This window comes from Phyllobates terribilis, unplaced genomic scaffold (assembly GCF_046119375.1).
Source record: "Phyllobates terribilis strain yellow unplaced genomic scaffold, ASM4611937v1 Scaffold_11__3_contigs__length_659146591, whole genome shotgun sequence".
In the NCBI taxonomy this organism is placed as follows: Eukaryota; Metazoa; Chordata; class Amphibia; order Anura; family Dendrobatidae; genus Phyllobates; species Phyllobates terribilis.
In genome coordinates this window covers 62,617,331-62,905,688 of record NW_027362771.1, presented here as the reverse complement: position 1 = coordinate 62,905,688, position 288,358 = coordinate 62,617,331, and positions in this window count along the sequence as shown.

The following is a 288,358-nucleotide window of genomic DNA, read 5'->3' as shown; positions in this document are numbered from 1 at the left end:
GTTATTTCATAGGATGATAATTTGCTGATTAGTTCATTGTCAGCTGATTGTGTTAATTACAGATGGGCAAATTTGCAGGACAGCACAGGAAACACAGGCTCTGATCGGTGGTAATAGTATTACCGCGGTCAGAGCACTGTGGCATCATGCTGACAGATGGCAGCATGATGCCACAGCTGTGACAGTGACCCACGGTAAAAAGCTCACCGCAGGTCATAGGTGCCGGCTGATGATACTACTACCACCATCAGTCGGCGCCTCCTGCCATAGGAAACAGCAAGTGCAGGCACCACTGGATGGGAGCAGTAGTCTCCCATCTGCCGATGCCCATGCTATGCTGAAAGTTAAAAATTTTTTTTAAAATTAATAAAAAAAATGTTCACATAAAAATAAAATACATTATACTTACCTACACCTTGTCCCCGATGTTTGCCGCCCCCTCAAAAATAAAAAATAAAAAAACACCATATACTCACCTTACACCTAGTCCCCGAAGCCCATGATCATCTGTAATAAAAGTAAAATAATAAAGCAACCTCATCCTCACCTCTCCGCCACAGTCCAAATACCGAGGGTCCCACGAAGATCCCATGAACAGAGCGGGCATATTGTAAAATGTTCCCGCTCTGTTCTGACTATTGTATTGTAATGTATTGCTGGCAAATGAGGTAAGCTTTTTACCGTGGGTCATTGTCACAGATGTGGCATCATGCTGACACCTGTCAGCATGATGCCACAGAGCTCTGACGGCATTACCGCCAATCAGAACCTGTGTTTCCTGCGCTGTCACACAAGTGGCAGCGTGGGAAACCAGGGATATTCGGCTCTCCCATTCATATGAATGGGGTCAGTTTTCGGGGTCGGGGTTCGGGTACTGTTCTGGTACCCGAATCCGAACTTTTAAAAAACTGTTCGGCATTTGGCTCAATTAGCCAAACCAGAACAGTCACGAGTTCGCCCATCACTAGTGTTTGTCTGTTTTCACACATGTTTTACATGACTTGTAGGATTGCTGATTCCAATAGGTGGCGATATAGAGTTCAAGTCCTCCTTTTCTCCGTAGTGGCAATTTGCATAAAAGATTGTCAAAAATTAACTATAAGGTTATACGGAAAAATAAAAAGTGGCAACAGATGGGGTTGTGTAAAAGGGAAAAAAAATACATAACACCGCTGAGAATGTAGGACCTGCTAGAAACAGAAGCACCACCACTCACACCAGACTTTTGGGCTGTAGTACTGCCAAATGAAGGCCACAACTGGCCTTCTTTGCCTTTGGCAGGTGTATTAGTCAGGAGGGTGGTGGAGGGAAGAAGAGGGCACTCATCTCTGTCACAGAAGATCTTGTTACCTCTAAAAGCAACACCATCAGTTTAAATCAGTGTTCTTTACAGAATGATCTGCCTTATCACAAATGACTAAGGGGGATAATTTTTGGATTTTTTTTTGTAATAATAAAAAAAGATCAAAAGTCTGTCTGTGCATTGCATTTTTAAATAGGCAGTTGGTTACTGCAGGGTTACCATTGTGAGCGAAATATGCTCTCCTCTATGCCTTCCGAACTCCAAATATTAAAATTATATTTTCGAGATCTCGAGGAAATCAATACAGCACAGCCTTATAATGGTGTACTAGGAAAGACTTCTGCTTTATTAACATATGGGGTCCTTTAAATAGGGTCAGAGGCAAAGGAATAGTTCCCTCTGACCTATGAACCAATAGTAACCTTAGGGGAGTGAATCATAATGTGAAACCTCACTGCCCCTCAGTGTTGCCTGATGACCATTACATAAGAGTGAAGACAAAATGGATACCACAGACAAACAAGATGGATTCTTTTCTCTCACAATTCCCCCCTTTTGTGACCAATTATGGCATCTCGGTAGGTATATAGGAGCGCGCTAGTCGCGTCCTCGGGACTTTCCTACCTGCTTCACCTCAGTTCCCTACCTAAACACCTATAATTGCATCACAACAATGGATCTTTTCTTGTCTGGGGTCCATAGTATACAATCAGGGGTTCTGTGACACGGTTTTCCTTACATATAGACCTAAGTAACTTAGGTGCAACGTACATGAGTGCTTTTACGGCTACATATACCAACAAGCAGAATAATAATAATTGCATACATGTATGTATAATCCCTGAGAGCCACCCGCCTAGACCCTTGAACCAATTGGTGGGATTCAGGAAAGAGAATGTTTCTCCCCACCAAGAGTCCTTGTTTGCATCATGTTCCTGTAACCACTTATCCCTTATCTCGGTTATCTTCTGTATATCAGTCCTAACCTGGAGATTTCCCATAACGTCGATGTAATGACAACATGCGGGACCGATGATCTGACACATCCCTCCTTCCTTAGCGGTCAGGTAGTCCAGCACTATGGTGTGTTGGTTAGTGACTACAATTAGCTGCTTCTGTATTATATTAGATGCATTAAGGACATCAAGCACCTGGAAGATCTGGTCATCTAGATAATCAGTTGCCTCCACCAGCTTATCCCACATCTGTGTTATGAATGGGTAAATCAATATGCTGCTCACAATCTTATTTGCCACCCCCACTTCTACAAGATGAGGTTTACCATTTGGTCTGGGATTGTTGTCTGCAGCTCGTCTATATAATGTGTGTAGAGGGATTGCTTTAACATTTACTCTGGTGTGTGGCACTATAAAGGTTGATGGGGTCAGGAAGGCCAGTGTGCAGACCCCTGTGAAGTTATTAGGTAACCACTTGTAGGCCTGATGTCCACATACAACGTACAAACTCTCTGGTGCTCCCATAACCGTGTTATTGAATAGACTAGCAATCCATTTAGACAACAAGGTGGAGCTTAATACGTCCATCATCTCTTCCTGATACTGAGTGTCATTTGACATAATACCTGATATCAGTCTTTTCCAGGTGACGTTTACACAGTGAAGCTCAGGATTGAGTGTGGCATCGACCGCTACACACTGTGTGATGTCGGTAGCAGACCCGTTACACTCAGAATACTCAGCTGTAGAGAAAGCGACGTCTCTGGATCTTATCTGGATGCAGCTGCAAGAGGTGAAGCTCGGATAACAGGAGAGGTCGACACGACTAGAAGCCCAGGGCATTCCTGTCTGTCTTAGAGGTGGACCACTCCTGTTAAACAACAACCACGGCTCTGTCACCCATGCAGCTACAGGCAAACCTACATCTCTCTCTTTCCTGTTGTTATCTAACTTAGTGGGAAAAGTGTGATTACTCAAATAGAACATTTCTTCCAAAGTCACTGGAATCGCTAAATAAGGCAAAGTATTGGAGCTCACAGGACTGTGAGTGCAAATCCAACAGTCTTTTGGTAATGTACTTGTGTCCATGTCTTTTAAAAGTACTTGGTGATGTCTGATGAATTTATTATCCCAGTCATCATTCAGAACTTCATTTAATGTCTTTGCTAGAGGCAATGCCACCACTATCCCCATTAGAACTGGTAAAAAGGTCATCATTCTGCTGGTGGAGTGACTCGTTTACAGTGGCTGGCGTGTATCCAAGTGGATTTTCCCTCAAGCTTCACCGAAGTTGCTGTGGTCAGAAGAACTTGGAATGGCCCATCAAATCTTGGATCAAGGCTTTTTCTGACGTGTCTTTTTAGGACCACCCAGTCTCCTGGCTTGAGATCATGTGTTCCAGACACTGATTCAGGGTCTGGAATGGAAGAATACACCAGTTTATGCACACTGTTTAGGCGATTATGCAAGGCTTGCACATAGCTAGTCAGGCTGTCATTCTGCATCTGAAGTGACTATGGGAAATATAACCCTGTTCTTGGTACTGAACTAAAAAGTATCTCATATGGAGAGAGACCTGTTCTTCTACTTGGAGTGTACCTAATTGAGAAAAGAGCTAGAGGCAAGCATTCGGTCCATGGTTTGCCGGTTTCCTCTTTTGCCTTCTGAATCTTTAACTTTAATGTCCCATTCAGTCTTTCTACCTTCCCACTACTTTGTGGATGGTAAGGTGTGTGTAAACCCTGCTCAATTCCCAAAGACTTTAAGATCTCTCTCATGATCTCTCCAGTGAAATGTGTACCTCTATCACTTTCAAACACTTGAGGAACCCCATATCTACATACCACCTTCTTCATGAGATTTTGAGCAGTAACCTTTGCTGTAGCTTTCTGCACCGGATATGCCTCAGGCCAACCTGAAAAGAGATCAACACACACAAGCACAAACTCATATACCCCTACTCGTGGTAGTTGTATATAGTCAATCTGCAATCTCTGGAACGGGTAGAGCGGACGAGGGGTGTGTTTCTGCGGGGTCTTTACAATTTTCTCTATGTTGTGTCGGGCACATGTCATACAAGATTGCGTGTGCCTGGCTGCCTGGGTACTGAACCCTGGCACCACCCATACCTTGTCTACCAAAGCACACATAGCTGTTTTTGACAAATGTGTTAGTCCATGGGTTACCTGGGCCATCATTGAGTAAAGAGCTTGCGGCAGGCAGAGCTTACTGCCTTTTTTCCATAAACCTTCCTCAGTCAGCTGGGCTCCCTGCGTCTCCCACTCCTTCTTTTCCTGTTGAACCGCCTGTTTCTGCAGGGATTTAAGAATATCAGGAGTGACAGGTGCCACTGAGGTCACGGTCTGTATCGCTGCTAAACTCTCAACTCTAGGCCTCTTTGCTGCTTCCTTGGCGGCGGCATCCGCACGTGCATTTCCTCTGGCTTCATTGGTGTCAGCTCGAGTGTGAGCTTTTATTTTCACCACACCAAGCTTAGTGGGTAACAAAAGAGCCTCCATCAGAGCTCGCATGCTCTCTGCATTCTTTATAGGTTTCCCATTTGATGTTAGGAAAGACCTGGCTTTCCATATCCATAATCATGACAAATTCCAAAAGAATACCTGCTATCTACATACACATTGGCAGTCTTACCCTCAGCCGCTCTACACACCTCAGTGAGTGCCCTCAGCTCTGCCTCCTGTGCCGATAGGTGAGGAGGGAGTGGTTCAGCTTTTATTACCTTATGTTGTGTGACCACAGCATATCCAGTGTAGAACCGACCAGCATCTTGGTATCTGGATCCATCTACAAAAAACTCAAAATCTGCATTAGTAATGGGTTCATCTGAGACATGTTCAAACCCTGCCGTCTCTTGTTGCATCAGAGCTATGCAATCATGAGGTGTATGTATGTCGGTTATTTCCTCCTCTGTCAAAGAATGTAAAAATAGATCATTTTCCCCAACTTTCCCCCCTTTTGAATCCACTGGTAGAAGCGTAGCTGGATTCAAAACTGTGCATCGCTTGAGTTCTACATTTGGGGGCATGAGAAGGGCACATTGAAGTCGAAGTTGTCGGGCCATTGAAATGTGTCTAGGTTGTACTTGACTGAGGACACCATGAATGTCATGTTGAGTGTAAAGTGTGACCTTGTAATCAAGAACTATTTCTGTGGCCTTTTCAAGCATTGCTTGAACCGCAGAAATGGCTCTAACACAAGAGGGTGCCCCCCTGGCAACAGGATCCAGCCTAGCTGAGTAGTAGGCCACTGGTCTTTGTTGTTGTCCATGCTTTTGGGTTAGTACTGAAGTGGCATGGCCTGTCATTTCAGTGCAGAATAAAGAAAATGGTTTAGTATAGTTGGGTAGACCAAGAGCTGGTGCAGAGATAATCGAGAGTTTCAGAGAGTAAAAATTTTGTTCAGCTTCTGGGGTCAGATGGAAGGGTTGTGCAGACAAACAATCATACAAGGGCTGCATTAGCTGGGATGCTGACCGTATCCATGGCCTGCAATATGACACCAGACCCAGGAAAGTTCTAAGTCGTGTAAGGTTTTGGGGCAATGTAAGCTGTTGTATTGCAACCATCCTTTCCTATGTTAGATGTTTAGTACCTTGAGCCAAACAATGACCTAAAAACACTACCTTCTGTTGACAAAATTGTAATTTGTTTTTAGAGGCTTTACATCCATGTTCTGCTAGGAAACACAAAAGCGAGATAGATGACTCATTACATGACATTTGGTTAGGACAGCAAAGTAATAAATCATCCACATATTGAAGCAACATGTAACGGGTCCGGGAGGCGGAACCTCTGAGCTACTATACAAGGGGGCGGCCCTTGTAAGGGAGCGGGTGGCAGTCTCTGGATGAACGGACAGGGAGATACGGCAAGTGATCAGGGCAGTCTCTGGGTGAACGGACAGGGAGATACGGCAAGTGATCAGGGCAGTCTCTGGGTAAGGGGTAGGTACGACCTGTGATGGCAGAGCCTCCGGGTAGGCTAGCAGGCAGATGGTAGATGGGTGCTCCCAGGTGAGCAGGCGAGAGTCTCTGGAATAGCAGGTGGTCACGGCACGTGACGGCGGAGCCTCCGGGCTGGCAGGCAGGCAGGTAACGGAGAAGCGCTCCCAGGTGAGCGGGCAAGAGTCTCTGGAATAGCTGGTGGTCACCGCAAGTGACAACGGGACCTCCGGGCTGGCAAGCAGGCAGGTAACGGAGATGCGCTCCCAGGTGAGCGGGCAAGAGTCTCTGAGATAGCTGGTGGTCACAGCACGTGACAACGGAGCCTCCGGGCTGGCAAGCAGGCAGGTAACGGAGAAGCGCTCCCAGGTGAGCGGGCAAGCTGGTCCATAGACAGACTGACCGGAGTAGTAAGGCAGACCGTCGGACCTCAGGCAAGCAGGCAGGTAACTGATATGCGCTCCCAGGTGAGCGGGCAGGCTGGTCCTTAGACAGACTGACAGGAGTAGTAAGGCAGACCGTCGGACCTCAGACTGGCAGACAGGTAACAAGTATTCAGGCAGGAATCAGGCAGGTAACTGGCAGGTAACTGGCAGGTAACTGGCAACGGGACCTGAGGGCTGAAGCACAGGTGAGACACAGGTGCAAACAACATTGCTCGGGCACCTCCATTTTGGAGGAGGTGCCTTATATATGATGAAGTCCTCCGGCCATTGGCCGGGGACTCCTTAGGACGGCGCGCGCGGCCCCTTTAAGAGGAGGGGAGCGCGCGCGCGCGCGCCCTAAGCACAGGGTCCGGGAAGGAGCGCGCGCTGAGAGCAGAGCGGGAGGAGGATGCCGGGCACGGAGCAGAGCGGTGAGAGGAGCAGCGTCCCTGCCTAGCAGAGGGCAGGGACGCCGGCACTACACAACACAACTTCAAGATAAGGAGGAGTCCATTTTTGCAAAACTGAGGACATTGCAACAGTATACATAGTCGGTGAATTTTGTGCACCTTGAGGTAGCACTGTCCATGTATACTGTTGATGACCATGAGTGAAGGCAAATAAATACTGGCAGTCTGGGTGCAGAGGCACAGAAAAAAATGCATTTGCTAAGTCAATCACCGTCAAATATGTGGAATTGTGTGGGATTTGAGCCAATAAAGTGTGAGGATTTGGCATTATAGGTGTTATAAGCTCAGTGAACTTGTTTACAGCCCTCAAATCATGAACCATACGGTAGTTGGCTGGTTGTCCTTTTTCAACTTTTTTCTTTATTGGGTACAAGGGCGTATTACAGGTGGAGGTGGTAGGAATGATTGTCCCTGACTTGAGTAATTCTTGAATTGATACTCCAATGGCTGCATCTTGTGCAGGGCTGAGGGGGTACTGTTTAACACGTGGCAGTGGAGCACCTGGTTTTAACTTTACCTCCACTGGTGGGACTGGTAGTCGGCCGACATCAGTCTTCCCAGTCGCCCACAATGTTTCAGGGACCTGAGCTAGAAAATCATCTGGCAAATGATTTTTGTCCTCAGATGTAGACTGGTGAAGGTACAAAAACGCTCCGATTGCACAGCGTTACTCTTTTGTAAGATTAGAGGTTAATGATACCGTCCCATTTCCATTGTATTGAATGTTTGCTTGCAGGGCACGAAGGACATCTGCTCCCAACAGATTTGTTGGTGCTGTGTCACTAATCAAAAATCTGGTACTTAGTCTTTGAGATGGATGTAGTGTCACTGCAAGAGGTTTGGTTAGTGGTGTATTTCTTGGATCACCATCCACCCCAATACATTCAATAAAATCATCAGTGATTTCCCACGGAAAAACATTTTTTGCATGCATGACTGACTTGGCTGCCCCAGTATCTATTAAGAAATCTAATGTTCTATCTCCAGGCAGAGTTAATTTAACCATTGGGGTAGGACCTGTAGAACTTGGAACTAAGATAGGGTGCATGCTAGCTACTTGGTTGCCGAATTCCTAGTATGAAGAAGAATCATTCACAGCAATCTGCTGAGTGGGAGGAGGCTGCTGCATTGGGGGGTGCTCTGCAGTTTCTTTGTATGTGACCCTGCTGTCCACAGTTGTAACAGACGATAGAGCCACACCTCCTGCCATATCCTCCCTTCCTCCCCCCTTCCTGGTAAGACATAACGCCTTTTGTTCTGCGAGTTTGAATCAACTCTTGCTCCACCCCTTTGGCTACTTGTAACAAATCCTTTGTGTCCTTCCTCCTCCACTCTGGGCGCGCTTTTACAAGTCCCTCTCTAATTGGTTTCTTTAACCCATCCACAAAAGCATTTCCCAATATACGTATATTAAGATTATCCCCTGGAAAATATCCAATATCTGTCCAAGTCATCAGTAAACGGGCAAAATATTTTTCTACCGTCTCTTCTTTTTCCTGAGTGATGTCATTTAAAGATATAGATTGTTCTCTCTGTTTTGTCAATGCCCAACGCTGCAACATCTTACAATATTCTTCCCCTGACTCTAATGTCTGTAAATATTCTGTTCCATATCTGTCAATCAGATAGTCTTTTGACGGTCCTGTCTCTTGCTTTATAATATGTGCAGTCACATCTCCTCCTTTTGCGTCTACTAACGATTAGAGATGAGCGTTGTTCTACTCGAACTGTTCGCCAATCTCAAATTCGAGCTGTTTTGGGCGGTGTTCGAGCCGGTCGGCGAACACGAACAATTTGAGAAAAATTCGGCTGTTCGAGGTTATGTTCGATAACTGTTCGTGCACCAAAATCATAACTGGATTTTTTCTCAGTAATGATGAAAATTAATGTTAATACGCAGTTTGAGTGTACAGCGGGGCGGGGGGAGGGGCAGGGGATGGATCTCTGCAGGAACAATGAAGATCTCCATTTTTTTTTCTCTTTCCCGCATTTGCAGTGGGGAGGTGCAATCTGTCAGCCTATCAGCAGCGCACACACGGAGCGAAGTGCTTTTTTTCACACAAGCAAGGGCATGTGTGATTGGCAGTGTATGTCACATGTCCTTGCCCTATAAGACCAAGCCATTTTCCCCGTCGCCACCATTTTCTCACTGCTGCAGCTGCGTGTTAGACGGCACCGCTGTTGCTGTGTGCGCTATACCTTGTTAATTTCAAGCCAATTTTCGCACAAATATACAGATAGCTTGGGAGTAGGGAATAGTTGTGATTGCAGTCCTTTTCAGGACTAGGTTACAGCATTTCCTACGACTTTTATCAGGCAGGTCTGTGCTCTTAAATAGATAGATTGTGGGAGTAAAGACTAATTGTAATTGGAGTCCTTTTCAGGACTAGGTTACATCAGTTCCTATCAGTTTTTGCCAGGCAGGTCTGTGCCAGTGCTGTGCAAGTTTTTTTCACAGCATTTGGCTGAATCTAGCAAAGCTAATCCTTTTTGGCCTATTGCAGAGTGTGTTAGTCAGTGGAGTAGCCTATCTGTGTTGCAAGATATACCACCTGTGCATAGAATACCAATTTTTTTACTGCACCTAGTGAAGTAAAATCTTTTGGGCATAGCATCATTCTATTAGTCCATCTATACTGACCTCCATCAGGTTGCAAACTGAATATAATTTTTTTCTGCATCTAGCTCTGAAAAAATATTTGGGCTTCTAGCGGTGTGTGGGACTTGGTCTATTAGTCCATCTATACTGACCTCCATCAGGTTGCAAATTAAAAATAATTTTTTTCTGCATCTAGCTCTGAAAAAATATTTGGGCTTCTAGCAGTGTGTGGGACTTGGTCTATTAGTCCATCTATACTGACCTCCATCAGGTTGCAAATTAAAAATAATTTTTTTCTGCATCTAGCTCTGAAAAAATATTTGGGCTTCTAGCGGTGTGTGGGACTTGGTCTATTAGTCCATCTATACTGACCTCCATCAGGTTGCAAATTAAAAATAATTTTTTTCTGCATCTAGCTCTGAAAAAATATTTGGGCTTCTAGCAGTGTGTGGGACTTGGTCTATTAGTCCATCTATACTGACCTCCATCAGGTTGCAAATTAAAAATAATTTTTTTCTGCATCTAGCTCTGAAAAAATATTTGGGCTTCTAGCAGTGTGTGGGACTTGGTCTATTAGTCCATCTATACTGACCTCCATCAGGTTGCAAATTGAATAAAAAAAATTTCTGCATCTAGCTCTGAAAAAATATTTGGCTTCTAGCAGTGTGTGGGACTTGGTCTATTAGTCCATCTATACTGACCTCCATCAGGTTGCAAATTGAATAAAAAAATTTTCTGCATCTAGCTCTGAAAAAATATTTGGGCTTCTAGCGGTGTGTGGGACTTGGTCTATTAGTCCATCTATACTGACCTCCATCAGGTTGCAAATTAAAAATATTTTTTTTCTGCATCTAGCTCTGAAAAAATATTTGGGCTTCTAGCAGTGTGTGGGACTTGGTCTATTAGTCCATCTATACTGACCTCCATCAGGTTGCAAATTAAAAATAATTTTTTTCTGCATCTAGCTCTGAAAAAATATTTGGGCTTCTAGCAGTGTGTGGGACTTGGTCTATTAGTCCATCTATACTGACCTCCATCAGGTTGCAAATTAAAAATAATTCTTTTCTTCATTTATCTCTGAAAAAATATTTGGGCTTCTAGCAGCGTGTGGGACTTGTTCTATTAGTCCATCTATACTGACCTCCATCAGGTTGCAAATTAAAAATAATTTTTTTCTGCATCTAGCTCTGAAAAAATATTTGGGCTTCTAGCAGTGTGTGGGACTTGGTCTATTAGTCCATCTATACTGACCTCCATCAGGTTGCAAATTAAAAATAATTTTTTTCTGCATCTAGCTCTGAAAAAATATTTGGGCTTCTAGCGGTGTGTGGGACTTGGTCTATTAGTCCATCTATACTGACCCCCATCAGGTTGCAAATTAAAAATAATTTTTTTCTGCATCTAGCTCTGAAAAAATATTTGGGCTTCTAGCAGTGTGTGGGACTTGGTCTATTAGTCCATCTATACTGACCTCCATCAGGTTGCAAATTAAAAATAATTTTTTTCTGCATCTAGCTCTGAAAAAATATTTGGGCTTCTAGCAGTGTGTGGGACTTGGTCTATTAGTCCATCTATACTGACCTCCATCAGGTTGCAAATTAAAAATAATTTTTTTCTTCATTTATCTCTGAAAAAATATTTGGGCTTCTAGCAGCGTGTGGGACTTGTTCTATTAGTCCATCTATACTGACCTCCATCAGGTTGCAAATTAAAAATAATTTTTTTCTGCATCTAGCCCAGCCAATAGTTTTGGCCTAATACCACAGTTTTGCCACTCAGCTCTGCTCGGTTACCATCCATTGTTTTTTTGTGCAAACAACTCCAGAGTTGTGAATTAGTTAACCACCAAAATGAGTGGAAAAAGGCCTGCTGCTGGTGGAAAGGGGAATAGGCGTGTTGGGAAGGGGAAAAAAGGTTGTGTCCTTGGGGTAGGTGCAGAAGAAAGACCATCTTCCAGCCAAACTAAAATGTCTACTTCTTTTAGCGGACAATGTGATAAGATCCCTTTCTTACGGCCACGCCAATCGCTACAAATTCCAGATGAGGCACAAAAACAGCAGGTGCTTCAACGGATATCAAGTGCTCCTTTAAGTGGGCTCTCCTCCACATCAACTTCAACATCACAAATACTCCAGTCCTCAAAGGTGTCACCCAAATCGCACTTGCTTCCTCACAGCTCCCAAATCTCCAGCTGCCCGTCTGAGTATGAGGTAGAACAGATGGTTGAGTCTGCAGAGCTGTTTACTCATACTATAGCCTGGGAATCAGAGGTCGACTCCAGCGCTTCTGTGAATCCAGACGAGGAAATGATCTGCACTGATGCCCAGAATCTTTATGAGTCGGATCCAGGACCAGACGCAGAAGGTTCTGACCATAATGTAGACCCTCATTCCCAAACTGTAACTCCTGTTGGTGGAGACAATGAGGAAGACGATGATAAGACTCAAATACCTGATTGGAGCGACAACTTTAGTTTTTTGTCAGGGCAGGAACAGGTTGGCTCTGAGGACGACGGGTGTGATAACGCACAGGGTGATGATGATGAGGTCGGAGATCCCACTTACTGTCAACCCACAGTCAGCCAAGAGATGAGGTCAGCAGAGGAGGTGGAGGAAGATGCTAGTGACGACGAGGTCAGGTTGCGCCTTCCTGGACAGAGACGTAGTACTGGAAGCACGTAAACAACTGCATCCTCAAACACAACTCTGCCTCTCACCACAAGTCGTGGTGGCTCTTCAGGTCGCATGGGTGCTAAGCCTTGCATAGCCTGGGCATTTTTTCAGATCGATAAAGATGACCCAACTCGTGTTATCTGTAACATTTGTCAGCAAAAGCTAAGTAGAGGCCAAAAAATACATAGTTTGAGTACTTCATGCATGAACCGGCACATGGACATGAAGCATAAGTTGCAGTGGGAAGCTCAGTGTGCTACAATGCGGCCTAGCCGGCCGGGCCAATCACCGTCTGCCATATCTTGTGCATCCGCGGCCTCTTCATCCTCTGTGACTGGGGGGACAGCAGTCACACCTGTTTTGGGGCGCAGACCTGCCACCTCTTTACCCGCAACAGCCAGCGTGATTGGCAGGTCATCATTTTCTTTGGAGGTGGTAACACCAGCTGGTGTTGAGCGCTGTCCGACATCGATAGCACCACCTTTGGATCAAGGCAACCTAACATGTCCGCCTGCATCTTCCTCACAGACCGGCAGTTTGCCGGGGACACCCTTATCAACCCCGTCTAAGCACAATAGCCAGCCCTCGGTCCCTCAGATGTGGACAAGTAAAAGACCATTTCCTCCTAGCCATGAGAAAGCTAAGAGGTTGAATTTCATCATCTGCAAGCTCTTGGCTACAGAAATGCTGCCTTTCCGCCTGGTGGACACAGAGGATTTTCGAGACCTTATGTCCGTCGCAGTGCCCCAGTACCAGATGCCCAGTCGGCACTACTTCTCAAAGAAAGGTGTGCCTGCGCTCCATCAGCATGTCGCACACAACATCACCGCTTCTTTGAGAAACTCTGTGTGTGACAGGGTGCATTTCACCACAGACACTTGGACGAGTAGGCATGGACAGGGGCGTTACATGTCGCTGACTGGGCACTGGGTAACTATGGTGACAGCAGAACAAGGGGCTGCTGTCCAAGTCTTGCCGTCCCAACGAGTTGTGCGTCAATCCTCTTTATGTCAAAGTTCCTCCACTGCTTCTGCCTCCTCAACCTCCTCTCGGTCTTCCACCTGCACCCAAAGCCTGTCTGGTCATGCCACAAGCTTTCTAACTGCGCAGAAGGGATCCTGCACACCTCCTTACTATGCTGGCAGTAGGGCTCAACGTCATCAGGCGGTTTTTACATTGAAATGTCTGGGAAATGTGAGTCACACAGCTGAGGAGTTGTGGTCAGCTCTGGAGAACCAATTTCATGAATGGTTGTCTCCACTGGACCTGAAACCAGGGAAGGCCGTGTGCGACAATGCTGCAAAGCTGGGTGCGGCCCTTCGCCGGGGCAATGTCACACACGTGCCTTGTATGGCTCACGTGTTGAACCTGGTTGTCCAGCAATTTTTAGCCCACTATCCCAGACTAGATGGCCTTCTGCAGAGGGCACGGTCGCTGTGTGCTCACTTCCGCCGTTCGCATCCCGCAGCTCAGCGACTTACATCTCTTCAGAAGTCGTTGGGCCTGCCACTTCACCGGCTAAAATGCGATGTGCCTACCCGGTGGAATTCAACTCTGCACATGTTGCAGCGACTGTGGCAGCACCGACAAGCCCTGGTGCAATACGTTCTGACGTATAGCCTGGGCCAACGAGATTCAGAGGTGGGGCAAATCACGCTGGAGGAGTGGTCTCAGATCAGGAACCTATGCACCCTTCTGCACAGTTTTGAAATGGCGACGAAGATGTTTAGTGCTGACGATGCCATTATCAGCATGACTATTCCGGTGATTTACATGCTGGAGCACATGTTAAACAGAATTCGGAGTCAGGTGGTGGCACAAGAGGAGGTGGAGGAAGTAGAGGAGGAGGAGTTGTATGCGGAAGGGCTAACATCTGCAAGGTCCAGACGGTCGGCAGCACCAAGGCGGCAGGCATGTGAGGGTGGGGGAGATGGTTTTACCAGGGCGCATGGTAGCAGCCAAACTAGTGAGGAAGGTGCAGGAGCCCAGGAAGAAGTGGAGGACGAACTGATGGAAGACTCATCAGATGAGGGAGACCTTGATCACATTTCTGTTGTGCGAGGTTGGGGGGAGAGGACAGAGGAAGGAAGCATGATTGTTACCTCGCCACCAACACAACAGGGACTTGGTGCTCCTGGATGCGCAACACACATGAGTGCCTTCTTGCTGCACTACCTGCAACATGACCCTCGAATTGTGAGAATTAGAAATAATCCTGACTACTGGGTTGCCACACTGTTAGATCCCCGGTACAAAAGTAAATTTGCAGAAATTATTCCTGCCATAGAAAGGGATGCACGCATGCAGGAGTATCAGCAGAGACTGTTGCAGAATCTTACATGTGCTTTTCCACAAAATACCAGTGGTGCACGTAGTGAATCTCACAGTTCCAACTTGCCAACCGTGGGACCGTCAAGTGTTCAGCACTCAAACCGTAACAGAACCACAGTATCTGCTGGTAACATCAATTTTGCGGAATCATTTCACCACTTTTTTAGCCCATCCTTTGCAAGGCCACAGGAGACAAGAAGTCTGACACATAGTCAACGCCTAGAGACGATGGTACAGGAGTATCTCCAAGTAAACATTGAAGCCACGACTGTGTCACTGGACCCTTGCTCTTTTTGGGCTTCCAATCTGGATAAATGGCCGGAGCTAGCCACTTACGCCTTGGAGATCTTATCATGCCCCGCAGCCAGCGTTCTGTCTGAACGTGTGTTCAGCGCTGCTGGTGGTGTGCTGACAGATAAGCGCACGCGGCTCTCCACTGATAATGTAGACAGACTCACGTTCATAAAGATGAACAAATCATGGATCCGAAACGACTTTTCTACCCCTGTGTCATCCTGGGGAGAGTAAAAGCTTGATGATTGGTTAAAATCACCCTACCAACGTTTTAAGCTTTCAAATTACTAATCATGTTTATCTGTATCTTGACTGGAAAATAATTTGGGCTTTGTAGCAGTGTGCAGCACTGATCCTATTAGGCCATCTATAATAAGCTTCACCAGATTTAAAATTAAAAATAATTTTTAGCTGCATCTAGCCCGGAAAATAATTTTGGGGCTCCGAGATGCGCAAGACACATAAGTGCCTTCTTGCTGCACTACCTGCAGCATGACCCTCATATTGTCAGAATTCGAAGTAATCATGACTACTGGGTTGCCACACTCTTAGATCCCCCAAACTTTTCGATCAACCTTTTCATTTTAATAAAGACCAAAAAAATGGTCATTTTTGAAATTATAAGCATTAGCAGGTTGTTAGAAACTGAAATCAAACAGTTTTCAACTCAAAACTTTATTCTAGGTGATGTTACATTTTCACATAGGACCCCTTGTTCGAAAGGAGCTTCTGAACTCTCTCGTCCATTGAATTTGTCAGGTTTTGGATGGTTTCTGCTTCAATTGTTTTGCATGAGGACAGAATACCCTCCCAGAGCTGTTGCTTAGATGTGAACTGCCTCCCGCCATCATAGACACTCCTTTTAATGATGCTCCAAAGGTTCTGAATGGGGTAGAGGTCAGGGGAGCATGGGGGTCACACCATAAGTTTGTCCCCTTTTATGCCCATATCAGCCAGAGATGCAGATGTTTTATGTGCAGCATGAGATGGTGCATTATCATGCAGAAAAATGATCTTGCTGTGAAATACACGGTTCTTCTTCTTGAACCATGGCAGGAAGTGCTGTTTGAGAAAATCCACATACATTATGGAGTTCATCTTTAGCGCCTTCAGGGATCCTAAAGGGGCCAACAATCTCTCTCCCCATGATTCCAGCCCAAAACATTACTCCACCTCCTCCTTGTTGGCGCTGTAGCCGTGTTTGCGTGGGGTGTCCATCAACCAGCCATCCTCCACTCCATTCATCTGGACCATCGAGCGCTGCACGGCACTCATCCGTGAACAAAACAGTTTTGAAATCAGTCTTCATGTAATGTTTGGCCCACTGGAGCCGTTTCTGCTTGTGTGAAGTGGATAGAGGAGGTCGAAAGGATGGCATATGCACAGCTGCAAACCTCTGAAGGACCCTGCATCTTGTTGTTCGGGGGACGTTGGAGGCACAAGCAGCTTCAAAAACTTGTCTGCTGCTATGACAAGGCTTTTTTGCCGCTGCTGTTTCAACCTGACGTAATTGCCTGTAGGAAAGAGTCCTCAATTTGCCCTTATCAGCACGCACACGTGTGTACTGTGAATCAGCTACATACTTCTTGATTGCCAAGACACTTCATCCTGATCATCGCACAATGTTGATTGTAGTCATGCCTTGACCTAAACACTCCACAATTTGTTGCTTCTCAGCAGCCGACACATCCTTTTTCTTTCCCATTTTGGCAGAAAATGTAGGCTGCTTAATAATGTGAGAGAGCCTTCTTAAGTAGTCTTGCCATTCATTGGACACACCTGCCAAACTAATTAGCACAGGTGTCTGCAATTGCTTACAGTGATATAAAGAGCCCTGACACACATCACCATCAATGAGTTTAACTGACAAACAAACAAATTCTTCCCTTATCACTCCTAAACACTTTTTGCATAATAATTTGGAACGCGGTGTACATGTGCTTTTCCACAAAACACCAGTGGTTCACGTAGTGAATCTTACAGTTCTAACTTGCCAACCGTGGTCTGTATGGAATTGTTCAATAAAGGGCCCAAAATTAAGATAACATAGATGGGAGAGGTCTCTATGAATAGGAATTCCTAAGTATTTGATACCCTGTGAGGGCCAGGCAAAGGGAAAGTTGGACTGGATGGAATCCTATATGGATTTAGGGAGGGAGACATCGAGGGCCTCAGACTTCGCTGCATTGATTTTAAAATTTTACCATGTAACAAAGTGATCTATTTCAGCCATAACAGCAGGGATGGATATATGTGATTGAGTGATATATACTAGGACATCATCAGCAAATAGAGAGCACTTGTACTCGGTGCCTCCCACCTCAATCCACCTAATATTGGGGTTATGGCGAATTGATGAGAGCAGGTGCTCCGTCACTAGGATGTATAAGAGAGGGGACAGAGGACATCCCTGCCTTGTCCCATTGGTGATTGTGAAAGGTGATGAAAATGTTCTGACGCACCCCCTGGGCCTTGGGACACCCGGAGCCGGACACTTTTTGGTGGATGCTGGTGGTTGTAGTCTTCGTGGCGGCGATCCGGTTCCGTGGCTCAGGGCGGTCAAACCAGTGGCGGAACTATTTATGTGGTTTTGATGTTTAAATGTCCGACTACGCCACCCGTGGATTGCGGTCAGAGTGAACCGCCGCTACAGGGCAGACCGCTAAGGCTGGTGTTGTGGGTGCAGCAGAGCGTAGCATAACTCCCCACGGGAGGAGTATAGCCTCAGGGCAGTGTATGCGGAGGATGGGGGTGATGGTGCAGTGCAGCAGCAGTAACGACACAGAGTCAGTGATGCAGTTCAGGGCCTTTACTCACAGTTCTTATTATCCAGACCACGTCTGCAGGTAACGGCTGCCCACGTCGTACTGTGCTCACCAGGTGAGGGGCTCAGACAACTCCCAGATAACTTTGGAGCGCTTCACAGGACCCCCTTTGTGTGTCCTTTGTCTGGCCTTTCTTACCAACACTTCTGTCCGGCTGCCTCGGGCCTCCTCTTGGTAAACTTGGCGTCAGTTTCCCTGACCCTATGTGGTGCCTTCCTAGCGGGTGGAGCAAGGGGCTGCGCCACATAAAATGTCAGAGCCTCCGGTTTCTAGCTGAGGGTCGTTTCCTGCCTCCACTAGTTCGGGGACCGGTCTCCCCCTTTGGCCTGACCCCTCCACGCAGGTGGATTCGGGCGTGCGGTGGCGACTCGCCCGTCCGCACCCCTGGGATCCCTTCATTCCTCGTTCCTGGAGCCTTCTCCGCTCCTCTTCCTTCCTTCTCCCTCTTGCAGGCCTGGGCCTCTGTTACTAGGCCCGCCTCCGGAGCAGAGCTCATGCAGAGCCCCTGCTCCCTGCCACTTCTGCTCAGACTTCTCTGCACTGAACTAAGATGGTGCCCACCTTTTATACTCCCTTCTCAATGCACCCAGGAACTGCTTCCTCCCTGCTCCTGCACTGCAGGGTTCCCCTTCCTCAGTGTTCCCTCCCCCCACTCCAGCCAGGGACAGGGACTGTCGTGCCCATCTCAGGGGCATATTGGTCGCCCTGCCCCACGGCAATGTGGTGTAATGCATGCAGGTGTCGGGTCCTGATCCACACTCCATCCTTATCTGAGAGTGAGATATCACACCTCTGGGTGAGGTGCAATACATCTGTAGCAACCGAGCCCTCGGTGCTACAGTTCCATTTATCTTCAGCCTAGGTGACGTATTGTGATACAGGGCCGTGATTTTGGCTATAAAAGGGTCCCCTAGACCCCTACCCCAAGCTTTTTAAGAGAATCATATATGGCGTGCCAGGAGACTCTATGGAATGCTTTCTCAGCATCCAACGAGAGTATCTACTTACAAATTTTTAACTGCATCTAGCCCAGGAAATACTTTGTGCCTAGTAGCAGTGTCTGCTAGTCAGCGGATTATCCCGGCTGTTAAGCAAGCTACACCACCTGTAGTTTGGACACTTAATTTTTTCAAAGGAAATGCTTCGGGACCACGGGATACTTAGTGAAGAGCATCAGGAGGCACCCCAAGGCATAGGGGCTGGGACTGGCACTAGGATGCCTTGCGGTGGACAGCCGAGCTCGATCCTTATAAAAGCTTTTTAACTGCAGCAGCTTTAGTGGACGCTACTGGAGCTGGAATTACGCGGCTGCTGGCATGAGACTTGCCCTCCAATAGATCCTTGTAAATGGATTTAAAGTGTATTCATTCAAATTAGAGGGACAATTTAAATTAAAATGCTTAGAGCTGCCTCCACCACAGGGGGGCTCTCTCGACCCACCAGCGGACAGGCACCAGTATTGGGAGAGGGGGGCTGGCCGTCAGGGTTCACCGCGGCTCTGGCACAAACCCGGCGACACGGAGGTGGCACGGGCAGGAGCGGACTGGCCGTCTCGGCTTCTCACTTTTTGGATTTTAGAAGGGCATGACATGCCTATATCTGTGTCTCCCCCTCCTTTTACTCCTCCACCTCTTTTCTTTTCGCATGACTTGTCACTTGACTTGTCACTTTTCCATGTGTTAGTTGTGTCTTCTGAGCAGTTTGTCAGCTTTTGGACACCTTTGAAGGTGTTTTCTATGTGTTTCTATGTGTTTTTGTTTGCCTGCCATTGGTTTTAACGGTGTTCGAAGGTGTTCGACGAACAGTTCGACGAACAGTTCGGCGAACACACGGGTGTTCGACGAACCGAACCGAACTCGAACACTACGGGGGTGGCTCAACACTACTAACGATTCTAAATCCTGCCATGTACAGTTGTATGTAACCTGTATCTGCTGAATTTGTCTATAGAAAGGAACAGGCTTCTTATCAGGGTCCGAAAGCTGTTTCGTCACAGCTAACTGCTCACTTGGGCTCCAAGGCTTGTATTCCTTTGTAGTCACTTTGTGAGGGGGGGCCATGCCTCGTGTGCGAGGAGTACTAGTCGTTGGTATGTGAGAGTACCCTCTATCGGCTTCCCTCCCCCTCTCACTGCTCTCTTCCCCCTCCCCATCCCATGTAATTAGCTCTGGGGGAGGAGGTGTACTATCAGCTACCACATGCGTCTTTGTTATATCTGGAAAAATCGGAGCATTTGGGGTTTTGAATTTAGAGTTGGTTGTCTTGCAATTTGAACAGTTATTTTTCCATTCCAAATTCTGTACCCTACATACTGTACATGTCCACCGTTCTGGTCCGTTATAAGGAGGAGGTACTGATGATTCTATTTCATTATGTCCGTCCAGTCTATTATCAAAACATTCATACAAAATTCTATTTCCCATCGTGGTTTCTTTACAACCTCCACTTATTACTTCTTCAGCCACTTTCTTCCACTGTTCAGCTTTTTCTGTCAGCCCATTGTCCAACAACCAACCACGATGCTCTTTCATGAACAGTCTCCACTTAATCACATCCAGACTTCCCTTAGGGGGCATTCCAACCTTTTTCAACATTCTTGTACAATCTCTGACAGCATCTTTTCCTTCACGTTCTCTGACTATTCTTTTTGCTGTTTTTCCAATTGAAGCTTTGTTCCATTTACTCGACAAGTTTCCTATACTCGCCTTAAAATCAGTGGTAGCACAATATCCACAATAGGCACAAAGCCAAGGGTCCAATAGGCAGGCACACAGCCATCCTATTACTCTGTAGTCTGGCACCTAGCCACTACTACAATACACCAGTAAATGGTCTATAAGATACTCTTCCTGCTAAGTTTGATCACTCTCCGCAGTCAAACAAGATACAGCATCAACAACTCCTCCAAGTATAAGTACCACGATCTTACAATCAAACACTGATCAGGTCACATGCACACAGTTCAAAAAGGCATAGGTATCTCTTCCCTGTTCTTGGACTAGACTATTAATTGCAAAAATAACTCACCCGGATTGGAGGTGACCAGCTCACAGTAAAAGTGAAATACAATTGTAAGAATAAGCTTCTTACCTTATGCTGCAGCGATTGAATTCACTTTTCCTGGATGGTCCTCCTCACTCTAGATCCAGATGGTATAATGCGCGTCTAGTCCCGGGTTTCGGCACCAAATTCAGTGAGCGAAATATGCTCTCCTCTATGCCTTCCGAACTCCAAATATTAAAATTATATTTTCGAGATCTCGAGGAAATCAATACAGCACAGCCTTATAATGGTGTACTAGGAAAGACTTCTGCTTTATTAACATATGGGGTCCTTTAAATAGGGTCAGAGACAAAGGAATAGTTCCCTCTGACCTATGAACCAATAGTAACCTTAGGGGAGTGAATCGTAATGTGAAACCTCACTGCCCCTCAGTGTTGCCTGATGACCATTACATAAGAGTGAAGACAAAATGGATACCACAGACAAACAAGATGGATTCTTTTCTCTCACACCATTAATTTCAATGCTGAGTATTCTTTGACATAACTAAGGATGTATGTGTTAAAGAGATTGAAATGGGTTGGATACAGTCATAGGAAATATTAGAGTGTTATACACATCATTACAGGGCTACTTAAGCACCTAAGAAAAGACTGCTGGAACCTGGCCTGTGAATTTACCTCAAATTGAATTTCTTGGAAATATTCCAGGCGAGTTTGAATTGCAAAAAATTTGTTCATCTCTAGTGGGTACCACCTCATCAGTAACTATTTTGTAACACCTGGCAAATAGTTATGAATAGATCTTCCAAAACTCAAATTCTGCAGTTCGCTCAAATTTGACCAAGAAATTTTTATTGAAGTCTTTTCAGACCCCAAAGCATATTAGACATGGGGCAAAAATAAAATTATAATACTCATCTCACCCGTTCTTTAAGTTCAGCCCCCTGTCCAGTCCTCCATGAAGCTGTCAGAACTCTTCTATCCTGTAGTGTGACATATACCCTTCTGGCATCTTCATTATGTGCTGAGGCTTCCAGTGTTGAGTAGGCTTCTGGCATTACATAACTGTGTGCATTGCCCAAGGCACTGAAAAGGTTGCTGGTGATCATGCATGTCTTGACATTATGACTAGTGTTGAGCTAATTTGTTCGGCGAATGTTCGAAAGTTTCAAATTCGGCACGAATATGGCACATTCAGATTCATGATCACAAAGGCGAGCAAATTTTCTTAGAATCGGAAAAGTTTGATGAATTTTACGCGTGACCGCGAATACAGGGCAACCATGGCGTTTTGAACAGTTTTGTTAACATAGTTCAAGTGTATGATGAGCGGTGACATGTGCCAGGTGAGTGTGGGGGCTGTGGAAAGCTTAGAACAGGTCAGATCAGCAGCGCACTGTTTTTTTTTTTTTCCTGTGGGCGGTAACTTTAACTGAGGAGCCAGGGAAGGCCGTGTGCGATAACGGTGCGAACCTGTTAGCGGCTCTAGGCCGAGGCAAGCTCGCACACGTGCCTTGCATGGCTCAAGTCCTCAACCTGGTGGTACAGCAATTTCTCCGCCACTCTCCTGGCCTGGATAGGCTGTTTCACAAAGTACGGAAGCTGTGTGCTCACTTCCGCCGGTCGCACCCCTCATGTCATCGACTTGCATTGATACAGAGGTCTTTATCCGTGCCAGTTAACAGGTTGATTTGTGATGTGCCGACGCAGTGTAATTCCACTCTGCACATGTTGCAGTGACTGTGCCAGCAGCAATGAGCTCTGCTGCTTCTTTCTCCTCCTCTGTTACCGTGCCAAGTTGTGTCACGCAGGTGTCCGACAGAACCACCTGTATACCAGCTGCAGTTAGGCTGAGTGCGAGCCCGTCAGCTGTAAGTGACGCGGACATGCCTGCTGTGTTTAGTTCTCTGAGCACACCACACGTTTCTCAATCCACCGTAACATCTCCACCAGCACCTCACGGTCTATCGGTTTGTCCGTTTCACCGTACTCTGCCATCTCTCAGCACTGCAGCCAGCACCAAATCCCACTGTTGTGGTCACGTAAAAGATTGTTTCGTTCCACACATGACAAAGCTAAGAGGTTGAACACCACCATCTCCAATCTGTTGGCCACGGAAATTGTGGTCTTAGGCCCTATTTTTTTAAATGTAAACAATTCCGATTGAGTCTACATCTCCTGGGTTGGCAGTAGTGGGACAGGTTTGGGTCTGCGTTAAACTACTTGGAGTCTGATGACATTGATGCCACTTTGGTGGTGTTAGGCCCTTACTTAGGGCAATGTGAACACTTCTGGTTAGGTCTCCACCTCCTGGGTTGGCTGTAGTGGAACCTTCCTGTTCTGCAGTCTAAGTTGTGTAAGGTTGCGTACCAGTCCTTGCTGCTCTTCTGATACAGACTCTGCCTGCTGCACTCTGATACAGACTCTGCCTGCTGCACTCCTGATACAGACTCTGCCTGCTGCACTCCAGATACAGACTCTGCCTGCTGCACTCCTGATACAGACTCTGCCTGCTGCACTCTGCCTGCAGCACTCTGATACAGACTCTACCTGCTAAACTCCTGATACAGACTCTGCCAGCTGCACTCCTGATACAGACTCTGCCAGCTGCACTCCTGATACAGACTCTGCCTGCTGCACTCCTGATACATACTCTGCCTGCTGCACTCTGATACAGACTCTGCCTGCTGCACTCCTGATACAGACTCTGCCTGCTGCACTCCTGATACAGACTCTGCCTGCTCCACTCTGATACAGACTCTGCCTGCTGCACTCCTGATACAGACTCAGTCTGCTGCACTCTGATACACATTCTGCCTGTTGCACCATCTAGTCTGTCCTACTGGGTCCAGCTGCTGCTCGTCCATTGGTCTGTCCTGCAGTGGCACCTGGGGCTCATCTGGAGCCAAGTCTAACCTCACCATCAGAGGCTCTAGTGAGCAGTCCGGTGCTCGCTTAGTCACGCCCCCCAAGGCTATCTGGGGTCCGTGGAACAGTGGTTCCACAAGCCACATCCGTGGCAGTGCGCCTTCACAGGCAGGGTCCTCTCTCTTGTTGTACCAGTCAGTGACCTCTTTTGACATATAAAGCGCAACTGAATAAATGTCGTTGTCACAGTAATAATAATTATAGTACTTGTACTCTTGGTCAATTGATGGCACTTCCCTGGTGTTTACACCTAATTTGATGTGTTTTGGCAGCTTTTGGTCCCATTTCTAGGTGTTGTATATGCATTTTTTTGGCTCCCCCATTGACTCCTATGGGATACGGAAATGTTCGACGAGCATTCAGTGAATAAATTTGGTGAATATCGATTTGTTCGGCAAACTTTTCAGAACTGAACATTGAAATGTTCACTCGTGCCTAATTATGACATCAAAAGACTACTCAGAACTAGATGCCCCTGCACAGACTGGGGATGCCAGAAGAGAATGTCTCATGCTGAAGGAAAGAAGTGGCAGGATGGAGCTTTGCAGAAGACTGGACAGGAGGCTATGGTGGTAGGACAGGTCAGCAGTGATGCGAGTATTATAATTTATTTTTCCAGCCTACATTTATTATGCTCCAAAACCCAGAGAGACCCGAGAGCAAAATAAGAAACATTTGATTCACATCAAATCAAATAATTGCTTTATTAACTGATTTTTTTTTTACTTTACTAGTGCAGGCAAATGGGACATTTGAGCTCGGGGCAAAGATAAAGGAATAATATGTATACTATTACAAGCTGTATAATCAACTCTTCTGACGAATACAGTCATGGCCAAAATGTTGGCACTCTTAAAATTGCTCTATAAAGTATTTCTCCCAGAAAATGATTGCAATTACAGATGTTTTGTTATCCACATGTTTATTTCCATTGTGCGTATTGGAACAACACAAAAAAAAACAGAAAAAATGGTAAATTGGAAATAATTTCACACTAAACCCCAAAAATGGGCTGGATAAAATTGTTGGCACCTTTTCAAAAATGTGGGTTAACAACTTTGCTTCAAGCATGAGATGCTCTTTCAAACTCACCTGTGGCAAGGTACAGGTGAGAGCAATATGAAAATCACACGTGAAACAAGGTAAAAGGGGGAGAAGTTGACTTAATTTTTGCATTGTTTTTCTGTGTGTGCCACACTAAGCATAGAGCACAGAAAGAGGAGAAGAGAACTGACTGATGACTTGAGAACCAAAATTGTTGAAAAATATAAACAATCTCAAGGTTACAAGTCCACCTCAGAGATTGGGATGTTTCTTTGTCCATGGTGCGCAACATAATCAAGAAGTTTGCAACCCACAACTCTGTAGCTAATCTCCCTCAACATAGACAGCAGAGAAAAATTCATAAAAGGTTGCAATGCAGGATAGTCTGGATGGTGGATTAGCAGTCCAAATCAAGTTCCAAAGAAATTCATACTGTCCTGCAGGCTAAGGTTGCATTAGTGTAAGCGCAAACTATCCATCGACATTTGAATGAAATTAAATGCTATGGCAGGAGACCCAGGTGAACCCCTCTGCTGACACAGATATAAAAAAGCTAGACTGCAGTTTGCCAAAATGTACATGAGTAAGCCAAAATCTTTCTTGGATAGCATCCTGTGGACAGTTGATACCATGAGAGAGCTTTTTGGTAAAGCACATCTTTCTACTGTTTACAAAAACAGAATGAGGCTTACAAAGAAAAGAACACAGTACCAACAGTAAAATAGGGTGAATGTTCAAAGATGTTTTGAGGTTGATTTGTTGCCTCTGGCACTAGGTGCCTTGACTGTGTGCAAGGCTTCATGAAGGCATTCTAGGTCATGAGTCTTCCAGCAGGACAATGACCCCAAACATACTTTCAGAAGCACCCAGAAATGGATGGAAACAAAGCACTGGAGAGTTCTGAAGTGACCAGCAATAAGTTCAAATCTAAATCCCATTGAGCACCTGTGGAGAGATCTTAAAATTGCTGTTGAGAGAATGCACCCTTCTAATATGAGAGACCTGGAGCAGTTTGCAAAAGAAGAGCGATCTAAAATTTCAGTTGAGAGGTGTAAGAAGATTGTTGATGGTTATAGAAAGCAATTGTTATTTATTAAAAAGGGTTTGCAACCAAATATTTTTTAAGTTTTGCGTGAAATTATGTTTAATTTGCCTTTTTTTCAGATTTGTTTTTGTGCTGTTCCAATACACACAAAGGAAATAATCATGTGTATAGCAAAACATGTGTAATTGCAATAATTTCTGGGGGAAATACTTAATTTTTCTGGAACAATTTCAAGGGTCCCAGCACTTTTGGCCATGACAGTATTAGAACGTTTCATATTGTTATTTGTACACTTAAAAACATTCCATCTCTAACGTTTTGTAGTACTATCTGATTAACACTTGAGGAAATTTGGAGGTGGATGCCTCTTGGCAATTTCCCTTATGTGCCCATACAGTCTAGTCCTAAGTCCAATGGCTTGCCGGTGACAACCCATGGCTCATTTATTCACCTATACATTTTTTTCATTTTTCACAAATGTAAAAAGCCAAAAGTTGATCTCATTTTGACAAACTTTGAACTTAGTATTCAAAGTACTATGTATAATCATCATTATAATCTTATGTGATTATATTTTTCCTAATATTAACTCAACAATAGGGGCATAGCTACAGTGAGTACAGGGGTTGCCATTGCACTCAGGCCCTGGAGCCTAAGGGGACCAAAAAGGTCTCTTTGGAGCACATGAGAAAACCAATACTATTAAAACCACAGTCATTGTTCTACTGGAAGACCCATGGCCTAGGATGCAAACCCAGCTTTCTGACACTGGGCTCTACATTGCCACTGAAAATCCTTTGGTAATCTTCAGATTTCATGAACATGAAGCCCTGTTGGAAATTTTGCACTGTATTAGAGATGAGGTAATCAACTTTGAGTCAAATTTCCTTAAATTCGCAGGTCTCCACAAATTCGAATGACTCTGCAATTTGATTTTGTGATGATCTCCAAGGCCATGCAGGATTCACCCGAATGCCTTGTAACTATCACATAACATGATCTAGAGCAGCAAATCAAGGAGGCTATCACAGGCAGTATGAAAGATGTGGACTGACAATGGAGTGCTAATTTATGCCTGTACATTGTAGACATAGGAGGTGAAAGAGCACATGTCATTGCACCTAGAAATAGAAGAAGGCCTAATATAAAAGTGGTGCACAAATATCAGTGATTAAGCAGATGGAAAGTGGGAGTGTTAGTCTTTGCCTGTACTAATTCAGAGAATAAAGTGAAATATGGGGAAGTTTAGCACCTGTATGATGAGACTGAATTAACATATGCCATTTTTAAACCCAATTTTTTCTCTCTCTCTCACTCTTCTCTTTCTTTTACTGGCAATTAATGGCTTTTCAGTTTTGCGATTCACTGCAAATTTATTCAGTACAAATCATACATTTGGGGAAAAAATCAGCTCATATGTACACAAGAATCAAATAATTCCACTGCTTGACAATGCTTTAATGGTGAAATACGTGGCATTTTATTAACAATGAAAAAGACGTATAGGAATAAGCAAATTACATGTTTTCTCCCAAATGTGTATCTAATCCATTAGGTACAATAACACACAGATGAACAAATGTTTCAATTATCATGTAACAAAGATCAAAGAAGCTGCAAATATGCTAACAGAAAAGTGACAAAGATCATTATTCTCCATTAATAAATGTCATCTACAAACATGCAATACTGATTATATGTACTTTCTAACTAATTATCTTATATAGAGAAGAATTCTCTAGTGTAAAAAATAGGCATTAGCGAAGATGCAAGAAACTTTAGTGTATGGGAATAACAGTAGGCACTTTAACATTAAAAACATTCTTATATCAAATGAAAAGAGGTGTCTATCATGTCTGACAATGGGCTCTGATGTTAGAGTTTATCCTCATTCAATTGATGTGGTGGTGGAAAAAGCAGAACTTCATGCTAATTTTAGCCAATTCTTTTTTATTGCAATTTTATTTATATTTGCCACACATAAAAATGATTTTTGAAATATACAGTAGCAGTAAATAAAAAAATGTGAAAATTGTGTGTCTACTGAATTTTGTATTCTTATTTTAAGGATTTTTTTGACTTAAAGCACACCTACAGTGAAAATACAATTTTGATATTGCTCTTAGAGCCTCAGGTGTAATATTCTTGTGCCTTTTTGCTTTTTATGCCCATAGTTTGAGGTTAATCCTCTATGTCATGGTTAGTGTTGAGCGAGCATGCTCCACACTGCTCGGTACTCGCCCAAGCATCACGCTACTCGGGATATTTGGCGAGCACCGAGCATTTCCGGGCTACTCAGGCGGGAGCTTGGTTCTCTGCCCTGCATGTTTGGCGCTCTTTACAGAGCCAATGAACATGCAGGGATTGCCAGACAGTCACTGTAATGACGCAGCCATGTTGGTTCTGAGCATTACATTGATTGGCTTGCCGCACAGCGTCACCTCGAGTATTTAAAACCGGGCGCCGCCATCTTGGACACAGTGTAGGGTCTGTAAAGGCTGCCAGATCAAACAAACAGTCCTTCTCATGACTAATATCCATCCCAGATATCAGGCAGGCAGGCAGGCAGGCTGTATAGGAGATGCAGTGGTTATACCAACAAACACTGCATTGCAGTCCTATGTGCTCCTGTTGCTGAAATTGCTGGACTTAGCTCTAGGTCTCGGGGGCCAGGAAAAATCCTTTTTTTTTCATCTAGATCCTCTTTTTTTTCCTCCTTCACACTGTACAAATACCCGACTTATTAATCTTTTGGTGTCCCCCCCCCCCCCAAAAAAAAATAAAAAGTGTGTCTGTGACAGTTCAGACACAAATATGTCTGTTGAAAATAGTCTGGTGTAGGCCAGAGAAACAGAAGTGTGGTTTTGCAGTTCCACGGTTCAAACCTCTGTATTATCCACTTTTTGGCCATTTGTATCTAAAAAAAAACAGTTTGAGTGTGTCGCTCACTGTTCAGCCGCAAATATATATATCTTAAAAAGTCTGGTATACACCAGTAAAATATAACTGTGGTTTTGCTGTTCCACAGTAAAAAATCTCTATTATCCAGCTTTTGTTATTTTTTTCCATAAAGAAAAACAGTAATAGTTTCTCCCTTATTGTTCAGATTGTTTAAAAGAGTCAAGTGTAGGCCAGAGAAATAGAACTGTGGTATACCTCTTCCTCGGTTCTAATCTACTTTTCATTACCCTTTTTCCATTGATAGTGCGAGTGTAAGCTATTTTACTTCCTTTTCAATGGACAAGGCGCGTGGCAAGAGACGTGGAACTGGACATTCTGGTGACGGTGCGTGCAGAGGACGGGGCCGTGGCCAAGGTGAAAATGTGCCACAACCAACAGCCACATCTTCTCGCTCCCAATTCTTGATCAGTGTGAACAGGTTATTAATTGGATAGCAGATAATATTTACAGTTACCTGGGCACCACCACCTCCGGTCAGTCTTCCACACGGTCAAATCTTAGTAGCCGTGAGTCTCGACCACATACTCCTCCTCACCCTGATGCTCCTTCCTCCCACCATGCCGAGAGTCGTCAGACAGCAAGTGATCCCACACTTGCACACTCGGAAGAGCTGTTTACTGGTCCATTTCCAGATTTGTGCCCCTCACCTGCTCCGCTTGAAGTGGTGGAAGAGGAGATCCCATGTAGTGATGCCCAAATATTTGAACAGCCATGGCCACAGGAAGTCGACGCTGGCAATTTGTCACAAGAGGTGGACGATAACGAGACACAATTGCCAGGAAGTGAGGAGGAGGATCGAGGTGCGCAAGTGGAAGAGGAGGAGGTGGTGGATGATCTAGTAACTGACCCAACGTGGCAGGAGGACATGCAGAGCGAGGAGAGCAGCACACAGGGTGAGGGAGGCAGAGTACCCAACAGGCAGGAAGAAGCAGTGTGGTGGCCGCACACAGAAGGCAGGCAACAGTTCCCCGTAACGCCAACACGAGGGATGTTGGCAGTACAACCTGTAGGTCTTCCAGAGTCTGGAATTTTTTTAAAGACTCTGCTGATAAGCCAAAAAAGGCCATTTGTACCACCTGCCATGCCAGCATCAGCAGGGGTGACAAAACTACCAGCCTGACCACCACCAGCATGATCAGGCACATGGCAGCAAAGCACCAGACTTTGTGGGGCGAACGCCAGGGTCCACGACCAGTGTCAGCGGGTGTGACCACTGCTTCTTCCGCTGTTGTGCCTGCAATAGAACCCCCTGTTGTGTGTGCAAGGCAATCCCCTGTCCATACTGCATGCAAAGATGCCCCCTCCTATCAGTCTTCACTTGTTGTGGCAGTTTCTCAAGAGTCAGCATCAACGTCCACGTCCCACCGCAGAGTTCAATTGTCCATGTCCCAGACCTTTGAAAGAAAGTGGAAATTCGCAGCTAACGCCCCACAGGCCACAGTCCTAAATTCGCGTATTTCACGACTGCTTGCGTTGGAAATGCTGCCGTTTAGGCTGGTGGAGACGGAATCCTTCGGCAACCTTATGGCGGAGGCCGACCCTCGGGACTCGGTCCCCAGCAGACACTATTTTGCCCGGTGTGCCATCCCCGTACTACACAAGCACGTGTCTCAAAACATCTGCCGTGCCCTCAACAATGCAGTTACTGGGAGAGTCTACCTGACAACGGACACGTTGGCAAGTGCTTGTGGCCAGTGTCACGGGTGTGTCGCCACGAAGATCGTCACGATTACACAGCCTGACTTCTCGCAGCTGACTTTTTGGTGCTTTGTGTTTTCGGCAGTGAGGGAGTTAATTCTCTCTCTCTCTGTGCTAGACGAGGTCCAGCCTCGCCCAGCTGCAATCAATGCTGCTGTAGTGAGACTCCTTCAAATGCCTGCTGGTCTGTTTGGGAAGTGTCGGTGAAAGCATTTCATGCAGACTAACAGAGCGGATCGTGGTATTTGGAGTTTCTGAGATAAGTGTATTTGGAGTGTTTTTTCCCTTCCTCGCTTTATCATTTATCTCCTTTCCCGTTGGTGTTCCCTCTGTTGTAGTTGTGTAGTTTTTGTATGCAAGGTGGTTTTGGTTTTTCCCTTGTACTGTCTCGTTCGTCTAAGTACTGTGTGTGGGCATATTATTACTTGTCCCCTTTTGTTGTGATCAGGGTCCTTCTCAGGACTAGATTACTTAGGTGCAGGGATCCTCAGGAGGTAGGGGTTACGCTGGCGGCCTGGACCTCTGTACCTTTAACAGTACCTCCAGGTTGAGGGATTAGTCAGGGCCCCAGCTTAGGGTCAGCTTAGGCCCCCTACCTCCAGTATACAGAGACAGCGTGACAGCCAGGTACGGTACATCTCCCTGACGGCATACTGGGTAAACATAGTGGAAGCCGGGACCAGTCGGACCTTGGGATGGAACACATCCTCCCCACACCAAGGATTGTGGGCCCTATGTCAGTCAGAGTTGCCCCCACAGTGTAGAGCTCCTGTGCATCCTCCTCCTCCTCCTCATGTTCAGCCTCCATCTCAGAAAGCATCACATTAGTTACAAGCTGGAAGCACTGCAGTACTGCCTCCGCCAAGCGGCAACAGGCTGTGCTGAAACTCATAAGCTTAGGTGAGAAACCTCACACTGCTTGTGAGTTGTGGACAGCTGTGAAAGAGCAGGCAGATCTGTGGCTGAGACCGCTGAACCTACATCAAGGCATGGTCGTGTGTGACAATGGCCGTAACCTGGTAACGGCTCTGAGGGGAGGCGAGATCACAAGCATACTATGCCTGGCTCATGTGCTTAACCTCGTGGTTCAGTGGTTTCTTAAATCGTACCCCGAGTTGCCAGATCTGCTCGTCAAAGTACGCCACCTGACAGCTCATTTTCGCTAGTCGGCTACAGCTTCCGCCACCCTGGCTGTGTTGCAGCAGCGTTTGCAGCTTCCATCACACCGACTGGTGTGTGATGTCCCCACACGTTGGAACTCTACCCTCCACATGTTGCAAAGGATTTGTGAGCAGAAGAGAGCAGTTGTGGAGTACCAGCTGCAACAAGGCCGTCGATATTCAGGTTAGACTCCGCACATAAGACCTCAGGAGTGAACCTGGATGTCTGACATATGTAGCATCTTAACAAACTTTGAGGAGCCAACCAAGATGGTGAGTGGTGATGACGCCATCATTAGCGTCAGCATTCCACTTGTCTGTCTTTTGCAATGCTCTCTGCAGAGAATTAAAGAGGAGGCATTGCAGCCAGAGTATGATGAGATGGATCAAGAAGCTGTAGCGGTCGATTACACACAGCCCAGCCTCATCTCATCCCAATGTGCATTGGGGGACAATGAGTGAGAGGAGGAGGAGGAAGAACATGAGCTTGTATCATGTGCTGTAGACGGTAGTACCTGTACAACTGTCATACCGTCGGTTCAGCGTGGGTGGCCTGAGGACAGGGGGGAGGAGGAGGAGAGCATGGTCAGTCGTCATCTTAGTGAGGACACGGAAGTCTTGCCCGTTACCAGTCTGGCACGCATGGCTGACTTTATGTTACACTGCCTTAACCGTGACCCTCACGTTGTCAAAATGTTGGGTGACAGTCATTACTGGTTGGTGACACTTCTAGACCCCCGCTACAAGGAGAACTTTCACTCTCTTATTCCTGAGGTGGAGAGGTCTACAAAATGGGGCAGTACCAGAAGGCCCTTGCTGCAGAACTGTTAAAAAAATTCCCATCTGAACACGCTAGCGGCAGAGGTCACAGTTCGTTGCCCAACCAAGGCGTACATGCGAGAGAGACGCAACTCCAATTCAGCAGAGGCAGGGGAACACTGTCAACGTTCTGGAATAGTTTTCTCACACCCTCCCTTCGGGCAGACCCTGAGGCGCGGGGTACTCTCATAAGGAGTGGAAAGTTTCAAAAGATGGTGAGGGAGTACCTTGCCGACCGTACCAGCATCCTCCGTGATTCCTCTGTGCCTTTTAATTATTGGGTATCCAAGCTGGACACTTGGAATGAACTGCCTCTGTACGCCTTGGAGGTCCTGGACTGCCGTGCCAAAAGCGTGTTATCGGAGCGTGTTTTTAGTGCCGCTGGGGGAATTATAACTGATAAGCACACTCGCCTGTCAAATGACAATGCTGACAAGCTGACCCTTATCAAAATGAACAAGGGCTGGATTGGGCCGGACTTTTCATCAACACCAAATGACAGCAGAGTAACATAAAGTCAAATGCACTGTGTTATTTCGGGAGGTGTATTCACATGCACCGCTTCACACCCACACATGGGTATACGCTTCCTCATTTCGGCTGTTTTATTTTCTTCTCCTTACCTCAGCCTCCACAACCATTATACCACCAGGGTGACCGTGGTCTGTGTTGCCATTATTGAAAGTTCCTCTGTCCTTATTTTTGTCAGCTTTTGCTTGGAAGGTGTAATGCACACGACCGGGCTGAGCGGCGTGTGCGTGTGATTGTAGTGATTCCACTGGACCGTGCCGGAGAGTGAATGCCTGGAGGGGCGTAACTAGGTATTCACCCGATCCGACCAGGGTCGCACGACGGCATACGACGCCAGTGCACCAAGGAGGAACCGAGCAGAGGAACCAGGTGCTACTCCAGGACAGACCCCGGACACGGCTGTTGACCCACACAGGGGAATACAGGAACAGACTGGTAGGCTGGCACACAGACTGGTGGGTATAGGCAGGCACGACTGGTATGCAGGCAGGCGGGTATGCAGGCAGGGGGGTACAGGCAAGCACAGCTAGAGTGCAGACAGGGAGGCACTAGCAGGTAGGGACACTGGTGGGATAGGACCCAGTACACACTGGGACTCAGGAACAGAACCACAGATGTGGCGGACAAACACAGCAGAGTGAGGCCGCCCAGAGAGGTGAGCGAGAACATTGCAGGACAAGACCACCTGGAGCGGTGAGCAAGAGTAGAGCTGGACAAGGCCGCCAGGAGCGGTGAGCAAAGGGTCAGAGCTGAGCGAGACTGCCGGAGCAGTGAGCAAGAGTAAAGCAGGACGAGGCCGCCTGGAGCGGTGAGCAAGAGTGGAGCAAGACTGCCGGAGCAGTGAGCAAAAGGGTCAGAGCGGAGCAAGGCTGCCGGAGCAGCGAGCCAAAGGGGTCAGAGCGGAGCAAGGCTGCCGGAGCAGCGAGCCAAAGGGGTCAGAGCGGAGCAAGGCTGCCGGAGCAGCGAGCAAAGGAGTAAGAGCAGGCTAGAACCGCCGGAGCGGTGAGCAAAGGAGTCAGAGCAGGCTAGAACCGCCGGAGCGGTGAGCAAAGGAGTAAGAGCAGGCTAGAACCGCCGGAGCGGTGAGCAAAGGAGTAGGAGCAGGCTAGAACCGCCGGAGCGGTGAGCAAAGGAGTAGGAGCAGGCTAGAACCGCCGGAGCGGTGAGCAAGGCAGAGCAGGGGGGACAGGGCTCTGTTCACACGGAACAGACAGGAAGAGAAAGGCAGAGCCAGATACCCACAGGGTACTTGCAGTGAAGTAGCGAGTGGACCACAAACTCACAAACGGGAGTACAGAGACAACAAGCAGGAGTTAGGTACGAGTTCAGACTCTGCAGAAAAAGGAAGGGAACGGACATAGAGGCAAAACAGGTAAAGGATAGGAGAGAGTACAGACTGGAACTGAGTGTACGGAGGAGACCGACACTGCAGCGGGATACAGGAGCGGGTCTGGGAATACGGCCCCCAGAGAGGCGGGACGAACAGGCAAGGAGCGAGTTAAGACAGGCCTGGAAATACAGCCTCCAGGATAGGCAGACAAGAGAACACAGACAGGACTCAGTTCAGACACGGGAACTGATACCACAAGGCAGGAGACATAGACAGGACACAGTTCAGACACGGGAACTGATACCGCAAGGCAGGAGACATAGACAGGACACAGTTCAGACATGGGAACTGATACCGCAAGGCAGGAGACAAAGACAGGACTCAGTTCAGACACGGGAACTGATACCGCAAGGCAGGAGACAAAGACAGGACTCAGTTCAGACACGGGAACTGATACCGCAAGGCAGGAGACAAAGACAGGACTAAGTTCAGACACGGGAACTGATACCGCAAGGCAGGAGACAAAGACAGGACTCAGTTCAGACACGGGAACTGATACCGCAAGGCAGGAGACAAAGAACGGGACCTGGCACCTTCAGAGTGCATGCACACACTGAAAGAAACACTATGCTCAGGCAGGGATAGATGGGAGCAGCTGAGCTATATACCAGGTGACAGACAGCAATAGGCTGAGGACGCACAAGGGGTGTGACCCACAGCAGGTACAAAAAGCAGGAAGTGATCGGGCGCCGCCCTTAAGCAGCAGAAACAGACACAAACAGACAGCATGGAGGGAAGCCAGAGAGACATTCTGGACTGGAGATCAAGTGCGCGCTCTTGCACAGTGGGAGATGGACCACCATGCAAGGACGCCGCCAGGTATGTTACAGAAGGCATATGCAAAGACAGTGGGAGACCCACTCCTCAATAATGGGAATAATATTTTTAAGATGCTGTACTGTATGGCTCTTGTAAGGGACATTAAAACCATCTTGTTAAGCTACTCAGACCTCCACCACTTTTCCAAGGGGCAATAAAACCGTCTTGTTAAGCTACTGTGACCTCCACGTCTCTTCCGAGGGGCATTAAAACCGTCGTGTTAAGCTACTGTGACCTCCACGTCTCTTTTGAGGGGCATTAAAACCGTCTTGTTAAGCTACTCTGACCTCCACCACTTTTTCAAGGGGCATTAAAACAGTCTTGTTAAGCTACTGTGATCTCCACCACTTTTCCAAGGGGCATTAAAAACGTCTTTTTAAGCTACTGCGACCTCCACCACTTTTCCAAGGGGCATTAAAACCGTCTTGTTAAGCTACTGGGACCTCTAAGTCTCTTCCGAGGGGCATTAAAACCGTCTTGTTAAGCTACTGTGACCTCCACGTCTCTTTCGAGGGGCAATAAAACCGTCATGTTAAGCTACTGTGAACTCCACCACTTTTCCAAGGGGCATTAAAATCATCTTGTTAAGCTACTGCGACCTCCACCACTTTTCCAAGGGGCATTAAAACCGTCTTGTTAAGCTACTGTGACCTCCACATCTCTTCCGAGGGGCATTAAAACCATCTTGTTAAGCTACTGTGACATCCACGTCTCTTTTGAGGGGCATTAAAACCATCTCGTTAAGCTACTGTGACCTCCACCACTTTTCCAAGGCGCATTAAAACCATCTTTTTAAGCTACTGTGAACTCCACCACTTTTCCAAGGGGCATTTAAACCATCTTGTTAAGCTACTGTGACCTCCACCACTTTTCCAAGGGGCATTAAAACCATCTTGTTAAGCTTCTGCGACCTCCACAACTTTTCCAAGGGTCAATAAAACCGTCTTGTTAAGCTACTGCGACCTCAACCACTTTTCCAATGGGCATTAAAACCGTCTTGTTAAGCTACTGTGACCACCACGTCTCTTCCAAGGGGCATTAAAACCGTCTTGTTAAGCTACTGGGACATCCACCACTGTTCCAAGGGGCATTAAAACCTTCTTGTTAAGCTACTGGGACCTCCACGTCTCTTCCGAGGGGCATTAAAACCGTCTTGTTAAGCTACTGTGACCTCCACGTCTCTTTCGAGGGGCATTAAAACTGTCTTGTTAAGCTACTGTGACCTCCACCACTTTTCCAAGGGGCATTAAAACCATCTTGTTAAGCTACTGTGAACTCCACCACTTTTCCAAGGGGCATTAAAATCGTCTTGTTAAGCTCCTGCGACCTCCACCTCTTTTCCAAGGGGCATTAAAACCGTCTTGTTAAGCTACTGGGACCTCCACGTCTCTTCCGAGGGGAATTAAAACTGTCTTGTTAAGCTACTGTGACCTCCACGTCTTTTTCGAGGGGCATTAAAACCGTCTTGTTAAGCTACTGTGACCTCCACCACTTCTCCAAGGGGCATTAAAACCGTCTTGTTAAGCTACTGCGACCTCCACCACTTTTCCAAGGGGCATTAAAACCGTCTTGTTAAGCTACTGGGACCTCCACATCTTTTCCGAGGGGCATTAAAACCATCTTGTTAAGCTACTGTGACCTCCACGTCTCTTTCGAGGGGCATTAAAACCATCTTGTTAAGCTACTGTGACCTCCAACACTTTTCCAAGGCGCATTAAAACCATATTGTTAAGCTACTGTGAACTTCACCACTTTTCCAAGGGGCATTAATACAGTCTTGTTAAGCTACTGCGACCTCCACAACTTTTCCAAGGGTCATTAAAACCGTCTTTTTAAGCTACTGCGACCTCAACCACTTTTCCAATGGGCATTAAAACCGTCTTGTTAAGCTACTGTGACCACCACGTCTCTTCCGAGGGGCATTAAAACCATCTTGTTAAGCTACTTGGACATCCACCACTGTTCCAAGTGGCTTTAAAACCTTCTTCTTAAGCTACTGGGACCTCCATGTCTCTTCCGACGGGCATTAAAACCGTCTTGTTAAGCTTCTGTGACCTCCACATCTTTTCCGAGGGACATTAAAACGGTCTTGTTAAGCTACTGTGACCTCCACGTCTCTTTAGAGGGGCATTAAAACCTTCTTGTTAAGCTACTGTGACCTCTACCACTTTTCCAAGGGGCATTAAAACCGTCTAAGCTACTGTGACCTCCACCACTTTTCCAAGGGTCATTAAAACAGTCTTGTTAAGCTACTGCAACCTCCACGTCTCTTCCGAGGGGCATTAAAAGCATCTTGTTAAACCACTCTGAACTCCACAGCTCTTTCGAGTTAAAGTGAAATGTAGTCTTTAATTAACTCTAACCTCCATGACTCTTCGAACGGGCATTGCCTTTCCTCCTAATTTTTGGCAACTTTTGCTTGAAAGGCATAGGCAAAGACTATGGGAGACACACTCCCCAATAATGGGAATAATGTTTGTAATATGCTGTACTGCATGGCTCTTGTAAGAGGCATTGGAAGTTCCTCCGTCCTAATTTTTGGCAGCTTTTGCTTGGAAGGTATAAGCAAAGACTATGGGAGACCCACTCCCCAATAATGGGGATAATGTTTTTAAGATGCTGTACTGTATGACTCTTGTAAGGGGCATTAAAACCGTCTTGTTAAGCTACTGGGACCTCCACGTCTCTTCCAAGGGGCATTCAAACTGTTAAGCTACTGTCCCTCAGTACTCGGTCCCAGGCAGACACTATTTTGCCCGGTGTGCCATCCTCGCACTACACAAGCACGTGTCACAAAACATCTGCCGTGCCTCAACAACGCAGTTACTGGGAGAGTCCACCTGATAACGGACATGTGGACAAGTGCTTGTGGCCAGGGACGGTACATCTCCCTGATGGCATACTGGGTAAACATACTGGAAGCCGGGACCAGTCGGATCTTGGGACGGAACACATCCTCCCCACACCGAGGATTGCGGGCCCTATGTCAGTCAGAGTTGCCCAAACAGTGTAGAGCTCCTGCGCATCCTCCTCCTCCTCCTCATGTTCAGCCTCCATCTCAGAAATCACCACATCAGTTACAAGCTGGAAGCACTGCAGTACTGTCTCCGCCAAGCGGCAACAGGCTGTGCTGAAACTCATAAGCTTAGGTGAGAAACCTCACACTGCTTGTGAATTGTGGACAGCTGTGAAAGAGCAGGCAGGTCTGTGGCTGTGACCGCTGAACCTACATCCAGGCATGGTCGTGTGTGACAATGGCCGTAACCTGGTGGCGGCTCGGAGGTGAGGCGAGATCACACACGTACCATGCCTGGCTCATGTGCTTAACCTCGTAGTTCAGCGGTTTCTTAAATCGTACCCTGAATTGCCAGATCTGCTCGTCAAAGTACGCCGCCTGTCAACTCGTTTTCGTTAGTCGGCTACAGCTTCCGCCGCCCTTGCTGTGTTGCAGCAGCGTTTGCAGCTTCCATCACACCGACTGGTGTGTGATGTCCCCACACGTTGGAACTCTACCCTCCACATGTTGCAAAGGATTTGTGAGCAGAAGAGAGCAGTTGTGGAGTACCAGCTGCAACAAGGCCGTCGATATTCAGGTCAGACTCCACACATAAGACCTCAGGAGTGGACCTGGATGTCTGACATATGTACCATCTTGACAAACTTTGAGGAGTCCACCAAGATGATAAGTGGCGATTACGCCATCATTAGCATCATCATTCCACTTGTCTGTCTTTTGCAAAGCTCTCTGAAGAGAATTAAAGAGGAGGCATTGCAGCCAGTGTATGATGAGATGGATCAAGAAGCCGTAGCGGGCGATTACACACAGCCCAGCCTCATCTCATCCCAACGTGCATTGGGGGACAATGAGGGAGAGGAGGAGGAGGAAGAACAGGAGCTTGTATCATGCGCTGTAGACGGAAGTACCTGTACAACTGTCATACCGTCGGTTCAGCGTGGGTGGCCTGAGGACATGGGGGAGGAGGAGGAGGAGGAGAGCATGGTCAGGCGTCATCTTGGTGAGGACACGGAAGTCTTGCCCGTTACCAGTCTGGCATGCATGGCTGACTTTATGTTACGCTGCCTTAACCGTGACCCTCACGTTGTCAAAATGTTGGGTGACAGTCATTACTGGTTGGTGACACTTTTAGAACCCTGCTACAAGGAGAACTTTCACTCTCTTATTCCTGAGGTGGAGAGGTCTACAAAATGGGGCAGTACCAGAAGGCCCTTGCTGCAGAACTGTTAAAAAAATTCCCATCTGAACACGCTAGCGGCATAGGTCACAGTTCGTTGCCCAACCAAGGCGTACATGCGAGAGAGACGCAACTCCAGTCCAGTAGAGGCAGGGGAACAGTGTCAACATTCTGGGGCAGTTTTCTCAGACCCTCCCTTCGGACAGACCCTGAGGCGCGGGGTACTCTCATAAGGAGTGGAAAGTTTCAAAAGGTGATGAGGGAGTACCTTGCCGACCGTACCAGCGTCCTCCGTGATTCCTCTGTGCCTTTTAATTATTGGGTATCCAGGCTGGACACTTGGAATGAACTGCCTCTGTACGCCTTGGAGGTCCTGGCCTGCCGTGCCGAAATCGTGTTATCGGAGCGTGTTTTTAGTGCCACTGGGGGAATTATAACTGATAAGCACATTCGCCTGTCAGTTTACAATGCTGACAAGCTGACCCTTATCAAAATGAACAAGGGCTGGATTGGGCCGGACTTTTCATCAACACCAAATGACAGCAGAGTAACATAAAGTCAAATCCAATGTGTTATTTCGGGAGGTGTATTCACATGCACCGCTTCACCCCAGGACAAATAGTGGCGGCTGGGGACTGAGTATGGAGACCTCGCCGCCGACGCAGCCATGAGGTAGTGGCCAGCTTCAGCCTCCTCCAAACTATAAGGCCCCATTTCAAGTGCAAGCTAGCAGTATAGTATTGCAGCCTGCGGGTGGGTAGGTGGTTGGCTGCATATTTGCGCTTGCATTGCAAGGAATGGGGGAGGTACAATTGAACAGTGCCCTGGAACAAGGACTTGCACGGAGATAGTTGCAAGTCTGCATCTTCTGATGCGGCAAGGATCACTTCTGATGGACACACTTTTAGGCAATGACCTGGGTGTCAGAGATGCTTCCAGGGGTCTTCCCCATGCTGTTCCCATGTCTTTTCAGCACTGTATGCATGTGTCACACAGCACATGGCCAGATAAGGTTGTAAAATGTTAAAATGACATTTCCCGGTGAATGCATTTGTCACGGTTGAAAGCAAAAGTGCAAAAACGCATAAAAAATGCTACTTGTGAACATAGCCCAAGGTGTGGAGGAGTATTTTTTGGGGGGGTTATTTATTTTACCTTATACACAAGTCTTTACCCTGGAAAGGAACTTCCTTAACATATTTCACAGGAAAGCAGTTTCAGTTTCGTTTTTGAACGTTTGTGAGCCCTTAAAAGTGGTTTAATACCTCTGACCAAGTTGTTGACAGCAGTGACTTGGGGGTCAGAAATGCTTCCTGGGGCGATCCCCATGCTGTCACCATGTCATTTGAGCACTGTCACTATTGTTTTGGGCACTTGTTAGGCTTTTAAAAGACTGCCGGGGGTGCCGCCGCAAAAATGCTTGGGACTCCCATAGACTAACATTGGGCTCTTTGCTCGGGTCGAGCACCCGAGTATCACGGCGAGCTCGGCCCGAGCTTCGAGCACCCAAGCATTTTAGTGCTCGCGCAACACTAGTCATGGTCTTCTTTGTTTGATATATTGAGGCATCACAGCTACCTGTTTATACTAGACTGCTTGCCCAAACTAATGTGCTCTTTCCACATAGCTTCATTTTCCTTTTCTGGTAAGACATTCAACTTAGTTTAGCTAACAGCAGGTAGGAAGTAAAGTTCAAAAGTAATTAAACCCTCTTCCTACTAGTGTCTACATGAAATATAAATGGAAATACCAAATACTAATAAAGCCTTGCATTTACAGTTATATGAAAAAGTTTGGGCACCTCTATTAATCTTAAGCTTAATGTTTTATAAAAATTGGTGTTTTTGCAACAGCTATTTCAGTTTGATCTATGTAATAACTGTTGGACACAGTAATGTTTCTGCCTTGAAATGAGGTTTATTGTACTAACAGAAAATGTGCAATCTGCATTCAAACAAAATTTGACAGGTGCATAAGTATGGGCACCTCACCAGAAAAGTGACATTAATATTTAGTAGATCCTCCTTTTGCAAAAATAACAGCCTCTAGTCACTTCCTGTAGCTTTTAATGAGCTCCTGGATCCTGGATGAAGGTATTTTTGACCATTCCTCTTTACAAAACAATTCCAGTTCAGTTAAGTTTGATGGTCGCCGAGCATGGACAGCCCTCTTCAAATGATCCCACAGATGTTCAATGATATTCAGGTCTGGGGACAGGGATGGCCATTCCAGAACATTGTAATTGTTCCTCTGCATGAATGCCTGAGTAGATTTGGAGCGGTGTTTTGGATCATTGTCTTGCTGAAAGATCCATCCTATGCGTAACTTCAACTTTGTCACTGATTCTTGAACATTATTGTCAAGAATCTGCTGATACTGAGTGGAATCCATGCGTCCCTCAACTTTAACAAGATTCCCGATGCCGGCATTGGCCACACAGCCCCAAAGCATGATGGAACCTCCACCAAATATTACTGTGGGTAGCAAGTGTTTTTCTTGGAATGCTGTGTTTTTTTGCCACCATGCATAACGCCTTTTTGTATGACTAAACAACTCAATCTTGGTTTCATCAGTCCACGGGACCTTCTTCCAAAAAGAAATTGGCTTCTCCAAATGTGCTTTTGCATACCTCAGTCGACTCTGTTTGTGGCGTGCTTGCAGAAACGGCTTCTTTCGCATCACTCTCCCATACAGCTTCTCCTTGTGCAAAGTGCGTTGTATAGTTGACCGATGCACAGTGACACCATCTGCAGCAAGTTGATGCTGCAGCTCTCTGGAGGTGGTCTAAGGATTGTCCTTGACTGATCTCACCATTCTTCTTCTCTGCCTTTGTGATGTTTTTCTTGGCCTGCCACTTCTGGCCTTAACAAGAACTGTCCCTGTGTTCTTCCATTTCCTTACTGTGTTCCTCACAGTGGAAACTGACAAGTTAAATCTCTGAGACAGCTTTTTGTATCCTTCCCCTGAACAACTATGTTGAATAATCTTTGTTTTCAGATCATTTGACAGTTGTTTTGAGGAGCCCATGATGCCACTCTTCAGAGGAGATTCAAACAGGAGAACAACTTGCAAGTGGCCACTTTAAGTAGCTTTTCTCATGATTGCATACACCTGGCTATGAAGTTCAAAGCTCAATGAGGTTACAAAACAAAAAAAAGTGCTTTAGTAAGTCAGTAAAAAGTAGGTAGGAGTATTTAAAACAAGAAAATGAATAAGGGTGTCCATACTTATGCACCTGTCAAATTTTGTTTGAATGCAGATTGCACATTTTCTGTTAGTACAGTAAACCTCATTTCAAGGCAGAAACATTACTGTGTCCAACAGTTATTACATATATCAAACTGAAATAGCTGTTGCAAAAACACCAATTTTTATAAAACATTAAGCTTAAGATTAATAGGGGTGCCCAAACTTTTTCACATAACTGTATACAGTACAGACCAAAAGTTTGGACACACCTTTTCGATTAAAGATTTTTCTGTATTTTCATCACTATGAAAATTGTACATTCACACTGAAGGCATCAGAACTATGAATTAACACATGTGGAATTATATACTTAACAAAAAAGTGTGAAACAATTGAAAATATGTCTTATATTCTAGGTTCTTCAAAGTAGCCACCTTTTGCTTTGATGACTGCTTTGCACACTCTTGGCATTCTCTTGATGAGCTTCAAGAGGTAGTCACCGGAAATGTTCTTCCAACAATCTTGAAGGAGTTCCCAGAGATGCTTAGCACTTGTTGGCCCTTTTGCCTTCATTCTGCAGTCCAGCTCACCCCAAACCATCTCGATTGGGTTCAGGTCTGGTGACTGTGGAGGCCAGGTCATCTGGCGTAGCACCCCATCACTCTCCTTCTTGATCAAATAGCACTTACACAGCCTGGAGGTGTGTTTGGGGTCATTGTCCTGTTGAAAAAGAAATGATGGTCCAACTAAACGCAAACCGGATGGAATAGCATGCCGCTGCAAGATGCTGTGGTAGCCATGCTGGTTCAGTATGCCTTCAATTTTGAATAAATCCCCAACAGTGTCACCAGCAAAGCACCCCCACACCATCACACCTCCTCCTCCATGCTTCACGGTGGGAACCAGGCATGTAGAGTCCATCCATTCACCTTTTCTGCGTCGCACAAGGACACGGTGGTTGGAACCAAAGATCTTAAATTTGGACTCATCAGACCAAAGCACAGATTTCCACTGGTCTAATATCCATTCCTTGTGTTCTTTAGCCCAAACAAGTCACTTCTGCTTGTTGTCTGTCCTTAGCAGTGGTTTCCTAGCAGCTATTTTACCATGAAGGCCTGCTGCACAATGTCTCCTCTTAACAGTTGTTGAAGAGATGTGTCTGCTGCTAGAACTTTGTGTGGCATTGACCTGGTCTCTAATCTGAGCTGCTGTTAACCTGCGATTTCTGAGGCTGGTGACTAGAGATGAGCGTTGTTCTACTCGAACTGTTCGCCAATCTCAAATTCGAGCTGTTTTGGGCGGTGTTCGAGCCGTTCGGCGAACACGAACAATTTGAGAAAAATTCGGCTGTTCGAGGTTATGTTCGATAACTGTTCGTGCACCAAAATCATAACTGGATTTTTTCTCAGTAATGATGAAAATTAATGTTAATACGCAGTTTGAGTGTACAGCGGGGTGGGGGGAGGGGCAAGGGATGGATCTCTGCAGGAACAATGAAGATCTCCATTTTTTTTTCTCTTTCCCGCATTTGCAGTGGGGAGGTGCAATCTGTCAGCCTATCAGCAGCGCACACACGGAGCGAAGTGCTTTTTTTCACACAAGCAAGGGCATGTGTCATTGGCAGTGTATGTCACATGTCCTTGCCCTATAAGACCAAGCCATTTTCCCCGTCGCCACCATTTTCTCACTGCTGCAGCTGCGTGTTAGACGGCACCGCTGTTGCTGTGTGCGCTATACCTTGTTAATTTCAAGCCAATTTTCGCACAAATCTACAGATAGCTTGGGAGTAGGGAATAGTTGTGATTGCAGTCCTTTTAAGGACTAGGTTACAGCATTTCCTACGACTTTTATCAGGCAGGTCTGTGCTCTTAAATAGATAGATTGTGGGAGTAAAGAGTAATTGTAATTGGAGTCCTTTTCAGGACTAGGTTACATCAGTTCCTATCAGTTTTTGCCAGGCAGGTCTGTGCCAGTGCTGTGCAAGTTTTTTTCACAGCATTTGGCTGAATCTAGCAAAGCTAATCCTTTTTGGCCTATTGCAGAGTGTGTTAGTCAGTGGAGTAGCCTATCTGTGTTGCAAGATATACCACCTGTGTATAGAATACCAATTTTTTTACTGCACCTAGTGAAGTAAAATCTTTTGGGCATAGCATCATTCTATTAGTCCATCTATACTGACCTCCATCAGGTTGCAAATTGAATATAATTTTTTTCTGCATCTAGCTCTGAAAAAATATTGGGCTTCTAGCTGTGTGTGGGACTTGTTGTATTAGTCCATCTATACTGACCTCCATCAGGTTGCAAACTGAATATATTTTTTTCTGCATCTACCTCTGAAAAAATATTGGGCTTCTAGCTGTGTGTGGGACTTGTTGTATTAGTCCATCTATACTGACCTCCATCAGGTTGCAAACTGAATATATTTTTTTCTGCATCTACCTCTGAAAAAATATTGGGCTTCTAGCTGTGTGTGGGACTTGTTCTATTAATCCATCTATACAGACCTCCATCAGGTTGCAAACTGAATATATTTTTTTCTGCATCTACCTCTGAAAAAATATTGGGCTTCTAGCTGTGTGTGGGACTTGTTCTATTAATCCATCTATACAGACCTCCATCAGGTTGCAAACTGAATATAATTTTTTTCTGCATCTACCTCTGAAAAAATATTTGGGCTTCTAGCTGTGTGTGGGACTTGTTCTATTAGTCCATCTATACTGACCTCCATAAGGTTGCAAACTGAATGTAATTTTTTTCTGCATCTACCTCTGAAAAAATATTTGGCCTTCTAGCTGTGTGTGGGACTTTTTCTATTAGTCCATCTATACTGACCTCCATCAGGTTGCAAATTGAATAAAATATTTTTCTGCATCTAGCTCTGAAAAAATGTTTGGCCTTCTAGCAGTGTGTGGGACTTGTTCTATTAGTCCATCTATACTGACCTCCATCAGGTTGCAAACTGAATATAATTTTTTTCTGCATCTACCTCTGAAAAAATATTTGGGCTTCTAGCTGTGTGTGGGACTTGTTCTATTAGTCCATCTATACAGACCTCCATAAGGTTGCAAATTGAATATAATTTTTTTCTGCATCTACCTCTGAAAAAATATTTGGCCTTCTAGCAGTGTGTGGGACTTGTTCTATTAGTCCATCTATACTGACCTCCATCAGGTTGCAAATTGAATATAATATTTTTCTGCATCTAGCTCTGAAAAAATGTTTGGCCTTCTAGCAGTGTGTGGGACTTGTTCTATTAGTCCATCTATACTGACCTCCATAAGGTTGCAAACTGAATAAATTTTTTTTCTGCATCTAGCACTGAAAAAATATTTGGCCTTCTAGCAGTGTGTGGGACTTGTTCTATTAGTCATCTATACTGACCTCCATCAGGTTGCAAATTGAATATAATATTTTTCTGCATCTACCTCTGAAAAAATATTTGGCCTTCTAGCAGTGTGTGGGACTTGTTCTATTAGTCCATCTATACTGACCTCCATCAGGTTGCAAACTGAATATAATTTTTTTCTGCATCTAACTCTGAAAAAATATTTGGGCTTCTAGCAGTGTGTGGGTCTCATTGTATTAGGCCATCTATACCAAGCTCCACCAGCTTTTCAATTAATAATAATTTTTCGCTGCATCTAGCCCTGAAAATAATTTTTCTTCTCAATAGTGGTAGCAATAGAAATATGGGGCGCGCTCCTGGCTTACAAAAATATACGCTTCATAACAAAAAACACCAGCTTAGCGCACTGCATTAATAAGATGGCATCATCGTCTCTCCCAGTGCTAGGCCTACTACCCAGGCTAGCATTCCTGTGCCTAAAACACAATGTATGGGTCGGCGCTAGCCACTATGCTGAGGGGTCTAAAGCTGCTGCTAACGCTTTATAACAATTCAATTGGCAGATTTTCACAGAGCTCTTCCACAATGCCCACCCATCGGGACAACAGTTGCCCACCTTCCCTATGGGATATAGTGGCGAATAGTTGATGCCATTAATCAGAGCGTTAGTTGCCCCGTCGACGTGGCAAGCATATGGTAAGGCATGGGAAGAGTGGACACGACTAGTAGCAGGCAGACGGGTTGACCAATGTGAACAAGCCAGATCACAAGTCACCATAGAATTTCTCCACCAGCTAATGATGAGGGGCATATCAGGGGCGTCAGCGCAGCAGTGTCTGACCGGAGTAGCATTTCACTTCCAACTACTGAATTGGGGAGATGTGACAAAGATTCATCATCAGACAATCCATAAAAGGGTGGAAAAGGGGTCAGCCAAGTCAGGAGTGTAGACGTCCCGTCCCGTGTCACTAAAACTGATTTCTCACATCATATCCCTAACACCATTAACATGACACTAACAATTTGAAGCAACACTACTGTCTACTGCATTTGTGATCGCCTTCTTCGGGGCGCTATGCATAAGCGAATTAGTCCCTCAATCCAAAATTAGCACCAGTGGAGGCTTATTACACCAGGACGTAGTCATAGGCAATAATGCAATACGTCTACGCATACACAAATCGAAAATGGTTCCAGCGGGCAGGGGCACTTGGGTACTTCTACAACCCACAAACGGTACACTGAGTCGGGTAACAATAGTAAAACCATATCTAACCATCAGATCACAAAGTAATTTGTTCCTATCACACATTGATGGGACGCCATTATCAAGATACCAGTTCCAAGCTATATTTAATAAATGCATAACATCGGCAGGGAACCACCCCAAAGATTACGGGACACACTCATTCCGCATAGGCGCGGCCACAGAAGCAGCAAGAGCAGGACTGTCAGAAACGGAAGTTCAGAGGATAGAGAGATGGTGATCCACGTGTTTGGCAAGATACATAAGACCGGACTTGTTATCCTAACGTGGTTTGTTTCTTTTACAGGTGACGCTAAGCCAACAGTGTGGGTGATAGGCCACTCGTATATATATTCGGCAGATTAAAGGGCGATAGTCCGCCCTGCCGGGAGGAAATTAGAGTTTCATAACACATATTTCAACTGGAGAGGTATTAGAGGCCTGCTATGGCCACAGGTACTAATGGAGGTAATCAAGGTAGGGAGAGAGGCAAGATGTCTGGTCATCTTAGTTATACAGGCCGGGGGAAACAACCTAGGTCATCACAAGAGCGCATAACTAATGGCAATAATGAAACTAGACACTGAGCGCTTCAGAGAATTTTTCACAAAACTAGCTATAGTATGGTCAGAGATTGTGCCGATAGCGGTATGGCAAGGTGCGCGAGACATCACGGCCATCGAACGGACAAGGCGGGTAATAAATATTCGGATGGCAAAATTTAGAAGAGACAGAGGCGGTGTAGTGGTACGACACCGACAACTGGAAGGAGATAAAGCAGGCCTCATACGGCCCGACGGTGTTCACTTAATGGATATTGGACTGGACATATTCCTGTCAGGACTCCAGGACGGAGTGGAACAAGCGTTAAGAGTGATGGGTGGGGGTCAGAGTCCTGCATACGAGTACGCAGGATCCTCCGTGGCCTGGAAATAGAAAGGACATGTTGGAGAGTTACACTTGTTGGCCAAGTTGCCGGAGTGGAGACCCAGGGCATGCTGCAACAAGCTGAATTATTTTAGAAATAAAATGTCTTTCTAATGGAATGAGTATAAAGAGTTAATAAAGCTGTGACCGATCCTCACCCATCCAGTTGTAAGAGTTACATTATTGTATTGTCAAGGAAAGGGGGGCGGTAGGGGGGCTGAGCGTCTGGGTTTGGTTGGGGGTCCCCACAGTCTGCCTAGGCTAGATGCATTTAAAAATTCTTATTAGATACACAGGCGGTGCAGCTTGCTTCGCAGCTGGGCTACTACGCCCAAAGTATTGCCTAGGCTAGATGCAGTTAAAAATTCTACGCTGACTAGCAGACACTGAAGATTTGGAGCAGACCTCTGAGTAAACAGCTCTTCAGACTCAATCATCTGTGTTACCCCAAGCCATAGTGTATGTAGTTTCTTACAGTTAAAAGGGGGGGGGGAGCGACCCAACCCACCTGGAATTGACGATGCCAACGTCACGTAAGACACAGCAAGGGGACTCCAAAAAGAGTTTCCATTTTTTCCCAAAATTGTGGCACAGACACCACTTAACCCTAGAACGCATACCTGGGGCCTCGCAGTCCCGCCCTGTTAATTGTTTTCTATTTTCTGCAAGATTACTTTAGTTAGAATTTTGAAACTCTAGGTATTCTTCATGTATATAGTTGTTTGTCATTTGAGTTTGAGTTATTCAATGTTATTTGCACACGGGCCTAAAAGGCCCCAGGTATATGAAAGTGTAGATTTTTATGGTCATGCGTTCTAGGGTTAAGTGGCATCAATTGCCCCACAGTTGCTTAAAACGGTTGGTGAGGTGATATTACCAAATCCTCAAGCTTTTAGCCTCCCAAGGATAACACAGGATTAGAAAAGTCCTTGCGAATCCATGATTTGTTCATCTTTATGAACGTGAGTCTGTCTACATTCTCAGTGGACAGCCGCGTGCGCTTATCTGTCAGCACACCATCAGCAGCGCTGAACACACGTTCAGAGAGAACACTGGCTGCAGGGCATGACAAGATCTCCAAGGCATGAGTGGCGAGCTCCGGCCATTTTTCCAGATTGGAATACCAAAATGAGCAAGGGTCCAGTGACACAGTCATGGCTTCGATGTTCACTTGGAGATACTCCTGCACCATCCTCTCTATGCATTGACTATGTGTCAGACTTCTTGTCTCCTGTGGCCTTGCAAAGGATGGTCTAAAAAAGTGGTGAAACGATTTCACAAAATTGCTGTTACCAGCAGATACTGTGTTACTGTTACGGTTTGAGTGATGAAGACTCGACAGTCCCGCGGTTGGCAAGTTAGAACTGTGAGATTCACTTCGTGCACCACTGGTGTTTTGTGGAAAAGCACATGTAAGATTCTGCAACAGCGTCTGCAGATACTCCTGCATGCGTCAATCCCTTTTTATGGCAGGAATTATTTCGGCAAATTTACTTTTGTACCGGGGATCTAAGAGTGTGGCAACCCAGTAGTCGAGATTACTTCGAATTCTGCAATCTGAGGGTCATGTTGCAGGTAGTGCAGCAAGAAGGCACTCATGTGTCTTGCGCATCCAGGAGGACCAAGTCCTTGTTGTGTTGGTAGCGAGGTAAGAATCATGCTTCTTTCCTCTGCCCTCTCCCCCCAACCTCGCACAACAGAAATGTGATCAAGGTCTCCCTCATCTGATGAGTCTTCCATGCCCATCGCCAGTTCATCCTCCACTTCTTCCTCGGCTCCTGCACCTTCCTCAACAGTTTGGCTGCTATCATGCGCCCTGTTTAATCCCTCTCCCCCACCCTCCCATGCAGGGTCGGACTGGGGTGTCTGGGGCCCACAGGGAGAACTGACTCTAGGGGCCCACCTACAGCCATATGCAAATATCTGTTATCCGCTATCCCTGTTATAGTGGAGCATTGACTGGCGGCTCCTGCACATCTACTGTGCACCACTATAACTGGGATGTACAATTACGGTAGTTTGCATTAAACAAGTTATCACCGATCCATGGGATCCACAGGATCGGTGATCACTTATTGATCGTTTGGGTCCGAACATTGGAAAAGGCGCCTATCAGAAGAATGGGGAAGTTTCATCCCTGACAGGACACTTATCCCCATTTTAAAATGCAGCTTCCAAAAAAGAGCAGCGCTCACAGTCACTGAGGGAATGACTGGATGAGTGGTCGCATCTCACATGCCGCTCCAGTCTAATGGGGAGAAAAGCTCCACATTCTGCCGATTGTGTCCCAGCAGTCAGACCCCCACCAATCAATATCATCACTGATCCTGTGGAGAGGTGATTACTTGTTTTCACCAGAGAACCCCTGTAAGTGCATCTCTGCCGCTCTGGTCCAAGTATTTAATCTCTAAGGCTGCGGCCCCACTATCAGTATTTGGTCAGTATTTTTTCTCAGGAGTGGGAGCCAAAACCAGGTGAGGAACAATCAGAGAAAAGGTATAATAGAAACAAGTCACCAATTCTGTATTTATCACCCACTCCTGGTTTTGGCAGCTACTCCTGAGAAAAAATACTGACCGAATACTGATGGTGGGGCTGTGGCCTAATGGAAAAAAATATTTTCCTAGTTAATATCAGCAAGAACAAAATGACTGCCATACACAACACAGTCCACTATATCAACACCAATAATACCACATACAAAAGAGACAGATATCGCCACACCATGACTAGATCACATATTACCACCACATAGTGACCGAATAATACTACGTACAAGGAACAAATACGGCCACACCATGACCAGACCACATATTACCACCCCAAAGTGACCAAATACTACAATACTGATCATGAATACAAACCACAATACTAACAACACTGTTATTACCACCAGTGACATTATACACAGGAGCTCTGTATATAGTGTCAGTGTACAGGTAATACAGGGATCCCCAGTGACATTATACACAGGAGCTCTGTATATAGTGTCAGTGTACAGGTAATACAGGGATCACCAGTGACATTATACACAGGAGCTCTGTATATAGTGTACAGTGTACAGGTAATACAGTGACCACCAGTGACATTATACACTGGAGCTCAGTATATAGTGTCAGTGTACAGGTAATACAGGGTTCACCAGTGACATTATACACAGGAGCTCTGTATAGAGTGTCAGTGTACAGGTAATACAGTGATCACCAGTGACATTATACACTGGAGCTCTGTATTTAGTGTACAGGTATTACAGTGGTCACCAGTGACATTATACACAGGAGCTCTGTATATAGTGTACAGGTAATACAGTGGTCACCAGTGACATTATACACAGGAGCTCTGTACATAGTGTATAGTGCACAGGTAATACAGTGGTCACCAGTGACATTATACACAGGAGCTCTGTATATAGTGTACAGATAATACAGTGGTCACCAGTGACATTATACACAGGAGCTCTGTATATAGTGTACAGGTAATACAGTGGTCACCAGTGACATTATACACAGGAGCTCTGTATATATTGCACAGGTAATACAGTGGTCACAAGTGACATTATACACAGAAGCTCTGTATATAGTGTATACATAATATAGTGATCACCAGTGACATACACAGGAGTTCTGTATATACTATATACACACGTGGTCAGAATTGTTGGTACCCCTCGTTTAATGAAAGAAAAACCCACAATGGTCACAGAAATAACTTGAATCTGACAAAAGTAATAATAAATTAAAAATCTATGAAAATGAACAAATGAAAGTCAGACATTGCTTTTCTGCTTCCACTGAATTTAAAAAAAAAATTAAACTCATGAAATCGGCCTGGACAGAAATGATGGTACCCCTGAAAATAATGTGACAAAAGGGACATGTTAAATAAAGTTGTGTCCACTAATTAGCATCACAGGTGTCCACAATCTTGTAATCAGTCAGTGGGCCTGTATATAGGGCTACAGATACTCACTGTACTGTATATAGAGCTACAGATACTCACTGTGCCTGTATATAGAGCTACAGATACTCACTGTGCCTGTATATAGAGCTAAAGATACTCTCTGTGCCTGTATACAGAGCTACAGATACTCACTGTGCCTGTAAATGGAGCTACAGATACTCACTGTGCCTGTATACAGAGCTACAGATACTCACTGTGCCTGTATATAGAGCTACAGATACTCACTGTGCCTGTATATAGAGCTACAGATACTCACTGTGCTGTATATAGGGCTACAGATACTCACTGTGCTATATATAGGGCTGCAGATACTCACTGTGCCTGTATATAGGGCTACAGATACTCACTGTGCCTGTATATAGGGTTACAGATACTCACTGTGCCTGTATATAGGGTTACAGATACTCACTGTGCCTGTATATAGGGTTACAGATATTCACTGTGCCTGTATATAGGGTTACAGATACTCACTGTGCTTGTATATAGGGCTACAGATACTCACTGTGCTTGTATATAGGGCTACAGATACTCACTGTGTTGTTTGGTGACATGGTGTGTACCACACTCAACATGGACCAGAAGAAGCAAAGGAAAGAGCTGTCTCAGGAGATTAGAAAGAAAATTATAGAAAAGCATGTTAAAAGGTAAAGGTTATAAGACCATCTCCAAGCAGCTTGATGTTTCTGTGACTACAGGTGCACATATTATTCAGAAATTTAAGATCCATGGGACTGTAGCCAACCTCCCTGGACGTGGGTGCAGGAGGAAAATTGATGACAAATCAAAGAGACGGATAATATGAATGGTAACAAAAGAGCCCAGAATAACTTCTAAAGAGATTAAAGGTGAACTTCAAGCTCAAGGAACATCAGTGTCAGATCGTACTATCCACCGTTGTTTGATCCAAAGTGAACTTCATGTAAGACGACCAAGGAGAACACCATTGTTGAAAAAAAAAATAGTAAAAAAGCCAGACTGGAATTTGCCAAACTACATGTTGACAAGCCACAAAGCTTCTGGGAGAATGTACTATGGACAGATGAGACAAAAATTGAAATTTTTGGCAAGGCACATCAGCTCTATGTTCACAGATGGAAAAATGAAGCATATCAAGAAAAGAACACTGTCCCTACTGTGAAACATGGTGGAGGCTCTGTTATGTTCTGGGGCTGCTTTGCTGCACCTGTCACAGGGTGTCTTGAATCTGTGCATGGTACAATGAAATCTCAAGACTATCAAGGGATTCTAGAGAGAAATGTGCTGCCCAGTGTCAGAAAGCTTGGTCTCAGTCGCAGGTCTAGCAACAGGATAATGACCCAAAACACACACAGCTAAAAACACCCAAGAATGGCTAAGAGGAAAACATTGGACTATTCTGAAGTGGCTTCTATGAGCCCTGACCTAAATCCTATGGAGCATCTTTGGAAAGAGCTGAAACATTCTGGAAAAGGCAACCTTCAAACACGAGACAACTGGAGCAGTTTGCTCATGAGGAGTCGGCCAAAATACCTGTCGAGAGGCGCAGAAGTCTCATTGACAGTTACAGGAATCGTCTGATTGCAGTGATTGCCTCAAAAGGTTCAACAAAATATTAAGTTAAGAAGAAGAACCATCATTTCTGTCCAGGCCGATTTCATGAGGTTAATTTTTTTTTAAATTCTGTGGAAGCAGAAAATCAATGTCTGACCTTCATCTCTTCATTTTCAAAAATTTGTAATTTATCAGATTGAAGTTATTTCTGTGACCATTGTGGGTTTTTCTTTCATTAAACGAGGAGTACCAACAATTTTGACCACGTGTGTAGTGTAAGTGTACATGTAATACACTGACTCACCAGTGATGTCTCTAGGTGAAGTCCTTCATCTTCGCTTTTCTTCTTCATCTGGCACAGACAGCCATCACTTCTTCCAGCCAGGAATCATCTCTGCAGAAAATAACACACAGTTATTAATAACTGATCTCTTCTAGAGAATATTCCCACTTTCCCCCCCCGACCTCTACACTACACCAGTTGAAGAAAAAAAGCAACATAGTGCCGTCCTGCACAGTAACAGGACCTCTCTTTTGTCCCATCCCATGGAAAACAATTTCCTAAAAAGTAAATTATATTACAGAAGTAATAATGTAATAATAATTGGAATCTAATGTAATAATGTTCCCCACCGGTCACCATAAACTAATAAAGTATGTTCCTCAATCTGGCTCCCAAACAGTAATTAAGTCCCTTGTCTAGCCAGGCACCCCCATATGTCCCTTCTGGCCACCATTTGTCTAGTGTGACCCCTCCATATATTTATCCTAGCACATGTGTATCGAGCCTGCCCCCTCCCATATACCCATCCTAGCCCCCCCATGTGCCAGTCTGCCCCCCCACATATCCATCCTTGCCTCCATGTTTCCAGCCTGCGCCCCCATATGTCCCCCCCATATATCCTCCATGTGTCCAGCCTGCCCTCTACATATTCATCCTGGCCTCCATGTGTCCAGCCTCTCCCCTCATATATCCATACTGCCCTTACCCCCTGCATATATCCATCCTGACACCCCCCATATATCCAGCATGCCCCTCCATATATTTATGCTAGCCCATGTGTATCGAGCCCGCCCCCCCCACATATTCAGCCTAGCCTCCCATGTGTCCAGCCTGTCCCCCCCCATATATCCATCCTGGCCTCCATGTGTTCAGCCTGCCCCCCCTCCCCCATATATCCATCCTGGCCTCCATAAGTCCAGCTTGCCCCCCCCCATATATCCATCCTGGCCTCCATATATCCATCTTGCCCCCCATATATCCATCCTGCCCCCCCCATATATCCATCCTGCCCCCCATATATCCATCCTGGCCTCCATGTGTCCAGCCTGCCCCCCATATACCCATCCTGCCCACCCCCCTTTGCCTGGGTCCACCTTGGTTCCCCCTTGTGTGTCCTGCCAGGGCTCCCCCTTGTGTGTCCAGCCAGGGCTCCCCTCCCTTGCGTGTCCAGCCAGGGCTCCCCCCTTGCGTGTCCAGCCAAGGCTCCCCCCCTTGCGTGTCCAGCCAGGGTTCCCCCCTCGTGTGTCCAGCTTGGCCCCCCCTCGTGTGTCCAGCTGGGCCCCCCCTCGTGTGTCCATCCAGCTGGGCCCCCCCTCGTGTGTCCATCCAGCTGGGCCCCCCCTCGTGTGCCCGTCCAGCTGGGCCCCCCTTCGTGTGTCCGTCCAGCTGGGCCCCCCTTCGTGTGTCCATCCAGCTGGGCCCCCCTTGTGTGTCCATCCAGCTGGGCCCCCCCTTGTGTGTCTGTCCAGCTGCGCCCCCCCTTGTGTGTCTGTCCAGCTGGGCCCCCCCCTTGTGTGTCTGTCCACCTTGGCCCCCCCTTGTGTGTCTGTCCAGCTGGGCCCCCCTTGTGTGTCTGTCCAGCTGGGCCCCCCTTGTGTGTCTGTCCAGCTGGGACCCCCCTTGTGTGTCTGTCCAGCTGGGCCCCCCCTTGTGTGTCTGTCCAGCTGGCCCCCCCTTGTGTGTCTGTCCAGCTGGGCCCCCCCTTGTGTGTCTGTCCAGCTGGGCCCCCCCTTGTGTGTCTGTCCAGCTGGGCCCCCCCTTGTGTGTCTGTCCAGCTGGGCCCCCCCTTGTGTGTCTGTCCAGCTGGGCCCCCCCTTGTGTGTCTGTCCAGCTGGGCCCCCCCCTTGTGTGTCTGTCCAACTTGGCCCCCCCTTGTGGGTCTGTCCAGCTGGGCCCCCCCTTGTGTGTCCTGCTGGCCCCCGCCTTGTGTGTCCAGACCATTACACACACACACACACACACACCTCTTACCTTCCTGCGATCCCGTGCGGTGTCCTCCTTCTCCTGAGTTGCGCGCCTCCTTCACAGCAGGCGCATGACGATGACGTCATAAGCCGGCCGGCGAAGGGAGACACGCAGCTTCAGCTGCTTCACTGGGACGTGCGCCGCGGTGGTTCAGGTAATGAACGCTGCGTGCGCGCGTCCCTGCATACACTGTGCCTACGCTTTTAAAGGGCCCGTGTCCCTTAAAACCGCAGGATTTTTTTTTGTTCTCTTCTCCCCCCTCTACTCTGCAGCAGGGGGCGGGGCCCACCGGGATATTTCCCGGTATCCCGCCAGCCCAGACCGACCCTGCTCCCATGCCTGCCTCCTTGGTGCTGCCAACCGTCTGGACCTTGGAGATGTTATCCCTTCCGCATACGACTCCTCCTCTACTTCCTCCACCTCCTCTTGTCCCACCACCTGACTCTGAATTCTGTTTAATGTGTGCTCCAGCATGTAAATCACCGAAATAGCTATGCTGATAATGGCATCGTCGTCAGCACTAAACATCTTCGTCGCCATTTCAAAACTGTGCAGAAAGGTGTGTGGCGCCCCTGAGGGTGCAGTCACCACAGAGTTACTGCATCTCACCCAGAGGTGTGGTATCTCATCCTCAGGTAAGGAAGGCGTATGGCTCGGGACCCTAACACCTGCATCCAACACATACCCGCAGTGGGGTTAGGGCGAGATTGCTCCTAAGGGAGAGCACAGTCCCAGGTCCCTAGCTGGTGGGAGGATCCTATGTAGTGGGTGCTTAGGGGAGCAGCTTAGGGGAGCACATGACAGGGAGAGTATAAATAGGAAGCCATCTTAGAAAGAGCAAGCCAGTCAGAGGAGGAAAAGTGACAGGAGCAGAGGCTCGGCATGAGCTCTGCTCCGGAGGCGGGCCTAGCCTGGGAGGCCCAGGACTGAAGGAGAGAAGAGAGGAGTGGGAGCAGGAAGGCTCCAGGAACCGAAGGGACCCTAGGGCTACGGGCCGTGCAGAAGGCCACCTGTACTCCCGCTGCTACCAGGAGGTAGAGGGGTCAGGCCAGATAAGGGGAACCGGTCCCTCAACTAGAGGAGAAACAGCAAGGCTCAACTAGAAACCGGAGGCTGCAGCATTTCATGTACTGCAGGCAAAAGTCCACACCAGTCTCACTAAGAAGGTAGCCACATAGGACCCAGGGGACGGAACACAAGTCGCCCGCCAAGGCCCGAGGATACCGGATAGAAGTGTCACTGGGTGTGAGGTGCAGGGAGAAGGCCAGAGAAAGGACACACAGAAGGGGGTCCTGCTAAGTACTCCGGAGCTATCTGGGGGTGGACTGAGCCCCTCACTGAGTACGCACAGCACAACGGGTGAGATAGCTCTGGTACCTGTAATCTGGACTGCAACAACTGTGAGTAAAGATCTTGGGACTGCATCACACGGACTCTGTGTTCATTACTGACTCCCTGCACTACAACCACCATCATCCACCCACACTGCCCTGAAGCTACACTCTTCCTGTGGTGAGTAATAATACCATTGCAGCAAAACCACCAGCTTCAGAGGACTGTTCCGCAGCGGCGGCCCCTTTGGCCGCACTCCACAGGTGGCGTAGTCGGACATTATAAAATCCATATATACAAATTACCGTTGGATTGACCGCCCTGGGTCACGGACCGGGTCACCGCCACAGTGACTACAACCCCCAGCGTCTACCGGCCCGGCTCCGGGTACCCCACGGCCCAGAGGGCGCGTCAACTTCATAGGTCCCTGATCTGAGACCACTCCTGCTGTGTGATTTGCCCCACCTCTGGATCTCGTTGGCTCAGGCTATACGTCAGAAACTATTGCACCAGGGCTTGTCGGTGCTGCCACAGTCGCTGCAACATGTGCAGAGTTGAATTCCACCGTGTCGGCACATCGCATTTCAGCCGGTGAACTGGCAGGCCCAACGACTTCTGTAGAGATGTAAGTCGTTGAGCTGCGGGATGCGAACGGCGGAAGTGAGCACACAGCGACCGTGCCCTCTGCAGAAGGCCATCTAGTCCGGGATAGTGGGCTAAAAATTTATGGACAACCAGGTTCAACACGTGAGCCATACAAGGCACGTGTGTAACATTGCCCCGGCGAAGGGCCGCACCCAGGTTTGCAGCATTGTCGCACACGGCCTTCCCTGGTTGCAGGTCCAGTGGAGACAACCATTCATGAAGCTGGGTCTCCAGAGCTGACCACAAGTCCTCAGCTGTGTGACTCACATTTCCCAGACATTTCAAAGTAAACACTGATGCCGTTGAGCCCTGCTGCCAGCATAGTAAGGAGGTGCGCAGTTAGAAAGCAGGTGGCATTACCAGACATGCTTTGGGTGCAGGTGGAGGACCGAGAGGAGGTTGAGGAGGCAGAAGCAGTGGAGGAACTTCTAGATAAAGAGGATTGACGTACAACTCGCGGGAACGGCAAGACTTGGACAGCAGGCCCTTGTCCTGCTGTCACCATAGTTACCCAGTGCCCTGTCAGCGACATGTAACGCCCCTGTCCATGCCTACTCGTCCAAGTGTCTGTGGTGAAATCCACCCTGTCACACACAGAGTTTCTCAAAGAAGCGGTGATGTTGTGTGTGACATGCTGGTGGAGCGCAGGCACACCTTTCTTTGAGAAGTAGTGCCGACTGGGCATCTGGTACTGCGGCACTGCGACGGACATAAGGTCTCAAAAATCCACTGTGTCCTCCAGGCGGAAAGGCAGCATTTCTGTAGCCAACAGCTTGCAGATGGTGAAATTCAACCTCTTAGCTTTCTCATGGCTAGGAGGAAATGGTCTTTTACTTGTCCACATCTGAGGGACCGAGGGCTGGCAATTGTGCTTTGACGGTGTTGAGTAGGGTGTCCCTGGCAAACTGCCGGTCTGTGAGGAAGATGCAGGCGGACATGTTAGGTTGCCTTGATCCAAAGGTGGTGCTATCGATGTCAGAGAGCTCTCAACACCAGCAGGTGTTTCCACTTCCCAATGAACTGACGACCTGCCAATCACACTGGCTGTTGCAGGTAAAGAGGTGGCAGGTCTGCGTCCAAAAACATGTGTGACTGCTGTCCCCCCAGTCACAGAGGATGAAGAGGCCGCGGATGCACAAGATGGGGCAGACGGTGGTTGGCCCAGCCTGCTAGGCCGCATTGTAGCACAGTGAGCTTCCCACTGCAACTTATGCTTCATATCCATGTGACGGTACATGCATGAAGTACTCAAACTATGGATTTTTTGGCCTCTACTTAGCTTTTGGTGACAAATATTACAGATAACACGAGTTGGGTCATCCTTATCGATCTGAATAAATGCCCAGGCTATGCAAGGCTTAGAGCCCATGCGACCTGAAGAGCCACTACGACTTGTGGTCAGAGGCGGAGTTGTGGTTGAGGATGAAGTTGTTGACGTGCTTCCAGTACTCCGTCTCTGTCCAGGAAGGCGCAACCTAACCTCGTCGTCAAAAGCATCTGTGACGCCCCGCTGCGCTTGGTATCACAGATCCTAGAAGAGTGTATTGATGGAATCCTCCACAAGAGGCCCCCATAAACATTCACACATCTCCACCTTCCACCTCAGACCAGCAGAGGGAGCCCGTTAGGGATATAAATAGGGAAGGTGGAGCTAGGCAGTTCAGTTCCTCTGAAGAGTTCCTGCAGTAGAGAAGCCTAAGAGAGGTCAGTCTGCAGTGGAGCTCAGTCTAGTCTAGAGAACTCAGTTAATAGTTCAGCAGTGGAGCACGAGGCTCCTGCTAGCTAGATTCAGGGAGCCCAGATAGAGCTTAAGGTGTGCCGGCGTCATAAGATCGGAGAAGCGCGGCAAGCTGCCGTTAGTGTGTATAGCCTATTGAGGGCCCGAGTAGGCCGAAGGCGAGTGGCGAGTTAGTACATAAGGGGCAGAGGAGCTTAACCAGCTCACCCCGAAGCATTTACCGGACACCAGATCCGAGCTTACCGGGATCTCTATGACCCAGTAAGGCATAACCGGAATCCCTGGAGAACTACAAGTCCCAGGATCGCTAAGGTGCTGATACGTAACAGAGCCAGGAGACGCTTAGGCCCCGCATACTGGGAGCGTGAACTTCAAGAGAAGGCCCTACCACAAGGTCAGCCAGCGCAGGACAGAGACAAAGTTAGGCCTAGCTCCAGGCAGGTCAGAAACTTACTGCGCAGAGGCAAGAAACAGGAGGCCCTACACCCGCTCATTGGGGAGGATCCTGATATGCACCCTTCACCCTACAGTGCTCCAGGATGTGCCTGAATTTCCTCCAGTAAAAGGTACTGAAGTGACTACCGTGTCCGTTTCCGTTCTTGCTCTGACCCAGCTGGGTCTCGCCTGTCCTGCATTCCCCCTGCATACGCTGCCCTGAGACCTAGCTCCACCTGTGGGGAGCTATACCATCGAGCTGCCTTATCACGGGCCTCAGTGGACTGCTGCAGCGCTGGTGCTTCTCACCAGATACCACAGGTGGTGTCACAAACTCTTATAAAATTAACAATTATCCACACTTTTAAAGAGTGACCCCAGGGTACGGGCCAGGGAACCGACCACCGCGACATCCCAAAGGCCAGGCAAAGGCCCGGGTGACCTCATCGACTGGCTGACTGTGGGTTGACAGTAAGTGGGATCTCCAACCTTGTCATCATCACCCTGTGTGTTATCACACCCGTCGTCCTCAAAGCCAACCTCTTCCTGCCCTGACCGAAAAGTCAAGTTGTCGCTCCAATCAGGCATTTGAGTCTCATCATCGTCTTCATCATTGTCTCCACCAGCAGGAGTTACAGTTTGGGAACGAGGGTCTACATTATGCTCAGAACCTTCTTCATCTGGTCCTGGATCCGACTTATAAAGATTCTGGGCATCAGTGCAGATCATTTCCTCGTCTGGATTAACAGAAGCTCTGGAGCAGACCTCCGTTTCCCAGGCTATAGTATGAGTAAACAGCTGTGCAGACTCAACCATCTGTGTTACCCCATACTCAGACGGGCAGCTGGAGACTTGGGAGCTGTGAGGAAGCAAGTGCGATTGGGGTGACACCTCTGAGGAATGGAGTATTTGTGATGTTGAAGTTGAGGTGGAGGAGAGCCCACTTGAAGGAGCACTTGATATCCGCTGAAGCACCTGCTGTTTTTGTGCCTCATCTGGAATTTGTAGCGATGGGCGTGTCCGTAACAAAGGGATCGTATCACATTGTCCACGAAAAGAAGTCGACATGTTAGTTTGGCTGGAAGATGGTCTTTCATCTGCAGATGTTACTCCCCCCCCCACCGCTGGGGGCTCGACCCACCAGCGGACAGGCACCAGTATTAGGAGAGGGGGGCTGGCCGTCAGGGTCCACCGCGGCTCTGGCACAAACCCGGCGACACGGAGGTGGCACGGGCAGGAACGGACTGGCCGTGTCGGCTTCTCACTTTTTGGATTTTAGAAGGGCATGACATGCCTATATCTGTGTCTCCCCCTCCTTTTACTCCTCCACCTCTTTTATTTTCGCATGACTATATGTACTTGTCACTTTTCCATGTGTTAGTTATGTCTTCTGAGCAGTTTGTCAGCTTTTGGACACCTTTGAAGGTGTTTTCTATGTGTTTCTATGTGTTTTTGTTTGCCTACCATTGGTTTTAACGGTGTTCGAAGGTGTTCGACGAACAGTTCGACGAACAGTTCGGCGAACACACGGTTGTTCGACGAACCGAACCGAACTCGAACACTACGGGGGTGGCTCAACACTACTGGTGTCTCGGATAAACATTAGTGTTGAGCGAGCACTAAAATGCTCGGGTGCTCGAAGCTCGGGCCGTGCTCACCGTGATACTCGGGTGCTCGACCTGAGCAACGAGCCCAATGTTAGTCTATGGGAGACCCAAGCATTTTTGCGGCGGCACCCCCGGCAGTCTGTAGAAAGTCTAAAAAGTGCCCAAAACGATAGTGACAGTGCTCAAATGACATGGGGACAGCATGGGGATCACCCCAGGAAGCATTTCTGACCCCCAGGTCACTGCTGTCCACAACGTGGTCAGAGGTATTAAGCCACTTTTACGGGCTCACAATAAAACGTCCAAAAACAAAACTGAAACTGTTTTCCTGTGAAATATGTTAAGGAACATCCTTTCCAGGGTAAAGACTTGTGTATAAGGTAAAATAAATAACCAAAAACAAAAATACTCCTCCACACCTTGGGCTATGTTCACAAGTAGCATTTTTTATGCGTTTTTTGCACTTTTGTATTGCTTTCAACCGTGAAAAATGCATTCATCGAGAAATGAAATTTTAACATTTTACAACCTTAAAACTGTTTGTTTGAAGTTTGAATTTGCAGGCTTCAGAGACCCTACACTACCTATTTCGCAGTATGAATCTCTCCCTAGCTCTGCAGCACTCTCCCTACACTGTCAGATCCGGAGCGACTGTGTCCAAGATGGTGGCGCCCGGTTTTAAATACTCAAAGTGACGCTGTGTGGCCAGCCAATCACTGTAATGCCCACAACCAACATGGCTGCGGCATTACAGTGACTGTCTGGCAATCCCTGCATGTTCATTAGATCTGTAAAGCGCGCCAAACATGCAGGGCGGAGACCCGAGGTCCCGCCCGAGTAACCCGAAAATGCTCGGTGCTCGCCGAACATCCCGAGTAGTGAGATGCTCGGGCGAGTACCGAGCAGTGTCGAGCATGCTCGCTCAACACTAATAAACATCCTCAGAAGCAGAGGTGACTCTTGGTCTTCTTTTCCTGGGGCGGTTCTCATGTGAGCCAATTTCTTTGGAGCGCTTGATGGTTTTTGCAACTGCACTTGGGGACACATTCAAAGTTTGCCCAATTTTTCGGACTGACTAACCTTCATTTCTTAAAGTAATGATGGTCACTCGTTTTTCTTTACTTAGCTGCTTTTTTCTTGCCATAATACAAATTCTAACAGTCTATTCAGTAGGACTATCAGCTGTGTATCCACGTGACTTACCCACAATACAACTGATGGTCCCAACCCCATTTATAAGGCAAGAAATCCCACTTATTAAACCTGACAGGGCACACCTGTGAAGTGAAAACCATTTCCGGTGACTACCTCTTGAAGCTCATTAAGAGAATGCCAAGAGTGTGCAAAGCAGTCATCAAAGCTAAAGGTGGCTACTTTGAAGATCCTAGAATATAAGACATATTTTCAATTGTTTCACATATTTTTGCTAAGTATATAATTCCACATGTGTTAATTCATAGTTTTGATGCCTTCAGTGTGAATGCACAATTTTCATAGTCATGAAAATACGGAAAATCTTTAAATGAGAAGGTGTGTCCAAACTTTTGGTCTGTACTGTATATCCACATGATCATTCCTCATCATAGACATTAAATCCTAATACGTAAATAGTAGATAACGATCCAATAATATTTCCCTTTATTAAATACTAAATTTAAAATGAAGTGAAATAAAAATAATAAAGACAAAAACAAGAGGAGTACAAAAAGATGCTAGCCCTTTAAAGGCAGCTAGTAATTAGAGATGAGCGGTGTTCGACTCGAACTGTTTGCCAATCTCAAATTCGAGCTGTTATGGGCGGTGTTCGAGCCATTCGGCGAACACGAACAATTTGGAAATAATTCGGCTGTTCGAGGTTATGTTGAATAACTGTTCGTGCACCAAAATCATAACTGGATTTTTTCTCAGTAATGCTGAAAATGAATGTTAATACGCAGTTTGAGTGTACAGCGGGGCGGGGGGAGGGGCAGGGGATGGATCACTGCAGAAATAATGAAGATCTCCAATTTTTTTTCTCTTTCCCGCATTTACAGTGGGGAGGTGCAATCTGTCAGCCTATCAGCAGCGCACACACGGAGCGAACTGCTTTTTTTCAAACAAGCAAGGGCATGTGTCATTGGCAGGGTATGTCAATTGTCCTTGCTCTATAAGACCCAGCCATTTTCCCCGTCGCCACCATTTTCTCATTGCAGCAGCTGCATGTTAGACGGCACTGCTGTTGCTGTGTGCGATATACTTTGTTAATTTCAAGCCAATTTTCGCACAAATCTACAGATAGCTTGGGAGTAGGGAATAGTTGTGAATGCAGTCCTTTTAAGGACTAGGTTACATCATTTCCTACGACTTTTATCAGGCAGGTCTGTGCTCTTAAATAGATAGGTTGGGAGTAAAGACTAATTGTAATTGCAGTCCTTTTCAGGGCTAGGTTACATCAGTTCCTATCACTTTTATTAGGCAGGTCTGTGCTCTTAAATAGAAAGGTTGGGAGTAAAGACTAATTGTAATTGCAGGCCTTTTGAGGGCTAGGTTACATCAGTTCCTATCACTTTTTGCCAGGCAGGTCTGTTTTAGTGCTGTGCAAGTTTTTTTCACAGCATTTGGCTAAATCTAGCAAAGCAAATCCTTTTTGGCCTCTTGCAGTGTGTGTTAGTCAGAGGAGTGGCCTATCTGTGTTGCAAGCTACACCACCTGTGTATAGAATACAATTTTTTTTACTGCACCTAGTGAAGTAAAACCTTTTGGGCATAGCATCATTCTATTACTCCATCTATACTAACCTCCACCAGGATGCAAATTCAAAATAATTTTTATCTGCATCTAGCTCTGAAAAATATTTTGGCTTGTAGCAGTGTGTGGGACTTGTTCTATTAGTCCATCTATACTAATCTCCACCAGGTTGCAAATTCAATATAATTTTTTTCTGCATCTAGCTCTGAAAAAATATTTCGGCTTGTAGCAGTGTGTGGGACTTGTTCTATTAGTCCATCTATACTAACCTCCATCAGGTTGCAAATTCAATATAATTTTTTTCTGCATCTAGCTCTGAAGAAATATTTCGGCTTGTAGCCATGTGTGGGACTTGTTCTATTAGTCCATCTATATTAACCTCCACCAGGTTGCAAATTCAATATAAATTTTTTCTGCATCTAGCTCTGAAAAAATATTTTGGCTTGTAGCAGTGTATGGGACTTGTTTTATTAGTCCATCTATACTAACCTCCACCAGGTTGCAAATTCAATATAATTTTTTTCTGCATCTAGCTCTGAAAAAATATTTTGGCTTGTAGCAGTGTGTGGGACTTGTTCTATTAGTCCATCTATACTAACCTCCACCAGGTTGCAAATTCAATATAATTTTTTTTCTGCATCTAGCTCTGAAAAAATATTTTGGCTTGTAGCAGTGTAAGAGACTTGTTCTATTAGTCCATCTATACTAACCTCCACAAGGTTGAAAATTCAATATAATTTTTTTCTGCATCTAGCTCTGAAAAAATATTTTGGCTTGTAGCAGTGTGTGGGACTTGTTCTATTAGTCCATCTATACTAACCTCCAGCAGGCTGCAAATTAATAACAATTTTTAGCTGCATCTTGCCTGTAAACTAATTTTGGGCATATTAGCAGTGTGTGGTACTCATTCTATTAGGCCATCTATACTAAGCTCCACCAGCTTTGAAATTAATAATAATTTTTAGCTGCATCTAGCCCGGAAACAAATTTTTCTTCCCAATAGTGGTAGCAATAGAAATATGGGGTGCGCTCCTGGCTAACAAAAATATACGCTTCATAACAAAAAACACCAGCCTAGCGCACTGCATTAATAAGATGGCATCATCGTCTCTCCCGTCTACGCCGGCTAGCATTCCTGTGCCTAAAACACAATGCATGGGTCCGCCTAGCCACGATGCTGAGGGGTCTAAAGCAGCTGCTAACGCTTTATCACAATTCAATTGGCAGATTTTCACAGCGCTCCTCCCCAACACCCACCCATCTGGCAACAGTTGCCCACCCTCCCTATGGGATCTAGTGGCGAATAGTTGATGCCATTAATCAGAGCGTCAGTTGCTCCGTCGACGTGGCAAGCATAGGGTAAAGCATGGGAAGAGTGGACACGACTAGTAGCAGGCAGACGGGTTGACCAATGTGAACAAGCCAGATTACAAGTCACCATAGAATTTCTCCACCAGCTAATGATGAGGGGCATATCAGGGGCGTCAGCGCAGCGGAGTCTGACCGGAGTAGCATTTCACTTACAACTACTGAATTGGGGAGATGTGCCAAAGAGATTCATCATCAGACAATCCATGAAAGGGTGGAAAAGGGGTCAACCAAGTCAGGAGTGTATACGTCCCGTCCCGTGTCACTAAAACTGATTTCTCACATCATATCCCTAACACCATTAACATGACACTCACAATTTGAAGCGACACTACTGTCTTCTGCATTTGCGATCACCTTCTTCGGGGCACTATGCATAAGCGAATTAGTCCCTCAATCCAAAATTACCACCAGTGGACGCTTATTACACCAGGACGTAGTCATAGCCAATAATGCAATACGTCTACGCATACGCAAATCGAAAATGGTTCCAGCGGGCAGGGGCACTTGGGTACTTCTACAACCCACAAACGGTACACTGAGTCGGGTAACAATAGTAAAAACATATATAACCATCAGATCACAAAGTAATTTCTTCCTATCGCACATTGATGGAATGCCATTATCAAGATACCAGTTCCAAGCTATATTTCATAAATGCCTAACATCAGCAGGGAACCACCCCAAAGATTACGGGACACACTCATTCCGCATAGGCGCGGCCACGGAAGCAGCAAGAGCAGGACTGTCAGAAACGGAAGTTCAGAGGATAGGAAGATGGCGATCCACGTGTTTGGCAAGATACATAAGACCGGACTTGTTATCCTCACGTGGTTTGTTTCTTTTACAGGTGACGCTAAGCCAACAGTGTGGGTGATAGGCCACTCGTATATATATTGGGCATAAAAAAGGGCAAAAGTCTGCTCAGGCGGGAGGAAATTAGAGTTTCATGACACATATTTCAACTGAAGAGTTATTAGAGGCCTGCTATGGCCACAGGTACTAATGGAGGTAATCAAGGTAGGGAGAGAGGCAAGAGGTCCGGTCATCTTAGTTATACAGGCTAGGGGAAACGACCTAGGTCATCACAAGAGCGCATAACTAATGGCAATAATGAAACTAGACACTGAGCACTTCAGAGAATTTTTCACAAAACTAACTATAGTATGGTCAGAGATTGTGCCGATAGCGGTATGGCAAGATGCGCGAGACATCACGGCTATCGAACGGACAAGGCGGGTAATAAATATTCGGATGGCAAAATTTAGAAGAGACAGAGGCGGTGTAGTGATGCAACACCGACAACTGGAAGGAGATAAAGCAGGCCTCATACGGCCCGACGGTGTTCACTTAATGGATATTGGACTTGACATATTTCTGTCAGGACTCCAGGGCGGAGTGGAACAAGCGATAAGAGTGATGGATGGGGGTCAGAGTCCTGCATACGAGTACGCAAGATCCTCCGTGGCCTGGAAATAGAAAGGACATGTTGGAGAGTTACACTTGTTGGCCAACTTGCCGGTGTGGAGACCCAGGGCATGCTGCAACAAACTGAATTATTTTAGAAATAAAATGCCTTTATAATGGAATGAGTATAAAGAGTTAATAAAGCTGTGACCGATCCTCACCCATCCAGTTGTAAGAGTTACATTATTGTATTGTCAAGGAAAGGCGGGCGGTAGGGGGGCTGAGCGTCTGGGTTTGGTTGGGGGTCCCCACAGTCTGCCTAGGCTAGATGCATTTAAAAATTCTTATTAGATACACAGGCGGTGCAGCTTGCTTCGCAGCTGGGCTACTACGCCCAAAGTATTGTCTAGGCTAGATGCAGTTAAAAATTCTATGCTGACTAGCAGACACTGAAGCTTTGGAGCAGACCTCTGAGTAAACATCTCTTCACACTCAACCATCTGTGTTACCCCAAGCCATAGTGTATGTAGTTTCTTACAGTTAAAAGGGGTGGGGAGCGACCCAACCCACCTGGAATTGACGATGCCAACGTCACGTAAAACACAGCAAGTGGACTCCAAAAATAGTCTCCATTTTTTCCAAACATTGTGGCACAGACACCACTTAAGTGGCATCAATGGCCCCAGAGTTACATAAAACGGTTGGTGAGGTGATTTTACCAAATCCTCAAGCTTTTAGTCTCCCCAGGATGACACAGGGGTAGAAAAGTCCTTGCGGATCCATGATTTGTTCAACTTTATGAACGTGAGTCTGTCTACATTCTCAGTGGACAGCCGCGTGCGCTTATCTGTCAGCACACCACCAGCAGCGCTGAACACACGTTCAGAGAGAACGCTGGCTGCAGGACATGACAAGATCTCCAAGGCGTGAGTGGCGAGCTCCGGCCATTTTTCCAGATTGGAAGTCCAAAATGAGCAAGGGTCCAGTGACACAGTCATAGCTTCGATGTTCACTTGGAGATACTCCTGTACCATCCTCTCTAGGCGTTGACTATGTGTCAGACTTCTTGTCTCCTGTGGCCTTGCAAAGGACGGTCTAAAAAAGTGGTGAAACGATTCCACAAAATTGCTGTTACCAGCAAATACTGTGTTACTGTTACGGTTTGAATGATGAAGACTCGACAGTCCCATGATTGGCAAGTTAGAACTGTGAGATTCACTACGTGCACCACTGGTGTTTTGTGGAAAAGCACATGTAAGATTACAGCCTCCGCTGATACTCCTGCATGCGTGAGTCCCTTTCTATGGCAGGAATTATTTTGGCAAATTTACTTTTGTACCAGGGATCTAAGAGTGTGGCAACCCAGTAGTCCGGATTACTTTGAATTCTGACAATCCGAGGATCATGTTGCAGGTAGTGCAGCAAGAAGGCACTCATGTGTCTTGCGCATCCAGGAGGACCAACTCCTTGTTGTATTGGTAGCGAGGTAAGAATCATGCTTCCTTACTCTGCCCTCTCCCCCCAACCTCGCACAACAGAAATGTGATCAAGGTCTCCCTCATCTGATGAATCTTACATGCCCATCGCCAGTTCGTCCTCCACTTCTTCCTCGGCTCCTGCACCTTTCTCAACAGTTTGGCTGCTATCATGCGCCCTGGTTAATCCCTCTCCCCCACCCTCCCTTGCCTGCCGCCTTGGTGCTGCCGACCGTCTGGACCTTGGAGATGTTATCCCTTCCGCATACGACTCCTCCTCTACTTCCTCCACCTCCTCTTGTCCCACCACCTGACTCTGAATTCTGTTTAACGTGTGCTCCAGCATGTAAATCACCAGAATAGTCATGCTGATAATGTCATCGTCGTCAGCACTAAACATCTTCGTCGCCATTTCAAAACTGTGCAGAAGGGTGTGTGGCGCCCCTGAGGGTTCAGTCACCACAGAGGTACTGCATCTCACCCAGATGTGTGGTATCTCACCCTCAGGTAAGGAAGGAGTATGGCTCGGGACCCTAACACCTGCATCCAACACATACCCGCAGTGGGGGTAGGGTGAGATTGCTACTAAGGGAGAGCACAGTCCCAGGTCCCTAGCTGGTGGGAGGGTCCTATGTAGTGGATGTGGGTGGAGAAAGCAGCTTAGGGGAGCACATGACAGGGAGAGTATAAATAGGAAGCCATCTTAGAAAGAGCAAGCCAGTCAGAGGAGAAGTGACAGGAGCAGAGGCTCTGCATGAGCTCTGCTCCGGAGGCGGGCCTAGCCTGGGAGGCCCAGGACTGAAGGAGAGAAGAGAGGAGTGGGAGCAGGAAGGCTCCAGGAACCGAAGGGACGCTAGGGGTACGGGCCGCGCAGAAGGCCACCCGTACGCCCGCTGCTACCAGGAGGTAGAGGGGTCAGGCCAGATAAGGGGAACCGGTCCCTCAACTAGCGGAGAAACAGCAAGGCTCAACTAGAAACCGGAGGCTGCAGAATTTCATGTACTGCAGGCCAAAGTCCACACCAGTCTCACTAAGAAGGTAGCCACATAGGACCCATGGGACGGAACACACGTCGCCCGCCAAGGCCCGAGGATACCAGATAGAAGTGTCACTGGATGTAAGGTGCAGGGAGAAGGCCAGAGAAAGGACACACAGAAGGTGGTCCTGCTAAGTACTCTGGAGCTATCTGGGGGTGTACTGAGCCCCTCATTTAGTACGCACAGCTCGACGGGGGAGATTGCTCTGGTACCAGTAATCTGGACTGCAACAACTGTGAGAAAAGATCTTGGGACTGCATCACACGGACTCTGTGTTCATTACTGACTCCCTGCACTACAACCACCATCATCCACCCACACTGCCCTGAAGCTAGACTCTTCCTGTGGGGAGTATTAATACCATTGCTGCAAAACCACAAGCTTCAGAGAACTGTTCCGCAGCGGCGAACCTTTTGGCCGCACTCCACAGGTGGCATAGTCGGACATTATAAAACCCATATATGCAAATTACCCTTGAATTAACCGCACTGGGTCACGGACCGGGTCACCGCCACAGTGACTACAACCCCCAGCATCTACCGGCCCGGCTCCGGGTACCCCACGGCCCAGGGGGCGCGTCAACTTCATAGGTCCCTGATCTGAGACCACTCCTGAAGCGTGATTTGCCCCACCTCTGGATCTCGTTGGCCCAGGCTATACGTCAGAACGTATTGCACCAGGGCTTGTCGGTGCTGCCACAGTCGCTGCAACATGTGCAGAGTTGAATTCCACCATGTCGGCACATCGCATTTCAGCCGGTGAACTGGCAGGCCCAACGACTTCTGTAGAGATGTAAGTCGTTGAGCGGCGGGATGCGAACGGCGGAAGTGAGCACACAGCGACCGTGCCCTCTACAGAAGGCCATCTAGTCCGGGATAGTGGGCTAAAAATTGCTGGACAACCAGGTTCAACACGTGAGCCATACAAGGCACGTGTGTGACATTGCCCCGGCGAAAGGCCGCACCCAGGTTTGCAGCATTGTCGCACACGGCTTTCCCTGGTTGCAGGTCCAGTGGAGACAACCATTCATGAAACTGGGTCTCCAGAGCTGACCACAACTTCTCAGCTGTGTGACTCACATTTCCCAGACATTTCAAATTAAACACCACCTGATGCCATTGAGCCCTGCTGCCAGCATAGTAAGGAGGTGTGCCGGATTCCTTCTGCGCAGTTAGAAAGCGGGTGGCATTACCAGACAGGCTTTGGGTGCAGGTGGAGGACCGAGAGGAGGTTGAGGAGGCAGAAGCAGTGGAGGAACTTCAAGATAAAGAGGATTGACGTACAACTCGTGGGGATGGCAAGACTTGGACAGCAGCCCCTTATCCTGCTGTCACCATAGTTACCCAGTGCCCAGTCAGCGACATGTAACGCCCCTGTCCATGCCTACTCGTCCAAGTGTCTGTGGTGAAATGCACCCTGTCACACACAGAGTTTCTCAAAGAAGCGGTGATGTTCTGTTCAACGTGCTGGTGGAGCGCAGGCACACCTTTCTTTGAGAAGTAGTGCCGAATGGGCATCTGGTACTGGGGCACTGTGAAGGACATAAGGTCTCGAAAATCCTCTGTGTCCACCAGGCGGAAAGGCAGCATTTCTGTAGCCACAGCTTGCAGATGGTGAAATTCAACCTCTTAGCTTTCTCATGGCTAGGAGGAAATGGTCTTTTACTTGTCCACATCTGAGGGACCGAGGGCTGGCTGTTGTGCTTAGACGGGGTTGAGTAGGGTGTCCCCGGCAAACTTGCTGGTCTGTGAGGAAGATGCACGTGGAAAAGTTAGGTTGCCATGATCCAAAGGTGATGCTCTCGATGTCGGAGAGCGCTCAACACCAGCTGGTGTTTCCACTTCCAAATGAAATGATGACCTTCCAATCACACTGGCTGTTGCGGGTAAAGAGGTGGCAGGTCTGTGTCCAAAAACATGTGTGACTGCTGTCCCCCCAGTCACAGAGGATGAAGAGGCCGTGGATGCACAAGATGAGGCAGACGGTGGTTGGCACGGCCCTCTAGGCCGCATTGTAGCACAGTGAGCTTCCCACTGCAACTTATGCTTTATATCCATGTGACGGTTCATGCATGAAGTACTCAAACTATGTATTTTTTGGCCTCTACTAAGCATTTGGTGACAAATATTACAGATAACACGAGTTGGATCATCCTTAACGATCTGAAAAAATTCCCAGGCTATGCAAGGCTTAGAGCCCATGTGACCTGAAGAGCCTCTACGACTTGTGGTCAGAGGCAGAGTTGTGGTTGAGGATACAGATGTTGACGTGCTTCCAGTACTCCGTCTCTGTCCAGGAAGGCGCAACCTAACCTAGTCGTCAATAGCATCTGTGACACCCAGCTGCGCTTGGTATCACAGATCCTAGAAGAGTGCATTGATGAAATCTTCCACAAGAGGCCCCCATAAACATTCACACATCTCCACCTTCCACCTCAGACCAGCAGAGGGAGCCCGTTAGGGATATAAATAGGGAAGGTGGAGCTAGGCAGTTCAGTTCCTCTGAAGAGTTCCTGCAGTAGAGAAGCCTAAGAGAGGTCAGTCTGCAGTGGAGCTCAGTCTAGTCTAGAGAACTCAGTTAATAGTTCAGCAGTGGAGCACGAGGCTCCTGTTAGCTAGATTCAGTGTGCTCAGTTAGAGCTTAAGGTGTGCTGGCGCCATAAGATCGATGAAGCGCGGCAAGTTGCCGTTAGTGTGTATAGCCTAGTAAGGGGCCGAGTAGGCCAAAGGCGAGTGGAGAATTAGTACATAGGGGGCAGAGGAGCTTAACCAGCTCACCCCGAAGGATTTACCGGACACCGGATCCGAGCTTACCGGGATCTCTATGACCCAGTAAGGCATAACCGGAATCACTGGAGAACTACAAGTCCCAGGATCGCTAAGGTGCTGATACGTAACAGAGCCAGGAGATGCTTAGGCCCCGCATACTGGGAGCGTGAACTCCAAGAGAAGGCCCTACCACAAGGTCAGCCAGCGCAGGACAGAGGCAAAGTTAGGCCTAGCTCCAGGCAGAAACTTACTACGCAGAGGCAAGAAACAGGAGGCCCTACACCCGCTCATTGGGGAGGATCCTGATATGCACCCTTCACGCTACAGTGCTCCGGGATGTGCATGAATTTCAACCAGTAAAAGGTACTGAAGTGACTACCGTGTCCGTTCCCATTCTTGCTCTGACCCAGCTGGGTCTCGCCTATCCTACATTCCCCCTGCATACGCTGCCCTTAGGCCTAGCTCCACCTGTGGGGAGCTATACCATCGAGCTGCCTTATCACCAGCCTCTGTGGACTACTGCAGCGCTGGTGCTTCTCACCAGATACCACAGGTGGCGTCACGAACTCTTATAAAATTAACAATTATCCACCCTTTTAAAGAGTGACCCCAGGGTACGGGCCCGGGAGCCGACCACCGTGACATCTCAAAGGCCAGGCAAAGGCCCGGGTACCGAGTCATCCCCATCCCCTGGGCTAGTCACATCCTCCTCCACCTCCTCTGCTGACCTCATCGACTGGCAGACTGTGGGTTGACAGTAAGTGGGATCTCCAACCTCGTCATCATCACCCTGTGTGTTCTCACACCCGTTGTCCTCAGAGCCAACCTCTTCCTGCCCTGACCGAAAAGTCAAGTTGTCGCTCCAATCAGGTATTTGAGTCTCATCATCGTCTTCATCATTGTCTCCACCAACAGGAGTTACAGTTTGGGAACGAGGGTCTACATTATGCTCAGAACCTTCTTCATCTGGTCCTGGATCTGACTTATAAAGATTCTGGGCATCAGTGCAGATCATTTCCTCATCTGGATTAACAGAAGCTCTGGAGCAGACCTCCGTTTCCCAGGCTATAGTATGAGTAAACAGCTGTGCAGACTCAACCATCTGTGTTAACCCATACTCAGACGGGCAGCTGGAGACTTGGGAGCTGTGAGGAAGCAAGTGTGATTGGGGTGACACCTCTGAGGACTGGAGTATTTGTGATGTTGAAGTTGAGGTGGAGGAGAGCCCTCTTGAAGGAGCACTTGATATACGTTGAAGCACCTGCTGTTTTTGTGCCTCATCTGGAATTTGTAGCGATGGGCGTGTCCGTAAGAAAGGGATCGCATCACATTGTCCACGAAAAGAAGTAGACATTTTAGTTTGGTTGGAAGATGGTCTTTCTTCTGCAGATGTTACTCCCCCCCACCGCGGGGGGGCTCGACCCACCAGCGGACAGGCACCAGTATTGAGAGAGGGGGGCTGGCCGTCAGGGTCCACCGCAGCTCTGGCACAAACCCGGCGACACGGAGGTCGCACGGGCAGGAACGGACTGGCCATGTCGGCTTCGCACTTTTTTGGTTTTAGAAGGGCATGACATGCCTATATCTGTGTCTCCCCCTCCTTTTACTCCTCCACCTCTTTTATTTTCGCATGACTATATGTACTTGTCACTTTTCCATGTGTTAGTTGTGTCTTCTGAGCAGTTTGTCAGCTTTTGGACACCTTTGAAGGTGTTTTCTATGTGTTTCTATTTGTTTTTGTTTGCCTGCCATTGGTTTTAACGGTGTTCGACGGTGTTCGACGAACAGTTCGACGAACAGTTCGATGAACATACGGGTGTTCGACGAACCGAACCGAACTCGAACACTACGGGGGTGGCTCAACACTACTAGTAATCTCAAATAATGATATTAATAATGAGGCTAACTCAGCAGTTAGTACCATATAAGAGATAAGCAAATAGAATAAAACCACCTAAAGGGAAAGAAAACCTGAAATAAAGTGACAACGTAATACACTAAGTGGAAGGCCAGCAATCAAAACATCCCTACCCATGTTTCGCCAAGCTTCTTCAGAGAGTGTGTGAGTATGGGTCTAAACTGGATACAGTATATGTAAAGGCAGCAAGGATCAAAGGTGAGAGACACCTGCACCATGCTTACCCACTCTCTCCAATGTCTTCTGCATGAGCAGTGTCAATATCAGGGAGACACAAACTCTCCAATATAAATTTTCTATACTGTCCATTAAACCTAGCTAAAAGCCAAAGACTGAGTGGACATCATTCAGGACATGCACACTGATTCCATGCAGACCCCAGTTGGGAATGAAAAAGAAAGATAGAGGAATGGTATCTGGCCGGAGAAAACAGGTAAAGAAATATAATGGATGAGATTAGTACTAAAGAAGAAGAAGAGAAAATAGGAATTCAATAAAAGATACTATATGATAATATATAACAATATCAAACCTCCAAAATATGGTGAAAACAACCACAATAATATATATACAAAACCCTCCTCTCTTCTTGCAATGCTGTCCTCCTTCTCTGCTTCGTGTGGATGATCCGTCCAACATCATCCACACCTGTCCAGCATCGCGCTCCTGCGCAGGCGTACTTCTCTCTGCCCTGTCGAGGACGGAGTAAAGTACTGCAGCGCTCATGCACAGCTGCTCTTTGGCCTTTTTTCTGTGTTCAGTTGATGTTTTTATTGCTACCATTTTGGAATACATACAGCACTTTAAGTTTGTGTCGCGAAAACTGAAAAAAAACGAAATCTAGATTTTTAATTTTTTTTTCACGTTACTGCACACACTAATTAATTTTCGATTTTAATAACTGGGGGAAAAGGATGATGATTGAAATTTTTATATATTTTATTTATTTTTTGTTATTAGTATTTTTTTACTTACCTTAGGGTACTTGAACATGCAATAGCATTGTATTGTCATATATGGCTAAAAACAGGGTCTCGAATGAGCCGTGCCAGAATACTGACATGGCAGCCATAGAATCCTTAAGTAAGTCCCTGGCTGCTATGGCAACCTATCAGTACCTTGCAATTGCATCACAGGTGATGGCCATCGGCGTATACAATGGCAATCCCCAAAACATGTTAGAGATTAACAGAAGCATTTCAGGAGTTAACAGTAGTAATTAGAGCCCAGCTCTGGTCACTGATATTACAAGCAGATGTCGGCTGTGTAGCACTGCTAACATCTGCCGATTTAGGTGAGGGCTCACCTCCTGAGCCCGCTCCATACACATGCACCAAGCATAGTGCATACTAGAACTTTAGGTGTGTTTTAGGGGTTAATTGTTTGTTTATACAATGGCAACATATTACACAGTGTTGTGCTGAGATTGAAATCACAGTCTATGTACCAACTCATGGCTAATAATTTCATTATTTGATCATTATGATCTCATATTAATCAATTATTATGCATAGATACAAACGGTAACACTCTGAAGAAATCCACAAAAACATGGAAATGTATTTAACTTACTCTGAGCTCAATGCTACATGACAAAAAGTGCTAATTACTGAGAAACCATATACCATGAAGTTTTTAACATCTGTATACACAACAGCAAAAAATGAAGTATTACTTACTGTGACATTGTCACTGGTTAAATATATGAGGGGAGGTATGTGTCACTCAGGATGCTCACCTGTGTGAACTAAGACCTACATTATTTCAGCCAGCATGTTATATGCTGGTGGGTTTTGACTGTTAAAGGGTGTGCGGTTTTATGGGAATGGCAAAGAGGGCGGGACGCCATTCCCCTACCTCCCCTCAGAGTGTGGCTGAGCAATGCGTAAAAGCTCAGTCCCTTTTTTTTCTCTGGAGTGTGGTCTGGAGAGTGAAGTCTCCAGACAGTGTTGTGGAAGCTGCAGAGCTTTTCGCAAGGACTTTGTTGTGCAGTTCATGCTACCGAGAGCGGGCGGAACCCACTCACCTATGGACTGAGCTATATTTTGTTTTGTTTTTCACGTTTAATCCAGAGGGGTCTTGTTTATTTTTCCTGTGGAACCCTGCATGAGTTTATGCCATAATAAACCAGCGGAAAGGTAACCTGAGAACGTGTGTACTGGGTCTGCCTCCGGGAGAGCCTAGCATGTAGTCTTGCCGCATTACACATTGCCTCAGAAGAATGATAAAAAGAGAGTGATGTTATTTTTCTACATATATCAATCACAACAAACAAAACTACACCATCCACTTAGAATAAAAAGCTGAAAAATAATGAATAACCATTTCATATAATGTATCTCAAATACGAAAAATTTGCTATCAAATAAATTTTACATTTTTTTATTTTATAACCAGGAAATATTTAGTGGGTAATATACACTGCATGAGTCATTTAAAAAATGTGATAGCAGAAAGCACAGAGCTGTATATGGTTTGTTTCTAATAGATACTGATTTATGAGATTGTCCATCTGAAATCTAACCAACTGTAGAAAGATTTACATATACTATAGCAAAACCATAAGCATGAACACAAATAACCTAGTGTACAAGAGTTGGATTTCAATCACAGTAATCCGTGTGAGAAAAGCAAAAGCATAGTAATCAGAATGAGAAAATCAAGAAAACCATAAAAGTGGGTAAAAGTGGATACTCTGATGGCACTTTATTGCACAAACTCTGCAGGGTCTGATTGAACAATTTCTTGCATTGGATCATGGCTATAAAAAATGGTTTCAAAATCGACCTTGATGAGCTTAATTTCCATAAACTAATGTCTCCTACTGAAATTGCAAAATATGTTGCTTATGGTGGAATGTTTCTGGAAATGTTCTTCCTTTTAAGGGTGAAATCATTTGTACAAATAATTTTTATTAGATATAAGCAAATCTTTTGAAATGTGGCTATGCTAGCATCTCTAAATTTCTCCCCAAATTTAATTTTCAGTGTAAGGAATTTCTCACAAGCTGCAAGTACTACAAGGTCTCCATTTACCCTGAAAACAATTTGTATTCTGCTAGGTCTTTATGCAACCCCTTTCAAGCTCAATAACACAAAACAGGCTTAGTAATGTCAAAATGATCTCATTATATAATTCTATGAGCAAATGAATGGTAACCAGTGATAACAAACAGGCTGTTGAAATACACAAATTTTTATGTTTTTTAAAATGTAAAAAGTACACAAAAATTATTCCTTTTTGAGGTCAGATGCCTGCAATACATAGGTGGAGTACACATAGTATGGCATTTTGGCAAGCAGTGGTCCAAAAATTATCCTTCTCTTTGGAACTGCATTATATTTGCTGTTCAGAATATGAAAAAGCAATGCTACTTAACAAGTCATCGAAAAATTATCCATTTTTGGAAGCAGCAATAAGCTTACTGTTTTGAAGGCTTTTTTGGAGTAGTTTTAAGTTTATTTACACTTAGAAGAGTAGGGTTCCAAGCAGTAGTATAGTATAGAACACATTGGTGAAGCAGAAGTTGTGTGGTTTACTGTATATTAGCTATGGCAGGGGTAGTGTGACACTCTGCTGTTCACAGGTACCACAGGACCCAAAAGGGTGCATGGATGGACTTCTCCACAAGAGGCCCTTGTTACAAACAAACACCTCCACCCTTCCACCTCATACCACCAGAGGGAGCTTGTTAGGGATATATATATACATATGGAGGGTGGAGCCAGGCAGTCAGTTAGTTGTTCAGAGAGTGTGCTGCCACTAAGAGCAGTGAAGATGCAGCGCGTCTGCTGCTGTATTGAGGGCCCCGAGTGTGGCTGGAGGCAAAGAGGAGAGGAGAGAGGAGTTGAGGGGGCAGAGGAGCATTATAGGCTCACCCCAAGACACGAACCGGACACCAGGTCCGCGCCTACAGGGTCCTTTATACCCAGTAGGGATCACCGGCATATCAGGAGGACTACAAGTCCCTGGTCGACCTGAAGCTAAACCCTTGACAGGACTAGGAACCACGAAGGCCTCGGCTTCCAGGGATAATGGTTGCCAGAAAAAGGTCCTACTACCAAGCAACAGATGAAGGAACAGCACGACACAGAAGCTAGGCCCAGTTGCAGGCTGGCCAGGAGCTTAGAGAGAGGGAGACAAGGACCAGGATGCCGCAGACACTGAGAAGTGCAGGCATGCTTGCGCTCCTCAGTGTCTGGCTGTGACGGCATCCAGATGAGCCGAGTGCATGTTCAATGAACTCATCTCACCTCATGCACGTCACTGACAGCGTGGGAAAATTCTCCTGCGCTTGCGCTTGCCGTGAGCGCAGGAGAATTCTCTCACGCTCACCACATGCGCAGGAGAATTCTCCCATGCTGTCAGTGACGTGCATGAGGTGAGCTGAGTTCATTTCAATTAAAGGACTTTATTCTGGGTGTTTGTGTTTTTTTTAACTTTGACTATGGGGTTAGTAATGGGGGTGTCTCATAGACGCCTCTCCATTACTAACCTGGGCTTGATGTCAGCTGGCATTATAAGCTGACATCAACCCCAGCCCTATTACCCCACTGCCACCACTACAGGGCAGAGCGAGGCTAAGTGCCAGAATTGGCACATTCTATGGATGCACCATCTCTGGGGTGGCTGACGGCTGGTGTTTCTAGCCTGGGAGGGGGCCAATATTCATGGCACCCTTCCTGGGCTATTAATATCAGCCCCCAGCTGTCTGCCTAGCCTTTGCTAGCTATTAAAATTGGGAGGACCCCACGTCATTTTTTTGGGGGGTCCCCCATTTTAATATCTAGTAAAGGCTAGGTATTCAGTTGGGGACTGATAATTGTAGCCTGGGAAGCTCCGTGGGTATTACCCCCTTCCCAGGCTTCAAACATCTGCCCCAGCCGTCTGCATAACCTCCGCTAGAGACTAAAATTACGGGGAACCCCACGCCAATTTTTTTTTTAATAAATCCTTATTTTAACACTAAATGACAATTACAGTAATCAACACTATCACTGTACTTATTATATATGTGACTGATATGTTTCTATATATCTAATCTATGTGTGATGCTCTATTCTTTCTGTTCTAAATTGTCGGGTACCGATGCTGAATTGCCGGCCGGCTTTTTAAAGAGACCGTGCATGAAAACACTATTATTTTTTTAAATAAATACTTTAACACTAAATGACAAGTACAGTAGCCAACACTGTCACTGTACTTCTTATATATGTGACTGACCTGTTTCTATCTATCTAATCTGTGTGTGATGCTCTATTCTTTCTATTCTAAATTGCCGGGTACCGATGCTGAATTGCCGGCCGGCTTTTTTAAAGAGAGTGTCTTCTGAGCAGTTTGTCAGCTTTTGGACACCTTTAAAGGTGTTTTCTATGTGTTTTTATTTGCCTGCCATTGGTTTTAACGGTGTTCGACGGTGTTCGACAGTGTTCTAAGGTGTTCAACGAACAGTTCCACAAACATCCCGGTGTTTGACGAACCGAACCGAACCCGAACACTACAGGGTTGGCTCAACACTATTCTGGACCCTCCTACTAGGACATCTGTCCCTGGGCGTGCCCGCCCTAGACGTCCTTCAGGTCCCGGAACCGTCACCTCCGGGCACCAGCGACACCGGCCCGCTCCTGGGCCCCTTACGGGAACCACCTCCCCCGACACTCGAATGGGTGTGTAGACGCCGTCCCTGGGATTGGTTCGCGGAGGTGGAGGACCAGCGGCTCCCACTCCTACCAGCTCCCCTGCCCCCTGCCATCTCCCAAGGTGAGGAGGATCAATTTGAGTGGGACAACCCTGGGGGAGACCTCATGGGGTTTCCCCAAGAAACGAAAGCAGAGGTGACCCGCCGGAGAGAACACTGCAGGAGGGAGCTGGAGCAGCTTGAGAGGGAGCGGCACATCCGACGGGTCCGTTGGGAGAAGCTGGAGGCCCGCAACATGGAGGAGGAGGCCCGGGTCCGCAAAGACAGGAGGGCAGCCTACGGTCCCCGTGCCGAAGGGACCATAGTGAAGTTCAACCTGGAGGGAGGTTGGGGCTTCATCCGGGACCCGCAGTCCGAGACAGATCTCTTTGTAAATGGGATGGACGTGGAGTCCCACCTAAAAGAAGGTCACCCAGACCGGAATCTGTACCCAGGTGATTACGTCAACTACACCAGACACAGAGGCAAAAGGGGCTGGTATGCCCTGAATGTCCACAGGGTGGGGAAAGCGAGCAGCTCCTCACCCTACAGCGCTGAAGACCCGGCTGGGCCAGCCTACAGTGGACAAGAGCTTCCCCAGAGGGAGCACCACTACTGAGGACAATAGCTGGAACTGTGGACTGTATAAAGTTGCCCGGAAGGGTATAGCAGGAATGCTGCAAGTTAAAAAAAAAAAAAAAAAATTTATGAGTGTTTTTCTATAATTTCCCGGAAGGGTAAAAGGAACTGACAGGCTGACGACTGTGAGCAGCCAAGAACTGATCTTGTAAATAGTTGCACTTCCTAAAGTGCCCCTTATTGGTTTTATATCTGTACAACGAAGACCTCAGAATAAAAACCCGTTTGGCGTGGCCGGAGACGTGGTCCAACGACCGGATCACCTATGCCCTGCAGCCACGCCCAGGGCCTACGTTGAGGTTTTTCGGACGGGTCCCTCATACTCAAGTTTGCTAGTTTGCAACTTACTAAAGAAAATGGACACCTGGTTGCAGATCGTGCTGTAACCTGTTAAGGAACAGTTTATATGACAAATGTTTTGTCTGGAAAATGTTTTATAAGTGAGAGAAAATGTTATTTAATAAGTCTTATAATGTTTTGATATAGTAACCTGAAACGTTTGAGAAAATGTGCCTCCCATAAAGGGAAGAAAAGATGTTATGTTTATGATCTTCTAAGAGAATGCATTCTAAAAATTTTGTATGTCTAAAATACTGTGTTTTTGCTCAGTTCCAGCCCGCGGATGTGCTGTGTTTTGCCAGAGGGGAGTGTGGCGCCCCTGAAGGTTCAGTCGCCACAGAGGTACTGCACCTCACCCAGAGGTGTGGAGTCTCCTTCTCTCAGGTAAGGAGGGAGTGCTGCCCGGGACCTCAACACCCACATTCAACACTACACTGCTCCAGGCCGGCTGGAAGGGCAAGATGCATTGTATCTCTGATGAGCCCTGTCCCTGGATGGAGTGGGGGGAACCAGTAGTGGGTGTGGGTGGAGGATGTAGAGTAGGGGAGCACCATAATAGGAGGTATATAAAGGGAAGCCATCTTAGGGTGGCAGGTCAGTGAGGACAGTCAGTCAGTTAGTAGTAAGGAGAGGAGGGGAGCAGAGTCTCTTCAGGAGCTCTGCTCCACAGGTGGGGCCTAGTAAGAGAGGCCCAGGAGGGGAGCAGAGGAGAAAGGCTCCGGTAACAAAAGGGATCCCAGGGGGTACGGTGATTGCAGGACAGCACCCGTACGCCCGAATCTGCCAGGAGTCAGAGGGATCAGGCCGCAAGAAGGGAACCGGTCCATGGACCAGCCGTGTTACTCCAGGTCTCGGCTGGAAAAACCGGAGCCTTATACAATTCCATGGTGCAGTTGCCACAACCTCACCCTAGTCACCGTGAAGGGCATCAAGTAGGTCCGGGAACTCCAGGTTGCCCAGAAGGGACTTCAGAGCACCCGATCGGGACTGTGTGTGGGGGAGCTCAGGGCAGGAGGGAGAAGACCCAGTGCATGAAGTCGGTCAAGGAAAGGAACATAAGAAAGGGGGTCCCGTTGAGTGCTTCTAATCTACCTGAAGGAGTGCTGAACCCCTGCCTGGCAAAAGCAGAGTGGCCGCGGGAGGCTGACACCCGTACAGTGTACCTGAGAAATTTGAACAAGAACTGTGAGTAAAACTCGGATGACTGCACTGCACTGCCTCCGTCAGTTATTTCTGCTGCGTCATCTCTCCTGCACTGCAAGCCCCAGCATCACCACCATCTGCACCTACACTGCCTCGGGGGCCTGCTCCACCTGTGGGGAGCAGAAACATCCCAGCTGCCATCCCATCACCCCCCGGAGGTCTGCAGCAGCGCCGGTAACCATTACCGGAAACCACAGGTGGCATCACGAGACAAACTATACACAAAAAAACCTTTTTAAAGAGAGACCCAGAGTACGGATCCGGGTGTCACGCTGTCTCGGCATTCAGGAGGTCAGGAGCCTATACTGACCCTACACTGAGGCCCTGCCTAATCCTTCTACCTGGAGGTACTGTTGATGGTACAGAGGTCCAGGCCGCCAGCGTAAACCTACCTCCTGAGAATCCCTGAACCTCAGTAATCTAGTCCTGAGAAGGACCCCGATCACAACAATTGGGGACAGGACCGTATATGCCAAACACAGTACAAGACGAACGAGACAGTACAAGGGGCAAACCAAAAACCACCTCACATACAAAAAACTTACACCACTACAACGGAGGGAACACTAACGGGTAAGGGGATAAAGAATAAAGCGAGGAAGGGAAAAAACCACACCGAGTACACTTCGCTCCTAACTCCACAATACCACGTATCACTCTGATAGTCTGCATGAAAAGCTTTCACCGACAACTACCCTATCAGAACGGCAGGTATTTGAAGGAGTCCCAATACTGCAGAATTAACTGCAGCTGGGCGAGGCTGGGCCTCGTCTAGCACAGAGAGAGAGTATTAACTCCCTCCCTGCAGAAAAACACCAAGCACCAAAAACTCAGCTGCGAGAAGTCAGGCTGTGTAATCGCGACAATCTTTGTGGCGACACACCCGTGACAGTACCCCCCCTTCTACGAGGGGCCTCCGGATCCTCAGGGCAGGTTTATCCGGGTGAGTCGTGTGGAAGGCCCGAATTAATAGGTCTGCGTTAATATCCGACGCAGGAACCCACATCCTCTCCTCAGGACCATACCCCTTCCAATGAACCAGGTACTGAAGGGACCGGCGATAAAAACGTGAATCGATGACTTTCGATACCTGAAACTCCAAGTTACCATTGACCACCACAGGAGGAGGAGGTAAAGGTGACGGTATCACCGGCGCCGCATACCTTTTAAGCAAAGATCTGTGGAACACGTTGTGAATTTTAAAAGTAGATGGGAGGTCAAGACGAAATGCCACCGGATTAATTATAGAGCAGATCCTATACGGCCCGATGAACCTGGGACCCAGTTTCCAGGAGGGAACCTTAAGTTTTATATTCTTGGTAGACAACTATACCCGATCGTTCACACTTAGGTCCGGACCAGACACTCTCTTCCTATCAGCCATACGTTTGTATCGGTTCCCCAGAGAACTTAGATTATACAGCAACCCTTTCCATATCGAAACGAGTGATGACGAAAATCGTTCCTCCTCAGGAACCCCCGAAGAGCCCCCCCTACTGAAAGTACAAAACTGGGGGTGAAAACCATATGCCCCAAAAAACGGGGACTTACCAGTGGACTCACTCCGCCTATTATTAAGAGCAAACTCCGCCAGAGGTAAGAAAGAAGCCCAGTCCTCCTGGTTCTCTGACACAAAACACCGGAGATATGGTTCCAAACTCTGGTTCAGACGTTCCGTCTGACCATTGGTCTGAGCATGAATAGCCAAAGAAAACGATAAATGCATCCCCCGCCGAATACAAAATGCCCTCCAGAATTTGGACACAAACTGAGACCCCCGATCAGACACCACATCAGAGGATACACCGTGAAGCCTTACAATCTCCCCAATGAACACCTGCGCAAGAGTTTTAGCATTAGGAAGAGCAGGAAGAGCGATAAAATGTGCCATCTTGCTGAACCTGTCCACTACAACGAGTATGACCGTTTTACCCGAAGATGGCGGGAGATCCGTAATAAAGTCCATAGACAGATGAGTCCAAGGACGCTCTGGGATCTTCAAAGGTAAGAGAGCTCCAGACGGACGGGTACGTGGGGTCTTAGAGCGCACACAAACCCCACAGGACGCAACAAAAGTTCCCACCTCCCTATGTAAATTAGGCCACCAAAACCGACGCGAAAGGAGATCCACAGTTGCTTTACTCCCTGGGTGTCCTGCCAAAGCTGAGTTATGGTGTGCCTCGATCACCTTTTGTCGCAACTGATCTGGAACAAACAGTCTCCCAGGAGGTCCAACAGGGGCGTCCCCCTGAGCCTCCAATACTTCCTCCTCAAGCTCAGAGAATACTGCCGACACCACCACCCCCTCCTGAAGGATAGGAACTGGGTCATCCGTATTCCCGGCCCCAAGGAAACTACGAGACAAGGCATCCGCCTTTACATTTTTTGATCCAGGACGATATGTGACGACAAAATTAAACCTGGTAAAAAACAATGACCACCTAGCTTGTCTGGGATTCAGACGTTTTGCGGACTCCAGATATAGCAGGTTCTTGTGATCGGTGATGACGGTTACCGGATGGATAGCCCCCTCCAAAAAATGGCGCCACTCCTCAAAAGCTAACTTAATGGCCAAGAGTTCCCTATTGCCGACATCGTAATTCCTCTCAGCGGACGACAATTTTTTAGAGAAAAAAGCGCACGGACGCCATTTACCAGGAGACAAACCTTGTGATAATACTGCCCCTACCCCTACCTCAGAAGCGTCTACCTCTAGAATGAATGGCTGTGACGCATCAGGTTTAGTGAGTATGGGTGCCGAGGCAAAACATTTTTTCAAGGAGGAGAAAGCTTGACAAGCCTTGTCAGAACACTTTGAAAAATCCGTCCCTTTTTTTGTCATGTCTGTGAGAGGTTTAACCATGGACGAGAAATTACGAATGAATTTCCGGTAATAATTAGCAAACCCCAGAAAACGTTGTAGTGCCTTAAGATTCTCTGGCAGATCCCACTCAAGAACTGCCCGAACTTTCCCAGGGTCCATACGAAAACCAGACGCTGACACCAGGAATAGTGTTGAGCCACCCCCGTAGTGTTCGGGTTCGGTTCGGTTCGTCGAACACCGGGATGTTCGAGGAACTGTTCGTCGAACTGTTCGTCGAACACCTTAGAACACCGTCGAACACCGTTAAAACCAATGGCAGGCAAAAAAAAACACATAGAAACACATAGAAAACACCTTCAAAGGTGTCCAAAAGCTGACAAACTGCTCAGAAGACGCTCTCTTTAAAAAAGCCGGCCGGCAATTCAGCAGCGGCATACACCGGTACCCGACAATTTAGACAAGAAGGAATAGAGCCTCACACATAGATTAGATAGATAGAAACATGTCAGTCACACATATAAGAAGCACAGTGACAGTGTTGCTTACTGTACTTGTCATTTAGTGTAAAGGATTTATTTAAAAAAATAATAGTGTTTTCATGCACCGTCTCTTTAAAAAAGCCGGCTGGCAATTCAGCATCTGTACCCGACAATTTATAACAGAAAGAATAGAGCATCACACATAGATAGATATAAACATGCCAATCACATATATAATAAGTACAGTGATAGTGTTGGTTACTGTACTTGTCATTTAGTGTAAAGGATTTATTTAAAAAAATAATAGTGTTTTCATGCACTGTCTCTTTAAAAAAGCCGGCCGGCAATTCAGCATCTGTACCCGACAATTTAGAACAGAAAGAATAGAGCATCACACATAGATTAGATAGATAGAAACATGTCAGTCACATATATATGAAGTACAGTGACAGTGTTGATTACTGTACTTGTCATTTAGTGTTAAAATAAAGGATTTATTAAAAAAAAAATTGGCGTGGGGTTCCCCGTAATTTTAGTCTCTAGCGGAGGTTAAGCAGACGGCTGGGGCAGATGTTTGAAGCCTGGGAAGGGGGTAATACTCATGGAGCTTCCCAGGCTACTAATATCAGCCCCCAGCTGAATACCTAGCCTTTATTAGCTATTAAAATGGGGGACCCCCCCCAAAAATGACGTGGGGTCCCCCCTATTTTAATAGCTAGCAAAGGCTAGGCAGACAGCTGGGGGCTGATATTAATAGCCCAGGAAGGGTACCATGAATATTGGCCCCCTCCCAGGCTAGAAACACCAGCCGTCAGCCGCCCCAGAAATGGCGCATCCATAGGATGCGCCAATTCTGGCACTTAGCCTCGCTCTTCCACGCTGCCCTGGTGCGGTGGCAGTGGGGTAATAGGGCTGGGGTTGATGTCAGCTTATAATGCCAGCTGACATCAAGCCCAGGTTAGTAATGGAGAGGCGTCTATAAGACACCCCCATTACTAACCCCATAGTCAATGTTAAAAAAAAAACACAAACACCCAGAATAAATTCCTTTAATTGAAATAAACACACAATTCTTTATTGTTCTAAATTAAACCATACTTACCGTCACGCCCATTCCAGCTGAAGCCAACGATCTCCTGCAATAAAAGAAAAATAATAAACCAACATCATCCTTACCTTTCCATGGTTCCCACGACAGCTTCAGCTCTGCTACATCGAGATGACAGGCTGGACCGCAGCAGAACGCTGCCATCCAGCCTGTCATCCCGCAGACACTGAGAAGCGCAGGCATGCTTGCGCTCCTCAGTGTCTGGCTGTGACGGCATAAAGATGAGCCGAGGTCATGTCCAATGAACTCAGCTCACCTCATGCACATCACTGACAGCGTGGGAAAATTCTCCTGCACTCAGCGCTTCAGCGTGAGAATTCTCCCACGCTGTCAGTGACGTGCATGAGGTGAGCTCATGTCCAATGAACTCAGCTCACCTCATGTACGTCACTGACAGCGTGGGAGAATTCTCACGCTGAAGCGATGAGTGTAGGAGAATTTTCCCACGCTGTCAGTGACGTGCATGAGGCTGATATTTAAATTTGGCGCACAAATCGGTGATTGGTCGCGGGCAGCGTCCGCGACCAATCAGCACGGTAGTGTTTAACTTTGGCGGCAAGATCAGTGATTGGTCGCGCGCCAAGACCGCGACCAATCACCGATTTGGGCGCCACATTTAAATATCGGCCGCGACCAATCAGCACAGCGTTGTTTAAATGTGGATCCAAGATCGGTGATTGGTCGCGGCCGATATTTAAATTTGGCGCACAAATCTGTGATTGGTCGCGGGCAGCATCCGCGACCAATCAGCACAGTAGTGTTTAACTTTGGCGGCAAGATCAGTGATTGGTCGCGGTCAAGACGGCGACCAATCACCGATTTGTGCCGCACATTTAAATAGCGGCCGCGACCAATTGGATGTCAGCGCCGCTCCCCGGTCCTCCCTTCACACCCTAGCCGCATGGATGTCAGCGGCGCTGCCTGTGCGGATACTTCCGCTGCGAGAACCCGGGACATGAGCGGGCGCTCGCAGCAGAAGTATCCCGACCCGCAGCGCCGCTCCCCGGTCCTCCCTTCACACCCTAGCCGCTGATCTCCCCACAGTATCCGCATGGTGTTACAAAGATCCGGACATTTGTGTTAAAAATCGCTGATTGGTCGCTGGCGCTGCCCGCGACCAATCACCGATTTGGGCGCCAAATTTAAATATCCTCCGCGACCAATCACCCATCTTGGCTCCACATTTAAACACCGCTGTACTGATTGGTCGCGGACGCTATTTAAATGTGGCGTCAAAATCGGTGATTGGTCGCGCCCAGCGTCGGCAACCAATCAGCACAGCGGTGTTTAAATGTGGAGCCAAGATGATGATTGGTGATTGGTTGCGGCCGATATTTAAATTTGGCGCCCAAATCGGTGATTGGTCTAGGGCAGCGCCCGCGACCAATCAGCGATTTTTAACACAAATGTCCGGATCTTTGTAACACCATGTGGATACTGTGGGGACATCAGCGGCTAGGGTGTCAAGGGAGGACCGGGGAGCGGCGCTGCGGGTCGGGATACTTCTGCTGCGAGCAGTCGCTCATCTCCCGGCTTCTCGCAACGGAAGTATCCGACCAGGCAGCGGCGCTCCCCGGTCCTCACCAATACGATTAGCTGATTGGTCGCGCTCTCCGCACGCGACCAATCAGTGATCTTGGCGCTAAAGTTAAACACCGCTCTGCTGATTGGTCACGGACGCTGCCCGCGACCAATCACCGATTTGGGCGCCACATTTAAATAGTGGCCGCGACCAATCAGCGAGCTTGGCGCCAAATTTAAACAACGCTATGCTGATTGGTCGCGGACTTCAGCCGCGACCAATCAGCGAGATTGGTGCCAAATTTAAACCCCGCTCTGCTAATTGGTCGCGGATGCCGGCCGCGACTAATCAGCATTATTTGCGCCAAATTTAAACACCGCTCTGCTGATTGATCGCGGTCGCCGTCCGCGACCAATCAGTAGTATTGGCGCCAAATTTAAACCCTGCTCGGCTGATTGGTCACGGTTGCCGGCCGCGACCAATCAGCAGTATTGGCGCCAAATTTAAACCCCGCTCTGCTGATTGGTCACAGTTGCCTTCCGCGACCAATCAGCGATTTTGACGCCAAATTTAAACACCGCTCTGCTGATTGGTCGCGGCCGGCGATTGCGACCAATCAGCATTATTGGCGGCAAATTTAAACCCCGCTCTGCTGATTGGTCGTGACCGCCGCCTGCGACTAATCAACATTGTTGCCGCCAAATTTAAACACCGCTCTGCTGAATGGTCGAGGTCGTGACCAATCACCATTATTTGGCGCCAAATTTAAACACCGCTTTGCTGATTGGTCGCGACCACAACCTATCAGCATTATTGGCGCAAAATTTAAACCCCGCTCTGCTGATTAGTCGCGACCCCCGGCCGCGACTAATCAACATTGTTGCCGCCAAATTTAAACACCGCTCTGCTGAATGGTCGAGGTCGTGACCAATCACCATTATTGGCGCCAAATTTAAACACCGCTTTGCTGATTGGTCGCGACCACAACCTATCAGCATTATTGGCGCAAAATTTAAACCCCGCTCTGCTGATTAGTCGCGACCGCCGGCCGTGACCAATCAGTGATATAGTCGCCAAATTTCAACACCGCTTTGCTGATTGGTCGCGGTTGCTGGCCGCGACCAGTCAGCGATTTTGGCGCCAAATTTAAACACCGCTCTGCTGATTGCGCCGGGTCTGCCGCATACATATTCTAGAATACCCGATGCGTTAGAATCGGGCCACCATCTAGTTTCATGAAATAATTTTAAAAAAAATTGACGTGGGGCTTCGCACTATATTTGTGTCCAGCCAGGTACAGCAGGCAGGAACGGGCTGCCCCCAACCACCAGCTGCCTATTTGTACCTGGCCGGACACAGCAATATAGGGAAGCCCTTTTTTTCTTAATTATTTCATGAATTTCATGAAATAATTAAAAAAAAAAATACGTGGGGCTTCGCCCTATTTTTGTGTCCAGCCAGGTACAACTAAGCAGCTGGGGGCTGGAATCTGCAGCGCAGGGAGGCCCAAGCTTTCTGGGTCCCCCCAGCTGCAAATTGCAGTCCGCAGCCACCCCGGAAAATGGCGCGTTCATAGAAGCGCCATCTTCTGGCGCTGTACCCAACTCATCCAGGGCCCTGGTGCGGTGGCTCACTGGGTAATAAAGGGGTTAGGGCCAGCTTGGCATTATCAGCTGGCCCTAAGCCCGAAATTCATGGGGTCACGCCAATATTAGACATGACCACTATGAATTTCTAGTAAAGTATTTAAAAAAAACACAACACCCAGAATAAAGTCCTTTAATAGAAATAAACACACAATTCTTTATTGTTCTAAATTAAACCATACTTACCGTCACGCCCATTCCAGCTGAAGCCAACGATCTCCTGCAATAAAAGTAAAATAATAAAGCAACCTCATCCTTACCTTTCCATGGTTCCCAGACAGCTTCAGCTCTGCTACATCGAGATGACAGGCTGGACCGCAGCAGAACGCTGCCATCCAGCCTGTCATCCCACAGACACTGAGAAGCACAGGCATGCTTGCGCTCCTCAGTGTCTCGCTGTGACGGCATCCAGATGAGCCGAGGTCATGTCCAATGAACTCAGCTCACCTCATGTACGTCACTGACAGCGTGGAAGAATTCTCCTGCACTCAGCGCTTCAGCGTGAGAATTCTCCCACGCTGTCAGTGACGTACATGAGGTCAGCTGAGTTCAATGGACATGAATGAGCTCACCTCATGCACGTCACTGACAGCGTGGGAAAATTCTCACGCTGAAGCGCTGAGTGCAGGAGAATTCTCCCACGCTGTCAGTGACGTGCATGAGGTGAGCCGAGTTCATTGTCGGCTCATCTTTATGCCGTCACAGCGAGACACTGAGGAGCGCAAGCATGCCTGCGCTTCTCAGTGTCTGCGGGATGACAGGCTGGATGGCAGCGTTCTGCTGCAGTCCAGTCTGTCATCTCGATGTAGCAGAGCTGAAGCTGTCGTGGGATCCATGGAAAGGTAAGGATGAGGTTGCTTTATTATTTTACTTTTATTGCAGGAGATCGTTGGCTTCAGCTGGAATCGGCGTGGTGGTAAGTATGGTTTAATTTAGAACAATAAAGGATTGTGTCTTTATTTCAATTAAAGGACTTTATTCTGGGTGTTTGTGTTTTCTTTTAACTTTGACTATGGGGTTAGTAATGGGGGTGTCTTATAGACGCCTCTCCATTACTAACCTGGGCTTGATGTCAGCTGGCATTATAAGCTGACATCAACCCCAGCCCTATTACCCCACTGCCACCGCTACAGGGCAGTGGGAAGAGCGAGGCTAAGTGCCAGAATTGACGCATCCTATGGATGCGCCATTTCTGGGGCGGCTGACGGCTGGTGTTTCTAGCCTGGGAGGGGGCCAATATTCATGGTACCCTTCCTGGGCTATTAATATCAGCCCCCAGCTGTCTGCCTAGCCTTTGCTAGCTATTAAAATAGGGGGGACCCCACGTCATTTTTTTGGGGGGGTCCCCCATTTTAATAGCTAGTAAAGGCTAGGTATTCCGCTGGGGGCTGATATTAGTAGCCTGGGAAGCTCCGTGGGTATTACCCCCTTCCCAGGCTTCAAACATCTTCCCCAGCCGTCTGCTTAACCTCCGCTAGAGCCTAAAATTACGGGGAACCCCACGCCAATTTTTTTTTAAATAAATCCTTTATTTTAACACTAAATGACAAGTACAGTAATCAACACTATCACTGTACTTCTTATATATGTGACTGACATGTTTCTATCTATTTAATCTATGTATGATTCTCTATTCCTTCTATTCTAAATTGTCGGGTACAGATGCTGAAATTCCGGCTGGCTTTTTTAAAGAGACAGTGCATGAAAACACTATTATTTTTTTTAATAAATCCTTTACACTAAATGACAAGTACAGTAAGCAACACTGTCACTGTACTTCATATATATGTGACTGACATGTTTCTATCTATCTAATCTATGTGTGAAGCTCTATTCTTTCGGTTCTAAATTGTCGGGTACCGGTGTATGCCGCTGCTGAATTGCCGGCTTTTCATGTTTCACTGTTGGCACTGTTCCCATCGATTTGGGCAATCACTGTAATGCCACAACCACCATGGCTGTGGCATTACAGTGAGTGGCAGACAATCCCTGCATGATTGGTGCTCTAAATAGCGCCAGACATGCAGGACAAGCTTTTGGTGCACGAACAGTTATCGAACATAACCTCGAACAGCCGAATTTTTTGCAAATCGTTCGGGTTCGTCGAACAACTCGAACACCGCCCAAAACAGCTCGAATTTGAGATTGGCGAACAGTTCTAGTCGAACACCGCTCATCTCTAACCAGGAAGCCTAGAAACTGGAGTTCCTGAACGGCAAACACACACTTTTCCCACTTGGCGTACAGTTTATTATCCCGCAAGATCTGTAACACCTGCCTAACATGCTCCTGATGAGACACAAGATCAGGCGCGTAAATTAAGATGTCATCCAGATAAATAACAACAAACTGACCCACCAGGCAGCGAAAAATGTCATTAACATAGTGTTGGAACACCGCCGGGGCATTAGTCAGACCAAATGGCATGACAAGGTTCTCATAATGTCCCTCCGGAGTGTTAAAAGCCGTCTTCCACTCATCCCCCTCCTTCATCCTAATCAGATTGTACGCCCCCCTGAGATCCAATTTAGAGAACCATTTGGCGCCCACGATCTGATTGAAGAGATCGGGGATAAGTGGGAGCGGATACGGATCTCGGACCGTAATCCGATTAAGTTCACGGAAATCCAGGCAAGGGCGTAGGCCACCATCTTTCTTCTTCAAAAAGAAGAACCCCGCGGCCACCGGGGAAGATGAAGGTCTAATATGCCCCTTAGCCAGACTCTCTGAAATATAATCCTTCATGGCCTGCCTCTCCGGACCAGACAAATTATACAACCTAGATTTAGGTAACTTGACCCCAGGAAGCAGTTTTACCGAACAGTCATACACGCGATGAGGAGGTAGCTCCTGACACCCTCTTTCCGAGAACACATCCTCAAAGTCAGCCAGAAATGGGGGTAAGACCCTAGGAGCGACCGTACCGATGATCGTATTCATGCAGTTCTTTTTACAGAATTCACTCCATTGGCTTATCTCTCTAGATTGCCAATTAATAACTGGGTTATGCTTAGTTAACCAAGGATGGCCCAACACAATAGGAGTGGGAAGACCCTCCAACACGTAACAAGACAACAGTTCTTTATGTATCTCCCCCACCTGAAGATTTAAGTTATGCACCGCTTGCGAAAAACTTCCCTGACCGAGAGGCCTGGCGTCGATCGAGAATATGGAGATGGGTTTAGCCAACACACTCAATCGCATAACTTGAACCCGAGCAAACCGAGCGTCCACCAGATTAGCCCCGGCCCCACTCTCCTGAAGAACAGATAACCTCTCAGTTCTCGTACCCACCACCACCTCCGCCGGTACAAGAAACTGAGACGAACCTAGGGACGAAATACCTACTCTCAGATTGCCGTCCACCACACAACCTGGGATCAATAGTTTTCCGGCAACTCTTTGCTTTGAGAAGGACGGGAAGGACACCCCCCAATAAAATGTCCATTTCTCCCGCAGAAGAAACAACTTCCTGTCTTGTGGCGCACCGCCGGTCCCCTCCCCCGAAAGGATGTCCCTCCTAACTGCATAGGCTCGTCTGGACTGACCAGGGGAACCTCCATATAAGGGACCCTTGTAGAAGGTGGAGTCATCACAGGGGGTGCAGTTATCCCGCACCTCTCCCGAAGCTGTCTGTCAATGCGAATAGCAAGGGCCATAGTGGCTTCCAGCGACGCGGGAGAGTCATACTGTGCCAACATATCCTTTAATTTGTCAGATAAACCTTGACAAAACTGGCTCCGAAGAGCCGGGTCATTCCACTGGGTGTCCGTGGCCCACCTACGGAACTCAGAACAGAATTCCTCCGCAGGACGATCTCCCTGCTGGATCCTACGTAACTTAGACTCAGCAAGGGAGATCCGATCCGGGTCATCATATACAAGACCCAGAGCAGAGAAAAACCCATGCACTGTCTGGAGAGCCGGAGAGCCCGGGGGAAGAGAGAACGCCCAAGATTGGGGGTCCCCTTGAACGAGCGAGATGACTATTCCCACCCTTTGTTCTTCATTCCCCGATGACCGAGGCCGCAGCCAAAAGTACAACTTACATGCCTCCCGGAAAACAAAAAACTTGTCCCGCCCCCCCGTGAACCTGTCAGGGAGAGCTACTTTGGGTTCTGATCCGGCTTGCTCCAGGGGATACAAAACCTTGGACTTAACGTCCGCCTGCTCCAAGGACAAACTCTGCAACTGCCGAGCTATATTGGCTACTGGATCCATGGTGGCTGGAGAGAATCTTTTAGTGGGTCGGTGAAAATGTCACGCTGTCTCGGCGTTCAGGAGGTCAGGAGCCTATGCTGACCCTACACTGAGGCCCTGCCTAATCCCTCTACCTGGAGGTACTGTTGATGGTACAGAGGTCCAGGCCGCCAGCGTAAACCTACCTCCTGAGAATCCCTGCACCTCAGTAGTCTAGTCCTGAGAAGGACCCCGATCACAACAATTGGGGACAGGACCGTATATGCCAAACACAGTACAAGACGAACGAGACAGTACAAGGGGCAAACCAAAAACCACCTCACATACAAAAAACTTACACCACTACAACGGAGGGAACACCAACGGGTAAGGGGATAAAGAATAAAGCGAGGAAGGGAAAAAAACACACCGAGTACACTTCTCTCCTAACTCCACAATACCACGTATCACTCTGATAGTCTGCATGAAAAGCTTTCACCGACAACTACCCTATCAGAACGGCAGGTATTTGAAGGAGTCCCAATACTGCAGAATTAACTGCAGCTGGGTGAGGCTGGGCCTCGTCTAGCACAGAGAGAGAGAATTAACTCCCTCCCTGCCGAAAAACACCAAGCACCAAAAACTCAGCTGCGAGAAGTCAGGCTGTGTAATCGCAACGATCTTCGTGGCGACACACCCGTGACACCGGGAGCCCACTGCCGTGACCTCCTAAACAAGGTAAAAGGCCCGGGTACCGAGACCTCTATATTCCCCCTGGGTGACACAGTAGCAATTGCACAGTATAGAGTATTATGGGATAGGCAATGCGCTATTAAATTCCATAGCGCTGCAACATTGCAAAACAAAATCTAAACCCAGGCAAAAACCTGGAGGGCTTGCTTCACAATGTGAGAATGATTGAAATACTTGTTATGCTCACCACCTTCTTAAAAGGGTTTATCACTTTAAGGCACTTTGCACAATAACATTTGGGATGGGTGTCATGCAGGAAGTATGAGTTACTTTGCCCAAACTTTGTTAAGCCACAATGTTCAGGGCATTGCCTAGTTGCAGTTGACTGAGAGCCATTCAGTGTGAGATTTGCTGATTGATGTAGAGGAGCAACATATGGCTTTTAACGCCCATACTCACAAGATATAAAACAATTTGGTGGCGTTTAAGCTTACCAGAAGGTAAAAAACTGACAATGGGGAGTGGATGCAACAATTTGCCACATTGCTGTTGGGGATTAAATAATGTCCAAGTGTATTAGGTTAATGAGCACCACCTAGGGTTGGAACAAGATCTAGCACTGTGAAGTCATCACAGATTTGGTTGTGTTGTTGTGTTGCTGCTTAAAACTTTGACCCAGTGAACCATGAAAGACCCATTCTGTCCCTATCTATAATTGGTCATCAATATGTTCATAATGCAGTGCACTTTTGAGCGTAGAGAATAGTGATGAGCGAGCATGCTCGCTCCTGCTCAGTGCTCGCCCGAGCATCTCACTGCTCGAGATGCTCGGCGCTCGCTGAGTATTTCCAGGGTTGCTCGGTGGGAGCTCGGGTCCCCTCCCTGCATGTTTGGCGCTCTTTAGAGTGCCAATCAACATGCAGGGATTGCCTGCTACTCACTGTAATGCCGTAGCCATGTTGGTTGTGGCATTACAGTGATTGGCTGGCCGCACAGTGTCATCAGGTCTATATCAGACCTGGCGCTGCCATGCTCGTCACAGTCACTCCGGAATCAGACAGTGTAGGGAGAGGTGCTGCTGCGTCAGGGAGAGATTTGCTTGTGTATTAGGCAGTGTAGGGAGAAAAACCGTACATTACACATATCTATCTTAACAAACAGTTCTTTCGAGGACTAACTAATCCATCTGCAGAGATATCAGGCAGGCAGTGTACACTGTGTGCAGAATTATTAGGCAAGTTGTATTTTAGAGGATTATTTTTATTATTGATCAACAACTATGTTCTCAATCAACCCAAAAGACTCATAAATATCCAAGCTTAATATTTTTGGAAGTTGGAGTGGTTTTTTTTTTAGATGGCTATCTTAGGAGGATATTGTTAGAACCCTCCTGTTAGTTTTTTTCTATTTTGTTGGTGACATGACTTTCTGCCTATATAATTCAGCTCCGCCCTTCTGGCCTTGCTGGACTTCAGTGTTACATTTACTCTTAAGCTAGCCAGGTGCCTTGTACCTAACTCTGTAGTTTGCTTGGTCCTTGGACCACTAGTACTTTTTGTTTGTTTGTCTTTGCTCTGCTTCTATTTCTGCTAGGAGGTGTCCAACTATATCCCAGTCCTTAGTTCTTGTAGGGACCCCTCTCTTATATCTATAGGTCTGCGTTCAGACTAGCCGAGGACTTAGGCGGGTCTGTTCACAAGGAACAGCTCCCCCACTGCATCGTAGGGAATCAGCTTAGTCCTATTGTAGGGACAGTTTTCCTATCTTTCCTTAGTGCTTGTAGCAGTTCATAACAGATATCTGTTTATGCAGGTAACTATTACTGTGCAGAATTATAAGGCAACTTAATAAAAACCAAATATAATCCCATCTCACTTGTTTATTTTCACCAGGTAAACCAATATCAGTGCACAAAATTTAGAAATAAACATTTCTGACATGCAAAAACAAAAACAAAAAAAATTAGTGATCAATATAGCCACCTTTCTTTATGATGACACTCAACAGCCTTCCATCCATAGATTCTGTCAGTTGCTTGATCTGTTTTCGATCAACATTGCGTGCAGCAGCCACCACAGCCTCCCAGACACTGTTCTGAGAGGTGTACTGTTTTCCCTCCCTGTAGAGCTCACATTTTATGATGGACCACAGGTTCTCTATGGAGTTCAGATCAGGTGAACAAGGGGGCTATGTCATTATGTTTTCTTCCTTTAGATCTTTACTGGCCAGCCACGCTGTGGAGTAGTTGGATGCATGTGATGGAGCGTTGTCCTGCATGAAAATCATGTTTTCTTGAACGATACCGACTTCTTCCTGTACCACTGCTTGAAGAAGTTGTCTTCCAGAAACTGGCAGTAGGTCTGGGAGTTGAGCTTCACTCCATCCTCAACCCGAAATGGTCCCACAAGTTCATCTTTGATGATACCAGCCCATACCAGTACCCCACCTCCACCTTGCTGGAGTCTGAGTCGAGTGGAGCTCTCTGCCCTTTACTGATCCAGCCTCTGGCCCATCCATCTGGCCCATCAAGAGTCACTCTCATTTCATCAGTCCATAAAACCTTTGAAAAATCAGTCTTAAGATATTTCTTGGCCCATTCTTGACGTTTTATCTTATGTTTCTTGTTCATAGGTGGTCGTTTTTCAGCCTTCCTTACCTTGGCCATGTCCCTGAGTATCGCACACCTTGTGCTTTTTGATACTCCAGTAACGTTGCAGCTCTGAAATATGGCAAAACTGGTGGCGAATGGCATCTTGGCAGCTTCCTACTTGCTTTTCCTCTATTCATGGGCAGTTATTTTGCGCCTTTTTTGGCCAACACGCTTCTTGCGACCCTGTTGGCTATTTGCTATGAAACGCTTGATTGTTTGGTGATCACGCTTCAAAAGTTTGGAAATTTCAAGACTGCTGCATCCCTCTGCAAGACATCTCACAAGTTTGGACTTTTCAGAGCCCGTCAAATCTCTCTTCTGACCCATTTTGCCAAAGGAAAGGAAGTTGCGTAATAATTAAGCACACCTTATATAGGGTGTTGATGTCATTAGTCAACACCCCTCCTCATTACAGAGATGCACATCACCAGATTTACTTAATTGGTAGTTGGCTCTCAAGCCTATGCAGCTTGGAGTAGGACAACATGTATAAAAAGTATCAAAGTGATCAAAATACGCATTTGCCTAATAATTCTGCACGCGGTGTATATAGGCAGGCAGGCAGGGTATATAGCAGACTGCAGTGCATATAGCACAAGAGGATCCATTCCAATTCTGCCTTCTGCTGCTGTTAGATATTTCTATACAAAGGCCCAGGTCTCAGGGGCCAGTAATACTGTTTTTTGGATCTTAATCCTCATTACTTGCTTAAAAAACAATTCAGAGAACATCGTTTTTCTGCGCCATTTGCTTGTTGGCACTGCAGAATACAGCCAGGTCCTTTCCATATTACAGTGCTAGAAATCCAGCTATTTAAAACTGTTTTCTCCGTCAAACAGATCACATATACGTTGTCAGAAAATACTGCCATTTCTGGCCTCTATTAAAAATTTCTTTCAGTGTGTCAGAGAAGCAATTCACACCAGTTTGCTGTTCAAACTACTTACCTACAGGCCAGGTATTTAATACTCTGATTTCTCTGTCACACGGATCACATATACGTTGTCAGAAAATACTACTGTGGCGCCCTGCTGCGCATTGGTGTCACAGATCCTAGAGGGGTGCATGGACGGATTCCTCCACAAGAGGCCCTCATAGCATACACATACCTTCACCTTCCACCTCAGACCACCAGAGGGAGCCCGGATAGGGATATAAAAAGGGAGGGTGGAGATAGGCAGTTCAGTCTAAGTCTGGAGTCCACAGAGAGTCTAGTCTGTGAGCAGGTCAGTCTGCTGCAGCCAGTGAAATTGCCAGTCCAGCCTAGACTCAGGGAGCTCAGGTTAGTGAGCCTAAGGCGTGCTGATGCCATAAGAGCGGTGAAGAGTAGCGAGGCCTACTGCCAGTGTGAAGCCTAGTGAGGGCCCCGAGCGAGGCCGAAGGCAAGAGGAGTAAGCGAGCTACATAGGGGGCAGAGGAGCTTAACCAGCTCACTCCACAACCATTTACCGGACACCGGGTCCGTGTCTGCAAGGATATCTAGGACCAGCAGAAACAACCGAAACCCCTGGCGAACTGCATGTCCCAGGAACACCAAAAGCTGACTGATATACCAGGGTCAGGAGTCACTGAGGCCCAAGAGACCAGGGAGTGTGATCTCCAACGGAAGGCCCTACCATCAGGTCAGCCAGTGCAAGACAGAGACTAAGTTAGGCCTAGCTCCAGGCAGGTCATAAACTTATAAGGAAAAGGCAAGAAACAGGAGGCCCCACACCCGCTCACTGGGGAGAGTCCCAATATGCACCCTTCACCCTACAGTGCCCTGGATCGTGCCTGAAACACCACCAGTAAAGGTACTGAAGTGAACTGTTGTGAGTGTGCCTATTCGTCTCCTGACCCGGCTGGGTCCCCTCTGTCCGGCATCCCCTCTCCTACGATGCCCTGAGGCCCCGCTCCACCTGTGGGGAGCCGCACCAACTAAGCTGCCTGACCACTGGCCTCAGAGGACTGTAGCAGCGCTGGTGATCCTCACCAGACACCACGGGTGGCGTCACAAACTTTCCCCTTTCCCATACACCTTTTCCCCCATTATTTCTTGCTTTTAAAAGTGACCCCAGGGTACGGCCCCGGCAGCCGACGACCGTGGCATCCCCCAAAAACAAACAGTTAGGCCCGGGCGCCGAGTCCCCATCCCTTGGGCGCGTCATCTCTTCCTGGCGTCACGAACAGGATTCCGTGCCCGCTGCAACGACGGAGTGTTGTGCCCATTGCCACCGGTTACTGTGCGCCTTTAATCAGAGCTGTGTATTTAACTGTGGCAAAGATCGCCGCCATTGTTGTGCCGCCGAGCGGGAAGAATGGCATAACCGCGGGAAACTGAGAGGCATACTTGCTGAAGCGCGTGAAGCCCCGGACAGGCCCCACTCCTCACACCTCAACATCAAACCAGGAAGCGCCAGGTCCTGGAAGGAGCCCCGGTGAGCGCTCTGACGTAGGATTCAAGTGACGCAAGGTCCTGAAGAAGACCGTCACCTGTGGAGCTGCGGCCCACCGGAAGAAAAGAAAAGAAGGTAGGCCACGGTTCGCTAGGGCGGCGCCACAACGTGCGAAGAACAGCACAACGCCGGAATACCGGTAAACTGCCTGATGCACAACCAGCGCTCGGCGCCGAGCAAGCCGAAGTAGCCACTCCACCAGCAAGGCTTGTAACCCCTGTCATACCCATGGCCCTACCGTACATCCCTGGAGCGAAGTGGCTCCCCCAGTACAGCGGCAAACCAGATGCCCTGTCTGGATTTAAAAGGAAAATATGCGGTATACTGCACATGTACTCTATGACAGGCAAGCAAAGAGCCACTGTTGTATTAGGACAATTGACTGGTGCTGCGGAGCGAGAAGTAGAAACCTGGTCGGCCGCAGACCAGAAGTCAGTGTCCGCAATCTTTAAAAAGTTACAGACTTTCTTTGAGAATCGTACTGAGACAGACCTCCGGATGAGGTTCTACAACTGCTCTCAGCAACCGGAGGACAGTGTTCGGGACTATGCCTGGCGTTTACAAGGGGCCCTGTAAGCTCTGAAACAGGTTAGTCCAACCAGCATCGATAATGAAAATAAAATGCTGAAGGAACAGTTTATCCGTGGACTGAGGTCCCAAGAGGAGAGCAGGACTGTGCGTTGGTGGTCCCTGCATCATCCAGATGCCACCTTTGACACCCTTAAGGACATGGCTATAAAAGGACTGCAGTCCCTGGAAACAACTGCTATCCAATGTTACCAGGGTGGGGCCACCCCAGTTCCTACAGCGTCCACCTTTTCCCCAGTGGCTGCTGAAGCCAAGGTTCCAGCAACGTCCCCTAGTGAGCTGGACAGCCTGCGCTCTGAAGTGCGTCGGTTGAGCAAAACCCTGACCACTGTACTGAGTGCCCTGCAGTTGCGGACGGAGCCCGAGGAGGAAAGAAGGATCCTGCTAGCCGACAGCCCTGAGGATGTCCCATGGATGAGAGGGAAGAGGAGGACAACGCCACCCTCTGGGAGGACCAGCGACCAACGCCACCCTCCGAAAGACACTGTCTAGCACTGCTTTCACAAGACAGGTCACGCCGTCTGGAGCTGTCCTTTAAACAAGCAAACCCTGGGGCCGAGGGCCGACACCCAGGAGTAGACCCCTCAGGCCCATCAAACTGGTACCACAGGTTCGTGGGAGGAAGACCTCTTCTGTCCATCGTGCTGGACGGCCTCGCGACACCTGCTCTGCTGGACACAGGATATCAGGTAACCATCCTGCCTGATGTCCTCTACAAAATGTTCTGGTCCATAGATGAACTTCACCCACCAGATCCAAATATTTCCTTGTATGCCTCAAACGGCCCCCCCATTAACCTAGTCAGGGTTAAGGATGTGGCAGTAAAGGTGGGAAGAGTGGAACTGAAGGACCAGGGACTAATTGCAGTAGAGACTAATCCCGATGACAGAGATTGTATATGATACTTGGCATGAATATTGTTAGTAACTGTTTGGGAGAAGTGTTGTTCTTGCACCAACAGATAGCTGACACTGGCAGACCAGGGCAGAGAAGGGCGCTCCAGAAAGAGATCCAAGCCCTTATGTACCAGCAACAGGTAAAGCTAACAGGCGGTGAAATTGGTAATGTACGGGTGACAGACCCGGTACCCATTGTGATTCCCCTGATGAGTGAAATGCTGATTTGGTGTAGAGCAGCAATAGGTCTCAAAGTACGGAGCTACCAGGCGGTAATAGAGCCCCTTAGCTCGGAACATAGGCCTACACTCTTGATTGACAGAGGGGTAGTGGATGTACGCAATGAGAGGGTGCCCGTACGCCTCCTAAACTATGGGGAGGACGAGGTTAGATTACCACGCTATGCCACTGTTGCCAAATTATACACAGTAAATAACAACTCCATACACATGGCGGAGTCCTTAACCTCACCAGACGAAGTGGAGGATAATGACCCGGCAACCCAGGTGGAGGATTGGTGTCAACAGCTCCATGTTGGGACAGACACCACTCCTGCCCATCAGAAGCAGGGTGTACACCGGGTGGTTCAGGAATACGAGCAGGTATTCAGTAAGCACTCACTTGACTTTGGGAGGATTAAGGGGGTTCAACACCATATCCCCACAGGTGACCATCCACTCATCAAAGAACGTTAGAGGCCTATACCACCAGCACACTACCAGAAGGCGAAGGAGATGTTGCACGACATGAAGAAGGCAGGGGTAGTAAGGGATAGTTGTAGTCCCTGGGCAGCTCCCCTAGTTCTAGTCAGGAAAAAGGATGGAAGCATGAGAATGTGTGTAGATTACAGACAGGTAAATCTCATTACACATAAAGATGCATACCCTTTACCACGTATAGAGGAATCCCTGGCTGCCTTAAAGTCTGCAAATTACTTCTCCACCCTTGACCTCACTAGTGGGTACTGGCAAGTAGCTGTTGCTGAGGAGGATCGGGAGAAGATGGCCTTCACCACCCCGATGGGACTCTGCGAGTTCAACAGTATGCCGTTCAGACTCTGCAACGCCACCGGAACGTTCCAGAGATTGATGGAGTGCTGCCTGGGACACCGCAACTTCGAGACTGTACTATTATACCTGGACGATGTGATAGTGTACTCCAAAACATATGAGGACCACTTGAAGCACCTGGAGGAGGTATTTGAGCATTTGAGATCCTAGCCTACCCTGACTACAGCCAACCGTTCCTGCTGTAAACTCATGCCAGCAACAAAGGATTAGGAGCTGTACTGAGTCAGAAGCAGAATGGCAAAGAGAAGGTGATCGCTTATGCAAGCAGGAAGCTCCGCCCGACCGAGAGGAACCCAGAGAACTATAGCAGCTTCAAGTTGGAGTTCCTGGCCCTGGTCTGGGCCATCACCGAGCGGTTCAAGCACTATCTAGCCTCCAGTAAGTTCACTGACTTCACTGATAACAACCCCTTGACTCATCTAGAAACAGCCAAGCTAGGAGCCATGGAGCAATGATGGATGGCTCGGCTGTCAAACTACCAATTCACTATTAAGTACCCGGCGGGCCGCAAGAACGCCAACACCGATGCCCTGTCCAGGATGCCTCACCAGTCAGACACTGAAGAAGAAGTGGATGACCTGGAGGAGATTGAACTACCTGCCTTTCATTGGAATGGGATGGTCCACGAGCAATGAGCCTCCAGGAGGCCTCGCGGTAAAACGTTAAACCCCCGACCTCACCACAGCTGGAAGGAGACCCAGGACAGTGACCCGGTTGTCAGCCATATCAAAGAGCAGATAACCCAGGAAGGTTCCTCCCTGGTGAAGGAAGCATCTCTATAAGCCAAGCAGCTGTGGAATGAGAAGTGCCGGCTGTACATCTATAGAGAGAAGCTGTGCCGGAGGTACGTCAACCCCAAAACCCATGAGATGGTATGGCAGATAGTGGTGCCCAAGACAGACATCCAGATGGTGTTGGAGGCCTACCACGATCAGGCGGGGCACTTTACCTGGAAGAAGCTAGAAACCCTGCTGAAGTGTCGATTTTACTGGGTAGGAATGCGCAGTTCCATTGAGAGGTGGTGCCAGAATTGTGGACCCTGTAGCCTCAGAAGAAAAGACTACAGCAGCCAGAAGGCACCCCTGCAACCCATCAAGACAACGCAACCATTGGAGATCGTGGCCTTGGATCATGTCAAGCTGTCACCCAGCAGCTCAGAATATACCTATGCCCTGACCATGGTGGATCACTACTCCCGGTTCCTGATGGTCGCCCCCATAAAGGACCTGAATTCAGAAACTGCGGTGAAGACATTCCTGGCGTACTTCTGCAGGCCCCATGGATACCCGGATCAGGTGCTGACAGATCAAGGCTCTGCCTTTGAAGCCGAATTGTTCAAGGAGTTCTGCCATTTGTACGGGTGTAAAAAGATCAAGACTACACCGTACCACCCCCAAACCAACGATCTCTGTGAAAAAATGAATAACATCATCATCGACCTGCTGAAGACCTTACCACTAGAGGAGAGAACTCAGTGGCCAGACCTACTACCTGACCTCGTAGATCTGTACAACCACATACCTGTGAGTTCCACCAATTGTACTCCAGCATATCTCATGCAAGCAAGACCCGGGAAGTTGCCCATGGACCTGGAGCTTGGTGTAGTAGAACCAGAAGCAGATATGTCCACTGAGGACTGGGACACAACCAGACAGGAGCAGTACAGAAGAGTACAGGCCTGTGTCGAAGACAGTCTCACTCGGGTGAGGGACAAGCAGGAAGCCCACTACAATAAAAGTGCACCCGCAGAACCCTTCACACCATGAGAAGTGGTGTTAAAGAAGAAAAGGAGAAACCACAAACTTGATGACCAGTGGGAGAGAGAACCCTACACTGTGTTAAATTCAAGATTTGATAACAAGAAGACCTGCTTGATTAGCAAAGACGGAGGAATAACGACTGCAACGGTATCTAGAGACCATCTGAAGTTGTGTCCAGACCTGCTAAAGACCCAAGAAGAAGTGCCTCTCACCGTACCGGAGGAGCCTAAAGAAGCAGTACTCGATACTGACTTAGGAGATTTCCCGGCAGATTGGCCTCAACTAGGATGAGCAGTAATAATACCTGTGATCCACTTCTTTCAACAGCCAGAAGACCCTCCACAGCAAGTAGAACCTGTAAGTGCTTCAGAAGAGCCTGCTCAAGAAGAATCCCCAGAAGAAGGATCCCTGGTTGGAGCAGAGCAAGAAGGCCCAGCCAATGGTACACTTGCCAGTCCCATAGAGCGGTTAAGGCAGTTTTACAATCTACCCACACGTAGAACTGACAGGGAAGCAGACGGTGCAGACACAGATACTATCCACACTCCCGTACTATGCAGATCGACACATAGCACACAAGGTCAGACCCCTGTCAGATACAGAGAGTAAAGAAGCAAACTCTGACAGTGTAAACAGTTGCCCCTGGGGTATTATATTGTGTATTTTCAAATATGTATTTATTACCTAGTGTTTGGCCTTATAATGGACACTTCCCTTGTTGCCTTTAGTTACCCATAAGGGTACATAAAGAACTTTGTGGCTGAGAACTATGTCCAGTCCAAAAACTGCTTCTTGTATATAATTGCACTCCCTGGAGTCAACCTTTAGGTGACCTGAGAAGAAAAACCTGTCTGGTGTGGCACTAACGGAGGTCCAACTCAGGATCGCCATGCCCTGCAGCCACCCCAGGGCCTACGTGGAGGGTTTTGGACAGGCCCCTCAAGCTACCAAGTACTCTACCCTGTGAGATGGACATCCTGTCGGGGAACCTCACCGGAAGAGACTTGAATTCTGGGGTTGCTTATCGAATTGTACATACAGTTAGGTCCATATATATTTGGACAGAAACAACATTTTTCTAATTTTGGTTCTAGACATTACCACAATGAATTTTAAACGAAACAATTCAGATGCAGTTGAAGTTCAGACTTTTAGCTTTCATTTGAGGGTATCCACATTAACATTGGAAGAAGGGTTTAGGAGTTTCAGCTCCTTAACATGTGCCACCCTGTGCGGGCCCTAGGTCAATCAGGGTTGCCCCCACAGTCTACAGCTCCTGCACCTCATCCTCCTCAGCCTCCTCCTCCTCTTCAGTCTCCATCTCCGAAATGGCCACATCAGTCACAAGCTGGAAGCACTGCAGCACATCCTCGGCCAAGTGGCAAAAGGCTGTGCTGAAGCGAATATGCTTAGGTGACAAACCGCACAATGCTGAAGAGTTGTGGACAGCTCTGAAAGAGCAGGCAGATCTGTGTCTCACACCGCTGAACCTACAGCCAGGCATGGTCATGTGTGACAATGGCCGGAACCTGGTGGCGGCTCCGAGGCGAGGCGAGCTCACACACAACCATGCCTGGCCCATGTGCTTAACCTCGTGGTTCAGCAGTTTCTCAAATCCTACATTGAGCTGCCGGATCTGCTTGTTAAAGTATGCCTCTTGTGTGCCCATTTTAGAAAGTCACCTACAGCTTCCGCCGCCCTTGCCGTGTTTCAGCAGCGTTTGCAGCTTCCGGCTCACCGACTGGTGTGTGATGTCCCCATGTGTTGGAACTCTACACTGCAGATGTTGAGAAGGATTTTTGAGCAGAAGAGGGCAGTTGTTGAGTACCAGCATCAACAAGGCCGTTGGTATTCAGTTCAGACTCCACACATAAGACCTCAGGAGTCGACATGGATTTCAGACATATGTATCATCCTCCAAAACTTTGAGGACTCCACCAAGATGATGAGCGGCGATGACACCATAATTAGCGTCACCATCCCGCTTCTCTGTCTTCTGAAACGCTCTCTGCTCACAATTAAAGAGGATGCATTGCAGGCGGAGCACAATGAGATGGAGCAAAGAACCATACTGGGTGATTACACACAGCCAAGCCTCTCCTCATACCAATGTGGATTGGGTGACAATGAGGAAGAGGAGTAGGAGGAGGAAGGACAGGAGCTAGTTTCATTCACTATAGACGGTACTACCTGCACAGCTGTCATACCGTCTGTTCAGCGTGGATGGCCAGAGAACAGAGAGGAGGAGGAGGAGATCATGGTCAGTCATCCTCTTGGTGAGGACACGGAAGTCTTGCCTGTTAGTAGTCTGGCAAGCATGGCTGAGTTTATGTTACTCTGCCTTTCCCATGACCCTCTCGTTCTCAAAATTTTGGGTGACAGTCATTAATAGTTGGTGACACTTCTAGACCTATGCTGCAAGGAGAACTTTATATCTCTTATTCCTGAGGTGGACAGGTCTACAAAAATGGGGCTCTACCAGAAGGCCCTTATTGCGGAACTATTAAAAAAATTCCCAACTGAAAACGCTGGCAGCAAAGGGCACACTTCGTTGGACAACCAAAGAGTACAGGCGAGAGAGACACAACTTCAATCCAGCAGAGGCAGGGGAACACTGTCAAAGTTCTGGGAGAGTTTTCTCAGACCCTCCCATCTCACAGGCCCTGAGGCGCGGGGTACTCTCACAAGGAGTGCAAAGTTTTGGAAGATGCTGAGGGAGTACCTTGCCGACCGTACCAACATCCTCCGTGATTCCTCTGTGCCTTATAATTATTGGGTATCCAAGCTGAATTCGTGGAATGAACTGGCTCTCTATGCCTTGGAGGTCCTGGCCTGCCCTGCCACCAGCGTTTTATCATAGCGGGTTTTCAGTGCCGCTGATGGAATTATAACTGATACGCGCATCTGCCTGTCAACTGAAAATACTGACAGGCTGACTCCTATAAAAATGTACAATGGCTGGATTGGGCCAGACTTCTCAACACCATCAAATGATAGCAGCGTAACATAAACTCAAATCCAGTGTCTTTTCTTGGGAGGTGTATTCCCATGCACCTTTTTACACCCATACATGGGTATACGCTTCCTGATTTTGGCTATTTGCTCTTGTCCTCCTCCTTCTCCTCATCCTCCACCACCATATCACCAGGGTGACTGTGGAAAAAAGAGAGGGGTCGCTCCCTGGTCTATTCGGGTGCTCTGAAGAAAAAAAAGTCATCTCAATTGCAAAAAGAACTTCGGCACTCCATACATGAATATATAAGAAATATTGTATCTAGACTAATGTCACTTTGAAAAATGAAGGTTTTTTGCGCATAATTTGGCCAATTTATGTGTGCCCATCAACCATGACAAGATCACCTTCGTATGATGGGAAACTACGCTACGCTACCACTAGATATGCCACTCTTGGGCTGTAAGCCTGTATGGACAATATGTCTCTGCTTGGGCTTTTAACCTACAATGTATGGGCTGGTAGAGCTAGTTAAAACCACCTGTGACTGAATGGGAGGGACACATGGTCAGAAAAAAAGCTGTCAAACTTCTAATAGTGTGAACACGTACCTGCTGCAATGCTCCAGGAGCGGGATCCCAAAAATGATTAATAAAAAAAAGAGAGGGGTCGCTCAGTGGTCTATTCGGGTGCTCTGAAGAAAAAAAAGTCATCTCAATTGCAAAAAGAACTTCGGCACTCCATACATGAAAATATAAGAAATATTGTATCTAGACTAATGTCACTTTGAAAAATGAAGTTTTTTTCCGCATAATTTGGCCAATTTATGTGTGCCCATCAACCACGACAAGGTCACCTTCGTATGATGGGAAACTACGCTACGCTACCACTAGATATGCCACTCTTGGGCTGTAAGCCTGTATGGACAATATGTCTCTGCTTGGGCTTTTAACCTACAATGTATGGGCTGGCAGAGCTAGTTAAAACCACCTGTGACTGAATGGGAGGGACACATGGTCAGAAAAAAAGCTGTCAAACTTCTAATAGTGTGAACACGTACCTGCTGCAATGCTCCAGGAGCGGGATCCCAAAAATGATTAATAGAAAAAAGAGAGGGGTCGCTCACTGGTCTATTTGGGTGCTCTGAAGAAAAAAAAGTCATCTCAATTGCAAAAAGAACTTCGGCACTCCATACATGAATATATAAGAAATATTGTATCTAGACTAATGTCACTTTGAAAAATGAAGGTTTTTTGCGCATAATTTGGCAAATTTATGTGTGCCCATCAACCATGACAAGGTCACTTTCGTATGATGGGAAACTACGCTACGCTACCACTAGATATGCCACTCTTGGGCTGTAAGCCTGTATGGACAATATGTCTCTGCTTGGGCTTTTAACCTACAATGTATGGGCTGGTTGATGGGCACACATAAATTGGCCAAATTATGCGCAAAAAACCTTCATTTTTCAAAGTGACATTAGTCTAGATACAATATTTCTTATATTTTCATGTATGGAGTGCCGAAGTTCTTTTTGCAATTGAGATTACTTTTTTTTCTTCAGAGCACCCGAATAGACCAGTGAGCGACCCCTCTCTTTTTTCTATTAATCATTTTTGGGATCCCGCTCCTGGAGCATTGCAGCAGGTACGTGTTCACACTATTAGAAGTTTGACAGCTTTTTTTCTGACCATGTGTCCCTTCCATTCAGTCACAGGTGGTTTTAACTAGCTCTACCAGCCCATACATTGTAGGTTAAAAGCCCAAGCAGAGACATATTGTCCATACAGGCTTACAGCCCAAGAGTGGCATATCTAGTGGTAGCGTAGCGTAGCGTAGTTTCCCATCATACGAAGGTGACCTTGTCGTGGTTGATGGGCACACATAAATTGGCCAAATTATGCGCAAAAAACCTTCATTTTTCAAAGTGACATTAGTCTAGATACAATATTTCTTATATATTCATGTATGGAGTGCCGAAGTTCTTTTTGCAATTGAGATGACTTTTTTTTCTTCAGAGCACCCGAATAGACCAGTGAGCGACCCCTCTCTTTTTTCTATTAATCATTTTTGGGATCCCGCTCCTGGAGCATTGCAGCAGGTACGTGTTCACACTATTAGAAGTTTGACAGCTTTTTTTCTGACCATGTGTCCCTCCCATTCAGTCACAGGTGGTTTTAACTAGCTCTACTAGCCCATACATTGTAGGTTAAAAGCCCAAGCAGAGACATATTGTCCATACAGGCTTACAGCCCAAGAGTGGCATATCTAGTGGTAGCGTAGCGTAGTTTCCCATCATACGAAGGTGAACTTGTCATGGTTGATGGGCACACATAAATTGGCCAAATTATGCGCAAAAAACCTTCATTTTTCAAAGTGACATTAGTCTAGATACAATATTTCTTATATATTCATGTATGGAGTGCCGAAGTTCTTTTTGCAAACCAGGGTGACTGTGGTCCGTGATGTAACGCCCTCATAATTTTTTTAACGGGTGTTTATGATGCCCGTAAAAATATTTTTTTATACAGTATGTTCATATATACCCCCCATGGGTAAATGTTTGTCAGCCCAAAAACTTGTGCATGGGCATTAAAAGTATATGAGGCCCAATTTTTTCTAAGGGGAAAATTTTTTTATGAGGCCCTCCTCCACGTCTCTTCCAAGGGGCATTAAAGTGCCTCCAAATTTTTGGCAGACTTGCATTCACTGCATAGGCCAACACTATGGGAGACTCTCTCCTTTAGATTGGGAATTTTTCATTACTGTGGCCCTGCTCTAAGTCTCTTTAAATTCTTAGTCAGGTTTTTCCTAAAATTGGTCAGCCGTTGGACTCACTGCATACCCTATAACTGTATAGCAGACTCTCTCCTTTCTAATGGGAATTTGTCGTTACTGTGGCGCTGCTCTATGTGTCTGTAATTTCTTAGTGGAGTTTTTCCTAAAATTGGTCAGCCGTTGGACTCACTGCATACCCTATAACTGTATAGCAGACCCTCTCCTTTCTAATGGGAACATGTCGTACTTGTTACTGTGGCCCTGCTCTGTGTGTCTTTAAATTATTAGTGGGGTTTTCCTAAAATTGGTCAGCCGTTGGACTCACTGCATAACCTATAACTGTATAGCAGACCCTCTCCTTTCTAATGGGTACATGTCATTCTTATTACTGTGGTCCTGCTCTGTGTGTTTTTAAATTCTTAGTGGGGTTTTTCCAAAAATTGGTCAGCCGTTGGACTCACTGCATACCCTCTAACTGTATAGCAGACCCTTTCCTTTCTAATGGGAACATGATATACTTATTACTGTGGTCCTGCTCTGTGTGTCTTTATATTCTTAATGGGGTTTTTCCTAAAATTGTTCAGCTGTTGGACTCACTGCATACCCTATAACTGTATAGCAAACTCTCTCCTTTCTAATGGGAACATGTCGTAGTTGTTACTGTGGTCCTGCTCTATGTGTCTTTAAAATTCTTAGTGGTGTTTTTCCTAAAATTGGTCAGCCTTTGGACTCACTGCATACCCTATAATTGTATAGCAGACTCTCTCCTTTCTAATGAGCATTTGTCGTTACTGTGGCCCTGCTCTATGTGTCTTTAAATTCTTAGTGGGGCTTTTTCTAATATTTTTCAGCCGTTAGACTCACTGTATACACTCTAACTGTATAGCAGACTCTCTCCTTTCTTATGGGAATTAGTCATTACTGCGGCCCTGCTCTATGTGTCTTTAAATTCTTAGTGGGGTTTTTCCTAAAATTGGTCAGCCGTTAGACTCACTGCATACCCTATAATTGTATAGCAGACAATCTCCTTTCTAATCGGAACATGTCGTACTTGTTAATGTGGCCCTGCTCTGTGTGTCTTTAAATTCTTAGTGGGGTTTTTCCTAAAATCGGTCAGCCGTTGGACTCACTGCATACCCTATAACTGTATAGCAGACCCTCTCCTTTCTAATGGGAACATGTCGTACTTGTTACTGTGGCCCTGCTCTATGTGTCTTTAAATTCTTAGTTGGGTTTTTCCTAAAATTGGTCAGCCTTTGGACTCACTGCACACCCTATAACTGTATAGCTGACTCTCTCCTTTCTAATGGGAATTTGTCGCTACTGTGGCCCTGCTCTATTTGTCTTTAAATTCTTAGTGGGGCTTTTCATAAAATTGTTCAGCTGTTGGACTCACTGCATACCCTATAACTGTATAGCAGACTCTCTCCATTCTTATGGGAATTTATCATTACTGTGGCCCTGCTCTGGGTGTCTTTAAATTCTTAGTGGGGTTTTTCCTAAAATTGGTCAGCCGTTGGACTCACTGCATACCCTATAACTCTATAGCAGACTCTCTCCTTTCTAATGGAAATTTGTCGTTACTGTGGCCCTGCTCTATGTGTCTTTAAATTCTTAGTGGGGTTTTTCCTAAAATTTGTCAGCCGTTGGACTCACTGCATACCCTATAACTGTATAGCAGACCCTCTCCTTTCTAATCGGAACATGTCGTACTTGTTAATGTGGCCCTGCTCTGTGTGTCTTTAAATTCTTAGTGGGGTTTTTCCTAAAATCGGTCAGCCGTTGGACTCACTGCATACCCTATAACTGTATAGCAGACTCTCTCCTTTCTAATGGAAATTTGTCGTTACTGTGGCCCTGCTCTATGTGTCTTTAAATTCTTAGTGGGGTTTTTCCTAAAATTTGTCAGCCGTTGGACTCACTGCATACCCTATAACTGTATAGCAGACCCTCTCCTTTCTAATGGGAACATGTCATACTTGTTACTGTGGCCCTGCTCTATGTGTCTAAAAATTCTTAGTGTGGTTTTTCCTAAATTTGGTCAGCCGTTGGACTCACTGCATACCCTATAACTGTATAGCAGACCCTCTCCTTTCTAATGGGAATTTATCGTTACTGTGGCCCTGCTCTATGTGCCTTTAAATTCGAAGTGGGGTTTTTCTCAAATTTTGGCAGCCGTTGCAGTCACAGCATGGGCATTACCGCTATAGGATACCGGCTCCTTTTATAATGGGAACATTTTTTTTACTGAGACCCTTCTCTGTGTCTCTTCAAAGGGGTATTGGGTTGCGTCCAAATTTTTGGCAGCCCTTGCAGTCACGGGATATGCAATTACAGTATAGGAGACCCACTTGTTAATAATGGAACTAACAAAGCATAGCCGGCTGAGGGCTTTCTACAATAGTGAGGGCCGACTGCTGGCCCTTTAAAAATAGGCTTTATGACTTTCAGAGTCCCTCCATTATAAATAAATAAAACAGGATGTGTCTGATAATGTGCCACACACCACATTGCCAGATAAGGTTGTAAAATGTTAAAATGACATTTCCCGGTGAATGCATTTGTCTTAAAAAATAACGTAAAAAAAACAAAACAATAGGATTTTTCTTTAGTATAAAAAACAGCGTCACCAATTTAACCTCAATGTAATCACATTGTTCAGCTCCTGCACCTCCTCCTCCATCTCCGAAATGACCACATCAGTCACAAGCTGACAGCACTGCAGCACTGCCTTGGCCAATCAGCAACAGGCTGTGCTGAAGATAACATGCTTAATTGACAAATCACCCAGGGCTGCAGAGTTGTTGAAAGCTGTAACACAGCAGCCTGATCTGTGACTCTCACTGCTGAACATACAGCCAGGCATGGTCGTATGTGACAATGAGTGGAACCTGGTGACGGGGAAATGACAGCCGGAGTAGATACGGTTTCCTTCTATGCCAGTCCTTTCTCTGAGCTAAAGAATAATGCTGTGGTGAAATACAACTTCCACTGAGAAGCTGTTTCAGATTGAAAAGCATTTTACCCACCTGAGGATTTGATTCTGAGTGCTCACTTTTCTCCCCCGCTCAAGAACCCTCAGAATCAAATCCGCTGGTGGGCACAAAGTTTTTCATGACAGCAGCTGCAAAGTTAGCGCTATCATGAACTCTCCTGAGGTAGAAGCCAAGGCACACCAGAGGATTCTCTGGTGGGACCGTCCAACCCTGCCGAGAAGCAGCCCTGGCTAAGAAAAGTGTGGGGGAAGGTTCCCGGACACTCCATGCCTGCTTTTTTAATGTGGATCGGACATGCTTATACATGTTATTTTTTAAACCGCATTGCAGATCAGTCCATTGTCCAACTCATGAAATTAAGTGCGCAAAGAAATATGTTTGTGTGTCAAAGAACCACCGACAAGTGTGAGTTGATGTTGGACGGGCTGCCATTGCTTCGGCAACAAGCTGCATTAGAGGACTTCTAGGGAGGAATGACAGTCTTTTCACCGAGCTAAATACAACTCTCAGCAAAAAAAGCTGTGGACAGGCTCCATACCGTCCCTAGCCACATTCACCTGTCCACGTGTTTGTGGTTAGGCGGTCCTTCCCAGTAAGTGCACTGGGGAGGGCACGGGTAATGTTGTGGGACCCGTGCTTGTGGAAGGCGGAGAAGATACCGAGAGAAATAGTAACGGCTTGGGATCGAGTATGGACACCCGCCAGCCGCTGGCATGAGGTTGTGAAAATCTTCCGCCTCCACTATCCTAAAAGGCCATATTTCAAGTGCAAGCAACTGCCCAGAAATCTGGCAGTTTAGTGTTGCGGCCTGTGGGTGGGAGGGTGGCTGGCTGCATGCTTGCGCTTGCATTCCAAGTAACAGAAAACTAAGCAGATGGTGGCCTCTATCATCACCATGGCCTCACCTTGGCACCATGAACTCTCCTGAAGGAGAAGCCAGGGCCCACCGGAGGATTCTCCGGTTCTCTGGTGGGCCCGTCCAACCCTGCCGAGAAGCAGCCCTGGCTAAGAAAAGTGTGGGGGAAGGTTAATGTGGATCGGACATGCTTATGCATTTTATTTCTTAAACAGATCAGGCCATTGTCCAGCTCTGTATTCATGAAATTAAATGCGCAAAGAAAGATGTTTGTGTGTCAAAGCACCACCGACAAGTGCGAGTTGATGTTGGATGGCTGCCATTGCTTTTGCAACAAGCTGCATTAGAGGACTTCCTGGGAGAAATTCCATCCAGGGTAGATACGGTTTCCCACTATGCCAGTCCTTTCACCGAGCTAAATACAACTCTCAGCAGAAAAAGTTGTGTACTGGCTCGGTAAGGTCCCTGGCCACATTCACCTGTCCACGTGTTTGTGGTTAGACGGTCCTTCACAGTAAAGGCACAGGTAATGTTGTAGGACCCGTGCTTGTGGATGGCGGAGACAATACCTGGAGGCCTAATTATGGACACCCTGCCGCTGCCAGCATGAGGTTATGAAAAGCTTCCGCCTCCACGAGCCTAAAAGGCCACATTTCTAGTGAAAGCAGCTTTAGAGGACTTCCTGGGAGAAATGACAGCTGGGTAGATATGGTTTCCCAAGTACTTTCACCAAACTAAAGAATATGGCTGTGGTGAAATACAACTCAGCAAAAAAGCTGTGGATCGGCTCCGTATGGTCCCTGGCCACATTCACCTGTCCACGTGTTTGTGTTAGGTGGTCCTTCCCAGTAAGTGCACTGGGGAGGGCACAGGTAATGTTGTGGGACCCGTGCTTGTGGAAGTCGGAGACGACACCGGGAGAACCAGTGGTGGCTTGGGACCTAGTATGGACACACGGCCGCCGCCGGCATGAGTTTATGAAAAGCTTTCGCCTCCATGAGCCTAAAAGGCCACATTTCAAGTGCAAGCAGCTGTCAAAAATTTGGCAGTATAATATTGCAGCCTGTGAGTGGCTGGCTGCATACTTGCGCTTGCACTTGCATTCCAAGGAATGGGGTAGGGACAACTGAATGCTGCATTGGGACAAGAACGTGGACAGTGATTATTTCAAGTCTGCAACGACAGGTGCATGGCGGGAGGCATCTTCGCATGCGCCAAGGATCACTAATGATGGGCACACTTTAAGGCAGTGACTGGGGAGTTAGAAATGCTACCAGAGGTATTCCCCATGCTGTTCCCATGTTTTTTCAGCACTGTATGCAATCACAAATTCTTTGGTATTATTATCTTCATTTAATTTTTCTTCAATGAAAAAAACACAAAAAGAATTGTCCTTAAGCCAAATTGGATACAATTCCACACCAAACCTAAAAAAGGGGGTGGACAAAAGTATTGGCACTGTTTGAAAAATCATGTGATGCTTCTCTAATTCGTGTAATAAACAGCACCTGTAACTTACCTGTGGCACCTAACAGGTGTTGGCAATAACTAAATCACACTTGCAGCCAGTTAACATGGATTAAAGTTGACTCAACCTCTGTCCTTTGTCCTTGTGTGTACCACATTGAGCATGGAGAAAAGAAAGAAGACCAAAGAAATGTCTGAGGACTTGTGAAACCAAATTGTGAGGAAGCAATCTCAAGGCTACAAGTCCATCTCCAAAGACCTGAATGTTCCTGTGTCTTCCGTGCGCAGTGTCATCAAGAAGTTTAAAGCCGATGGCACTGTGGCTAACCTCCCTAGATGTGGACGGAAAAGAAAAATTGACGAGAGATTTCAACGCAAGATTGTGCGGATGGTGGATAAAGAACCTCGACTAACATCCAAACAAGTTCAAGCTGCCCTGCAGTCCGAGGGTACAACAGTGTCAACCCGTACTATTCGTCGGCGTCTGAATGAAAAGGGGCTGTATGGTAGGATACCCAGGAAGACCCCACTTCTTACCCCGAGACATAAAAAAGCCAGGCTGGAGTTTACCAAAACTTACCTGAGAAAGCCTAAAACATTTTGGAAGAATGTTCTCTGGTCAGTTTTGGGAAAAAGCATCAACATAGAGTGTACAGGAAAAAAGAGGCATTCAAAGAAAAGAACACGGTCCCTACAGTCAAACATGGCGGAGGTTCCCTGATGTTTTGGGGTTGCTTTGCTGCCTCTGGCACTGGACTGCTTGACCGTGTGCAAGGCATTATGAAGTCTGAAGACTACCATCATATTCTGCAGCATAATGTAGGGCCCAGTGTGAGAAAGCTGGGTCTCCCTCTGAGGTCATGGGTCTTCCAGCAGGACAATGACCCAAAACACACTTCCACTATAAAATGGTTTGAGAGAAAGCACTGGAGACTTCTAAGGTGGCCAGCAATGAGTCCAGACCTGAATCCCATAGAACACCTGTGGAGAGATCTCAAAATGGCAGTTTGGAGAAGGCACCCTTCAAATATCAGGGACCTGGAGCAGTTTGCCAAAGAAGAATGGTCTACAATTCCAGCAGAGTATTGTAAGAAACTCATTGATGGTTACCGGAAGCGGTTGTTCGCAGTTATTTTGGCTAAAGGTTGTGCAACCAAGTATTAGGCTGAGGGTGCCAATACTTTTGTCTGGCCCATTTTTGGAGTTTTGTGTGAAATGATCAATGATTTGATTTTTGCTTCATTCTCTTTTGTGTTTTTTCCTTGCAGGCAAATTAAATGAAGATAATAATAACAAAGAATTTGTGATTGCAATCATTTTCAGGAAGAAACTGAGTATTATCTGACAGAATTGCAGGGGTGCCAATACTTGTGGCCACCACTGTATGCCTTGCCGCCTTTACATGACTATTGAGTGGTGTTGAGCGAGCATGCTCGACACTGCTCGGTACTCGCCCGAGCATTATGCTACTCGGGATGTTCGGCGAGCACCGAGCATTTCCGGGTTACTCTGGCGGGAGCTCGGGTCTCCGCCCTGCATGTTTGGCGCTCTTTACAGAGCCAATGTACATGCAGGGATTGCCAGCCAGTCACTGTAATGCCGTAGCCATGTTTGTGGGCATTACAGTGATTGGCTGGCCGCACAGCGTCACCTCGAGTATTTAAAACCGGGCGCCGCCATCTTGGACACAGTCGCTCCGGATCAGACAGTGTAGGGACAGTGCTGCTGATTTAGGTAGAGATATATCCTGCAAAATAGTTAGTGTAGGGTCTGTAAAGGCTGCCAGATCAAACAAACAGTCCTTCTCAGGACTAATGTCCAACCCAGATATCAGGCAGGCAGGCTGTATAGGAGACGCAGTGGTTATACCAGCAAACGCTGCCTTACAGTCCTGTGTGCTCTTGTTGCTGAAATTGCTGGACTTAGCTCCTGGTCTCGGAGGCCAGGAAAACTCCTTTTTTTTTCATCTAAATCCTCTTTTTTTTTCCTCCTTCACACTGTACAAATACCTGTCTTATTAACCTTTTGGTGTCCCCCCCCGACAAAAAAAAAGTGTGTCTCTGATTTTTCAGACACAAATATATCTGTTGAAAATAGTCTGGTGTAGGCTAGAGAAATAGAAGTGTGCTTTTGCAGTTCCATGGTTCAAACCTCTGTATTATCCACTTTTGGGCCATTTGTATCTAAAAAAAACAGTTTGAGCGTGTCGCTCACTGTTCAGCCGCAAATATATATATTTAACAAAGTCTGGTATACACCAAAAAATTATAACTGTGGTTTTGCTGTTCCACGATAAAAAATCTCTATTATCCTGCTTTTGGCATTTTTTTGCCGTAAAAAAAAAACTAATAGTGTCTCCGTGATTTTTCAGACACAAATATATCTGTTGAAAATAGTCTGGTGTAGGCCAGAGAAATACAAGTGTGGTTTTGCAGTTCCGCGGGTCAAATCTCTGTATTATCCTGCTTTTTTGCATTTTTTGCCGTAAAGAAAAACAGTAGTGTCTCCTGATTGTTCAGACACATATATCTGTTGAAAATAGTCTGGTGTAGGCCAGATTACTAGAACTGTGGTTTTGCAGCTCCACGGGTCAAATCTCTGTATTATCTTTCTTTTGGCATTTTTTGCCGTAAAGAAAAACAGTAGTGTCTCCTGATTATTCAGACCCAAATATATCTGTTGAAAATAATCTGGTGTAGGGCCAAGAAATACAAGTGTGGTTTTGCAGTTCCACTGGTCAAATCTCTGTATTATGCTGCTTTTTTGCATTTTTTGCCGTAAAGAAAACCAGTACTGTCTCCTGATTGTTCAGACACAAATATATCTGTTGAAAATAGTGTGGTGTAGGCCCGAGAAATACAAGTGTGGTTTTGCAGTTCCACAGGCCAAATCTCTGTATTATCCTGCTTTTTTGCATTTTTTGCCGTAAAGAAAAACAGTAGTGTCTCCTGATTGTTCAGACACAAATATATCTGTTGAAAACAGTCTGGTGTAGGCCCGAGAAATACAAGAGTGATTTTGCAGTTCCACGGTTCAAACCTCTGTATTATCCACTTCTGGGCCATTTTTACCTAGAAAAAACAGTTTGAGTGTGTCGCTCACTGATCAGCCACAAATATATCTATTTAAAATTTTCTGGTATACCCCAGTAAACAATAACTGTGGTTTTGCCATTCCACAGTAAAAAATCTCTATTATTCAGCTTTTGGTATTTTTTCTGTATAGAAAAATAGTAATAGTTTCTCCCTGATTGTTCAGATTGTTTGAAAGAGTCGGGTGTAGGCCAGAGAAATAGAACTGTGGTTTTATTCTCTTCCACGGTTCTAATCTACTTTCTATAACCCCTTTTCCATTGATAGTGCAAGTGTAAGCTATTTTACTTCGTTTACAATGGGCAAGGCGCGTGGCAAGGGACGTGGAAGTGGACATCCTGGTGATGGTGCGTGCAGAGTACGGGGCCGTGGCCAAGGTGAAAATGTGCCACAACCAACAGCCACATCTTCTCGCTCCTACTTCTTGACCGAATTACTAGGGAAGCACAGAACAACACCAGTATTGCGAAGTGATCAGAGTGAACAGGTTATTAATTGGATAGCAGATAATACTTCCAATTACCTGGGCACCACCACCTCTGGTCTGTCTTCCCCACGGTCGACTCATAGTAGCCGTGAGTCTCGACGGCATACTCCTCCTCACCCTGACGCTCCTTCCTCCCACCATGCCAAGTGTCGTCAGAGAGCAACTGATCCCACACTTGGACACTCTGAAGAGCTGTTCACTGGTCCATTTCCAGATTTGTGCCCCTCGCCTGCTCCGCTTGAAGTGGTGGAAGAGGAGATCCCATGTAGCGATGCCCAAATATTTGAACAGCGACAGCCACAGGAAGTCGACGCTGGCAATTTGTCACAAGAGGTGGACGATGACGAGACACAATTGCCAGGAAGTGAGGAGGAGGATCGTGGTGCGCAAGTGGAAGAGGAGGAGGTGGTGGATGATCTGGTAATTGACCCAACGTGGCAGGAGGACATGCAGAGCGAGGCCAGCAGCACACAGGGTGAGGGAGGCAGAGTACCCCAACAGGCAGGAAGAAGCAGTGTGGTGGCCACACACAGAAGGCGGGCAACAGTTCCCCGTAACATCAACACGAAGGACGTTGCCAGTACAACCTGTAGGTCTTCCAGAGTCTGGAATTTTTTTAAAGACTCTGCTGATAACTCCAAAAAGGCCATTTGTACCACCTGCCATGCCAGCATCAGCAGGGGTGACAAAACTACCAGCCTGACGACCACCAGCATGATCAGGCACATGGCAGCAAAGCACCTGACTTTGCGGGGCGAACCCCAGGGTCCACGACCAGTGTCTGCGGGTGTCACCACTGCTTCTTCCGCTGTTGTGCGTGAAAGAGAACCCACTGTTGTCTGTGCAAGGCAATCCCCTGGCCATACTGCATGCAAAGATGCCCCCTCCTCTCAGTCTTCACTTGTTATGGCAGTTTCTCAAGAAACAGCATCAACGTCCACGTCCCACCACAGCGTTCAATTGTCCATATCCCAGACCTTTGAACGAAAGAGGAAATTCGCAGCTAACGCCCCACAGGCCACGGTCCTAAATTCGCACATTTCACGACTGCTTGTGTTGGAAATGCTGCCTTTTAGGCTGGTGGAGACAGAATCCTTCCGCAACCTTATGGCGGTGGCCGTCCCTCGGTACTCGGTCCCCAGCCGACACTATTTTGCCCGATGTGCCATCCCCGCACTACACAAGCACGTGTCCCAAAACATCTGCCGTGCCCTCAACAATGCAGTTACTGGGAGAGTCCACCTGATAACGGACACGTGGACAAGTGCTTGTGGCCAGGGATGGTATATCTCCCTGACGGCACACTGAGTAAACATAGTGGAAGCCGGAACCCAGTCGGACCTTGGGACGGAACACATCCTCCCCACATCGAGGATTGCGGGCCCTATGTCAGTCAGAGTTGCCCCCACAGTGTACAGCTCCTGCGCATCATCTTCCTCCTCCTCCTCATGTTCAGCCTCCATGTCAGAAATCACCACATGAGTTACAAGCTGGAAGCACTGCAGTACTGCCTCCGCCAAGCGGCAACAGGCTGTGCTGAAACTCATAAGCTTAGGTGAGAAACCTCACACTTGTGAGTTGTGGACAGCTGTGAAAGAGCAGGCAGATCTGTGGCTGAGACCGCTGAACCTACATCCAGGCATGGTCGTGTGTGACAATGGCCTTAACCTGGTGGCGGCTCTGAGGCGAGGCGAGATCACACGCGTACCATGCCTGTCTCATGTGCTTAACCTCGTGGTTCAGCGGTTTCTTAAATCGTACCCCGAGTTGCCAGATCTTCTCGTCAAAGTATGCCGCCTGTCAGCTCATTTTTGCAAGTCGGCTACAGCTTCCACCGCCCTTGCTGTGTTGCAGCAGCATTTGCAGCTTCCATCACACCGACTGGTGTGTGATGTCCCCACAAGTTGGAACTCTACCCTCCACATGTTGTAAAGGATTTGTGAGCAGAAGAGAGCAGTTGTGGAGTACCAGCTGCAACAAGGCTGTCGATATTCAGGTCAGACTCCACACATAAGTCCTCAGGAGTGGACCTGGATGTCTGACATATGTACCATCTTGACAAACTTTGAGGAGTCCACCTAGATGGTGAGTGGCGATGACGCCATTATTAGCGTCAGCATTCCACTTGTCTGTCTTTTACAACGCTCTCTGCAGAGAATTAAAGAGGAGGCATTGCAGCCAGAGTATGATGAGATGGATCAAGAAGCTGTAGCGGTCGATTACACACAGCCCAGCCTCATCTCATCCCAACGTGCATTGGGGGCCAATGAGGGAGAGGAGGAGAAGGAGAAGGAGGAAGAACAGGGCTTGTATCATGCGCTGTAGACTGTAGTACCTGTACAACTGTCATACCGTCGGTACAGCGTGGGTGGCCTGAGGACAGGGGGGAGGACGAGGAGGAGGAGGAGGTGAGCATGGTCAGTCGTCATCTTTGTGAGGACACGGAAGTCTTGCCCGTTACCAGTCTGGCACGCATGGCTGACTTTATGTTACGCTGCCTTAACCATGACCCTCGCGTTGTCAAAATGTTGGGTGACAGTCATTACTGGTTGGTGACACTTTTAGACCCCCACTACAAGGAGAACTTTCACTCTCTTATTCCTGAGGTGGAGAGGTCTACAAAAATGGGGCAGTACCAGAAGGCCTTGCTGCAGAACAGTTAAAAAAATTCCCATCTGAACACGCTAGCGGCAGAGGTCACAGTTCGTTTCCCAGCCAAGGCGTACAAGCGAGAGAGAGGCAACTCCAATCCAGCAGAGACAGGGGAACACTGTCAACGTTCTGGGACAGTTTTCTGAGACCCGCACAGCTTACAGGCCCTGAGGTGTGGGGTACTCTCACAAGGAGTGGAAAGTTTCAAAAGATGGTGAGGGAGTACATTGCCAACCATACCAGCGTCCTCTGCTATTCCTCTTTGCCTTTTAATCATTGGGTATCCAAGCTGGACACTTGGAATGATCTCGCTCTGTACGCCTTGGACGTCGTGGCCTGCCCTGCCGCTAGCATGTTATCTTAGCGTGTTTTTAGTGCCGCTGGGGGAATTATAACTGATAAGCGCACTCGCCTGTCAACTGACAATGCTGACAAGCTGACCCTTATCAAAATGAACAAGGGCTGGATTGGGCCAGACTTCTCATCACAACCAAATGATACAGAGTAACATAAAGTCAAATCCACTGTGTTATTTCGGGAGGTGTATTCACATGCACCGCTTCACACCCACACATGGGTATACGCTTCCTCATTTTGGCTGTTTTATGTTCTTCTCCTTATCCTCAGCCTCCATCACCACTATACCACCAGGGTGACCAAGGTCCGTGTTGCCATTCTTGAAAGTTCCTCTGTCCTTATTTTTGTCAGCTTTTGCTTGGAAGGCATAAGCAAAGACTGTAAGAGACCCACTCCCCAATAATGGGAATAATATTTTTAAGATGCTGTATTGTATGGCTCTTGTAAGGGGCATTAAAAGCGTCTTGTTAAGCTACTGTGACCTCCATCACTTTTCCGAGGGGCATTAAAACCATCTTGTTAAGCTACTGGCACCTCCACGTCTCTTCTGAGGGGCATTAAAAGCGTCTTGTTAAGCTACTGTGACCTCCACTACTTTTCCGAGGGGCAATAAAACCATCTTGTTAAGATACTGGGACCTCCACCACTTTTCCGAGGGGCATTAAAACCGTCTTGTTAAGCTACTGGGACCTCCACGTCTCTTCTGAGGGGCATTAAAAGCGTCTTGTTAAAACACTCTGTACTCCACAGCTCTTCCAAGGGGCATTGAAATGTTGTTTTTAATTAACTCTAACCTCCACAACTCTACAAACGAGTATTGCATTTCCTCCTTTTGGCAGCTTTTGTTTGGAAGGCTTAAGCAAAGACTTTGGGAGACACACTCCCCAATAATGGGAATAATGTTTGTAATATGCTGTACTGCATGGCTCTTGTAAGGGGCATTGCAAGTTCCTCCATCCTAAGTTTTGGCAGCTTTTGCTTGGAAGGCAAAAGCAAATACTATGGGAGACACACTCCCCAATAAAGGGAATAATGTTTGTAATATGCTGTACTGCATGGCTCTTGTAAGGGGCATTGCAAGTTCCTCCGTCCTAATTTTTGGCAGCTTTTGCTTGGAAGGCATAAGCAAAGACTATGGGAGACACACTCCCCAATAATGGATATAATGTTTGTAATATGCTGTACTGCATGGCTCTTGTAAGGGGCATTAAAACCATCTTGTTAAGATAATGGGACCTCCACCACTTTTCCGAGGGGCATTAAAACCGTCTTGTTAAGCTACTGGGACCTCCACGTCTCTTCTGAGGGGCATTAAAAGCGTCTTGTTAAAACACTCTGAACTCCACAGCTCTTCCAAGGGGCATTGAAATGTTGTTTTTAATTAACTTTAACCTCCACGACTCTTCAACCGGGCATTGCATTTCCTCCTAATTTTTGGCAGCTTTTGCTTGGAAGGCATAAGCAAAGACTATGGGAGACACACTCCCCAATAATGGGAATAATGTTTGTAATATGCTGTACTGCATGGCTCTTGTAAGGGGCATTACAAGTTCCTCCGTCCTAATTTTTGGCAGCTTTTGCTTGGAAAGCATAAGCAAAGACTACGGGAGACACAGTCCTCAATAATGAGAATAATGATTTTAAGATGATGTACTGTATGGCTCTTGTAAGGGGCATTAAAACCATCTTGTTAAGCTACTGCGACCTCCACCACTTTTCCGAGGAGTATTAAAACCGTCTTCTTAAGCTACTGTGACCTCCACGTCTCTTCCAAGGGGCATTAAAACCGTTTCGTTAAGCTACTGGGACCTCCACGTCTTTTCCGAGGGGCATTAAAACCTTCTTGTTAAGCTACTGTGACCTCCACATCTGTTCAAAGGGGCATTAAAAGCGTCTTCTTAAGCCACTCTGAACTCCACAGCTCTTCCAAGGGGCATTGAAATGTTGTTTTTAATTACCTCTAACCTCCACGACTCTTCCAATGGTCATTGCATTTCCTCCTAATTTTAGTCAGCTTTTGCTTTTCAATGCAAAGGCGAAAACTAAGGGAGACCCACTCCCCAATAATGGGTAGAAGGTTTTTAGTACGCTGTAATCCACGTCTGTTTTAAGGGGCATTGCAGTTCCTCATAATTTTTGGAAAGCCTTCCATTCACTGCTTAGGCCAACAGTGTACAGGAGACCCAGTTGCTATAAATGGAAAAAATGGATTAGTTAAGGCCCTCTGACCTCCATGTCATTTCCAAGGGGCATTGGAGTGCCTCAAAATTTTTGGTAGGCATTGCACTTACTGTATGCCCTATAACTGTGTAGCTGAACCGCTCCTTTTGTTACAGAAACATATCCTACAAGACATATGTGGTTGACTGGCCTGATATTGATGTGAATGGTCCCTGTTCCTCCTGCTCTTTCTCCTTTGCCACTACCTCATCCATCGTTTATCATCTGAAGCTTTGTTTTAGCGGGAGTCATAGAACTGGGATAGTAGCAGGAAAACATCCAGCAATCCTCAGAGGAGGTAGGATATGCGCCAAAACGCTGACCTCCTCAGGTTTAGCCTCTACTACATATATGCGCTTGCAATCCAAGAAAACAAAGCAGATGCTAACTTCTATCATCATAATCATGCTCTTCACCTTGGCACTCTCAACTCACATTATGGAGAAGCCAAGGCCCACTGGAGGAGTATGGTTCTTTGGTGGGCTCGTCCAATGCTGCCCTAAAGCAGGCCGGGCTAAGAAAAGTGTGTGGGGGGAAGTTGACAGGAGAAATAGGGGCGGCTGGGGACCATTTATGGACACCCGGCTGCCCCCAGGTGGCTGTGGACCGTGTGTGGACACCCGGCCGCGGGGCGGCTGGGGACCGAGAATGGACACCCGGCCGCCCCCTGGCGGCTGGGGACCGAGTGTGGACACCCGGCCGCCGGGCGGCTGGGGACTGAGTAAGGATTCCAGGCCGCCAACGCAGCCATGACGTGGTGGCCAGATTCCGCCTCCACTTGCCTAAAAGGCCCAATTTCAAGTGCAAGCAAGCAGTATGGTATTGCAGCCTGGGGGTGGGTGGGTGGCAGGCTGCACACTTACACTTGCATTCCAAGAAAACAAAGCAGATGCTAACTTCTATCATCATCATCATGCTCCTCACCTTGGCACTCACAACTCCCCTGATGGAGAAGCCAGGGCCCACCGAAGGAGTCTGGTTCTCTGGTGGGCTCGTACAATGCTGCCCTAAAGCAGGCCAGGCTAAGAAAAGTGTGTGGGGTGAAGTTGACAGGAGAAATAGGGGCGGCTGGGGACCGAGTATGGACACCCGGCCTCCCCCTGGCGGCTGGGGACCGAGTGTGGACACCCGGCCTCCGGGCGGCTGGGGACTGAGTATGGAGTCCATGCCGCCAATGCAGCCATGACGTGGTGGCCAGATTCCGCCTCCACATGCCTAAAAGGCCCAATTTCAAGTGCAAGCAAGCAGGCAGTATGGTATTGCAGCCTGGGGGTTGGTGGGTGGCAGGCTGCACACTTACGCTTGCATTCCAACAAAACAAAGCAGATACTAACTTCTATCATCATCATCATGCTCATCACCTTGGCACTCTCAACTCCCCTGATGGAGAAGCCAGGGCCCACCGGAGGACTCTGGTTCTCTGGTGGGCTCGTCCAATGCTGCCCTAAAGAAGGCTGGGCTAAGAAAAGTGTGTGGGGGGAAGTTGACAGGAGAAATAGGGGCGGCTGGGGACCATTTATGGACACCCGGCTGCCCCCAGGCAGTTGGGGACCGTGTGTGGACACCCGGCCACGGGGCAGCTGGGGACCGAGTGTGGACACCCGGCCACTGGGCGGCTGGGGACTAAGTATGGATTCCAGGCCGCCAACGCAGCCATGAAGTGGTGGCCATATTCCGCCTCCACATGCCTAAAAGGCCCAATTTCAAGTGCAAGCAAGCAGTGTGGTATTGCAGCCTGGGGGTGGGTGGGGACCATTTATGGACACCCGGCTGCCCCCAGGCGGTTGGGGACCGTGTGTGGACACCCGGCCACGGGGCAGCTGGGGACCGAGTATGGACACCCGGCCGCCCCCTGGTGGCTGGAGATCGAGTGTGGACACCCGGCCACTGGGCGGCTGGGGACTGAGTATGGATTCCAGGCCGCCAACGCAGCCATGAAGTGGTGGCCAGATTCCGCCTCCACATGCCTAAAAGGCCCAATTTCAAGTGCAAGCAAGCAGTGTGGTATTGCACACTTATGCTTGCATTCCAAGAAAACAAAGCAGATGCTAACTTCTAGCATCATCATCATGCTCCTCACCTTGGCACTCTCAACTCCCCTGATGGAGAAGCCAGGGCCCACCGGAGGAGTCTGGTTCTCTGGTGGGCTCGTCCAATGCTGCCCAAAAGCAGGCCGGGCTGAGAAAAGTGTGTGGGGGGAAGTTGACAGGAGAAAAAGGGGTGGGTGGGGACCGTTTATGGACACCCGGCTGCCCCCAGGCGTCTGGGGACCGTGTGTGGACACCCGGCCGCGGGGCAGCTGGGGACCGAGTATAGACACCCTGCCGCCCCCTGGCGGCTGGGGACCGAGTGTGGATTCCAGGCCACCAAAGCAGCCATGACGTGGTGGCCAGATTCCGCCTCCACATGCCTAAAAGGCCCAATTTCAAGTGCAATCAAGCAGTATGGTATTGCAGCCCGGGGGTGGGTGGATGGTTGGCTGCATATTTGCGCATGCATTGCAAGGAATGGGGGAGGTACAATTGAACAGTGCCCTGGGACAAGAACTTGCATGGGGATAGTTGCAAGTCTGCATCTTCTGATGCGGCAAGGATGAAGTCTGAAGGGTACACTTTTAGGCAGTGACCTGGGTGTCAGAGATGCTTCCAGGGGTCTTCCCCATACTGTTCCCATGTCTTTTCAGCACTGTATGCATGTGTCACACAGCACATGGCCAGATAAGGTTGCAAAATGTTAAATGACATTTCCCGGTGAATACATTTGTCACGGTTGAAAGCAATACAAAAGTGCAAAAACGCATAAAAAATGCTACTTGTGAACATATCCCAAGGTGTGTATTTTTTTGGGGGGTTATTTATTTTACCTTATACAAAAGTCTTTACCCTGGAAAGGAACTTCCTTAACATATTTCACAGCAAAGCAGTTTCAGTTTCGTTTTTGAACGTTTTATTGTGAGCCCTAAAAAGTGGCTTAATACCTCTGACCATGTTGTTGACAGCAGTGACCTGGGGGTCAGAAATGCTTCCTGGGGCGATCCCCATGCTGTCCCCATGTCATTTGAGCACTGTCACTATCGTTTTGGGCACTTGTTAGGCTTTTAAAAGACTGCCGGGGGTGCCGCCGCCAAAATGCTCGGGTCCCCCATAGACTAACATTGGGCTCGTTGCTCGGGTTGAGCACCCGAGTATCACGGCGAGCTTGGCCCGAGCTTCAAGCAGCCGAGCATTTTAGTGCTCGCTCAACACTACTATTGAGTCCAATCACTGTTCTCAATGGTGATACTTTAATAAACAGCATGAAACCCATGAGTATAAATAATATTATTCATTGTTTTATATGATGCTATAGAACCAGATATTATTTTATGTGACCAAGTTTTATTTTCAATGTCTTCATATATTGGTACATGCTAAATTATGTGTACAATATTTTCTAATGGTGCTAAAATGGGCCTTTTTGTTTTTCTCTCTATACCTCTTCCCTCATAGTCCTCTTGAATAAATGGCATACAGTAAATGCTTAGTTATATACTTTTCCTCTTAACTTCTTTGTAGGTCATTAAGCTCTATTAAAAAGTACTAACATGATGGGGTCATTGCCCCTAATTGCTATAATTATAAAGCTCTATTATAACCTTCACTACTCAGTCAGAAATAGTTCTAATTATATGTTATTTTAGATGAAGCAACAGGAATTGTAAGCTTTTCTCTTTTCTCTAAAATAATGATGAATAGGCTTATTTTCTAATCACTTCTTTGCTTTTTATGATACCTATCCTTTGAAATAATTTGTATTAACCAGACTAATTGTTATAGTTTAGATCTAATTCTGTTTCACATGGCTCTCTGTTTAAAATGGTGAGAGAATAGCATGTTCCTATTGTGAAAAGATTCTTGAATTTGCTGGCTCCAAGAAAATCAGGAACGTTCGTACAAAAACATGACTTAAAAGTGAAGCTTGAACCTAAAGCAAGATTCATTTATAGAAACTCTCATCATAGTTTTAGTTTTGAAATATAGTTATCTGTGATAAGAAAAATAAAAGTAGGAGCAAGGGATGGTCGAATCTTTGGAAATTTGAATTCACCATCTTTGACAAATGTTTCCAAAACATTTGTTTCTAATCTGATTCTAAGCTGTAATTGCCCAGAAAAGATATGTAATATTGTACTATTAACCCATTCACTACAGAACAATTTTCGTGTTTGCTATTTTGTGTTTTCCTCCTCTTATTTCAAAAGTCAAAACTTTTAAATTTTTCCATTGACATAGCTGTCTAAAGGCTTGTTTTTTATGGGATCAGTTGTAGTTTTGAATGACACCACTTATTTTGCCAGACAATGTACTGAATAAGGAGAAAATATTAGGGTGAAATGGTAAAAAATATGCAATCCTGCTATTATTTTTTTGTTTGTTTTTACAACATCCATTGTATGGTAACAATGACCAGAGTAATTTATTTTACTCACTTATATGGCACCATTAATTCCTTAGCGCTTAACAGACATTAGCATCGCTGACCCCATAGGGGCTCATAATCTAAATCCCCTATTACTATCTCTTTGTAGCGTGGGAGAAAACCCACATAAACATATAAACTCTTTGCAGATGTTGTTCTTGGCTGGATTTGACTCCAGGACCCCAGCGATGCAAACCAACAGTGCTAACCACTGAGTCACTGTGCTTCTTCATGTCTTCATGCTTTTAGAGGGACTAATTTTGCCTTTTTTATTTTTTTTAGTTATGTTGTGAAAAAAAAAATTGGTGTTTGTGTCGCAATTTTCCCGAGACCCGTATTTCTACTTTTTGACCAATGGAGCTGTGAAATGTCTTGATTATTACATGGTGAACTGTTTTTATTAATACAAATTGAAAGTCCATAACATATTTATGTATTTGATCACTAATTAATGTATTTTTTAGGATGATGTATTGATTGAAAAAAAACACAGCTGGCATTTTGATTTTTTTCTACATGCAGCTTTTACTGATCAGGATAATTAATTTGATCATTTATTTTTTTAACCCCATTCTGAAATGGGACGTAATAATACGTACCTGTGCCCTGGGCCTTAATGACCAGGTACGTATTATTACTCCTGACGATCATGCCCGCACGGAGGTGATTCTAACAGCTGACACCCAGTACTATGTGCCAGGAGCGGTCCTGCACCGCTCCCGGAACATTAACCCCCGAAATGCAGCGATCGAAGCCGATCACAGCATTTCTGGGGCAAGCAGAGGTAAGAGCGCCCCTCTTACCTTGGATCGGAGACTCCGTGCTATGTGCGCGAGGTCTCAATCGTTGCCATGGTGGCCAGATTTCGCCATGACAACATCCGGGTCACCAGGCATCAGGAAGTTAGATAGATCAGGTTCAGTGCATGATCTATCTAACTTGTGCCAGTGCAGAACTGACCGCCTACATAGCAAAAGGATGCTGCTGCATTCCTATGCTATACAAGCGATCAGACTGCAAAAAATGAAAGTCCCATAGTGGGACAAAGTGTAAAAGTGAAAAAAAGTGTCAGAAAGTGAAGAAAAAAAAAATATTACAAAAAATATAAAAAATAATCCAAAAAAAGTAAAAATATACTGTACCCTTAAATAAATATTATTATGAAAAAAACAAACAATTAAAGTACACATATCTGGTATTGACACGTCTGGAACGACCTTACATATAAAACTGTCCCACTAATTATCCCTTTTAGTGAACACGGTAAAATAAATAAATAAAAAAACAAGCAAAAACGATGCTTTATCATCATACCACGAAACAAAAAATGGAATAAAAAATGATCAAAATGACGAATGTAAATAAAAATGGTAGCTATGAAAACGTCATCTTGTCCCGCAAAAACAAGCCATGATACAGCTCCAGCAAAAAATTATAAATAACTATAGCTCTCAGAATAAAGTGATACAAAAAAATTTTTTTTTATATAAAATTGTTTTAATTGTTTAAAAGGGCCAAAACATAAAAAAGATATAAATGTAGTATCACTGTAAACATACTGATCAGAAGAATAAAGCTGCCTTATCAATTTTACCACACACAGAACAGCATAAAAAAAAATCCTGAATTGTTGGTTTTTGTTTATTTTGTCTCCCAAAAATAGGAATAGAAAGCGATCAAAAAATGTCATGTGCCCGAAAATGGTACCAATAACAAATGTCAACTTAAAAAACAAGCCCTTGCATGACTCTGTCGGCCGAAATATGGAAAAATGATTGCAAAAACTAGTCTTTGCAAAAAAAGTGTATTTTAGTGTGTGACAGCTGTCAAACATAAAAGCCCAAAATGAATCTGGTATTGCTGTAATCGCACTGACCTGAAGAATAAAGTAATGTAATCACTTATACCGCATGAGGAACAGCATAAAAAATATACTCTAGGGTTAGGCTTGTGCTAGGGTTAGGGCTGTGTTAGGTTTAGGGTTGTGCTAGGGTTAGGGTTGTGCTATTGTTAGGGTTATGCTAGGGTTAGGGATGTGCTAGGGTTAGGGCTGTGTTAGGGTTGTGTTAGGATTGTGCTAGGGTTAGGGTTATGTTAGGGTTGTGGTAGGGTTGGGGTTGTATTAGGGATGGGGTTAGGGTTGTGTTGGGGGTTGGGATTTTTTGAAAAGTAAAAAAAAAATGATGACAATATGACGACTAGTGTTGAGTGCAAGTGCTCACTACTTGAGTTTGTATCAGGTGCTCTGGTATGCACCGAATATCGCAGGTGATTGAGTGACATGCTCGAGTCTCTGCCCATATGTTACACGGCTGTTATACAGCTAAAAAAAATGCGGGGATTGCCTGCCATGCACAAGGTTTTGGGGTGTCTAACAACTGCGAAACATGCGGGACGGGGACTCAAGAATGTCAATCGAGCACCCACGATACATGATGTATACCCAAGTACCCGATGCAAACTCAAGTAGCGAGCACCTGCGCTCAAGACTAATGACAACTTATTTAATATGATGACCTAATGTTATCAAATTCTGTGTCGTACCTTTGGGTTCAAAATGTCCACTATACCCCGTGATAAAATCCTTGAGGGGTGTAGTTTCCAAAATGGGGTCACTTATGGAGAGTTTCCACTATTTAGGCACATCAGGGGCTCTCCAAACGTGACATAGCGTCCGCTCTCGGTTCCAGCCAATTTTGCATTCAAAAAGTCACACAGTGCTCCTTTCCTTCTGAACCCTGCCTTGCGCTCAAACAGTGTATTTTCCAGACATATGGGATATCGGCGTACTCAGGAGAAATTGCACAACAATTTTTGGGGTCTATTTTCTCCTCTTACCCTTGTGAAAATTAAAAATTTGGGACTAACAGATCATTTTTGTGGAAAAAATGTGATTTTTTTATTTTCACGGCTCTACGTTATAAACTTCTGTGAAACACCTCGGGGCTCAGGGTGCTCACCACACATCTAGAAAAGTTCCTTGAGGGATTGGGTCCAAAATGGGGTCAGTTGTGGGCGGTTTCCACTGCACATCAGGGGCTCTCCAAACTGGACATGGCGTCTGCTAATTATTAAAGCAAATTTTATATTCAAAAAGTCAAAAGGCACTCCTTCCCTTCCTTACCCTGCCGTGGGCCCAAACAGTGGTTTTCCCCCACATATTGGGTATCAGCTTATTCAAGAAAAATTTCACAACAAATGGTGTGTTGCAATTTCTCCTGTTAACCTTATAAAAATGCAAAATTGGGAGCTGAAAAATGTGAACATTTTATTTTTACAGCTCAATATTATAAACTTCTGTGAAGCACCTGGGGGTTCAAGGTGCTCATCACATATCTAGATAAGTTCCCTGAGGGCTGTAGTTTCCAAAATGGTGTCACTTGTGGGGGTTTTCCACTGTTTAGGCACATCAGGGGCTCTGCAAACGTGACATGGCGTCCGCTATTTATTCAAGCAAATTTTACATTCATAAAGTCAAATGGCGCTCCTTCCCTTCTGAGCCCTGCCGTGTCCCCAAACAGTGTTTTTCCCCACATATTGGGCATCGGCGTGCTCTGAAGAAATTGAACAACAAATTTTGTGGTCCATTTTTTCCTGTTACTGTTGCAAAAATAAAACAAATTGGGTCTAAAGTAACATTTTGGTGAAAAAAGGAAAATGTTCATTGTTTTCTTCCACATTCCAAAAATTCCTGTGAAGCTCCTGAAGGGTTAATAATCTTCTTGAATGTGGTTTTGAGCACCTTGAGGGGTGCAGTTTTCAGAATGGTGTCACTTTTGGGTATTTTCTGTCATAAAGGCCTCTCAAAGTCACTTCAAATGGTTCCAAAATTGTACTGATGTAAAGTAGACATGTGGGAAAAGTTATTTATTAACTATCATTTAAGGGCATGAAAATTCAAAGTTTGAAACTTGCAAAAAACAATCTCAGAATCAGGGGGATTCATTGAAGCATTCCAGAGTTATTACCTCATAAAGTGACAGAGGTCATTAACGTGCAAACCACCTTTGGGGATGAAGGGGTTATTCCCCTAGAGGAATTGAACCTGCTCTTATTTGATCACTTAGGCTGTGTGCCCACGATGCGTTTTTTAAGCGTTTCCGCAGCGGCAATTCCACTGCAGAAACGCTTAAAAAATGCTTGGTAGAAGGTCTGCCGTGTTCCCCAATGATAATCCGCATGTGCTGTGCACATGCTGCTGAAATTTCCGCTGCGGATTATCATTGCGGAAAAATCCGCAGCACTACCATTAATTTTGCGTAAACGCGGCATTTTCGCCACCATTGACTTGCATTGGAACGCTTGGATTCCACATCACTGCATCTGTGCATGCAGAATGCAAGTTTCAATGTGCGGATGGTACCCGGGTCTGGAGGAGAGGAGACTCTCCTCCGGACTCGGGTACCATAGAACCTGTAAAAAAAAGAATAAAATAAAAAGTAAATATTATATTTACCTTCTGATGGCCCCCGTGTGCTTGTCTTCTCTTGCCAGCAGATCGCAGTGGACTGAAGGACCTGCGCTGACGTAATTTAGTCATGTGACGGGTCACGCGACCGCTGACGTCGGCAGGTCCTTCAGTGTACCGCGAGCTGCCGGCAAGCCAGGACGCATTGAATCAAGACTCCGGGGGCCATCAGAAGGTAAGTATAGATTTATTTTTTTATTTTTTAACATTCTTTACGGTCACACTATATAAATCCATGCCGTTTGCAAGGATTTATATAGTGTGACCAAGTTGACAAGCACTTTCCAAGTGATGCTAGAATCGCTTGGAAAGCGCTTGTCAACCCGCATGCGGAAATGCATGTGAAGAACGCTTCACATCCACTTGTCTCTGGCAGAAAAAACGCATGTACAATCCGCATGCGTTTTTTCTGCCAGAGAGATGCAGAAACGCTCAGGAAAAATCCGGAGCATTTCTGCATCATGGGCACATAGCCTTATGCTGTATACTGCAATTCGATGACTTTGCAGTATACAATGACAATTCCAGTCTTGTTTAAAACTCACCACACAGCTGACTATTACTTCATGGAGAAAGGTCATCAGCTGTCATAGTAACCCATCGCACCCCGCGATCACGTCACAAGATGACCGATGGGATGTAATTTAAATCCTGCTGTTAGTAATTGACAGAGACATCTAACTGATTAACAGCCACGTCCGTAGCAACATAGGCTTTTAGAGACAGATGCTGGCTATGTAGCAAAGCTGCATCAGTTGCATATAGAGGGAGTTTAGCTCCTAATCCCCCTCCACCCATGGCCACCCCATACAGTTATGCACATATGCATAAGAGGATAAAACAAGTGTGCAAAAAACATAAGTTTTCTTTGAACAGATAGTTACATTTAAAGTGAAACAGTCACGTTCTAGCTACTATCTACACTGTCCCCATAGCGTTGTTAGTGATGCAATGTGCATCACTAACAAGCTTTTTTCATTAAAATTGGTGCATGATTTTATAGCCTTTAATATCCTTAGATCCTACCTGCTCATTCAGTCATAGGGATGTGATCCTCATATTCAGTCACGGGCGGGAGCAGCATTCAATCAGTGCATATATTTGAATATTGCTTCTGGCAAGCGCTATTATTGTGGGGCGCATGCACATTTGTCCAAGTCAGGCTGCTGGTCCCGCGCCTGCGAAGTGAGGCTGCGTGATTACCAGCTTCACTGTGCACGCGCGGGGAACATAGCATGTGCGCAGTGAAGCTGGTAACTACACAGCCTCACTGCGCCTGCATGGGGAACAGAGCGTCATAGCGCATGCTCAGTGAAGCTGCAAACTACACAGCTTTACTGCGCACACGCGGGGAACATAGCTCGTGCACAGTGAAGCTAGAAATCACACAGCCTCACTGCGCAGACGTGGAACCAGTGGACTGACATGGACAAATGCACATGCGCCCCATAATTTTAGCACTTGCCGGAAGCAATATTCAAAGACATGGGCGGCACCAGCACTGACTGAATGTTGCCCCCGAACCCCGGAAGTTATTTATGACTCCCACAAAGCTCAAAACTCAACTCCATCTATTCTATCTAGGATTCAATAAAGAGACAGAAGGTTTTGCACAAGCCTACATCCAAAGACGATCTCTGGTTTGTTCTCCAAGATGTTTTGAAGGATGTTTTTCCCTGCTGAGTTTCTTCAAAGCTGTGTGCAAATGTACCTAGAAGAATTGATGCTGTTCTGAAGGCAAAGGGTGATCACACCAAATATTGATTTGATAAAGATTTCTCTTTTGTTCATTCACTTTCCATTTTTCTAATCGGTACGTATAAACTATAGAAGTGTTAATAGTTTATTTTTAATTTTTAACAAAATGGAAAGTGAATGAACCAATTAGAAATCTAAATTAAATCAACATCTGTTGCAAATGCTTCTAGGACTATGTGGTGGGTTGGCATAATGTACAGTAGCCAGACCCCACTAGTTTTCATTCGAGGTAAAATAACAGTTTAGCTTTACATTTATTTGGTTGTAGAACAAAGGGTATGCCCTTTTCTGAAAAGTGTCCATGGAGCTACTTTTCAACTCAAATAATCCAGAGCACATGATGCTCTTGCCACTCTAAATAGCCTGCATGGCCTCAACATGCTATCATGATCTAAACGAGGGTCCGAACTTGTTTCCATCGAGAATATCTGCAATGTCATTGTTCGGCATTTGCAAATGGAGCAGCAAGCAGTGGATTTTGAAGATATCTGTGTATATATATACACAGTGGGGAAAAAAAGTATTTAGTCAGCCACCAATTGTGCAAGTTCTACCACTTAAAAAGATGAGAAAGGCTTGTAATTGACATCATAGGTAGACCTCAACTATGAGAGACAAAATGAGAAAACAAATCCTGAAAATCACACTGTCTGATTTGGAAAGAATTTTTTTTAAAATTTTGGTGGAAAATAAGTATTTAGTCAATTACAAACAAGCAAGATTTCTGGCTCTCACAGACCTGTAACTTCTTCTTTAAGAGGCTCCTCTGTCCTCCACTCATTACCTGTAGTACTGGCACCTGTTTGAACTTGTTATCAGTATAAAAGACACCTATCTGCAATCTCAAGCAGTCACACTCCAAACTCCACTACGGTGAAGACCAAAGAGCTGTCGAAGGACACCAGAAGCAAAATTGTAACCCTGCACCAGGCTGGAAAGACTGAATGTGCAATAGGCAAGCAGCTTAGTGTGATGAAATCAACTGTGGGAGCAATAATTAGAAAATGGAAGACATACAAGACCATTGATAATGCCCCTCGATCTGGGGCTCCACACAAGATCTCACCCTGTGGGGTCAAAATGATCTCAAGAATGGTGAGCAGAAATCCAAGAACCACACGGGGGATCTAGTGAATGACCTGCAGAGAGCTGGGACCAACGTTACACAGGCTGCCATCAGTAACACACTAGGCCACCAGGGACTCAGATCCTGCAGTGCCAGACGTGTCCCCCTGCTTAAGCCACTACATGTCCGGGTCCATCTGAAGTTTGCTAGAGAGCATTTGGATGATCCAGAAGAGTATTAGGAGAATGTCATATGGTCAGATGAAACCAAAGTAGAACTCTTTGGTAGAAACACAACTCATCATGTTTGGAGGAGAAAGAATGCTGAGTTGCATCCAAAGAACAGCATACCTACTGTAAGGCATGGGGGTGGCAACATCAAGCTTTGGGGCTGTTTCTCTGCCAAGAGACCAGGACGACTGATCCGTGTACATGAAAGAATGAATGGGGCCATGTATCATGAGATTTTGAGAGCAAACCTCCTTCCATCGACAAGGGCATTGAAGATGAAACGTGGCTGGGCCTTTCAGCACGACAATGATCCCAAGCACACTGCCAGGGCAATGAAGGAGTGGCTTCGTCAGAAGAATTTCAAGGTCCTGGAGTGGCCTAGCCAGTCTCCAGATGTAAACCCTGTAGAAAATCTTTGGAGAGAGTTGAAAGTCCGTGTTACCCAGCGACAGCCCCAACACATCACTGCTACAGAGTAGATCTGCATGGAGGAATGGGCCAACATACCAGCAACAGTGCGTGCCAACCTTGCGAAGACTTACAGAAAATGTTTGACCTCTGTCATTGCCAACAAAGGATATATAACAAAGTATTGAGATGAACTTTTGTAATTGACCAAAAACTTATTTTCCATTAAAATTAAAAAAAAAATCTTTCCAAATCAGACAATGTGATTTTCAGTATTTGTTTTCTCATTTTGTCTCTTTGTCTCTCATAGTTGAGGTCTACCTATGATGTCAATTACAGGCCTCTCTCATTTTTTAAGTGGGAGAACTTGCACAATTGGTGACTGAATGAATACTTTTTTCCCCACTGTATATATATATATATATATATATATATATATATATATATATATATATATATATATATATATATATATATATATATATATATATACATATATACATATACATATATATATATATATATATATATATATATATATATATATATATATATATAGTACAGACCAAGAGTTTGGACACACCTTCTCATTTAAAGATTTTTCTGTATTTTCATGACTTTGAAAATTGTACATTCACACTGAAGGCATCAAAAGTATGGATTAACACATGTGGAATTATATACTTAACAACAAAGTGTGAAACAACTGAAAATATGTATTCTAGGTTCTTCAAAGTAACCACCTTTGGCTTTGATGACTGCTTTGCACACTCTTGGCATTCTCTTGATGACCTTCAAGAGGTAGTCACCGGAAATGGTCTTCCAACAATCTTGAAGTAGTTCCCAGAGATGCTTAGCACTTGTTGGCCCTTTTGCCTTCACTCTGCGGTCCAGCTCACCCCAAACCATCTCGATTGGGTTCAGGTCTGGTGACTGTGGAGGCCATGTCATCTGGTGTAGCACCCCATCACTCTCCTCCTTGGTCAAATAGCCCTTACAGAGCCTGGAGGTGTGTTTGGGGTCATTGTCCTGTTGAAAAATAAATGATGGTCCAACTAAACGCAAACCGGATGGAATAGCATGCTGCTGCAAGATGCTGTGGTAGCCATGCTGGTTCAGTACGCCTTCAATTTTGAATAAATCCCCAACAGTGTCACCAGCAAAGCAGCCCCACACCATCACACCTCCTCCTCCATGCTTCATGGTGGGAACCAGGCATGTAGAGTCCATCCGTTCACCTTTTCTGCGTCGCACAAAGACACGGTGGTTGGAACCAAATATCTCAAATTTGGACTCATCAGACCAAAGCACAGATTTCCACTGGTCTAATGTCCATTCCTTGTGTTCTTCAGCCCAAACAAGTTTCTTCTGCTTGTTGCCTGTCCTTAGCAGTGGTTTCCTAGCAGCTATTTTACCATGAAGGCCTGCTGCACAAAGTCTCCTCTTAACTGTTGTTGTAAAGATGTGTCTGCTGCTAGAACTCTGTGTCGCATTGACCTGGTCTCTAATCTGAGCTGCTGTTAACCTGTGATTTATGAGGCTGGTGACTTGGATAAACTTATCCTCAGAAGCAGAGGTGACACTTGGTCTTCCTTTCCTGGGGCAGTCCTCATGTGAGCCAGTTTCTTTGTAGCGCTTGATGGTTTTAGCCACTGCACTTGGGGACACATTCAAAGTTTGCCCAATTTTTCAGACTGACTGACCTTCATTTCTTAAAGTAATGATGGCCACTCGTTTTTCTTTACTTAGCTGCTTTTTTCTTGCCATAATACAAATTCTAACAGTCTATTAAGTAGGACTATCAGCTGTGTATCCACCTGACTTCTGCACAACACAACTGATGGTCCCAACCCCATTTATAAGGCAAGAAATCCCACTTATTAAACCTGACAGGGCACACCTGTGAAGTGAAAACCATTTCCGATGACTACCTCTTGAAGCTCATCAACAGAATGCCAAGAGTGTGCAAAGCAGTCATCAAAGGAAAAGGTGGCTACTGTTATGTTCTGCTACCAAAGCTAAGGAAAGAGAGGAGATCTGTCCCTACTATAAGACTCAGCTGAATCCCTTCGATGTAACAGGGAACCTGATCCTGCGATCAGACCTGCTAAAATCCTAATCTAGTCTGTACGGAGACCTATAGATGTGAGGAGGGAATCCCTACAAGTACTAAGGACTGGGAGGAATATGGGACACCTCCTAACAGAAATAGTAGCAGACAGACGAACAAACAAAATAGATAGAACATAGAGGTCCGTAGACCAAGCAAACTAACAGAGTTAGATACAGAGCACAGGCTAGCTAGAAAGTAGATATACAATGAAGTCCAGCAAAGCCAGAAGGGCGGAGCAGGATTAAATAGGCCAACAAGGTCATGTGACCAGCAAAGGAAAAAAAACCTAACAGCAAGGTTCTAACAGTACCCCCCCTTCTAAGAGGATCCTCCGGATCCCCTAGGACCAGGCTTATCAGGAAATCTCCTGTGAAATGCTCTGATAAGTCTGGACGCGGAAACATCATCTGACCTCACCCAAGAGTTATCCTCGGGTCCGAAACCTTTCCAGGCCACAAGATACTGCAAACTACCTCTATACCGTCTAGAGTCAAGGATGCGAGAAATTTCATATTCCCCGTCCTCCACCACCGGAGGAACAGAGGCAGAGGCGTCACCATCCGACACAACAGCTTTTTTTAACAGAGAGACATGAAAGACCGGATTAATTCTCCAGGAGGTAGGAACCTCCAACCTAACAGCAGATTGGTTGACAACCTGAAGCACCTTAAAGGGCCCAACAAACTTGGGACCCAATTTCTTAGAAGGAATCCTCAACCGCAGATTCCTAGAGGACAACCAAACCATGTCACCAACAGCGAACAAAACCTCCTGTCGTTTCCTATCAAAGTAGTCTTTAGATTTTCTGTTGGCCTCCTGAAGATTACCACGCACATCCGTCCAAACTCTTTCCAAATCACCGGAAAAATTCTCCTCCACAGGCACGGCAGATCCCAACTTGGAGAACGACCCAAACGACGGATGTCTCCCAGAACAACAAAAAAAAGGCGAACAACCAGCAGAAGAAGATGTATGATTGTTCAGAGCAAATTCGGCAAGTGGCAGAAACTCAGACCACCCCTCTTGATTGTCTGCCACAAAACAACGCAAGAACTGCTCAACATCCTGGTTTTTCCTTTCTGTCTGGCCATTAGATTCAGGATGATATCCGGACGAAAACGACAAATGAATTCCCAACCTGTCACAAAAGGCACGCCAAAAACGAGCCACGAACTGAGGACCCCTATCAGAAACAATGTCAGTAGGAACGCCATGAAGTCTGACAATTTCCTTGACAAAGGCCTTAGCGAGAGTTTTAGCGCAGGGCAGTTTGACGAAGGGAACCAAGTGACACATCTTGCTAAAACGGTCCACGACCACCCAGATGACAGTAAAACCCTCAGAGGAGGGAAGGTCAGTTATAAAGTCCATAGCCAAATGTGTCCAAGGAGCACTGGGGACCTCCAAAGGACAAAGCAACCCCGCAGCAGGAGTATGTGAGGACTTAGATCTAGCACATATAGTACATTGGCGCACCCACTTAATGACTTCCTTCTGCCATCCAGGCCACCAAAAACTGCGACCCACCAGTCTCTTGGTCTCAGAGATTCCGGGATGACCTGCCAACCGAGATTCGTGACACTCAACAAACAAATCTCTCCTAAAGGTCCCAGGCACAAACAACCTCCCATGAGGAGTGTTAGATGGGGCATTCTCCTGAGCTTTAAGAATCTCATCTTCCAAAACGGAGTCTAAAGCAGCTATCACAACACCTTCTTGTAAAATGTTTTCCTCTTTCTCAGCACTGACTATGGGAGAAAAACTGCGAGACAAGGCATCCGCCTTAACATTCTTAGTACCAGGGATGTAAGTAACGGAGAAATTAAACCGCGAGAAAAACAGTGCCCACCTAGCCTGACGGGCATTCAGGCGCTTGGCAGCATCAAGATATATCAGATTTTTATGATCCGTAAGAACCTGAACGGGAAATTCCGCACCTTCCAAGAAGTGGCGCCAGTGTTCAAATGCGAGTTTAATAGCCAATAATTCCCGATTACCAATATCGTAATTCAGTTCAGTCTCCGAAATTTTTTTTGAAAAAAAGGCACAGGGATGTAATCCATCCCCGTTATCCTGAGACAATACTGCGCCAACCCCACAGAGGAAGCATCAACCTCAACCAAAAACGGCCTAGTAACATCAGGCTGCATAAGGATGGGAGCAGAGGTGAACCTCTCCTTGAGATACACAAAAGCTTCAATGGCCTCAGAAGACCACTGAACCGCATCAGCACCTTTCCTGGTGAGATCAGTCAGAGGTTTGACAATACTAGAAAATTTTTTTATGAATTTTCTGTAGTAATTGGCGAAACCCAAAAACCTCTGTATCGATTTCAAACCAATAGGCCTAGGCCATTCCTGCACAGCCTGAACCTTAACCGGATCCATCTCAAAACCTTTGCTGGAGATAATGTAGCCCAAAAAACTAATTCTCTGTACAGCGAACTCACATTTCTCCAGCTTAGCAAAAAGCGAATTGTCCATTAATAACTGTAATACCTCACGCACGCTCCGCCAATGAGACTCCAGATCTGGCGAATAAATCAAAATGTCATCCAAATACACAACCACATTTTTACCGATCAAAGGTCTAAGGATGTCATTAATCAGATTCTGAAAAAATGCAGGAGCATTAGTAAGACCAAAAGGCATAACCAGATTCTCAAAATGACCCACAGGAGTGTTAAAAGCAGTCTTCCATTCATCACCCTCCTTCATGCGCAACAGATTGTATGCCCCCTTAAGGTCAATTTTAGAGAACCACTTGGCCCCCAATAACTGGTTAAACAGATCAGGAATCAATGGCAGTGGGTAAGGATTGCGTACAGTAATTTTGTTAATCTCACGAAAATCCAGACAAGGACGTAAACCGCCGTCCTTTTTTTTTACAAAAAAAAATCCAACCGCCACAGGAGACTTAGAGGGCCTAATGTGACCGGCGGCCAAACTTGTCTGTATGTATTCCTCCAAAGCCTTCCTCTCAGGAATGGTAAGGTTAAATAAACGACTTTTAGGAAGAGTCGCTCCAGGGACAAATTCAATAGAACAATCATAGTCTCTATGGGGAGGCAAAACCTGCGATTCCTTCTCAGAAAAAACTCTCCAAAAATCCTGAATAGGAACAGGCAATTCTCCCCTATCCAAAGCTGCAATACGCCCGTTACAACACTTGTCATAACATTTATGGCTCCAGGATTTAATTTCACTGGTAGACCAATCCAGTACAGGATTGTGAAATTTTAACCAGGGTAAACCCAATATTACTGGAGAAGGAAAGTTATTCAACACTACCAAATCCAATTTCTCATGGTGAACACCATTAATAGTTAGAGGAAATTCACTGACCTTGAGAGTAATATTCTTCAAAGGGGAGCCATCCACAGAAACCACAGCAATGGGGGATGATAAAGGTTCAGGTTTTAAATTGAGTTTTTCCACGAATCCCCCATCAATTACATTCAGTGTAGACCCGCAATCAACAAACACCCGAAATTCCATTAATTTTTCCTGAGCAATCGTGGAAGCAGCTAAAAATATACCCTTGGAATTTAAACAGGCAATACGGGCGTGACTGACCATTTTTTTTTCTTTCTTCATACGAAGCTCACAGCCTTTAATCAAATGACCAGATTTTCCGCAATAGAAACACAAGCCTTCTGAAAAACGACGGTCTTTTTCTTGAGAGCGAGGTGCCACCGATCCAATCTCCATCGTTTCACCACTGTTAGTACACACATTATCATAACCAGAAACTGACATAGCAGAGGATTTGCTCTCATTAACCCTAGCACGCAGTCTTCTATCCACCCGTATAGCTAATTGCATAGCCTGTTGCAAATCCTCAGGTGTAGGATAAGCAATTAGCAGGTCTTTAACCCTTTCACTGAGCCCAGCAAGAAATAGACTTTTCAGAGCAGAATCGTTCCACCCTGTTTGAGTGGACCAACGACGAAAATGAGTACAATATTTTTCGACATTACCTGATCCTTGTTTTAAACGTCTCAACTCAGTCTCAGCTGATGCCACACGGTCAGGATCATCATATAATAGTCCTAAAGCAGAAAAAAAACTATCCACTGATCTGAAGCATGTATCACTAGGTTGCAAAGAAAAGGCCCACTCCTGAGGCTATTTGCGCAAAAGTGACATTATGAACCCTACGCGCTGGGATTCATCCCCAGAGGACTTGGGTCTCAAACGAAAATACAATAAGCAAGCATTTTTAAATGAAAAAAATTCTCGATGTTCACCAAAAAATAAATCCGGCAAACATACCTTAGGCTCCAAGAAATATGCTCCAGGACAGTTACTCACGTGCTGACGGAGCTCGGCCACTTCCAGAGAGAGTCCCTGCAGGTGTTTAGCCAAATCCTGAACCGACACCATGATGGAACAAAAAAAAAAAAAAAAAAATCTTTCCTTAGAGAATTTTCAGGCTGGACTTACTGTTATGTTCTGCTACCAAAGCTAAGGAAAGAGAGGAGATCTGTCCCTACTATAAGACTCAGCTGAATCCCTACGATGTAACAGGGAACCTGATCCTGCGATCAGACCTGCTAAAGTCCTAATCTAGTCTGTACGGAGACCTATAGATGTGAGGAGGGAATCCCTACAAGTACTAAGGACTGGGAGGAATATGGGACACCTCCTAACAGAAATAGTAGCAGACAGACGAACAAACAAAATAGATAGAACATAGAGGTCCGTAGACCAAGCAAACTAACAGAGTTAGATACAGAGCACAGGCTAGCTAGAAAGTAGATATACAATGAAGTCCAGCAAAGCCAGAAGGGCGGAGCAGGATTAAATAGGCCAACAAGGTCATGTGACCAGCAAAGGAAAAAAAACCTAACAGCAAGGTTCTAACAGCTACTTTGAAGAACCTAGAATATACAACATATTTTCAGTTGTTTCACACTTTTTTGTTAACTATATAATTCCACGTGTTAATTCATAGTGCTCATGCCTTCAGTGTGAATGTACAATTTTCATAGTCATGAAAATACAGAAAAATCTTTAAATGAGAAGGTATGTCTAAACTTTTGGTCTGTACTGTATATATATATATATATATATATATATATATATATATATATATATATATACAGGGTGGTCCAAAAGTAGGTGGACAGAAAATAATAACATTTATTTTGATTTATATATAAAATTATATTTACTAACACTAACATAACATTGACAATTAAATTTTATTCTAAACAATAATACAAAAGCCCTTAAATTTTTTCAACGCAGGTGCTCAAATTGTTTTCCATTACTATTTGCACAGCTTTGAAGTCTGCCTCATATGCTTCGACTAACATTTTTGCACAAGTCTCTTTAGGTATTAATTTCTTGAAATGCATCTCTTATGTCATTTTTCAAATCACTGACACTTTTTGGTTTTCGACTACAAACTTTGACCCTGAGTACTCCCCAAAAGAAAAAATCCATTGGGGTCAAGTCTGGTGAACGTGCCGGCCAATCAAGTGGTCCTCTTCGGCCAATCCATTTATTAGGAAATGTTTAATCAAGATACTCACGAACTACTCTTGAATAATGTGGAGGGGCCCCATCTTGTTGGAAATAAAGGTAATTTGAATTAGGCTGTTGCTGTAACCGGGGAACAGCTTGATTCACTAGAATTTTGAGATACTTATCTCCTGTGACTGTTCCATCAAAAAATATTGGTCCTAAAACACCAAAACTTGAAATACTACCCCAAACATTGACACTAGGCTCATTTAGTTGTTGATCTAATGTTAAATGCTTGTTCTCATTATACCAGTAAATACAATTATGTCTGTTAATATGGCCAGATAATTTGAAAGAAGCTTCATCACGCCACATAATGTTATCTAAAATTACTGGATTTTCTTCAATTTCATTAAGCATAATCTCACTAAATTGCAGCCGCCTGTCTGGATCATTCTCCAATAAACCATGAATTAGACGTGGACGATAAGCTTTCCACCCAATAGATTTCAGGATTCGCATGATAGAATCTTGTGAAATTCCCAATTCCAAAGAGGCTCTTCTGGTGGACTTTTTTGGACTCTGAACAAATGTTTCAAGCAACAAGTTGTTTATTATCTTCTGTACAGACTGTTTTGGGTCGACCAGTTTTTGGAGCATTAAGGATTGAGCCAGTGGCATTGAATTTGTCACAAATGCGGTAAATGGTTTGTCTCTTTGGGGCTTGAGTACCAAATGTTTCAACCCAATTTGCTCTAACGGTTTCAGCATTTTGAGATTTCCAATACTCTGTTAAAATCCATTTTCTTTGATCTGTATTTAAATTATTTGTCATTTTGTGTTATCTGAATTATCTGAAAAGAAAACAGATTTGGGGGAGATCTATCTGTGAAAACTAGATCTGTTTAACTGGCTCAGTTGCCCTTAGCAATCAATCAGATTCCACATTTCATTTTCCAAAGAGTCTGTGAGGAATGAAGAGTGGAATTTGATTGGTTGCTAAGGGCAACTGAGCCAGTTTCATTTTACACCATGTTTGATAAATCTCCCCCTTCATAACCTTATTACACTTTCTGTCCACCTACTTTTGGACCACCCTGTATATATATATATATATATATATATATATATATATATATATATATATATATATATATATATACACACACAGATATGCAATGTACACACATTTAAACATTACGCATATTCTGCATACATTCATTATAAAGATGTATAAATTTACACACATACTCTATTTATAGGTACACTCCAGGCGTACATGCATATATTACACACATACTAATATTACACACAAACACACAGCTATACTGCCGTGTTTTTGGCCCTGTACACCATTACAGCAGGGTGTTAACTGTAAAATACAAAGGTCCAAACCATTCCAACACCACACAGTTACAACACTTTGGACTTAATTCATACTATCATCCCCATAAATATACGTTGCATGGCAACAAAGGGATAAAATAGAATAAAGATATCATAGTAAATATTGTTGTACTCGCAGCATTATTGATCTGAGCTACAATACTCATGGAATCAGCATGTCTTCTAATGTTGTAGTGTAACATATGCTACTGCAGATCGAACAGCTGCTTGTAAATGGCACTGATGAGATATGTTACATGTTATTAACTTTGCATAAATTATTTTAGTCATGCAGAGGAATTATTGAATTCAATTAATCTTTCATCTTTCTTTAGTGAATATTTTTCTTTTACTCATGTGGTGCCATGCGTCTGTCATTCTGAATTAAAAAAACAAAAAACAATTTCTATAATATGCTGCATATTTATTTTTATTATTAATACTTGTGTTAGTAGTAGTATAGAAATAGTAGTCGTCATAGTAGTAGTAGTTGCAGAAGGAGCATCAGCAGATGTTTAGAGTAGATGCTGTTAAACATAGTGTTAAACTATGTAATGTCAAGCACTGCCAGCTAACCAATATGGCCTCATACACATGTCAAAACCGTGTGCACAGATTCTGTACAAAGGACACATGGCTCTGTTTATCAAAGTCATATTTACTGTATTTGGTGACACATGGTGTTCGTTCTATAGTGTTGCATGAGAGTGGTGGAAGAAGTAACATTCCCTGAAGACTGTAGTTGACATTTCATGTATTTTCTATATGCTACTTTGCACTACTGAATTGTGTTAATAATTACACTGTGATAGATTAATGGTGAAAAAAAGGATGAATAAATGGAAATAAAATTTTCAATACATCTCGAGTTATCAAGTCTGAGTTGTACGTGCAGAAATACACACATCTACATGTCTTGGTATGTCAATAATGATGTTATTAGTGGTTATCTGAGGAATGTTTTGCCACACTGAATGCACATGGAAATGCAAATCATTAAGATCCGCTGCTGGCAGCTCCCTTTGCAATTGCCGACCAATGACATCCCAGATGTGCTCAATGTGCACAAGTCTGGAGACGCAGATCATGTTAGCCTGTTTAGGCCAAGCAGGCTGCTCTCTGGAGCATTAGCAACATGCAGCCTGGCATTGTTGTATTGAAAATTGGCTCCTGGGAAATTTTTACTTTCCTCAATGAAAGCTTCTTCATTGTGTTGTCCATGTGGATTCCAGACCAAACTCTTTGGCTGTCATTCTGTGAAAGACAAAAAAACAGTAATCATAGTTGAAGAGGATAGATCTCCATTGCCGTCTTGCTGTGCACCATGATAGCCTTTAAGAGCAGTGGCTTGAGGTCAATGAAACACCTGTAGCTGGATATCCATAGCCCAATATTATGTAAACACCTTCTGTTTGTGTAGACACTGTTTGACTCTTTTGGCTTTGATTAACAATTTCATTTGCAGCAATATATGGATCACTTTGCACCATTCTTCGAATTTGATGAGATCATGAGGACAATGACATAAAGAGGCCTTCACATCATAACAATTCTATTCCTGGGGTTATGGCATGAGGTAGCATAATGTACAAAAGCCATATCTTTCTAGATTTTATTCTAGGCACATTAACGGCTCAGCATCACATTAATTTGGAGGTGTAACCAGCAGTATGGCCATTTCTTCAAAATGTTCCCGGAACCGTTTTTCAACATGGAAAATACCAGGTCTCATGTTGCTTGTGCTACTTTGAGGAGGCTGGGTTGCTTATACGTGCTACCATTGCCTTCAGAGTCTCTGGATTTAACTCCCATCTAGCACACCTTGGATGTCTTGGTTGCAAAAAGAGCTTCCGACAGCGGATCTTGATGATTTGCGTGCCCAAGTGCATTTGTTGTGACAGAACATTCCTCAGACATCCACTAATAATAATAGTGATAGCATGCCAAGACGTGTGTGTATGTTGCTCATACTCGATACTAAAAAAATTGAAATGTTTAGATTTTTTTTTCTATTCTTTCATCATTTACATGTACATGTCTACCAATCCTATAATTTCCATAATTCTATGATTTTCCTTTTTGGTGTTGCAATCTCCATGTTGAGGAGTGAATATTCTTGGTATTCTCTTCACAAATGCTTTCAACGACAGCTAGGCCTCACACATTCTGACGTAGTAATATCTTGCGTTGATGCATACCTGTCGCCGTATTTAAAGCTGAAGAGAGAGAGGAGGCTGGTGTAGGGCAGAGTGAACACCAAAGGAGCCAGCAGAGGACTGACGTGGAGCTGCGATGGCAGAGACAGATGGGAGTCTGAGTATGATTTTTTTTATTGTTTTTTCTCCTCCCTCAAGCACATTTGCTTATTACACTTTGAGCCCTGTAGACTTCATAAAATAATAAATGGCTTTTTTTTAACAACAATCTGGATTCATTTCATTTGTATTAAATAAATGAAATGCAAAAAATATACCAATCTGCATTTAAGTGAATTTGCCAGATTAACGAGATTAAATCATCTATAGACACATTACTAAAATGCTGTAAAAATAATAGTAATAATAATCTTTATTTATATAGCGCCAACATATTCCGCAGCGCTTTACAATTCAGAGGTTCATATACAACAGTCATAAGTAACATAGCTAAAGATAATACAATAATTAAAGCAAAAATAAAGACGAACCCGATCGTAAGAGCTTACAATCTACAATAAGGTGGGGGTGACACAAAGTACAGGGGCTTATTTACAATGGTGGTCCAGCCATCTTGAGGGGATGAGGGATAGATAAATGCTGCATGAGCTCATCACCAGCCAGTATATTTGTTGTGCTTTTGGGTTCGGTGGAGTTTGGTGGAGACTTATGTTTGGAAAAATAATGAATGGGTTATAAAAATATAAAAAGGACTTCGATTAAGGAAAATGATAGGCCGCCCTAAACAGGTGTGTTTTTAGGGAGCGCCTACAACTGTGTAAGTTGTGGTTTGTCCTTGGGGTAGAGCATTCCAAAGAATAGGTGCAACTCTGGAGATGTTTTGGAGCCGGGAGTGGGAGGAACAGATTAATGCGGATGTTAGTCGAAAGTCGCTTGCGGAGCGTAGAGCACGGGTAGGCCAATAAACAGAAATGAGGGAAGAGATATAGGGGGGAGCCGCACTGTGGAGAGCTTTGTGGGTGGGAACAAGCAATTAAAATTGTATCCTGTAATTTATGGGCAGCCAATGCAATGACTGGCAAAGAGCAGAAGCGTCTGAGTAACGATTAGCCAGATAGATGACCCTGGCTGCAGCATTAAGGATGGACTGGAGAGGGGAAAGTCGAGTGAGGGGGAGGCCAATTAATAGAGAGTTACAGTACTCAAGGTGGGAGTGGATCAGGGCAACAGTGAGGGTTTTTGTTGTTTCCAAGGTTAGAAAAGGGAGATGTTCTTTAGATGCAAGCGACAAGAGCAGGCAAGAGATTATATATGGAAGGTGAAGGAAAGATTGGTGTCAAACACAATGCCTAGACAGCGTGCCTGCTGGCTCAGCGTTAATGTGGTGCCACACATGGGGAGGGAGATGTTAGATTTAGAAGGGTGAGTAGATGACGGGAGCAGAAGAAGTTCATTTTTGGAAAGGTTGAGCTTCAGATAAAAATTCACAAAGCTCAACATGAGTTTTAGCATCTTTTGACTTTAAGTGTCACTTTTAGCCTTCAGACAAAACACGAAGCTGAGGCTTTGAAAAAACATGTATGAAATATATATAGTCTGAGATTTTAGATTCTGTAGCATTGTTATTCTGGAGATAAGTTTCCTTAGAAAATACTGTCTGACAAATGTGCTAGCATCTTGCATATCTATCTGAACAGCTATATCAATAAGGAATGCTTTGAATGCTGTTTTAAGATACCTTAACTTTATTTGTTATTAGTGATGAGCGAGTGCTAAAATGCTCGGGTACTCGTTCGAGCAAATTGTAATGCTCGAGTTCTCGGACCGAATAACAAGCTAAAAGTAAGTCTATGGGAAACTTGAGCATTTTTTCGGCGGTTCCCCCCGGCGGTCTGCAGAGGGCCTAAAAATTGCCCAAATCGATGGGAACAGTGCCCAAATGATATGGGAACAGCATGGGGAAGACCCCTGGAAGCATTTCTGACTCCCAGGTCACTGCTGTTAACATCGTTGTCAGTGAAATTACGGTACTTTTACGGACTCACAATAAAACATACAAAAACTAAACCAAAATGAATTTTCCTGGGAAAAATATTAAAGAACATTCTTTCCAGGGTAATGACTTGTATATAAAGCAAAATAAATATACAAAAACAAAAATGCTCTCCACACATTGGGCTATGTTCAAAAGTAGCGTTTTTGATGCATTTTTGCACTTTTGTATTGCAAAAAGACACAAAGCCTAGTTTTATAGGGCCATCACGCGGCCCTTACTATTCTTAAAGGGCCAGCAGTCAGCCCTCGCTTTTGTTAGAGAGCCATCAGCCGTCTATGCTTTGTTTTTTCCATTATTAACGAGTGAGTTTCCTATATTATTATTGCGTATACAGTGACTGCAACGGCTGCCAAAAGTTTGGAGGAACTCCAATGCCCCTTGCAAGAGACGTAGAGGTCGGAGGTGCGCCTGAAAATAATGTTCCCATTATTAGGAAGTGGGTCTCCCATAGTGTTAGCCCTTGTTCATTTTATAAGAGTCAGCCTGTCAGCATTTTCAGTTGACAGGCGGATGCGCCTATCGGTTAGGACCTCCAAGGCATAGAGAGCCAGTTCATGCCATGTCTCCAGCTTGAATACCCAATAATTATAAGGCATGGAGAAGTCACGAAGGACTTTGGTATGGTTGGCAAGGTACTCCCTCAGCATCTTACGCAAATTTTCCCTCCTTGAGAGAGTACCAAGTGCATCAGGGCTTGTGCGATGGGAGGGTCTGAGAAAACTGTCCCAGAACATTGACAGTGTTCCTCTAGCTCTACTCGATTGCATTTGTGTCTCTCTCGCCTGTACTCCTTGGTTGTCCAACGAACTGTGACCTCTGCCGTCAGCGTTTTCAGATGGGAATTTTTTTAATAATTCTGCAACAAGGGCCTTCTTGTACTGCACCATTTTATTAGGCCTCTAATGCAAAGGAATAAAAGACAGAAAGTTCTCCTTGTAGCGCAGGTCTAGAAGTGTCACCAACCAATAATGACTGTCACCCAAAAATTTGGACAACGCGAGGGTCTCGGGAAAGGCAGCATGACATAAACTCAGCCATGTGTGCCAGACTGCAAAGAGGCAAGACTTCCATGTCCTCACCAAGAGGACGATTGACCATGCTCTCTGCCTCATCCTCCTTCTCCTCCTCCTCCTCCTCCCTGTCCTCAGGCTATCCACGCTGAACAGGCGGTATGACAGTTGTGCAGGTACTACCGTCTATAGCGCAGGAAATTAGCTCCTGTTCTTCCTCCTTTTCCTACTCCTCCTACTCATTGTCACCAAATCCACGTTGAAATGAGATGAGGCTGGGCTGTGTGGAATCACCCTGTATGTTCCTTGCTCATCTCATCCTTTTTAATTGTGAGCAGAGAGAATTTCAGAAGACAGAGAAGCGGAATGGTGATGCTAATTATAGCGTTGTCTCCGCTCACCATCTTTGTGGAGTCCTCAAAGTTTTGGAGGATATGTCTGACATCCATGTCCACTCCTAAGGTTTTATGTGTGGAGTCTGACCTTAATACTGATGACGCTGTTGATGCTGGTAGTCAACAACTGCCCTCTTCTGCTCACAAATCCTTCCCAACATCTGCAATGTAGCATTCTATCGCATGGGGACATCGCAGATCAGTCGGTGAGCTGGAAGCACGTCAAGGGCGAAGGAAGCTGTAGCTGATTTTCTGAAATGGCCACACAGGTTGTGTACTTTGACAAGCAGATCAGACAGATGCGGGTAGGTTTTGAGAAACCGTTGAACCATGAGATTAAGCACATGGGTCAGGCATGGTACGTGTGTTAGCTGGCCTCGCCTCAGAGCTGCCACCAGGTTCTGGTCATTGTCACACACGACCATGCCTGGCTGTAGTGTCAGAGGTGTCACCCACAGATCTGCCTGCTCTTTCAGAGTTGTCCACATCTCTTCAGCGTTGTGCGGTTTATCACATAAGCATATTAGCTTAAGCACAGCCTGTTGCCGCTTGTTCAAGGCAGTGCTGCATTGCTTCCAGCTTGCGACTGATGTGGTCATTTTGGAGATGGAGGCTGAAGAGGAGGATTCCCAGGGCCAGCAATCCTCAGCGTCGGGAGGACGTGTTCCGTCCAAAGGTCCAACTGGGTCCGGGCTTCCACTAGATTGACCCAATGTGCCATCAGCGAGATGTACCGTCCCTGCCCACAAACACTTGTCCACATGTCCATGGTTAGGGGAACTTTCGAGTAACTGTGTTGTTGAGGGCACATCTAATGTTATGGGACACGTGCTGGTGTAAAGCGGGGACGGCACACTGGGAGAAATAGTGGCAGCTGGGGACTGAGTAGATGGCAGTCGCTATCAGATTGTGGAAAGCTTCCTTCTCCACTAGCCTAAAAGGCAACATTTAGAGCGCAAGCATTCGCAAAATGCGTGAATTTAGTAGTGTGGCCTCTGGGGCGTTGGCTGCATATTTGCGCTTGCGTTCCTTGGACTGGGGTATGGACAACTGAATGCTGCACTGGGACAAGGACATGGACATGCTTGCTGATGGTGCTAGTTGAGAGTGTGCAACGACAGGTGCAGGGCGGGAGGCATCTTTGCATTGCCGTGGAAAGGGGATTGGCCTGGCAGGTGATGCAAATGGCCTTTTTGGGGTTATTGGCAGAGTCTTTAAAAAATAACCAGACTCGGGAAGACCTAACAGTTGTACTGGCAACTTCCGTCATGTTGGCGTTAAGAGGAACGCTTTCCCACCTTGTGTCTGCGGCCACCACGCTGCTTCTTCCTGCCTTTTGTGGTGCTACATTTCCATCCCCCTGTATTCTGCTGTCCTTGCTCTGTATGTCCCCCTGACAGGTTGGGCCAGTTACTATATCATCCACCAACTCGTCTTCCACTTCCGCACCCTGGTCCTCCTGCTGACTTTGTGGCAATTGTGTCTCAACATCACAACATCATCATCCACCTCTTGTGACAGTAATTGCACTTTCCCACCGTTGCTTTCGTGTGACCGTGGCTGCTCCAATAATTGGCCATCGCTACACGCATTCTCCTCTTGACTCGCTTGAAGCTGGCCGGGCGAGAGGCCCAAATCTACAAATGGAAAAGTAAACAGCTCTTCTGAGTTTCCAAGTGTTTGATCAGTTGTCTCCAGGCACTCAGCATGGTGGGAGGAAGGAGGATCAGGGTGAGGAAGATGCGGTCCAGACTCACGGCTACTGTGACTTGACCGTGTGAAAGACAGGGAGGCGAAACCTCAAAATAGCAGTGCATGCAAGACGATCCAGGAATCTCAAAGAACTAGAAGAATTTTCCAAGGAAGAATGGATGAAAATACCTCACAGAGGAATTGAAAGATACTTGGCTGGCTCCAAAAAACGTTTGCAAGCTGTGATATTTTCATAAGGTAACCGGATTAGAAGTATTTCTGCGCTCTCTGGAATTACGTCATGAGTTATAGTAGATGAAATTGCAGGTTTATTGTCGATGCATTTCAGAGTCCACCGCCTCCTTCCTCAGGACAACCATACAAAAATTGGGCGCAAACTTTCACATAGATCCACTTTCCTTTTTGTAATATTTAAATGTAAAAGATGAATATATATACCATAAAGTACAAAGGAAATGTGTCATCTTTAACTTTAGGCCTTTTAGAGATCATTTCATCTTCAACTTGCTTAACTGTTCACAATAACAGTAATTTTGACCAGGGATGCCCAGACTTTTACATACCACTGTATGGTGTACAGTATATATACTGACACACTCGTTCTGGTTCTTTCTCCTCTGTATCCTCGGTAGAAGATGGCCTCCCGCTGAACTCAAGTGTTGGTTCTACCTTAACTGAGAGATTGGGGCCCCACAAACACTTCACGTCCTATAAAAAGAAAATGTTTAATAAACGTAAACTTACTCCCCCTCAACCAGTGGAGAAAAAGAGTAAAACAAACAATTTGGAGGTAATTAATTTATCCAAACATATATTAAGTAACACACAGCGTGAAGTGTTAGAGTTGGGTCTCAGTTTTGTCCCCAATAACAATTTTGATTTTTTCACTGTAGTGAAGGACCTACTCTTCTTGAGGAAAGTCATTTTACAAAAATTGAACACTAGGGCGGATCTTGTGGTTGAGTTCAGCACTGAGGCCGAACCTGAGGCTGTTCGTATTTTGGAGGATCTGGAGGAGGAGAGTGCCGGAACAACATCGGGTACGTTTCCTACATCTATCTATCCTAGATCCACCACATTTCCCCCCTTTTCATTCTGTCCTCAAGTGGAAATTTTCTGTAGATTGGTCACAGAGGACTTGAGATCTGTCCCTATACATAGGGTTGGGGACAATCTTAATAGCCAACAAAGGAAGGCACTCGGTGAATTGAGCTCATTAAAGGATGTGGTGTTTAAACCAGTGGACAAGGGGGGAAATGTGGTGGTCTGGCCTATAGGGATGTACAAGCGTGAAGCATTTAGACAATTACGAGACAGAGATGCTTACACAGCACTACCATACAATCCCCAAAATAATTTCTCTAGACAAATTCTGTCCATATTGGAGAGGGCATATACACAGGGGATAATTCCAAAAAAAGTGTTTGACGACCTTGTGGTTGACCACCCGGTTATCCCCACTTTCTACCTATTACCCAAAGTCCACAAAAATCCGGAAAACCGCCCGGGGCGTCCAATTGTCTCTGGCATAGGAGGGCTGTGCGACCCTATATGTAAATTCATTGGATATTACTTGCATCCTTTAGTTCAAACGCTGCCCTCCTACGTCAGGGACACCACGGACGTCCTGAGAAAATTGGATGGGCTCACTTTGGAATCGGACATGTTATTGGCCACAGCAGACGTGGAATCTCTTTACACATGTATTCAACATCAACATGGTTTGGAGGCGGTCAGATTTTATTTGAACATGAGCAACTTGGACACATCTACTGTATGTGTGATCTGATTTTGGAACTTCTGGAGTTCATTTTAACAGACAACTACTTTACCTTTAAGGACAGGTTTTTCCTACAAACACGCGTCACTGCGATGGGCGCGGCGTGCCCGCCATCATACGCAAACCTCTATCTGGGCTACTGGGAGAGGGAGGTTTTCGGGGATGGCGCGTGCGCCGCCTCCCAGGCGCAGTGCTGGTACCATTATATTGATGACCTGTTCATCGTCTGGCAGGGATCTGCCAACGATCTACAAGCCTTAATAACTGAGTTCAACCAAAATCAATATAATATCAAAGTTACCTATAAGTCGGAAAGGCGACAGATCGATTTTTTAGATATACAGATCTCAGTACAGGCTAACAATAACATTCAGACTGATGTCTTCCGCAAGGAGACCTCAGTCAATGCACTTTTGCATGCTACCTCTGCCAATATGCCCTCCACCATACAGGCCATCCCTATAGGCCAATTTCTGCGTGCATAGAGAATTTGCTCTACACCTGAACTATGTGAGAAACAATCTGAAGAATTGAGCTCACGATTTATTTCAAGAGGGTACAGCAGATGCAGTATTAAGAGGGGATATTATAGGGCTAGAAATGTTAACTGTGATCAACTTCTGTCTGGGAGTAAGACTAAACACAATCAGTGCCTAACGAATAGTCCACCAGTCAGATTTATATCCATATTTAATAATCGGTGGATGGACATTCGTAATATTCTGAATAGACATTGGTCAGTTCTGAGAACTGATACCAATATTCGTAAGTTCTTGCCAGAGAGACCACTTCTCACAGCGAGAAAAAGTAAAAATATCAAAGACCTACTTATGAGAAGTCATTATACTCCAAATCCTTCTCTCCCATTTATTACGAGCAAACGGAGACTTGGTTGTTTCCCCTGCGGCTCTTGCTTGGCCTGTCGTAACATCGTTCATTCTACAACTTTTTGTTCATCAGAGGGCAGGGAATTTAAAATCATGCAATACATCTCATGTAGCACGACGTATGTCGTGTATCATGCTACCTGTCCATGTGGCCTCATATATGTGGGTCTCACGTCCCGAGAATTTTGTGTCCGTACATGGGAACATGTGAGGGACATACGTGCAGCAGCAAAGGTGCAGGACATGACACTACTAAAGACTATACCCCGACATTTTAGGTCCCACCATGCTTGTGACCCAGATGGCCTTAAAGTTAGGGGCATTGATTGCGTCCACTGTGGCACTATGGGGGGAGATCTTAAAAAGTCTCTGGCCCAACTGGAATGTCGGTGGATAGTAAAGCTGGGTACGATGACCCCATCCGGTTTGAATGAAAAATTAAGTATCTCACCTTTTTTATGAAACTGATTTTTTATTTATTTTTCATTATTCCTCCATCCCTCTCTGCTCTTCATTTCGTCATCTTCTTTCCACCTGTTCTCTCTCTCTCTCTTTTTTATATACACTGGCCCTGTTGATCAAACCACCCTGTGTTTTGCTTTTTTAACTTTATTAACTTTGTTTGTTTTGTGTTTATTTTATTTAGTGGTTTTCCCATTCATACTGTCTTCCATCAACTGTGCACTTCATGTTTGACTTTATTGTGCCCATCATGGACAAGCTACTTTAACATCATCGGCAGCAGTGCTTTGGATACTATATACATGATATGTAGTAATTGATGTACTAAAAGTGTACACTTATTTTCAGTCTTTCTCTGTATGTACGCAGTTGTAATATGTGTAATACTGTAATTTATGTGCATGTATATACATTGTGATTGAACGTTTGGTACATATGACTGTGTATTAGCATTATGTCCTGCATGTCTTTAGCTTGTATCAGTGATACTATACCTGCATTCGATGCCATCCGGGTGCACATGTGCGCGGTTGTTCCTACACGCTCCGTCCCCGACGGCATCAGTGTAGTGCGATGCGTGTCATTGATGTCACAGGAAGTATTCTTCCTGACACGCATCGCTCACATGATCAGCCGAACGGGACGGAAATTACGTCTGTGACTCCGCCCCCATGCGCCGCATCAGCGTCTGTTATCAAATGCACGTGTTTGGCGGCACATATAAGAGTATGTTGGATACACAGAATATACAGCCCCCCCCGATGAAGCCCACGTGAAACGCATGTAGGGGCTCCTGTTTGTCTGACCGAATTGGCACTGTAGCACTTCATGGGTGATTTTGCTAGTCGCATACTTTATACCACTGCTGTTCTGGATAGAAAGCTTTTTCTAACCAATAGCGGGATTACTTTCAATATGCATTAGACCATCACTATTGGGATTTTACATTGTTACATATATCTAGTCTGGGAGGACTCTTTCTTTGCTATTATGGTCCAGATATATTCAAAAAGTTCCATCTTATTCTACAGTATATACAGTACAGACCAAAAGTTTGGACACACCTTCTCATTTAAAGATTTTTCTGTATTTTCATGAGTATGAAAATTGTACATTCACACTGAAGGCATCAAAACTATGAATTAACACATGTGGAATTATATACTTAACAAAAAAGTGTGAAACAACTGAAAATATGTCTTATATTCTAGGTTCTTCAAAGTAGCCACCTTTTGCTTTGATGACTTCTTTGCACACTCTTGGCATTCTCTTGATGAGCTTCAAGAGGTAGTCACTGGATATGGTCTTCCAACAATCTTGAAGGAGTTCGCAAAGATGCTTAGCACTTGTTGGCCCTTTTGCCTTCACTCTGCGGTCCAGCTCACCCCAAACCATATCGATTGGGTTCAGGTCTGGTGACTGTGGATGCCAGGTCATGTGGCGTAGCACCCCATCACTCTCCTTTTTGGTTAAATAGCCTTTACACAGCCTAGAGGTGTGTTTGGGGTCATTGTCCTGTTGAAAAATAAATGATGGTCCAACTAAACGCAAACCGGATGGAATAGCATGCCGCTGCAAGATACTGTGGTAGCCATGCTGGTTCAGTATACCTTCAATTTTGAATAAATCCTCAACAGTGTCACCAGCAAAGCACCCCCATGCCATCACACCTCCTCCTCCATGCTTCACGGTGGAAACCAGGCATGTAGAGTCCATCCGTTCACCTTTTCTGCGTCGCACAAAGACACGGTGGTGGAACCAAAGATCTCAAATTTGGACTGATCAGACCAAAGCATAGATTTCCATTGGTCTAATGTCCATTCCTTGTGTTCCTTAGCCCAAACAAGTCTCTTCAGCTTGTTGCCTGTCCTTAGCAGTGGTTTCCTAGCAGCTATTTTACCATTAAGGCTGGCTGCACAAAGTCTCCTCTTAACAGTTGTGGAAGAGATGTGTCTGCTGCTAGAACTCTGTGTGGCATTGACCTGGTCTCTAATCTGAGCTGCTGTTAACCTGCGATTTCTGAGGCTGGTGACTTGGATAAACTTATCCTCAGAAGCAGAGGTGACTCTTGATCTTCCTTTCCTGGGGCGGTCCTCATGTGAGCCAGTTTCTTTGTAGCGCTTGATGGTTTTTGCAACTGCACTTGGCGACACTTTCAAAGTCTGCCCAATTTTTCTGACTGACTGACCTTCATTTCTTAAAGTAATGATGGCCACTCATTTTTCTTTACTTAGCTGCTTTTTTTTTGCCATAATACAAATTCTAACAGTCTATTCAGTAGGACTATCAGCTGTGTATCCAGCTGACTTCTGCACAACACAACTGATGGTCCTAACGCCATTTATAAGGCAAGAAATCCCACTTATTAAACCTGACAGGGCACACCTGTGAAGTGAAAACTATTTCCGGTGACTAGCTCTTGAAGCTCATCAAGAGAATGCCAAGAGTGTGCAAAGCAGTCATCAAAGCAAAAGGTGGCTACTTTGAAGAACCTAGAATATGCAACATATTTTCAGTTGTTTCACACTTTTTTGTTAAGTATATAATTCCACATGTGTTAATCCATAGTTTTGATGCCTTCAGTGTGAATGTACAATTTTCATAGTCATGAAAATACAGAAAAATCTTTAAATGAGAAGGTGTGGCCAAACTTTTGGTCTGTACTGTATATTGTAGGGTTTTACTCACTCAGCTGCGGTTGAGGTAGGCACAGGAAAATGGTTTCATTAAAATTAGTGTTGAGCCAACCCGTAGTGTTCGGGTTCAGTTCGTCGAACACTGGGATGTTCATGGAACTGTTCATCGAACACCTTAGAACACTGTCGAACACCGTCAAACACTGTTAAAACCAATGGCAGGCAAATAAAAATACATAGAAAACACCTTCAAAGGTGTCCAAAAGCTGACAAACTGCTCAGAAGACACTCTCTTTAAAAAAGCCGGCTGGCAATTCAGAATCGGTACCCGACAATTAAGAACAGAAAGAATAGAGCATCACACATAGATTAGATAGATAGAAACATGTCAGTCACATATATAAGAAGTACAGTGACAGAGTTGGTTACTGTACTTATCATTTAGTGTTAAAGGATTTATTAATAAAAATAATAGTGTTTTCATGCACCGTCTCTTTAAAAAAGCCGGCGGGCAATTCAGCATCAGTACCCGACAATTTAGAACAGAAAGAATAGTGCATTACACATAGATTAGATAGATAGAAACATGTCAGTCACATATATAATAAGTACAGTTATAGTTTTGAATACTGTACTTGTCATTTAGTGTTAAAATAAAGGATTTCTTAAAAAAAAAATTGGTGTGGTGTTCCCTGTAATTTTAGTCTTTAGCGGAAGTTAAGCAGATGGCTGGGGCAGATGTTTGAAGCTTGGGAAGGGGATAATACCCATGGAGCTTCCCAGGCTACTAATATCAGCCCCCAGATGAATACCTAGCCTTTACTAGCTATTAAAATGGGGGACCCCCCAAAAAAAATGACGTGGGGTCCCCCCTATTTAAATAGCTAGCAAAGGCTAGGCAGACAGCTGCCTAGCCTTTACTAGCAAAAATAGTGCTAAGAGGTTTAACACTGCTCTCCTTATTTGAAGTGCATGAAGAATAGAAGAAAAGTCTGTTATTGATGTGCTGTTACTGCAGTACATCTCAGATTATTAAATTCACAGTCACACTGAATTACTATACAGCTTCAACACTTTCCTGTTTAGCACTTGAATTTTAGAATGTCAATAACCCACTCTCTGAGTCTTTGGCAATGTGTGAATGGCAGAGGACATTTTATTTTTGTCCATTACTCATGAATCAAATCACAGAATGTTTGAATTTGCAGGGACCTGCGAATTTCAGGAAATTCAAATGAAAGCTAATTCTCCATGGATCGATCCATTCATCTCTAGTTCTAGCACAAAGTGAGAGATAGTGTGGCATCTTACCACTATGTAATTAGTATGGTCCCCTTGCAGTTGAGATTTAGCTCTGACTAGTTGCCTTAAATAGTTCAAGCAGAGATTATCCTTGGGGTTCACATTTCTACATGACACACTTCATAAAACACTTCATAGAACACTGCTATAATTCAGTAGTTGAGCAGGTTATAAGAATGCGCTCTAAGTTGAATTATGGCTCAGCATAATGCAAATGTGATGGGTGAATGGAATGTATGAACACTTTTAAAGGGACATGTAGTGGTAAAATCTTACACTTCATTAAAATAACATCTATTGATTGATCCCGCTTAAAATGAATAATAAATATATGAGGACATCATATGTGTTATGCCATTAAGGATACCTGTCTGTGAATAGTTCAAGTGACGGATACTGATCTCAGGCTGGTTTAAAAACTAGGGCTATTTGATAGCCCCTGATAGAAATTGGACAATATAAGCCATCAATGTCTTTCAGTGAAGATAAAGTGGGGAATGTTAAGGGGAATCTGTCAGTAGGATCAACCCTCCAAAGCCTTCTAGATGGACAGGCAGGTAATAGGAAACTGAATATAGTGACACCTTAATATCTTCAATCTGATGTTTTATTTCAGGGAACTACACATATTTTTATATGTAAATGAGCTGTTAAAGGGAATGTGTCAGCAGGCTTTCACTACCTCATCTGAGAGCAGCATGACGTAGAGAAAGAGACCCTGAATCCAAAGATGTGTTACTTAGTTTCCTGGGTGCAACTGTTGCAGGACAGAGTTTTTAGATTTAACAATGCAGCAAAGTTGAGAAAGCTTACCCTGTCCACACCAGGCTCTATGTGTACATAGTCTATAGATAGTGAGGTCCCCATCACAGAAGGGGGAGGAATCCAGCCAGAGCAATTTTAATCAGTGAAAGTAAACAACAGAACGCAGCCTGATATGAGACACATAGTTGAATTCTATTTTTTAACCACTGGCTCATGCTGTCCTCAGATTACATAGCAAAAACCTTCTGACAGATTCCCCTTAAGATCTATGGGCCGGACACTGCTCTGCAGGGAATATGCCTACAGAGTTTACTTAATTAAAGGGGGCGTTACCCGTGTGAGACATAACTAATATAGAACAGTAGAACTGAACTCTGCCTTCTTACAAACATTTGCTGCTGCTCTCACAGCTCTGCTGTATTGCAGCACTATTGCAAGACTGTCTGTCTGTGAGATGGAAGCTAAAGCTAAGAGGAACCTGCAGATGTGTCAGGTATTATCAAACACAGCTCTGCAGTGAGGTCAGGAGAGCAGAGATAGAAAAAGAACGACATAGATTTCTTTTGAATTAGATATCGGCTCGCAGATATCAAGGTATCCTTTTATTCAACTTTCTATGAGCTACATCTCCATATAGACTGCTTAGGAGGGTTGATCCGACTGAGAGATTCCTTTTAATATCTCTTCATGTCTATGTTGACTAGAATATTGACATATCAATATATTGGTTTATTTGTCTCCTGATGAGTTTCCCTGTCACAAGGGTGACAAAACAGGTTGAAACAATTTTGTTAAGTGTATAATTATAGGAAAATACAAACTATTCAATGAATGGTGAAATTAATAAAAGACTAGTCCTGAGATTATTAAGTGTATATTGCACCCATTCAGATTGTACACTTATGAGTATCCTGTGATTGGAGAAGGATGACTAAGTGTGTTTTATGATATTCCAGATATTTTCCTAGTAGAGATATCCTATAAGGAAGGAGAAGGGGATTTGCATTACATGTGTGTTCACTATATGTAGTCTCGTCATGTCTTCTATTTTCTTTTACAGCGATAAAGGTTACGTTTTCTAATCCCTTATTCAGTGAATTTTTGATCTCTGGGATTTATAGACGTTACAGTCGACTATCAGTGATTTATCTTACTCTATTTATAGGATGTGTGATGGGGCAGAAGGTCAGTGAAACATGTTGTAGGGAAAATTCTTCTGTGTGTTATTGCTGTTTTTATAACAAATGCTGAGGGTTAGGCATTTATCAATAAAAGGACGTTAATTCTGCACAATCACTGTAAATAATTTCCAACAATCATCTTTTAATGTATAAATAATACAAATTAAGTTTTAGTGATATGTTAGACAGATTGTCTTACCAGCGAAATTTAGTGCCTTTTTTGTAATTTTATTTTGCATTATTGATTCAATTCATACTCCAGATCCTCCTTTTTTTCTCCTTGTTATTTTTGTTTCTATGATGAACAGATTGGAGATGAGCGTTTGTGGCTGCAACGGGAGTAGTGCAGAATGGAACATGATGGACTGGCAGGAGATGATCATCTGTGTGTGGGTGGTTACACTGGTAGTCGTGGCAGATGTACAGTCAGCAACATGATGGACAATCAGGTAGCTGCAGTGGCATTATTGAGTTGATGATAAATAACCAGTCCTCACTGTCAGCAATGGCAAACATAGTCAGTCATTCTGTAAAGGAGTGGAGAGGCTGCCAACACCCCTCTTGAAGATCCTATGGTTATACAGTGGTGGCCAAAAGTATTGGCACCCCTGCAATTCTGTCAGATAATACTCAGTTTCTTCCTGAAAATGAATGCAATCACAAATTCTTTGGTATTATTATCTTCATTTAATTAGCTTGCAAGGAAAAAACACAAAAGAGAATGAAGCAAAAATCAAATCATTGATCATTTCACACAAAACTCCAAAAATGGGCCAGACAAAAGTATTGGCACCCTCAGCCTAATACTTGGTTGCACAACCTTTAGCCAAAATAACTGCGAACAACCGCCTCCGGTAACCATCAATGAGTTTCTTACAATGCTCTGCTGGAATTGTAGACCATTCTTCTTTGGCAAACTGCTCCAGGTCCCTGATATTTGAAGGGTGCCTTCTCCAAACTGCCATTTTGAGATCTCTCCACAGGTGTTCTATGGGATTAAGGTCTGGACTCATTGCTGGCCACCTTAGAAGTCTCCAGTGCTTTATAGTGCTTTTGGAAGTGGGTTTTGGGTCATTGTCCTGCTGGAAGACCCATGACCTCTGAGGGAGACCCAGCTTTCTCACACTGGGCCCTACATTATGCTGCAAAATTTGTTGGTAGTCATCAGACTTCATAATGCCATGCACACGGTCAAGCAGTCCAGTGCCAGAGGCAGCAAAGCAACCCCAAAACATCAGGGAACCTCCGCCATGTTTGACTGTAGGGACCGTGTTCTTTTCTTTGAATGCCTCTTTTTTTTTCCTGTACACTCTATGTTGATGCTTTTTCCCAAAAAGCTCTACTTTTGTCTCATCTGACCAGAGAACATTCTTCCAAAACGTTTTAGGTTTTCTCAGGTAAGTATTGCCAAACTCCAGCCTGGCTTTTTTATATCTCGGGGTAAGAGGGGGTCTTCCTGGGTATCCTACCATACAGTCCCTTTTCATTCAGACGCCGACGGATAGTACGGGTTGACACTGTTGTACCCTCGGACTGCAGGGCAGCTTGAACTTGTTTGGATGTTAGTCGAGGTTCTTTATCCACCATCCGCACAATCTTGTGTTGAAATCTCTTGTCAATTTTTCTTTTCCGTCCACATCTAGGGAGGTTAGCCACAGTGCCATGGGCTTTAAACTTCTTGATGACACTGCGCACGGAAGACACAGGAACATTCAGGTCTTTGGAGATGGACTTGTAGCCTTGAGATTGCTCATGCTTCCTCACAATTTGTTTTTTTTGTCCTCAGACAGTTCTTTGGTCTTCTTTCTTTTCTCCATGCCTAATGTGGTACACACAAGGACACAGGACAGAGGTTGAGTCATCTTTAATCCATGTTTACTGGCTGCAAGTGTGATTTAGTTATTGCCAACACCTGTTTGGTGCCACAGGTAAGTTACAGGTGCTGTTAATTACACGAATTAGAGAAGCATCACATGATTTTTCAAACAGTGCCAATACTTTTGTCCACCCTTTATTTAGGCTTGGTGTGGAATTGTATCCAATTTGGCTTTAAGACAATTCTTTTTGTGTTTTTTCATTGAAGACAAATTAAATGAAGATAATAATACCAAAGAATTTGTGATTGCAATCATTTTCAGGAAGAAACTGAGTATTATCTGACAGAATTGCAGGGGTGCCAATACTTTTGGCCACCACTGTATAATGCATTTTTCTGATTTAAATAAAAAGAAAAAACACAAAATTTGAGCTTGGTTTAAGATGGTATACATGCAGCACATAAGTGCATGTTTCTCACTGGCCATAAATCAAACAAACCTACAAGAAGCAAAATGAAAATAAACCCTGCTGTAAATAGGTAAAAAGCAAGTGCATTTAAATGAAATAGGGTTCTTAGTAACACTGTTTTTGATCAAAAATAGTATAAAAGCTCTCCCACCAGCGACAAGGTGAACCCATTCGGGATAGAACCTACTCTGTCTAATATTAAAAACCTTACCATGTGTCAAAGTTGACCTCTGAGTGAATAAGGGCTGACTGAGGCTCCGGTCCCAAAGTGGGAACACAAGCCAAGGGAAGTTTTTAAAAGTATTATCCAGCTCTAGGAAAGGAGGCCACACCCAGATTTGCACAGAATGCAAAATATACAAAGAAAAAACAGACTGTATGAAGCCCATTGCCACATCATGGTGAACATCTCAGTGGGCTCCTAACATGAAGGTGAGGTTTTTTTTAATATGGGTCTCTGTATTCACACTCATTTGCATTGAGTCGACCCATGTAAATAATTTTATACTTGAACCAAACCTGCCTACAGTGCTACCTTTGAAGTATGGGTTGGGGTAAGAACAAAATTACATTGCTATACAAATAATAATTATTTTTTTATGTGAACCATCCAATTTGCCTTGAAGAATAGGTTGTTGATATATTAAACCTCCTATTCCAACCTTCTTATCTCTATTCACTATGGAGTACCCATAAATTTTTTTGTGTTCCCATCTTATGCAGATTTTAAGAGCCAGACATGATTTGTAGCGTTGATTTGTAAAGTTTATTGCCACTCTCCAACTGACTCTTACTTCTCTTCTAGAAAACTTCTACCTCCCAAGTCACAATTGCACACTTAATAAATATTGTTGGAGATAGTGGCAAGAAATGTGACACCCTGTCAGAAGGAAATTAATCTGATACTAGCAAGAATAAAAATATAATCAATTAGAAAGTCATGAGGCATAAAACTATTGCAAATTGCACAGTTTATTTGTGACATTAAGTCTCTTCTTTTAAGCCTTTACAAAATCACAAAGCAATAATTAATTCCTATATACAATAGTTTATTAATTAAAGGTGTAATAAAATTACTAAAAATGTATTATTTTTTAAATCCGTTCCTGTGAAAATGTTGTCTTACACCAACCTGCTCTGGTAATTTATCTATTTATTATTCTTACTTATATTACACCATTAATTTCCACACAACTTTACAGACATTATCATCACTGTCTCCATTTGTGCCCACAATCTAAACTCCCATTGAAGTATAGGGAAAATAACACAGTACTTAAAGGAAAGCCAATTAATGAAGGGAGAACATACAAACTATTTGCAGATGTTGCCACTGGTGGGATTTGAACTCAGGACTAAAAAGCAACTGTGCTAACCACTGAGCCACCGTGCTGTCCATAAACAGGGGTGATTGTAGACTTCATATCATAAAGCCCAGCAAAAAGTTTAAAGGGAACCTGTCATCAGGGTATTAAACCCCTAAGGACATGTATGTGAAGGCCCTTTCATGCTGAATAAATCCTTAATTACCTTGTAAAATTTAGAAGTTTTAGAGAAATCCAGCATTTAAGTTTCAAGATAATGAGCTGTAAGTGCTTTTGGGGCAGGCACTACACATACAGCTTACCTGTGCTCTCTCCCGATTCGCTATCTGCCATCTACCTCCAGTCTTTGACATGTCAGTCTTGCCTTAGTGTCCTACCTTCCCTGTCTGAGATTTTGTGCAGATGCTATCATCACGTGGGCTCATCTTGGAAGACACTGTGTAAGCTCCTTAGGATGTTAAGAGAGCTGGACTATCAATGCACATGTGCAGCCCCTTCTAAGGAGATGACCCTGGGCAATGCAAGCACCTGTGCAAATTTCAGGCAGGGGAGGCAGGTCACTCAGGCAAGAGTGACCTGTTAGTTAAAGACCGGAGGTGGGAAAGGGGAAAGAACACAGAAGAACTACAATTGCAGTGCCCACATTGTTGCACGTGAGACTTAATAACAATGGATTTCTCTAACACTTAAAAATTTAATTTTACAAGCAACAAAAAGATTTGCACACATTCCATTTTTAGGGGAGTAATATCCTGATGACAAGTTCTCTGTAAGGAGGATCTTTAGACAAACTGCTGACTGGTTCCATTAGCAACTGTAACATACCTGGTGGCGGGCTTGCATGGTGCACCATCTCTCACTATGCAAGATCGCAAACTTGATCTTCAGTCCAGTCTGCTAGCCTGGCTTCTATTCATGCTGTCTGTTTGTCTCTGTTCTGACTGTTTAGGGTGGTGGCCCGGTTACTTCCTGTTTCTTGTAACTGCTGTGGGCACACCCCTAATGCGTCTTCAGCCTATTGCTGTCTGTCACTGGATATTTAAAGCAGCTCCACCTGGAAGCTGGTGCCTGAGCAACTCTAACATTCAGTGTGCTCCTTGACTCTGAATGTGCCAGGTCCTGTTCTGTTCTTGCCTATCCGCCAACCTGAGGGCTGTATTCCCAGGCCTGTCTGAACTATCTCCTAGCCTGTTGTCTGTCCGCCTTCTTGGAGGCTGCATTTCCAGGCCAGTCTGAACACGCTCCTAGCCTGTTCATCCCGCCTTCTGGGGGCCGCATACCCAGACCTGCTCCTGTATCTCGCTGCAGTGTCACTTCCAGTCTGAGCACTCAGTTCCTGTCTGAACACTCTCCTAGTCTGTTACCTGTTTTTCTCTATGTCCGTACCTTCCCTTTTTCTGCAGAGTCTGAACCTGCACCTAACTCCTATTCGTTGTCGCTGTACTTCCGTTTGTGAGTTTAGAGTCCACTCGCTACTTCATTGCAAGTATCTTGTGTGTATCTGGTTCTGCCTTTCCCTTCCAGTCTGTTCCATGTGAACAGAGCCCTGCCCCCTCTGCTCTGCCTTTGCTCACCACTCAGGCAGTTTATCTCTGCTCTGCCTTACTCACCGCTCCGGTGGTTCCTGCCCGCTCTGCCTTGCTCACCGCTCCGACGGTTTCTGCCTGCTCTGTCTTGCTCACCGCTCCGGCGATTCCTGCCTGCTCTTCCTTGCTCACCGCTCCGGCGGTTCCTGCCTGCTCTGTCTTCCTCACCGCTCTGGCGGTTCCTGCCTGCTCTGTCTTGCTCACCGCTCCGGCGGTTCCTGCCTGCTCTGCCTTGCTCACCGCTCCGGCGGTTCCTGCCTGCTCTGCCTTGCTCACCGCTCCGGCGGTTCCTGCCTGCTGTGCCTTGCTCACCGCTCTGGCGGTTCCTGCCTGCTCTGCCTTGCTCACTGCTCCGGCAGTTCCTGGCTGCTCTGCCTTGCTCACCGCTCCAGCGGTTCCTGCCTGCTCTGCCTTGCTCACTGCTCCGGCGGTTCCTGCCTGCTCTGCCTTGCTCACCGCTCCGGCGGTTTCTCCCTGCTCTGCTTGCTCACTGCTCCAGCGGTTCCTCTCTGCTCTGCTTGTCTACTGCATCTGCGGTTCTGTTCCTGAATCCCAGTCTGTACTGGACCCTATCCAGCCTATGCTCAAACCTGCTAGTACCTCTCCGTCTGCATGCCAGCCATACTTGTCAGTACCCTCCTGTCTGCACTCCAGCTGTGCCTGCGAGTATCCTCCTGTCTGCACTCCAGCTGTGCCTGCCAGTGCCCACCTGTCTGCATGCCAGCCATGCCTGCCAATACCCACCTGTCTGTGTGCCAACCTAACCTGCCTGTTCCTGTATTCCCCAGTGTGGGTCAACAGCCATGTCCGGGGTCTGGCCTGGAGTAGCACCTGGTCGCTCTGCTCCGTTCCTCCCTGGTGCACGGCATCATTAGACGTCGTGCAACCTTGGTCGGATCAGGTTGATACTTAGTTACGCCCCTCCATGCACTCTCCGGTTCATGGCACAGTGGAATCACTAAATCACGCACACGCCAGTCAGGCCGGGCGTGTGCATAACAGCAACCAGGAGGACTATTGGTGAAGCTGAATATAATAGAGAGAGACAAACACATATGTATTAGGCCGGAGTTACATGAGCGTTGATTGTCTCATTCGAGAGAATTGGCTCGATTATGGTATTGTCACTCGGCTAAAACTCTGATCAGAGTTTGAGCTAGGTGTCGGTTTAATGTGATCTGATTCTCTCCCAAGATATCATCTGAGTGCTGTCTGATGTTTTTCACTCACCCATAGACTTGTATGGGTGTGTGTGATGCGATTTGCGGGGCCACTCACAACATGCTCCAATTTTTTTTTCATTCCGAATCAACATGAGAAAAAAACTCAGATCTGCATTACCCCTTAGTGTAACATCGGGCCGAATGTTAGCCGATAAAACATGGGATAACACTCATCCGATGAATATGCTCTTGTGAGCGAGACCTAAGCCTCAGCCTTATTTCTTCAATACTTCCCTTCTAGTACTGTAGGCACAGGTCAATGCCTCTTGTTTAGGTATGTGTGACCAGTGGAAGGTGGATGTCTGTCTGTTAGATTTAAAAAGCTAACTCAGCCCTCTAGCCAGTCTATGCATTGGCTGGCCTGACTTAGATACTAAAATGAGCACACAGGAGTCAGGACTGATTAACCCCTTAAGCCCCGGAGCATTTTTCGTTTTTGCATTTTCGTTTTTGCTCCCCTTGTTCCCAGAGTCATAGCGTTTTTATTTTTTGGTCAATATGGCCATGTGAGGGCTTATTTTTTGCGGGACGAGTTGTACTTTTCAACGCCATTACTAGTTTTATCATATCCTGTACAGGAAAACGGGAAAAAAATTCCAAGTGCGGTAAAATTGCAAAAAAAGTGAAATACCACAGTGGTTTTTTATTTATTTTTTTTACCATGTTCACTGAATGCTAAAACTGACCTGCCCTTCTTATTCTACAGGTCATTACGAGTTCATAGACACCAAACATGTATAGGTTCTTTTATATTTAAGTGGTGAAAAAAAATTCCAAAATTTGGTAAAAAAAAAAATAAAAAAATAGCGCCATTTTTTAAGACCCGTAGCGTCTCCATTTTTCGTGATCTGGGGCTGGTTGATGGCTTATTTTTTGCGTGCCAGGCTGACGTTTTCATTGATAACATTTGGGGTAGATCCGATCTTTTGATCGGCCGTTATTGCATTTTATTGCAATTTTGCGGCGACCAAAAAACGTAATTCTGCCGTTTAGAATTTTTTTATCGCTACGCCGTTTACCGATCGGAATAATTCTTTTCTTATATTGATAGATCGGGCGATTCTGAACGCGGCGATACCAAACATGTGTATGTGGGGTTTATTTTTATATATTTTATTTTGAATGGGGCGAAAGGGGGGTGATTTAAACTTTTATATTTTTTTATTTTTTTTTGTATTTTTAAAAACTTTTTTTTTTTACTTTTTGCATGCTTCTATAGTCTCCATAGGAGACTAGAAGCAGCAACTGTCCAATCGCCTCTGCTACATACAGGGGACGAGCAGGTCCCCTGCATGCAGCAGAAATGGTCCTGTGCTATGAGCGCCGACCACTAGGTGGCGCTCATAGCGACAAGATCATGACAACCACAGGCGTCTGCTGCAGACCCTGGGTTGTCATGCACGCCCATCGGCGACCCGCGATCACGTGAGGGGTCGCCGGTAGAGATGAGCGTTGTTCTACTCGAACTGTTCGCCAATCTCAAATTCGAGCTGTTTTGGGCGGTGTTCGAGCCGTTCGGCGAACACGAACGATTTGAGAAAAATTCGGCTGTTCGAGGTTATGTTCGATAACTGTTCGTGCACCAAAATCATAACTGGATTTTTTCTCAGTAATGATGAAAATTAATGTTAATACGCAGTTTGAGTGTACAGCGGGGTGGGGGGAGGGGCAGGGGATGGATCTCTGCAGGAACAATGAAGATCTCCATTTTTTTTTCTCTTTCCCGCATTTACAGTGGGGAGGTGCAATCTGTCAGCCTATCAGCAGCGCACACACGGAGCGAAGTGCTTTTTTTCACACAAGCAAGGGAATGTGTCATTGGCAGTGTATGTCACATGTCCTTGCCCTATAAGACCAAGCCATTTTCCCCGTCGCCACCATTTTCTCACTGCTGCAGCTGCATGTTAGACGGCACCGCTGTTGCTGTGTGCGCTATACCTTGTTAATTTCAAGCCAATTTTCGCACAAATCTACAGATAGCTTGGGAGTAGGGAATAGTTGTGATTGCAGTCCTTTTAAGGACTAGGTTACAGCATTTCCTACGACTTTTATCAGGCAGGTCTGTGCTCTTAAATAGATAGGTTGTGGGAGTAAAGACTAATTGTAATTGGAGTCCTTTTCAGGACTAGGTTACATCAGTTCCTATCAGTTTTTGCCAGTCAGGTCTGTGCCAGTGCTGTGCAAGTTTTTTTCACAGCATTTGGCTGAATCTAGCAAAGCTAATCCTTTTTGGCCTATTGCAGAGTGTGTAAGTCAGTGGAGTAGCCTATCTGTGTTGCAAGATATACCACCTGTGTATAGAATACCAATTTTTTTACTGCACCTAGTGAAGTAAAATCTTTTGGGCATAGCATCATTCTATTAGTCCATCTATACTGACCTCCATCAGGTTGCAAACTGAATCTAATTTTTTTCTGCATCTAGCTCTGAAAAAATATTGGGCTTCTAGCTGTGTGTGGGTCTTGTTCTATTAATCCATCTATACTGACCTCCATCAGGTTGCAAACTGAATATAATTTTTTTCTTCATCTAGCTCTGAAAAAATATTTGGCCTTCTAGCAGTGTGTGGGACTTGTTCTATTAGTCCACCTATACTGACCTCCATCAGGTTGCAAACTGAATATATTTTTTTCTGCATCTACCTCTGAAAAAATATTGGGCTTCTAGCTGTGTGTGGGACTTGTTGTATTAGTCCATCTATACTGACCTCCATTAGGTTGCAAACTGAATATATTTTTTTCTGCATCTACCTCTGAAAAAATATTGGGCTTCTAGCTGTGTGTGGGTCTTCTTCTATTAATCCATCTATACTGACCTCCATCAGGTTGCAAACTGAATATAATGTTTTTCTGCATCTAGCTCTGAAAAAATATTGGGCTTCTAGCTGTGTGTGGGTCTTGTTCTATTAATCCATCTATACTGACCTCCATCAGGTTGCAAACTGAATATCATTTTTTTCTTCATCTAGCTCTGAAAAAATATTTGGCCTTCTAGCAGTGTGTGGGACTTGTTCTATTAGTCCACCTATACTGACCTCCATCAGGTTGCAAACTGAATATATTTTTTTCTGCATCTACCTCTGAAAAAATATTGGGCTTCTAGCTGTGTGTGGGACTTGTTGTATTAGTCCATCTATACTGACCTCCATCAGGTTGCAAACTGAATATATTTTTTTCTGCATCTACCTCTGAAAAAATATTGGGCTTCTAGCTGTGTGTGGGTCTTCTTCTATTAATCCATCTATACTGACCTCCATCAGGTTGCAAACTGAATATAATTTTTTTCTGCATCTAGCTCTGAAAAAATATTGGGCTTCTAGCTGTGTGTGGGTCTTGTTCTATTAATCCATCTATACTGACCTCCATCAGGTTGCAAACTGAATATAATTTTTTTCTGCATCTAGCTCTGAAAAAATATTTGGCCTTCTAGCAGTGTGTGGGACTTGTTCTATTAGTCCACCTATACTGACCTCCATCAGGTTGCAAACTGAATATATTTTTTTCTGCATCTACCTCTGAAAAAATATTGGGCTTCTAGCTGTGTGTGGGTCTTGTTCTATTAATCCATCTATACAGACCTCCATCAGGTTGCAAACTGAATATAATTTTTTTCTGCATCTAGCTCTGAAAAAATATTTGGCCTTCTAGTAGTGTGTTGGACTTTCTCTATTAGTCCATCTATACTGACCTCCATCAGGTTGCAAATTAAAAATATTTTTTATCTGCATCTACAGTACCTCTGAAAAAATATTTGGGCTTCTAGCTGTGTGTGGGACTTGTTGTATTAGTCCATCTATACTGACCTCCATCAGGTTGCAAACTGAATATATTTTTTTCTGCATCTACCTCTGAAAAAATATTGGGCTTCTAGCTGTGTGTGGGACTTGTTGTATTAGTCCATCTATACTGACCTCCATCAGGTTGCAAACTGAATATATTTTTTTCTGCATCTACCTCTGAAAAAATATTGGGCTTCTAGCTGTGTGTGGGTCTTGTTCTATTAATCCATCTATACAGACCTCGATCAGGTTGCAAACTGAATATAATTTTTTTCTGCATCTAGCTCTGAAAAAATATTTGGCCTTCTAGCAGTGTGTGGGACTTGTTCTATTAGTCCACCTATACTGACCTCCATCAGGTTGCAAACTGAATATATTTTTTTCTGCATCTACCTCTGAAAAAATATTGGGCTTCTAGCTGTGTGTGGGACTTGTTGTATTAGTCCATCTATACTGACCTCCATCAGGTTGCAAACTGAATATATTTTTTTCTGCATCTACCTCTGAAAAAATATTGGGCTTCTAGCTGTGTGTGGGTCTTGTTCTATTAATCCATCTATACTGACCTCCATCAGGTTGCAAACTGAATATAATTTTTTTCTGCATCTAGCTCTGAAAAAATATTTGGCCTTCTAGTAGTGTGTCGGACTTTCTCTATTAGGCCATCTATACTGACCTCCATCAGGTTGCAAATTAAAAATAATTTTTATCTGCATCTACAGTACCTCTGAAAAAATATTTGGGCTTCTAGCTGTGTGTGGGACTTGTTGTATTAGTCCATCTATACTGACCTCCATCAGGTTGCAAACTGAATATATTTTTTTCTGCATCTACCTCTGAAAAAATATTGGGCTTCTAGCTGTGTGTGGGACATGTTGTATTAGTCCATCTATACTGACCTCCATCAGGTTGCAAACTGAATATATTTTTTTCTGCATCTACCTCTGAAAAAATATTGGGCTTCTAGCTGTGTGTGGGACTTGTTGTATTAGTCCATCTATACTGACCTCCATCAGGTTGCAAACTGAATATATTTTTTTCTGCATCTACCTCTGAAAAAATATTGGGCTTCTAGGTGTGTGTGGGTCTTGTTCTATTAATCCATCTATACAGACCTCCATCAGGTTGCAAACTGAATATAATTTTTTTCTGCATCTAGCTCTGAAAAAATATTTGGCCTTCTAGTAGTGTGTCGGACTTTCTCTATTAGTCCATCTATACTGACCTCCATCAGGTTGCAAATTAAAAATAATTTTTATCTGCATCTACAGTACCTCTGAAAAAATATTTGGGCTTCTAGCTGTGTGTGGGACTTGTTATATTAGTCCATCTATACTGACCTCCATCAGGTTGCAAACTGAATATATTTTTTTCTGCATCTATCTCTGAAAAAATATTGGGCTTCTAGCTGTGTGTGGGACTTGTTGTATTAGTCCATCTATACTGACCTCCATCAGGTTGCAAATTGAATATAATTTTTTCTGCATCTAACACAGCCAATAGTTTTGGCCTAATACCACAGTTTGGCCACTCAGCTCTGCTCGGTTACCATCCATTGTTTTTTTGTGCAAACAACTCCAGAGTTGTGAATTAGTTAACCACCAAAATGAGTGGAAAAAGGCCTGCTGCTGGTGGAAAGGGGAATAGGCGTGTTGGGAAGGGGAAAAAAGGTTGTGTCCGTGGGGTAGGTGTTAAAGCAACAGTAACATCTGCAGAAGAAAGACCATCTTCCAGCCAAACTAAAATGTCTACTTCTTTTAGCGGACAATGTGATAAGATCCCTTTCTTACGGCCACGCCAATCGCTACAAATTCCAGATGAGGCACAAAAACAGCAGGTGCTTCAACGGATATCAAGTGCTCCTTTAAGTGGTCTCTCCTCCACATCAACTTCAACATCACAAATACTCCAGTCCTCAAAGGTGTCACCCAAATCGCACTTGCTTCCTCACAGCTCCCAAATCTCCAGCTGCCCGTCTGAGTATGAGGTAGAACAGATGGTTGAGTCTGCAGAGCTGTTTACTCATACTATAGCCTGGGAATCAGAGGTCGACTCCAGCGCTTCTGTGAATCCAGACGAGGAAATGATCTGCACTGATGCCCAGAATCTTTATGAGTCGGATCCAGGACCAGACGCAGAAGGTTCTGACCATAATGTAGACCCTCATTCCCAAACTGTAACTCCTGTTGGTGGAAACAATGAGGAAGACGATTATAAGACTCAAATACCTGATTGGAGCGACAACTTTAGTTTTTTGTCAGGGCAGGAACAGGTTGGCTCTGAGGACGACGGGTGTGATAACACACAGGGTGATGATGATGAGGTTGGAGATCCCACTTACTGTCAACCCACAGTCAGCCAAGAGATGAGGTCAGCAGAGGAGGTGGAGGCAGATGCTAGTGACGACGAGGTCAGGTTGCGCCTTCCTGGACAGAGACGTAGTACTGGAAGCACGTCAACAACTGCATCCTCAAACACAACTCTGCCTCTCACCACAAGTCGTGGTGGCTCTTCAGGTCGCATGGGTGCTAAGCCTTGCATAGCCTGGGCATTTTTTCAGATCGATAAAGATGACCCAACTCGTGTTATCTGTAACATTTGTCAGCAAAAGCTAAGTAGAGGCCAAAAAATACATAGTTTGAGTACTTCATGCATGAACCGGCACATGGACATGAAGCATAAGTTGCAGTGGGAAGCTCAGTGTGCTACAATGCGGCCTAGCCGGCCGGGCCAACCACCGTCTGCCATATCTTGTGCATCCGCAGCCTCTTCATCCTCTGTGACTGGGGGGACAGCAGTCACACCTGTTTTGGGGCGCAGACCTGCCACCTCTTTACCCGCAACAGCCAGCGTGATTGGCAGGTCATCATTTTCTTTGGAAGTGGGAACACCAGCTGGTGTTGAGCGCTGTCCGACATCGATAGCACCACCTTTGGATCAAGGCAACCTAACATGTCCGCCTGCATCTTCCTCACAGACCGGCAGTTTGCCGGGGACACCCTTATCAACCCCGTCTAAGCACAATAGCCAGCCCTCGGTCTCTCAGATGTGGACAAGTAAAAGACCATTTCCTCCTAGCCATGAGATAGCTAAGAGGTTGAATTTCACCATCTGCAAGCTCTTGGCTACAGAAATGCTGCCTTTCCGCCTGGTGGACACAGAGGATTTTCGAGACCTTATGTCCGTCGCAGTGCCCCAGTACCAGATGCCCAGTCGGCACTACTTCTCAAAGAAAGGTGTGCCTGCGCTCCACCAGCATGTCGCACACAACATCACCGCTTCTTTGAGAAACTCTGTGTGTGACAGGGTGCATTTCACCACAGACACTTGGACGAGTAGGCATGGACAGGGGTGTTACATGTCGCTGACTGGGCACTGGGTAACTATGGTGACAGCAGGACAAGGGGCTGCTGTCCAAGTCTTGCCGTCCCCACGAGTTGTGCGTCAATCCTCTTTATGTCAAAGTTCCTCCACTGCTTCTGCCTCCTCAACCTCCTCTCGGTCTTCCACATGCACACAAAGCCTGTCTGGTCATGCCACAAGCTTTCTAACTGCGCAGAAGGGATCCTGTACACCTCCTTACTATGCTGGCAGTAGGGCTCAACGTCATCAGGCGGTTTTTACATTGAAATGTCTGGGAAATGTGAGTCACACAGCTGAGGAGTTGTGGTCAGCTCTGGAGAACCAATTTCATGAATGGTTGTCTCCACTGGACCTGAAACCAGGGAAGGCCGTGTGCGACAATGCTGCAAACCTGGGTGCGGCCCTTCGCCGGGGCAATGTCACACACGTGCCTTGTATGGCTCACGTGTTGAACCTGGTTGTCCAGCAATTTTTAGCCCACTATCCCAGACTAGATGGCCTTCTGCAGAGGGCACGGTCGCTGTGTGCTCACTTCCGCCGTTCGCATCCCGCAGCTCAGCGACTTACATCTCTACAGAAGTCGTTGGGCCTGCCACTTCACCGGCTAAAATGCGATGTGCCTACCCGGTGGAATTCAACTCTGCACATGTTGCAGCGACTGTGGCAGCACCGACAAGCCCTGGTGCAATACGTTCTGACGTATAGCCTGAGCCAACGAGATTCAGAGGTGGGGCAAATCATGCTGGAGGAGTGGTCTCAGATCAGGGACCTATGCACCCTTCTGCACAGTTTTGAAATGGCGACGAAGATGTTTAGTGCTGACGATGCCATTATCAGCATGACTATTCCGGTGATTTACATGCTGGAGCACATGTTAAACAGAATTCGGAGTCAGGTGGTGGCACAAGAGGAGGTGGAGGAAGTAGAGGAGGAGGAGTTGTATGCGGAAGGGCTAACATCTGCAAGGTCCAGACGGTCGGCAGCACCAAGGCGGCAGGCATGTGAGGGTGGGGGAGATGGTTTTACCAGGGCGCATGGTAGCAGCCAAACTAGTGAGGAAGGTGCAGGAGCCCAGGAAGAAGTGGAGGACGAACTGATGGAAGACTCATCAGATGAGGGAGACCTTGATCACATTTCTGTTGTGCGAGGTTGGGGGGAGAGGACAGAGGAAGGAAGCATGATTGTTACCTCGCCACCAACACAACAGGGACTTGGTGCTCCTGGATGCGCAACACACATGAGTGCCTTCTTGCTGCACTACCTGCAACATGACCCTCGAATTGTGAGAATTAGAAATAATCCTGACTACTGGGTTGCCACACTGTTAGATCCCCGGTACAAAAGTAAATTTGCAGAAATTATTCCTGCCATAGAAAGGGATGCACGCATGCAGGAGTATCAGCAGAGACTGTTGCAGAATCTTACATGTGCTTTTCCACAAAATACCAGTGGTGCACGTAGTGAATCTCACAGTTCCAACTTGCCAACCGTGGGACCGTCAAGTGTTCAGCACTCAAACCGTAACAGAACCACAGTATCTGCTGGTAACATCAATTTTGCGGAATCATTTCACCACTTTTTTAGCCCATCCTTTGCAAGGCCACAGGAGACAAGAAGTCTGACACATAGTCAACGCCTAGAGACGATGGTACAGGAGTATCTCCAAGTAAACATTGAAGCCACGACTGTGTCACTGGACCCTTGCTCTTTTTGGGCTTCCAATCTGGATAAATGGCCGGAGCTAGCCACTTACGCCTTGGAGATCTTGTCATGCCCCGCAGCCAGCGTTCTGTCTGAACGTGTGTTCAGCGCTGCTGGTGGTGTGCTGACAGATAAGCGCACGCGGCTCTCCACTGATAATGTAGACAGACTCACGTTCATAAAGATGAACAAATCATGGATCCGAAACGACTTTTCTACCCCTGTGTCATCCTGGGGAGAGTAAAAGCTTGATGATTGGTTAAAATCACCCTACCAACCGTTTTAAGCTTTCAAATTACTAATCATGTTTATCTGTATCTTGACTGGAAAATAATTTGGGCTTTGTAGCAGTGTGCAGCACTGATCCTATTAGGCCATCTATACTAAAGCTTCACCAGATTTAAAATTAAAAATAATTTTTAGCTGCATCTAGCCCGGAAAATTATTTTGGGGCTCCGAGATGCGCAAGACACATAAGTGCCTTCTTGCTGCACTACCTGCAGCATGACCCTCATATTGTCAGAATTCGAAGTAATCATGACTACTGGGTTACCACACTCTTAGATCCCCCAAACTTTTCGATCAACCTTTTCATTTTAATAAAGACCAAAAAAATGGTCATTTTTGAAATTATAAGCATTAGCAGGTTGTTAGAAACTGAAATCAAACAGTTTTCAACTCAAAACTTTATTCTAGGTGATGTTACATTTTCACATAGGACCCCTTGTTCGAAAGGAGCTTCTGAACTCTCTCGTCCATTGAATTTGTCAGGTTTTGGATGGTTTCTGCTTCAATTGTTTTGCATGAGGACAGAATACCCTCCCAGAGCTGTTGCTTAGATGTGAACTGCCTCCCGCCATCATAGACACTCCTTTTAATGATGCTCCAAAGGTTCTGAATGGGGTAGAGGTCAGGGGAGCATGGGGGTCACACCATAAGTTTGTCCCCTTTTATGCCCATATCAGCCAGAGATGCAGATGTTTTATGTGCAGCATGAGATGGTGCATTATCATGCAGAAAAATGATCTTGCTGTGAAATACACGGTTCTTCTTCTTGAACCATGGCAGGAAGTGCTGTTTCAGAAAATCCACATACATTATGGAGTTCATCTTTAGCGCCTTCAGGGATCCTAAAGGGGCCGACAATCTCTCTCCCCATGATTCCAGCCCAAAACATTACTCCACCTCCTCCTTGTTGGTGCTGTAGCCGTGTTTGCGTGGGGTGTCCATAAACCAGCCATCCTCCACTCCATCCATCTGGACCATCGAGCGCTGCACGGCACTCATCCGTGAACAAAACTGTTTTGAAATCAGTCTTCATGTAATGTTTGGCCCACTGGAGCCGTTTCTGCTTGTGTGAAGTGGATAGAGGAGGTCGACAGGATGGCGTATGCACAGCTGCAAACCTCTGAAGGACCCTGCATCTTGTTGTTCGGGGGACGTTGGAGGCACAAGCAGCTTCAAAAACTTGTCTGCTGCTATGACAAGGCTTTTTTGCCGCTGCTCTTTCAACCTGACATAATTGCCTGTAGGAAAGAGTCCTCAATTTGCCCTTATCAGCACGCACACGTGTGTACTGTGGATCAGCTACATACTTCTTGATTGCCAAGACACTTCATCCTGATCATCGCACAATGTTGATTGTAGTCATGCCTTGACCTAAACACTCCACAATTTGTTGCTTCTCAGCAGCCGACACTTCCTTTTTCTTTCCCATTTTGGCAGAAAATGTAGGCTGCTTAATAATGTGAGAGAGCCTTCTTAAGTAGTCTTGCCTTTCATTGGACACACCTGCCAAACTAATTAGCACAGGTGTCTGCAATTGCTTACAGTGATATAAAGAGCCCTGACACACATCACCATCAATGAGTTTAACTGACAAACAAACAAATTCTTCCCTTATCACTCCTAAACACTTTTTGCATAATAATTTGGAACGCAGTGTACATGTGCTTTTCCACAAAACACCAGCGGTTCACGTAGTGAATCTTACAGTTCTAACTTGCCAACCGTGGTCTGTATGGAGTTGTTCAATAAAGGGCCCAAAATTAAGATAACATAGATGGGAGAGGTCTCTATGAATAGGAATTCCTAAGTATTTGATACCCTGTGAGGGACAGGCAAAGGGAAAGTTGGACTGGATGGAATCCTATATGGATTTGGGGAGGGAGACATCGAGGGCCTCAGACTTCGCTGCATTGATTTTAAAATTTGACCATGTAACAAAGTGATCTATTTCAGCCATAACAGCAGGGATGGATATATGTGATTGAGTGATATATACTAGGACATCATCAGCAAATAGAGAGCACTTGTACTCGGTGCCTCCCACCTCAATCCACCTAATATTGGAGTTATGGCGAATTGATGAGAGCAGGTGCTCCGTCACTAGGATGTATAAGAGAGGGGACAGAGGACATCCCTGCCTTGTCCCATTGGTGATTGTGAAAGGTGATGAAAATGTTCTGACGCACCCCCTGGGCCTTGGGACACCCGGAGCCGGACCCTTTTTGCTGGATGCGGGTGGTTGTAGTCTTCGTGGCGGCGACCCGGTTCCGTGGCTCTGGGCGGTCAAACCAGTGGCGGAACTATTTATGTGGTTTTGATGTTTAAATGTCCGACTACGCCACCCGTGGATTTCGGTCAGAGTGAACCGCTGCTACAGGGCAGACCGCTGAGGCTGGTGTTGTGGGTGCAGCAGAGCGTAGCATAACTCCCCACGGGAGGAGTATAGCCTCAGGGCAGTGTATGCGGAGGATGGGGGTGATGGTGCAGGGCAGCAGCAGTAACGACACGGAGTCAGTGATGCAGTCCAGGGCCTTTACTCACAGTTCTTATTATCCAGACCACGTCTGCAGGTAACGGCTGCCCACGTCGTACTGTGCTCACCAGGTGAGGGGCTCAGACAACTCCCAGATAACTTTGGAGCACTTCACAGGACCCCCTTTGTGTGTCCTTTGTCTGGCCTTTCTTACCAACACTTCTGTCCGGCTGCCTCGGGCCTCCTCTTGGTAAACTTGGCGCCAGTTTCCCTGACCCTATGTGGTGCCTTCCTAGCGGGTGTAGCGAGGGGCTGCGCCACATAAAATGTCACAGCCTCCGGTTTCTAGCTGAGGGTCGTTTCCTGCCTCCACTAGTTCAGGGACCGGTCTCCCCCTTTGGCCTGACCCCTCCACGCAGGTGGATTCGGGCGTGCGGTGGCGACTCGCCCGTTCGCACCCCTGGGATCCCTTCATTCCTCGTTCCTGGAGCCTTCTCCGCTCCTCTTCCTTCCTTCTCCCTCTTCCAGGCCTGGGCCTCTGTTACTAGGCCTGCCTCCGGAGCAGAGCTCATGCAGAGCCCCTGCTCCCTGCCACTTCTGCTCAGACTTCTCTGCACTGAACTAAGATGGTGCCCACCTTTTATACTCCCTTCTCAATGCACCCAGGAACTGCTTCCTCCCTGCTCCTGCACTACAGGGTTCCCCTTCCTCAGTGTTCCCTCCCCCCACTCCAGCCAGGGACAGGGACTGTCGTGCCCATCTCAGGGGCATATTGGTCGCCCTGCCCCACGGCAATGTGGTGTAATGCATGCAGGTGTCGGGTCCTGATCCACACTCCATCCTTACCTGAGAGTGAGATATCACACCTCTGGGTGAGGTGCAATACGTCTGTAGCAACCGAGCCCTCAGGGTGCTACAGTTCCATATATCTTCAGCCTAGGTGACTTATTGCGATACAGGGCCGTGATTTTGGCTATAAAAGGGTCCCCTAGACCCCTACCCCAAGCTTTTTAAGAGAATCATATATGGTGTGCCAGGAGACTCTATGGAATGCTTTCTCAGCATCCAACGAGAGTATCTAATTACAAATTTTTAACTGCATCTAGCCCAGGAAATACTTTGTGCCTAGTAGCAGTGTCTGCTAGTCAGCGGATTATCCCGGCTGTTAAGCAAGCTACACCACCTGTAGTTTAGACACTTAATTTTTTCAAAGGAAATGCTTCGGGACCATGGGATACTTAGTGAAGAGCATCAGGAGGCACCCCAAGGCATAGGGGCTGGGACTGGCAGTAGGATGCCTTGCGGTGGACAGCCGAGCTCGATCCTTATAAAAGCTTTTTAACTGCAGCAGCTTTAGTGGACGCTACTGGAGCTGGAATTACGCGGCTGCTGGCATGAGACTTGCCCTCCAATAGATCCTTGTAAATGGATTTAAAGTGTATTCATTCAAATTAGAGAGACAATTTAAATTAAAAAGCTTAGAGCTGCCTCCACCACAGGGGGGCTCGCTCGACCCACCAGCGGACAGGCACCAGTATTGGGAGAGGGGGGCTGGCCGTCAGGGTTCACCGCGGCTCTGGCACAAACCCGGCGACACGGAGGTGGCACGGGCAGGAGCGGACTGGCCGTGTCGGCTTCTCACTTTTTGGATTTTAGAAGGGCATGACATGCCTATATCTGTGTCTCCCCCTCCTTTTACTCCTCCACCTCTTTTATTTTCGCATGACTATATGTACTTGTCACTTTTCCATGTGTTAGTTATGTCTTCTGAGCAGTTTGTCAGCTTTTGGACACCTTTGAAGGTGTTTTCTATGTGTTTCTATGTGTTTTTGTTTGCCTGCCATTGGTTTTAACGGTGTTCGAAGGTGTTCGACGAACAGTTCGACGAACAGTTCGGCGAACACACGGGTGTTCGACGAACCGAACCGAACTCGAACACTACGGGGTGTGGCTCAACACTAGTCGCCGGTGGGCGGGGCTTATGACGCGCTACCCGGAAGCGCGCGTTAAATGCTGCTGTCGGAGATTGACAGCAGCATTTAACTGGTTAACAGCCGCGGGTGGATCGCGATTCCACCCGCGGCTGTTGCGGGCACATGTCAGCTGTAAGAATCAGCTGACATGTGCTCCGTTCAGTGAGGGCTCAGCGCAGCAGCCCTCACTGAACGGAGGGTACGCAAATATGCGTACTAATACGTCCCCGGGGGTTAAGTGGTTAAACACAGATACAGGAATCTCTAAAAATATATTAAGGTCTAAATTGGAGATATTGGGACCCAAGACAGAGGTTGTTATCTGGAGACCTTTGGATCTAAATAAGTAATGCCTCCTATTTTTTTTCTCCTTAAATAAGGTAGTTATGTTAAATATTCGAATTTGGCACAATTCCTCAAACCTTCTTCTCCAATCCACAGCAATTGCAACTTCCTGCACCAACAGGTGGCAGGACTGTATCCGTTTGCAAAATGGCTGACATCGATGTTCGTATTAGACAACGTTCTGTGATTGAATTCTTGCATGCAGAAGGTGAAACTCCCTTTCAAATTCATGAGAGACTGAAAAATGTTTACGGTGATGCAACAGTGGATTTCAGTACTGTAACACAGCTGAAGGGCCATCACCGTTGGCTGACAAAATGCGGAGTGGCAGGCCAGTAACCGCAGTGAATCCAAGCAACATTCAGCGAGTCGATTACATCATTCGTGGTGACCGCCGGGTGACTGCAGATGAATTGTGTGGCATTATCTGCCTCAGTAAAGGCAGTGTGATGAAAATTATTGGACAACTGGGATACAGAAAAGTTTGTGTACGGTGGGTCCCAAGAATGCTTTTTACCATGCTGGAATACATGCCTGCCCTTGTTAAACGGTGGACCAAGACTGTGGAAATAGATGGAGATTATATTGAAAAGTGACAAATTAATCGTTAATGTTGTGGTTTTCAACCTATGTAATTGCATTTGAATTTCTTGCCAATTAAAAGGAGAAAAAAATAGGAGGCATTACTTATTGACTGACTCTCGTATATTAGCATGCTTTATATATTTAAAGTAGCAATGCAGCTGAACATATTTTTTAAAACAGGCTGCCAGTTTATTAATCTAGGACTAATTTTTCCTTCATTGTAATATTATTGCCATCATTTAGAGAGGAGCTATGATAATGCATGGAAATTTCTTTCCCTGTCACTTCACCTTTTCTGACACCAAGTAATCCCTGTATGATTCATGACCTCAAGGAATGCTTGTGAATAGTGATGAGCGAGCACTAAAATGCTCGGGTACTCGTTGCTCGGATCGAACAAATTGGAATACTCGGGTGCTCGACCCGAGCAACGAGCCCAATGTAAGCCTATGGGAAACTCAAGCATTTTTCAGGCGGCTCTCCCCGGCGGTCTGCAGAGGGCCTAAAAATTGCCCAAAACGATGGGAACAGTGCTCAAATGACATGGGGACAGCATGGGGAAGACCCCTGGAAGCATTTATGACTCCCAGGTCACTTCAGTCAACAACGTTGTCAGAGGTATTATGCCACTTTTATGGACTCACAATAAAACATACCAAAACGAAACCAAAATGGATTTTCCTGGGAAATATGTTAAGGAACATCCTTTCCATGACATGTACAATGTATATAAAGCAAAATAAATAACCAAAAACAAAAATACTCCTCCACACCTTGGGCTATGTTCACACGTAGTGTTTTTTATGTGTTTTTGCACTTTGGCATTGCTTTCAACCAAGACAAATGCATTAACCACGAAATTTAATTTTAACATTTTACAACCTTATCTTGCCATGTGGTGTGTGACACATCATCAGACACATGCATACAGTGCTGAAAAGTCATGGGAACAGCATGGGGAAGACCTCTTGAAGCATCTCTGACTTCAGGTCACTGCCTAAAAGTGTGCCCATCATAAGTGATCCTTGGCGCATGCGAAGATGCCTCCCGCCATGAACCTGTCGTTGCAAATTTGCAACAATCACCGTCCACCTCCTTGCAGCGTTCAGTTGTCCCTACCCCATTCCTTGGAATGCAAGCGCAAGTATGCAGGCAGCTTGCCACCCACCTACCCAAAGGCTGCAATACTATACTGCCAAATTTTTGACAGCTTATTGCACTTGAAATGTGGCCTTTTTGGCTCGTGGAGGCGGAAGCTTGTCATAACCTCATGCCAGCGCTGCCGGGTGTCCATACTTGGTCCCCAGCCGCCACTATATTTCCCGGTATCACCTCCGCCTTCCACAAGCACGGGTCCCACAACATTACCCGTGCCCTGCCCAGTGCACTTACTGGGAAGGACCGCTTAACCACAAACACGTGGACAGGTGAATGTGGCCAGGGACGGTACGGAGCAAGTGCACAACTTTTTTTTGCTGACAGTTGTATTTAGCTCAGTGAAAGGTCTGGCATAGAGGGAAACCCTATCTACCCTGCATGTCATTTCTCACAGGAAGTCCTGTAATGCAGGTTGTTGCAGAAGCAATGGCAGCCCGTCCAACATCAGCTGGCCCTTGTCGGTGCTGCTTTGACACACACACATCTTTGTTTGTGCATTTAATTTCTTGAATACAGAGTTGGACAATGGCCTGATCTGTAATGTGGTTTGAGAAATAACATGCATAAGCATGGCCGATCCACATTAAAAAAGCAGCCATAGAGTGTCCGGGAACCTTCCCCCACACTTTTCTTAGCCAGAGCTGCTTTTCGGCAGGGTTGGATGGGCCCACCAGAGTACCGGAGACTCCTCCGGCGGGCCCTGGCTTCTTCTTCAGGAGAGTTCATAGTGCCGAGGTGAGGCCATGATGATGATAGAAGCCACCATCTGCTTAGTTTTCTGTTACTTGGAATGCAAGTGCAAGTATTCAGACAGCCACCCACCTACCCACCCACAGGCTGCAAAACTAAACTGCCAGATTTCTGGGCAGCTTTTTGCACTTGAAATATGGCCTGTTAAGCTCGTGGAGGCGGAAGCTTTTCATAACTTCATGCCTTGTCGTGTCCATACTTGGTCCCCAGCCGCCACTATATTTCCCAGTTTCGCCTCCGCTTTCCACAAGCACAGGTCCAACAACATTACCCGTGTTTCCTCCTCAGTAAAAAAGCAGCCAAAGAGTGTCCGGGAACCTTTCCACACACTTTTATTAGCCAGGACTGCTTCTTGGCAGGATTGGACGGTCCCACCAGAGAATCCATTGGTGTGCCTTGGCTTCTACCTCCGGAGAGTTCATGATTTGCAGCTGTTATGGGGCTCTTGAGCGGGGGAGAAAGGTTAGCCGTCAGAATCAAATCCTCTGGTGGGCACAATGTTTTTCAATCTGAAACAGCTTCTCAATGGGAGCTGTATTTCACCACAGCCATATTCTTTAGCTCGGTGAAAGGACTGGCATAGAGGGAAACCCTATCTACCGCGGCTGTCATTTCACCATCACCAGGTTCCGCCCAATGTCACACATGACCATGCCTGGCTGTATGTTCAGCGGTGAGACCCACAGATCAGGCTGCTGTGTTACAGCTTTCAACAACTCTGCAGTGCTGGGCTGTTTGTCAATTAAGCATTAAGTATGTTATCTTCAACACAGCCTGTTGCCGCTTGGACAAGGCAGTGCTGCAGTGCTGTGAGCTTGTGACTGATGTGGTCATTTCGGAGATGGAGGAGGAGGTGCATGAGCTGAACAATGTGATTACATTGTTATTAAATTGGTGATGCTGTTTTTTATACTAAAGAAAGATCCTATTGTTTTGTTTTTTTTTACGTTATTTTTTTAAGACAAATGCATTCACCGGGAAATGTCATTTTAACATTTTACAACCTTATCTGGCAATGTGGTGTGTGACACATTCTGTTTTATTTATGATGGAGGAACTGTGAAAGTCATAAAGCCTATTTTTAAGGGGCCATCAGACAGCCCTTACTATTCTTAAAAGGCCATCAGCCGGCTATCCTTTGTTGTTCCCATTATTAACAAGTGGGTCTCCTATACTGTTATTGCATATCCAGTGACTGCAAGGGCTGCCAAAAATTTGGCAATACCCCTTTGAAGAGACATAGAGGAGGGTCTCAGTAAAAAAAATGTTCCCATTATAAAGGATCGGTTCTCCTATAGTGGTAATGCCCATGCTGTGACTGCAAGGGCTGCCAAAATTTGGGAAAAACCCCACTAAGAATTTAAAGACGCATAAAGCAGGGCCACAGTAACAAGGTATGACATGTTCCCATTAGAAAGGAGAGGATCTGCTATACAGTTATAGGGTATGCAGTGAGTCCAACGGCTGACAAATTTTAGGAAAAACCCCACTAAGATTTTAAAGACACACGGATCAGGGCCACAGTAACAAAGTACGACATGGTAGGCTACTGAGACTTGACCGTGTGTAAGACAGGGTGGTGGTGGCTAAGTGACTGGAAGCATTATCCGCTATCCAACCAACAACCTTTTGACACTGCTCTGGGTTCAATAGTGGTGTGCTGCAGTCCCCTAGGAATTGGGACAGGAAGATCAGGCGAGAAGATGTGGGTGTTTGTTGTGGCACAATATCAGCTTGCCCACGGCCTTATCCTCGGCCTTTGCATGCACTATCACCATCAAGTCCAGTTCCCCGTCCCTTGCCACGTGCCATGCCCATTTTAAATGGGGGACAGTATCTTCCACGCTCACTACAAATGACTGAGTTTGGAGAGAACTTATATGTGATCCGTGTGATGGAGAAAACAGAGTTTTAAATACCTGCCCTGTAGGTAACTAGTTTGAACAGCAAACTGGTGTCAATTGCTTCACTGACACACTGAAAATTTTTTTTAATGGAGGCCAGAAATGGCAGTATTTTCTGACAACGTATATGTGATCCATGTGATGGAGAAAACAGAGTTTTAAATACCTGGATGTAGGTAAGTAGTTTGAACAGCAAACTGGTGTGAATTGCTTCACTGACACACTAAAGGAAATTTTAATTGGAGGCCAGAAATGGCAGTATTTTCTGACAACGTATATGTGATCCGTGTGATGGAGAAAACACAGTTTTAAATAGCTGTATTTCTAGCGCTGTAATATGGAAAGGACCTGGCTGTATTCTGCAGTGCCAACAAGCAAATGGGGCAGAAAAAATGGTGTTCTCTGGATTGCTTTTTAAGCAAATAATGAGGATTAAGATCCAAAAAAAAAAGTATTCCTGGTCCCTGAGACCTGGGCCTTTGTATAGAACTATCTAACAGCAGCAGAAGGCAGAATTGGAATGGAGCCTCTTGTGCTATATGCATGGCAATATGCTATTTACCCTGCCTACCTGCCTATATACACTGCCTGATATCTCTGCAGATGGATTAGTTAGTCCTCAAAAGGACTGTTTGTTAAGATGGATATGTGTAATGTACGTTTTTTCTCCCTACACTACCTAATACACAAGCAAATCTCTCCCTGACGCAGCAGTACCTTCCCCTACTCTGCCTGATTCTGGAGTGACTGTGATGAGCATGGCGGCGCCAGGTCTGATATAGACCTGATGACGCTGTGCGGCCAGCCAATCACTGTAATGCCACAACCAACATGGCTACAGCATTACAGTGAGTGGCAAGCAATCCCTGCATGTTGATTGGCGCTCTAAGGAGCGCCAAACATGCAGGGAGAGGACCCGAGCTCCCTCAGAGCAACCCCGGAAATACTCGGCTAGCGCCGAGCATCTCGAACAGTGAGATGCTCGGGCGAGCACCGAGCAGTAGCGAGCATGTTCGCCCATCACTACTTGTGAATAATGGCAGCATATTGCTTGAAAATAGACTATTGCCACCCTAAAGCACAAACTTGCTGAAAGAATGTTGCAATTATATATGAGCTGCAAAGCAATTAATGCCAGTAAATGAAATCTGAGTTTCCTTCAATTCGCATCTAAGCGGCAGACACATTTTAAATACAAGTGCAAATTTCACTAGTAGCCTCACTCTTTCCAAGTTTTTACTTTTTCTTTACCAAGGTCCAAAGATCACTATTTAAAGCTTTTCATGTGTCAGTGCTTTTATGTTTGCCAAATTAATCCTCTTAGCAGAATAATTACAAATAAATGCCTCTCAAGAGACTAATTTGAAGGGAATATGTTGCCATCAATAATGTCAAAAATATTACATTAAATTAAGATGTACGATATGGCATGCAGGCTCAGTAGCTTTATGCACAAAGTAATTTTTGTTTTTAATCTGTATTCAAAGTGTTGCTTTTGGTTATGGTAACTCTTTATAAAAATTACAAAATGACATTGATGTCCTTCAAGTTCATACCTTTTTCCTAAAACTTTAGGATAACATTGGTTCTTCTACTGAATTTAGCAGGCACCAATGTTTCACGTGGAGTACTGTGGTTTCTCCACCGATAGGGGAAGAGTAAGGGATGAACCTAAAAAGCCATATTGCCATTCAAGATTAAAAACTGCAGCCAATCAAGTCCTCCTCATGTTAATTTTTATTTTTATGTTCTAGTGTGCAAATATCCTTTTAGTGCCACGTATTGCATGTAGCAATCCAAAAAGTCAATATTAACCCTCTAATGAGTCTTGCCATGAGAATTAGAAGACAAATCAGAAACTCAATTTGCAGACACGTGTTTCGGGGTGTTGTCCCTCATCAAGGCAAAACAGGATGTCTGATTTGGCTGTGTGAGAGGCCTCTGACAAGTTGTATAAGGGGTAACGTTTCTATTTATGGAGATTGACAAGTCGACATACTGTAAAGAGACTTATAGGCCATGCAATGCTCTCTCGGGAATTTAAATATGCAAATATGCAAAGCTGTAGTTGATCTCTGGTGCCTCCTATTGGATGAAGCAATCCTAAAAGTCAATATTGACCATTGAACTATCCTTGCCACATGACTTAGGATAAAAAGATAAATGTGATACTCCATTTATATTCTATAATCAATCTATGTACCAAGCTCCTAAGTGATATACAAAGTCTACATGATAAACCCAACAACTATTATCTCTACAACCAGAGGTATGTTTCTATTGTGTAATACTGACAACATTTCAGTGCCTACAGGGACCTCAAGTATTTTAATATCAATTGCTTGTCCTTTCAATTGTGCACTCATTATGACAGCCAAAGTCCTTGAATTGGCCCAAGAGAAGTTGCTTTGCAGGATTTTCACATTTAGATTCATGATAATCACAGTTTAGACTTTTAGGATAGTTATTTATGTGGTGTTGTTGGGGTTCAGCATAACAGGCACTGCATATATGGGAAGCTGGCAGATATTGTTAGTCGGACAAGCATGGTGATTGGAAATATTATGATGAGCCACTACAGCTCTCATTGCAATGAGAACATTTTTTTATGAGAGTACCTACTGTAGCTACTGTTTTATAGGCTAAATGTGGTATTTAAAACTTTTGTGTTTGTTTTACCAGAAAGTGACAAGGCATTTTTATTACTTACTGCAAAGTCAAAAGTTTACATACACTAAGATTACTATGCCTTTAAACAATTCTGGACTGCCCATATGATGATGTGATGTGTTTGGAAGCTTCCACACACGTGGATGTATTTTAATGCACACCTGAAACACACTGCTCCTTTGTGTAGCATCATGGGAAAATAAATAAATCAGCCAGATTTGAGAAAAACATACATATGTGTCTTTTTATATAGTGTATGTAAACTTATTAATACATCAGTTGTGTGGTTAATGAAGATAATGACTTTGTAGGAGCAGTAAATGATGATAAGAAATCTGTATTTATAAACTTGTCTAAAGCACAACAACTTTAAAACATGTTCTGTGGGGTTGTTACAGTTATTGGTTTTCAGCACCACTGCCTTTCAATCTCTTCCTTAACAAATAGTTCCTGCAGACTAGTAATGTCTGCTGTACTGATGCGCTTCAGCCAGTCTCAGCCTGAGTGTGACTCATCACAATATTCACTGAGCTCACCCATCTCCAGCACCACTGCATTACTCAGGGAGAAATTGCAAAGGGAGCTGCTGCCAGCATTGGATCTTGATGATTTGCAAACTCAAGTGCATTTAGGCTAGCAGAATTTTCCTCGGACAACCATTATTAACCTCCCTGATATCATGCCAAGCCATGTAAATGATAACATTTATATGTGTACGTATGTATTTGCACAGTAACTCTTCTCTTGTGCGCTTGGTTAAATTCTCAGCACCTGCTTTCATTTTGTGTTGGTGGTAAATGAACAGTATCACTTTTACTGTCCTGTATGCTGGGTGTAATTCTCAATATCTGCTCTTATTCTGTATATATAGACACTGCCTTGCACCATTTTTCCTGTCCTAGTACATTTGAGGAAGTTGTGTGAGGCAAGGGCCTTATTAATGGGTGGGGCAAATGTTGGTGAAAATTTTGAACCATCCATAAATTTTAGTGTTGAGCGATCATGCTCGACACTGCTCGGTACTCACCCGAGCATCTCAGTACTCGGGATGTTCGGCGAGCACCCAGCATTTTCGGGTTACTCGGGCGGAAGCTCGGGTCTCCGCCCTGCATGTTTGGCATTTTTTACAGAGCCAATGAACATGCAGGGATTGCGAGCCAGTCACTGTAATGTTGCAGCCATGTTGGTTGAGGGCATTACAGTGATTGGCTGGCCGCACAGCATCACCTCGAGTATTTAAAACCGGGTGCCGCCATCTTGGACACAGTCGCTCCGGATCAGACAGAGTAGGGAGAGTGCTGCTGAGCTAGGGAGAGATTTATAATGCGAAATAGGTAGTGTAGGATCTCTAAAGCCTGCAAAATCAAACAAACAGTCCTTCTGAGGACTAATATCAATCCCAGATATCAGGCAGGCAGGCTGCATAGGAGACACAGTGGTTATACCAACAAACACTGCATTACAGTCCTGTGTGCTGCTTCTCAAATTGCTAGACTTAGCCCCAGGTCTCAGGGGCCAGGAAAAGTCAGACTGTACAAATACCCGTCTTATAAACCTTTTGGTATTTTTACCCCACAAAAAAAATATTGAGTGTGTCGGTGAGTGTTCAGACACAAATATATCTCTTTAAAAGATTCTGGTGTAGGCCAGAGAAATAGAACTGTGATTTTCCTCTTCCACAGTTCAAATCTGAATGCAATACACCTTTTTGACTTTTTTACATAAAAAAAACAGTTTGAGTGCCTCGCTGACTGTTCAGACACAAATGTATCTGTTTAAAAGATTCTGGTGTAGGCCAGAGAACTAGAACTGTGATTTTCCTCTTCCACAGTTCAAATCTGGGTGTAATCCACCTTTTTGCCTTTTTTACATAAAAAAAAACAGCTTGAGTGTCTAGCTGACTGTTCAGACACAAATATACTGTATCTGTTTAAAAGATTCTGGTGTAGGCCAGAGAAATAGAACTGTGATTTTCCTTTTCCACAGTTCAAATCTGAATGCAATACACCTTTTTGCCTTTTTAATAGAGATGAGCGTTGTTCTACTCGAACTGTTCGCCAATCTCTAATTCGAGCTGTTTTGGGCGGTGTTCAAGCCGTTCGGCGAACACGAACGATTTGAGAAAAATTCGGCTGTTCGAGGTTATGTTCGATAACTGTTCGTGCACCAAAATCATAACTGGATTTTTTCTCAGTAATGATGAAAATTAATGTTAATACGCAGTTTGAGTGTACAGCGGGGTGGGGGGAGGGGCAGGGGATGGATCTCTGCAGGAATAATGAAGATCTCCATTTTTTTTTCTCTTTCCCGCATTTACAGTGGGGAGGTGCAATCTGTCAGCCTATCAGCAGCGCACACACGGAGCGAAGTGCTTTTTTCACACAAGCAAGGGAATGTGTCATTGGCAGTGTATGTCACATGTCCTTGCCCTATAAGACCAAGCCATTTTCCCCGTCGCCACAATTTTCTCACTGCTGCAGCTGCGTGTTAGACGGCACCGCTGTTGCTGTGTGCGCTATACCTTGTTAATTTCAAGCCAATTTTCGCACAAATCTACAGATAGCTTGGGAGTAGGGAATAGTTGTGATTGCAGTCTTTTTAAGGACTAGGTTACAGCATTTCCTACGACTTTTATCAGGCAGGTCTGTGCTCTTAAATAGATAGATTGTGGGAGTAAAGACTAATTGTAATTGCAGTCCTTTTCAGGACAAGGTTACATCAGTTCCTATCAGTTTTTGCCAGGCAGGTCTGTGCCAGTGCTGTGCAAGTTTTTTTCAAAGCATTTGGCTGAATCTAGCAAAGCTAATCCTTTTTGGCCTACTGCAGAGTGTGTTAGTCAGTGGAGTAGCCTATCTGTGTTGCAAGATATACCACGTGTGTATAGAATACCAATTTTTTTATTGCACCTAGTGAAGCAAAATCTTTTGGGCATAGCATCATTCTATTAGTCAATCTATACTGACCTCCATCAGGTTGCAAATTGAATATAATTTTTTTCTGCATCTAGCTCTGAAAAAATATTTGGGCTTCTAGCAGTGTGTGGGACTTGTTCTATTAGTCCATCTATACTGACCTCCATCAGGTTGCAAACTGAATATAATTTTTTTCTGCATCTAGCTCTGAAAAAATATTTGGCCTTCTAGCAGTGTGTGGGACTTTCTCTATTAGTCCATCTATACTGACCTCCATCAGGTTGCAAACTGAATATTTTTTTTTTCTGCATCTTCCTCTGAAAAAATATTGGGCTTCTAGCTGTGTGTGGGACTTGTTCTATTAATCCATCTATACAGACCTCCATCAGGTTGCAAACTGAATATAATTTTTTTCTGCATCTACCTCTGAAAAAATATTTGGGCTTCTAGCAGTGTGTGGGACTTGTTCTATTAGTCCATCTATACTGACCTCCATCAGGTTGCAAATTAAAAATAATTTTTATCTGCATCTACCTCTGAAAAAATATTTGGGCTTCTAGCTGTGTGTGGGACTTGTTCTATTAGTCCATCTATACTGACCTCCATCAGGTTGCAAACTGAATATAATTTTTTTCTGCATCTAGCTCTGAAAAAATATTTGGCCTTCTAGCAGTGTGTGGGACTTTCTCTATTAGTCCATCTATACTGACCTCCATCAAGTTGCAAATTAAAAATAATTTTTATCTGCATCCAGCTCTGAAAAAATATTTGGCCTTCTAGCAGTGTGTGGGACTTTCTCTATTAGTCCATCTATACTGACCTCCATCAGGTTGCAAATTAAAAATAATTTTTTGTCTGCATCTAGCTCTGAAAAAAATATTTGGCCTTCTAGCAGTGTGTGGGACTTTCTCTATAAGTCCATCTATACTGACCTCCATCAGGTTGCAAACTGAATATATTTTTTTTCTGCATCTACCTCTGAAAAAATATTGGGCTTCTAGCTGTGTGTGGGACTTGTTCTCATAATCCATCTATACAGATCTCCATCAGATTGCAAACTGAATATAATTTTTTTCTGCATCTACCTCTGAAAAAATATTTGGGCTTCTAGCTGTGTGTGGGACTTGTTCTATTAGTCCATCTATACTGACCTCCATCAGGTTGCAAACTGAATATAATTTTTTTCTGCATCTACCTCTGAAAAAATATTTGGGCTTCTAGCTGTGTGTGGGACTTTCTCTATTAGTCCATCTATACTGACCTCCATCAGGTTGCAAATTCAAAATAATTTTTTGTCTGCATCCAGCTCTGAAAAAATATTTGGGCTTCTAGCTGTGTGTGGGACTTTCTCTATTAGTCCATCTATACTGACCTCCATCAGGTTGCAAACTGAATATATTTTTTTTCTGCATCTACCTCTGAAAAAATATTGGGCTTCTAGCTGTGTGTGGGACTTGTTCTCATAATCCATCTATACAGATCTCCATCAGATTGCAAACTGAATATAATTTTTTTCTGCATCTACCTCTGAAAAAATATTTGGGCTTCTAGCTGTGTGTGGGACTTGTTCTATTAGTCCATCTATACTGACCTCCATCAGGTTGCAAACTGAATATAATTTTTTTCTGCATCTACCTCTGAAAAAATATTTGGGCTTCTAGCTGTGTGTGGGACTTTCTCTATTAGTCCATCTATACTGACCTCCATCAGGTTGCAAATTCAAAATAATTTTTTGTCTGCATCTAGCTCTGAAAAAATATTTGGCCTTCTAGCAGTGTGTGGGACTTTCTCTATTAGTCCATCTATACTGACCTCCATCAGGTTGCAAACTGAATATATTTTTTTTCTGCATCTACCGCTGAAAAAATATTGGGCTTCTAGCTGTGTGTGGGACTTGTTCTATTAATCCATCTATACAGACCTCCATCAGGTTGCAAACTGAATATAATTTTTTTCTGCATCTACCTCTGAAAAAACATTTGGGCTTCTAGCTGTGTGTGGGACTTGTTCTATTAGTCCATCTATACTGACCTCCATCAGGTTGCAAACTGAAAATAATTTTTTGTCTGCATCTAGCTCTGAAAAAATATTTGGCCTTCTAGCAGTGTGTGGGACTTTCTCTATTAGTCCATCTATATTGACCTCCATCAGGTTGCAAATTCAAAATAATTTTTTGTCTGCATCCAGCTCTGAAAAAATATTTGGGCTTCTAGCTGTGTGTGGGACTTTCTCTATTAGTCCATCTATACTGACCTCCATCAGGTTGCAAACTGAATATATTTTTTTTCTGCATCTACCTCTGAAAAAATATTGGGCTTCTAGCTGTGTGTGGGACTTGTTCTCATAATCCATCTATACAGATCTCCATCAGATTGCAAACTGAATATAATTTTTTTCTGCATCTACCTCTGAAAAAATATTTGGGCTTCTAGCTGTGTGTGGGACTTGTTCTATTAGTCCATCTATACTGACCTCCATCAGGTTGCAAACTGAATATAATTTTTTTCTGCATCTACCTCTGAAAAAATATTTGGGCTTCTAGCTGTGTGTGGGACTTTCTCTATTAGTCCATCTATACTGACCTCCATCAGGTTGCAAATTCAAAATAATTTTTTGTCTGCATCTAGCTCTGAAAAAATATTTGGCCTTCTAGCAGTGTGTGGGACTTTCTCTATTAGTCCATCTATACTGACCTCCATCAGGTTGCAAACTGAATATATTTTTTTTCTGCATCTACCTCTGAAAAAATATTGGGCTTCTAGCTGTGTGTGGGACTTGTTCTATTAATCCATCTATACAGACCTCCATCAGGTTGCAAACTGAATATAATTTTTTTCTGCATCTACCTCTGAAAAAACATTTGGGCTTCTAGCTGTGTGTGGGACTTGTTCTATTAGTCCATCTATACTGACCTCCATCAGGTTGCAAACTGAAAATAATTTTTTGTCTGCATCTAGCTCTGAAAAAATATTTGGCCTTCTAGCAGTGTGTGGGACTTTCTCTATTAGTCCATCTATACTGACCTCCATCAGGTTGCAAATTAAAAATAATTTTTATCTGCATCTACCTCTGAAAAAATATTTGGGCTTCTAGCTGTGTGTGGGACTTGTTCTATTAGTCCATCTATACTGACCTCCATCAGGTTGCAAATTAAAAATAATTTTAATCTGCATCCAACTCTGAAAAAATATTTGGCCTTCTAGCAGTGTGTGGGACTTTCTGTATTAGTCCATCTCTACTGACCTCCATCAGGTTGCAAATTAAAAATAATTTTTATCTGCATCCAGCTCTGAAAAAATATTTGGCCTTCTAGCAGTGTGTGGGACTTTCTCTATTAGTCCATCTATACTGACCTCCATCATGTTGCAAATTAAAAATAATTTTTATCTGCATCTACCTCTGAAAAAATATTTGGGCTTCTAGCTGTGTGTGGGACTTGTTCTATTAGTCCATCTATACTGACCTCCATCAGGTTGCAAACTGAATATAATTTTTTTCTGCATCTAGCTCTGAAAAAATATTTGGCCTTCTAGCAGTGTGTGGGACTTTCTCTATTAGTCCATCTATACTGACCTCCATCAGGTTGCAAATTAAAAATAATTTTTATCTGCATCTACCTCTGAAAAAATATTTGGGCTTCTAGCTGTGTGTGGGACTTGTTCTATTAGTCCATCTATACTGACCTCCATCAGGTTGCAAATTAAAAATAATTTTTATCTGCATCCAACTCTGAAAAAATATTTGGCCTTCTAGCAGTGTGTGGGACTTTCTGTATTAGTCCATCTCTACTGACCTCCATCAGGTTGCAAATTAAAAATAATTTTTATCTGCATCCAGCTCTGAAAAAATATTTGGCCTTCTAGCAGTGTGTGGGACTTTCTCTATTAGTCCATCTATACTGACCTCCATCATGTTGCAAATTAAAAATAATTTTTATCTGCATCTACCTCTGAAAAAATATTTGGGCTTCTAGCTGTGTGTGGGACTTGTTCTATTAGTCCATCTATACTGACCTCCATCAGGTTGCAAATTGAATATAATTTTTTTCTGCATCTAACCCAGCCAATAGTTTTGGCCTAGTACCACAGTTTGGCCACTCAGCTCTGCTCGGTTTCCATCCATTGTTTTTTTGTGCAAACAACTCCAGAGTTGTGAATTAGTTAACCACCAAAATGAGTGGAAAAAGGCCTGCTGCTGGTGGAAAGGGGAATAGGCGTGTTGGGAAAGGGAAAAAAGGTTGTGTCCGTGGGGTAGGTGTTAAAGCAACAGTAACATCTGCAGAAGAAAGACCATCTTCCAGCCAAACTAAAATGTCTACTTCTTTTAGCGGACAATGTGATAAGATCCCTTTCTTACGGCCACGCCAATCGCTACAAATTCCAGATGAGGCACAAAAACAGCAGGTGCTTCAATGGATATCAAGTGCTCCTTTAAGTGGGCTCTCCTCCACATCAACTTCAACATCACAAATACTCCAGTCCTCAAAGGTGTCACCCCAATCGCACTTGCTTCCTCACAGCTCCCAAATCTCCAGCTGCCCGTCTGAGTATGAGGTATAACAGATGGTTGAGTCTGCAGAGCTGTTTACTCATACTATAGCCTGGGAATCAGAGGTCGACTCCAGCGCTTCTGTGAATCCAGACGAGGAAATGATCTGCACTGATGCCCAGAATCTTTATGAATCGGATCCAGGACCAGACGCAGAAGGTTCTGACCATAATGTAGACCCTCATTCCCAAACTGTAACTCCTGTTGGTTGAGACAATGAGGAAGACGATGATGAGACTCAAATACCTGATTGGAGCGACAACTTTAGTTTTTTGTCAGGGCAGGAACAGGTTGGCTCTGAGGACGACGGGTGTGATAACGCACAGGGTGATGATGATGAGGTTGGAGATCCCACTTACTGTCAACCCACAGTCAGCCAAGAGATGAGGTCAGCAGAGGAGGTGGAGGAAGATGCTAGTGATGACGAGGTCAGGTTGCGCCTTCCTGGACAGAGACGTAGTACTGGAAGCACGTCAACAACTGCATCCTCAAACACAACTCTGCCTCTCACCACAAGTCGTGGTGGCTCTTCAGGTCGCATGGGTGCTAAGCCTTGCATAGCCTGGGCATTTTTTCAGATCGATAAAGATGACCCAACTCGTGTTATCTGTAACATTTGTCAGCAAAAGCTAAGTAGAGGCCAAAAAATACATAGTTTGATCACTTCATGCATGAACCGGCACATGGACATGAAGCATAAGTTGCAGTGTCAAGCTCAGTGTGCTACAATGCGGCCTAGCCGGCCGGGCCAACCACCGTCTGCCATATCTTGTGCATCCGCGGCCTCTTCATCCTCTGTGACTGGGGGGACAGCAGTCACACCTGTTTTGGGGCGCAGACCTGCCACCTCTTTACCCGCAACAGCCAGCGTGATTGGCAGGTCATCATTTTCTTTGGAGGTGGTAACACCAGCTGGTGTTGAGCGCTGTCCGACATCGATAGCACCACCTTTGGATCAAGGCAACCTAACATGTCCGCCTGCATCTTCCTCACAGACCGGCAGTTTGCCGGGGACACCCTTATCAACGCCTTCTAAGCACAATAGCCAGCCCTCGGTCCCTCAGATGTGGACAAGTAAAAGACCATTTCCTCCTAGCCATGAGAAAGCTAAGAGGTTGAATTTCACCATCTGCAAGCTCTTGGCTACAGAAATGCTGCCTTTCCGCCTGGTGGACACAGAGGATTTTCGAGACCTTATGTCCGTCGTAGTGCCCCAGTACCAGATGCCCAGTCGGCACTACTTCTCAAAGAAAGGTGTGCCTGCGCTCCACCAGCATGTCGCACACAACATCACCGCTTCTTTGAGAAACTCTGTGTGTGACAGGGTGCATTTCACCACAGACACTTGGACGAGTAGGCATGGACAGGGGCGTTACATGTTGCTGACTGGGCACTGGGCAACTATGGTGACAGCAGGACAAGGGGCTGCTGTCCAAGTCTTGCTGTCCCCACGAGTTGTGCGTCAATCCTCTTTATGTCAAAGTTCCTCCACTGCTTCTGCCTCCTCAACCTCCTCTCGGTCTTCCACCTGCACCCAAAGCCTGTCTGGTCATGCCACAAGCTTTCTAACTGCGCAGAAGGGATCCTGCACACCTCCTTACTATGCTGGCAGTAGGGCTCAACGTCATCAGGCGGTTTTTACTTTGAAATGTCTGGGAAATGTGAGTCACACAGCTGAGGAGTTGTGGTCAGCTCTGGAGAACCAATTTCATGAATGGTTGTCTCCACTGGACCTGAAACCAGGGAAGGCCGTGTGCGACAATGCTGCAAACCTGGGTGCGACCCTTCGCCGGGGCAATGTCACACACGTGCCTTGTATGGCTCACGTGTTGAACCTGGTTGTCCAGCAATTTTTAGCCCACTATCCCAGACTAGATGGCCTTCTGCAGAGGGCACGGTCGCTGTGTGCTCACTTCCGCCGTTCGCATCCCGCAGCTCAGCGACTTACATCTCTACAGAAGTCGTTGGGCCTGCCACTTCACCGGCTAAAATGCGATGTGCCTACCCGGTGGAATTCAACTCTGCACATGTTGCAGCGACTGTGGCAGCACCGACAAGCCCTGGTGCAATACGTTCTGACGTATAGCCTGGGCCAACGAGATCCGGAGGTGGGGCAAATCACGCTGGAGGAGTGGTCTCAGATCAGGGACCTATGCACCCTTCTGCACAGTTTTGAAATGGCGACGAAGATGTTTAGTGCTGACGATGCCATTATCAGCATGACTATTCCGGTGATTTACATGCTGGAGCACATGTTAAACAGAATTCGGAGTCAGGTGGTGGCACAAGAGGAGGTGGAGGAAGTAGAGGAGGAGGAGTTGTATGCGGAAGGGCTAACATCTGCAAGGTCCAGACGGTCGGCAGCACCAAGGCGGCAGGCATGTGAGGGTGGGGGAGATGGTTTTACCAGGGCGCATGGTAGCAGCCAAACTAGTGAGGAAGGTGCAGGAGCCCAGGAAGAAGTGGAGGTCGAACTGATGGAACACTCATCAGATGAGGGAGACCTTGATCACATTTCTGTTGTGCGAGGTTGGGGGGAGAGGACAGAGGAAGGAAGCATGATTGTTACCTCGCCACCAACACAACAGGGACTTGGTGCTCCTGGATGCGCAACACACATGAGTGCCTTCTTGCTGCACTACCTGCAACATGACCCTCGAATTGTGAGAATTAGAAATAATCCTGACTACTGGGTTGCCACACTGTTAGATCCCCGGTACAAAAGTAAATTTGCAGAAATTATTCCTGCCATAGAAAGGGATGCACGCATGCAGGAGTATCAGCAGAGACTGTTGCAGAATCTTACATGTGCTTTTCCACAAAACACCAGTGGTGCACGTAGTGAATCTCACAGTTCCAACTTGCCAACCGTGGGACCGTCAAGTGTTCAGCACTCAAACCGTAACAGAACCACAGTATCTGCTGGTAACATCAATTTTGCGGAATCATTTCACCACTTTTTTAGCCCATCCTTTGCAAGGCCACAGGAGACAAGAAGTCTGACACATAGTCAACGCCTAGAGACGATGGTACAGGAGTATCTCCAAGTAAACATTGAAGCCATGACTGTGTCACTGGACCCTTGCTCTTTTTGGGCTTCCAATCTGGATAAATGGCCGGAGCTAGCCACTTACGCCTTGGAGATCTTGTCATGCCCCGCAGCCAGCGTTCTGTCTGAACGTGTGTTCAGCGCTGCTGGTGGTGTGCTGACAGATAAGCGCACGCGGCTCTCCACTGATAATATAGACAGACTCACGTTCATAAAGATGAACAAATCATGGATCCGAAATGACTTTTCTACCCCTGTGTCATCCTGGGGAGAGTAAAAGCTTGATGATTGGTTAAAATCACCCTACCAACCGTTTTAAGCTTTCAAATTACTAATCATGTTTATCTGTATCTTGACTGGAAAATAATTTTGGCTTTGTAGCAGTGTGCAGCACTGATCCTATTAGCCCATCTATACTAAGCTCCACCAGATTTAAAATTAATAATAATTTGTAGCTGCATCTAGCCCGGAAAATAATTTTGGGGCTCCGAGATGCGCAAGACACATAAGTGCCTTCTTGCTGCACTACCTGCAACATGACCCTCATATTGTCAGAATTCGAAGTAATCATGACTACTGGGTTGCCACACTCTTAGATCCCCCAAACTTTTCGATCAACCTTTTCATTTTAATAAAGACCAAAACAGTTTTGAAATCAGTCTTCATGTAATGTCTGGCCCACTGGAGCCATTTCTGCTTGTGTGAAGTGGATAGAGGAGGTCGACAGGATGGCATATGCACAGCTGCAAACCTCTGAAGGACCCTGCATCTTGTTGTTCGGGGGACGTTGGAGGCACCAGCAGCTTCAAAAACTTGTCTGCTGCTATGACAAGGCTTTTTTGCCGCTGCTCTTTTAGCCTGACGTAATTGCCTGTAGGAAAGAGTCCTCAATTTGCCCTTATCAGCACGCACACGTGTGTACTGTGAATCAGCTACATACTTCTTGATTGCCAAGACACTTCATCCTGATCATCGCACAATGTTGATTGTAGTCATGCCTTGACCTAAACACTCCACAATTTGTTGCTTCTCAGCAGCCGACACATCCTTTTTCTTTCCCATTTTGGCAGAAAATGTAGGCTGCTTAATAATGTTAGACAGCCTTCTTAAGTAGTCTTGCCTTTCATTGGACACACCTGCCAAACTAATTAGCACAGGTGTCTGCAATTGCTTACAGTGATATAAAGAGCCCTGACACACATCACCATCAATGAGTTTAACTGACAAACAAACAAATTCTTCCCTTATCACTCCTAAACACTTTTTGCATAATAATTTGGAACACAGTGTACATGTGCTTTTCCACAAAACACCAGTGGTTCACGTAGTGAATCTTACAGTTCTAACTTGCCAACCGTGGTCTGTATGGAGTTGTTCAATAAAGGGCCCAAAATTAAGATAACATAGATGGGAGAGGTCTCTATGAATAGGAATTCCTAAGTATTTGATACCCTGTGAGGGCCAGGCAAAGGGAAAGTTGGACTGGATGGAATCCTATATGGATTTGGGGATGGAGACATCGAGGGCCTCAGACTTCGCTGCATTGATTTTAAAATTTGACCATGTAACAAAGTGATCTATTTCAGCCATAACAGCATGGATGGATATATGTGATTGAGTGATATATACTAGTACATCAACAGCAAATAGAGAGCACTTGTACTCGGTGCCTCCCACCTCAATCCACCTAATATTGGGGTTATGGCGAATTGATGAGAGCAGGTGCTCCGTCACTAGGATGTATAAGAGAGGGGACAGAGGACATCCCTACCTTGTCCTATTGGTGATTGTGAAAGGTGATGAAAATGTTCTGATGCACCCCATGGGCCTTGGGACACCCGGAGCCGGACCCTTTTTGGTGGATGCTGGTGGTTGTAGTCTTCGTGGCGGTGACCCTGTTCCGTGGCTCAGGGTGGTAAAACCAGTGGCGGAACTATTTATGTGGTTTTGATGTTTAAATGTCCGACTACGCCACCCGTGGATTGCGGTCAGAGTGAACCGCCGCTGCAGGGCAGACCGCTGAGGCTGGTGTTATGGGTGCAGCAGAGCGTAGCATAACTCCCCACGGGAGGAGTATAGCCTCAGGGCAGTGTATGCGGAGGATGGGGGTGATGGTGCAGGGCAGTAGCAGTAACGACATGGAGTCAGTTATGCAGTCCAGGGCCTTTACTCACAGTTCTTATTATCCAGACCACGTCTGCAGGCAACGGCTGCCCACGTCGTACTGTGCTCACCAGGTGAGGGGCTCAGACAACTCCCAGATAACTTTGGAGCGCTTCACAGGACCCCCTTTGTGTGTCCTTTGTCTGGCCTTTCTTACTAACCCTTCTGTCCGGCTGCCTCGGGCCTCCTCTTGGTAAACTTGGCGCCAGTTTCCCTGACCCTATATGCAGCCCTCCTAGCGGGTGTAGCGAGGGGCTGCGCCACATAAAATGTCACAGCCTCCGGTTTCTAGCTGAGGGTCGTTTCCTGCCTCCACTAGTTTCGGGGACCGGTCTCCCCCTTTGGCCTGACCCCTCCATGCACGTGGATTCGGGCGTGCGGTGGCGACTCGCCCGTCCGCAACCCTGGGATTCCTTCGTTCCTCGTTCCTGGAGCCTTCTCTGCTCCTCTTCCTTCCTTCTCCCTCTCCCAGGCCTGGGCCTCTGTTTTCTAGGCCCGCCTCCGGAGCAGAGCTCATGCAGAGCCCCTGCTCCCTGCCACTTCTGCTCAGACTTCTCTGCACTGAACTAAGATGGTGCCCACCTTTTATACTCCCTTCTCAATGCACCCAGGAACTGCTTCCTCCCTGCTCCTGCACTACAGGGTTCCCCTTCCTCAGTGTTCCCTCCCCCCACTCCAGCCAGGGACAGGGACTGTCGTGCCCATCTCAGGGGCATATTGGTCGCCCTGCCCCACGGCAATGTGGTGTAATGCATGCAGGTGTCGGGTCCTGATCCACACTCCATCCTTACCTGAGAGTGAGATATCACACCTCTGGGTGAGGTGCAATACGTCTGTAGCAACCGAGCCCTCAGGGTGCTACAGTTCCATATATCTTCAGCCTAGGTGACGTATTGCGATACAGGGCCGTGATTTTGGCTATAAAAGGGTCCCCTAGACCCCTACCCCAAGCTTTTTAAGAGAATCATATATGGTGTGCCAGGAGACTCTATGGAATGCTTTCTCAGCATCCAACGAGAGTATCTAATTACAAATTTTTAACTGCATCTAGCCCAGGAAATACTTTGTGCCTAGTAGCAGTGTCTGCTAGTCAGTGGATTATCCCGGCTGTTAAGCAAGCTACACCACCTGTAGTTTGGACACTTAATTTTTTCAAAGGAAATGCTTCGGGACCACGGGATACTCAGTGAAGAGCATCAGGAGGCACCCCAAGGCATAGGGGCTGGGACTGGCAGTAGGATGCCTTGCGGTGGACAGCCGAGCTCGATCCTTATAAAAGCTTTTTAACTGCAGCAGCTTTAGTGGACGCTACTGGAGCTGGAATTACGCGGCTGCTGGCATGAGACTTGCCCTCCAATAGATCCTTGTGAATGGATTTAAAGTGTATTCATTCAAATTAGAGAGACAATTTAAATTAAAAAGCTTAGAGCTGCCTCCACCACAGGGGGGCTCGCTCGACCCACCAGCGGACAGGCACCAGTATTGGAAGAGTGGGGCTGGCCATCAGGGTTCACCGCGGCTCTGGCACAAACCCGGTGACACGGAGGTGGCACGGGCAGGAGCGGACTGAACGTGTCGGCTTCTCACTTTTTGGATTTTAGAAGGGCATGACATGCCTATATCTGTGTCTCCCCCTCCTTTTACTCCTCCACCTCTTTTCTTTTCTCATGACTATATGTACTTGTCACTTTTCCATGTGTTAGTTGTGTCTTCTGAGCAGTTTGTCAGCTTTTGGACACCTTTGAAGGTGTTTTCTATGTGTTTCTATGTGTTTTTGTTTGCCTGCCATTGGTTTTAACGGTGTTCGTAGGTGTTCGACGAACAGTTCGACGAACAGTTCGGCGAACACACGGGTGTTCGACGAACCGAACCGAACTCGAACACTACGGGGGTGGCTCAACACTACTTTTTAACATAAAAAAAACATTTTGAGTGCCTCGCTGACTGTTCAGACACATATGTATCTGTTTAAAAGATTCTGGTGTAGGCCAGAGAACTAGAACTGTGGTTTTCCTCTTCCACGGTTCAAAGCTGGATGAAATCTACCTTTTTGCATTTGTTACATAAAAAAAAACAGTTTGAGCGTCTTGCTGACTGTTCAGACACACATATATCTGCTTAAAAGATTCTGGTGTAGGCCAGAGATATAGAACTGTGATTTTCCTCTTCCACAGTTCAAATCTGGGTGTAATCCACCTTTTTGCCTTTTTTACATAAAAAACAGTTTGAGTGTCTCACTGACTGTTCAGACACAAATATATCTGTTTAAAAGTTTCTGGTGTACGCCAAAAAACTAGAACTGTGGTTTTCCTCTTCAACGGTTCAAATCTGGGTGTAATCCACCTTTTTGCATTTTTTACATAAAAAAAAACAGTTTGAGTGTCTCGCTGACTGTTCAGACACAAATATATTTGTTTGAAAGATTCTGGTGTAGGCCAGAGAACAAGAACTGTGGTTTTCCTCTTCCACGGTTCAAATCTGGGTGTATTCCAACTTTTTGCCTTTTTTCCTTAAAAAAAACAGTTTGAGTGTCTAGCTGACTGTTCAGACACAAATATATCTGTTTAAAAGATTCTGGTGTAGGCCAAAAAACTAGAACTGTGGTTTTCCTCTTCCACAGTTCAAATCTGGGTGTGATCCACCTTTTTGCCTTTTTTACATAAAAAAAACATTTTGAGTGTCTCGCTGACTGTTCAGACTCAAATATATCTGTTCAAAACATTCTGGTGTAGGCCAGAGAACTAGAACTGTAGTTTTCCTCTTCCACGCTTCAAATCTGGATGTAATCCACCTTTTTGCCTTTTTTACATAAAAAGAACAGTTTGAGTGTCGCTGACTGTTCAGACACAAATATTTCTGTTCAGGACCGCCCACTGTATATAAACGTCGGCGCTGCCCTGGCTCTGTGCAGCGCCGACGTTTAAAAACAGTGGGTGGTCCCACAGTGCTCAGGACCCCCAGGGTCCTGCAAGCTCTGCGGTTCCGGTGCAGAGCGATAGCTCTGACAGGGTACATCATCGGGACCTGATTGGCTCAGGTCCCAATGATGTTAACCCTTTACTATCTTCAATATGCCGCAATCTATGGTGATCGCGGCATATAGAAGATAGTGAGAGGAGAGGGGGTCGTCCACTTACCTCTCCGACGGCGCCCTGATATCTTCCAGGACCTGCCGTTGTTATGGCAGCTGGAGGTCACATGACCGCCTCCAGATCTGCCATATATGGTGTCCTGCTGAGCTGAGCCTGCAGCTGAGTCCAACAGGAGACACTGACTGTGAAACAGTCAGCAAAGATGTCATGCAATGTAATACATGTCTATTACTTTGCATGAGATCAGTGATTAGAATAATAAAAATTAATATCCCATACAGGGACTAAGTAAAAATGTAAAAAAAAAGTCTAAAAAATGTTTTCAAACTGTTAAAAAAAATCACAAAATAAATAAAAATAAATAAATAAAATATTAAACCAATAAACCTGTATATTTATGCAAAAACAAAAAAGGTACACATATTTGGTATCACCGCATCTGAAACAACCCGATCTATAAAACTGTCACACTAATTAACACCTGCTGTGCACACCGTAATAAAAATAAATAAAAAACGGAGTAAAAAACTATGCTTTTTCATCATATCGTCAAACAAAAAGTGGAAAGAATGCGATCAAAAAGCAAAATGGAAATAAAAATGGTACCACTGAAAACGTCATCTTGTTCCGCAAAAAAAAGCCGCCATACAGCTCCATCAGCCGAAAAATAAAAAAGTTACAGCTCTCAGAATAAAGCGATGCAAAAAAAATATTTTTTCTATCAAATTGTTTTATTGTGTAAAAGCGCCAAAACATAAAAAAAATACAGTAAGTGTAGTATCGCTGTAAACGTACTGACCCGAGGAATAATGCTGCCTTATCACTTTTACCACACGCAGAACGGTAAAAAAAAAAACCTCAAAAACAATTCCTGAATTGTTGGTTTTTGTTAATTTTACATCCCAAAAAACGGAATAGAAAGCGATCAAAAAATTTCACATACCGAAAAATGGTACCAATAAAAATGTCAACTCATCCCGCAAAAAACAAGCCATCACATGACTCTGTCGGCCGAAATATGGAAAAATTATAGCTCTCAAAATATGGCGATGCAAAAACTAAATTTTGCAAAAAAAAGCGTCTCTTAGTGTGTGACAGCTGTCAATCATAAAAACCCGATATAAATCTGGTATCTCTGTAATCGCACCGACCCGAAGAATAAAGTAATCTAATCACTTATACCGCACGAGGAATGGCGTAAAAAATAAATAAAACCAATTCTTCACCTGCTACTGATTTGTTTATTATGTCTCCCAAAGATCGCAGTAAGGCTCTACTCACATTTATCCTGCGCTCTACGCTGAGCACTTACAGCAGAGTTTCCGTGTAAATCTCTGAAATACGTGATTGAGACAGAACCCATGATGGAAGATTCCCTGTAATGAGGCAGATATAGGCCACTGTGGTTGCCATCTGGACTGTGATCCCACGGTGTCAGTTTTTTTAGGCGTGCATAAAAGTGCGGTTGGCCACAGTTTTGTGCACTTCTGAAAAAAAAGGACACCGCTAAACAGAGGCCAGACGGAGTCCAGAGTAACTCTGCTGCCTCATTACAGTGAATGGATCCCGCAGGGGTTTCATCTGAATTACATCACTTGGAAACCCCGATGTACGTGCTCAGCCTCGAGCGCCGGATAAATGTTACGTAAAATGTTCCCAATAAAAGCTTAAACTCAGTCCTCAAAAAAAGCTAGTCTCCACTCAGGTCCGTCATCTGTTAAAAATATTCCAAGTTACTGATAGCAGAAAGGCTCTGGAAAAGTGAAATGGCACTTGCCCCCCTAAAGAAATTCAGAAGATGTTGTACTCCAAAATCCAAATGCCTATTCTACAATAATTTGTTCTCCAATTGTCAAATAGCGCTCCGTCCCTCCCAGATCTCGCCGTATGGCTAAGCGGTAAGATACAGCCACATATGGGGTATTGCCACTTTTAGAAGAAATTGTGTGACACATTTCGGCACCATTTTTACCCATTGCCCTGTGTGAAAATGTAAAATCTGAGGGTAAAACATTTTTTTGTGGTAAAAATATAATTATGTTTTTTTCACTGCCCAATGGTATAAATTTAAAAATTAAAAAATACTCACTACTTCCCTAGATGAATTCCTTGAAAGGTGTAGTTTACAAAATGGGGTCACTTGAGGGGGTTTCTGCTGTTTCAGCATGTCAGCAACTCTTCAAATGTGACATGGTGTCTGCAACCTATCCCAGCCAACATAGCGCTCCTTTCTCTTCCGAACCCTGCCGTGCACCAAATCAGTGGTTTTCCCCCACATATGGGGTATCGGCGTACTCAGGAGAAATTGCACAACAAACTTCATGGTGCAATTTCTCCTGTTATCCTTATGATAATGCAAAATTAGGGAATGAAAAACATTTTTTGTGGGAAAAATGTGAAAATTGTATTTTTACGGCTCAATATTATAAACTTCTTTGAAGCACCTGGGGGTGTAAGGTGCTCACCACACATCTAGATAAGTTCCCAAAGGGGTCTAGTTTCCAAAATAGTGTCACTTGTGGGGGGTTTCCACTGTTTAGGCACATCAGGGGCTCCCCAAATGCAACATGGCGTCTGCTAATTATTCAAGCAAGTTTTACAATCAAAAAGTCAAATGGCGCTCCTTCCCTTCCAAACCCTGCTGTGCGCCCAAAAAGTGGTTTGCCTCCAAATATGGGGTATCGGCATGTTCAGGAGAAATTGCACAACAAATTTCATGGTGCAATTTATCCTATTACCCTTATGATAATGCAAAATTAAGGGATGAAAAACGTTTTTGTGGGAAAAATGTGAAAATTTGATTTTTACAGCTCAATATTATAAACTTCTGTGAAGCACCTTGGGGTTCAAGGTGCTCACCACACATCTAGATAAGTTCCATAAGGGGTCTAGTTTCCAAAATGGTGTCACTTGTGGGTGGTTTCTACTGTTTAGGCACATCAGGAGCTCTCCAAATGCTACATGGCATCTGCTAATTATTCAAACAAATTTTACATTCAAAAAGTCTAACGGCGCTCCTTCCCTTCCAAACCCTGCAGTGACCCCAAACAGTGGTTTTCCCTCACATATGGGGTATCAGCGCGCTCATGAGAAATTGCACTACAAATTGAGTATTCCATTTTTTTAGTTACCCTTGTGAAAATAAAAAAATTGGGTCTAAAGTAACATTTTTGTGAAAAAAAGTAAAATGTTGATTGTTTTCTTCCACATTCCAAAAATTCCTGTGAAACACCTGAAGGGTTAATAAACTTCTTGAATGTGGTTTTGAGCACCTTGAGGGGTGCAGTTTTTAGAATGGTGTCACTTTGGGGTATTTTGTGTCATAAAGGCCCCTCAAAGTCACTTCAAATAAGATGTGGTCCCTAAAAAAATGTTTTTGTAAATTTTGTTGGAAAAATGAGAAATTGCTGGTCAACTTTTAACCCTTATGGATTCCTAACAAAAAAAACTTGGGTTACAAAATAGTGCTGATGTAAAGTAGACATGTGGGAAATGTTATTTATTAACTATTTTGTGTGACATATCTCTCTGATTTAAGGGCATGACAATTCAAAGTTTGAAAATTGCAACATTTTCAAAATTTTTGCCAAATTTCCTATTTTTTCACAAATAACTGCAAGAGATATCGAAGAAATTTTACCACTATCATGAAGCACAATATATCACGAAAAAACAGTCTCAGAATCAGGGGAATCCATTGAAGCATTCCAGAGCAATTACTTCATAAAGTGACAATGGTCAGAATTGAAAAAATTGGCCCGGTCACGAAGGCAAAAACAGGCTTTGGCGCGAAGTGGTTAAAAGATTCTGGTGTAGGCCGGAGAAATAGAACTGTGGTTTTCCTCCTTCACAGTTCAAATCTGGGTGTAATCCACCTTTTTGCCTTTTTTACATATAAAAAAAACAGTTTGAGTGTCTCGCTGACTGTTCAGACACAAATATATCTGTTTAAAAGATTCTGGTATAGGCCAGAGAACTAGAACTGTGGTTTTCCTCTTCCACGGTTCAAAGCTAGGTGTAATCCACCTTTTTGCCTTTTTTACATAAAAAAAACAGATTGAGTGTCTCGCTGACTATTCAGACACAAATATATCTGTTTAAAAGATTCTGGTGTAGGCCAGAGAAATAGAACTGTGATTTTCCTCTTCCATGGTTCAAATCTGGATGCAATCCACCTTTTTGCCTTTTTTACATAAAAAAACAGTTTGAGTGTCTCACTGACTGTTCAGACACAAATATATCTGTTTAAAAGTTTCTGGTGTAGGCCAAAAAACTAGAACTGTGGTTTTCCTCTTCAACGGTTCAAATCTGGGTGTAATCCACCTTTTTGCATTTTTTACATAAAAAAAAACAGTTTGAGTGTCTCGCTGACTGTTCAGACACAAATATATCTGTTTGAAAGATTCTGGTGTAGGCCAGAGAACAAGAACTGTGGTTTTCCTCTTCCACGGTTCAAATCTGGGTGTATTCCAACTTTTTGCCCTTTTTACATAAAAAAAAACAGTTTGAGTGTCTCGCTGACTGTTCAGACACAAATATATCTGTTTAAAAGATTCTGGTGTAGGCCAAAAAACTAGAACTGTGGTTTTCCTCTTCCACAGTTCAAATCTGGGTGTGATCCACCTTTTTGCCTTTTTTACATAAAAAAAACATTTTGAGTGTCTCGCTGACTGTTCAGACTCAAATATATCTGTTCAAACATTCTGGTGTAGGCCAGAGAACTAGAACTGTAGTTTTCCTCTTCCACGCTTCAAATCTGGATGTAATCCACCTTTTTGCCTTTTTTACATAAAAAGAACAGTTTGAGTGTCGCTGACTGTTCAGACACAAATATATCTGTTCAGGACCGCCCACTGTACATAAACGTCGGCGCTGCCCTGGCTCTGTGCAGCGCCGACGTTTAAAAACGGTGGGTGGTCCCACAGTGCTCAGGACCCCCAGGGTCCTGCAAGCTCTGCGGTTCCGGTGCAGAGCGATAGCTCTGACAGGGTACATCATCGGGACCTGATTGGATCAGGTCCCAATGATGTTAACCCTTTACTATCTTCAATATGCCGCAATCTATGGTGATCGCGGCATATAGAAGATAGTGAGAGGAGAGGGGGTCATCCACTTACCTCTCCGACGGCCCACTGATATCTTCCAGGACCTGCCGTTGTTATGGCCGCTGGAGGTCACATGACCGCCTCCAGATCTGCCATATATGGTGTCCTGCTGAGCTCAGCCTGCAGCTGAGTCCAACAGGAGACACTGACTGTGAAACAGTCAGCAAAGATGTCATGCAATGTAATACATGTCTATTACATTGCATGTGATCAGTGATTAGAATAATAAAAATTAATATCCCATACAGGGACTAAGTAAAAATGTAAAAAAAAAGTCTAAAAAATGTTTTCAAACTGTTAAAAAAAATCACAAAATAAATGAAAATAAATAAAATATTAAACCAATAAACCCGTATATTTATGCAAAAACAAAAAAAGTACACATATTTGGTATCACCGCATCCGAAACAACCCGATCTATAAAACTGTCACACTAATTAACGCCTTCTGTGCACACCGTAATAAAAATAAATAAAAAACAGAGTAAAAAACTATGCTTTTTCATCATATCGTCAAACAAAAAGTGGAAAGAATGCGATCAAAAAGCAAAATGGAAATAAAAATGGTACCTCTGAAAACGTCATCTTGTTCCGCAAAAAAAAAGCCGCCATACAGCTAAATCAGCCGAAAAATAAAAAAGTTATAGCTCTCAGAATAAAGCGATGCAAAAAAAATATTTTTTCTATAAAATTGTTTTATTGTGTAAAAGCGCCAAAACATAAAAAAAATACAGTAAGTGTAATATCGCTGTAAACGTACTGACCCAAGGAATAATGCTGCCTTATCACTATTACCACACGCAGAACGGTAAAAAAAAAAAACTCAAAAAACAATTCCTGAATTGTTGGTTTTTGTTAATTTTACATCCCAAAAAACGGAATAGAAAGCGATCAAAAAATGTCACATACCGAAAAATGGTACCAATAAAAATGTCAACTCATCCCGCAAAAAACAAGCCATCACATGACTCTGTCGGCCGAAATATGGAAAATTAATAGCTCTCAAAATATGGCGATGCAAAAATTAAATTTTGCAAAAAAAAGCGTCTCTTAGTGTGTGACAGCTGTCAATCATAAAAACCCGATATAAATCTGGTATCTCTGTAATCGCACCGACCCGAAGAATAAAGTAATCTAATCACTTATACCGCACGAGGAACGGCGTAAAAAATAAATAAAACCAATTCTTCACCTGCTACTGATTTGTTTATTATGTCTCCCAAAGATCGCAGTAAGGCTCTACTCACATTTATCCTGCGCTCTACGCTGAGCACTTACAGCAGAGTTTCCGTGTAAATCTCTGAAATACGTGATTGAGACAGAACCCATGATGGAAGATTCCCTGTAATGAGGCAGATATAGGCCACTGTGGTTGCCATCTGGACTGTGATCCCACGGTGTCAGTTTTTTTAGGCGTGCATAAAAGTGCGGTTGGCCACAGTTTTGTGCACTTCTGAAAAAAAAGGACACCGCTAAACAGAGGCCAGACGGAGTCCAGAGTAACTCTGCTGCCTCATTACAGTGAATGGATCCCGCAGGGGTTTCATCTGAATTACATCACTTGGAAATTTAGATGGAAACCCCGATGTAAGTGCTCAGCCTCGAGCGCCGGATAAATGTTACGTAAAATGTTCCCAATAAAAGCTTAAACTCAGTCCTCAAAAAAAGCTAGTCCCCACTCAGGTCCGTCATCTGTTAAAAATATTCCAAGTTACTGGTAGCAGAAAGGCTCTGGAAAAGTGAAATGGCACTTGGCCCCCTAAAGAAATTCAGAAAATGTTGTACTCCAAAATCCAAATGCCTATTCTACAATAATTTGTTCTCCAATTGTCAAATAGCGCTCCGTCCCTCCCAGATCTCGCCGTATGGCTAAGCGGTACGATACAGCCACATATGGGGTATTGCCACTTTTAGAAGAAATTGTGTGACACATTTCGGCACCATTTTTACCCATTGCCCTGTGTGAAAATGTAAAATCTGAGGGTAAAAATTTTTTTGTGGTAAAAATATAATTATGTTTTTTTCACTGCCCAATGGTATAAATTTAAAAATTAAAAAATACTCACTACTTCCCTAGATGAATTCCTTGAAAGGTGTAGTTTACAAAATGGGGTCACTTGAGGGGGTTTCTGCTGTTTCAGCATGTCAGCAACTCTTCAAATGTGACATGGTGTCTGCAACCTATCCCAGCCAACATAACGCTCCTTTCTCTTCCGAACCCTGCCGTGCACCAAATCAGTGGTTTTCCCCCACATATGGGGTATCGGCGTACTCAGGAGAAATTGCACAACAAACTTCATGGTGCAATTTCTCCTGTTATCCTTATGATAATGCAAAATTAGGGAATGAAAAACATTTTTTGTGGGAAAAATGTGAAAATTGTATTTTTACGGCTCAATATTATAAACTTCTGTGAAGCACCTGGGGGTGTAAGGTGCTCACCACACATCTAGATAAGTTCCCTAAGGGGTCTAGTTTCCAAAATGGTGTCACTTGTGTTTTTTTTTTACTGTTTAGGCACATTAGGGGCTCCCCAAATGCAACATGGCGTCCACTAATTATTCAAACAAATTTTACATTCAAAAAGTCAAATTGCGCTCTTTCCCTTCCGAACCCTGCAGTGTACCCAAATAGTGGTTTTCCCCAACATATGGGGTATCGGTCTACTCAGGAGAAATTGCAAAACAAATTTAATGGTGCAATTTCTCCTCTTACCCTTATGATAATGCAAAATTAGGGGAGGAAAAACATTTTTTGTGGGAAAAATGTGAAAATTTTATTTTTACGGCTCAATATTATAAACTTTTGTGAAGCACCTGGGGGTGCAAGGTGCTCACCACACATCTAGATAAGTTCCCTAAGGGGTCTAGTTTCCAAAATGGTGTCACTTGTGGGGGGTTTCCACTGTTTAGGCACATCAGGGGCTCCCCAAATGCAACATGGTGTCTGCTAATTATTCAAGCAAATTTTACAATCAAAAAGTCAAATGGCGCTCCTTCCCTTCGAAACCCTGCTGTGCGCCCAAACAGTGGTTTGCCTCCAAATATGGGGTATCGGCATGTTCAGGAGAAATTGCACAACAAATTTCATGGTGCAATTTATCCTATTACCCTTATGATAATGCAAAATTAAGGGATGAAAAACGTTTTTGTGGGAAAAATGTGAAAATTTTATTTTTACAGCTCAATATTATAAACTTCTGTGAAGCACCTTGGGGTTCAAGGTGCTCACCACACATCTAGATAAGTTCCATAAGGGGTCTAGTTTCCAAAATGGTGTCACTTGTGGGGGGTTTCTACTGTTTAGGCACATCAGGAGCTACATGGCATCTGCTAATTATTCAAACAAATTTTACATTCAAAAAGTCTAACGGCGCTCCTTCCCTTCCAAACCCTGCAGTGCCCCCAAACAGTGGTTTTCCCTCACATATGGGGTATTAGCGCGCTCATGAGAAATTGCACTACAAACTGAGTATTCCATTTTTTTCAGTTACCCTTGTGAAAATAAAAAAATTGGGTCTAAAGTAAAATATTTGTGAAAAAAAGTTAAATGTTGATTGTTTTCTTCCACATTCCAAAAATTCCTGTGAAACACCTGAAGGGTTAATAAACTTCTTGAATGTGGTTTTGAGCACCTTGAGGGGTGCAGTTTTAGAATGGTGTCACTTTGGTGTATTTTCTGTCATAAAGGCCCCTCAAAGTCACTTCAAATAAGATGTGGTCCCTAAAAAAATGTTTTTGTAAATTTTGTTGGAAAAATGAGAAATCGCTGGTCAACTTTTAACCCTTATGGATTCCTAACAAAAAAAACTTGGGTTACAAAATAGTGCTGATGTAAAGTAGACATGTGGGAAATGTTATTTATTAACTATTTTGTGTGACATATCTCTCTGATTTAAGGGCATGACAATTCAAAGTTTGAAAATTGCAACATTTTCAAAATTTTTGCCAAATTTCCTATTTTTTCACAAATAACTGCAAGAGATATCGAAGAAATTTTACCACTATCATGAAGCACAATATATCACAAAAAAACAGTCTCAGAATCAGGGGAATCCATTGAAGCATTCCAGAGTAATTACTTCATAAAGTGACAATGGTCAGAATTGAAAAAATTGGCCCGGTCACGAAGGCAAAAACAGGCTTTGGCGCGAAGTGGTTAATAGATTCTGGTGTAGGCCGGAGAAATAGAACTGTGGTTTTCCTCCTTCACAGTCCAAATCTGGGTGTAATCCACCTTTTTGCCTTTTTTACATAAAAAAAACAGATTGAGTGTCTCGCTGACTATTCAGACACAAATATTTCTGTTTAAAAGATTCTGGTATAGGCCAGAGAACTAGAACTGTGGTTTTACTCTTCCACGGTTCAAAGCTGGGTGTAATCCACCTTTTTGCCTTTTTTACATAAAAAAAACAGATTGAGTGTCTCGCTGACTATTCAGACACAAATATATCTGTTTAATAGATTCTGGTGTAGGCCAGAGAAATAGAACTGTGGTTTTCCTCTTCCACGGTTCTAATCTCCTTTTTATTAACCTTTTGCCATTGATAGTGCGAGTGTAAGCTATTTTATTTCATTTACTATGGGCAAGGCGCGTGGCAATGGACGTGGAACTTGACGTTCTGGTGACGGTGTGTGCAGAGGATGGGGCCGTGGCGAAGGTGAAAATGTGCCACAACCAACAGCCACACCTTCTCGCTTCCAGTTTTGGACCGAATTACTAGGGAAGCACACAACAACACCACTATTGCCAACTGATCAGTGTGAACAGGTTACTAATTGGATTTCAGATAATACTTCCAGTCACCTGGGCACCGCCACCTCCGATCTGTCTTCCACACGATCTAGTCTTAGTAGCCGTGAGTCTTGACCGCATACTCCTCCTCACCCTGATGCTCCTTCCTCCCACCATGCCGAGTGTCATCAGACAGCAACTGATCCCACACTTGGACACTCTGAAGAGCTGTTCACTGGTCCATTTCCATATTTGGGCCCCTCGCCTGTTCCGCTTGAAGTGGTGGAAGAGGAGATCCCATGTAGCGATGGCCAAATATTTGAGCAGCCACGGCCACAGGAAGGCCACGCTGGCAATTTGTCACAAGAGGTGGACGATGACGAAACACAATTGCCACGAAGTGAGGAGGAGGACCGTGGTGCGGAAGTGGAAGAGGAGGAGGTGGTGGATGATCTAGTAACTGACCCAACGTGGCAGGAGGACAGGTAGAGCGAGGACAGCAGCACACAGGGGGAGGGAGGCAGAGTACCCCAACAGGCAGGAAGAAGCAGTGTGGTCGCCGCAGACAGAAGGCGGGCAATCGTTCCCCGTAACACCAACACGAGGTACGATGCCAGTACAACCGGTAGGTCTTCCAGAGTCTGGAATTTTTTTTAAGACTCTGCTGATAACCTCAAAAAGGCCATTTGTACCACCTGCCAGGCCAGCATCAGCAGGGGTGACAAAACTACGAGCCTGAAAACCACTAGCATGATCATGCTCATGTCAGCAAAGCACCCGACTTTGTGGGGCGAACCCCAGGGTACACGACAAGTGTCAGCGGGTGTCACCACTGCTTCTTCCGCTCTTGTGCGTGTAAGAGAACCTCCTGTTGTGCGTACAAGGCAATCCACTGTCCATACTGCATGCAAAGATGCCCCCTCCTCTCAGTCTTCACTTGTTATGGCAGTTTCTCAAGAAACAGTATCAACGTCCATGTCCATGTCCCACCGAAGCGTTCAATTGTCCATATCCCAGACCTTTGAACGAAAGCGCAAATTTGCAGCCAATGCCCCACAGGCCACAGTACTAAATTTGCACATTTCACGACTGCTTGCGTTGGAAATGCTGCCTTTTATGCTGGTGGAGATGGAATCCCTCTGCAACCTTATGGCGGTGGCTGTCCCTTGGTACTTGGTCCCCAGCCAACACTATTTTACCCGGTGTGCCATCCCCGCACAACACAAGCACGTGTCCCAAAACATCTGCCGTGCCCTCAACAACGCAGTTACTGGAAGATTCCACCTGACAACAGACACGTGGACAAGTGCTTGTGGCCACGGACGGTACATCTCCCTGATGGCACACTGGGTAAACATAGTGGAAGCTGGGACCCAGTCGGACCTTGGGACGGAACACATCCTCCCCACACCGAGGATTGTGGGCCCTATGTCAGTCAGAGTTGCCCCCACAGTGTACAGCTCTTGCGCATCATCCTCCTCCTCATGTTCAGCCTCCATCTCAGATATCACCACATGAGTTACAAGCTGGAAGCACTGCAGTACTGCCTCAGCCAAGCGGCAACAGGCTGTGCTGAAACTCATAAGCTTAGGTGATAAACCACACACTGCTTGTGAGTTGTGGACAGCTGTGTTAGAGCAAGAAGATCTGTGGCTGAGACCGCTGAACCTACATCCAGGCATGGTCGTGTGTGACAATGGCCGTAACCTTGTGGCGGCTCTGATGCAGGGCGAGATCACACACGTGCCATGCCTGGCTCATGTGCTTAACCTCGTGGTTCAGCGGTTTCATAAATCATACCCCGAGTTGCCAGATCTGCTCGTCAAAGTACGCCGCCTGTCAGCTCATTTTTGGAAGTCGGTTACAGCTTCCGCCACCCTTGCTGTGTTGCAGCAACGTTTGCAGCTTCCGACACACCGACTGGTGTGTAATGTCCCCACACGTTGGAACTCTACCCTCCACATGTTGCAAAGGATTTGTAAGCAGAAGAGAGCAGTTGTGGAGTACCAGCTGCAACAAGTCTCATATTCAGGTCAGACTCCACACATAAGACCTCAGGAGTGGACCTGGATGTCTGACATATGTACCATCCTGACAAACTTTGAGGAGTCCACCAAGTTGGTGAGTGGCGATGACGCTATCATTAGTGTCAGCATCCCACTTGACTGTCTTTTCAAACGCTCTCTGCAGAGAATTAAAGAGGAGGCATTGCAGCCAGAGCATGATGAGATGGATCAAGAAGCCGTAGCGGGTGATTACACACAGCCCAGCCTCATCTCATCCCAACGAGCATTGGGGGACAATGAGGGAGAGGAGGAGGAGGAACAGGAGCTGGTGTCATGCGCTGTAGACGGTAGTACCTGTACAACTGTCATACCGTCGGTTCAGCGTGGGTGGCCTGAGGACAGGGGGGGAGGAGGAGGAGGAGGAGAGCATGGTCAGTCTTCATCTTGGTGAGGACACGGAAGTCTTGCCCGTTACCAGTCTGGCACGCATGGCTGACTTTTTGTTACGCTGCCTTAACCGTGACCCTCGCATTGTCAAAATGTTGGGTGACAGTCATTACTGGTTGGTGACACTTTTAGACCCCCGCTTCAAGGAGAACTTTCACTCTCTTATTCCTGAGGTAGAGAGGTCTACAAAAATGGGGCAGTACTAGAATGCCCTTGCTGCAGAACTGTTAAAAAAATTCCCATCTGAACACGCTAGCGGCAGAGGTCACAGTTCGTTGCCCAACCAAGGCGTACAGGCGAGAGAGGCGCAACTCCAATCCAGCAAAGGCAGGGGAAGACTGTCAATGTTCTGGGACAGTTTTCTGAGACCCACCCAGCTTACAGGCCCTGAGGCGTGGGTTACTCTTACAAGGAGTGGAAAGTTTCAAAAGATGGTGAGGGAGTACCTTGCCGACCGTACCAGGGTCCTCCGTGATTCCTCTGAGCCTTTTAATTATTGGGTATCCAAGCTGGACACTTGGATTGAGCTTGCTCTGTATGCCTTGGAGGTCCTGGCCTGCCCTGCCACTAGCGTGTTATCGGAGCGTGTTTTTAGTGCCGCTGGGGGAATTATAACTGATAAGTGCACTCGCCTGTCAACTGACAATGCTGACAAGCTGACGCTTATCAAAATGAACAAGGGCTGGATTGGGCAAGACTTCTCTTCACCATCAAATGACAGCAGAATAGCATAAAGTCAAATCCACTGTGTTATTTTGGGAGGTGGATTCACATGCACCGCTTCAGACCCACAAATGGGTATACGCTTCCTCATTTCGGCTGTTTTTTGCTCTTCTCCTCATCCTCAGCCTCCACTACCACTATACCACCAGGGTGACCGTGGTCCGTGTTGTCAGCATTGCAAGTTCCTTCGTCCTAATTTTTGGCAGCTCTTGCTTGGAAGGCTTAGGCAAAGACTATGGGAGACCCACTCCCCAATAATGGGAATAATGTTTTTAATATGTAGTACTGCATGGCTCTTGACAGGGGCATTGCAAGTTCCTCCATCCTAATTTTTGGCAGCTTTTGCTTGGAAGGCATTGGCAAAGACTATGGGAGACCCACTCTCCAATAATGGGAATAATGTTTTTAATATGCTGTACTGCATGGCTCTTGTAAGGGGCATTAAAATCGTCTTGTTAAGCTACTGTGACCTCCACGTCTCTTCCAAGGGTCATTGATATTGTCTTTTTATTCCACTGGGACCTCCACCACTCTTCCAAGGGGCATTGATATTGCCTTTTTAATCCACTGCGACCTCCACCACTCTTCCAAGGGGCATTTATATTGGCTTTTTATTCCACTGGGACCTCCACCACTCTTCCAAGTGGCATTGATATTGTCTTTTTATTCCACTATAACCTCCACCACTCTTCGAAGGGGCATTGATATTGTCTTTTTATTCCACTGGGACCTCTGCCACTCTTCCAAGGGGCATTGATATTGTCTTTTTATTCCACTGGGACCTCCACGTCTCTTCCAAGGGGCATTAAAACCATCTGGTTAAACCACTCTGAACTCCACGTCTCTTCCAAAGGGCATTAAAACCATCTTGTTAAGCTACTGTGACCTCCACGTCTCTTCCAAGGGGCATTAAACCCATCTTGTTAAACCACTCTGAACTCCACAGCTCTTCCAAGGGGCATTGAAATGTTGTTTTTAATTACCTCTAACCTCCACAACTGTTCCAACGGGCATTGCATTTCCTCCTAATTTTAGTCAGCTTTTGCTTTTCAATGCATAGGCGAACACTAAGGGAGACCCACTCCCCAATAATGGGTAGAAGGTTTTTAGTACCCTGTAATCCACGTCTGTTTCAAGGGGCATTGCAGTTCCTCATAATTTTTGGAAAGCTTTCCATTCACTACTTAGGCCAACAGTGTACAGGAGACCCAGTTGCTATAAATGGAAAAAATGGTTTAGTTAAGGCCCTCTGACCTCCATGTCACTTCCAAGGGGCATTGGAGTGCCTCGAAATTTTTGATAGGCATTGCACTCACTGTATGCCCTATAACTGTGTAACCGAACCGCTCCTTTTGGTGCAGAAACATATCCTACAAGACATGTGTGGTTGTCTGGCCTGATATTGATGTGAATGGTCCCTGTTCCTCCTGCTCTTTCTCCTTTGCAACCATCTCATCCATCATTCATCACCTGAAGCTTTGTTTTAACGGGAGTCATAGAACTGGAATAGTAGCAGGAAAACATCCAGCAATCCTCGGAGAAGGTAGGATATGCGCCAAAACGCTGACCACCTCAGGCATAGCCACTACTACATATATGCGCTTGCATTCCAAGGAACAGAAAGCTAAGGAGATGGATGGCCTCATGATTATGAATAATTTACTCGTTGTTTAGGAGGCCGACCACTGCTGCTGTCTACCTTCTGAACTTTATGTTGAAGCCTGATTGACTCAGGACCCACAATCCTCTATGTCTGGAGGACGTGTTGCATCCCAGTGTCCAACTGTGTCCCGGCTTCCACAATATTAACCCAGTGTGAAGGTTTCAGTGAGATGGACCATCCCTGGCCACATTCACTTGTCCACGTGTTTGTGGTTGGGCTGTCCTTCCCACTAAATGCACTGGGGAGGGCACAGGTAATGTTTTGGAATGCTCCTTGTGTATAAGGCGCACCGGGACAAATAGGGGCGGCTGGGGACCGAGTATAGACACCCGGTCGCCCCCTGGCAGCTGGGGACCGAGTGTAGACACCCGGCCGCCGGGCAGCTGGGGACTGAGTATGGATACCAGGCCACCGACGCAGCCATGACATGTTGGTCAGCGTCTGCCTCCACAAGCCTTAAAGGCCTCATTTCAAGTGCAAGCAAGCTAGCAGTATGGTATTGCAGCCTGGGGGTGGGTGGGTGGCAGGCTGCACACTTATGCTTGCATTCCAAGAAAACAAAGCAGATGCTAACTTCTATCATCATCATCATGCTCCTCACCTTGGCACTCTCAACTCCCCTGATGGAGAAGCCAGGGCCCACCGGAGGAGTCTCTGGCTGTCTAGTGTGCTCATCCAATGCTGCCCTAAAGCAGGCCAGGCTAAGAAAAGTGTGGTGAATGTTACCGGGACAAATAGTGGCAGCTGGGGACTGAGTATGGAGACCTCGCTGCCGAATCAGCCATGAGGTAGTAGCCAGCTTGCAAGTCTGCATCTTCTGATCCGGCAAGGATCACTTCTGATGGGCAAACTTTTAGGTAGTGACCAGGGTGTCAGAGATGCTTCCAGGGGTCTTCCCCATGCTGTTCCCATGTCTTTTCAGAACTGTATGTATGTGTCTCACAGCACATGGCCAGATAAGGTTGTAAAATGTTGAACTGACATTTCCTGGTGAATGCATTTGTCACGGTTGAAAGCAATACAAAAGTTCAAAAGCGCATAAAAAATGCTTCTTGTGAACATAGCCCAAGGTGTGGAGGAGTATTTTTGTTTTTGGTTATTTATTTTACCTTATACACAAGTCTTTACCCTGGAAAGGATGTTCCTTAACATATTTCACAAGGAAACAGTTTCAGTTTCGTTTTTGAACGTTTTATTGTGAGCCCGTAAAAGTAGCTTAATACCTCTGACCACGTTGTTGACAGCAGTGACCTGGGGGTCAGAAATGCTTCCTGGGGCGATCCCCATGCTGTCCCCATGTCATTTGAGCACTGTCACTATCGTTTTGGGCACTTTTTAGGCTATCTACAGACTACCAGGGGTGCTGCCGCAAAAATGCTCGGGTCTTCCATAGACTAACATTGGGCTCATTGCTCGGGTCGAGCACCCGTGTATCACGGTGAGCTCGGCCCGAGCTTCGAGCACCCGAGCTTTTTAATGCTCGATCAACACTAATAAATTTTGATCTAAAAAAAGTTAAAAGTAGGATAGCAGTCCTGATAAAATAAGAAATTCCAAAATATTTTGTCAGATTTGCTACAAATATAGTTAAAAAGTCTGCTAGCAAGGCATTTTTTAAAATTATAGTGCTCACTTTGATACCTTTAAAGAGGTCAGGCTCCTTTACTTAGCTAGCCAAAGGATATAATACCATACTGATGAAAAAGGGTGATAGAGTATTCCTGTATTCCTTTACATAGTTTGAAGGGTATAAATAGGTTTACTGGAATATTACCTATATGGGATATAAAATTAAAATGAGCACATAGCCATTAGCACGTAACCATTGCCTAACATGACATTTCCATGCCAATCAGGGAACTACCACACAAAGTATTGAAGATGAAGGCAGGACAAGCCGTGGTCATTTTAGTTTTTTAAAGACAATGGATAGGAGATCAGAGTGCTCAGCTAATGCCTAAATCTCATTGTGGTGTACTGCTGTAGTACTGAAGTATAAGGTACACAGGGTGGAAGATGTGGGCGAGCTGCTGCTCCATAGTGCCCTGGCACATTAAAAACAAATCATGTCCCAGTCCATATGTGTTGTGCTGTTTACATTGCATTGCACTCACTTGTAGGCCGAAGGCCTCTGCTTTATCCATGCCCATGGTTCCAGGAACAGCTGCACACGCATCAGGGGACACCCGTTTCATCGTAATAAGTTTTATTTTACTTGACAGTTCAAGTACATCATTCTTTAACATGCAGTATCTGGCACAGCACCCTTTACCACTGGTTCCATTAACACAGTACATTTTCTTACATTCAGCTCAAACTGTCTCTACTTCAACAGATCCTGTTAGTCCCAGGGATATCCAGTATTCCTGAGATTTGCTACGTTTCCCTCACGCGATTCCCCGTCTGGCTTCCTCTGTATGGAAGGGATTAAGTCATGCTCCTCCATGCCTATTTCGGGTGTAGGCCCCAGACGTTGCAGGAACATCCACTGGGAGTTTAGTATGACCTCATACTGCCAGAACGATTTCAGTGCACACCGTGCTTCTAGCCCACTGCAAATTGAACTTAACCTTTCCTCCAACAATCACACTGACTAAACCAGGAAGTGGTTCCCTTTTACTGGCCCTAACCCTTCCCACTGTGGGCTTGACCAATCATTAACTGCTTCATTACCCAGTGTTGTTGCAAGGCGGACTTAACCTTTCACCTATTTAACTACAGCTACTATCTTCTAACAGTATGCACTAAGCATATTACACTTAAAATGCCTATCACACTCTATCTTATGTCGTTGATCTTATTCTATGCTTACCCTATACTCGTGTTGGAGTGTGTATTGCTCACACTAGGCATTACCTTAACAGTGCCTACACAGCAGCAACATTACCTACAGTCCTGCTCATTGTTATTAGCACCCATGAGGTTTAAGTACATAATATGGAATATATCCTGAAAAAAATGAATCAGGTGAAGCAGTTTTTTTTGTATAGAGCACTCGTGTTAAATACAAAAGAGCAAATGATAAACAATTATTTAAAACAAAAAACAATGAGAGGAAAAATAGAAAAACCTTAAGCTTACTGCGTCACTGGTATTGGCACGCTTTTACATGAATTTAATTTTGAAACACATTTTGACTCTCCTGTGGTAAATCACAAAAGATATTCACCATTAATTGTCAGTGCCCTTGTGACATGAATTAGCCAATGAAAGATGACTTCCGTGTTTTAAAAAGCCCTGTTCCTTTGTCACAATTGTGAAGGCAAAAGCGTTGTCTGATGACATCAGAACTGCTATTGTTATCAAGCAAAATACTTCCAAAGGGTATGAGGCCATCTCTAAAAACCTTAGTATGACAGTTTCAACAGTGCACAATGTTATTAATAGGTTTGCCAAGCATGGAACCGTCAAGAACCTCCCTGGACACGTGGGAAAGAGGAAAATTGAAGAGAGATGTCTTCGAAGGTTGATGCGAAAGGTGGAAAAATCACCACATCAAACAATCAAAGACCTGAAGGCCAGCCTGGAACATTCTAGTATGCTATATATTTCACTTATGCATTACTATGCACAATTGTATAATATAACGGGAAGTATTTCTGTTTCACTACTTATGATATGCTGTTTTTTTTTCACTATGTTATGTAGAAATGATATTTGTATCATATCGTATCTAATTGTCTATGACATTGTCCTATTTTCTACAGTCAACTGAAGAAGGTCGCTAAGACCGAAACGTTTTGTTGGTGTTATTTCTGTGTGCAGATTTATTTCACAAAGTCAATAAATTTTCTCTTGCAAAAGGACGTTTGAGTGCCGAGGCTCTTTGATCTGATATACCAGGGTTCGGCCCCTACTCGTGCACACTCATAGGGAGTGCAGTGATTTATATCTCTACCCCTGGAACATTCTGGGGTCATGGCTTCATCAAGTATCATATGCCGCACACTTAACCAAGCAGAGCTTTATTGGAGAAGGCCAAGGAAGAAACTATTGCTGAAGAAAAGACATAAAAGGGAACGATTGATCTTTTGACAAATAGTACCTTGACAAACCCCAATCCTTCTGGGAAAATGTTCTGTGGACAGATGAAACAAAAATATATCTTTTTGGCAATGCAAAGCAAGAGTATGTTTTCAGACAGCGTAATGAAGCTTATAAGGAAAAGAAGGAAAAGAACACCTTATCAACAGTTAAGCATGGTGGAGGATCCAAAATGCTGTGGGGTTGCTTTTCTGCGTCTGGTACTGGAGGTCTTGACCGTTTCACAGGAATCATGGAATCCCATTTAAAACCTTTGGGGTGAGCTGAAATCTGCCATTGGGAGAACCCTGCAAACATTCAAGAGTAAACATTCAAGAGCTGGTAGAAAATTTGAGCTGAGAAGTGCAAGAAGCTTATATATGGCTACAAGAAACGTTTGGAGGCTGTCAGCAATGCCGAAGAGTGTGCAACCAAGTATTAATTAGGGGTGTCTTTATTGCTTCACATGCTGATTATTCTGTTTTTTTCTTAAAAATTGCAACATGAAAGTTGAAAAACAAAGTTTTATTGTTATATTACCTTGGACCAATAATTAAAAAATCCAGAGGATATAACTTTGGTACATTTCCATTTATTTCTGAAGATATCGTACAGTCTATAAAAAAATGAAGGCGTGCCAATAATGGTGAGCAGCATTGTAAAACACTATGCATTCCTAAAACCGCATGACATAGTTCATACTTCACATATCCCAATAAAATGCAGTAAAATCGCACAACACTATTCTTTTCACTCAATGGCTGTCTTCAGGAGCAGAGGGACAGGGCAGTCCACACCCTTACATAAGAACATTGAAAATGGAAGTGGAAGTCTCAGTCTTTGAATAATAATATAATGATTGTGATAGAAAGGTGCTGGACTTGCAGAGTCAGTGTGAATGTATTGATTGTTCTGTGATATATTTCAGTAACAGCACCTTAAAGACAACCTTTCACCACTTTGAGCATATTAAAGGGAATCTGTTAACAGGTTTGTAATCACCAGGTGATAAAACCTTCAGAGTAAGTAAACAACAGCACACAGCCTAACATGTAACACATCGTTGAATTCTGTGTTTTAACCTCTACATAACGCTGTCCTCAGATTACATAGCAATAACTTGCTGACAGATTCCCTTAAAACTGGTCACATCATGGAATAGTGGCTGCAAAGATTTTTGATTTCTTCACTCACTTGCATTAGCTTTTAAAGTTTCGATATTAATTTCCTCATCAACCAAGGGGGTATTTGCAGAGATTCCTCTCTGGGTTGGATTTTTCCCCATATGACATTGACCAATCATAATCAGGAGGCATAATTCAGGCAAAAAAATAACACACTTAGTGAAGCTTAGACCCAACTATTTCTGAATGTAATGATACAGATCTGACAGTACCTTGAGATGAAGGATAGAAGTGTTTGAATAACGCTCTTCATCCTGAAAGCATACATAGGTACGATATTATTACTAAAAGGGGAACAGGACAAGGAGCAGAGGATATTATTACAGGAAGGGGCCCAGGGCAGGGAACATTATTAAAGAATGGGTTCCAATGCAGGGGACATTATTACAGAATGGGGGCCAGAACAGGGAATATTATAACAAAATGTGGGCCCAGGAAAGGTGATATTGTTACAGAACGGGTGCCTAGTATGGGGAACAATAGAGGAAGGGGCTGAAAACTGGTGATATTATTATAGAATAGGAGCCCAGGACAATGGGTATTTTTACAGAATATGGACCAAGGATGGAGGACATTATTATAGAAAAAGCACAGGATCGGAAACATTATTACAGTAAGCACCTGGGATGGGGAACATTATTACATGAAGGGACCCAGAAAGGATTATAGTGTGGGGGACAAGGACATAGGACATTATTACAGAATGGGGGACATTATTACTGGATGGGGGGCAAGATGGGGGACATTATTACAGGACAGGCCCAGGATAGGGAATATTATTATAGGAAGGGGCAGAGGACAAGTAACATTATTACAGGAAGGCCCCAGGACAAGGGACACAAATACAAGAAAGGGGACGGAAGAGGGGACATTTTTACAGGAAGTGGCCAAGGACATTGGACATTATTAAAGAATGAGGTACCAAGACAGAGGACATTATAACAGGAGAGGGCTAAGGTTATTTTTGGTTATGTTTTTTGATGAGGAGAAAAATAGTGCTTTAAGTAAAAAATTACATTTGAATACATTCTACATACATTTTACTTTGTGCATGCCTGTTTTAACATTATAATTTGCCAACTATACTATGGTATGGGCTATTACAGCATTTTTATGCAGTTTTCCTCCCTCCAGGAATTTTACTGATTCCATATATTTCTAGGGTTGTATAAGTGTGGAAAAAATATTTTGTAGATGCCAGCAATGTTTTACTTTTCTCAAAAATGTATAATAAAAAAACAAATGGCAATGGCAATAAACATGATAGCATGAGAGAAAAAACCCATACCATGGCAAAAAAAGTGGGAGTGATTAATAATTTCTCTAACGCCACTGCTACAAATGTCTGTTTCAGCATTAGTGGTACCAAAAGCAGGCTACACTTGTCCGTTTTTGACTCTGGAAAGCATATTGGTTGGAAGGAAGTGGAGAACGTCATTGACTATATTTCACATTACACGTCTCAGTCAAAGCAGGATGATTATGATGTTGCCTCTGACAGTGATACCATCAGCTTGAGTTCTGCACAGTTGACCTCCACTGCTATAGCACTTAATGCTGCACATACTAGAATTTTAATTCCATCAATGACACCTGTTTCTGTTCCCCAAAGAACTGAAGCCATTTTCCATAAAAAGACAACTGTTAGCTGTCAAAGGTGTTGATGATTCCAAAAAAATATGGATAGGTGAGTGGCAGTGATGTCATCAGTGGAGGAGGATGGTTGTGTCATTATTAAAGAGCAGAGCCTATATCCAATCAAAGGATCTTCTTCTGGTTCTTCTGCTGTAAGCTTGGGAGCAGATGATTTCACAACTAATGTTGGTGTAGGAGGTTAAACAGGGTGTCACGGTCCTGTTGCAGGATTTCTCTGGGCAAGGGGATTTTTCCCTATCCCTCATGCTAGGGGCCACCCAAGTCTATACCTGTCCCTCGTATAACCCTGGAAGGTGGAGACGCCAGGGTCAAGGGCCTTGCTATGTTCCTGTCTTACCCTTATCTGCTTTCTCCCCCACCTAGGAAGGTGTGAGGCCGAAGTGTATAGGATTACACTCACCAGACAGACAAGGGAAGACTGAAAGGGATAAATGAAAACTGCATTCATATAAAATACACTCACCAAGCAAAAAAGTGCAACACAGGGGAGGGTAAGGTAGGTGAAGCCAAATAGGAGAGGATGATGATGAATACTTAAACAAACTCCACGCAGAAATCTTCAGAACAACTCTCCAACCCCCAACTCCAAACACCGAACAACTCCAACTCCAAACCAGGCAGAATGTCGTGGTATTCCCGTGATACTGTGCTTCAAAGCTGTGGTGGAGGAAGAAATACCTCTGCGGGGCATCTCAGATGTTGGAATATTTTTGCACTTTGAAAATCTATTTCAATGTGCAGGCTGTGCTGTTTGGAAATAAGACAAGTACATTCTAGCACATATTGACTAAGAACTCCATCACCTGCTCATGCGGGAAAAGCAAACTGAACAGCAAGATAAGCAAGGCTCAAGCTGTCCTCCTCTCTGCAACCACAAGAAGTTCTTTGTCATTGTCATAAGTCCCATGATTATCCACATGTATTGCTTTCTTCACTATTCCACCTCCCCCACCATTGCGTTATCAGTTAGCCTTTTGTGTGCACAAGAAATGTGCATTCAGTTATCTGTTTGTGTGGAAACTGAACTCCTACAAGTACAAATTCACCAAAATTGATGCCAAAGCTCATGGATTGTACTTACCTTTGTGAAAAAATCATACATACTCAGCCTAAGGCAATGGCCCCACTATCAGTATTAGGTCCATATTCGGTCAGTATTTTTTCTCAGGAGAGGGATCCAAAAGCAGGAGTGGGTGATAAATGCAGAATTGGTGCTCTTGTTTCTATTATACCTTTTCTCTCATTATTCCTCACCAGTAGAGATGAGCGTTGTTCTATTCGAACTGTTCGCCAATCTCAAATTCGAGCTGTTTTGGGCGGTGTTCGAGCCGGTCGGCGAACACGAACAATTTGAGAAAAATTCAGCTGTTCGAGGTTATGTTCGATAACTGTTCGTGCACCAAAATCATAACTGGATTTTTTCTCAGTAATGATGAAAATTAATGTTAATACGCAGTTTGAGTGTACAGCGGGGCGGGGGGAGGGGCAGGGGATGGATCTCTGCAGGAACAATGAAGATCTCCATTTTTTTTTCTCTTTCCCGCATTTGCAGTGGGGAGGTGCAATCTGTCAGCCTATCAGCAGCGCACACACGGAGCGAAGTGCTTTTTTTCACACAAGCAAGGGCATGTGTGATTGGCAGTGTATGTCACATGTCCTTGCCCTATAAGACCAAGCCATTTTCCCCGTCGCCACCATTTTCTCACTGCTGCAGCTGCGTGTTAGACGGCACCGCTGTTGCTGTGTGCGCTATACCTTGTTAATTTCAAGCCAATTTTCGCACAAATATACAGATAGCTTGGGAGTAGGGAATAGTTGTGATTGCAGTCCTTTTAAGGACTAGGTTACAGCATTTCCTACGACTTTTATCAGGCAGGTCTGTGCTCTTAAATAGATAGATTGTGGGAGTAAAGACTAATTGTAATTGGAGTCCTTTTCAGGACTAGGTTACATCAGTTCCTATCAGTTTTTGCCAGGCAGGTCTGTGCCAGTGCTGTGCAAGTTTTTTTCACAGCATTTGGCTGAATCTAGCAAAGCTAATCCTTTTTGGCCTATTGCAGAGTGTGTTAGTCAGTGGAGTAGCCTATCTGTGTTGCAAGATATACCACCTGTGTATAGAATACCAATTTTTTTACTGCACCTAGTGAAGTAAAATCTTTTGGGCATAGCATCATTCTATTAGTCCATCTATACTGACCTCCATCAGGTTGCAAACTGAATATAATTTTTTTCTGCATCTAGCTCTGAAAAAATATTTGGGCTTCTAGCAGTGTGTGGGACTTGGTCTATTAGTCCATCTATACTGACCTCCATCAGGTTGCAAATTAAAAATAATTTTTTTCTTCATTTAGCTCTGAAAAAATATTTGGGCTTCTAGCAGTGTGTGGGACTTGTTCTATTAGTCCTTCTATACTGACCTCCAGCAGGTTGCAAATTGAATATAATTTTTTTCTGCATCTAGCTCTGAAAAAATATTTGGGCTTCTAGCGGTGTGTGGGACTTGGTCTATTAGTCCATCTATACTGACCTCCATCAGGTTGCAAATTAAAAATAATTTTTTTCTGCATCTAGCTCTGAAAAAATATTTGGGCTTCTAGCAGTGTGTGGGACTTGGTCTATTAGTCCATCTATACTGACCTCCATCAGGTTGCAAATTAAAAATAATTTTTTTCTTCATTTATCTCTGAAAAAATATTTGGGCTTCTAGCAGCGTGTGGGACTTGTTCTATTAGTCCATCTATACTGACCTCCATCAGGTTGCAAATTAAAAATAATTTTTTTCTGCATCTAGCTCTGAAAAAATATTTGGGCTTCTAGCAGTGTGTGGGACTTGGTCTATTAGTCCATCTATACTGACCTCCATCAGGTTGCAAATTAAAAATAATTTTTTTCTGCATCTAGCTCTGAAAAAATATTTGGGCTTCTAGCAGTGTGTGGGACTTGGTCTATTAGTCCATCTATACTGACCTTCATCAGGTTGCAAATTGAATAAAAAAATTTTCTGCATCTAGCTCTGAAAAATTATTTGAGCTTCTAGCGGTGTGTGGGACTTGGTCTATTAGTCCATCTATACTGACCTCCATCAGGTTGCAAATTAAAAATAATTTTTTTCTGCATCTAGCTCTGAAAAAATATTTGGGCTTCTAGCAGTGTGTGGGACTTGGTCTATTAGTCCATCTATACTGACCTCCATCAGGTTGCAAATTAAAAATAATTTTTTTCTTCATTTAGCTCTGAAAAAATATTTGGGCTTCTAGCAGTGTGTGGGACTTGTTCTATTAGTCCTTCTATACTGACGTCCAGCAGGTTGCAAATTGAATATAATTTTTTTCTGCATCTAGCTCTGAAAAAATATTTGGGCTTCTAGCGGTGTGTGGGACTTGGTCTATTAGTCCATCTATACTGACCTCCATCAGGTTGCAAATTAAAAATAATTTTTTTCTGCATCTAGCTCTGAAAAAATATTTGGGCTTCTAGCAGTGTGTGGGACTTGGTCTATTAGTCCATCTATACTGACCTCCATCAGGTTGCAAATTAAAAATAATTTTTTTCTGCATCTAGCTCTGAAAAAATATTTGGGCTTCTAGCAGTGTGTGGGACTTGGTCTATTAGTCCATCTATACTGACCTCCATCAGGTTGCAAATTAAAAATAATTTTTTTCTTCATTTAGCTCTGAAAAAATATTTGGGCTTCTAGCAGTGTGTGGGACTTGTTCTATTAGTCCTTCTATACTGACCTCCAGCAGGTTGCAAATTGAATATAATTTTTTTCTGCATCTAGCTCTGAAAAAATATTTGGGCTTCTAGCGGTGTGTGGGACTTGGTCTATTAGTCCATCTATACTGACCTCCATCAGGTTGCAAATTAAAAATAATTTTTTTCTGCATCTAGCTCTGAAAAAATATTTGGGTTTCTAGCGGTGTGTGGGACTTGGTCTATTAGTCCATCTATACTGACCTCCATCAGGTTGCAAATTAAAAATAATTTTTTTCTGCATCTAGCTCTGAAAAAATATTTGGGCTTCTAGCAGTGTGTGGGACTTGGTCTATTAGTCCATCTATACTGACCTCCATCAGGTTGCAAATTGAATAAAAAAAATTTCTGCATCTAGCTCTGAAAAAATATTTGGGCTTCTAGCGGTGTGTGGGACTTGGTCTATTAGTCCATCTATACTGACCTCCATCAGGTTGCAAATTAAAAATAATTTTTTTCTGCATCTAACCCAGCCAATAGTTTTGGCCTAATACCACAGTTTGGCCACTCAGCTCTGCTCGGTTACCATCCATTGTTTTTTTGTACAAACAACTCCAGAGTTGTGAATTAGTTAACCACCAAAATGAGTGGAAAAAGGCCTGCTGCTGGTGGAAAGGGGAATAGGCGTGTTGGGAAGGGGAAAAAAGGTTGTGTCCGTGGGGTAGGTGCAGAAGAAAGACCATCTTCCAGCCAAACTAAAATGTCTACTTCTTTTAGCGGACAATGTGATAAGATCCCTTTCTTACGGCCACGCCAATCGCTACAAATTCCAGATGAGGCACAAAAACAGCAGGTGCTTCAACGGATATCAAGTGCTCCTTTAAGTGGGCTCTCCTCCACATCAACTTCAACATCACAAATACTCCAGTCCTCAAATGTGTCACCCAAATCGCACTTGCTTCCTCACAGCTCCCAAATCTCCAGCTGCCCGTCTGAGTATGAGGTAGAACAGATGGTTGAGTCTGCAGAGCTGTTTACTCATACTATAGCCTGGGAATCAGAGGTCGACTCCGGCGCTTCTGTGAATCCAGACGAGGAAATGATCTGCACTGATGCCCAGAATCTTTATGAGTCGGATCCAGGACCAGACGCAGAAGGTTCTAACCATAATGTAGACCCTCATTCCCAAACTGTAACTCCTGTTGGTGGAGACAATGAGGAAGACGATGATGAGACTCAAATACCTGATTGGAGCGATAACTTTAGTTTTTTGTCAGGGCAGGAACAGGTTGGCTCTGAGGACGACGGGTGTGATAACGCACAGGGTGATGATGATGAGGTCGGAGATCCCACTTACTGTCAACCCACAGTCAGCCAAGAGATGAGGTCAGCAGAGGAGGTGGAGGAAGATGCTAGTGACGACGAGGTCAGGTTGCGCCTTCCTGGACAGAGACGTAGTACTGGAAGCACGTCAACAACTGCATCCTCAAACACAACTCTGCCTCTCACCACAAGTCGTGGTGGCTCTTCAGGTCGCATGGGTGCTAAGCCTTGCATAGCCTGGGCATTTTTTCAGATCGATAAAGATGACCCAACTCGTGTTATCTGTAACATTTGTCAGCAAAAGCTAAGTAGAGGCCAAAAAATACATAGTTTGAGTACTTCATGCATGAACCGGCACATGGACATGAAGCATAAGTTGCAGTGGGAAGCTCAGTGTGCTACAATGCGGTCTAGCCGGCCGGGCCAACCACCGTCTGCCATATCTTGTGCATCCGCGGCCTCTTCATCCTCTGTGACTGGGGGGACAGCAGTCACACCTGTTTTGGGGCGCAGACCTGCCACCTCTTTACCCGCAACAGCCAGCGTGATTGGCAGGTCATCATTTTCTTTGGAGGTGGTAACACCAGCTGGTCTTGAGCGCTGTCCGACATCGATAGCACCACCTTTGGATCAAGGCAACCTAACATGTCCGCCTGCATCTTCCTCACAGACCGGCAGTTTGCCGGGGACACCCTTATCAACCCCGTCTAAGCACAATAGCCAGCCCTCGGTCCCTCAGATGTGGACAAGTAAAAGACCATTTCCTCCTAGCCATGAGAAAGCTAAGAGGTTGAATTTCACCATCTGCAAGCTCTTGGCTACAGAAATGCTGCCTTTCCGCCTGGTGGACACAGAGGATTTTTGAGACCTTATGTCCATCGCAGTGCCCCAGTACCAGATGCCCAGTCGGCACTACTTCTCAAAGAAAGGTGTGCCTGCGCTCCACCAGCATGTCACACACAACATCACCGCTTCTTTGAGAAACTCTGTGTGTGACAGGGTGCATTTCACCACAGACACTTGGACGAGTAGGCATGGACAGGGGCGTTACATGTCGCTGACTGGGCACTGGGTAACTATGGTGACAGCAGGACAAGGGGCTGCTGTCCAAGTCTTGCCGTCCCCACGAGTTGTGCGTCAATCCTCTTTATGTCATTTTTCCTCCACTGCTTCTGCCTCCTCAACCTCCTCTCGGTCTTCCACCTGCACCCAAAGCCTGTCTGGTCATGCCACAAGCTTTCTAACTGCGCAGAAGGGATCCTGCACACCTCCTTACTATGCTGGCAGTAGGGCTCAACGTCATCAGGCGGTTTTTACATTGAAATGTCTGGGAAATGTGAGTCACACAGCTGAGGAGTTGTGGTCAGCTCTGGAGAACCAATTTCATGAATGGTTGTCTCCACTGGACCTGAAACCAGGGAAGGCCGTGTGCGACAATGCTGCAAACCTGGGTGCGGCCCTTCGCCGGGGCAATGTCACACACGTGCCTTGTATGGCTCACGTGTTGAACCTGGTTGTCCAGCAATTTTTAGCCCACTATCCCAGACTAGATGGCCTTCTGCAGAGGGCACGGTCGCTGTGTGCTCACTTCCGCCGTTCGCATCCCGCAGCTCAGCGACTTACATCTCTACAGAAGTCGTTGGGCCTGCCACTTCACCGGCTAAAATGCGATGTGCCTACCCGGTGGAATTCAACTCTGCACATGTTGCAGCGACTGTGGCAGCACCGACAAGCCCTGGTGCAATACGTTCTGACGTATAGCCTGGGCCAACGAGATTCAGAGGTGGGGCAAATCACGCTGGAGGAGTGGTCTCAGATCAGGGACCTATGCACCCTTCTGCACAGTTTTGAAATGGCGACGAAGATGTTTAATGCTGACGATGCCATTATCAGCATGACTATTCCGGTGATTTACATGCTGGAGCACATGTTAAACAGAATTCGGAGTCAGGTGGTGGCACAAGAGGAGGTGGAGGAAGTAGAGGAGGAGGAGTTGTATGCGGAAGGGCTAACATCTGCAAGGTCCAGACGGTCGGCAGCACCAGGGCGGCAGGCATGTGAGGGTGGGGGAGATGATTTTACCAGGGCGCATGGTAGCAGCCAAACTAGTGAGGAAGGTGCAGGAGCCCAGGAAGAAGTGGAGGACGAACTGATGGAAGACTCATCAGATGAGGGAGACCTTGATCACATTTCTGTTGTGCGAGGTTGGGGGGAGAGGACAGAGGAAGGAAGCATGACTGTTACCTCGCCACCAACACAACAGGGACTTGGTGCTCCTGGATGCGCAACACACATGAGTGCCTTCTTGCTGCACTACCTGCAACATGACCCTCGAATTGTGAGAATTAGAAATAATCCTGACTACTGGGTTGCCACACTGTTAGATCCCCGGTACAAAAGTAAATTTGCAGAAATTATTCCTGCCATAGAAAGGGATGCACGCATGCAGGAGTATCAGCAGAGACTGTTGCAGAATCTTACATGTGCTTTTCCACAAAATACCAGTGGTGCACGTAGTGAATCTCACAGTTCCAACTTGCCAACCGTGGTCTGTATGGAATTGTTCAATAAAGGGCCCAAAATTAAGATAACATAGATGGGAGAGGTCTCTATGAATAGGAATTCCTAAGTATTTGATACCCTGTGAGGGCCAGGCAAAGGGAAAGTTGGACTGGATGGAATCCTATATGGATTTAGGGAGGGAGACATTGAGGGAATCAGACTTCGCTGCATTGATTTTAAAATTTTACCATGTAACAAAGTGATCTATTTCAGCCATAACAGCAGGGATGGATATATGTGATTGAGTGATATATACTAGGACATCATCAGCAAATAGAGAGCACTTGTACTCGGTGCCTCCCACCTCAATCCACCTAATATTGGGGTTATGGCGAATTGATGAGAGCAGGTGCTCCGTCACTAGGATGTATAAGAGAGGGGACAGAGGACATCCCTGCCTTGTCCCATTGGTGATTGTGAAAGGTGATGAAAATGTTCTGACGCACCCCCTGGGCCTTGGGACACCCGGAGCCAGACCCTTTTTGGTGGATGCTGGTGGTTGTAGTCTTCGTGGCGGCGACCCGGTTCCGTGGCTCAGGGCGGTCAAACCAGTGGCGGAACTATTTATGTGGTTTTGATGTTTAAATGTCCGACTACGCCACCCGTGGATTGCGGTCAGAGTGAACCGCCGCTACAGGGCAGACCGCTAAGGCTGGTGTTGTGGGTGCAGCAGAGCGTAGCATAACTCCCCACGGGAGGAGTATAGCCTCAGGGCAGTGTATGCGGAGGATGGGGGTGATGGTGCAGGGCAGCAGCAGTAACGACACGGAGTCAGTGATGCAGTTCAGGGCCTTTACTCACAGTTCTTATTATCCAGACCACGTCTGCAGGTAACGGCTGCCCACGTCGTACTGTGCTCACCAGGTGATGGGCTCAGACAACTCCCAGATAACTTTGGAGCGCTTCACAGGACCCCCTTTGTGTGTCCTTTGTCTGGCCTTTCTTACCAACACTTCTGTCCGGCTGCCTCGGGCCTCCTCTTGGTAAACTTGGCGCCAGTTTCCCTGACCCTATGTGGTCCCTTCCTAGCGGGTGGAGCAAGGGGCTGCGCCACATAAAATGTCAGAGCCTCCGGTTTCTAGCTGAGGGTCATTTCCTGCCTCCACTAGTTCGGGGACCGGTCTCCCCCTTTGGCCTGACCCCTCCACGCAGGTGGATTCGGGCGTGCGGTGGCGACTCGCCCGTCCGCACCCCTGGGATCCCTTCATTCCTCGTTCCTGGAGCCTTCTCCGCTCCTCTTCCTTCCTTCTCCCTCTTGCAGGCCTGGGCCTCTGTTACTAGGCCCGCCTCCGGAGCAGAGCTCATGCAGAGCCCCTGCTCCCTGCCACTTCTGCTCAGACTTCTCTGCACTGAACTAAGATGGTGCCCACCTTTTATACTCCCTTCTCAATGCACCCAGGAACTGCTTCCTCACTGCTCCTGCACTGCAGGGTTCCCCTTCCTCAGTGTTCCCTCCCCCCACTCCAGCCAGGGACAGGGACTGTCGTGCCCATCTCAGGGGCATATTGGTCGCCCTGCCCCACGGCAATGTGGTGTAATGCATGCAGGTGTCGGGTCCTGATCCACACTCCATCCTTATCTGAGAGTGAGATATCACACCTCTGGGTGAGGTGCAATACGTCTGTAGCAACCGAGCCCTCGGTGCTACAGTTCCATTTATCTTCAGCCTAGGTGACGTATTGTGATACAGGGCCGTGATTTTGGCTATAAAAGGGTCCCCTAGACCCCTACCCCAAGCTTTTTAAGAGAATCATATATGGCGTGCCAGGAGACTCTATGGAATGCTTTCTCAGCATCCAACGAGAGTATCTACTTACAAATTTTTAACTGCATCTAGCCCAGGAAATACTTTGTGCCTAGTAGCAGTGTCTGCTAGTCAGCGGATTATCCCGGCTGTTAAGCAAGCTACACCACCTGTAGTTTGGACACTTAATTTTTTCAAAGGAAATGCTTCGGGACCACGGGATACTTAGTGAAGAGCATCAGGAGGCACCCCAAGGCATAGGGGCTGGGACTGGCACTAGGATGCCTTGCGGTGGACAGCCGAGCTCGATCCTTATAAAAGCTTTTTAACTGCAGCAGCTTTAGTGGACGCTACTGGAGCTGGAATTACGCGGCTGCTGGCATGAGACTTGCCCTCCAATAGATCCTTGTAAATGGATTTAAAGTGTATTCATTCAAATTAGAGGGACAATTTAAATTAAAAAGCTTAGAGCTGCCTCCACCACAGGGGGGCTCTCTCGACCCACCAGCGGACAGGCACCAGTATTGGGAGAGGGGGGCTGGCCGTCAGGGTTCACCGCGGCTCTGGCACAAACCCGGCGACACGGAGGTGGCACGGGCAGGAGCGGACTGGCCGTCTCGGCTTCTCACTTTTTGGATTTTAGAAGGGCATGACATGCCTATATCTGTGTCTCCCCCTCCTTTTACTCCTCCACCTCTTTTCTTTTCGCATGACTATATGTACTTGTCACTTTTCCATGTGTTAGTTGTGTCTTCTGAGCAGTTTGTCAGCTTTTGGACACCTTTGAAGGTGTTTTCTATGTGTTTCTATGTGTTTTTGTTTGCCTGCCATTGGTTTTAACGGTGTTCGAAGGTGTTCGACGAACAGTTCGACGAACAGTTCGGCGAACACACGGGTGTTCGACGAACCGAACCGAACTCGAACACTACGGGGGTGGCTCAACACTACTCACCAGGTTTTGGCTCCCACTCCTGAGAAAAAATAGCGACTGAATACTGACCAAATACTGATAGTGAGGCCGTGGCCTAAATAGAAGATGCTTAGCTATCATTAATTTTTTTTTTAGAAAAAAAGCTGTACCTGCCAGGTCTGGGTACAAAATGCTAATATTTTTCTCCCAAAAAAATTGTGTTCTGTGCATCAAATTTTTGCTGTGTCCTAACTTCTTTATCATTTTTGTTGAAAATATTTTTTTGGGTGACTTTGCCTGAAAACACTCTGCACTGGATTAGTGCCTGCACAGGTCAGGGTACAAAATGTTAAATTTAAAAAAATAAATATAATTATTATGTTCTTTAGATCAAGTTTTCACGATGTCTCAGCTTCTTTAGCATTTTTGCTGATATTACATTTTTTGGTACCTGCATCTAGAGTGACTTAGCACACATTGCAGGTCTGGGGAGAAAAAGCAAAAATTGGCTTAAATTTTTTTTTACTTAAATTATTCCCCATTTTTGGAGAGTCTCTTTCACCATCATTTTTTATATAAAAAAAAAGAGTTTTGATGGGGCATCTAATGAGGTGAGTACCCCCAATAGCACCTTTTGCAGCACTGGGCATTTCACGGGTCAAGAGACAATGAGAAAAATTGTTTTAACTTAAAGGAACTACTAGGACAACCCCTTCTTGATCAAAATGTTTGGTCCCAATAAAATAAAAAAAAACTATACTCACCTCACGCCATTTCTTCGATGTCGGCACTTGCTCTCCTGGGACTCCCATGCTGTTGTTGTGACACATGACGCCGATGCCCAATCAGCGCTGATATCACCAGTCTCCACCTTTGGACCAAACAAACATGAAGAGGAAGCCTGGGCTGCAGCTGCTCTCGGATTTCCTCTTCATGCTCAATTTGACAGGAGGCGGAGACAATGATGCCAGCGTTGATTGGGTGCCAGCGTCACATGTCACAACAACAGCACAGGAGCCCTGGGAGAATGACTGCTGACACTGCACGGGAGAGGAGTATAGGTTTTTTTCATTTTATGGGGGGCCAAGCGTAGGGTATGAACAGGGGCATCAAAATAGTACAACTTCTTTAGCCAAAAAAATCTGAATAAATTGTTAATGAATTTTTGGGCTGAATGAAGCTACCTGGTAGAACAATATGCATCATTGGGTCCCTGCACATATGCTCAAAGTACATGTTAAATGCAGCAGGATGTAGAAGAGAAGGATCAGCAGCAGCAGATGGATATGGAGGGGTACATTAAGGCTGTGTGCCCACGATGCGTTTTTTAAGCGTTTCCGCAGAGGGAAAAACGCTGCAAAAACGCTGAAAAAACGCATAGTAGGAGGCTTGCCATTTTCCCCAATGATAATCCGCATGTGCTGTGCACATGCTGTGGAAATTTCCGCTGCGGATTATCGTTGCGGAAAAAAACGCAGCACTACCAATTATTTTGCGGAAGTGCTGCGTTTTCGCCGCCATTGACTTGCATTGGAATGCATGGATTCCGCATCACTGTATATGTGGATGCACAATCCATGCGTTTCAATGTGCGGATGGTACCCAGGTCTAAAGGAGAGGAGACTCTCCTCCGGACCCGGGTACCATAGAAACTGTGAAAAAAAGAATAAAATAAAAAATAAATATTATACTTACCTTCTGATGGCCCCCGGTGTGCTTGTCTTCGCTTGTCGGCAGCTCGCGATGGACTGGACGACCTGCACTGAGGCTATAGTCATGTGGCGGGTCACGCGATGCTGACGTCGGCAGGTCCTTCAGTGTACAGCGATCTGCCGACAAGGGAGAAAGGAGGGAATCAAGACACCGGGGGCCATCGGAAGGTAAGTATAGATTTGTTTTTTTATTTTTAAACATTCTTTACGGTCACACTATATAAATCCATGCCACTTGCATGGATTTATATAGTGTGACCAAGTTGACATGCACTTTCCAAGTGATGCTAAAATCGCTTGGAAGGCGCTTGTCAACCCGAATGCGGAAATGCATGTGAAGAACGCTTCACATCTGCATGTCCCTGGCACGAAAAACGCATGTACAATCCGCATGCGTTTTTTCTGACAGGTGAGATGCAGAAACGTTCAGGAAAAATCCGGAGCATTTCTGCATTGTGGGCACATAGCCTAAGTTGGCATGGACAGGGGATGAGTCTGACAGACTAAAATCAGAGAGTGAACCAGCGGTGCCCTCAATAATGCAGAGAGGGAGGCGTATCTAAAGAAGAATATAATGCTGTCTGCCGAACCTGTAGGGCACGCTTCAGATTAGCTAAAGCTGATAATGAATTAAAGCAAGAGATATCAAAAGCAAAAAGAAAGGATTTTGGGGGTATGTCAAAAGTAAAAGAAAAGTAAAAATGCTATAGGATTTTTACAGGATGAAAATGGAAAAGTGGTAAAAGATGATGCTGAGAAGACCGAACGTTTAAATTCCTATTTTGCATCTGTTTTCTCTCAGAAAGTAAATGTAATATCAACTTATCATCACTGTATTATGGAAGGGATAGAAGAATCCACACTCTATAAGCAGAGAGATAGTGAGGGAATACTTAGCTAACATAAATGAATTCAAGTCTCCATGTGAGATGAATTAACTCCTAGGGTACTGAAGGAGATAGCAGAGGAGATTATTGAACCACTCTCCATAATCTTTGAAAATTTTGGGAGAGCAGGAGAAGTCCCAGAAGACAGGAGAAGAGTGAATGTTGTCTCTATCTTCAAAAAGGGGAAGAAGGTGGACCCAGGGAACTATAGGCCTATGAGACTTACTTCTATATCAGGAAAGATATTTGAACAAATTATTAAACAACATGTATGCAAGTACCTTTATGAGAATGAAGTGATTAACCAGAGACAGCATAGGTTTGTAACTAATAAGTCATGTAACACTAACTTAATTTCCTTCTATGACAGAATCACTGACGGGGTGGGATCAAGGAAACACAGTAGATATAGTATATCTTGACTTTAGCAAATCATTTGACAAAGTATCTCATACCATCCTTATTAGTGATGAGTAGTGTTGAGCATTCCGATACTGTAATATCGGGTATCGGCCGATATTCGCAGTATCGGAATTCCGATACTTAATTCCGATACTTTTACAATATCGAATACCGGAATCGGAAGTTCCCATAATGCCTGCGCTCTGCAGTGTCTGTGAAGGATGACAAGCTGGATGGCAGCGCGATCCAGCCTGTCATCAGAATGCCATCCCAGCGGGGGAGAATTCTCCTGATTGTTTAAAAGCCGGCGCGCGGTAAAAAGCCGCCGGCTTTTAAACAATCACACAGCCCCATACTGCTTCCCCACAGCCTCCCACCCCGATCCTCCGCTCCCCTCGCCACCTCCCATCCCGATCGTAAGTTAGGACCGGGCAGGGAGCGCAGCACCAAGGAGCGAAGGACCCGGGCGGGGAAGCCGGCAGTGAAAAGACTTCACCGCCGGCTTTCCCGTTCTGTGCTGCGCTTTCCCGCCGGTTATTTCAAATGAACAGCTGAGGTATCAGGTGATGCCGATCAGCTGTTCATTTGAAGTAGCCGCGGTGCCCTCAGAGGGTTCATGTGAGTTCATGCTTGACTGCATGAACTCACATGAACTTTCCCACGACCGCACAGGTCAGCCACACCTCACAGACCATCAGACCGGTCATGATTAGTGTGTGTGCGGGGTGTCTGTGCGGGGTGTCTGTGTGCGGGGTGTCTGTGTGCGGGGTGTCTGTGTGCGGGGTGTCTGTGCGATGTTTGTGCGGGTGTCTGTGCGGGTGTCTGTGCGTGCAGGCAGACATAGGCCGATGTGACACTACTACTCCCATCGGCCTATGTCTGTCCCCCGTCCACTCGTGCCAGCAGGATCAGCTCGATGGGAGCAGTAGTTCCCATCAGTCTGATCCTGCTATTTAAATTGCCCTACTGTGCCCCAATAAATGTTAAATACATGTCATTGGTGGCCAGTGGTTACCTACAATAAATTAGTTCATACATTACCTGTCCCCGCCGATCGCCACCTAAAATAAAGTAAAAAATAAAAAACTACACCTATACTCACCTAGACACCTAATTCCCCGAAGCCATCGATCTCCTGTAATAAAATATAAAATAATAAACCACAACCTTATCCTTACCCCTCCGGAGTAGTCCACGAGTGTCCCACGAAGATCTCCAGTTCAGAGCAGCCACATAGAATGTGACCGCTCTGAACCGCTGCCGCCGCTAGAATGACGGGGCCGTAAAGCAGCCCCGTCATTGCATAAGCGGGTTCACCGGAGTTCAGGCAGCGCTGCTCCGGTTAGCTGCTTTACGGCCCTGCTGTATCGTGAGAAATTCCCACGGTACAGCACTGCCGTAAAGGAGGTCTCCGGAGCTGCGCTGCCTGAATGCACTCCGGTGACCTCAGTCAGTGGCTCCCGCTGCCGGGAGCGGACGTGTTCCCGGCAGTGTGAGCTTACAGCAGCCATGCACAGCTGTCACCATCTCCAGATGTGACAGCTGTGCATGGGAGATCAGCACAGGAACGTGGACAGGTAACTATTATTTTTAGTGAACTAAGAATTAAATAAAATGGTGTGTTTTATTTCAAATAAATTATTTTTTTCTGGGTGTAGTGTGTTTTTTCTTTTTAACACTTTGTAGGTTAGTAATGGGGGTGTCTTATAGACGCCCATCATTACTAACCTGGGCTTCATGGCAGCTGGCGCTGACATGAACCCCACCACTATTACCCCCTGCCACCGCACCAGGGCAGCGTGGAAGAGCGAGGCTAAGTGCCAGAATTGGCGCATCCTACGGATGCGCCATTTCTGGGGCGGCTGACGGCTGGTGTTTCTAGCCTGGGAGGGGGCCATTATTCATGGCACCCTTCCTGGGCTATTAATATCAGCCCCCAGCTGTCTGCCTAGCCTTTGCTAGCTATTAAAATAGGGGGGACCCCACGTCATTTTTTTGGGGGGGGTCCCCCATTTTAATAGCTAGTAAAGGCTAGGTATTCAGCTGGGGGCTGATATTAGTAGCCTGGGAAGCTCCGTGGGTTTTACCCCCTTCCCAGGCTTCAAACATCTGCCCCAGCCGTCTGCTTAACCTCCGCTAGAGACTAAAATTATGGGGGATCCCACGCCATTTTTTTTTTAAATAAATCCTTTATTTTAACACTAAATGACATTTGAGGAGTTAATAAAGATGCAGTCCCTAAATTATTATTTATTTTTTAATTAATTTTTCCCAAAACTTTTGACGTGGGCTTCGCCATATTTTTGTATGCCAGCCAGGTACAGCATCCAGCTTCTATGAACGCGCCATTTTCCGGGGCGGCTGCGGACTGCAATTTTCAGCGGGGGGGGGAGGGGGGCAGAAAGCTTGGGCCTCCCTGTGCTGCGGATTCCAGCCCCCAGCTGCCTAGTTGTACCTGGCTGGACACAAAAATAGGGAGAAGCTCCACGTTTTTTTTTTTTTTCATTATTTCATGAAATTCATGGAATAATTAAGAAAAAAAGGGCTTCCCTATATTGTTGTGTCCGGCTAGGTACAAATAGGCAGCTGGTGGTTGGGGGCAGCCCGTTCCTGCCTGCTGTACCTGGCTGGACACAAATATAGTGCAAAGCCCCACGTCAATTTTTTTTAATTATTTCAGGAAATTCATGAAATAATTAAAAAAAAATTGACTTGGGGCTTCGCTCTATATTTGTGTCCAGCCAGGTACAGCAGGCAGGAACGGGCTGCCCCCAACCACCAGCTGCCTATTTGTACCTAGCCGGACACAACAATATAGGGAAGCCCTTTTTTTCTTAATTATTCCATGAATTTCATGAAATAATTTAAAAAAAAAAATGCGTGGGGCTTCGCCCTATTTTTGTGTCCAGCCAGGTACAACAAGGCAGCTGGGGGCTGGAATCCGCAGCGCAGGGAGGCCCAAGCTTTCTGGGCCCCACCCGCTGCAAATTGCAGTCCGCAGCCGCCCCGGAAAATGGCGCGTTCATAGAAGCGCCATCTTCTGGCGCTGTACCCAACTCATCCAGGGCCCTGGTGCGGTGGCTCACTGGGTAATAAAGGGGTTAAGGCCAGCTTGGCATTATCAGCTGGCCCTAAGCCCGAAATTCATGGGGTCACGCCAATATTAGACATGACCGCCATGAATTTCTAGTAAAGTATTTAAAAAAAACACAAACACCCAGAAAAAAGTCCTTTAATTGAAATAAAGACACAATTCTTTATTGTTCTAAATTAAACCATACTTACCGTCACGCCCATTCCAGCTGAAGCCAACGATCTCCTGCAATAAAAGTAAAATAATAAAGCAACATCATCCTTACCTTTCCATGGCTCCCACGACAGCTTCAGCTCTGCTTCATCGAGATGACAGCCTGGATCGCAGCAGAAAGTTGCCATCCAGCCTGTCATCCCGCAGACACTGAGAAGCGCAGGCATGCTTGCGCTCCTCAGTGTCAGGCTGTGACGGCATCCCGATAAGCCGAGTCTCTCACGCTCACCGCATGCGCAGGAGAATTTTCCCACGCTGTCAGTGACGTGCATGAGGTGAGCTGAGTTCATTGGACATGACCTCGGCTCATCTGGATGCCGTCACAGCCAGACACTGAGGAGCGCAAGCATGCCTGCGCTTCTCAGTGTCTGCGGGATGATAGGCTGGATGGCAGCGTTCTGCTGCGGTCCAGCCTGTCATCTCGATGTAGCAGAGCTGAAGCTGTCGTGGGAACCATGGAAAGGTAAGGATGATGTTGGTTTATTATTTTTCTTTTATTTCAGGAGATCGTTGGCTTCAGCTGGAATGGGCGTGATGGTAGGTATGGTTTAATTTAGAACAATAAAGAATTGTGTGTTTATTTCAATTAAAGGACTTTTTTCTGGGTGTTTGTGTTTTTTTTAAATACTTTACTAGAAATTCATGGTGGTCATGTCTAATATTGGCGTGACCCCATGAATTTCGGGCTTAGGGCCAGCTGATAATGCCAAGCTGGCCTTAACCCCTTTATTACCCAGTGAGCCACCCCACCAGGGCCCTGGATGAGTTGGGTACAGCGCCAGAAGATGGCGCTTCTATGAACGCGCCATTTTCCGGGGCGGCTGCGGACTGCAATTTGCAGCGGGGGTGGCCCAGAAAACTTGGGCCTCCCTGCGCTGCAGATTCCAGCCCCCAGCTGCCTAGTTGTACCTGGCTGGACACAAAAATAGGGCGAAGCTCCACGTATTTTTTTTTTAAATTCATGAAATTCATGGAATAATTAAGAAAAAAAGGGCTTCCCTATATTGTTGTGTCCGGCTAGGTACAAATAGGCAGCTGGTGGTTGGGGGCAGCCCGTTCCTGCCTGCTGTACCTGACTGGACACAAATATAGGGCTAAGCCCCACATCAATTTTTTTTAATTATTTCATGAATTTCCTGAAATGATTTTAAAAAAATTGACGTGGGGCTTCGCACTATATTTGTGTCCAGCCAGGTACAGCAGGCAGGAACGGGCTGCCCCCAACCACCAGCTGCCTATTTGTACCTGGTTGGACACAACAATATAGGGAAGCCCTTTTTTTCTTAATTATTTCATGAATTTCATGAAATAATTAAAAAAAAAAATGCGTGGGGCTTCGCCCTATTTTTGTGCCCAGCCAGGTACAACTAGGCAGCTGGGGGCTGGAATCCGCAGCGCAGGGAGACCCAAGCTTTCTGGGCCACCCCCGCTGCAAATTGCAGTCCGCAGCCGCCCCAGAAAATGGCGCGTTCATAGAAGCGCCATCTTCTGGCGCTGTACCCAACTCATCCAGGGCCCTGGTGCGGTGGCTCACTGGGTAATAAAGGGGTTAAGGCCAGCTTGGCATTATCAGCTGGCCCTAAGCCCCAAATTCATGGGGTCACGCCAATATTAGACATGACCACCATGAATTTCTAGTAAAGTATTTAAAAAAACACAACACCCAGAATAAAGTCCTTTAATTGAAATAAACACACAATTCTTTATTGTTCTAAATTAAACCATACATACCATCACGCCCATTCCAGCTGAAGCCAACGATCTCCTGCAATAAAAGTAAAATAATAAAGCAACCTCATCCTTACCTTTCCATGGTTCCCACGACAGCTCCAGCTCTGCTACATCGAGATGACAGGCTGGACCGCAGCAGAACGCTGCCATTCAGCCTGTCATCCCGCAGACACTGAGAAGCGCAGGCATGCTTCCACTCCTCAGTGTCTGGCTGTGACGGCATAAAGATGAGCCGAGGTCATGTCCAATGAACTCAGCTCACCTCATGCACGTCACTGACAGCGTGGGAAAATTCTCCTGCACTCAGCACTTCAGCGTGAGAATTTTCCCACGCTGTCAGTGAAGTGCATGAGGTGCGCCGAGTTCATTGGACATGAGCTCACCTCATGTACGTCACTGACAGCGTGGGAAAATTCTCCTGCACTCAGCACTTCAGCGTGAGAATTTTCCCACGCTGTCAGTGACGTGCATGAGGTGAGCTGAGTTCATTGGACATGAGCTTACCTCATGCACGTCACTGACAGCGTGGGAAAATTCTCCTGCACTCAGCGCTTCAGCGTGAGAATTTTCCCACGCTGTCAGTGACGTGCATGAGGTGAGCTGAGTTCATTGGACATGAACTCGGCTCATCTGGATGACGTCACAGAGAGACACTGAGGAGCGCAAGCATGCCTGCGCTTCTCAGTGTCTGCGGGATGACAGGCTGGATGGCAGCGTTCTGCTGCGGTCCAGCCTGTCATCTCGATGTAGCAGAGCTGAAGCTGTCGTGGGAACCATGGAAAGGTAAGGATGAGGTTGCTTTATTATTTTTCTTTTATTGCAGGAGATCGTTGGCTTCAGCTGGAATGGGCGTGACGGTAAGTATGGTTTAATTTAGAACAATAAAGGATTGTGTCTTTATTTCAATTAAAGGACTTTTTTCTGGGAGTTTGTGTTTTCTTTTAACTTTGACTATGGGGTTAGTAATGGGGGTGTCTTATAGACGCCTCTCCATTACTAACCTGGGCTTGATGTCAGCTGGCATTATAAGCTGACATCAACCCCAGCCCTATTACCCCACTGCCACCGCTACAGGGCAGTGGGAAGAGCGAGGCTAAGTGCCAGAATTGGTGCATCCTATGGATGCGCCATTTCTGGGGCGGCTGACGGCTGGTGTTTCTAGCCTGGGAGGGGGCCAATATTCATGGCACCCTTCCTGGGCTATTAAAATCAGCCCCCAGCTGTCTGCCTAGCCTTTGCTAGCTATTAAATTAGGGGGGACCCCACGTTATTTTTTTGGGGGGGTCCCCCATTTTAATAGCTAATAAAAGCTAGGTATTCAGCTGGGGGCTGATATTAGTAGCCTGGGAAGCTCCGTGGATATTACCCCCTTCCCAGGCTTCAAACATCTGCCCCAGCTGTCTGCTTAACCTCCGCTAGAGCCTAAAATTAAGGGGAACCCCACGCCAATTTTTTTTTTAAATAAATCCTTTATTTTAACAGTAAATGACAAGTACAGTAATCAACACTGTCACTGTACTTCATATATATGTGACTGACATGTTTCTATCTATCTAATCTATGTGTGATTCTCTATTCTTTCTATTCTAAATTGTCGGGTACAGATGCTGAATTGCCGGCCGGCTTTTTTAAAGAGACGGTGCATGAAAACACTATAATTTTTTAAATAAATCCTTTACACTAAATGACAAGTACAGTAAGCAACACTGTCACTGTACTTCATATATATGTGACTGACATGTTTCTATCTATCTAATCTATGTGTGAAGCTCTATTCTGTCTGTTATAAATTGTCGGGTACCGCTGCTGAATTGCCGGCCGGCTTTTTTAAAGAGACGGTGCACGAAAACACTAATATTTTTTAAAATAAATCCTTTACACTAAATGACAAGTACAGTAAGCAACACTGTCACTGTACTTCTTATATATGTGACTGACATGTTTCTATCTACCTAATCTATGTGTGAAGCTCTATTCTTTCTGTTGTAAATTGTCGGGTACCGGTGAATGCCGCTGATGAATTGCCGGCTTTTCATGTCATTCTACATTATTCTTAGTTGTTTTACTTCATGTAGAATTAACCTACAAGGAAAGAAAGGGTTTATTTTCATTCCGATATTTGTATCCCATTGACTTGCATTGGTTTCCGGTATCGGAATCGGCGATATCCGATACTTTTTGGGTATCGGCCCGATCCAATCCGATACGATATTTCCTGATATCGGAAGGTATCGCTCAACACTAGTGATGAGTGAGCACTAAAATGCTCGGGTACTCATTGCTCGGGTCGAGCACATTGGAATACTCGGGTGCTCGACCCGAGCAACAAGCCCAATGTAAGTCTATGGGAAACTCGAGCATTTTTCAGGTGGCTCCCCCCGGCGGTCTGCAGAGGGCATAAAAATTGTCCAAATCGATGGGAACAGTGCTCAAATGACATGGGAACCGCATGGGGAAAACCCCTTGAAGCATTTCTGACTCCCAGATCACTGCTGTCAACAATGTTATCAGAGTATTATGCCACTTGTACGGACTCACAATAAAACATACAAAAACAAAACCAAATTGATTTTCCTGGGAAATATGTTAAGGAACATCCTTTCTAGGGTAATGAATTGTATATAAGGCAAAATAAATAACCAAAAACAAAAATACTCGTCCACACCTTGGGCTATGTTCACACGTAGCGCTTTTGATGCATTTTTGCACTTTTGCATTGCTTTCAACTAGTGTTGAGCCACCCCCGTAGTGTTCGGTTCGTCGAACACCCGTGTGTTCGCCGAACTATTCGTCGAACTGTTCGTCGAACACCTTCGAACACCGTTAAAACCAATGGCAGGCAAACAAAAACACATAGATACACATAGAAAACACCTTCAAAGGTGTCCAAAAGCTGACAAACTGCTCAGAAGACGCAACTAACACATGGAAAAGTGACAAGTACATATAGTCATGCGAAAAGAAAAGAGGTGGAGGAGTAAAAGGAGGGGGAGACACAGATATAGGCATGTCATGCCCTTCTAAAATCCAAAAAGTGAGAAGCCGACACGTTCAGTCCGCTCCTGCCCGTGCCACCTCCGTGTCGCCGGGTTTGTGCCAGAGCCGCGGTGAACCCTGACGGCCAGCCCCCCTCTCCCAATACTGGTGCCTGTCCGCTGGTGGGTCGAGCGAGCCCCCCTGTGGTGGAGGCAGCTCTAAGCTTAATTTTATAATTTAAATTGTCTCTCTAATTTGAATGAATACACTTTAAATCCATTTACAAGGATCTATTGGAGGGCAAGTCTCATGCCAGCAGCCGCGTAATTCCAGCTCCAGTAGTGTCCACTAAAGCTGCTGCAGTTAAAAAGCTTTTATAAGGATCGAGATCGGCTGTCCACCGCAAGGCATCCTACTGCCAGTCCCAGCCCCTATGCCTTGGGGTGCCTCCTGATGCTCTTCACTGAGTATCCCGTGGTCCCGAAGCATTTCCTTTGAAAAAATTAAGTGTCCAAACTACAGGTGGTGTAGCTTGCTTAACAGCCGGGATAATCCGCTGACTAGCAGACACTGCTATTAGGCACAAAGTATTTCCTGGGCTAGATGCAGTTAAAAATTTGTAATTAGATACTCTCGTTGGATGCTGAGAAAGCATTCCATAGAGTCTCCTGGCACGCCATATATGATTCTCTTAAAAAGCTTGGGGTAGGGATCTAGGGGACCCTTTTATAGCCAAAATCACGGCCCTGTATCACAATACGTCACCTAGGCTGAAGATAAATGGAACTGTAGCACCCTGAGGGCTCGGTTGCTACAGAGGTATTACACCTCACCCAGAGGTGTGATATCTCACTCTCAGGTAAGGATGGAGTGTGGAACAGGACTCGACACCTGCATGCATTACACCACATTGCCGTGGGGCAGGGCGACCAATATGCCCCTGAGATGGGCACGACAGTCCCTGTCCCTGGCTGGAGTGGGGGGAGGGAACACTGAGGAAGGGGAACCCTGTAGTGCAGGAGCAGGGAGGAAGCAGTTCCTGGGTGCATTGAGAAGGGAGTATAAAAGGTGGGCACCATCTTAGTTCAGTGCAGAGAAGTCTGAGCAGAAGTGGCAGGGAGCAGGGGCTCTGCATGAGCTCTGCTCCGGAGGCGGGCCTAGTAACAGAGGCCCAGGTCTGGGAGAGGGAGAAGGAAGGAAGAGGAGCGGAGAAGGCTCCAGGAACGAGGAATGAAGGGATCCCAGGGGTGCGGACAGGCGAGTCGCCACCGCACGCCCGAAACCACCTGCGTGGAGGGGTCAGGCCAAAGGGGGAGACCGGTCCCCGAAACTAGTGGAGGCAGGAAACGACCCTCAGCTAGAAACCGGAGGCTGTGACATTTTATGTGGCGCAGCCCCTCGCTACACCCGCTAGGAAGGCACCATATAGGGTCAGGGAAACTGGCGCCAAGTTTACCAAGAGGAGGCCCGAGGCAGCCGGACAGAAGGGTTGGTAAGAAAGGCCAGACAAAGGACACACAAAGGGGGTCCTGTGAAGCGCTCCAAAGTTATCTGGGAGTTGTCTGAGCCCCTCACCTGGTGAGCACAGTACGACGTGGGCAGCCGTTACCTGCAGACGTGGTCTGGATAATAAGAACTGTGAGTAAAGGCCCTGGACTGCATCACTGACTCCGTGTCGTTACTGCTGCTGCCCTGCACCATCACCCCCATCCTCCGCATACACTGCCCTGAGGCTATACTCCTCCCGTGGGGGAGTTATGCTACGCTCTGCTGCACCCACAACACCAGCCTCAGCGGTCTGCCCTGCAGCGGCGGTTCACTCTGACCGCAATCCACGGGTGGCGTAGTCGGACATTTAAACATCAAAACCACATAAATAGTTCCGCCACTGGTTTGACCACCCTGAGCCACGGAACCGGGTCGCCGCCACGAAGACTACAACCACCAGCATCCACCAAAAAGGGTCCGGCTCCGGGTGTCCCAAGGCCCAGGGGGTGCATCAGAACATTTTCATCACCTTTCACAATCACCAATGGGACAAGGGAGGGATGTCTTCTGTCCCCTCTCTTATACATCCTAGTGACGGAGCACCTGCTCTCATCAATTCGCCATAACCCCAATATTAGGTGGATTGAGGTGGGAGGCACCGAGTACAAGTGCTCTCTATTTGCTGATGATGTACTAGTATATATCACTCAATCACATATATCCATCCATGCTGTTATGGCTGAAATAGATCACTTTGTTACATGGTCAAATTTTAAAATCAATGCAGCGAAGTCTGAGGCCCTCGATGTCTCCCTCCCCAAATCCATATAGGATTCCATCCAGTCCAACTTTCCCTTTGCCTAGCCCTCACAGGGTATCAAATACTTAGGAATTCCTATTCATAGAGACCTCTCCCATCTATGTTATCTTAATTTTGGGCCCTTTATTGAACAACTCCATACAGACCACGGTTGGCAAGTTAGAACTGTAAGATTCACTACGTGAACCACTGGTGTTTTGTGGAAAAGCACATGTACACTGTGTTCCAAATTATTATGCAAAAAGTGTTTAGGAGTGATAAGGGAAGAATTTGTTTGTTTGTCAGTTAAACTCATTGATGGTGATGTGTGTCAGGGCTCTTTATATCACTGTAAGCAATTGCAGACACCTGTGCTAATTAGTTTGGCAGGTGTGTCCAATGAAAGGCAAGACTACTTAAGAAGGCTGTCTCACATTATTAAGCAGCCTACATTTTCTGCCAAAATGGGAAAGAAAAAGGATGTGTCGGCTGCCGAGAAGCAACACATTGTGGAGTGTTTAGGTCAAGGCATGACTACAATCAACATTGTGCGATGATCAGGATAAAGTGTCTTGGCAATCAAGAAGTATGTAGCTGATTCACAGTACACACGTGTGCGTGCTGATAAGGGCAAATTGAGGACTCTTTCCTACAGGCAATTACGTCAGGTTAAAAGAGCAGCGGCAAAAAAGCCTTGTCATAGCAGCAGACAAGTTTTTGAAGCTGCTGGTGCCTCCAACGTCCCCCGAACCACAAGATGCAGGGTCCTTCAGAGGTTTGCAGCTGTGCATACGCCATCCTGTCGACCTCCTCTATCCACTTCACACAAGCAGAAACGGCTCCAGTGGGCTAAACATTACATGAAGACTGATTTCAAAACTGTTTTGTTCACGGATGAGTGACGTGCAGCGCTCGATGGTCCAGATGGATGGAGTGCAGGATGGCTGGTTGATGAACACCCCACGCAAACATGGCTACAGTGCCAACAAGGAGGAGGTGGAGTAATGTTTTGGGCTGGAATCATGGGGAGAGAGATTGTCGGCCCCTTTAGGATCCCTGAAGGCGCTAAAGATGAACTCCATAATGTATGTGGATTTTCTCAAACAGCACTTCCTGCCATGGTTCAAGAAGAAGAACCGTGTATTTCACAGCAAGATCATTTTTTTGCATGATAATGCACCATCTCATGCTGCACATAAAACATCTGCATCTCTGGCTGATATGGGCATAAAAGGGGACAAACTTATGGTGTGACCCCCATGCTCCCCTGACCTCTACCCCATTCAGAACCTCTGGAGCATCATCAAAAGGAGTGTCTATGATGGCGGGAGGCAGTTCACATCTAAGCAACAGCTCTGGGAGGGTATTCTGTCCTCATGCAAAACAATTGAAGCAGAAACCATCCAAAACCTGACAAATTCAATGGACGAGAGAGTTCAGAAGCTCCTTTCGAACAAGGGGTCCTATGTGAAAATGTAACATCACCTAGAATAAAGTTTTGAGTTGAAAACTGTTTAATTTCAGTTTCTAATAACCTGCTAATGCTTATAATTTCAAAAATGACCATTTTTTTGGTCTTTATTAAAATGAAAAGGTTGATCGAAAAGTTTGGGGGATCTAAGAGTGTGGCAACACAGTAGTCATGATTACTTCGAATTCTGACAATATGAGGGTCATGTTGCAGGTAGTGCAGCAAGAAGGCAATTATGTGTCTTGCTCATCTCGGAGCCCCAAAATTATTTTCCGGGCTAGATGCAGCTAAAAATTATTATTAATTTTAAATCTGGTGGAGCTTAGTATAGATGGCCTAATAGGATCAGTGCTGCACACTGCTACAAAGCCCAAATTATTTTCCAGTCAAGATACAGATAAACATGATTAGTAATTTTAAATCTGGTGGAGCTTATTATAGATGGCCTAATAGAATCAGTGCTGCACACTGCTACAAAGCCCAAATTATTTTCCAGCCAAGATACAGATAAACATGATTAGTAATTTGAAAGCTTAAAACGGTTGGTAGGGTGATTTTAACCAATCATCAAGCTTTTACTCTCCCCAGGATGACACAGGGGTAGAAAAGTCGTTTCGGATCCATGATTTGTTCATCTTTATGAACGTGAGTCTGTCTACATTATCAGTGGAGAGCCGCGTACGCTTATCTGTCAGCACACCACCAGCAGCGCTGAGCACACGTTCAGACAGAACGCTGGCTGCGGGGCATGACAAGATCTCCAAGGCGTAAGTGGCTAGCTCCGGCCATTTATCCAGATTGGAAGCCCAAAAAGAGCAAGGGTCCAGTGACACAGTCATGGCTTCAATGTTTACTTGGAGATACTCCTGTACCGTCGTCTCAAGGCGTTGACTATGTGTCAGACTTCTTGTCTCCTGTGGCCTTGCAAAGGATGGGCTAAAAAAGTGGTGAAATGATTCCGCATAATTGATGTTACCAGCAGATACTGTGGTTCTGTTACGGTTTGAGTGCTGAACACTTGACGGTCCCACGGTTGGCAAGTTGGAACTGTGAGATTCACTACGTGCACCACTGGTGTTTTGTGGAAAAGCACATGTAAGATTCTGCAACAGTCTCTGCTGATACTCCTGCATGCGTGCATCCCTTTCTATGGCAGGAGTAATTTCTGCAAATTTACTTTTGTACCGGGGATCTAACAGTGTGGCAACCCAGTAGTCAGGATTATTTCTAATTCTCACAATTCGAGGGTCATGTTGCAGGTAGTGCAGCAAGAAGGCACTCATGTGTGTTGTGCATCCAGGAGCACCAAGTCCCTGTTGTGTTGGTGGCGAGGTAACAATCATGCTTCCTTTATCTGTCCTCTCCCCCCAACCTCGCACAACAGAAATGTGATCAAGGTCTCCCTCATCTGATGAGTGTTCCATCAGTTCGTCCTCCACTTCTTCCTGGGCTCCTGCACCTTCCTCACTAGTTTGGCTGCTACCATGCGCCCTGGTGAAACCATCTCCCCCACCCTCACATGCCTGCCGCCTTGGTGCTGCCGACCGTCTGGACCTTGCAGATGTTAGCCCTTCCGCATACAACTCCTCCTCCTCTACTTCCTCCACCTCCTCTTGTGCCACCACCTGACTCCGAATTCTGTTTAACATGTGCTCCAGCATGTAAATCACCGGAATAGTCATGCTGATAATGGCATCGTCAGCACTAAACATCTTCGTCGCCATTTCAAAACTGTGCAGAAGGGTGCATAGGTCCCTGATCTGAGACCACTCCTCCAGCGTGCCCCACCTCTGGATCTCGTTGGCCCAGGCTATATGTCAGAACGTATTGCACCAGGGCTTGTCGGTGCTGCCACAGTCGCTGCAACATGTGCAGAGTTGAATTCCACCGGGTAGGCACATCGCATTTTAGCCGGTGAAGTGGCAGGCCCAACTACTTCTGTAGAGATGTAAGTCGCTGAGCTGCGGGATGCGAACGGAGGAAGTGAGCACACAGCGACCGTGCCCTCTGCAGAAGGCCATCTAGTCTGGGATAGTGGGCTAAAAATTGCTGGACAACCAGGTTCAACACGTGAGCCATACAAGGCACGTGTGTGACATTGCCCCGGCGAAGGGCCGCACCCAGGTTTGCAGCATTGTCGCACACGGCCTTCCCTGGTTTCAGGTCCATTGGAGACAACCATTCATGAAATTGGTTCTCCAGAGCTGACCACAACTCCTCAGCTGTGTGACTCACATTTCCCAGACATTTCAAAGTAAAAACCGCCTGATGATGTTGAGCCCTACTGCCAGCATAGTAAGGAGGTGTGCAGGATCCCTTCTGCGCAGTGAGAAAGCTTGTGGCATGACCAGACAGGCTTTGGGTGCAGGTGGAAGACCGAGAGGAGGTTGAGGAGGCAGAAGCAGTGGAGGAACATTGACATAAAGAGGATTGACGCACAACTCGTGGGGACGGCAAGACTTGGACAGCAGCCCCTTGTCCTGCTGTCACCATAGTTACCCAGTGCCCAGTCAGCGACATGTAACGCCCCTGTCCATGCCTACTCGTCCAAGTGTCTGTGGTGAAATGCACCCTGTCACACACAGAGTTTCTCAAAGAAGCGGTGATGTTGTGTGCGACATGCTGGTGGAGCGCAGGCACACCTTTCTTTGAGAAGTAGTGCCGACTGGGCATCTGGTACTGGGGCACTGCGACGGACATAAGGTCTCGAAAATCCTCTGTGTCCACCAGGCGGAAAGGCAGCATTTCTGTAGCCAAGAGCTTGCAGATGGTGAAATTCAACCTCTTAGGTTTCTCATGGCTAGGAGGAAATGGTCTTTTACTTGTCCACATCTGAGGGACCGAGGGCTGGCTATTGTGCTTAGACGGGGTTGATAAGGGTGTCCCCGGCAAACTGCCGGTCTGTGAGGAAGATGCAGGTGGACATGTTAGGTTGCTTTGATCCAAAGGTGGTGCTATCGATGTCGGACAGCGCTCAACACCAGCTGGTGTTACCACCTCCAAAGAAAATGATGACCTGCCAATCACGCTGACTGTTGCGGGTAAAGAGGTGGCAGGTCTGCGCCCCAAAACAGGTGTGACTGCTGTCCCCCCAGTCACAGAGGATGAAGAGGCCGCGGATGCACAAGATATGGCAGACGGTGGTTGGCCCGGCTGGCTAGGCCGCATTGTAGCACACTGAGCTTCCCACTGCAACTTATGCTTCATATCCATGTGCCGGTTCATGCATGAAGTACTCAAACTATGTATTTTTTGGCCTCTACTTAGCTTTTGCTGACAAATGTTACAGATAACACGAGTTGGGTCATCTTTATCGATCTGAAAAAATGCCCAGGCTATGCAAGGCTTAGCACCCATGCGACCTGAAGAGCCACCACGACTTGTGGTGAGAGGCAGAGTTGTGTTTGAGGATGCAGTTGTTGACGTGCTTCCAGTACTTCGTCTCTGTCCAGGAAGGCGCAACCTGACCTCGTCGTCACTAGCATCTTCCTCCACCTCCTCTGCTGACCTCATCTCTTGGCTGACTGTGGGTTGACAGTAAGTGGGATCTCCAACCTCATCATCATCACCCTGTGCGTTATCACACCCGTCGTCCTCAGAGCCAACCTGTTCCTGCCCTGACAAAAAACTAAAGTTGTCGCTCCAATCAGGCATTTGAGTCTCATCATCGTCTTCCTCATTGTCTCCACCAACAGGAGTTACAGTTTGGGAATGAGGGTCTACATTATGGTCAGAACCTTCTGCGTCTGGTCCTGGATCCGACTCATAAAGATTCTGGGCATCAGTGCAGATCATTTCCTCGTCTGGATTCACAGAAGCGCTGGAGTCGACCTCTGATTCTCAGGCTATAGTATGAGTAAACAGCTCTGCAGACTCAACCATCTGTTCTACCTCATACTCAGATGGGCAGCTGGAGATTTGGGAGCTGTGAGGAAGCAAGTGCGATTGGAGTGACACCTTTGAGGACTGGAGTATTTGTGATGTTGAAGTTGATGTGGAGGACAGCCCACTTAAAGGAGCACTTGATATCCGTTGAAGCACCTGCTGTTTTTGTGCCTCATCTGGAATTTGTAGCGATTGGCGTGGCCGTAAGAAAGGGATCTTATCACCTTGTCCGCTAAAAGAAGTAGACATTTTAGTTTGGCTGGAAGATGGTCTTTCTTCTGCAGATGTTACTGTTGCTTTAACACCTACCCCACGGACACAACCTTTTTTCCCCTTCCCAACATGCCTATTCCCCTTTCCACCAGCAGCAGGCCTTTTTCCACTCATTTTGGTGGTTAACTAATTCACAACTCTGGAGTTGTTTGCACAAAAAAACAATGGATGGGTACCGAGCAGAGTTGAGTGGCCAAACTGTGGTATTAGGCCAAAACTATTGACTGGGTTAGATGCAGAAAAAAATTATATTCAATTTGCAACCTGATGGAGGTCAGTATAGATGGACTAATAGAACAAGTCCCACACACAGCTAGAAGCCCAAATATTTTTTCAGAGGTAGATGCAGAAAAAAATTGTATTCAGTTTGCAACCTGATGGAGGTCAGTATAGATGGACTAATAGAACAAGTCCTACACACAGCTAGAAGCCCAAATATTTTTTCAGAGGTAGATGCAGAAAAAAAATATATTCAGTTTGCAACCTGATGGAGGTAAGTATAGATGGACTAATAGAGAAAGCCCCACACACTGCTAGAAGGCCAAATATTTTTTCAGAGCTAGATGCAGACAAAAAAATATTTTTAATTTGCAACCTGATGGAGGTCAGTATAGATGGACTAATAGAGAAAGTCCCACACACTGCTAGAAGGCCAAATATTTTTTCAGAGCTACATGCAGATATAAATTATTTTTAATTTGCAACCTGATGGAGGTCAGTATAGATGGACTAATAGAGAAAGTCCCACACACTGCTAGAAGGCCAAATATTTTTTCAGAGCTAAATGCAGAAAAAAATTATATTCAGTTTGCAACCTGATGGAGGTCAGTATAGATGGACTAATAGAACAAGTCCCACACACAGCTAGAAGGCCAAATATTTTTTCAGAGGTAGATGCAGATAAAAATTATTTTTAATTTGCAGCCTGATGGAGGTCAGTATAGATGGACTAATAGAGAAAGTCCCACACACTGCTAGAAGGCCAATATTTTTTCAGAGCTAGATGCAGACAAAAAATTATTTTGAATTTGCAACCTGATGGAGGTCAGTATAGATGGACTAATAGAGAAAGTCCCACACACTGCTAGAAGGTCAAATATTTTTTCAGAGCTAGATGCAGACAAAAAATAATTTTTAATTTTCAACCTGATGGAGGTCAGTATAGATGGACTAATAGAGAAAGTCCCACACACTGCTAGAAGTCCAAATATTTTTTCAGAGCTAGATGCAGATAAAAATTATTTTTAATTTGCAACCTGATGGAGGTCAGTATAGATGGACTAATAGAGAAAGTCCCACACACTGCTAGAAGGCCAAATATTTTTTCAGAGCTAGATGCAGAAAAAAATTATATTCAGTTTGCAACCTGATGGAGGTCAGTATAGATGGACTAATAGAACAAGTCCCACACACTGCTAGAAGCCCAAATATTTTTTCAGAGCTAGATGCAGAAAAAAATTATATTCAGTTTGCAACCTGATGGAGGTCAGTATAGATGGACTAATAGAACAAGTCCCACACACTGCTAGAAGCCCAAATATTTTTTCAGAGCTAGATGCAGAAAAAAATTATATTCAGTTTGCAACCTGATGGAGGTCAGTATAGATGGACTAATAGAACAAGTCCCACACACTGCTAGAAGCCCAAATATTTTTTCAGAGCTAGATGCAGAAAAAAATTATATTCAGTTTGCAACCTGATGGAGGTCAGTATAGATGGACTAATAGAATGATGCTATGCCCAAAAGATTTTACTTCACTAGGTGCAGTAAAAAAATTGGTATTCTATACACAGGTGGTATATCTTGCAACACAGATAGGCTACTCCACTGACTAACACACTCTGCAATAGGCCAAAAAGGATTAGCTTTGCTAGATTCAGCCAAATGCTGTGAAAAAAACTTGCACAGCACTGGCACAGACCTGCCTGGCAAAAACTGATAGGAACTGATGTAACCTAGTCCTGAAAAGGAATGCAATTACAATTAGTTTTTACTCCCACAATCTATCTATTTAAGAGCACAGACCTGCCTGATAAAAGTCGTAGGAAATGCTGTAACCTAGTCCTTAAAAGGACTGCAATCACAACTATTCCCTACTCCCAAGCTATCTGTAGATTTGTGCGAAAATTGGCTTGAAATTAACAAGGTATAGCGCACACAGCAACAGCGGTGCCGTCTAACACGCAGCTGCAGCAGTGAGAAAATGGTGGCGACGGGGAAAATGGCTTGGTCTTATAGGGCAAGGACATGTGACATACACTGCCAATGACACATGCCCTTGCTTGTGTGAAAAAAAGCACTTCGCTCCGCGTGTGCGCTGCTGATAGGCTGACAGATTGCACCTCCCCACTGTAAATGCGGGAAAGAGAAAAAAAAATGGAGATCTTCATTATTCCTGCAGAGATCCATCCCCTGCCCCTCCCCCCACCCCGCTGTACACTCAAACTGCGTATTAACATTAATTTTCATCATTACTGAGAAAAAATCCAGTTATGATTTTGGTGCACGAACAGTTATCGAACATAACCTCGAACAGCTGAATTTTTCTCAAATCGTTCGTGTTCGCCGAACAGCTCGAACACCGCCCAAAACAGCTCGAATTTGAGATTGGCGAACAGTTCGAGTCGAACAACGCTCATCTCTACTTTCAACAAAGACTAATGCATTCACCAGGAAATGTCATTTTAACATTTTATAACCTTATCTGGCCATGTGGTGTGTGACACATCATCAGACACATGCATACAATGCTGAAAAGACATGGGAACAGCATGGGGAAGACCTCTGGAAGCATCTTTGACTCCCAGGTCAATGACTAAAAGTTTGTCCATCATAAGTGATCCTTGGCGCATGCGAAGATGCCTTCCGCCATGCACCTGTCATTGCTGACTTGCAACAATCACCATCCACATCCTTGTCCCAGTGCAGCGTTCAGCTGTCCCTACCCCATTCCTTGGAATGCAACCGCAAGTATGCAGCCAGCCACCCACCAACCCACAGGCTGCAATACTATACTGCCAAATTTTTGACAGCTGCTTGCACTTGAAATGTGGCCTTTTAGGCTTGTGGAGGTGGAAGCTTTTCATAACCTCATGCCGGCGGCGGCCGGGTGTCCATACTCGGTCCCCAGCCGCTACTGTTTCTCCCGGTGTCGTCTCCGCCTTCCACAAGCAAGGGTCCCACAACATTACCCGTGCCATCCCCAGTGCACTTACTGGGAAGGACCGCCTAACCACAAACACGTGGACAGGTGAATGTGGCCAGGGACGGTACGGAGCCAGTCCACAGCTTTTTTTACTGAGTTGTATTTCACCACAGCAATATTCTTTAGCTCAGTGAAAGGACTGGCATACAGAGAAACCGTATCTACTCTGGGTGTCATTTCTCCCAGGAAGTCCTCTGAAGCAGCTTTTGCAGAAACAATGGCAGCCGGTCCAACATCAACTTGAACTTCTCGGTGGTGCTTTGACCCACAAACATCTTTCTTTGCGCATTTAATGTCATGACTACAGAGTTGGGCAATGGCCTGATCTTCAATCCGGTTTGAGAAATAACATGCATAAGCACGTCCAATCCACATTAAAAAAACAGCCATAGAGTGTCCGGGAACCTTCCCCCACACTTTTCTTAGCCAGGGCTGCTTCTCGGCAGGGTTGGAAGGACCCACCAGAAAACCGGAGACTCCTCCGGTGGGCCCTGGCTTCTCCTTCAGGAGAGTTCATAGTGGAGAGGTGAGGCCATGATGATGATAGAGGCCACCATCTGCTTATATTTCTGTTACTTGGAATGCAAGCGCAAGTATGCAGCCAGCCACCCACCCACCCACAGGCTGCAATACTAAACTGCCAGATTTCTGGGCAGCTGCTTGTACTTGAAATGGGGCCTTTTAGGCTTGTGGAGGTGGAAGCTTTTCACAGCCTCATGCCGGCAGTGGCCGGGTGTCAATACTCGGTCCCCAGCCACCACTATTTCTCCAGGTATCGTCTCCGCCTTCGACAAACACGGGTCCCACAACATTACCCGTGCCCTCCACAGTGAACTTACTGGGAAGGACCGCCTACCCACAAACACGTGGTCAAGTGAATGTGGCCAGGGACGGTACAGAGCCAGTCCACAGCTTTTTTTGCTGAGTTGTATTTCACCACAGCCATATTCTTTAGCTTGGTGAAAGGACTTGGGAAACCATATCTACTCCAGCTGTGATTTCTCCCAGGAAGTCCTCTAAAGCTGCTTTCACTTGAAATGAGGCCTTTTAGGCTCGTGGAGGCGGAAGCTTTTCACAACCTCATGCCTCGTGTCCATACTAGGTCCCCAGCCGCCAATATTTTTCCCGGTGTTGTCTCCGCCTTCTACAAGCGCGGGTCCCTGAAAATTACTGCTGGTACTTTTCTGTGGGAATCTGCTTGCCTCCTACCAGCTTGGAATATTTCCAATAAACTATGGTACAACGCCATGGTATTAGCACTGCCCCCAGTACCAGTAGCAAAGCCTTCCCCAATTTCCTTCTCAGGAATTTTATTTGGTAGACTGAGTGGCTGCCCAAATACATTAGTTTCTCACAAAGGAGCTGAAGATAGAGTGGCAGTAGGTGCTAATTTCTCCAGCCTGTTAGATATTAGAGGGTGAACGGCAGCACATTGGATCAGTGGTTAGCACTGAAGCCTTGCAGCGTTGGGATCCTGAGTTCAAATCCCAGCAAGGACAACATCTGCAAGGATTTTGTATGTTCTCCCCGTGTTTGCGTGGGTTTCCACCTCAGTAAAAAAGCAGCCATAGAGTGTCGGGGAACCTTCCCACACACTTTTCTTAGCCAGGACTGCTACTCGGCAGGGTTGGACGGTACCACCAGAGAATCCTCTGGTGTGCCTTGGCTTATACATCAGGAGAGTTCATGATAGCTCTAACTTTGCAGCTGCTATGGGGCTCTTGAGCGGGGGAGAAAGGTGAGCCATCAGATTCTCTGGTGGACACAATGTTTTTCAATCGGAAACAGCTTCTCAGTGGGAGTTGTATTTCACCACAGCCATATTCTTTAGCTTGGTGAAAGGACTGGCATAGAGGGAAACCGTATCTACTCCGGCTGTCATTTCTCCGTCACCAGGTTCCGCCCATTGTCACACATGACCATGCCTGGCTGTATGTTCAGCGGTGAGAGCCACAGATCAAGATGCTGGGTTACAGCTTTCAACAACTCCGCAGCGCTGGGCGGTTTGTCACCTAAGCATTAAGCATGTTATCTTCAGCACAGCCTGTTGCCACTTGGCTTTCAGCTTGTGACTGATGTGGTCATTTCAGAGATGAAGGAGGAGGTGCAGGAGCTGAACAATGTGATCACATTAAGGTTACATTGGCGACTCTGTTTTTATACTAAAGAAAGATCTTACTATTTTTTATTTTTTTCACGTTATTTTTTAAGGCAAATGCATTCACCGGGAAATGTCATTTTAACATTTTACAACCTTATCTGGCAATGTGGTGTGTGGCACATCATCAGACACATCCTGTTTCATTGATGAAGGAGGGACTTTGAAAGACACATAGAGCAGGGCCACAGTAACGAGTACGACATGTTCCCATTAGAAAGGAGAGAGTCTGCTATACAGTTATAGGGTATGCAGTGAGTCCAACGGCTGACTAAATTTAGGATAAACCCCACTAAAAAATTAAAGACACATAGAGCAGGGCCACAGTAATGACAAATTCCCATTAGAAAGGAGAGAGTCTGCTATACAGTTATAGGGTATGCAGTGAGTCCAACGGCTGACCAAATTTAGGAAAAACCCCACTAAGAAATTAAAGACACAAAGAGCAGGGCCACAGTAACGACAAATTCCCATTAGAAAGGAGAGAGTCTGGGGGCGTGTCCAGCTACCGAAGCAGACGGTCGCATCTCAGGGAGCTCCTGCACCATATTATAAATCCCCCTTAATCCCCTTACCCTTGGGGGTCTTTTCTCTCCCCCTAACCCACCTATAACCTCATGAAGTGCCTGCTGGTCTGTCTGACCCAGAGCGGAGACTCTGACCCAGACAGCTCATGCTCTGAGGATCGGGGCCTGCTGGAGAGCCGGGGCCGCGGCCCTCCCCACGTGTGGTCGGCAGACCTGGGAGCTTGCTCTGGAGCAGCAAGCTCGCGTGCTGTCCGGCTATTCCCTTGGTGCCCAGGCGCAGGCCAGCAGAGAACCATAGCTGTGGAGAGACCCGACCTCCATGCCGAGCCGATAATGCGGAGAGCGGCACCAGAAGAGAGGACCCGACGGGTGCCAAGCGGAGGCCTACGGCGCTCTCTGGACTGCAGCGGAAGCTATAGCGCCGGGTCTGGTGGAGACAGAGGGACCGCGGAGAGAACTGCGGCTTCAGATAAAGGTACAGCAGCCTCCCGTCCATAACACCCACCAAGGTCTCCGGATCGGGAAGGGGCGGTTTGCAGAGCACACTGCCCTGGATCCAGATGCTAAAGAAGCCCCTGCCCCATCGCCTGAGCTAACAGACTCCGTGGGTCTGGCACAAAAAGCTCCACTGCTTCTGCTGCTGGGTTTGGGAACCCCTTGGATCTGCCTGTCGGCTCTGACCTGACTGTGCAGGTTTTCCCGCCGAGGCCACCGCCATCTTGTTTACACAGCACACCAGTAAAGATATATACTCACCTACTCCTCCTTGGATCGGGAGAAGCACTTTATACCAACCAGCAGTTAAGCAACAGCGACACCTAGTGACTGTAAAATAGAACAACATCCCACAATACTTCTATAATAATCTCTCTGCTGAGGAATTACTCCAGAGGTGTAAGACTTGAAGCACTAAATCATCCACTCATTTAATATTATTATCTCAGCAAAAAGTATGTAAACTCCAAAAATCACTCAACACTGAACTCTAAATTTAAATTCATACCTAAGGAACTTAGGCAAAATGGTCAAAATAGGAGGCGGTCCCTCTAAAGATACAAGCTCGCACCTAAAAAACCTGAAAGGGGAAATGGAAAAATTTATCAGCAAGAATAATATCCCCCCTTCCATATCCTCAAATAAAACTCCACCATCCTCAAGAGCCTCTAATACAACCTCAAAAACCCCTTTAAATGAAGAGCAAAACAGTGATTCAGGAGACACTCTACAGGACACTAGACCGGTGTCTCGCTCGTTCATCCAAAAAGCACTTCAATCAGCACTTGACCCGCTTGTTAAAGAAATAAAAGACTTAAAACAAGAAATTACACAAGTTGGATCTAGAGTAGATTCACTGGAAACAACACAAGAGTCATTATGCAGATTTTCTGTAGATACATCAGACAACCTTAGGAAATGCCAACAATACCTAAACTCAGCTTTTGAGGCTCTTGAGGACCAAGAGAACCGCGGTCGCCGCAACAACCTCCGTATTAGAGGCCTACCTGAAACCGTGCTACCAGAATCCATCCCCACTGCGATTAAAACCCTCTTTATTCAGATTTTGGGAGGAGAATACCAGGATGAGATTACTGTAGAAAGAGCTCATAGAGCCCTCAGGAAAAAACCCAAACCATCTGAGCCACCCAGAGATGTAATCTGTCGACTTCTGAACTACAAAGTCAAAGAAGACATCCTAAAAAAAGCTCCAGAAGATCAGACGGCATTTTTTTTCGAAGAAACATGTATCTCGATTTTTCAAGATATCTCACCTCAAACTCTTCGAAAGAGAAGGACTCTGAAACCGCTCACAGACGCTTTAAGGCAAAAGAAAATTCTATACTCCTGGTTATTCCCCTTCGGCATCTCATTCTCCATCGAAGGAAAAAGGATGACCATTCACAACAGTTCAGACCTGGATGAAGCTCTTATTCTTCTGGGACTCCCCGACATCCACATTGAGGACTGGAGTCTCGTACAAGATTTAACGACTCTACAGGCTGTATCTCCTCCACCTTCATGGGAAACAGCCCGGACCGGACGCCCAGGCAAACAAAGAAAGCGACAGGAAAATCGCACCTAAACGCCTAATCTCTGACTGATTCAACATGGGGCCTACTTTTACCCAGTTTTGAGACAAAAGTTAGAACCCCTCCTCGTGGGCTAACCTACCAGAGTCCCAGACACTACTCCCCATTTTTGGAGACGAAACTAGTGTCTAAACTCTAATGAGCCTTTTTTTTTCTCTTCGTTTTTCTTGTTTAAATTGCAATAATTTCATTTAACATAATTCCTATTAGATTGAGTTCTAGTGTTGACAACGTTCCCATTGTATTTCTCTCTTGAATGTTGTACAATGTACTTCTACGTGCTCTTAACAACATAAAAATATTGTTTACTTGTTTTCCAGACAAAACCAATGTTCCTGTTGAACATCTTAACGTTTCCCTCCCCCCAAACTGTCAACCCCTCTATCCTCTTCTCTCCTCTCCCCCCCTTCTCCTAATTTTTCAAACAGAACGACCTATTTCCGCAATCACATTCTCATGGCTCCCTCCAAGGACAGCGATCTCTCAAACAACCAGAACCCTCACCATCTCTAGTTCACCTCCGTCTTCTCCATCGCCACCTACAATGTTTATCCAGCTGATTCAAAAACCTTCTGACCTACATATCTGTGAGTATGACTCGTGTTAAAATCCTATCTTATAATATTAGGGGAATTAACTCCCCTTCAAAAAGAGGTCAAGTCATCAAATACCTCAAAAAGAATAAGGTGGACGTCTGCCTGATTTAAGAAACACATTTTAGGAATGGACATATACCCTCTTTTCCCAACTCACCCTTCTCTACATGGATGCACAGCCCCTCTGACTCCGGAAAATCGAAAGGGGTTAGCATCGGTATAAGTAATCAAGTCCCATTCACCCTCTCTGACCAACTGAGAGACAAAGAAGGCAGATACATCTTCCTAAAGGGCAGAATTGGCTCTACTCCTCTTACCATCGCTAACATATACTGTATGCACCAAACACCGACCAGATTAACTGGCTAATTGAAACCATTGACATTCTACAAGATTTCACAGATGGGATCCTCGTTCTAGGAGGAGATCTAAACATTGTATTAGAACCAAACATAGACACCTCTTCAGGGAAATCTGCTCTCTCTCAGAAAGCACTTGTCAAACTTAAACACAATCTACAAAACTCACACTTAACAGACCTCTGGAGACTCGCCAATCCCACTGTGAAAGACTATACCCATTTCTCAGCCCCTCATAACTCATATCAAAGGATAGATTACTTTCTGGTCCAATCACAATACCTGAACCAATTCAATAATCCAAAAATAGGATCTCACATATTCTCAGACCACTCTCCAATAGAAGTTAGCCTGACTATCCCTCACCTTCCAAAGAAAGACTTCAGCTGGAAGCTTAATGATTATATTCTGAAAGAAACAGATAATAGTAAAAAAAATTCCCATAAACTTTCCAAATTATTTAAAATTAATGACAATGGGGAAATCTCAACACAAATATTATGGGAAACCCACAAAGCATTCGTTAGGGGGGAATTCATCTCATTAACAGCCCATATTAAAAAACAAAAAGAGAAAGAACAACTGCTAGATAAAATACAACACATAGAAAAACAACATAAACAATCTATGCTCCTTTCTCGATTCTCCCAACTTAATGAACTGAGATCCAAATTGAGCAATCTCCTAAACCTACAGTCTGCTAAGAATTACTTATTCTCCAAATTCAAATACTACGCCCACGGTGACAGGCCGACAAGATTTATGATGACACAGATCAAACAGAGGAAAGCAAGATCTTTTATACCACATTTGAGATCAGATTCTGGATCTACTATCTATAAAACAGAAGAAATAGCATCTGAATTCAAGAAATATTATGAGAAACTATACAACTTAGAAACCTCCCCCCAAGAATCTTTAGAGGATAAAAGAATCAGAATTCAAAAATTTCATAAATCAATTTCACTCCCTCAGATCTGAGTCCCACATAAACACCCTCTGTGCACCAATCACTGGAAAAGAAATCATAGACATAATAAATAATAACCACAGCTCCAAAAAATAAATCCCGCGGACCAGACGGCCTATCCTCCTACTACTACAATGAGTTTGGCCAAATTCTTCACCCTTATTTAATAAAACTATTCAATGAAGCCCTTAAGGGTATCCCTTTCCACCCCCAAGCACTTTCTGCTAAAATCACTATAATTCCCAAAGATGGTAAAGATAATACTCTATGCAGCAGTTATAGGCCTATATCTCTATTAAACACAGACCTTAAACTATTCGCAAAAATCCTTGCTAATAGGCTGAAGGCCTTACTCCCAAACATTATTAACATAGACCAAGTAGGTTTCGTTCCTTGCAAAGAAGGCAAGGATAACAACCATCGTGTAATCCAACTAATACATTTCTCCCAAACCACATCCTTGCCTTTAATTCTGCTAGGGACAGACGCAGAAAAAGCATTCGATCGTGTGGATTGGTTGTTCATGCAGGAAACGCTGGCAGCATTCAACATCCCCAAACAATTTATTGAAGCAATCTTCTCGATGTACAGTAAACCAACCGCGAAGGTACTTGTCAATGATATCATGTCCACTCCCTTTAATATTTCTAACGGCACCAGGCAGAGATGCCCACTTTCCCCACTCCTCTTTATTCTCACACTAGAACCTTTACTGCAAAAACTTAGAGAGGAGGAGAGGGTCATTGGCATCAAAACAGCAGATACCGAGCATAAAGTCGCAGCATACGCAGATGACCTACTTATCATGACCTCTAACCCAAAAATATCTGTCCCAACGATCTTTACACTGCTCAATGAATATGGTGCGCTATCCAATTTCAAAGTGAATCTTAGCAAATCTCAAATCCTAAATAGAAATCTCCCGGAATTGCAAAAAACACAAATGGCATCTTGGTCTCCCTTTAATTGGTCCCCCCCATCAATACGTTTCCTGGGAGTCGACATCTCTCCAAACCTACAAGAACTTTATAAGCAAAATTTCCCTACATTGCTACAGAAAATCCAGAAACTTACCCCCAACTGGAATATTTCATACATCTCCTGGTTGAGCAGGAAAAATCTACTTAAATGCATGTTATGGCCTTAATTAACTTACTTAATACAAGCCCTACCTATCCACCTACCTAATACCTTTTTTACTAACACACGGAGACTCCTCAACCGCTTTCTGTGGCACAACCAAAAACCTAGACTTCCTTCACAAATACTAACCCTTCCACACACTGAAGGAGGTATTGATCAACCAGATCTAAAAATACTTCAACAAGCCACTCATCTTCAAAGAGTCGTGGACTGGATTAGACATCCTCCACAGAAACAATGGATCAAAGTAGAAGAAACAAACCTTAAATTCCCCCTTAGACAACTCATCTTCTCGGCCCCAAATTATATCAACCACGCACCAATCAAAAACCCATTCACCACTAAAACATATAAAATCTGGTCGATCCCTCATATTAGGAAAATAAGCTCCCCCTTTCCCTCCCCTCTTCTACAAGTTAGAGACCTTGTTCTCTCCTGTTCTCCCGCTCATAATGACACAATACACAACTCAATTCGTAACCCGACAACACCACTCCAAAAAGTTATAGATAACGAGGTCATACCCTCTTTGGCCGAACTCAATCCAATGCTAGATACAACCTTATTCCACCCCTTCTTCTACCAAAAACTTGAGTCCAACTTAAAATTAGTCTTCAAAACCCCAAATTATAATAGGGAAATGACTGACTTTGAAACACTGATAGCAACAACCCCCTCCCCCCAAAAAAAACACTATCCATTCTACAAAAACAACTCTGCTCAGCCAGAACCCCTAGGAAACTTCCGTATGTAACAAAGTGGGAACAAGATCTGAATAGATCCTTCATCCCCTCTGAAATTAAAAGAATACTATTAGCACCCAAAGCTTCCTCTAGTTGTGTAAGAATACAAGAGAATGGCTATAAGGTTCTCTCCAGGTGGTATATGACTCCATCAAAACTTCACAAATTTTACAAAGAGCTAGACCCTAACTGCTGGAGATGCTCCTCTGAAGTGGGCACCATGCTCCACATGTGGTGGAACTGTCAAAAAATCAAACCCTTCTGGACAGAAATAACTCAAGTCACAAACAAAATTTTAAACTTACAACTTCCGACCTCTCCGGAAATTTGCCTTCTTTTTCTGTTTCCAGATAACATTCCAAAATTAAAACTAATTCTTCTTAGACAACTCCTAGCCTCAGCCAAAATTCTAGTGACCTCTCTATGGAAGTCTGTCGAAACTCCAAATATCTCACTCTGGAAAATTAGGGTTAAACAAATTTATAGACTAGAAGAACTAGTTAGCTGGGATGAAAAAAAGCACAAACAATTCTCGGTGATTTGGCACCCTTGGCTCAAATATACTTCAGATCGTATAACGTTAATCCAAAATACTTAGATCACCAGTCTAACCCAACCCAACCCCCCACCCCCCTCCCTCCCTCAAACCTTCTCTCATTTTCATCTCCTGAAACCCCCCCCCCTCTATATTTCCATCTCTTTCAACCCCCCCCTATTTCCCCCCTCTTCCAGTTTACTCCTATAAAGTTTACTCTCAGGTTATCATATTTAATATTCTTGTAAATGTAAGCAAATAATATGACCACAGTTTTGGACTTTGATGTGCTCATGAAAATCTAATCGCTCTTCACCCTACACATTTTTCTTTACTGAAAATCGTCTCTGACTATCTGAAACTCGTGAAGCCTGTTTAATTATTATTTGAACTCTATGTGATAACCTTTTTTTTATTGAACTTACACAAATAATGTGATATTTCATTGTTCAAATGTTATTTCTCTTTATAAAATCTTAATAAAAAGATGTTTAAAAGAAAAAAAAAAAAAAGAAAGGAGAGAGTCTGCTATACAGTTCTAGGGTATGCAGTGAGTCCAACGGCTGACCAAATTTAGGAAAAAACGCACTAAGAATTTAAAGACACATAGAGCAGGGCCACAGTAACAAGTACGACATGTTCCCATTAGAAAGGAGAGGGTCTGCTATACAGTTATAGGGAATGCAGTGAGTTCAAAGGCTGACCAAATTAAGGAAAAACCCCACTAAGAAATTAAAGACACATAGAGCAGGGCCACAGTGATGACATATTCCCATTAGAAAGGAGAGAGTCTCCCATAGTGTTGGCCTATGCAGTGACGGCAAGGGCTGCCAAAAATTTGGAGGCACTTCAATGCCCCTTGGAAGAGACGTGGAGGAGGGCCTCATAAAATAATGTTCCCATTAGAAAGGAGCGGGCCTCCTATACTTGTAAAGCCCATGCACTAATTGTATGGTCAGACAAACATTTACCCATGGAGGGTATACATGAACATACTGTATAAAATTTTTTTTTTACGGGCATCATAAACACGCTTTAAAAAAATTATGTCGGTGATGCATCATGGACCACGGTCACCCTGGTGATATGGTGGTGGAGGATGAGGAGAAGGAGGAGGACAAGAGCAAATAGCCAAAATCAGGAAGCGTATACCTATGTGTGGGTGTGAAAAGGTGCATGGGAATACACTTCCAAAGAAAAGATACTGGATTTGAGTTTATGTTATGCTGCTATCATTCGGTGGTGTTGAGAAGTCTGGCCCAATCCAGCCCTTGTTCATTTTTATAAGAGTCAGCCTGTCAGCATTTTCAGTTGACAGGCGGATGCGCTTATCAGTTATAATTCCACCAGCGGCACTAAAAACCCGCTCTGATAAAACGCTGGTGGCAGGGCAGGCCAGGACCTCCAAGGCGTAGAGAGACAGTTCATTCCACGTATCCAGCTTGGATACCCAATAATTATAAGGCACAGAGGAATCACGGAGGATGTTGGTACAGTCGACAAACTTTGCACTCCTTGTGAGAGAACCCCGCGCCTCAGGGCCTGTGCGATGGGAGGTCTGAGAAAACACTCCCAGAACTTTGACAGTGTTCCCCTGCCTCTGCTGGATTGAAGTTGTGTCAATCTCGCCTGTACTCCTTGGTTGTCCAATGAAGTGTGCCCTCTGTCGCTCGCATTTTCAGATGGGAATTTTTTTTAATAGTTCCGCAACAAGGGCCTTCTGGTACAGCCCCATTTTTGTAGACCTGTCCGCCTCAGGAATAAGAGATATCAAGTTCTCCTTGTATCGTGGGTCTAGAAGTGTCACCAACCAGTAAAGACTGTCACCCAAAATTTTGAGAACGCGAGGGTCATGGGAAAGGCAGTGTAGCATAAACTCAGCCATGCGTGGCAGACTACTAACAGGCAAGACTTCCGTGTCCTCACCAAGAGGATATCTGACCATGCTCTCATTCTCCTCCTCCTCTCTGTCCTCTGGTCATCCACGCTGAACAGACTGTAAGACCTGTTGTGCAGGTTGTACCGTCTATAGTGCATGAAACTAGCTCCTGTCCTTCCTCCTCCTCTTCCTCATTGTCACCCAATCCACTTTGAGATGAGATGAGACTTGGCTGTGTGTAATCACCCTGTATGGTTCCTTGCTCCATCTCATCATGCTCCGCCTGCAATGCATCCTCTTTGATTGTGAGCAGAGAGCATTTCAGAAGACAGAGAAGCGGGATGGTGACGCTAATTATGGTGTCATCGCCGCTCACCATCTTGGTGGAGTCCTCAAAGTTTTGGAGGATGGTACATATGTCTGACATTCATGTCCACTCCTGAGGTCTTATGTGTGGAGTCTGCACTGAATACCGATGGCCATGTTGATGCTGGTACTCAACAACTGCCCTCTTCTGCTCACAAATCCTTCCCAACAACTGCAGTGTAGCGTTCCAACGCGTGGGGACTTCACACACCAGTCTGTGAGCTGGAAGTTCCAAACTGTTACAGGTCCGGGTGGTGGAACCTCTGTGCTGCAGTGCAAGGAGGGACCCAGAGGGGCGTGACTAAGTATCAACCCGAACCGACCCTAGTTGGATGGCGGCTAATGACTCCGTGACCAGGGAGGATCTGGGCAGAGGGACCAGGTGCTACTCTGGGGACGACCTTGTAAGAGAGCAGGTGGCTCCCATGGGTCAGATGGCTGGGACTGACCGGTATGACGGATGGACACAGCAAGCAGGCAGAAGTCTCTGGTTAGCTGACAGGTGGTCACGGTACGTGACAGCAGAGCAAGTAGTAGTCTCTAGGTTTACCAGGCAGGTGGTCACAGCAAGTGACGGCAGAGCCTCCAGGTAGGCTAGCAGGTAACAGACGGGTGCTCCCAGGTGAGCGAGCTGAAGGATGCAGCAGGTAACAGGCGGGTGCTCCCAGGTGAGCGCACTGACAGGCCAGGCAGGTAACAGGCAGGTAACAGGTGAGCGCTCCCAGGTGAGCGGACTGACGGACACAGCAGGTAACAGGCGGGTGCTCCCAGGTGAGCGGGCTGTCAGACAAGGCAGGTAACAGGCAGGTGACAGGTGAGCGCTCCAGGTGAGCGGGCTGGCAGGCTCGGCAGGTAATGGGCAGATAACAGGCTGGCAGGCAGGACGAGGAGTCAGGCTAGCAGCGGAACCTGAGGGCTGAAGCAGAGATAAGTAACTGTGCAACAACTTTGCTCGGGCACCTCCATTTTGGAGGAGGTGCCTTAAATATGGGAGGTCCTCCGGCCTCCTTAGGGCGGTGCGCGCAGCCCCTCTAAGAGAGAGGGAGCGCGTGCGCCCGAAGCACAGTGCCTGGGAAAGAACGCGCGCCGGCCGCTGTATGAAGAGGAGCGCAGGAGGATGCCGCTCGGGGAGCGGGGAGGTGAGAGGGACGGCGTCTCTGCCTGGCAGGAGGCAGAGACGCCGATGCTACAGTACCCCCCCCTTTACGCCCCCTCTTTTTTAGGCTGGCAAGAAATTTTTCGAGGAGAAGCGGGTCGTGGTTGTTCTCCCTGGGTTCCCAAGCTCTCTCCTCAGGGCCAAACCCCTTCCTATCCACCAGAAAAAAGGTTTTCCCTCTTACCCTCTTGGTGGCCAGAATATTCTCTTCCTCAAAAATGTCCTCAGCAGCAACCGGAGCAGGGGGAGTACCTGAATTATTGGAGAAAGAGTTAAAGACAGCAGGTTTGAGGAGAGATACGTGGAAGGAGTTGGGAATGCGTAGGGTGGGTGGAAGCTTCAACTTGTAGGCCACTGGATTGATCTGTTTAAGGACCTCAAATGGACGGATGTACCGAGGGCCCAGCTTGTAGGAGGGTATTTTGAGCCGCACATGTTTTGAGGAGAGCCAAACCTTGTCTCCCGGATGGAATTGAGGCAGATCCAGACGTCTTTTGTCAGCAAATCTCTTCATCCGCTCGGAAGACTGAAGAAGTGCGGACCTAGTATTCTCCCAAATAGGGGAAAAATCACTGACCAGGGACTCCGCAGCAGGGTTGTCCACAGAAGCGGAGACGGGAAACGGAATCTGGGGGTGTTGGCCATAGACAATAAAGAACGGGGACTTGGAAGTGGATTCGCTCTCATGATTGTTATAAGAGAATTCGGCCCATGGTAGGAGGTCCACCCAATCAGTATGGTGGGCATTGACAAAGTGCCAGAGGTAGCTGGTAAGGATCTGGTTGATCCGCTCTACTTGACCATTGGACTGAGGGTGGTAAGCGGAGGAGAAATCCAGGGTGACATCCAGCAGCTTACAGGCAGCTCACCAAAAACGTGCGGTGAACTGAACCCCTCGATCCGACACGATGTGGAGGGGTAGGCCATGGAGACGAAAGATATGGTGAAAGAAGTCCTTAGCTAGCTCAGATGCAGATGGGAGGCCAGGCAGAGGAATGAAGTGGGCCATTTTAGAAAAGTAGTCCGCGACCACCCAAATGACTGTACAACCGGCAGAAACAGGGAGATCGGTAATAAAGTCCATAGCAATATGTTGACACGGGGCAGCAGGTACGGGAAGAGGTAGGAGATGACCGGCTGGTAAATGTCTGGGAACTTTGTTGAGGGCACAAGAAGAACAGACTGAGATGAAGTCTACCACATCCTTACGCAGGGTAGACCACCAGTAATGCCGGGTGATGAGCTGGAAGGTCTTCTTTTGGCCAGCATGGCCAGCTAGTTTAGAAGAATGGCCCCAGCGAAGAACCTTCTCACGGTCTGGCACCGCTACAAACGTCTTACCAGGTGGAAGACGAGTTACATCCAAGGGGGCCACATTCATCACCTTGGAGGGATTGATGATGTGCACAGGCTCCTCCTATAGATCGGAGGACAGGAAGGATCGGGACAAGGCATTGGCTTTGACATTCTTGACCGCGGAAATGTAGGATGAAGTCGGAACGGGCAAAGAACAAAGACCACCGGGCCTGACGCGGATTGAGTCTTTGGGCATTCTGGAGATATGCCAGATTTTTGTGATCCGTATAGATGATCACCGGGTATAGAGCCCCCTCAAGCAGGTAGCGCCACTCCTCCAGTGCCAAGTTGATGGCTAGCAATTCTCGGTCTCCTATGGAGTAGTTGCGCTCAGATGAGGAGAAAATTTTGGAGAAGAAGCCGCAGGTTACCATTCTCCCGGAAGAAGATATTTGGGTGAGCACCGCTCCGGCTCCGGAGGAGGAAGCATCAACCTCCAGGTAGAATTGTTTATTGCAGTCCGGACGGTGCAGTACTGGGGCAGAGGAGAAGGCTTGTTTTAAGGAAAGGAAGGCCTCCTCGGCTTCGGGCGACCATACCTTGGGATTTGCCCCCTTACGGGTGAGCGCAGATATGGGAGCCGTCCGGGACGAGAAGTGTGGAATGGAGAGATGATAATAATTGAGGGCACGGCTAATGTTTTGGGACACGTGCTTGTGTAATGCGGGGACGGCACACCGGGAGAAATAGTGTCGGCTGGGGACTGAGTACCGAGGGATGGCCACCGCCATCAGGTTGCGAAATGCTTCCATCTCCACGAGCCTAAAAGGCAACATTTCAAGAGCAAGCAGTCGTGAAATGTGGGAATTTAGTAGTGTGGCCTGTGGGGCGTTGGCTGCATATATGCGCTTGCGTTTCAAGGAATGGGGTATGGACAACTGAACGCTATGCTGGGACAAGGACATGAACGTGCTTCCTGATGCTGCTACTTGAGAGTGCGCAATGACAGGTGCAGGGCAGTTGGCATCTTTGCATGCACCATGGACAGTGGATTGGCTTACATGCACAACAGCGGAAGAAACAATGGTGCCACCTGCAGACACTGTTCCTGGACCCTGGGGTTCAGCCCACAAAGTCGGGTGCTTTGCTGCCATGTGCCTGATCATGCTGGTGGTGGTCAGGCTGGTCGTTTTGCCACCCCTGCTGATGCTGGCCTGGCAGGCGGTGCAAATGGCCTTTTTGGAGTTATCGGCAGAGTCTTTAAAAAAGAATCAGACTCGGGAAGACCTAGCAGTTGTACTGACAACTTCCTTCATGTTGGTGTTAGAGGGAACGGGTGCTTGCCTTCTGTCTGCGGCAACCACACTGCTTCTTCCTGCCTGTTGGGGTGCTCTGCCTCCCTCCCCCTGTGTGCTGCTGTCCTTGCTCTGCATGTCCTACTGCCAGGTTGGGTCAGTTACTATATCATCCTCCACTTCGTCTTCCACTTCCGCACCCTGGTCCTCCTCCTGACTTTCTGGCAATTGTGTCTCATCATCATCCACCTCTTGTGACACTTTCCCACCGTCGCCTTCGTGTTACCATGTCTGCTCAAATATTTGGGCATCGCTACACCGATTTCCTCTTGCCCCGCTTCAAGTCGACCAAGCGAGAGGCCCAAATCTATAAAATTAAAAGTGAACAGCTCTTCAGAGTTTCCAAGTGTGGGAACAGTTGTCTCCGGGCACTCGGCATGGTGGAAGGAAGTTGAATCATGGTGAGGAATATGCTGTCCAGACTCACGGCTACTGAGACTTGACCGTGTGGAAGACAGGGTGGTGGTGGTGGTGGTGGTGGTGGCTCAGTGACTGGAAGCATTATCCGCTATCCAACCAACAACCTTCTGACACTGCTCTGGGTTCAATAGTGGTGTGCTGCGGTCCCCTAGGAATTGGGACAGGAAGGTCAGGCGAGAATATGTGGGTGTTTCTTGTGGCATAATTTCAGCTTCCCCACGGCCTTGTCCTCGGCCTCTGTATGCACCATCACCATCATGTCCAGTTGTCCAGTTTCCCGTCCCTTGCCACATGCTTTGCCCATTTTAAATGGAGCTCAGTATCTTCCACTCTCACTACAAATGACTGAGTTTGGAGCGAACTTATATGTGACCCGTGTGACGGAGAAAACAGAGTTTTAAATACCTGTCGTGTAGGTAAGTAGCTTGTACAGCAAACTGGTGGGAATTGCTTCACTGACACACTGAAGGACATTTTTAATGGAGGCCAGAAATGGCAGTATTTTCTGACAACATATATGTGATCCGTGTGATGGAGAAAACTGAGTTTTAAATACCTGGCCTGTAGGTAAGTAGTTTGAACAGCAAACTGGTGTGAATTGCTTCACTGACACACTGAAGGAAATTTTAATGGAGGCCAGAAATGGCAGCTCTGACAACGTATATGTGATCCTTGTGACGGAGAAAACAGAGTTTTAAATACCTGGCCTGTAGGTAAGTAATTTGAACAGCAAACTGGTGGGAATTGCTTTACTGACACACTGAAAGAAATTTTTAATGGAGGCCAGAAATGGCAGTATTTTCTGACAACGTATATGTGATCCGTGTGATGGACAAAACAGAGTTTTAAATACCTGGCCTGCAGGTAAGTAGTTTGAACAGCAAACTGGTATGAATTGCTTCACTGACACACTGAAGGAAATTTTTAATGGAGGCCAGAAATGGCAGTATTTTCTGACAACGTTTATGCGATCCATGTGACTGAGAAACCAGAGATTTAAATAGCTGGATTTCTAGCGCTGTAATATGGAAAGGATCTAGCTGTATTCTGCAGTGCCAACAAGCAAATGGCGCAGAAAAACGGTGTTCTCTGGATTTTTTTAAGCAAATAATGAGGATTAAGATCCAAAAAAAAGTATTCCTGGCTCCTGAGACCTGGGCCTTTGTATAGAAATATCGAACAGCAGCAGAAGGCAGAATTGGAATGGAGCCTCTTGTGCTATATGCACTGTAGTCTGCTATATACCCGGCCTGCCTGCCTATATACACTGCCTGCCTGATATCTGTGCAGATGGATTAGTTAGTCCTCAAAAGGACTGTTTGTTAAGATGGATATGTGTAATGTTCGTTTTTTCTCCCTACACTACCTAATACACAAACAAATCTCTCCACCTCTCCCTACTATGCCTGATTCCGGAGTGACTGTGACGAGCACAGCGGCGCCAGGTCTGATAAAGACCTGATGACTCTGTGCGGCCATCCAATCACTGTAATGTCGCAACCTCCATGGATGCGGCATTACAATGAGAGTGCCAAACATGCAGGGAGGGGACCCGAGCTCCCGCCGAGCAACCCCGGAAATAATCGGCGAAAGTCGAGCATCTCGAGCAGTGAGATGCTCGGGCGAGCACTGAGCAGTAGGGAGCATGCTCGCTCATCACTAACAAAGAGTATATTGTTGCACATGGAAAAAGGAAATAGGATCTCAAGAAATTCATGATGGAATTCAGGGTTTGGAGAGTTATATTGCTGTTCCATAATGTGATGACATGATTATATTTGAATAAATATTAATTTTGTAAATGTAGATAGCTGTTCATGGAAAAAACACAAGAATTCCCCTGAAAATAAGCCCTAACCCATCTTTCAGAATAAACAATAATATAAGACCCTTGCGACGCTAGTCACTACTCAATGTGACGCTAGTCAATACTCACTATATTACCGTGAGGCAGTATAGTCAAGAGCTTCGGGATCAGTACCAAGAGGGCTCGTAATAGACAAAGGGAAGTGAAGGTAACAGTCCAAGGTCAGAGTATTAGGAATGTAGCAGATCAAGATAAAGGGGTATGTCAAACGGATTATCAAAGGTAAATCCAAGATCTGCCACTGAGATCAGAATACAACTCAGTGTACAGAGCAAGCATAAACACCACTTGAGCAAAGCTACAATTGCCAATGGTCTGACAATTGTCAGAGTGCTAAATAGCCCTGTAATCACCCAAAATGGATGGCACCTGGAGGAGATCCCACAGACCCAGTCAGATAGGACGGCTGATCTGTCATTCACAATACTCACACCTCTGCTTCAGATTGGGTGGTAGAGCTGTTACTCACAATCCTGACAGCTCAGCAAGCAGAGCTGTCATTCACTGCATCATTAGGACACTGTGAGTGGTGGAATTGTGACAATCCTGTCTTATTTTAGGAGAAGCACAGAAGTTTCTCCAGTAGAGCAATTAGTAAGGTTACCTTTGTAATGGTTTAAAATAAATCTGTCACTAGATTTGACCCCTCAAATTTAGAATATGCGTAAAGCAGTTAAAGCATATCTCTGGTGGATGTTTATAGTAGTTGTATAGTAATAGTGATGAGTGAGCACTAAAATGCTCAGGTACTCGTTGTTCGAGTCAAGCAAATTGGAATGCTCGGTCCGAATAACGAGCCCAATGTAAATGTATTCTAAACTCAAGCATTTTTCCGCCGGTTCCCTCGGCAATCTGCAGAGGGCTTAAAAATTGCACAAATCAGTGGGAACAGTGCTCAAATGGCATGGGAACAGTATGGGGAAGACCACTGGAAGCATTTCTGACTCCCAGATCACTGCTGTCAACAATGTTGTCCGAGTATTACGCCACTTTCCCTGAGTCACAATAAAACATACAAAAACAAAACAAAAATCGATTTTCCACTGAAATATGTTAAGGAACATCCTTTCCAGGGTAATGACTGGTATATAAGGCAAAATAAATATACAAAAACAAAAATGCTCCACCCCACACCTTGAGCTATGTTCACACGTAGCGATTTTGATGCGTTTTTGCACTTTTGCATTGCTTTCAACCAAGACAAATGCATTCACCTGGAAATGTAATTTTAACATTTTACAATCTTACCTGGCCATGTGGTGTGTGACACATCATCAGACACATCCTGTTTCATTTATGATGGAGGGACTCTGAAAGTCACGAAGCCTATTTTTACAGGGCCATTAGGCAGCCCTTGCTATTGTTAAAGGACCAGCAGTTGGCCCTTGCTATTGTTCGATAGCCATCAGCCGGCTATGCTTTGTTGCTTCCATTATTAACGAGTGGGTGTTCTATACTGTTATTGCGTATGCAGTGACTGCAAGGGTTGCCAAAAATTTGGACGCAACTCAATACCCCTTTGAAGACACATAGAGGAGGGTCTCAGTAAAAAAAATGTTCCCATTATAAATGAGCAGGTCTCTTATAGTGGTAATGCCCATGCTGCGACTGGAAGGGCTACCAAAATTTGGGAAAAACCCACTAACAATTTAAAGACACATAGAGCAGGGCCACAGTAACAAGATGTTCCCATTAGAAAGGAGTTGGTCTGCTATACAGTAATAGGGTATGCAGTGAGTCCAATGGCTGCCAAAATTTAGGAAAAAACCCACTTACAATTTAAACACGCATAGAGCTGGGCAAAACTAACGACATGTTCGCATTAGAAAGGAGAGGGTCTGCTATACAGTTATAGGGTATGCAGTGAGTCCAAGGGCTGACCAATTTTAGGAAAAACCCCACTAAGAATTTAAAGACACACAGAGTAGGGCCACAGTAACAAGTACGACATGTTCCCATTAGAAAGGAGAGGTTCTGCTATACAGTTATAGGGTATGCAGTGATACCAACGGCTGTCAAAATGTAGGAAAAACCTCACTAACAATTTAAAGACACATAGAGCTGGGCCAAAGTAACGACATGTTCCCATTAGAAAGAAGAGGGTCTGCTATACAGTTATAGGGTATGCAGTGAGTCCAACGGCTGCCAAAATTTAGGAAAAACTCCAATAACAATTTAAAGACACATAGAGGTGGGCCTCAGTAACAGCATATTTCCATTAGAAAGGAGAGGGTCTCCCATACTGTTTGTCTATGCAGTGACTGCAATGACTGTCAAAAATTTGGAGGAACTCCAATGCCCCTTGCAAGAGACGCAAAGGTCAGAAAGCTTCCTGAAAACAATGTTCCCATTATTAGGAAGTGTGTGGCCCACACTGTTTACCTATGCAGTGAATGCAATGGCTGCCAAAAATTTGGAGGAACTCCAATTCCCCTTACAAGAGATGTAGAGGTTTGAGGGTCTACTGAAAAAAATGCTCCCATTATTAGAATGTGGGTCTCCCATACTGTTTACCTATGCAGTGAAGCAACAGCTGCCAAAAATTGGAGGAACTCTAATGACCCTTGCAAGAGACGTAGAGGTTGGAGGGCTCCTGAAAACAATGTTCCCATTTTTAAGAAGTGAGTCTCCCATACTGTTTGCCTATGCAATGAAGCAACAGCTGCCAAAATTATGGAGGAACTCCAATGCCCCTTGCAAGAGACATACAAGTTGGAAGGCCTCCTGAAAAAATGCTCCCATTATTAGGAAGTGGGTCTCCCCTACTGTTTGCTTACGCAGTGAAGCAACAGCTGCCAAAAATTTGGAGGAAGTCCAATGTCCCTTGCAAAAGACATAGATATGTTGATATGGTACATTTGGTGGTGATATGGTGGTGGAGGATGAGGATGCGGAGAAGCAGGAGGACAAGAGCAAATAGACAAAATCAGGAATCATATACCCATGTCTGGGTGTGAAGACAGAAGTGCATGAGAACACAGTTAGACCTCCCAAAAAAAGACACTGTACTTGAGTTTATGTTACGCTTCTATCATTCGGTGGTGTTGGGAAGTCTGGCCCAATCCAGCCCTTGTTCATTTTTATAAGAGTCAGCCAGTCAGTATTTTCAGTTGACAGGCGGATGTGTCTATCGGTTATAATTCCCCCAGCGGCACAAAAAACACGCTCTGGCAAAACGCTAGCGGCAGGGCCGGCCAGGACCTCCAAGGCGTAGAGATCCAGCTCATGCCATGTGTCCAGCTTGGATATCCAATAATTAAAAGGCATAGAGGAATCACGGAGGACATTGGTACAGTTGACAAGGTACTCCCTCAGCATCTTCCGAAACTTTGCACTCCTTGTCAGAGTACCCCGCTCCTCAGGGCCTGTTCAATGGTAGGCTCTGAGAAAACTCTCCCAGAATTTTGACAGTGTACACCTGCCTCTGCTGGATTGCATTTGTGTCTCTCTCGCCTGTACTCCTTCGTTGTCCAACGAACTCTGACCTCTGTCGCCAGTGTTTTCAGATGGGAATTTTTTAACTAATTCCGCAACAAGGGCCTTCTCGTACTGCCCCATTTTATTAGGCAAGTCCTGCACAGGAATAAGAGACAGAAAGTTCTTCTTGTAGCGGGGGTCTATAAGTGTCACCAACCAATAATGACTGTCACCCAAAATTTGGACAACAGCAGGGTCATGGGAAACACAGCATAATATAAACTCAGCCATGTGTGCCCGACTGCAAAGAGGCAAGTCTTCCGTTTCCTCACCAAGAGGACAACTGACAATGCTCTCCTCCTCCTCCCTGTCCTTAGGCCATCTACACTGAACAGACGGTATGACAGTTGTGCAGGTAGTGCCATCTATAGCGCAGGAAACTAGCTCCTGTTCTTCCTCCTCCTCATACTCCTCTTCCTCATTGTCACCCAATTCATCTTGGGATGAGATGAGGCCGATCTATGTGGAATCACCCTCTATGGTTCCTTGATCCATCTCATCGTGCTCCACCTGCAATTCATCCTCTTTAATTGTGCAGAGAGCATTTTAGAATACAGAGAAGCAGGATGGTGATGCTAATTATGGCATCATCGCTGCTCACTATCTTGGTTGGGTCCTCAAAGTTTTGGAGGATGTTTCATATGTCCGACAACCATGTCCACTCCTTAGGTCTTATGTATGGAGTCTGAACTGAATACCGATGGCCTTGTTGATGCTGGTAGTCAACAGCTGCCCTCTTCTGCTCACAAATCCTTCCTAACATCTGCAATGTAGGGTTCCAATGCTTGGGGACATCGCAGATCAATCAGTGATCTGGAAGCTGCAAACATAGCTGAAGCACGGCAGCTTTAGCTGACTTTCTAAAATGGGCACACAGGCAGCGTACTTTGACAAGCAGATCCAACAGATCCGGGTAGGTTTTGAGAAACCACTGAACAATGAGATTAAGCACATGTGCCAGGCATGGTACATGTGTGAGCTCTCCTCGTCTCAGAGGCGCCACCAGTTTCCGGTCATTGTCACACATGACCATGCCTGGCTGTAGGGTCAGCAGTGTCAGCAACAGATCTGCCTGCTGTTTCAGAGCTGTCCACAACTCTTCAGCGTTGTGCGGTTTGTCACCTAAGCATATTAGCTTCAGCACAGCCTGTTGCCGCTTGGCTGAGGCAGTGCTGCAGTGCTTTCAGCTTGTGACTGATGTGGTCATTTCGGAGATGGAGGCTGAAGAGGAAGAGGAGGAGGAGGTGCAGGATCTGTAGAATGTGGGGGCAACCCTGATTGACCCAGGGCCCGCAATCCTCGGCATCGGGATGACGTGTTCCGTCCCAAGGTCCGACTGGGTCCCGGCTTCCACTATATTAACTCAGTGTGCCATCAGCGAGATGTACCATCCTTGCCCACATGTACTTGTCCACGTGTCCGTGGTTAGGTGGACTTTCCCAGTAACTGTGTTGTTGAGGGAACGGCTAATATTTTGGGATATGTGCTTGTGTAATGCGGGGAGAGCACACCAGGAGAAATAGTGGTGGCTGGGAACCGAGTATCGAGGGACAGCCACCACCATTAGATTGTGGAAAGCTTCCTTCTCCACGAGCCTAAAGGGCAACATTCACGAAATGTGTGAATTTAGTAGTGTGGCCCGTGGGGCATTGGCTGCGTATTTGCGCTTGCGTTCCAAGGACTGGAGGTGTTTGCTGACGGTGCTACTTGAGAATGTGCAACGACAGGTGTAGGGCGGGAGGCATCTTGGCATGCGCAATGGACAGGGAATTGGCATGCACGCACAACAGCGTATCAAGCAGTGGTGTCACCCGCAGACACTGTTGCTGGACCCTGGGGTTCGGCCCATTTAGTCAGGTGCTTTGCTGCCATGACTCCGTGGCAATTGTGTCTCATCATCATCATCATCCACCTCTTGCGTCAGTTATTGCAGTTTCCCACCGTCGCATTCGTGTGACCGTGGCTGCTCCAATATTTGGGCATCGCTACACGTGTTCTCCTCTTGACTTGCTTGAAGCTGGCCAGGCGAGAGGTCCAAATCTACAAATGGAAGCGTGAACAGATCTTCTGAGTGTCCATGTGTGGGAACAGTTGTCTCTGGGCACTCGGCATGGTGGGAGGAAGGAGGATCAGGATGAGGAATATGCGGTCCAGACTCATGGCTGCTGAGACTTGACTGTGTGGAAGACAATGTGGTGGTGGCTAAGTGACTGGAAGCATTATCTGCTATCCAACGAATATCCTTTTCACACTGCTCTGTGTTCAATAGTGGTGTTCTGCGGTCCCCTATTAATTGGGACAGGAAGGTCGAGGGAGAGGATGTGGGTGTTTGTTGTGGCACAATTTCAACTTGCCCACGGCCACGTCCTCGGCCTCTGCATTTACCATCACCATCATGTCTACTTCCCCGTCCCTTGCCTCTCACCTTGCCCATTTTAAATGGAGGACAATATTTTCCACGTTCATGAGAGATGGCTGATTTTGAAATGCAGTTATATGTGATACGTCTGACAGAGAACCACGATTTTAAATAGCAGGCCTGTAATTTACTAATATTATTCTACACAGAGAACTAGTGTGAATATCTTGACCGACACATTGCAACGGAATGGAAATGGAAGAAATGGCTGATTTTGGAACAGTCTTATACTTGATATGTCTGACAGAGAACCACGGTTTTAAATAGCAGCACTATAATTTACTAATTCTATTCTTCACAGACACCTAGTGTGAATAGCTTGACCAACACTCTGCAATGAAATGAAAATGGAAGAAATGGTTGATTTTGGAACACTCTTACAGGTAAATTAACAGGCCTGTAATTTACTAATACTATTCTTCACAGACACCAAGTGTGATTAGCTTGACCGACACACTGCAACAGAATGTAAAAGGAGGCCAATATTATCCACGTTCAGTTTAAATTTCTGGATTTTTGTAGCTGAAATATGTACTTTGGATTGTTTTTTAAGCACATAACCAGGATTAAGATAAAAAAAATGTGCCCTGTCCCCTGATATCTGGGGCTATGTCTATAAATATCTGTAATTATTACAGCAGCAGCAGACAGGACGGTCAATGGACCCTCTTGTGCCATATCATACACTGCAGTCTGCCACATACACTACCTTCCTGCCTAGCACTGATTATATGCAGCTGGATTAGTCTTCAGAAGGACTGTTAGTTCAGATGGATACATATATATGTTGTGGAATACCTATACTAACTATAAAGAAGCAAATCTTTCCCTCACTCAGCAGCAGCTCTCCCTACTCTGCCTGTTGCTGGTATAGACTGTGATGAGCATAGCGGCGCCAGGTCTTACATAGACCTGATGATGCTGTGCGGCCAGCCAATCACTGTAATGCCCACAACCAACATGGCTACGGCATTATAGTGCATGGTTGGCAATCCCTACATGTTCATTGGCTCTTTAAAGAGCGCCAAACATGCAGAGAGGGAATATATTGAGCCAAGGGCACTGCCTGAATGTGAACGGGGATCATCCAGAAGCACACCAAGAAACCGTGTAAACAAAGAGAAGCAAAGCGGTGTACATAAAGACTGGGATCACCACAAAATATAATGACGTAATTTTATTAGACAAAAAAGATGAACAGGAACAATTTAAAAACATTTGTAATGCAAAACATACTATAAAAAATTCATTTCAATAGGTGAGTCCATAAAGGGTCGAAACGCCTCTCCTCCAAAAACACCACAGACCATACATTATGAATAGTGAACATCAAGATGTATCAGGGGCAAGTCATATAGAGTAGAAACAAACAATAATGCAAGGAAGTTTGCAGACCATAGGCGAGGTCACATGGGCATGGTGTAAAAAGCAAATGCAGCCAGGAGAAATACTTGAAGTAAAGTAAGGTCAATAGGTGTGGAGAGCTGGAAACATGCAGAGAGGGGACCCGAGTTCCCGCCCAAGCAACCCAGAAATACTCGCCAAGCACCGAGCTTGTCGAGCACAGTGATACTCGCCTGAGTACCAAGCAGTGGCAAGCACGTTCACTCATCACTAATAAGTAACAAAATAAAGTCTCAGTTTGACTTCTAAAATGTGAATTGGACACTCCCTTAGTATAAGATGCAACCCAATTCCTCCACTCCACTCTTAAATTATCACTCCAGCAGTTTTTTTTTCAGTGCTAAAGTGGCGCTTTAAATGTAAGCCCCCTGCCCCCATTCTTATACTCACCTTCTGGCATCTTCACCTTTTACCAACACCGCTCTGGTCCCAAGGCGCCATCCTTTGCCTGTAACTTCTGACTGGCCGGAAGTCAGAAGTTGCGTCACAAGCTCTCATTGCAGGTCCATGAGAGCCAGAATGAGGCTCTCATAGACTTGTATTGAAAAATGATCTCCGATACGCTCCAGAAGACTCTGGAGAGCGTCGGCACATCACTTTTTGCTGGAGACGGACTGGAGCGATGCTGGAAAAGAATGAAGGGGAAGACAGGTGAACATGAGACAGAGACAGGGACTTACAATTGAAGCACCACTCCAACGGTGATATAAAAAAATGCTACAATGGTGCTTTAAATAGCAGATGTAGCATCCATCCAGGAAATCAGAATTAGAAATCTGCATGATCCTTCTAAAATATTGCTCTATAACGCTCTGCACAAAGATATCAGTAAATAATTGTTAGAATTCATTTTAAAAATAGCATATTTCAAGAAAGAAATTTAACTGGGAATACTGTACGTTAAAGACCATTTCACTCATTGTGTTGGGTCATTGGGTTGTATTATTTTCAACTATGTTTAAAATTATTTTCTTTTTCAGTTGCTCTGGATCAAATGAATAGAATTTCAACAAAGATATCCCAAGCATATTTATAGTCAAGGAGTGATAGATTTTACTGACCTTACTTAGCTGGAGCCAAAAAAATTCAGAGAAAGGTCAGCTGGCAAGTTCATTGTCATGCCTTCTGAGATGTGACTGCATCTAATAGAGACACTGAAATGTCAAGAATCTTTTATGATACAAAAAACGTGTTAACACTAGTGTTGAGCCACCCCCGTAGTGTTCGGGTTCGGTTCGGTTCGTCGAACACCGGGATGTTCGAGGAACTGTTCGTCGAACTGTTCGTCGAACACCTTAGAACACCGTCGAACACCGTTAAAACCAATGGCAGGCAAACAAAAACACATAGAAACACATAGAAAACACCTGCAAAGGTGTCCAAAAGCTGACAAACTGCTCAGAAGACACTCTCTTTAAAAAAGCCGGCCGGCAAATTCAGCAGCGGCATACACCGGTACCCGACAATTTAGACAAGAAGGAATAGAGCATCACACATAGATTAGATAGATAGAAACATGTCAGTCACACATATAAGAAGCACAGTGACAGTGTTGGTTACTGCACTTGTCATTTAGTGTAAAGGATTTATTAAAAAAAATATTAGTGTTTTCATGCACCGTCTCTTTAAAAAAGCCGGCCGGCAATTCAGCAGCGGTACCCGACAATTTATAACAGACAGAATAGAGCTTCACACATAGATTAGATAGATAGAAACATGTCAGTCACATATATAATAAGTACAGTGATAGTGTTGCTTACTGTACTTGTCATTTAGTGTAAAGGATTTATTTAAAAAAATAATAGTGTTTTCATGCACTGTCTCTTTAAAAAAGCCGGCCGGCAATTCAGCAGCGGTACCCGACAATTTAGAACAGAAAGATAGAGCATCACACATAGATTAGATAGATAGAAACATGTCAGTCACATATATATGAAGTACAGTGATAGTGTTGGTTACTGTACTTGTCATTTAGTATTAAAATAAAGGATTTATTATTAAAAAAATTGGCGTGGGGTTCCCCTTAATTTTAGGCTCTAGCGGAGGTTAAGCAGACGGCTGGGGCAGATGTTTGAAGCCTGGGAAGGGGGTAATACCCACGGAGCTTCCCAGGCTACTAATATCAGCCTCCAGCTGAATACATAGCCTTTACTAGCTATTAAAATGGGGGACCCCCCCAAAAAAATGACGTGGGGTCCCCCCTAATTTAATAGCTAGCAAAGGCTAGGCAGACAGCTGGGGGCTGATATTAATAGCCCAGGAAGGGAGCCATGAATATTGGCCCCCTCCCAGGCTAGAAACACCAGCCGTCAGCCGCCCCAGAAATGGCGCATTCATAGGATGCGCCAATTCTGGCACTTAGCCTCGCTCTTCCACGCTGCCCTGGTGCGGTGGCAGGGGGTAATAGGGTTGGGGTTGATGTCAGCTTATAATGCCAGCTGACATCAAGCCCAGGTTAGTAATGGAGAGGCGTCTATAAGACACCCCCATTACTAACCCCATAGTCAAAGTTAAAAAAAACACAAACACCCAGAATAAAGTCCTTTAATTGAAATAAAGACACAATCCTTTATTGTTCTAAATTAAACCATACTTACCATCACGCCCATTCCAGCTGAAGCCAACGATCTCCTGCAATAAAAGAAAAATAATAAAGCAACCTCATCCTTACCTTTCCATGGTTCCCACGACAGCTTCAGCTCTGCTACATCGAGATGACAGGCTGGACCGCAGCAGAACGCTGCCATCCAGCCTGTCATCCCGCAGACACTGAGAAGCGCAGGCTTGCTTGCGCTGCTCAGCGTCTCTCTGTGACGACATCCAGATGAGCCGAGTTCATGTCCAATGAACTCGGCTCACCTCATGCACGTCACTGACAGCGTGGGAAAATTCTCACGCTGAAGCGCTGATTGCAGGAGAATTTTCCCACGCTGTCAGTGACGTGCAGGAGGTGAGCTGAGTTCATTGGACATGAGCTCACCTCATGCACATCACTGACAGCGTGGGAGTATTCTCCTGCACTCAGCACTTCAGCGTGAGAATTTTCCCACGCTGTCAGTGACGTGCATGAGGTGAGCCGAGTTCATTGGACATGACCTCGGCTCATCTGGATGCCGTCACAGCGAGACAGTGAGGAGCGCAAGCATGCCTGCGCTTCTCAGTGTCTGCGGGATGACAGACTGGATGGCAGCGTTCTGCTGCGGTCCAGCCAGTCATCTCGATGTAGCAGAGCTGAAGCTGTCGTGGGAACCATGGAAAGGTAAGGATGAGGTTGGTTTATTATTTTTCTTTTATTGCAGGAGATCGTTGGCTTCAGCTGGAATGGGTGTGATGGTAAGTATGGTTTAATTTAGAACAATAAAGAATTGTGTCTTTATTTCAATTAAAGGACTTTATTCTGGGTGTTGTGTTTTTTTTAAATACTTTACTAGAAATTCATGGCGGTCATGTCTAATACTGGCGTGACCCCATGAATTTTGGGCTTGGGGCCAGCTGATAATACCAAGCTGGCCCTAACCCCTTTATTACCCAGTGAGCCACCGCACCAGGGCCCTGGATGAGTTGGGTACAGCGCCAGAAGATGGCGCTTCTATGAACGCGCCATTTTCCGGGGTGGCTGCGGACTGCAATTTGTAGCGGGGGGGGGCCCAGAAAGCTTGGGCCTCCCTGCGCTGCAGATTCCAGCCCCCAGCTGCCTAGTTGTACCTGGCTGGACACAAAAATAGGGCGAAGCCCCACGTACTTTTTTTTTAATTATTTCATGAAATTCATGAAATAATTAAGAAAAAAAGGCCTTCCCTATATTGTTGTGTCCGGCCAGGTACAAATAGGCAGCTGGTGGTTGGGGGCAGCCCGTTCCTGCCTGCTGTACCTGGCTGGACACAAATATAGTGCGAAGCCCCACTTCAATTTTTTTTAATTATTTCATGAAATTCATGAAATAATTAAGAAAAAAAGGGCTTCCCTATATTGTTGTGTCCGGCCAGGTGCAAATAGGCAGCTGGTGGATGGGGGCAGCCCGTTCCTGCCTGCTGTACCTGGCTGGACACAAATATAGTGCGAAGCCCCACTTCAATTTTTTTTAATTATTTCATGAAATTCATGAAATAATTAAGAAAAAAAGGGCTTCCCTATATTGTTGTGTCCGGCCAGGTACAAATAGGCAGCTGGTGGATGGGGGCAGCCCGTTCCTGCCTGCTGTACCTGGCTGGACACAAATATAGTGCGAAGCCCCACTTCAATTTTTTTAAATTATTTCAGGAAATTCATGAAATAATTTAAAAAAAATTGACGTGGGGCTTCGCACTATATTTGTGTCCAGCCAGGTACAGCAGGCAGGAACGGGCTGCCCCCATCCACCAGCTGCCTATTTGTACCTGGCCGGACACAACAATATAGGGAAGCCCTTTTTTCTTAATTATTTCATGAAATAATTTAAAAAAAATTGACGTGGGGCTTCGCACTATATTTGTGTCCAGTCAGGTACAGCAGGCAGGAACGGGCTGCCCCCAACCACCAGCTGCCTATTTGTACCTGGCCGGACACAACAATATAGGGAAGCCCTTTTTTTCTTAATTATTTCATGAAATAATTTAAAGAAAATTGACGTGGGGCTTCGCCCTGTTTTTGTGTCCAGCCAGGTACAACTAGGCAGCTGGGGGCTGGAATCCGCAGCGCAGGGAGGCCCAAGCTTTCTGGGCCACCCCCGCTGCAAATTGCAGTCCGCAGCCACCCCGGAAAATGGCGCGTTCATAGAAGCGCCATCTTCTGGCGCTGTACCCAACTCATCCAGGGCCCTGATGCGGTGGCTCACTGGGTAATAAAGGGGTTAGGGCCAGCTTGGCATTATCAGCTGGCCCTAAGCCCGAAATTCATGGGGTCACGCCAATATTAGACATGACCACCATGAATTTCTAGTA